The sequence below is a fragment of the Leucopleurus acutus genome (genome assembly GCF_964270905.1).
Source record: "Leucopleurus acutus genome assembly, chromosome: 13".
In the NCBI taxonomy this organism is placed as follows: domain Eukaryota; kingdom Metazoa; phylum Chordata; class Mammalia; order Artiodactyla; family Delphinidae; genus Leucopleurus; species Leucopleurus acutus.
In genome coordinates this window covers 52,656,347-52,914,267 of record NC_139155.1, presented here as the reverse complement: position 1 = coordinate 52,914,267, position 257,921 = coordinate 52,656,347, and the positions used below count along the sequence as shown (strand labels likewise).

The 257,921-nt window shown below is 36.4% G+C and overlaps 3 protein-coding genes and 1 pseudogene across 7 annotated transcripts; 2 read left to right on the top strand and 2 right to left on the bottom strand.

The window, feature by feature from the left end:
- Positions 1-2,531: 2,531 nt before the first annotated feature.
- THOC1 (THO complex subunit 1) lies at positions 2,532-44,776 on the top strand. Its single transcript, XM_082853761.1, has 21 exons — positions 2,532-2,643; positions 4,464-4,537; positions 4,631-4,691; positions 5,921-5,987; positions 8,757-8,875; positions 9,340-9,388; positions 9,806-9,901; positions 17,592-17,674; positions 20,828-20,901; positions 22,453-22,561; positions 23,736-23,867; positions 37,224-37,324; positions 38,553-38,619; positions 38,818-38,868; positions 38,959-39,029; positions 39,435-39,530; positions 40,276-40,341; positions 41,291-41,374; positions 43,034-43,181; positions 43,899-43,974; positions 44,472-44,776. The coding sequence occupies exons 1-21, from the start codon at positions 2,590-2,592 to the stop codon at positions 44,765-44,767; spliced, it is 1,974 nt and encodes a 657-aa protein (XP_082709887.1). The 5' UTR covers positions 2,532-2,589; the 3' UTR covers positions 44,768-44,776.
- Positions 44,777-47,714: 2,938 nt separating this feature from the next.
- USP14 (ubiquitin specific peptidase 14) lies at positions 47,715-92,994 on the bottom strand. Of its 2 annotated transcripts, none has more exons than XM_082853762.1 (16): positions 92,856-92,994; positions 87,855-88,000; positions 85,506-85,538; positions 78,196-78,300; positions 77,360-77,463; positions 67,400-67,458; positions 64,225-64,355; positions 62,068-62,148; positions 61,616-61,701; positions 60,828-60,942; positions 55,803-55,868; positions 55,566-55,658; positions 53,806-53,934; positions 49,003-49,063; positions 48,527-48,634; positions 47,715-47,867 (listed from the first exon to the last, which is right to left on the bottom strand). In XM_082853762.1, exons 1-16 carry the CDS (start codon positions 92,869-92,871, stop codon positions 47,716-47,718), a joined length of 1,485 nt encoding a protein of 494 aa, XP_082709888.1. In that variant the 5' UTR covers positions 92,872-92,994; the 3' UTR covers position 47,715. The 2 variants fall into 2 exon arrangements, with proteins under 2 accessions (XP_082709888.1, XP_082709889.1); XM_082853763.1 differs by having other exon boundaries at positions 53,827-53,934.
- LOC309970594 (prefoldin subunit 4-like) lies at positions 72,176-76,713 on the top strand (annotated as a pseudogene). The gene has a single exon. The product of its transcript is annotated as a prefoldin subunit 4-like (transcript).
- Positions 92,995-106,967: 13,973 nt separating the features above from the next.
- On the bottom strand, positions 106,968-253,392 carry ROCK1 (Rho associated coiled-coil containing protein kinase 1). Of its 3 annotated transcripts, none has more exons than XM_082853759.1 (33): positions 253,122-253,392; positions 218,210-218,291; positions 193,224-193,324; positions 192,546-192,683; positions 189,843-190,018; positions 188,966-189,050; positions 187,262-187,406; positions 186,798-186,936; positions 181,132-181,223; positions 169,838-169,997; positions 165,377-165,437; positions 161,696-161,781; positions 159,572-159,620; positions 154,953-155,088; positions 152,678-152,769; positions 152,332-152,578; positions 143,289-143,395; positions 141,691-141,841; positions 139,499-139,659; positions 137,288-137,472; positions 135,543-135,612; positions 132,849-132,943; positions 125,479-125,644; positions 123,756-123,849; positions 122,803-122,891; positions 121,397-121,585; positions 120,386-120,545; positions 113,988-114,058; positions 113,695-113,783; positions 110,649-110,727; positions 110,229-110,490; positions 109,673-109,880; positions 106,968-108,451 (listed from the first exon to the last, which is right to left on the bottom strand). In XM_082853759.1, the coding sequence occupies exons 1-33, from the start codon at positions 253,212-253,214 to the stop codon at positions 108,448-108,450; spliced, it is 4,062 nt and encodes a 1,353-aa protein (XP_082709885.1). In that variant the 5' UTR covers positions 253,215-253,392; the 3' UTR covers positions 106,968-108,447. The 3 variants fall into 3 exon arrangements, with proteins under 3 accessions (XP_082709885.1, XP_082709884.1, XP_082709886.1); XM_082853758.1 differs by having other exon boundaries at positions 161,696-161,784; positions 253,122-253,391; XM_082853760.1 differs by lacking the exons at positions 189,843-190,018; positions 192,546-192,683; positions 193,224-193,324; positions 218,210-218,291; positions 253,122-253,392 and having other exon boundaries at positions 161,696-161,784; positions 189,003-189,043.
- Between the last annotated feature and the right edge of the window lie 4,529 nt (positions 253,393-257,921).

Below are 257,921 nucleotides of genomic sequence, written 5' to 3'. Positions count from 1 at the left end.
GTAAGGAATAGGAATAATACAAGAAAAGTGTCTGGCTCATAGGAGGTACTCAATAAAACTTGACTATTACTTACGACAGTATGACAGTGTAGAGCTAAAAAATGGAAATCAAAACCCATGGGTAGTCTCATGTTGCCAGTTACCTCTATCAAGAACCCTAACTCTTTGAGTTTGCTTCCTCATGTGTAAAGTGAGCATAATCGCTGTTACTCATCTCAAAATATCATTTAAAAGATCAAATGTCTTACTACATGTTAAGTGCTTTGGGAATTATAAGGCATTTATTAACATGATCTAAATGCTAACACATTTCTATCGTAGTGAGTTTTGATGCACAACTTTTTTAAATGCATCATCTACTTCCTTGCCTTATTGAATATCACTTCACCTTGAGATCTCAAGATCATACTGATGGCTGTGACGTTTTTGCCCTTTTTAAGTTATCTAGCATCAGACTGCTGTTTTTACATAGATTTTTTCCTAACTTGTGGTAAAGTATAAATAAAATTTAGCATTTTAACCATTTTAAGTGTACAATTCAGTGTCATTAAGTACACTTACAGTGCTGTGCAAACGCCACCCATATCCATCTCCTGAACTTTTTCATCGTCCCAATCTGAAATCTGTACACATTAAACAGTAACTCCCCATTATCCCCTGATGTTTGCTGCTTTTTTTCCTACTGTTTATCTGGCGTTTGTTCACTCATTAGCAACAACAGCTCATTTCTCTCCTCCCCACAAAATATACTGCTGGCTATAACTTGGGAGGAACCGCAAATGCCATTTTTAAACCAGTAACATTCTTTGGCCTGAAACACGAATACAATCTGGTTCCAACCCAGTTTTTCAACTCTATTTCTATTCAGAATCCAAAGTTTAAGTCAAAGTCAACAACTACCTTTCACTGTGCTTTCTTCTTCCCACACCTCTGCTCACACCTTCTTCACCCTTTGGAATGTCTTTCCTATTCACCCCTTCACACTCTGACCTGTCTATTGGAATCCTTCAGTGCCCAGCTCATATTCTCTCTTTTCCACAAAGGCTCCTTGACCACCTCATATGGTCCCTCTCTCCTTTGATCTCTTACAGCAGCTATGATGCAAATTACTCATGATCAAAATTGTACACTGCAGTTGTTTCATTTATGTCGACCTGAGCTCCTCAAAACAGCAATTAAGCTATATTATTTTGTTCATTCAATCATATGTCCATATATTTATTACTCATTCAACAAATACTGTCCACTGTGTATAAAGTGCCCAGCAAATGTGTGAATAAACACAATTCTAAGTCACTAGACTTTGATGGATGATTCAATAAACTCAAGCTCTTCTTCTGTTTGGATTTTGTAAAAAATAATTTTATTTACCTCTTGGGTCTTAGTTGTGCTCCACACAGTTAATAATCATCTATAGTATAATAATAATCCTAATACATCAGCTACCTATCAAATCAGTTAAAACCTGTTTATTTTGGCAATTTGGAAATTTACGTTGCACAATTAAACCTGAATGATTCTGTTGATTCTAAAAAGCCTTCAACGCTCCAGGTAGCCAGCACTGTTCACAATTCCCACTTAGGGACAAGACTATGCAAAGCTGTCTTTTTGTTAGTGTCCTGTATTCTCGCCGGATATCAACGAAGGGAAAAAGGTAAAGCGCGTCTAGCTTTCTTCATTTAGGTACACATGGAGGTGAATAAGAGCTGGTAGGAAGTGTTTGGGTCAGTGCTTCTTCGCCCACAGCATAATTCCAACTGAAAAGTTACTGCCACTTGGCTTCTCATTGGCCAAGCCAGGAAACTGCAAGGTTTTGCAGCTGGTGCCTCCAACCCTTGACCCGGCGCCACGCGCTATCCAATCAGCGCCGAGTACTGCGTTCCTCCAAGATCTTCCTCTTTCAGTATAGCCCTCTATGCGCCAGCAAAGTTAACGAATCCCCAAACATTCATGATAATACTTGCATTGCTATACAAGCCACACGCGCATTCATGACTTCACTGACGCTCCTGCACAGCCCAAGGATATAAGCATTATTTCCATTACTCAGAAGAGGAGGCTGCTCCTGAGCTACAGGGCCCATGAACTGTAGGGCAGAAACGCAAATCCGGAGCTGGGACCACTCCTCGAAAAGGACTTTGGTCCGGCGGTGCACGGCCCCTGCCGACACTTCCCCAGCCTGGAGCTTTCCCGGATAACCCACCTGCCTTGGATTCTCGGGCGGCGGTTACCTTCCCTCGCGGCCCATTGAGCCGTAACCAGCCGCCTTTCACCAGGCTTCCCCAAAACAGGAAAACCACCGCCAAAGTGCGCGTCCCGGCCTGCAACCGCAGCGCTTACAGGACAAGGCCACACATCTACCATCACCCCAAGGGTTACCCACGAACCCGAATCGGGCTTTGAGCGGCTGACTCCGGCTCCCAGCGCCAGCCCGTCCTCGGTCACCACAGACGCTCCCACCCCCCACCGGGCCCGCCCCTGCGCTCACAGGCCGCTCTAGCCGCGCACCGAGCCGGCAATCTCTTCGCTCCCGCCCTGACGTCATCGGCGGGCGCCGCGGCGCGGTGGCGGGCACGCGCGGCCGAGAAGATGTCTCCTACGCCGCCGCTCTTCACTTTGCCCGAAGCGCGGACGCGGTTTACGGTGAGCGGAAGGGGGGTGGGTGCGGCCCTGGCTCAGCGCTATTTTTTGCCCTCCTCTCCCTGAAATTACTCGAATTTTGCTCTGGGGTAAAGCGGGGACAGAGGCGTGTGCGCCGCGGCGACGGGCTCCCGGCCTCGTCGTGGGCTGGGAAGTGGCAAAGGCGCATTACCTGTCTCTTCCGCGCGTCCTCTGCGGTACGCCTCCACCTTCCCGCCAGCTGGTCCCAGGACCCCGCGTTCTGGGCGTGTCTGCGCCCTGCGTGGAGGGGTCATCCGCAGACTACCTCTGTCCGGGTCCAGCTCCTCTGCAGTGCTCTCTCAGCTGGTCAGGTGTCTCCAGAACTGGAAGGGGGCTGCTGAAGGGGGAGGGCGGGACTGACTTTAGCCCAGAGATCTGGCTCCCGCCCCGCCTCCTAAGCTGCCAGGTGGTTGTTCTGGCCGCTTATTCACCACCCTTTAATCCTCCGTATCTCATTCGTAAGAGATCGATGAGGAAGGTCCTAAGTGGGACAGGACAAACAGGTCAGCTTGGAAAGGGTTGTCAGCTGTCATTTTATTCTTACACATTGGGGAACAGTAGTTTAAGCATTTGGGAAACACTTTATAGAGCGTTTTCTTGTTAGCTTGTTTAACTCTTAGAATAGCACTGTAAGGAGGCTGTTTTGTTATCCCTGGTAGATGAGATAGAAACTGAGTTAAGTTTAACTCTAACTCCAAAAGTTAAATGATTTACTTTACTGTTTTCTCTGACTTAAGACCCAGTATTCTTTTTATGTTGCCCATCACTAAATTGTTTGACTGTATTTTTCCCTAGTGCTCTGAAATTCTGCCAGGAGTAACTTAGGAATATCCAATATTGGTCCTGGAGGGGACCATTTAATGGGAGCTCATCTAGCCCAGTGCTTCTCAAGCTTGAGCATGAGGTGAGATCTCCTGGAGATCTTGTTAAATGTAGATTCTGGTTCAGTAGGTCTGGAATGGGGCCTGAGATTCTGCAGTTCTAACAAGTTCTCAGGTGATGCCACTGCTGCTGATGGTAGTAACAACCCTCATATTTAACTCGTGAGGAAAATGAAGCACAGAGGTAAGGGGGTATGCCCAAGATTACACAGCCTATTCACAGGCAGAGTCAGGAATGGACTTTTCCAGTATAAATGTAACTCCTGAGAGGTAACATTGATTTTCCAAGTGTATGTGAATTTTCACAGAATGAATGACTTGGCAATATTTTTGTCTTTCAATTATGACTGCTTTAAGACAACCAGCAGGTTTACTACTTTAAGACAATCAGTGTTTACTTGGTGTCAGGGGCTGTGCTGTGCAAGCTACCTAGACGAGGTAGGACTTTTTTTGTTTTTTTTCCCGAGGTAGGACTTTTGATGGGTCTTGAAGAATGGATAGAATTTGCGTGAGCACGTGGGAGGAATAATGGGAATGAATACACTAGAGTGAGCTTGATAGAAAATGGCTAGACCCTAGTAGAGAGTATGTGTTAGGGGGTACTGGGAAATGAGGTTGCATAGCTTGAGTGGGATAACATTATCAAGGACGTTCAGAGGAAGCTACGAAATAAGGAGCCACTTAGAGATTTTTTTTTTAAAAGCAGGATACTCTCATGAATGGGATATTTAAAAAGAAAGGAGGAGGGAAAACCTGGAATGAGAAAGTCTAGCTGGGTAGCTCTTGCAAGGCTTAAAGTGATGAGTCATTTTTCCCAGGTATAAACATTTTTTAGTTAGACATACTATTGATGAGTGATATGTTTTTCAGTAAATAATAAGCAGAAATCTTTCCACTTATTTGCTATTTTTATTTTTCTAGAAATCTACCAGAGAGGCCCTGAACAACAAAAATATCAAGCCCTTGTTGAATACTTTCAGCCAGTTGCCTGGAAGGTAAGGCGTTGATATCCATGAAATAGGCTCGCTGAAATCTTTATACTTACCCTGAGCTGCTTTAAAAATGCAGGTGTTTTTTGTTTTTAATAGTGAAAATGAAAAAAAATGTACCCTTGACCAAGCTTTTAGAGGTGTTGTAGAAGAAGAAATTGTAAGTATGTTTTTCCTTTATTTATCGTTAGAATTTTGCTGGCAAATTAATATTATTTTTAAATTTGCTTTTATCCTTAGAATAGATATTTAAACATGACTATTTTTTCTAGAGTGAACGTGCTACTTTGTGAAATCTAACTTGGTCATAGTTAGTATAGGAGTTGTGTAAGGATTAAGGGTTTTAATAGCACAGTTTGACTTGTTTAAGGGTTTGGTTTAATAAATGAATAGAGCCCTCTGCAAGTGAATATGTATAAGAAAATTTGATAAGAGGTCTTCCTGAGCAAAAACTATAATTTGAAGGTGAGCCCTCTCGCTTTGCTGTATAAACAGTGACACATCTTGTAGTGGCATAAAAGGTCTAGTCCAAGGATGTTCAGCATGGGAGCTGGGATTCCATGCCCTCATTTTCCTATGGCATCCCCTTATCAGTTCACCTGCAAAAATAACAATAGCCTATCCAACTTCAGTAGAGAAATTTAATCTAAACATGAAAAATCTGAATTTATGTACCATTAGTGGAGCACCCAAATGAAAGGAAAAGTTTCAATAGTTTATTCTTGGTTTAGCAAAGCTTAGATCTCAAGAAGCTAGACCCTTTTCCCGTGGCCATAAAACAGTGTCCCTTTCTTTTGGACAATTCTATGTCAAATTCATTCTTTCCTCTTCTTCAGACCTAGTCACTTACCTGTTGTCAGGTATTGGGCAAGTTACTTTGCTTTTCTGAGCCTCAATTTCATTTGTAAGGGGGGAAATACCATGTTTTCATGGTGGTTGTGTGAAACGGCACTTAATGTACACTCAATAAATGCTGGATTTTATGATGTTATCAAACCTAAGCACCACCTCTCTTCTATTAAAACCCTCCCTCAGACATATTGATGCACCAGTACAATTAATTCCCCTGGCCCTGCCATTGAGTGAGTTATGGCCTCAGCACATGTGTAGTTGATTAGCTTATAGCCTTAATCATGCTAATGTAACGATCTTCCTAAGACTTGGATTTTAAGTGAATCACCTGCTGTTTAATTATTTGATATACTTCTACCATTAGGGTTATTACTGTTCATTTCTTAAATTTTCATCTTAGAAAGTAATCTTCTGTGAGAAATATCTTTATCCAGTGTTTATGATAATCAACTTAATGTCAGAGGATATGTTTTTCTTATTATCAAATTAGTCTAAAGTCTGGCTCCTAAATTAAGTTGTTTTCTCCTTTGTTGGTAGATAAATCATTCATCATGTGAAAACGTTTTAGCTGTTATTTCTCTTGCTATTGGGGGAGTTACTGAAGGTAAGTATGGGTTTGTTTTGTCTTTTTTAAAAGCAATCTTGGGCATGACATGTTTTATTTAAAACTTATTCTCCCCATACCTAATTGATTTTGTTCATTTTTAAAATTCTGCCTACCCCCTTTGCCAAGAAGTCCCATGGAAATTAGCTCACAGGTATTTCTTGTCACTAGTGTATACAGTGCACACTTTGGCACTTTCTTTGTTCTCCACTTGTTCTGTTCATCAGGTAAATATTTATTGAGCATCTACTATGTGCCTGGTACTGAACTAGGAATTGGGAGATTCATTGGTAAATAAAACATATTCGCTGCCTGTAAGGAGCCTAGTGGCTAATGGAGGAAACACGTCTAAATGTCTTACTGGGGCGGGGGGTGAAGTAGGAATGAAGTATGGTTGAAGTGATTCTCTAAACTTCAGAGTCTGAAGGAATCAGGATGGTCTTAGAAAGGAAACTGTAACATAAGAGCTGGGATGTGAGGGATGAGTAATTTGTCAGGCAGAAACAGAAGGATATAGCTATATAAAGACCTGGTTCAGCATGACTAAAAAAAATGTAGAGCAGAATGGTGAGAGGATGATAAGCATGGTGAAGAAAAGAAGCAGGAGGGGTAGGTTAGGGCCATTTGTAAAGGGCTTTGTGTGCCATGCTAAAGAGGACCTATGGAAGAGCCATTGGATTGGGAGAAACTGCTGGCAGGAAAACTAGGTAGAGGACAATTAAAATGGGGCAGTGGCAGTAGGGGATAGTTTCAAGAGACCTTTGTTTATTTTTAGTTATTTATTTTTAGTTATTTTTATTTAGTTATTTTTGGCTGCGTTGGGTCTTCGTTGCTGTGCGTGGGCTTTTGTCTAGTTGTGGAGAGCAGGGGCTACTCTTCGTTGCAGTGCACAGGCTTATTGCAGTGGCTTCTCTTGTTGTGGAGCCCGGGCTCCAGGCACGCAGGCTTCAGTAGTTGTGGCACACAGGCTTAGTTGCTCTGCGGCATGTGGGATCTTCCTGGACCAGGACTCGAACCCATGTCCCCTGCATTGGCAGGTGGATTATTAACCACTGCGCCACCAGGGAAGCCCCTCGAATGAGATTGCCAGGCTTTAGCTTTGTTTTACTGAATCAGAAACTTTGAGAGTGGAATTTAGGTAATTTTCTATAGTTATTAATGTGAGTTAACTTTTGCCAAAGTATACTTTTGCTAAGGGCAGGGAGTATGTCTCTCAAATCTCTTGGATTTACAGGACATAAAAGTATCACAAATCTAAGTGTTAAAGGACTTTAGAGGTCATATGGTCCAATCTTGTCTCTGACCTATCCTGTCTCCCCTCAGTAAAGTCCTGGGCAGGTGGTCATCCGGCCTCTACTCCCATTGATGGAGCTCACTATTTGATTTCTGTTAGATAGTTCTGATGGTGCGATTTCCCCTTTGTATTGAGTTGAAATTTGCTGCTTTATACCTCCCTGGTTCTAGGCAGTATCCCTCACATCACATTCCAGATATGATCTTACCAGTGCAGAGTAGAGCTGGAAATACTACTTCCTGTTTCTGAACATACTGTGTTAATGCAGTAATTTGGGCTAATAGTACCCACTCAGTACTTTTTTTTTTTTTACATATCATGCTGAAGTGTCTACTTTTCCTAAACACTTAACAAGTGTTAGTATCTATTACGTAAAAATAGAAGGAAGAATGAGCAGGGAGGTAAAAGTACTTTTAGCTAGCCTAGATGACCTTAAAGTCTTTAATTTATTGCTTTACTTTAGTAAGATTGAATTTAGAAATAAACAACTTTTTATTTTACCCTTTTTTCCCTTGAAACAATGGTATTATTGTAAAAGTTTAATGAGTTGAAATCAGTATCAAATCTTTTTTTTTTTTTAGAAACAAATATTTATTTTGCCACTTCAGAAGGTTTTTGAAAGCTTTAGGAAGAGTGGAAGAACAGAATTTTCAGTTTGAAGTTCATATACCTTTTTTTTTTAACATCTTTATTGGAGTATAATTGTTTTACAGTGATGTTTTGTTATCTTTTTTGAAGTAGTTCTTTCAAATCACAGACAACTTAAATTTTAGCAATAGTACAGAACATTTGGAAATGAGAAGGGAACATACTAGTCCTAATTCTTGTACTTTAAAAAAAAACTACCATTTATTTTGGTATATGGTTTTAGTTTCTCTGGTCTTTTTAAAAGATTTTATTGTGATAACCATAATACCCATACAGTTTTGAACCCTACCTTTTTCACTTGACATTATATCATAAACATTTTCCAAGTTATTATAGTCGTCATAACCATCTTTTTTAATTGGCTGCATTATATTCTTTTGAATAGCTTAGTGGTGAAGAAAACAGACTGTGGAGCCAGACTGCCTGGGTTCGTATCCCAGCTCTACCATTTACTGGCTCTGTGATCTTGGGCAAGTTATTTAACTTCTCTGTGTCTCAGTTTTCCCATTCTATAAACTGGAGATAATGTTATCTACCTCATAGGGTTATAAGGATTACATGTGTTAGTATATGTAAAGCACTTAGTGTGCCTGACATATAGTAAATGCTCTAGAAGTGTTATCAAGAATGATTATCATCATCACATACCAAAACTTACTTAAGTATATCCTGTTTGGGGACTTAAGGTTGCTTCTGTTTCTTGTCTTTCACAGCCTTGTTAGGATTGACAAAGTATACCTTTAATATTTTCTTTAAAATTATTTTGCATGGGCTGTTTTACTCAACAGTATTTTAAACTTTTTAATTGGCTTGTGCTCCACTTGAAGGTATTTGTACAGCATCTACACCTTTTGTATTGTTGGGAGATGTTTTGGATTGCCTTCCTTTGGATCAGTGTGACACGATATTCACTTTTGTGGAAAAAAATGTTGCTACTTGGAAATCAGTAAGTGCCTTAGTTTCTTTTTCTGCTAATATTATCTTTCTATAGATCCAGAGTTCTGAGGGTAGTTTTTGTTGTTGTTGTTTTTGTTTGTTTTTTGCTTATATTTCTAATATTGCTGATTGCCAAAAAGTTTGTCGGTATGAGAATTATATATTCTGCTCTCTTGGAAAAGCCAAGTAAAAGTTATATGGAGAAAAAAATGGAAGTACAAAATTTGAGTAGATACAATTAACTTGAAAACAAACACTTTTACATGTTTAAAAGTTACTTAGAATTGTGTTTTGTTATATATTTGAAAATATTTTTATTTCACTAAAATTGTTATTTGCTTGAAAAAAGTGAAAGTGGCATAGTAGATTCTCAGTGCATAGTAGTGTTCTTTAAAATTTTACTTCCTGTGACTTATTACTGAAGGATGTGCAACAACTTCAGAACAATAGTAATAATTTCTGTCTTAATTTCAGAATACATTCTATTCTGCTGGGAAAAATTATTTACTACGTATGTGCAATGGTAAGTAATTCAACAGTAAATGATTGTTTTTTAAAAAGTAAATGTGGCCAGGAAAACAGGTGGTGGAATTAAACACAGGTGGTAAAATTTTTAAAGTAGATTGTATCTTCATTTTTAAATAGCAGTCTGACTTATTAAAACTGATCATTTGCTTTAAATTAAACTATTCCTGTTCTGGGTATAAACTTAATGAAAACCAAAAAAATTTAGTAAAGCTTGTCTTACCCATGCTAAACTTGTTTAGTTTTATTCCTAATTTTCTAGAGCTTTTTTGTGACAAAAATAGTTTCTACCCCCATTTTGAGAACTACTGCTTTAGGAAAATACTTTTGACAAACTGGTTAAGAAACTTAGGTATGGTTGTAATAAACATAGAAAGATCTCACCTGTGTAACCTTCGTTTCCATGTGTTGTTAGATCTCTTACGAAGATTATCAAAATCCCAGAATACAGTCTTCTGTGGACGAATTCAGCTCTTTTTGGCCAGACTTTTCCCTTTATCTGAGAAGTCAGGTAAGCTTTTGTACATAAAATGCTTTGCAGGAAAATCTTTACCAGATTAGAATCTACTATGATGATAAAAAAGAAAAATGGTTCTAAAAAGTTGAAAACATAGGAAATTCCCACTTTATTTTACTTGTAAGTAGTTATACCTGTCCCAGTGTATGGTACAGGTAACCCTTAAATAAAGTCATTGATTCCTTTTTTTCTATATCTGCAAGCCTGTTTGTTTGTCTCTCTTTTTTTAATATTTATTTATTAATTTTGGTTGCACCGGGTCTTAGTTGCGGCACGCAGGATCTTTGTTATGGCATGCAGGATCTTTAGTTGCAGCATGTGGACTTCTTAGTTGCAGCATGTGGACTCTTAGTTGCAGCATGCAGCTCCCAGTTGCAGCATGCATGCGGGATCTAGTTCCCCAACCAGGGATCGAACCTGGGCCCCCTGCATTGGGAGCACAGAGTCTTACTCACTGGACCACCAGGGAAGTCCCTAAAGTTATTGATTCTTTAAGTTCAAAGTTTATTAATAATGTACAGTTGAATCACACTGAAATATGTAGCTGTGAATCATGTTTTTATTTCATTTCCTAATGTATGCCTATTTTTCTGTTTTTTTCCTTCAGTTACTACTGTTCAGCCACATTGACTTTGTTCGTTTCTTTTATCATTTATTATTGTGAAATATAATGGTAATATGAAAAGTGCATAAAGTAAATATAGTATAATAATTATGAAGCAAATACTTGTGTAACCACTGTCCAGGTCCAGAAATGGAACACTGCCCACCACAAGGCTCTCCAGAGCCCACCACAATCTGTTCAAATATGCCAGATTTTAATCTCTTTGCTTCAGTCTTCCCTTCCTTAGTATCAGGCTAATATACCACCTACTTCATATGTTGTTGTAAGGATTAAGTGAATTAAAATATGTGAAGAGCTTACAACAGTGCCTGCATATGGTAAGACCTATAGTATATGTTAGCAGTTGTTTTACATGTGGCTTTCTTTTTGTCCCGCTAGATCTATGTTTTTTTTCTTTCCTCTTATTTAATGTGGTCAGGATTAATTTTGATTTATCAGTGTATTTACCACTTGTATTTCTGACCTTCTGTTTCCCCCTTTAGACTTTACTTTAGTGCAGATTTGTGTTTTCTTTGAAAATCTTTATTTCTTTACTCTTGAAGAATGGTTTCAATAGATAGAAGATTGTAGGTTGGCACTGGATATAGGATTTCATTTAGTGGGAGATAATCATTACTTTGCCTTCTAGCTTCTATAGATAAGGCAAATGTCAGTCTAACTCCTTTGAAGATAATCTAGTTTTTTTTTTCTCTCTATCTGCTCTTAAGGTTTTATTTTTCTTTGGGTTTTTTGTTTGTTATTTGTTTGGGTTATTTTGTTTGTTTTTCAGTTTTATATGATGTATCTAAGCATGGATTTTTAAAATTTATCATTCTTCAGATTTGTGGGCATCTCGAATTTATGGATTGGTTGTCCTTCATCCAGTTTGTAAAAATTTAAGTTGTTATTTCTTCAAATATTATATATGCTTCTTTCTCTTTTCCTCTTTTTGGAACTCTAGTAGACATCCTATATCTTCTCACTGTATCCTGTCTCTTACACTTTCTACATTTTTCATATCTTTGTTGCTCTCCATCACATTCTGCATAATTTCTTTAGAAATGTTTTCCAGTTCACTACTTCTCTCTTCAGCTATGAATAATCTGCTAAATGAGCTCTTAATTTCAGTAATTGTATTTTTTCATTCCTAGAAAGTCTTTTTTAAGTCTGCTGTGTCACTTTTTTAGTTTCTTATTCCCTGCTGATATTTTCAAACTTGTTTTTTAATTTTCTAACCAGGGTAAGCATTGTTATTTTTATGTGTCTGATAATTCCAGTGTCTTAAGTCTTTGTGGGTATGTCTCTAGTGTCTGTTTCTACTGTTTCTCACTGATTGTATCTTACCCCTTTGTGTTTCTAGTTAGTGTTTGATGTTATATTTGAGAAGATATTTGAGGGAATAATTTTGAGGCCTAGGTTAGATACCTTTCTCCAGATAAGAGTTTTCATTACTCCTGCCAGGCACCCTTACAAGGGTGCTACTACTAGTCCAAGATTACCTTAATCTAGCCCAGCTCAAGGCCTGTGATTCCTTAGATAATTGAGAAGACTTGGCACTGGACTGCAATTTGGTTGATCCCTACCTGAGGACGTAGGTCCCAGTCTAGAAGAAGGTTGGGGTAGGATTTATTAGTTTCCCCACCTTCCTTGGACTCAGAGATTTATTTTTATCATCCTCACTTCAGGAAGCTGCTAAAAGAGTAGCTCAGTTTTGCAGCCGATTCTTCCTGTTTGGCAGATATCCTCAAGACAGAAGTGGCTTTGAGTGCTGATGATGCATTGCTTATCTTTCTTGCCTTCTTGATTTTTGCCATATATTCCTCACTGAATGTCAGCTCTTTACTATTTTTAAGAAAACAATTTTCTGTTTCTTTGCCTAAAACAATGCTGTGAACATGGTTTATGCTCTGTAAGTATTCATAGAATTAATGTAATTTATCCAAGTTTTCAGTTGTCCTTAGAGGGTTAATCTGAATTAATTAATTAGCTAATTAATTAGCCTTCCATTACTGGAAGCTCAGCTTTTTATATTTTTAACAGCTTTATTGAGATGTAAATTCACGTACCATACAATTCACCATTGAAAATGTACAGTTTACTGTTTTTTAGTATATTCACAGGGTTGTGCAGTCATCATTGCAGTCTAATTTTAGAACATTTTAACTTCTAAAAGGAACCCTGCACCCATTAACTGTCACTCTCCACTTACCTCCATCCTTACCCTGTCTCCCAGGCCCTAAACAACCATTAATCTACTTATTGGTCTCTGTGGACTTTCCTATTCCGGACATTTTAAAAATGGAGTAATAAAATATGTGGTCTTTTGTGACTGGCTTTTTTTTTTTTTAACATCTTTATTGGAGTATAATTGCTTTACAATGTTGTGTTAGTTTCTGCTGTGTAACAAAGTGAATCAGCTATACGTATACATATATCCCCATGTCTCCTCCCTCTTAAGCCTCCCTCCCACCCTCCGTATCCCACCCCTCTAGGTGGTCACAGAGCACCGAGCTGATCTCCCTGGGCTACGCAGCTGCTTCCCACTAGCTATCTATTTTACATTTGGTAGTGTATATATGTCAGTGCTACTCTCTCACTTCATGTGACTGGCTTTTTAAACTTAGCTTAATACTTTCAAGGTTCATCTGTGTTCTATGTATCAGTAGTTCATTCCTTTTTATGGCTGAATGATATTCTCTATATGGATATACCACATTTTGTCTATTCATCAGTTAATGGACATTTGAGTTGTTTCTGCTTTTTAAATAATGCTGCTGTGAACATTTGTGTACAAGTTTTATGTGGATGTATGTTTTCACTTCTCTTGGCTATATACATAGGATGGAATTGATGGGTCATATGGTAACTGTTTTAATTTCTCCTGGATAGATATCTAAGAGTAGAATTACTGGGTCATATGATAACTCTGTATTTAAGTTCTTTTTTTTTTAATTGGGGTATAGTTGTTTTACAATGTTGTGTTAGTTTCTACTGTACAGTGAAGTGGAGTTCCCTGTGCTATACAGAAGGTTTTCATTAGTTATCTATTTTATATGTATTAGTGTATATATGTCAATAATCCCAATCTCTCAATTCATCCCACCCAGCGTTTTCCCCGCTTGGTGTCTATATGTTTGTTCTCTACATCTGTGTCTCTATTTCTGCCTTGCAAACTGGTTCATCTGTACCATTTTTCTAGATTCCACATACATGTGTTCACATACGATGTTTGTTTTTCTCTTTCTGACTTAACTTCACTCTGTATGACAGTCTCTGGGTCCATCCATGTCTCTACAAATGATGTATTTAAGTTCTTGAGGAACTACCAAACTGTTTCCCAAAGAGGCTGCATCATTTTATCATTGATGCAAGTGCGTTCCAGTTTCCCCGCATCCTTGCTAACACTGACTGTTTATTGTCTTTTTTATTATAGCCATCCTAGTGAGTGTACAGTGGTATCTCATGGTTTGGGTTTGCATTTTTGTAATGACTAAAGATGTTAAGCATCTTTTCATGTGCTTACTGATCATTTGCATGTCTTCCTTAAAGAAATAGTCTATTAAGATTCTTTGCCCATTTTAAAAATTGGGTTATTTGTCTTTTTATTACTTAGTTGTACAAATTCTTATTATATTCTGGATACTAGACCCTTATCAGATAAATAATTTGTAAATATTTTCTCCCATTCTGTGGATTTCCTTTTCACTTTCTTGATCGTGTTGTTTGCAGCAAAAAAGTTTCAAATTTTGATGAAGTGTAATATATCTATTTTTTCTTTTGTTGCTGGTGCTCTTGGTGTCATATCTAAGAAACTGTTGTCTAACCCAGCAGTCCCTGACCTTTTTGACCCCAGGGACTGGTTTCGTGAAAGACAGTTTTTCCACGGACTGGTTCAGGCGATGATTCTAGCGATGGGGAGCGGCAGGTGAAGCTTCGATCACTCCCCTGCTGCTCACCTCCTGCTGTGCGACCCAGTTCCTAACAGGCCGCCGACCACTACTGGTCCACGGCCTGGGGGTTGGGGACCCCTGGCCTAACTCAGAGTCACAAAGACTTACATCTGTGTTTTCTTCTAAGAGTTTTAGCTCTTACATTTAGGTCTATGATCCATTTTGAGTTAATTTTTGTATGTGGTGTTAGGTGGGGTTCTAATTTCATTCTTTTTATATGTGGATACCCAGCTGTCCCAGCACCATTTGTTGAAAAAACTATTCTTTTCCCACTGAATTGGCATCTTACCTTCTTTTTACCTTCAAAATATCAAGATCAATTGAACCTTAGGACCTTGGCACTCTTTCTGCTGTCTGTAATCCTTTTGTTCGTTACTGTCACATTACTGACTTTTGCTGTCACTCAATCTCAGTTTAAATTTTACTACCTTAGAGAGGCTGTCTTTGAGCATCTAATCTAAACCTGCCACCACAGTTACCCATTATCACCACCTGATTTCAAATCTCTTCTTAGAATTTAGCACCACCTGGCATTTTCAGTGTGTTTGTGTTGTTCACCTCTGTATTTTCTGTGCCTAGTAACTTCTAATACCAGATATCTAGGCACTATTTAAATATTTGATGAATGAAATTCTATCTCTTTGTGAAATGAAGTGCCCCTTCATAAGTACTGATTTGTGATTTCTTTTTCTGGAATTTACAGAAAACATAAAAACAAGGTTTCAATTCTCAGCCATTCTTTAGTCCTTCCTGTTGATCTCTAGCCTCCACTCTCATTTTTAAAAAAACATTTTAACCTCTTTTTCAATATGCTACATTCCTAAATTGACAAGACATAGAGAAATCACTTTTTTCTTATTAACTAGTTGAAAGACTAACAATAATTGCTAAAGGTAGCTTTAAACTATATATATATATCTTTTAATAAATTATATTTTTAAATTTAATTTTTAAATTATAAAATTACCCAACCTTGTTTCAGAAAATTTGGAAAATGAAGGGGAAAAAAAATCATAATCAATCCTGTCACCCTAACATAAGCTAGGTTGGCATTTGGGGATATCTTCTTGCAGTATTTTTTCTTCTTTTTTTACATTTGATTGCATAAGATTCACTAGGGTATATCCCAAGACCTTCAGAAAGCTGTCTTCACATGTAATTTACCCATTAAATTTAGTAAAGTATGACTGAGATTTTTAACCTGAGAATTATGGCATGTGCTTTGTTGAGTAATAAACAGAAAATGGACAAAGATATTTTAAGTAGTCAATGCTAAATAGTCAGCCAGGTTCATTCACTAGCTTAATGACGTCATCTAGCATACTAGCTTTTAAAAAAAACTTCTTGTTTCAAAATAACTTTAGACATGAAGAGTTGCAAAGATAGTATAGAGTACCCAAATAGCTTCACCTAATGTTAACCTCTTACATGCCATGGTACAGTTATCAAAACTAAGAAATCAACATTGGTGCAGCACTGTTAGCTACAGACTTTATTTGGATTTTACCAGTTTTATCAGTGCTTTCTTTTTTAAGGATCCAATCTGGGATCCTGTATTACTTAGTTGTGATGTCACTTTAATCTCCCCAATCTACCCAGTCAGTGACAGTTCCTCAGTCTTTGCTATTTTTTCATGACCTTGACAGTTTTGAAGAGCACTGGTCAGATAATTCGTAGAATGCCCTTCAATTCATGTTTGTGTGATGTTTTTCATAATTAGATTGAGGTTATAGATTTGGGGAAGAAGACCACAGAGGTGATGGGCCCTTCTCAGTGCATCGTTTCAACATGGTATTGATGTGTCTTTTTACTGGGGGTGTTATCTTTCATCACTTATTTAAGATATTATCCTTGATCACCATATTTCTCTACTACAAAGTTACTATTTTCCCCTTTGTAATTAATAAATATTTGGAGGGAGATACTTCGAGGCTATGCAGATACTTTTTCTCCGTAGACCTTTGCCGGCTGAGTTTAGTACTGTTCATCAGTGGATCTTGCCTGCAGTGATTATTATTAGGTTGTCCTGGTGGTGATTTTCTATTCCTTTCATTCCTTCTACGTTTATGAATTGGGAGTCTTCTCTAAAGGCGAGTTGTCTTGGGAATTCCCGGGCGGTCCAGTGGTTAAGACTCTGCGTTTCCAATGCAGGGGGCCTGGGTTTGATCCCTGGTCGGGTAACTAAGATCCTACAAGCCTCGCAGTGCAGCCAAAAAAAAAAGAAAAGAAAAGAAGAGTTGTCTCTTCTCCTTTGTTTACTTGTAATTCAGTCATCTATTTCAGTATGAACTCATGGATATTTATTTTATATGGGTTATAATCTCATAATATCATTATTTACTTTGTTGCTCAAATTATTATAGTTTTCCCCATTGGGAGCTCTTTCATGTAGGGGAGGATAGTCCAGGCACATCTTGTATTTTCCCTGCCCAACCCCTGGAATCAGCCACTTCTCCAAAGAGCCTGATTTGTTTTACTTAAAAATGGTGTTTAGAAGACAAGATCTGGGACCTAGATAATGCTAATTGTTACTAGAATATCACTGCTTCTAAGCCCTCTCAGTAGACAGAGCTTGGAAAGATACATATGTATACTAACATGTATTTCTGTATCTGTCTACATTTTTTTTAATGACCAACAACAAAAACAGTGCTATCATAGTGACTGATAGATAACTTGTGAGTCTAATCTAGCACCAATAGATCTGCTTATTTATAACTTCTTTCCCTGACAGCGAGAAACCTGGCCCTCACTAACTATATTTCCTATAAATATTGTTATACATTCACACTTTTTGAATAATACAATTTCTACTTGTGCTTCAGCAAAATTATAAATTACTACATATTGCATTCTGTAAAATTGTTCTAGAATATTCATAAATAACAAGGATCAATATATCTGTCACAAGTGTATACAGAATTCAGCATACTCTAAAGGCACCTTAAAGAAATGAATTTTAGAAAGAATTTGAAAATCAAGTGTGATGTTATTCTGACTTGATCTTTTGCTTAATTATGGATTTATCATTTTATGTATTTTGGTTATATGACAACAAAGTTATACTCTTAAACAAGTTTAGGTGTTTGATGGATTTGCTTTGAAAATCTTTTTTTTTTTTTTTTAATAGGTCTTAACTTGCAGAGTCAGTTTAATCTGGAAAATGTCACTGTTTTCAATACCAATGAGCAGGAAAGCACATTGGGTCAAAAGGTGAGGCTGATATGAAATATAACATTTTGTTATTGAGATAACTCAGATGAATGGGTCTTCTAAATCAAAAATTTTAAAAACCTTTGTTTTCAATTTATAGAAATAATATGTATTCTGTGTAGAAAAAAATGCAAACAAAATAGAAATATTTAAAATAAAAAGTACAGCTACCCCATAATCCAAGGCCCCAAAGATAACCACTCTTAACATTCTTTTTTTGTCCTTACAGGACTTTCTGTGTATATGTAGTTTTATTCCAAAATTGAGGTCATACAATACATACTGTTCTGAAAATCACTTTCTTCTTTTAACAGTATGAAATGGTTGCATTTCTGCATCTGTACATTTAGATTTGTCTCTGTGTTTTAATGTCTCATGATAAGTCTTTGGATATATCACAGTCTCCTGTTACTGAGCATTTAGATAATCTCTAATAGTGAAAACTTGTTAACAACATTATAGTAAATAGTATTTTGTATATCATTGCTAAATTATGCCTGTGTCTCCTTAGGATAAATTTTCATAGGTGAAATTTCTGTGTCAAAATAATATATCAAATTTTGATAACTGTTGCCCGGGTACTTCTCAAAAAAGTTGTACCCATTTATACCACCCCTAGTGGCACATAGAGAATGCCTTCCCATTTCCCCACAGCTTCACGCCAACATGGGGAATTACCAGTTTTTAAAAATTTTTGCTTAATTGATACATACTTGAAAGGTAAGTCGTCTTTGTTTTAACTTACATTTCTTTGGTTATTAATGAAGTCAAGGAACTTACTGCATGTTCATTGGAATTTATTTTTCTTCTGTGCTGATTAGAAACAATGAGGAAGAGAATTGCCTATTCATGACATTTGCCCATTTTACTGCTGAAACGTCTTTTACTGTTGATGTGTAGAAACTCATTATATAGAATATTATTAATTCATTCCTACTGTGTGTTGATACATTTTTTTCCTCAGTTTATGGTTTTTCTTGTAACTTTATAGTTTTCTATATGGAGCTGTTAAATTTGGATATAGTAATATTAACATTTGTTGGTCTTTTGTTTTAGTGTTTCTAGCCTTGTGTCATACTGAAGGCTTCCACTCCACAGGAGTATGTAATTCTTTGTTTTCTTCTGGTGCTTTTATGATTTTATTTTTTCTTTTAAATCTTTTACCCAGCAGGAAGGTTGGGGTTTGGAGTAAGTTGAGTTATAATTTAATTTTTTCTAAATGGTGAGCCAGTTATCTCAGAACCATTTGTTAAGTAATCCATCATTTGCCCACTGATTTTTTCAAAAGGACATCAGCAAGATCAACTTTATTTTTAAAGATTATTTATTTATTTATCTGTCTATTTATTTATTGGTGCATTGGGTCTTTGTTGCTGTGCACGGGCTTTCTCTAGTTGCGGCGAGTCGGGGCCACTCTTCGTTGTGCGCGGGCTTCTCATTGCGGTGGCTTCTCTTGTTGCAGAGCATGGGCTCTAGGCACACAGGCTTCAGTAGTTGTGGCAAGTGGGCTCAGTAGTTGTGGCTCACGGGCTCTAGAGCGCAGGCTCAGTAGTTGTGGTGCACAGGCTTAGGTTTCTCCACAGCCTGTGGGATCTTCCCAGGCCAAGCCTCGAACCCGTGTCCCCCTGCATTGGCAGGCAGATTCTTAATCACTGTGCCACCAGGGACACCCCCTAAAGATTATTTTTGAAGTGTCCAGAAGACAGTCCAGAGCTGGCAAATTTTTGGACATTCAGCACCTGCTCTTCATTTAAGAGCAAGTTATAAAGTTTAAAAAATTATTAATTAGATGTAACTAATATTTCACTGTAAATTAATCAGAGTACTTTACTTAATTTATCCCTTAAATTGTAATCATTGTCAATTTGGAAATGATACTGACTTTAAGATTTTTTAAAATCTGCCTTTCCTGGGCTTCCCTGGTGGCGCAGTGGTTGAGAGTCCATCTGCTGATGCAGGGGACGCAGGTTTGCGCCCCGGTCCGGGAGGATCCCACATGCCACGGAGCGGCTGGGCCTGTGAGCCATGGCCGCTGAGCCTGCGCGTCCGGAGCCTGTGCTCCGCAACGGGAGAGGCCACAGCAGTGAGAGGCCCACGTACAGCAAAAAAAAAAAAAAAAAAAAAAATCTGCCTTTCCCTTTTATGTATCTTTTAGGTATTTCTTGGACTATTCTATGTAAACTTGTTATTTTAAAGTGGGGGGGGTGGGATGAATTGGAAGATTGGGATTGGCATATATACACTATATTATGTATAAAAGAGATAACTGATGAGAACCTACTGTATAGCACAGCGAACTCTACTCAATGTTCTGTGGTAATCTAAAAGGAGAGGAAATCCAAAAACGAGGGGATATATGTATACGTATAGCTGATTCATTTTGCTTTACAGTAGAAACTAACACAACATCATAAAGCAACTATACTCCAATAAAAATTAATTATTAAAAAAATTTTTTTTCAATATGGAGCTGTACACCCAGCATATCCTAAAGTGTTCCCAGATAATAAGTGTTATGTGTACAGGTGGGGGAAGATTTTCAAGGTCAAATTAAAGTTGGGGACAAAAACTACTTAAATCGCTTTGAGTTATTTACTGTGGTTCTTGGAATCCTTAGTGTACTAATGATCTTCTCACTTTTCCAACAAGTCATTGTATACTGTTTCCAAATCATATTTTGCCATAGATTCTCTATTCCCAGAGAGAATGTACTGAATGTGTTTGGAAAAGTACTGGTTTAAAACTTTGCACTATGTTTTTTGTTGTTGTTATTGTTTTTAATGAATAGGTATTTATATTCTTTTATTATTTATTTATTTATATAAATATTTAATATTTATTTGTTTATTTAATATTTATTTTGGCTGCAACTGTTCTTAGTTGCGGCATGCGGGATCTTAGTTGCAGCATGCAGACTCTTAGTTGCGGCATGCATGTGGGATCTAGTTTCCTGACCAGGGATCGAACCCGGGCCCTCTGCATTAGGAGTGCAGAGTCTTACCCACTGGACCACCAGGGAGGTCCTTGCACCATGTCTTCATGGCTATCTTACATTATTGTCATACCGCTCTTGAGTTCTCGGATCCCTGTCATATAGAATTCTCCTCTGCCTGACAACTGCTTCATGACAGGACGTACGTTCTTTTAATTTAGCACATGGAGGACAGAGAAGAAGGAATGGATGTGGAAGAAGGTGAAATGGGGGATGATGAAGCTCCAACAACTTGGTGAGTGTTTAGAAGTTCAGATTTCTTGATTTACAAAGATAATACCTTATGACTTATCAGGTACTAAGGTGAGAACGTAGACAGGGAGGAAGGAGATCATGCTTATAGATTTCTTTTGTTTATAACTTTAATGTATATCACTTAAAATTACAACTCCAAAATCACTAATGGGCTGTATCAGTTGGTTTCTAAATTGTGTGCAGGCAGTCCGTTGTTTAGGTGTAACCTACCTTACATATATTCATAATGTTTGAAAAGCCAACCACAGGCAACCTACGCACTCCTTCCCTTCTCCCTTCCATTTCATTTTGAGATCATGGTGCTGTGTGGATCACTAAACCTACTTCCTGTTTCCCATATAAAATTACAGTCTTACTTGGAATATTTGTATGGGCATGAAGCTTAGCACAGATGCTAACTGTAATCCATAGGTTCAACTTGTTAAGGTTTATTTGGAAAGAATGGAGTAAGATAGTATACGTATACATACAGCTGATTCACTTTGTTATATAGCAGAAACTAACACAACACTGTAAAGCAATTATACTCCAATAAAGATGTTTAAAAAAAATCTGTATTGACACTGAAGATTTGTAACATAGCCAAATTAGAAATTGAATTAGTAACGCCATTTTTGTAATACTAAGTTGATATTTACCTAATGTGTTTGTTTCATACTAGGTCTTAGTGTGTTGGTTAGGATATAATGCCTACGGCTTTTACCATTAGAGTCAAATTAACATTAGCTTAAACAACATAGAAATTGATTTCTTTCTCATGTAAAAGTCTGAAGACAGGTGTTCAGAAGACAGGTGTTCAGGGCGGATGCAGTAGCACTCTTCAAGGAGATTGTCTAGGGACCCATGTTCCTTCTAACTTCTTGTTCCACCATGCCTTGGTATTTGCTCTTTTTCATATAGTCCAGGATGGTTCATCATCATATCTGCATTCTAGCCAGCAAAAAGGGAAAATGGGGGCTTCCCTGGTGGCGCAGTGGTTGAGAGTCCGCCTGCCGATGCAGGGGACACGGGTTCGTGCCCCGGTCCGGGAAGATCCCACATGCCGCGGAGCGGCTGGGCCCGTGAGCCATGGCCGCTGGGCCTGCGCGTCCGGAGCCTGTGCTCCGCAACGGGAGAGGCCACAACAGTGAGAGGCCCACGTACAGCAAAAAAAAAAAAAAGGGAAAATGGTAAAACATAGCCCATATGAGACATATGACTTCCGCTCCCCACTGACTGGCCAGAATTTAATCACATGGCCACACCTAGTGCAGGAGAGGTTGGGAAAGAGAGCCTTAAATTCTGAATGTATCCAGCCAAAATTCAGGGGTTCCACCACTGAAGATAAAGAGGGAATAGGGGTCTATGAACCCCCTGAAATTATTTATAGACGTTTATATAAATATTTATGAATTTGTGTACTTTTCGGGGGAAAGAAGCCATGGCTTTCATTACCTTTTTCAGAGGATATGTGACCCAAGAAAAGTCAAAGCATTTAGATATTTCTAAAAGAACTTAAATGATTTATTTAATGTAACATTTATTTTATCAGCTCCATTCCAATTGATTACAACCTGTACCGAAAATTTTGGTCACTTCAGGATTACTTTAGGAACCCTGTGCAATGCTATGAGAAAATTTCATGGAAAACTTTTCTCAAGGTGAGTTGCCAATTACAGACTACCAAAAGCCCAATATTTTATAGCTAATGGCAGAGTCAGAACTTGACTCTTGTCCAGCCTACTTTTCACTATATAGTTCTACCTCTTATGCTTTTATACCTATTTCATAATATAGAAGCTAAATTGTAAATTAATGTATAAACAATTGATTTTGAGAGTAGTTTATAAATGACTTGAGGATTAAAATTTAGTAATTACAGCCTTGGGTTTTTTTTTTTTTTTAACATAGTGAGTATTGTCAATTGATGAACTTTTGCAGAATACATCCTGCCTTTGCACAAAATTATTTCAGCTATCCTTTAAGAATAGGACTCTGCATACTATGGCTTTGGACTACATCCAGCCTACTGCCTACTTTTGCAGACAAAGTTAATTTTGTCACACAGCGACACCAATCATTTATGTGTTATCTGTGGTTGTTTTTGTGCTATAATGGCTGACTTGAGTAGTTGTGATTGAGACCATATGAGCCATATAGTCTAAAATATTTACTATCTGACTGTTTACAGGAAAAGTTTACTAACCTCTTTTTTATAAGAATCCTCTGTATTTCTTTTTCTTGGCTCCTTAAAGGTCAGTTTGTCCTTTTTGTTGTAATCAAAATCTAAAGTTAATAGGTAGCTCTTAAAAGTAGCGTGGTGTGTTTTCTGTGTTACTTTTTAAAGTTTTTATTTTATATGAAGTATCTTTTTTTTCCCCATAACTATCCAAATTCAGATTAAGTGGTAAGTGAGAAATCATCTGGAATTGTTCCTCAACTGGATAGGCTTTGACATCATTTTTTTATTTGGTCACAGTGTTTAGCACAAGAAATGCTTGAGAGTTCCGTTGCTGATTAAACAGCTACTTTTACTGGTAAATTTCTGTATACTCTCAAAGCATTCCTTTCTCTGTTTGCCCCTTACACAAACTGCATAAGAAATCACATTTTTCCAGAAGTAGAGAGTTTATTCCTACTTTTACAACCATGATATCTCACAAAAAATAGTTTTACCCTCATTTTGCTGTCATAATTTTTCTTGTTTAGTGTGCCTTAAGGATGCATATACGATTAAGTGGGAATAAATTGTACATTATTTTGATAAAGAAAAGCACTAAACAAATGATTGGGCAACAATGCCAAATAAAACTAATTGATATTTTTACTTTGCAGTATTCTGAAGAAGTTCTAGCTGTTTTTAAGAGTTATAAATTAGATGATACTCAGGCCTCAAGGAAAAAGATGGAAGAATTGAAAACAGGAGGAGAGCATGTATATTTTGCAAAGTTTTTAACAAGTGAAAAGGTATAAATCTTTCTTTTTCACTAAGCATAGTAAGAAATGCTTTTATTTTTGTTTTCTCTATTTAGCTGATATCCTTTTAAGTTAAATACAGTAGAAAAGTTTCTTTATTTTTGGTTAAAACTGACAAATGTTAGTTTGAGAGTCCTATTTCTTCTTGTAGAAGTAAGACATTTAATTTCAAAGGTGAAAAGTTGTTCTGCATTGTCTGTTTTGTAGATTTACTTTGGATTAAATACATTTTAGTTACTTTCAAGTACATATATTCTGAACCTCAAGTTAGGATTTCATTTGCATTTATGAAAATATTTTGTATAGTTTGCCATTTAGGTACAAATAAGGGGTTTTAAAATTCCCTGTTAATCTTATTTACACAGTTTAATAAGTAATAAGTAAATTTTGTTCAAATACAATGCTAAGGCATTATGCAAGTTTCTAGTCAAGATGGCACATTGAGTTTGTGTTTCGATTCACTCCCTTTGCTCCGAACACATAGCAATGACAGGTAAAATATAAAAAGAGAAAACCAAAAAGACAAAGCTGGGCTTCCAGAGACAAGATAAATATCTTCACAGACCAGAACTGCCAAGTAATAAGTGAAAATGAAGCCTTGGGCCTGCTGACTGTATATTCCAAGCAGGTGGTGGCAACCAGGAGCTTGGCTACAAGTGAGACCAGATCCATGTGGGACCAGGAGCCAGAGCCATATTCACTGCTTGAAGCCAGAGACTGGGGTAGAACTTAACCCACTTTTGAAAAGAAGCTAAGGTAGATATTACCAGTCTTCTGCCAAAGGCTGTGGTTTCATAGCAAGTTGTGGGTCTAGGGATAACAAAGGCACAACTTTGTGTCCTCTGCTTGCTCTATGACCAGATATGAGATATCCCCAGTATACTCATGAAACAGCTGTTCCAAAAAGTCATCATGAGACTGTTTTCTAGACTTGGGCCCATGGACCTGGTGAAAGAAAGCACAAAACTACTAGATAGAAAAAGGTATACACAGAGATAAAGAAGAAGAAATAAGCAACAATCCCAAAACAAAAGCCTTCCATTCAAAACTTTCTGATAAATTAAAATTCCGAAATCCAGTGCTAAGAAAGATCACCAACAAGGGATGATCTTTGTTTATTTTAGATACATAGCCTGACCAAGACTTTAAAATATATATGTTTTGGATAATCAAAGAGATAATTGATAGTACAGCCTCCATGGAGAGTAAGAAATTGTGAAACTGAAACATTTCAGTTGAAATGAAATAGGAAAGTTTAATATGACAACTAATTGGGATTCTTGAAATGAAAATATATGATCATTGAAACCAAAGCACAGCACATAGAATTAAACTATAGTTTGGACATAGATGACAAGAGTACTAATGATGAGAAGTTCACCCAGAACACAGCACAGAGACAGATTTTTTTGGTCAACCTGAAAGCAGTTAAGAGCCATGGAAGATAGATTGAGAAATTCTAGCATATATCTAAGTAGGATTGCCAAAGAACAAAATGGAGACAGTATTGGAGAAACTAAAGGACTGAAGGAAGTCCCAAGTTCTCAGATTAAAAGTGTGCTACAGCTACCAAGCAGGATAAAGAAAGGTGAATCCATACTTCAGTACATTATGCTGTAACTGCAGGTATAGAGAGAAAACCTTAAAAGCCACCAAAGAGGCGAGGAAAAAAACACAAATATACTGGAAGGGAACAGATTTCTAACAGTTATGAATAATAGATACCAGAAAACAGTGGAGAAATATTTCTGAGAAAAAACTATCAGTCCAGAATTTCATACCCAGCTAAATGCACTCAAGACTGTAGAGGAAATAAAGACATTTTCATTCTAAGACCAGGAAAGCATACCACTCTAAGACCATCATTGTGAAAAACTACTAAAGGATGATCTTCAGGAAGAAGGAAAATGAATCCATAAGAAAGGAGTGGAATACAGAAAGCAATTGTGAGCACAGAAAGAAAAATATTTCAGTTTACTATTGACTAAAAACAAAAAAAGTCATAATAACTGATTTTTTAAAAAATTTTAATGTAGTATGTAAACTAGATAACAATAAGAATCATAGAGGGGAAAACAGATGTTTAGTGAGTAATTTAAGCATATGCTACAGTCCTTGTAATCCTCAGGAGGAGAAAAGGAATGCTGAATAACTTTAGACATTATTATATTAAAAGGGAAACCACCAAAGGAAAAACATCCTGTAGCTCTCAGATGGCAAGGGGTTAAAAAAGGGGACAAGAAGGAATATAGACTACTTTATAAATCCAACAGATGGCAGGAAGGGAGGAAAAAAAGAGAGAAGGGTAGGTAAGTCCAAATATATCAGTAATGACTGCATAAACTGATTTAATTTACCTAATAGAGATTATCACATTGGATTTTTTTTAAATCCAGATATATTTATTAATTTAAATGAAACAGACATATAAAACTCTTTGGTTGAATAAAGAATTCAGAATTTTATTTTACCATATGTAGAAAGGGAAGAAAATTCCAAAGCCTCCTCTCATTTAACAAAGAAGCTTCCCAAAGATATATACCTTTCAGAAAGCTTGAGATATCAATTTAAATAATATTATCAGGGCAAAACAGTTAAAAAATACAACAACCAGTAAGAGTTGTATGCTTTTAGCAGTTAAAGGTCACATTTCTCAGGACATGACAACTATTTCAAAACCCTGGATATCTTAAAAGATTTTTTTTTTTTTGGACAGTTGACATTTCCAAGGACATTTTAGAAAGCAGCAGGATTATACATTTTCAGAGACATCTCCACATTGGAATGTAAAATCAGTGCTTTTGTATCGATCTCCATTCACCACTTTATCAGAACTGGTCCCTGAATAGTGTCTCCCTTACTGACTCTTTGTGAGCTTTGTTTCACCAGCAATGCAGACAGCATGAGCTTTCAGGGTTAAGCACTGGAATTCCATTAGGTAACCTTTTGATAGAGGGAAAAGCAGGTTTTAGAAGCTTAAAACTTTACAATATGGGAAAGAAAAAAGGCACAGAGAATTGCAACAAAGAATGTAAGGCATGTGATGTTTTGCATCTTCACTTCCATTTGTTGCCTCTTAAGCAGTAACTTTATCTTAAATTTCAACCTATAAAAGAACCCTTCCTGTGCAATCTTCGTATTTTTCGTATGTATTTCCAATGTTTATTACTCAGCATCCAAGTGAAAATATTTGTAATGCACCACCTATAGCACCATTTGATAAGTTTTACTGCTTCACTAAAAGAAGCCTTCTAGCATTTCTATAACACCTTACATGATGTTTTACATCCCAGGATTTCTGAAAAGGCCATCCCACCTAAGTATGTGCCAATCTAATGTTACTTTCTTCTGGTTGTAGATTTGGTAAATGACAGAAACACTCTTGATTTTTCAGGGATATATTTCTTGCCAGTGAGAGCTAGCTTAAGTGAAATCAAAAGCCATTTAATTATTTAGAGTATAATTCTATAGCCCATCGTTTCAGTGGTGAGCAGGTTTAGGAGAGTGGTCTTGTCATTACAAGGTTAGGTCTTTCATCACTCAAATAGAGCATACAGCCTCATTTGATGGCCGTGTTATTACCCAGAACCCTTGTGTTTTGCTTACATGAATGTGGTCAAACTTTTTCTTAGGAGAGTTTCCCTTATATCATTCTTAGGAAGGATGATATAACCTTTCTAGTTAGAGACAGGCCAATCATGTAGCAGCTTCAGGTAGGCACAGATTTTACAGATAAAATAGATACGGTTCTAACTTATCATACCTTCTTTCTTAAAGGTGGAAGTTTCCACTAGAAACTCATGCCTAGGGTATGATTGTAAACACTAATTTCCAACAATGTAGTTCCCTTGTTAACGTAGCAAAATAATCCCTGGATTATTATTTTTAGTGGAGAACTGCCGGTTCCTTAAGTTTAGTCCAGAGTCATACTCAGAAATTTTAAGGGAGGATTTCACCTCTAATTGACCAGTTTATCATACTGTGTGAAGGGCACTGTACTATTATAGGAATTTCTCCCTCAGTACTGTGTAGCATGTAAAAGTAGAACCAGCATTTTAAAACAAAATTCCAAGTATCATGAGTGTTAGCATGATGGTTAAAGGAATGTATTTTTATATCTTTGAGTCCTTACAGAAAAAAGCCCAGCCAGTAACTAGGTATGAGCTTCAGGGTTACCCAGTTCTTCAGAATACCGACTCCTTTTCCCCTTACAGTTGAGACTCAGTGACCTAATGAAAAAGATCCGGGGGAATACTCCAGAGCTATCAGTTACCAGAGTGGTTGCCCCACAGTCACACACTAGTGTGGTCATTAGGCCATTCTTGTTCATGGAGGTAAGAGAAATAACAATTCTTCCCAGACTCTGCATTGTATGAAGAGCTCTCAAATAAGAACTTTTAGTCACTTAAAAAAAAAAAGTTCCTGGCAGAAAGAAGCTATCAGTACAGCCTTAAATTTTTCATACTTTCTCTATCAATTTGAGAGATAGCCAAGGCTGAGTGTTTATGTAGTGTAGGCAAAGACAGGTCTCATCTTTTATGAGACACACTACAACCTAGTTAGGAAATGACCTCAGAAGTGAGACCCTCCTATAGACAGACAGGCAGGCTAACTACTTTCCTATAATTTCCTTTAGTTTCATCAGTTGTCTCATATGGGACTCCCTTTAAACAGGTCTGGGAGGTTTTTGGACAACTCTGGAACACCACTTGAGTTTTCCTTGTCTGCAGCCAGAGAAAGAGCCAGCCCTCCAAATAGTTCCAGGAGTGTACCATGAGGTTCCTGGAATTTATCAGAAATTTAAGTAGAAACTAGATCATTGATCCCTGTGCCCCCAGAGAAAAAAAAGTTACAGCAAAAAGCTGTTAAATGGGTGGTGCTGACATTTTCTTATCGGTCCAAGATGGAAGGCCTTACACTTTAAAAATCATATAAGCACTCAGCAGTTCTCAATAAGAACGGAGCAATGTTTTCCACTGATGAACCTTGATGTAAATCAGTTGTTAGACTTTACGTCTTGACACCATCCATCTGAGTTAACTGGTTGGGCTTCTCACAACTGTGATTAGAATATTTGACACACTTGATCCAGGCTTTGAAGTAATCTAACACAACATTATCTAGCGCATCAGTGTTGGCCCTTGGGCGGCCACTGGGGAAGTATCAGAAATTTAGTTGGCCTACCATTAATATTTCACAAGGAGAGAAACCAAATCTTCTGTTTACTATAGATCTCATTGTCATATGAGCTGTAGGCAATGTGTCTAACCACTATAGTTGAAATATATACAAACTCTCGGGTTAGTTTATTTTTCAGAATTCTCTTTTGATGTTTGACTTTCTCTGCTGAATTCCAGTTCTATGGCATGAAGGCAGCATTGATGAATCGTTAGGGTTTTACAAACTGCAGTTTGTTTGAAGACTTTTGCTGGCACTCATGTCAGTTTTAACATATGGGTGTACTTCCACTCATCTGAAAAGGTAAACACAATTACTAAAGTTTTACATGCATAAAATCAATCTGAAATGGTCTGCAAGGTGGGAGGCATGAGCTGCCCTCTTTATTGTGACACTCCTGTACTCTGTGGGCCTGACACAGGGCAGCTCCATAAATACCATTGAACATATTGGAAAGTTTAGAGCATACTCATCATTCTTTATTATTTTTAGAATCCCTTCTGTGTGTGAGTCAATCCATAGTTACGCAAGCAAGATAAGAGTAAATTCTTTGGTGATGCCAAGCAGCTATTTAGGAAAGACTAAAGATAGGGTTAAAAAAAATACCCTGCCAGTGTAGACTGGATTTGGAGCCTAGTTCTGAAGAAGGACAAAGTATTTTATGTCACGTGTGTAGGTCACAAAGTGAGAGGTAAAAATTACCACTTTAAATGCATTAATGAAAAATTTAAGAGTGACAAATTGAGAATTCAGGAAGGTAAAAAAGATACGGAATAAACCTCAAGAGAGAAGTAAGTAATAATAATAGCACAAATTAATGAAATAGAACAAAGAAACTATAGAACGTATCAGGAAAACCAAAGGCTTTGAAAAGAAAAATTTTATAAAAAGAATTTTTGTAGAAGTTCTTGTAGAACAGGCCTAAGGAAAAAAGTGAAAACGTACCAATAAACAAAATAGGAGTAATTGGAAATACAGAGACAGTAAAATGTGTAAGAGACTATATTTAAATCTAATGAAATAGTAATTCTGTAGAAAAACTTAATTACCAAAATGGATTCACAAAGAAATTAAAAGCCTGAATAAACATATAACTATTAAAGAAATAGTAATCAAAGTGACACCTTTCAAATGACATCAGTCCCAGATTGTTTTAGGTACGTATTATCAGCACTTCAAGGAATAGAGGAAAAGCAACCAAGGTCCTTATATGATATTAAATGTAACTTTTAAAAAAAACCCCAATAAGGACAGAACAAGAAAAAAAGTATATATATCAATTTCACTTATGAATAGAGATGAAAAATATATTGTAAAAACTCACAAATCAGTTTTTTAAATTGATGGTAGCTATTTTTAAAAAATAGAGACTAGGGGCTTCCCTGGTGGTGCAGTGGTTAAGAATCCGCCTGTCAGTGCAGGGGACACGGGTTCAAGCCCTGGTCCAGGAAGATCCCACATGCCGTGGAGCAACAAAGCCCGTGCGCCACAACTACTGAGCCTGTGCTCTAGAGCCTGCGAGCCACAACTACTGAGCCCATGTGCCACAACTACTGAGCCCGTGTGCCACAACTGTAGCCTGCATGCCTAGAGCCTGTGCTCCGCAACAAACAGAAGCCACCACAATGAGAAGCCCGCGCACAGCAACGAAGACCCAATGCAGCCATTATTTAGATAAATAAATTTAATAAAATAAAGTAAATAAAAAATAGAGACTAAATAATATTTATAATAATATTTAATAATATTTATCATTTAAGTCTCTAAATAATAGACTTAATATTTATTAATATTTTAATAATCCCAGGATTGTATGATTCAATACCAGAAAGATTAATGTGAAATTAACAGATTAATGGTTTTTAAATAAAAACTATGACCATCTCAGATGCCAAGAAAATTATTTCAATACAATCTAATACTCATTACAAAACCAAATCAGAAGTAGAAGGGAATTTTCTCTAACTTGATTAAGGGGATTGACAAAAACCCTATAACAAGCGTCATATGTAATGATCAAACCTTCAAAAATATTCTCAGTAATTTCAAGACCAAGACACGGATATCTACCAACCATATTTCTGTTCAACGCTGTAATGGAGGACCTACATTTCAATAAGAGAAAACAAAACAGAAATGAGAGTTATATGTATTGGAGAGAAAAGACTGAACTGTCTCTAATTGAAGGCAATATAATTGTCTACAGAGAAAATCCAAGAGAACCAACAAAGTTTGAATTAAGGAGGCTTCAGCAAAGTTACAAAAGAAACATCAATAGTGTTCCTGTAAGTAACTGGTTACAAAATGTTTTTTAAAACAGCAATGAAAACTAATACCTATGAGTAATCTTCATGGATAAAATTATAAAAATAAAGAGATATGACTACATTTATAGATAGGAAGACCCAGTGCAACTTCTCCCCAAATGTGTCCATAAATTCAGTGTATTTTAAATCAAATCCAAACAGGCTTTTTGAGGGAACTTGAATAGTTGATCTTAAAGTTTTATGGAAAAGCAAAAAGCCAGGAGTAACTAAGCCAGGAGTAACTACTTCCTCCTAAGAAGGAACAGCTGCCCTATCAGATATAGATACTAAGACCTATAAAGCTCTAGTAATTAAAACAGTAAGTATTAGTACAGGTATAAAGAAGAAAAAGGAACTAGGGCTAGACAAAGTGAAAAGACAAGCCACAAAGTAGGAGAAGATATTCACCATCTCCAGAACTGAGGAAGATTAGTATTTTGAATATACCATTGACAAAAAGACAACCAGATGGAAAACTGGAAAGATGGTATGAACAGGTAATTTACAGATGTAGAAACCTGAATAGCTAATGAGCTTATAAAAGATGCTAAATGTCACTAGTAGCCAAAGAAATTAAAATGATGAGATAATCACTTCACATTTGTCAAACTGACCAAAATTAAATATCCTAACAATAAATGAAATGTATTGGCAAAAGTGTGGGGAAAGGAGAACTTTAACACATTGCTGGTTGAAGTATAAATTGATACAGCCACTTTGCAGAGTAATTTTATAATAAAGAGCACAGTTAAAACTTCTAAGATGTGGGCCCTAGAGAATCACACATATGCACAAGGAAATATATGACTCATTGTAACTTAGGTGTTTGCGAGTGAAAGTGTAGAAACGACCTAAATGTTCATAAGCAGGAGACTGGGTGGGTGGTAAATTATGGTAAATTTATACCATTGAGTTCTATAAAGCACTGAAAATGGATGACTTAGGATGGGGGTTGGCACATTACTTACTGCCTATTTCTGTAAATGAGTTTATTGGCTCACAGCCATGCTCACTCCTTTACGTGTCGTCTGTGGCTGCTTCTGCATGGCAACAGAGATAAGTAGCCAGGACGAGGACTGTATGACCACAAAGCCTAAAGTAATTTACTGACCCTTAACAGAAATTTGCCAACCCCTAAACTCGAGCTACATGTATCAAGTTGTGTAAATGTCAAACATAATATATGAAAGATAGCTTATTGCAGAATAATGTGTGTAGTATAGAGTTTGAAAACATGCAAAATACCTTGATATTTATAGATGCCTCTATATGTATAATAGTGTAAAATATGCATTAGAATCAGCAACACTGAATACATGGTAGTGCTTTCCATAGTGGAGGGAGCTTATAGAGGGGCTTCAACAGTTTTGATAATATTCTTTCTTTAAGAAATGTGGAACAAATAAAAATGTTAGGATTTGATAAGTAACTGGATCGTGAGACATGAATGTTGTATTAACTGTACCTTTTTGAACTTTAAAAAATACTCCACAATTTGAAAATTGGATATTTTCATCTGATGTGTTAATAATCACAAATTAGTAAGAATTTAATTAATGAGAATGCTCTTAATATTTTGTTTTTTAGTAAAGATTTTTTAAGCATTTTGTGTTAAAGTAACAGAAATGGAAGATTTCATACTTCAGTTTAATTTTTCCAGAGCATTGTTTTGCTTTTAAATTTTTTTATTATGAAAAGTTTCAAATGTGCAGAAAGGAATATTGTTTGTATGTACGATTTATTGACAGAAAGGCACATAAGAATAAGAAGAGTAGCCTGAGCCTTTTTAGGTTTAGAATAATAATCAGGAAGGCTGAGGCCTGAGCTAAGAGGTGTAGTAAAAGCTAAGGACAATAAAAGGCCCTTTGTTCACAAAACAAAGACAGCAAAGAAATATCTGACCCGATGCATGATGTAAATGGTGTAATTTTTAAAATAACCAAAGAAAAGCAGGACTAGAAAATATATATTATTGAAGAAAGAATACAACACCTCTTACTAACTAGCTGTGTAACCTTGCAGGGGTCATTTTAACTTGTCAGGGCCTCATTTTCTTAAGGATAGTGTGATGCAGTTAGTTTAAATGATCAAACTAGTCCCCTCCCACCTGTGATTCAATGTCTTCTTGACTCTTGTTTTCAATCCATTGTTTCTATCAAAAAAAATTATCATCCAACATAAAAAATAAATGTGGAATAGGGGACTTAAAGCTCAAGGTAGATGAAAAGTTCATAAACAGCACCTATTTCTTCAAGCCAGGAGTTCCTGTCTTCACTGTAAGCTAAACGCCTCAGGGTCTTCAAACTGGCCAGTCTTTTACTTGCCTCAGTCTTTGTACCTCCTGTTTCTTTCTTCTATACACTCCAACTTTAGGTTTGCTCCTGTGGCTCATGGTTGCTGCTTTTTCCAGGAAGTATTCCTGGAGTAGTTTAGGCAAATAGATGGATGGTGGAGTCTCTCGGTGAATTAGCCAACACCGGAGAAAAGCAGACTTTGTTGAGGAAATTGGTGTGTTTTATTTTGGACAGGAAATCTGATCAAGTGTCAGTGGGACATTCAAATAGAGATATGTAGTAGCTTCTTGAGCACACAGATCTGGAGATTAGGAGCGAGATCTAGGTTGAGAGTATAGATTTGGTATATAGTTTGGTTATCAGCTCATACGTGGTAATTAAAGAGGAGAGTGTAGACTGGAAAGAAAAGAAAGCATCAAACCAAATCCTGAAGAAAATCAGCATTTGAGGGAGAAGGAAAAGAGAAGGAGAGAAGAAGATAGAAGAGTAGCCAGTGAAATTGGAGGAGAACTAGAAAAATATGACCCCATGGAAGCCAAGCATATTGAGTAGGATGAGGACTGTGAAGAGTGCTCATTCGATTTAATAACAAGTAAGTCATTGGTGGTCTTGGCAAAACACTTCCCGTGGATTGGTGACCCAGAACACCACTGGTTGAGGCAGGTTGAGGGAAGGATTGGAAACAGTGAATGTAGCCAGTTCTTACAAGAAGCTTTGCTATTCAGGAAGGATAAGGTGAACCTGTAGAATCTTTTTGAGAGAAGTTATTAAATGCTAATGGAAAGGAGCTTGGAAAGAAGAAAGGGTTGAAGATAAGGCACCAGGGTGGTTAACTGATGGGATGTCCAGATAGAAGGATCACCTTCAGCAAAGATCCTGAAGATGTTGTGGCAGAGGAAATGAGGCGAATGAGGACGTGGGTGCAGTTGAAACTTCCATTTTAATGAGTTTTTCTCCTCGTTGAAGGTAGAGGGAATTATCTACTGAGAGCGAGAGGGGTAGTAAGTAGTGTTCTGGTAAGTACAAGGGATTTGAAATAGTTGCTGTGGAGAATAGGAGGGAGAACAGCCTTGGAGAATAAAGATTGCTGATTAGAGACAAGGGAGAATTCTAAGTTGGAGACAGTAACATAGCAGTGGTACCATTTGCGTAGCTGTGTGATTTGTTTTTTGTTCTGTTTTTTTTTTTTTTTGCGGTACGCGGGCCTCTCACCGTTGTGGCCTCTCCCGTTGTGGAGCACAGGCTCCGGACGCGCAGCCTCAGTGGCCATGGCTCACGGGCCCAGCTGCTCCGTGGCATGTGGGATCTTCCCGGACCGGGGCACGAACCTGTGTCCCCTGCATTAGCAGGCGGACTCTCAACCACTGCGCCACCAGGGAAGCCCTGATTTGTATTTTTTTTCAAGCAGCTCCACCTGTGGCTAGATGGGAAGCCTTAGTGTTAGGATAGAGAAGGTGACTAACAGTTGGTTTGCTCCAAGTTGCCCTTTTGCTCAGTAGATGTGACAGAAGTATGGGACTTCTGTTAAGGAAGTTGGCAAGAAAGTTGTTGAAGAGATAGACCACGTAGTCTAAAACAGGGGTCGGCTGACTACAGGCCAAATGTGGCCCACTGCCTGTCTTGTGTTTTTATACATTTTAAATGTTTACATAAGTACTTACATAATATCCATAATATGCCTCTTGGCTCACATAGCCTAAAATATTTAGTCTCTGGCCCTCTAAGAAAACGTTTCCTGACCTTTACCTAGACTAAAATAGGATTATAGTAAAAACAGGATGGGACTTACAGATAGCCAGAAAATAGAGGGTCCAAGGAACTTAAGGTCTCAGTAAAGTCCAAATATTAGGTACAATGGGACAACTGAGTGGGAAGGATAGGAGGTTGAAGTGAGACTCTTGTGAGTTAGATTTCAGAGCTGGGGCAGCTGCAAGTGACAACCAGGTCCAGCTGTGGCCATGGTAGTCGGGGACCAAAGTAGAGGGGCTGTGAGTGTCAGTGGAGTTGAGGTCAGGGAACTGAGAGCCCAAGCGGAGATATAAAGTCATCCAGGAGTGGAGGAAAGGGAGATTGGGAGCGTGCCATTCAGCCTGCCAATTTGGGATGGTTAATACAGTAACAGAATCAGATCCTTAAATCACATCTCTAAAGGCGAGGGAACCCCCACTAGAAGGCCAATCCTATGTTTAAAATTAAAAGAAAAAAGGGCATGGCATTTGCTTGAACAAGAACCACCCTTGTGGAAGAAGTGGCTGGTGAGTAAATGGCTAATGAACGTTAGGCTGCTGCATGACCAGGTCACCCAGGATGGCTGTTCTCTTGCTCTCTGTACATCCCCTGCCGACCAGTGCCTGCTTCACCCACACCCTGCTCACATGACTGCCCTTCTACATACCTGCCCCAGGCCCCAGCTGGTGATCTAATCTTTAGGTCAGAAAATCTCCACCAGGAGAGGTTACCTAAGGGGCAGTGAGGGGCATGCGCCTCTGCTAGTTTCCCTGGTAACCGATGACATCAATTCCCGCTATAACTGGTAACCTCCCCCCTCCCTCCTGGGGAGCGAAGACTGCTGCCTCGTCCTGCCCACCGTCTGCCACACATGGGGTGTCACTCCAGGCCTCGCTTTCAAACCTGTAAGCTTCCGCGTCCGTTAAACCATTGATGTCTCTGTTGCTGACTCCGGCTCTGCTGTCTTGAGGCTGGGCAAGTACAGGGCTTCCAGGCACCCCAACTGCTGTGTTAGTAGATGAAAGCATAGCGTGTGATGCGTTGCCCAAGGAACTTGGGACCTGGAACTGGAAATTGGTTCCTAGGGCTGTCAGGTGTCTCACTGTTATTTAGAAGAAGGAGGCCTCCATTGTTGCTTTAGGTCTGGAGGGCAGAACAGCACAAACAGGGTTTGTGGACATAGACATAGCTTTCCCTCAGCACGTGGGACAGAATCAGAATGACGCCTTCATCACTGAGGTCATTCTTACAGCAAGACCAGCTAGGTGGCAGTGTTGTTGAAGAGCTTCCTCATAAATGACCTTCAAGTCCTTTCTAATCCAAATTCTGTGATAATACAGGTGTGATACAATTTTTTCTAAAATATAAGAACAATCCATTTAATTTGTGGATGATTTTTCACCTCTGATTCTTCTCATTTGCTTGTTACTGAGCACCCACCCTGTGGCAGGCACTTCCTAGGACTACAGAAAAGAGCGACGTCCCTCAGTATTGTTTACCCACAGGGCCCTCTTCTGTAGCCTTTATTTCTTTATATGTGGGAAAGCGACAGCCATACTTTTACTTTTTTATATTTCCGCTTTTATCCTGACCTCAGGACCACAGGTATAACATTGCTATCCACCAACATAAATACCTCATGGCATAAAATGGTTAAGAAAGCTAAATAAAGCTTTGCTACTCTGCCCTGGGGCTTGTACAGTAACGCCTCACATGCAGTGAGTTCTCAGCACGTGTTTTTTGAATTGAAATCTTCCATTTCTGTAATAGCATCACTTGCACCTTTAGGTAGAACTTGAATTTAATGTGGTGGTTTGTGTGTGTGCTTGTTTTTCGAGTAGCTGATGGATTTACAACTGAGCGACAGTAACTTTCGTCGACACATCCTGTTGCAGTATCTCATTTTATTCCAGTATCTCAAGGGGCAGGTCAAATTTAAAAGGTAAGTTAATATGGGTAGTAAATGGTTTATAAACAGCAGCAAAGAGAATGCTTACTGATGTATATTTTTATGTAGCGGGCTCATTTTGTGTGGAAGGCTCACCTCCCTGAAACATTTCATTTGCAGCAATATTAGATAATCAGGGGCTTTTGTTAGCTTAACAAGATGCTAAGGTATTTGTTTTAGAGAAAAGGCATTGACTGGATCTGCTGCCAGTGTCTTTCTTGCTGAGAGCCTGGCATCCTGGGAGTTCTCAGTTGTCTTGGTGGGTGGTGATTTCCGTCATTCCTCACCTCACTCAGACCTCCAAACCTGATTTGCAAACTCAGCCAATAATACTTCTTTCTCCAGGTGTGGGACTATCTAGGACATTAGAACTGAAAAAAATTAGGTAAAGCTTTGAAGCACAGAGGAGTTCTAGTTTCTTTGGGATTTCAGAAAACCTAATCAGGACCTCCGCTGTCAGTCTGAATACCTCCACCTGTAGGGCGGACTAGTCCCTCTTGTCCCACCTAAAACTGAAGCAGAGCTCCGTTACCGGATGGTATCGGAAGTTTGCAGAGCAGTGTTGTATTAGTTGTAAAGAATGTGGCTTTCTACCTTCTGGTTTTGAATCCCACTTTCATCACCCACTAGCTGCAATTCAGCTTTCAGACTTGTAATTTTAAGATAACACATAGCGAACACTCAAAAATGCTATTTGTTATCCTTCTATCTGTTGTGGAAGTTTGGTATAGCATAGTAGAAATTGGAGGCAGACCTGGGTTTGAATGCACGCTTTATGGCTTGAGGCTCTGTAGTCTGTTTAATATATGCACATGTCCTTGTTTTGAGAATTAAATGAATAATGTATGTAAATCCTGGCACATGGCAGTCTATCAGTATTCGTTGGATGGCTATAAAGTATAGAGCACCTAGTACATAGTGAGAGCTGAATTGATGGCAGCTGTTAACAATTTGGGTCTGCCTTCAGCCTTCTCTAGAGTTTTGGGGGTTTTATTCATTGTATCTTGAATGCGTTTTAAAGGAACATAGTGTGACTTATTTGAATGTGCATCTTGGAGAGGAGTATGTTAACATTTTCTCTTGAGGCTATTATCCCACATTGAACTTATTTTAGGAAACATTCATTGCTTTGTTCAGTGTTTCTTCAAGATGGTACATAAACCTTAAAATTGAATATACAATTCTTGTAACTCAAGCATGCTTTTATTGCTTTGTTTCCTAGTTCAAACTATGTTTTAACTGATGAGCAATCACTCTGGATTGAAGATACTACAAAATCAGTTTATCAAGTAAGTTCATCACGCAACAAACCCATGATTGAACAAAATGAAAATTTAGAATTTTCTTTGTTTCAGCCCCAAATAGGAAAATAAGGATAAAGTTAAGCTCAGGTACAAGACCACAAACACTTCTTGGTTCTCTGCCTACAAACCACTCCTATGATGCAGAAAGTTGTTGAAAGCTTAGTATATTCTTTCTAATCACAGCTACTATCTGAAAACCCCCCTGATGGAGAAAGATTTTCAAAGATGGTAGAGGTATGTGTTTTATATTTACATAGTCTTCTTAGCACCCAGTAGAGTTTCAAAGTCTTCATTATGGAAATGTAATTTCTTTGTTTTTCCCAGCATATATTAAACACTGAAGAAAACTGGAACTCATGGAAAAATGAAGGCTGCCCAAGTTTTGTGAAAGAAAGGTAAATATATACTCCTCTCAAGCAATATGAGAAAGGCTTTCAGAATACAGTTTGGTATGACTATTTTACATTATGTACAGATATGTGTAAATGTATTTCATATAAAAAATGTAAATTGTATTCCATAAAAATTACAACCATTTTGATATACTTCTATTTGACATTTTTATCTCAAATTTCTTGTCATTAACTTCTCAGAACAAACTGATCTGTTATTAATTATGGGGAAAAAAATGCTGTGTACCCACTCCTTGTAATTTGTCCCCTGGTGTGGCCTTTTTGTCTTCTCTCTGATGAGTGTAATAATATGAAGCTTTCATATGAAGCTTTTTTAGGAAGAAAACAATAACTAAATTTTCTTTTACATTAAACATTTGAAATTCCAGTATGTTTTGTTCACCACAGAACATCAGATACCAAGCCGACAAGAGTAGTACGGAAGAGAACGGCTCCAGAGGACTTCCTAGGGAAAGGACCCAACAAAAAAATTCTGATGGGAAAGTAGGTTAACCTGTCTCATAGGTGGGATGTTATCATAGAGGCTTTTATATTGTGAAAATATTACTGTAAGAACTCCCAAGGTTTTGTGTTTTTCCAGTTTTTTGTGTGTTTGGTATGTACACAGATGACTAAAGCAAACCACACCCTATCAATCTGAAGGGTCCATCATGGATTCACGCATTGAGACAAAACTTAGTTTTTTGTCTCCTGCTTCCAAAATCCATGGCTCTAGGTTCTGCCATTTTTTCCATGTCACAGACAATACAATTGCTGTTAGATTGATCCAGCTTATTTCTAGTTGTTGCATGGTACTATAATCCTTTCATTTCTTTTACCTTCTAGTTAACTATTCATTGCGTTATACTGCACTTGAATATTTTTAGAAAAAAGTAGTGGTTATCATTATCATTAAAGGGAGCTCAGCTCAGTGCTCTGTGATGACCTAGATGGGTGGGATGGGGGGAATGGGAGGGAGAGCCAAGAGGGAGGGGATATAGGTATACATATACGATTCACTTCATTGTACAGCAGAAACTAACACAACATTGTAAGGCAATTTTACTCCAACAAAAAAAAAAAGAGAGAAAAAAATCATTAAATATATGTTCATATAGAAAATTTGCTAAATGATTAAAACTCATCACCACCCCAAAATCCACTATTTAAGTATTTTTATAGTTTTAAGGTAGAAGAGAATGGTGTCCATAAAAAAATGTATTTATCTTTGTGTCTGTCTGTTTTGCAGTGAGGAGTTAACAAGGCTTTGGAATCTCTGTCCTGATAATATGGAAGCCTGTAAATCAGAGACAAGGCAGGTTTAAAATGTTTCATATGAAGTATTGCTTTTCTCAAATGTTAAACTAGAGTAGAATTTTGTCAGCTATAAGCAGAGCTCAAAAGAAATTTTAAAGTTTACTGTGGTTGACTTTGGCCCAGTAGAATATAGCTTTCCATAAAACACCTAGAAGTACTGATAAAATAATTATAGAAATCACAAAAAATAAAGATTTGCAAAAGAAGGGGGAACTAAAAACCAAAGTAAGAACTAATGCTGCCGGTTGCTTCTAGCTGGGGAGCAGTGCAAGTGATTCCTACATTGGGGAACCAGAGAACTTGGGTTTTAATGGCCACAAAAGGACAGAAAGTAAAGCCTTAGGACTGTACAAATATGTAACTGAGTTTCCCCCAAGTAAAGCTGAGGCCCTCAGTGCACACTATCTGTAAAGAAAAGGGCACGGCGGGAGGAGGAGGGACTTGCTCACTGGCACAGGAAGCAAGGAGCTCATCCATTTCCACCTGAGATGTGGAGGAAAAGGAAAACGTATTCCCTGAGAAATTATAACCACAGGTCTGCTGTATGCCGTCTTAGAGTTTATACTACCAGCAGTATAAAGGAACGACCCTTAAGCTAAGAGGGTGAACTAAAAAGTCCCAGGCTGACAGAAAGCTTGTGGTGGGGTAGGGCGGCCACACCTTCAACCTAAGCCACACAAGGATTCTACAGGTAAGTCTGAAGATAAACTCACCATCCAAACTTAAGAAAACAATCTACCATGACTAAGAATCAGCAGACAGAAGAATCAAATAAAAGGAACATGGCACTCTCAAAAAGGACCAGGCAAATTAGAAAAAACAAGTACTTCTTGTAGCAATAAGAAAATATAGCCATTTTGTACAACACAAGGAATAGAACCAATATTCTGTAATAACTGTAAATAAGAACAGACATGATCCTCACTAGTTATTTTTTTAATGCCCAGGGAATATATGCCAACTTTGGAGGAATTCTTTGAAGAAGCCATTGAACAGGCAGACCCTGAAAATATGGTTGAAAATGAATTCAAGTAAGTAATGTTTCTCATGAACTAATTTCCCTAATATCTCTTAAGAACTGTATGTATACTAGAATGCTTATCAAGGCAGACAGTTGAGAGCATAGTACTTTTTCTTTTAGCTGAGTTTATGTGCCAGCTTCACATTACTGCATGTCTTGATTTCAGTGACCATTCCCATCGACTAACAAGCATGACTTAGAGTCACGCTTGTGTCAGAAAAGTAGAAAAATCCCCCTTGAGCCCACCTCTATCACCTCTTTTCTCTGTTCCCCTTCAAATCACAGTATGTCCAACAGTGGTTGATAATTACTGCCTTCATTTCCTCAGCTCCTGTTCTCTGGGTCAGCCCATGCCTGTCTCCCCATCACTCCACTGAAATAGCTCTGATCATTTTTTGACCTCTTAGCAGCATTCTCCAGTTGATCTCTCCCTCCTTAGATAATGTTTTCTTCCCTTGACACCCATCTAACTGCACTCTCCTCCTGTTTTTCCCTTAGCCTCACTGTCTCAGTCTCCATTGCTGGCTCTCCATCTAACTCAAATTTTGTAGTAACTTCAGGAGTCAGTCTTAGCTGTATCTTCCAGGTGACACCACACAGCCCCGTGGTTTTAAATAGGCATTATGGCATCGTGATCCGAGGGCAAGGGCCCTCTCATCAGCCTGCCTAGATCAGTCCTGGGACTCTACCACTTACTGGCTAGGCTTCTAAGGGCTAATTTAAACCCATCTTTGCTTTGTTTCGTTATCTGTTAAACAGTAATAGTACCCATCTCACAGGGTTCTTCTGAGCATTAAATAAGATGGTTCACGTTGAACCACGCACTGCCTAGCGGTAGTTTTTCAGGTGCCAAGACTGTCTCAGAGGTAATGAGGCTCATTTATGAGCAGTGACTAATAAACTAGATTGCTACTCTAAGAACTTGTGGGGACTTCCAAGTCACTTACAAAAACTCTTACGTGGAACAAATCTGTGCTCTGGATTCTCTGTAGCTTGCCTGTTTCCAAAACATTATCTTTAGAGTTTCTCACGTTTTTCTTACCTTACTGTGTACCACCTATATTAAGGAACAGTTCGTGGATTCTGTTCTTGGTATCACTGCTTATGGTGTTGGCTACTGGATGTGTCCCTTTTAGTTTGGAGTAATTTTTATTCACTGAGGTTGATATTCAGCAAATTAAAGTTTAGATGTTATATAAATTTTTTAAAAAACAGATTAATTAACATGATGAAAACGGTTGGGTTTATAAAGTATTCTGAAACTCACACCTGCAGATGGCATTGCCCGTTTGGATATCAAGTCTACTGAACATAGTGAACCTATGAGTATTTTTCTCTCTAAATGACCAGGGGGATGATCTGTCCTGCACACACAGCATCTAGCCAGTCCTGGACACATACTAATTGACTTAACTTAAAATGTATGTAAACTTCTTAAATCTAAAAACTGTTTGCTCTGTATGAACCTGCCTCTTTGGACTCTGTTGATTTCCATTTATAAGTGAACTGCTCACTGAGAGGTTCTTTAGGGCTGTGATCAGAATGAGAAGAATGGTGCCTTCAGCTATTGACCTGGGAGTATAGAATTTTGCCTGGTGAACTACATTAACTAGAAGGGAATATAGAAATAAAGAAGTATAAATTACAAGACTGATATCTCTTTTTATAGGGCTGTGAACAATTCTAATTATGGTTGGAGAGCCCTGAGACTGTTAGCACGGAGAAGCCCTCACTTCTTTCAGCCAACCAACCAGCAGTTTAAAAGTTTGCCAGAATATCTCGAAAACATGGTAATAAAGCTAGCCAAGGAATTACCAGTAAGTAACACATCAGTTTTTACATCCTTTAGTTCGCGTTACCTTCTTTTTTTAAACTGCTCTTGCTGTTTGAGCTAAGAGCTGAATTTAGCCTTTATCATGTGGGGAAAAAAAAAAAAAATCCATAAACCCCCTTGTTTAGAATGAGAAAAAAATGCATTTGAGTATACATTTATAAGAAGTACATAAATAGATAAAGTAACTTTATATCAAAATTAACTTATTATACTTTATTTTTTCTGTGTGCCAATGCATTATATTTTATCAAAGGTAGGGCCCATGGGGTAGTGTGGTAGGCAGCTTGGCCTATCTTTCTACTCTTTTCCAATACAATATGGTAATAACTATACTGTATGCATAAATCTGAATAAAATTACTCAAAAAAAGTGTTAAGGACATGGCTGCTCCCCCAGTCTTCCCTAGACCATTGTTACCATATGCTGAGTACTTGCAAGTCATCTTGCCATACTTCTTACTGGCTCCCTTCTTCCCAGGTTGGAATAAGAGTCTTTCCAACCTTCAGTCTTCCCCGCCCGCCCCTCCTTCTCCAGGTTAACACTGTCCCACTGCGATCCTTACCTGACATTCACATTTAACACTCTCAAGGGTAAAGTTCTGGGCCCCGTAATTGGAATCTCGTACCTAAATAGAAAGTATGCCCAGTTATCTGATTTTAGAAGTTGGCATTCTTTTAAAACATTCTTTTACTCATTTTAGCCTCCTTCTGAAGAAATAAAAACAGGTGAGGATGAAGATGAGGAAGATAATGATGCTTTACTGAAGGAAAATGAAAGTAAGAATTGAATTTTCTTGGCTATTTTACAAAATTGGAAAAGATTGGGGTTCTTTGTTGAGAGGTACGTTATTTGATCTACTTCTCAACTTCTACCATCTTTCTCAGCTGTTTCTTATAGCGAGGAATCTAAAACATTGCTTGATAACTTTTAAAATAGTACCTTTTATACAGTAAAATTTGGAAGTGTTGGGAAGAAAAGTACTTACATTTGAAGGCAACTCATACCTCTGTTAATTCTTGGGGTTTAGATTGAGGGCCACTGGTTTCAGAAGCCTTCCTAATTATAATAGAGGCAACAGCTTTAGCTTTGATTGAGTCCCTAATGATCATAAGAACGGTAATTCAACCCGTGGAGAGTACAAAAAGGAAGTTTTACTTTTAAAATAAAGCTTATTAAAGGTGACTAATATCTCAGTGGCCCCATATTCCGTTTTATATTTTGAATCGTACACATCCTCGTACTTTGTTCCTAATTTGTTTCCTGTGTTTTCTAGGTCCTGATGTTCGGCGAGACAAACCTGTAACAGGGGACCAAATAGAGGTATTTGCCAACAAACTGGGTGAACAATGGAAGATTCTGGCCCCCTACTTGGAAATGAAAGACTCAGAAATTAGACAGATTGAGTGTGACAGTGAAGACATGAAGATGAGAGCTAAGCAGCTGCTAGTCGCCTGGCAGGATCAGGAGGGAGTGCACGCGACACCTGAGAACCTGATCAATGCACTCAACAAGTCTGGGTTAAGTGACCTTGCAGAAAGTCTAACTAATGACAATGAGACAAATAGTTAGCTTTTTTTTTTTTTATTATTAAAACTGTGATAAGCTTTTGTTACCAAGCAGCATTTGATAAGAGGTTCACTGGTTTTGGTAAACAATAAACATTTTTATAACAGTTGTACAGTTGGCTGGTGCTCCAAGAACAACAGAATGCATGGTGGCTCTTGATGACTGACCTCAGGGTCTGGGGGGACAAGGGGGTAGGTTGGGGAAATGGCCAAAGTAAAGTGACCTCAAGGTCACATAATACTTTTGTTAATTAAACATTTATAAAGTCAGTAAGCAATATTTAGGGGCATGGTGTTTCCTAAGATACACTATGCCAAACTGGTTTCCTGCATTCCATTAGGAGTTACAGAATTTAACTTGCTATCCTGAACATCCCACAGTAACACTTTCTGAAACTATATGACTGCTCTAGTCTCATCTATGCTTTAAAGCAGAGGATCAGCAAACAATGGTCTGTTTGTCACCTCTTTCTTTTTATAAGTAAAATTTTAATGGTACACAGCCATGCTGATTCTTTTAAGTACTGTCTATGGCTCCTTTCATGCTACAACAGCAAAGTTACATAGTTGCAACAAAGACTTATGGCCTGCAAAGCTTAAAACATTTTTAAAATACCTGGCCCATGGCAGAAAATATTCTCCAACCCCCAACTTTAAAAGAAATGGGGTGAAGTCTAAAACGTAGTTCATTTAGCCTTAGAGAACTTATTTTAAGCTCTCAAGTCATTAAAATAAGGGTACATACCTCAGGGATTGTTGTGAAGTTCAAATGAGATGTATGTGAAAGCATCCTACAAACAGCAAAGCACTATGTAGTCATCATGGCTGGAGACAGTTTCCATTCCCACGTAAGTTACCCTGTAGGGCACTACGCTCATTGTTTTGAATCTGGAAGGAGGGCTAAGTGCCTGTCACTAAAAATATTCTTGCTGGGGCTTCACCTCACTAGTCCAACAGTGATCCAGCACAGCTCTAATATCAAAAGGGCCTCAGTGCGAGGGGCACAGCACATAAGGCACGCTCAGGAATCAATCAAGACATTTTCTTGCTTATTCTCTCTTTTCAAAGATCTTATATGAAAGGCTGAATTCTAAAATAGCCTAAATAGTTTAAAACAACACTAGTATAAGTCCGATTTCTTATACTTTATAATGCTTTTCTGGATCAAATAAAATGAAGTGTTTTGTAAAGACAGTTAAGGAATTATAATTTAAAATGCTAATTCCATACAAGGCTTATATACTTCGTTCTAACCCTACCTGATCTAGTAGCTACAGCATCCTCCAAATCGTAAAATCTGAATTCTAATTCCTAAATCGGTGTCCTCAAAATTGTTCAGAACAAAATTAGTGAATAAAAAAACTTCACAAATTTACAAGCATCACACCAATATATAAAAGAATCATTACAATTATTATGGTCTCATCCTCCCTATTCTATTCTATGCCACCTCCAAGGCAAAAGGAGTACTGATTGCCAATTATTAAAGCTTAGCTGAAGAAGCTATTTACAAATAAATTTTCCTGAAATGCTTATTTTATCCCCTAGTGTTCTTAGATTATATTACATTGTTCAAACTTGAGAGGAAATGGCCATTATTCTCTAAGAATCTTATAGTTATCACTACTATGCTCTGCAGAGCATTAAAACAGCATAAGCAAAGATGAGATTTCATGATAATCCCCAAAACTTTATTATAAATATCTAACTCAAAGGAAATCAGACAAGTCAGCTGCTACTCTATCCTTTTGCAACCAAGCAAGGCTCCTAAAACAAAAATGAATTGACTAGAGTATTAAAATGGAAGAAACATACCATATATTGAGATATCTCATACTCTGGTATTTCTACCATCACTTTAAAAATCATTGGTACTAAATTTTGATAGACATTAAGAATTTGGGAGTTGACAGGGGAGTAGAAATAAACACCCAACTGAGCCAAGGAACAGATCTGATAACATGGTTGCATTCAGCATCCAAAGAACTCCATTACTTTTACAACTCTATTCCTTTTTAAACAGAATATTATGCTAGCAGGCAAAGACTATTTTTAAATGGATGCTTAAGAGCATAGTTAAACTAACCATCTGCAGAAACTAATAGTAGTAAACATATCTGAACTTCAGCCAAGCTCCAACACTCAACAGACAAAAGACTTGAGGTCAAACGCTGTTAGTCCCTCTTTGTTTTGTTTTTTTTATTAAATATCCTAATTTTCTAAAAATAAGCAACCGGAGCTGTCAACATTATTTTTAAGGTTGATTACTACAAAACCATTGCAAAGTTAAATGTACAAACCTAGTACATCAGAGACACAGTAATAAATGTATAATCAAATGTACTATTATTGATCACAATTTATTTTAAAGTCATGAGAAGCCAGCAACAGTCAGGCTGGACAAATACTTGATTGTACCCATGTTTCCATGGGATGGGGACAGCAGCACTGAGTTACACAATGAGATCAACACTTAACTTCCTTTCCACCGTCCTGGCAAAATTTTTGTTAGATAATGCAAAGGATGGGCAGCTACTGAATCACTGGTGGTTTGAACCATGCAAAAACAACAAATAATAGAGTAATAGGTGTGCAATAAACATCTGATTGCTGAATCTTGGGCTGAAAAAGACAGGAAGAAAAATTATCACAGAAGGTAATGGTTGAAAGGCATTTCAACTCATAATTTTTAAAAATTAATCCAAGAAATAAGCTTTTTAAAAACGTCTTCCTGTCACTTTTATATAGGGCAGCACAGTCCAAAGGCAATTTTCTCTTTCCTGTTATTTTTTAGGTCGATAACACAGAGTGGTCTGCTTCTGCCCTCTTTTGTTCCACATGAGGGGAAACATGTAAAACCACCTAAAAATCTTCCTTTAAAGCTCTGGGTTATAGAAATGATCAACAAACAACATTTATTTCACACCTAAGCATAAATAGCTAAAATGAAGATTACTGTTCACTTTCCTCTTCCATTATTTCAATTCTGCGAGGCCCATAGAGTAGAACATAAGCTATATGCCAGTCTCCACCACCAGAAAGCCTCAAGATATCCTCTGGTGTCACGATGCTGACCTTATCATCATCAAACTTAATCCATTCATCTAAAGTGCAAAAGAGAAGAATGAAATTAATCTCATATATGATTTTTTCAGAGTTCCATTGCAAAAGAGGTACTGAGTAATTTTATGTACAGTAGTATTCCATCTGCCATACCAACAGTTCTCAAAGAGTGGTCCAGGGACTACTCAGGTTCAAGATCTTTTCAGGGGTTCCATGAAGGTTACAACAATTTTTATAACACTCCTAAAGCATTATTTCCCTTTTCCCCCTCATTCTGTGAAGTGTGCTTTGGAATTCTCCAGAGGTTACACAATGTGTGATAAAGCAGCAGACTGAAGGCAAAAACAGGAGAATCCAGCTGTCTCCTATTAAGCCTAACAAAACAGACTTAGAAAAATGTAAATCAATATCATTTTTTGCCTTGTTTTGGAAAAGATTGTAATTTTTATTTTGAAAATGTTATTTATGTTAATATGTAATGACTTCATTACTGTCAGTTTTAAAAGAATTAACTTTTCAGTTTTAATTTCTATTATAGTAAATATTGAGATAATCCTCATAAACAGAAGCTCTCTGGGATCCTCAATAATTTAAGAATGCAAAAGGAGTTCTGAGATCAAAAAGTTTGAGAACAAATGTGCTAAAAATCTAAACAACTTATCAAAATAGTATGGAACAATTAAAAAAAAACAATCTTTACCTTGTTTCCTTTTCACCCATGATACATAATGACCTGAAGAGCTAGATCTTCCCTGATGTGTTAGCACTGCTTGTAAGTCATAGTATCCACAATTATTGGAGCCAATGTCTAAAGAAAGATGTAAACCCAATAATATTAGAAATGAACAGATATGTGCTTTCTCAAGCTAAGTAACAAGCAAGAACAACTCAAGTTTAGCCTAGAGAAGTACTACTTTATTGTTAAAATCCAATAAGATACTACTGTCCAATTAAAGGTTCATGAAAGATGTTTTAAGCAGTATGCTACCATTCATAGAACATATATTCACTAAAAAGTGATTTTTTACTATCTCATACTACAGTAAATTATAAGAAACAACTTTTTTTAAAGCACAGTACCTGAAAAAAACAGATATGTGGAAAGACAGTAATTTTACCTTAAAAAAAAAAACACTACACACAGTAAAAGTCAACTGAAATGAAGATTTCACTTACCATCAGCAAAAGAAAAGGGTTCATACTTAACTTCTTTTGGGGGACTACTCTTTTTGTCACTCTGAGGGGAAAAAAATTTTAAGTTTTCATGATATTGGAAATAAAATTTATATTCTCAATGAGTATCCATCTCCACAAATATTTACTGTCTATAATGCAAATCACCAAGGCAAGACAAAGAAAAAATATGATCTGCCTTACAAATTGCTCAAATGATACAGTTACAGTTAACATAAAACTGTAAACCCAAAAGTCCTACTCTTTAAAAACATACAGTCTCATATGTATAGTAGGAGATCCTGATTACAGAACCAACTTCAAACCACTAAACCTAGAGCACACCAGTGAATACAGAGTACAAATAAACACTGCTCTAGGGTAGAAAAAGAAAACCCAATTCTGCAACTTTTCCAGAATACTATCAAACCATATAGGTGAAGATAAAAGAAAACCTGCCTCAAAAAAACAGAAGTCAAATTACTGCAATTAATATTATATCTACTAAGCCACGGCCACCTGCCACTTCAGCTCAAATGAACTGAAATATTTAATTCAGCAAATATTTACCTAAATTAAGAGGCATGATTTACAACTTTAGACAAGGGTCTTCAATGGGAACTCTCTTGCCTCAACCCATTTCAGTGTGTAATATAAAAACAACTAAGCAGGGGCTTCCCTGGTCACACAGTGGTTAACAATCTGCCTGCCAATGCAGGGGACACAGGATCGAGCCCTGGTCCAGGAAGATCCCACATGCCGCGGAGCAACTAAGCCCGTGAGCCACAACTACTGAGCCTGCGCTCTAGGGTCTGCGATCCACAACTACTGAAGCCCACGTGCCTAGAGCCCGTGCTCCGCAGCAAGAGAAGCCACCACAATGAGAAGCCCACGCGCCGCAGAGAAGAGTAGCCCCTGCTCGCCACAACTAGAGAAAGCCCGCGTGCAGCAACAAAGACCCCAACACAGTCAAAAATAAATAAAATAAAAATTAAAAAAAAAAACTTACTTAGGCATATGGACACAAAGTCCTTGAAGACTATAATGATAATGAAGACAATGCAAGCAGTTTAAAAGATAGCTAAAGTGACAAGAAGCCAAAGGATCTTACCACAAAGAAAGGCAATTAGGTCAACCATTCCTTTATATATTTTTAACACCTAGAGCAACCCAAAAAAGGCTATACAAAGAAACCCATTAAAAAACATTACACATGAGTTTCCCTGGTGGTGCAGTGGTTGGAGATCCACCTGCCAATGCAGGGGACATGGTTTTGAGCCCTGGTCCGTGAGGATCCCATATGATGTGGAGCAACTAAGCCCATGTGCCACAACTACTGAGCCTACGCTCTAGAGCCCGCGAGCCACAACTGCTGAGCCCGTGCACCACAACTACTGAAGCGCGAACGCCGTAGAGCCCACGCTCCACGACGAGAGGCCACTGCAGTGAGAAGCCCGCGCACCATAGCAAGGAGTGGCCCCTGCTTGCCGCAACTAGGGGGAGCCTGTGTGCAGCAACAAAGACCCAATGCAGCCAAAAATAAAATAGATAAATTTTTTAAAAATCAAATTCGTCAAAAAAAATTATACATAAACTAGAATTCTAAAAAATGTTCATGTAACCTACAAGAAGGGAAAACAGAAACAAAAATCAGAACAAACAGCAAAATATAAAATAGATTCAAACACTAACATATTAAGAATTTCATGAAATATAAATGGTCTAAATGTACCAATAAAAGGACAGAGGTTAACACAGGATTAAAAAACATGACCCAACTATATGCTGTCTATAAAAAACTACCTTCAAATATAGCATGGGCAAATTTAAAGTAAAAGAATGGAAAAAGGTGTATCATGCAAACATTAACAAAAAGAAAGCAGCAGAGGCAATATTAATATCAGATAAAGTAGACTACAGAACAAAGAAAATGACCACAAACCGAGATGGACACTGCATAATAATCAAAGAATCACTCCACCAAGAAGACAGAGCAATCCTAAATGTGTATGCACCAAATAATAGTTACAAAACATGAAAAGCAAAAAGCTAACAGAACTGAATGAATGGAGAAACATACAAATCCACAATTTTAGTTGAAGATTTCACTACTCCTCTTTCAACAGCTGACAGAAAAACAGCAAGGTTACAGGAAAAAGCAACAACACCATCAACCAACTGGATCTAATCAACATCACATAATACTCCACTCAACAACAGTAAAAATACACATTCTTTTCAAGTGCCCATGGAACATTTACCAAGATAGATCACATCCTGAGCCATAAAGCAAACCTCAACAAATTTAAAGGAATTTAAATCACATGAGGGTGTTTTCTCACCACAATCGACTCAAACTAGAATCAGTAACAAAAAGATAACAGGAAATTTTCCAAACACTTGTATATTAAACAAGACATTTCTAAATGATCCAAGGTCAAAGAGAAGTCTCAAATTTTTTAAAAATACAAGAAACATAATGAAAATGGAAATGCAATACAACAATTTGTAGGACACAATCTGAAAGCACTGCTAAGAGGAAATTTACAACACTAAATGCACACATCAGAAAACAGGAAGTCTGAAATAAAAGATCTAAGTTCCCACACCATAAGGACCTAGAAAAAGAGGAGGAAAATAAACCCAAAGCAAGCAGAAAACAAGAAATAATAAGAGTAAAAATCAATAAAACGAGATGCAGAAAAATAGAGAAAAATCAATGAAACGAAATGCTAGTTCTCTGAAAAGAGCAATAAAATTGACAATCCTCTAGCAAGACTGACAAAGAGAAAAAAAATAGACACAAATTTACAATATCAGGAATGAAACAGGGGACAGATATCCCTACACACCATGCAAACATCAGAATAATCATCATCCTAGGAACAACTCTGCACACATAAAATTGACAAGCTAGATGAAATGGATCAATTCCACGAAACGACAAACTACCAAAACATACCCAATATGAAATAAATTTGAATAGCCCATAACTATAAAGTTGAATTTTTAATTTAAAGACTCCTGAAAAAGGGCTTCCCTTGGTGGCGCAGTGGTTGACAGTCCGCCTGCCAATGCAGGGGACACGGGTTCGTGCCCCAGCCTGGGAAGATCCCACATGCCACGGAGCAGCTAGGCCCATGAGCCATGGCCGCTGAGCCTGGGCATCCGGAGCCTGTGCTCTGCAATGGGAGAGGCCACAACAGTGAGAGACCCGCGTACCACAAAAAAAAAAAAAAAACAACTCCTGAAAAAGAACTCTGCAGGCCAAGTCTGTCTGACCAAGACAATTCTACCAAACGTTTAAAAGAGAACTAACACCAATTCTACACAATCTCTTTCAAAAAAAATAAGAGAAAAAAACGGCTAATAAACCAATTCAGGAGAGTAGAGGATGTAAGATCAATATACAAAAATCAACTGCCATGAATGCAAAAATGAAATTTTTAAAAACTATGCCATTTACAAAAACATCAAAAAGAATAAAATAGTTACAAATAAATTTAACCAAAGTACAAGAAGTGGACTTTCCTGGTGGCTCAGTGGTTAACAATCTGCCTGCCAATGCAGGGGACACGGATTCGAGCCCTAGTCTGGGAAGATCTCACATGCCGTGGAGCAACTAGGCCCGTGCGCCACAACTACTGAGCCTGCACTCCGGAGCCCGCGAGCCACAACTACTGAAGCCCGCACGCCGCAACTACTGAGCCTGTGAGCCACAACTGCTGAAGCCTGCACGCCTAGAGCCCATGCTCCGCAACAAGAAAAGTCACCACAACGAGAATCCCGCACGCACACCACACAAAGAAGAGCCCCCAGTCACCGCGCGTGACCAGAGAAAGCCTGCACCAGCAACAAAGACCCAACACAGCCAAAAATTAATTAATTAATTTTTTTTTTAAAAAGAAGGGGGTAGGGGGAAAGAAGAGTGGATTTGGCTACAAAGGGACAGCATGAGGGATCGTTGTGGTAGAGGAAATGTACTGCATCTAGACTACATCAAAGTCAGTATCCTGGTTGTGATATTGTATTACAGCTTTGCAAGATGTTACCACTAGGAGAAACTGGGTAAAAGGTACTCTATTATTTCTTATAACTTCATGTGATTCTACAATTATCTCAAAATAAAGTTTAATTTTTTTTAAATTACTTTTAACACACACACACAGTAACCTGCAGAAGAATTTAATTTTAAAATTTGGTATATAATATCACACTGGAAATATTCCTATTTACCAGGAAATATCTTTTTCCTTTTGAAGAAAATCCAACATATAATTCAGCTGTCCCTTCTCTGAATTTAAAATATACAATTTATTAAATATATAAAGTTGCTAAGGTTATAATTTTAACAGTTATAGGTGCTTGTTAAAAGATATGACTTAAGTTGTCACAGTGGGCATAATGAAGCAATATTCGGTAACACTAACTCCATTTTAAAAAATGGAGATGCCTTACAAGGAAAATAATAAAATACTCTGAATTTTACAAGGCAAGATTTTACGTGAAGTGCTTTGAGGAAATAAATATTGATATAAAAGGAATATAAGCTGAAAATTTTTATGGGAAAAGAAAATATTAAGTTTATTCTACCATGAAGGACCCATTTAGCATAGCTAGAGTTCTTTTTCTTATGCTAAAACACACCTAAAACTTTAAGGGCTTGCACCAATATCTGCAAGATTTGTATATATGCTAAACACAGGTTCATCCATTTTTACTAACAGGTTAACAATATAAAATGAATACTGGACACAGATTAAAGATAAACATATTAAGATTAGAAAATGACCAATAAGAACCTACTGTCTTTGGCTGATGATTTACTTTTTTATCTTCCAGATCCTTGAATTTTGATCGAAAAGAAATCATTTTCTCTTGAAGTTCTGGTGTACACAGTTCGTACACATCCAACATAAGAGGAAATTTAACATCCTATATACAAACCAAAAGAAAAAGGGTAAACAGACTTATAAAGGTAGTTATTTAAAATATTTATCACACTTTTTAAAGTACTGCTTTCATATTCAAATAAAGTTGAAAATAAGAACTGTAAAAATCACATAGAAATCTAAGCATTTGAAAATATGTTTATTTTCAATCTGGTCCTAACTTTTTTTTTTTTTTTTTTTTTGCGGTACGCAGGCCTCTCACTGTTGTGGCCTCTCCCGTTGCGGAGCACAGGCTGCGGAGCACAGGCTCAGCGGCCATGGCTCACGGGCCTAGCCGCTCTGCGGTATGCGGGATCCTCCCGGACCAGGGCACGAACCCGTGTCCCCTGCACCAGCAGGCGGACTCTCAACCAGTGCACTACCAGGGAAGCCCGTAGTCCTAATTTTAAGATAAAAAAATTTTTAACTTTTCCATTAAACATTTTAACCCATGAAACTGGCCGCAGAGGAGTTACCAAAAATTTAAACAACAGGGACTTCCCTGGTGGCCCAGTGGTTAAGAATCCACCTCCCAATACAGGGGACACGGGTTCAATCCCTGGTCAGGGAACTAAGATCCCATATGCCACGGAGCAACTAAGCCTGCGTGCTCTAGAGCCCACGCATAACTAGATAGCCCATGTGCCGCAACTACTGAGCCCGTGTGCTCTGGAGCCCCACACACTACAACTAGAGAGCCCACATGCTGCAATTACTGAGTCTGTGCGCTCTGCAGCCCGTGCGCCACAACTAGAGAGCCCGAGTGCTGCAACTACTGAGCCCACATGCTCTAGGGCCCGCGTGCCACTAGAGAGAAGCCCGCATGCTGCAAAGAGCCCATGCGCCACAACGAAAGATCCCACATGCTGCAATGAAGATCCCGTGTGCTGCAACTAAGACCCAACGCAGCCAAATAAGTATTTTTTTAATTTAAACAATTAAAGAAGCATTTCAGAAATACTAGACTAGCAGATACTTCAACTACATTTAACCTGTTCATATGACCCTAAGTATGTCTGAAAATGTATTATAAATTTCAGCTCAAGAGGCTAAAATTATATATACCTCTCCCAAGGATCAGACTCTATGGATGCACAGCAGAGCTACAGTTAACAAAACAGATAAATCATAAGGTTAGCTCTGACATCAAACGATTACAATTTAAGTATTCCTTGGGCACCAGTAATTTAACACTCTCCTTTCACCTGGAAGAAAGGAACCGCCTAGAATAGAGTGTGTTATATTGCCCCTTACCCCACTCCCGTCCCCAAACCTACTGGACCAGTATCTCTGGAACTGAGGATCTGGTCTAGGGCAATATTTCTGGGGAATGGATGGCATCCATCAGAATTACCTGGGAATCTTTTGAAAAATGTAAGACCTACTAAGGCCCCACTTAATCAGATGCTTGGTGGCAGTTGAGGGGCAGGCGTGTGTATGATTTAAAATAAAAAGGACAATAGATAATTCCAATATATATTCTTGATTAAGAACCACTTGTCTAATGTTAATAACTTCCCTATTTATAGTATTTTAAAGTGAGTTTATCCCTAAAAGAATAAAGAAACCTATTGTAAGTTATGAATTACCTTCAAAGAATTACAATAATTCATTATAGTAAAGTTCATTACTAACCTTAAGAACTTTGGCATTCACAGATTCCTTCTCTTTATAAAAAAATCGAACCATCTGAATAGTCAAGTAAGCAGGCAACCGGCTGATCTTGGACTGAGGAGAAAAAGTGGAAAGAAATTCTGTAACATACAAATACCACGCAAATTTTTAATTCCTCAGTTTGGTAAAAACAAAGACTGGGTAACATTAATTAGCTGGAAACCCTTCTAGTAAATGGAACTGGATTCCAAAACTTACAGATTTGATGTACAAAGCATTTCTTTGCAATGTTGGAGACTGTTTGGTGATTTCTTCCTGAAGTCGCTAAAAAAGAACATAACAGAAGTCCAAACATTAAAGAATTTTCTTCTGCAATACAGTTATATCTTTAATTCTTTTAAAAATTATCAGCACTAGACAACACACAGGACGTCAACGGATTTATACCCCTGAGAAATAATCTGAATGAAGACAATGTGGGAAGGCTTTTAGATATGATTCAGTTCTTAAAAGGCATCAATTTTTACTGGCATGAACTCCTCAGAATGTAAATAATATTTGAAGTCTTTTAATTATGACCCAAATGCTCAGATTCTGAGAGTTTATACTGTATTTTATACAACCTAAGGAAGCCTTTCATGGTATTCCTCTACTTATGGATCAACAGAATATTCATATTAGAAGAAAATTAAGAGAATGCAGATAACCCTTGTTCTTTACGCTTTATTTAGCAAAGCCTTCCAGAACAAATCAGTTATTGCTAAATCTGAGAAAAGTCGTAACACAGAAAACCTCTGTTAATCTAATAAATGTGGGAAAGCCTTTAGCCATTATATCTTATAACCATCATGTCTGCCATTCCACTCCTTACAGCCTGTGTGACACTGAGCAAGACAGTTATCCCTCTGGGCATCATCTGTAAATGGTGCATGGTCTGTAAATGCTAACAGCATTTAACGTGACAGTGCTGTTGTTAGAATTACATGAGTTTGTACATGGAGAAAACTTGGAGAACTATTTGGTATATATTCTATGTTCAACAAGCATGTTATACTTGTATAAAAATTGTTTCAGGTTTTGATTTTTTTAAATTACTAATTACAAAAGAAAGCACCATGGAGTAGCTTTTTAACATTTAACCAAGTTTATCTGGCAACAAAGAGGTAAAGAAATGTGGAGCAAAATTACTCAAAAATAAAACGAATGATGATAAGAAATCTAAAAAATTACCAAGACAACAAATACAACATCTCATTAATACATGTTGTTAAAGAAAGAATACATGGTACAATGTTACTCATCAGGTAAGCTACATATCATTATCATCAATTCATGATCATCTAGAAGTTCCAGGTATACTTAGTTTTCCTGGAATTTTATAAAATTACGAAGAATACACCCTGGAGAGTCCCTGCCGAAACATTCTATACCACACTCTCCAATTAACATTTACAACACGTTTTGATGCCCCAAAAATTGCATCATAATTTTTTATAGGACTTAGGGCGGTAAGCTAGTATCTGTATGCTTTTATTTTTACTTTTTTTAAAACATCTTTATTGCAGTATACAATGGTGTGTTAGTTTCTGCTTAATAAAGTGAATCAGCTATACATATACATATATTCCCATATCTCCTCCCTCTTGCATCTCCCTCCCATCCTCCCTATCCCACCCCTCTGGTGGTCACAAAGCACCGAGCTTAACTCCCTGTGCCGTGTGACTGCTTCCCACTAGCTATCTATTTTACATTTGGTAGTGTATATGTCTATGCCACTCTGTCACTTCTTCCTAGCTTACCCTTCCCCCTCACCTTGTCCTCAAGTCCATTCTCTACGTCTGCATCTTCATTCCTGTCCTGCCCCTAGGTTCTTCAGAACCATTTTTTTTCCTTAGATTCCATATATATGTGTTAGCATATGGTATTTGTTTTTCTCTTTCTGACTCACTTCACTCTGTATGACAGATTCTAGGTCCATCCACCTCACTACAAATAACTCAATTTCGTTTCTTTTTATGTCTGAGTAATATTCCATTGTATGTATGTGCCACATCTTCTTTATCCAGTCATCTGTCGATGGACACTTAGGTTGCTTCCATGTCCTGGCTATTGTAAATAGAGCTGCAATGAACATTGTGGTACATGACCCTTTTTGAATTATGGTTTTCTCAGGGTATATGCCCAGTAGTGAGACTGCTGGGTGGTATGGTAACTCTGTTTTTAGTTTTTTAAGGAACCTCCATATGGTTCTCCATAGTGGCTGTATCAATTTATATTCCCACCAACAGTGCAAGAGGGCTCCCTTTTCTCCACACCCTCTCCAGCATTTATTGTTTGTACATTTTTTGATGATGGGCATTCTGACTTATAATGAGGTGATACCTCATTGTAGTTGTGATTTGCATTTCTCTAATGATTAGTGATGTTGAGCATCCTTTCATGTGTTTGTTGTCAGTCTGTATATCTTCTTTGGAGAAATGTTTATTTAGGTCTTCTGCCCATTTTTGGATTGGGTTGTTTGTTTTTTTGATATTAAGCTGCATGAGCTGCTTATAAATTTTGGAGATTAATCCTTTGTCAGTTGCTTCATTTGCACATATTTTCTCCCATTCTGAGGGTTGTCTTTTCATCTTGTTTATGTTTCCTTTTGCTGTGCAAAAGCTTTTAAGTTTCATTAGTTCCCATTTGTTTTTGTTTTTATTCCCATTTCTCTAGGAGGTGGGTCAAAAAGGATCTTGCTGTGATTTATGTCAAAGAGTGTTCTGCCTATATTTTCCTCTAAGAGTTTTATAGTGTCTAGCCTTACATTTAGGTTTTTAATCCATTTTGAGTTTATTGTTGTGTATGGTGTTAGGGAGTGTTCTAATTTCATTCTTTTACATGTAGCTGTCCAGTTTTCCCAGCACCACTTATTGAAGAGGCTGTCTTTTCTCCATTGTATATTCTTGTCTCTTATCAAAGATAAGGTGACCATATGTGTGTGGGTTTATCTCTGGGCTTTCTATCCTGTTCCATTGATCTATATTTCTGTTTTTGTGCCAGTACCAAACTGTCTTGATTACTGTAGCTTTGTAGTATAGTCTGAAGTCCAGGAGCCTGATTCCTCCAGCTCCATTTTTCTTTCTCAAGATTGCTTTGGCTATTTGGCGTCTTTTGTGTTTCCATACAAATTGTGAAACTTTTTGTTCTAGTTCTGTGAAAAATGCCATTGGCAGTTTGATAGGGATTGCACTGAATCTGTAGATTGCTTTGGGTAGTACAGTCATTTTCACAATGTTGATTCTTCCAATCCAATAACATGGTATATCTCTCCATCTGTTAGTATCATCTTTAATTTCTTTCATCAGTGTCTTATAGTTTTCTGTGTACAGGTCTTTTGTCTCCTTAGGTAGGTTTATTCCTAGGTATTTTATTCTTTTTGTTGCAATGGTAAATGGGAGTGTTCCCTTAATTTCTCTTTCAGATTTTTCATCATGTGTATAGGAATGCAAGAGATTTCTGTGCATTAATCTTGTATCCTACTACTTTTACCAAATTCATTGATTTAGTTCTAGCAGTTTTCTGGTAGCATCTTTAGGATTATCTATGTATAGTATCATGTCTTCTGCAAATAGTGGCAGCTTTACTTCTTCTTTTCCAATTTGGATTCCTCTTATTTCTTTTTCTTCTCTGATTGCTGTGGCTAAAACTCCCAAAACTATGTTGAATAACAGTGGTGAGAGTGGACAACCTTGTCTTGTTCCTGATCTTAGAGGAAATGGTTTCAGTTTTTCACCATTGAGAATGATGTTGGCTGTGGGTTTGTCATATATGATCTTTATTATGTTGAGATAAGTTCCCTCTATGCCTACTTTCCGAAGGGTTTATATCATAAATGGGTACTGAATTTTGGGGAAAGCTTTCTCTGCATCTATTGAGATGATCATATGGTTTTTCTCCTTCAATTTTTTAATATGGTTTATCACATTGATTGATTTGCATATATTTACGTATGCTTTTCAAGTGAACTTCTCTTAAAAGCCATTATGCCTCACCACACCTCTTCCCTCAGTTATCACAGGGCAAAGAATAGCACTATTTATCTATCTGTTTCTTATAGAAACATTTACCAATACTTCCCCTAACCAATCTTACCCCAAACTGTAAATGAGAGCTCCCTGACAACAAATAATCTTGTTTTCAATGTAATCTCTGCCCCAATTCACTGCCCATCATTCAAGAGATGTACATATTCCCCCAAACCATATCAAATAAATGTTAGGCAAGCAAAATTGTTCTTTTTTATCAATCTGCTCATTAGGGTGGATTCTTTAGTATGCACTGGGGAAACAGTACTAACTGAATAATAAGACAAGCAAGTTTTATTTCTGGCTCTGCCACAAACCAATTAAGTCACTTAAATTCTAGGGCCTCAACTTTAATACTAGTGCAATGGCAGAATGACTACATGCCCGTATTTGCACAGTACAACCCCAGTTTTTACCTCACAATTATTAATATATCCTCATTATAATACCCTCAGAGGCCTCCTTCGAGCCTCTGGCCACAACATTTTTGTCAACCAATCAATACACAACCTTGTTTTATGTGTGTTTCTGCTATTTAATGACACCTTAACATACACTGAACTCACAGCCAAGTAAACTATAACTCATCCCTGAATGAAGCTTATCTAACAAAGGTTATTTTCTCCTTAAGGCACATCACAGCCTTCTTGCACTTAGAACACCAGACAGCACTTCAGCATTATGCCTGAAGGCCATTATAAACAGCAAGATCACCAACAAAAAGCACAAAAATGCAAGAAATGTGGCATTAAAATTACTGCAAAAAGGGTACTTGTTTATAGTATGAGCACTGAAACAAGAAGGCAGAGCGGGCTTCCCTGGTGGCGCAGTGGTTGAGAGTCCGCCTGCCGATGCAGGGGACACAGGTTCGTGTCCCGGTCCGGGAAGATCTCACATGCCGCGGAGTGGCTGGGCCCGTGAGCCATGGCCACTGAGCCTGCGCGTCCAGAGCCTGTGCCCCGTAATGGGAGATGCCACAACAGTGAGAGGCCCGCGTAGCGCAAAAAAAAAAAAGGCAGAACATCACCTTTGGGGACCTCAGGTGAAACAGTGTGAGTCAGGCGACTCGAAATTTTTGTCACCCTGTGCATATCTACAAATGACCATGAAAGCACCATGAGTACTGATGTTGGGGTTACAAATACATTTTAGCAAGTAGGTGTATTTGCAAATACAGAATCTACGAACAATGGGGAGGAACTGCAATTGTCCTTACCAACTTAAGTCCTGTAAAAAGATACTTGACTTCTTGATTGATAAAACAGCTAAGCTGAAGCTGACTTTCCTTTCCTTTACTGACTTCTTCTTCTTCAGATTCTGTACATTTCATGCTTTGAAAAATAAGATAAGGAATTTTCCAATAGGCATTCAATTTGTTATATAATCTTGAATAAGTTATCCTAATGCTATTAAAATTAATAGCATCATTCACTGGTATTTAAAACATTTCAGTCTTCCAATAGAGATTCATTTTAATATATTTAAAAATGCTCATTCACTTACCAACAATACGGATTAATGAATGTGTGTAAAAGGATAAACTCTCAACAAATATAAGTGGGTATTTATAGTCTTAAAATGGTCTTAATAACCCAACGATAAACAAATCTTTTTCTAAGTTTCCAACCATGATGTAGAAAACAGTATTCTCCTAAATTCATGTTTTATTAATTATATCAATCTCATGTATATAATTTAGCTGATTTATCCCATTTCATAATTAAAAATTAATTCTCTATGAGGTGAATTAATGAGGTATTCTGCTAAAGGTGTTCTTAGGAAAAAATATGAATGTCCTTAAAGAGTACATTTATCTAAACTTCAAGAGCACTCCAAAGGGTGTATTTTTCCAAATTCCTAATTTCCATATTTTTTAAGCATAAAAACCTCTGAAGAATTTTCCTTCATATCCCACCCACCACTCCAGCAGGCAACAACGCTATTTATACCAATTCACTTCTAAGTTACGATTACAGTCATATTAATCTTGGCTCATAAGGATACGTAGTTTCAAATTCAACTCCGAAGAACTGATCAATTAAACTTTTCTTTTTAGAAGGTGTCACTGCTGGTACAGATGAAGAATCTGTCTGCAAAAGTTAAGATGAAATAAAAATTCCAACTTTACTTCATATGGATATTAATGTACATTGGCTCCCACACAATCCAGTTTAGTAACACACATTTAGACTTTTTAAAATGTAATCCCTTTCTGTAAAATTCTTCTACTGATGAAAAAATATTACCAAAAAATTACAGATGCTCAATAATCTCAATTGATTAAATTTAGCAAATAATTCATTGAATTCAAGCATCAAATGCAAGCTGTCAAGTTCCAACTACAGATTCAGCATCTAAAGTATTCAAGTACATGTCTACCTATTAAGATGAACTGACTTTAGGGTGGGGGTGGGATAGAGAATCAAAGTCTATATTCACAAATGTATTTCAATTACCTCTTTAACAGTATCATCCTCTATAGCTTCCAATTTCTGTTGCAATACTCGCATCATTTGTATCCAACATTCATTAGCATCCTGTAATTTAAAAAGTGACACAGTAAGTAATCCTGGCTATTACAGTGTTTGATCTATAAAATCCTTCCAAAGTAATTACTGTTTCCTTAGAGAAGGGGAAGGAAGTTTTTTTCTTAAAAAATATTAAGCCAAATTAAATATTATATGATCTTCAAAACAATGAAGAATTCCAGAATAGTTTATTCATTCATTCAAGAGATGTTTCGTGAATTCATCATTATGCTAAACACTATTCTAGACACTAGGAATACACAACAGTCAACAAAACAGAAAAAGTTCTAATGGGGAACATAAACAAAATATAACAAATTCAAGTGAAGAGAGGGTTATGAAGGAAAAAAAAGCAATATGGGAGCAGAAAGTGATTAGGGGATTGTCAACAAACACATGAAGGATACTCAACATCACTAATCATTAGAGAAATGAAAATCAAAACTACAATGAGGGGCTTCCATGGTGGCGCAGTGGTTGAGAGTCCGCCTGCCGATGCAGGGGACACAGGTTCGAGCCCCGGTCCGGGAAGATCCCACGTGCCGCAGAGCGGCTGGGCCCGTGAGCCATGGTCGCTGAGCCTGCACGTCCGGAGCATGTGCTCCATAACGGGAGAGGCCACAACAGTGAGAGGCCTGCGTACCGCAAAAAAAAAAAAAAAACTACAATGAGGTATCACCTCACACTGGTCAGAATGGCCATCATCGAAAAATCTACAAACAATAAATGCTGGAGAGGGTGTGGAGAAAAGGGAAACCTCTTGCACTGTTGGTGGGAATGTAAATTGACACAGCCACTATGGAGAACAGTATGGAGGTTCCTTAAAAAACTACAAATAGAACTACCATACGACCCAGCAATCTCACTACTGGGCATATACCCTGAGAAAACCATAATTCAAAAAGAGACATGTACCAGTGTTCATTGCAGCTCTATTTACAATAGCCAGGACATGGAAGCAACCTAAGTGTCCATCGACAGATGAATGGATAAAGAAGATGTGGCACATATATACAATGGAATATTACTCAGCCATAAAAAGAAACGAAATTGAGTTATTTGTAGTGAGGTGGATGGACCTAGAATCTGTCATACAGAGTGAAGTAAGTCAGAAAGAGAAAAACAAATACCATATGCTAACACATATACATGGAATCTTAAAAAAAAAAAAAAAGGTTCTGAAGAACCTAGGGGCAGGACATGAACAAAGATGCAGATGTAGAGAATGAACTTGAGGACAAGGGGAGGGGGATGGGTAAGCTGGGACGAAGTGAGACAGTGGCATGGACATATATACACTACTAAATGTAAAACAGATAGCTAGTGGGAAGCAGCTGCATAGCACACGGAGATGAGCTAGGTGCTTTGTGACCACCTAGAGGGGTGGGTTAGGGAGGATGGGAGGGAGATGCAAGAGGGAGGAGATATGGGAATATATGTATATGTATAGCTGATTCACGTTGTTATAAAGCAGAAACTAACACACCATTGTAAAGCAATTATACTCCAATAAAGATGTTAAAAAAAAAAAAAGAAAGTGATTAGGGGAAGGGAAGTGTGCTGTTTCAATAGGACTGTCAAGGAGAGCCTCTGATGCCTTGACATTTGAACCATGATACCTGAATGAGGTGAGGAAGCAAGCCATGCACCTGGGAGCCAAAGGACAAGAGCAAAGGCCCTACTGAAAGAGGATACTTGGGGGGTTTTTAAAAAATAGCAAGGAAGTCAGTGTATCTGGAGAGAATTGAGCAAGGGGAAGAGTGGCACATGATAAGCTCAGAGAGGTAGCCAGGAGCTAAACTGTTTAGGACTGAGACAGAAAGTCACTAGGAGGTACTGAACAAGGAAACCAGCATAACCTTATTTACATTTTTAAAAGGACTCTGGGGCTGTATAGAGAAACACCACAAAAGGCAGAAGCAAGATGATCAGTTAACAGACTACTGCACCTCTCCAGGCAAGAGATAATGGTGGTGTGAACTACAGAGGACTGATTATTTGTATTTCCAAATATAATCCAGTAAGTGTAGGACGCCTAAATTTTACATTTACAAAATAAAAACCACAGAACCTTGCCCTGATTACCTGTTGAAGATATTGTCCTTGTTCGCCCTTCTCTGCAAACTGTGGAAAAGCCATGTGCAAAAACTGCAGTAGAATAATAGGTGGAATACTAGAAGAAGTTTTATCCATGGAATCAAACAAATCTCTAAGGGCTTAAAAACAAAGCAAATACTTCCTTAGTAAAATAGTGTCATATTTAATACATGCTACTGTAAATTAATTCTCAATTAATACCAAGAAATGCCTATTATTTTTAAGTATATGTATTCCTTTTGCAATTGTTGGATGCCTAATAAGAAAACAATTTGTTTTTAAATCTTAACTCACCAGAAGACTTTACAATACAATCACTAGATATAAACAATGTCTCTCTCTCCTTGACAGCCTTTGTCTTCCCTAATAAAGCAAGGTATATTCATTTAATACAGACAACACATAACTTTTGTCTAGGAATCACAGAGGCATGATGTTACAGTTCCGCCATTATCAGGACGTCAGGTAACCACTCCCAGCCCTCCTCCCTTTAAGCCCATACTTGGTTCCCGTGTACTGAACTCCTGAGTATTGAAATCTGGAGTATGTTTAAATGAAGTATGTTATCCTCTCTCAACATGACCATAAATCCCATGATGGTCATAAACTCAACCCTGCTCTTGAGTTCAGAATACTTTTTTCTCTGTTGACTCCCTAGCTATCACACCTTGCCCTTACTTCATGTATAGCAAAACTCTAATCTAGCTTATCTTGCATTGTTTTGTTAACTAAAATGTGAAATGTTATCATTAGTATACAGACTATTTAGCATAGCAAATACTAAAATATAACATCTCAGCACAAAGTAAGTACTCAATGAAACGTTCCTGAATCAAACTACTAAACACAATGTTTAAAAAATATTTTAGGAGGTAGAGCTGAAATTATGCATCGCTACTAAGCTAATAATTTTTAAAATAAAAAAAGCCTAAATTGTAATAACACTTTAAAGGATACACTTCTCAAAAAAAAAAAAAAAAAGAAAAACAAGAAAAAAACCCAGATGATTTAATATATACCATGAACAGAGCATCTCAAATACTTCATTAGTTTGAAAGAAAAAGGTCAAAAGACACACTATACATTAAGAGACTAATGAGACATAACAACATAACTAAGTGCAATGTGTGATCCTAAATTGGCTCCTGAAGCAAAAAAGAAAAACAACTTTATAATGGGCAATACAGGGTTAATTGGCAAAATTTAATCAAGTCAGTATTACGAGTTAACATCAGTGTTAAACTCCCAGACTTTGAAAAATAACCATCTTGTGGCTATGAATGTCCTTATTCTCAGGAAATACATACTGAGGTATTCAGGAACAAAAAACAGGATGTCTGCAACTTATTCTCAAATGGTTCAGAAAAAAAGAACATGCATTACACAGAATGATGAACCAGATGTGACAAAAACTTAGTAACTGGTGAATTCTTGCAACTTTTCTGTGAATTGAAATTTATTTCAAAATAAAAACTTAAAAAATCAAGAAGCAAAAAGTAAAGAACGGTATTTTTCATCCCATAAATACTGCAAACCTCCTGTAAGACTCTGGAGAAGCTGTTGAAATTCTGAGCAACTCTTAGATACGTAAGTTACAAGATGAACTAGATATGTGATCACATTTTCCCAGTAAAAACTTCATTTCAGGGGGCTTCCCTGGTGGTACAGTGGTTGAGAATCTGCCTGCTAATGCAGGGGACAGGGGTTCGAGCCCTGGTCTGGGAGGATCCCACATGCCGCGGGGCAACTAGGTCGGTGAGCCACAACTACTGAGCCTGCGTGTCTGGAGCCTGTGCTCCGCAACAAGAGAGGCTGCGAGAGTGAGAGGCCCGCGCACCGCGATGAAGAGTGGCCCCCACTTGCCACAACTAGAGAAAGTCCTCGCACAGAAACGAAGACCCAACACAGCAAAATTAAATAAATAAATTAATAAACTCCTACCCCCAACATCTTCAAAAAAGAATACAAAACATTTCAACAAATCAATCTACTTTCAGGGAAAAAGGTTAGAGGAAAATCTCACTAATTCCAAATGATGCAAAGAAACCTACTGTTTATAGTATTACAAATTAATGATTGACCACAATGAGATACCATTTCACACCCCTAGAATGGCGATAATCAAAGACATTCAATACCTAGTGTCAGTGAGGATACGAAGAAATCAGAATCCTCATACATGCTGGGAGGAATATAAGATGATGCAGCTGCTTTGGAAAACAGTCTGGCAGTTCCTCACATAGTTACCATGTGACCCAACAATTCCTCTCCTAGACATATACCCAAGAGAAATGAAAACATATGTCCACACAGACTTGTACACAAATGTTTAGCAATATTTATATTGGTCAAAAAGTGGAAACTACCCAAATGTCTTATCAATGATGAAAGGATAAATGAAATGTGATATATCCAATACAATGGAATCTTACTCAGCAATAAAAAGGAATGAAGTACTGATACATGTTTACAATGTGGCTGAACCTCAAAAACATTCTAAGTGAAAGAAGCCATCAAAACAGACCATGTATTGTACAATTCCATTTATATCAACATTCTAGAATTGGCAAATCCGCAGACTGACAGATTACTGGTTGCACAGGGCTGGTAGTAGTGACAGGAAACAGGGTGACTGTTGTTACAGGATTTATTTTCTAGTGATGAAAATATTCTAAATTTGATTGTGGTGATGACTGCATAACTCTATGAGTAAACTAAAAAACAGTGAATTGTATAATTTAAATGGGTGAATAGTACGGTATGTGAATTATCTCTCAATAAAGCCATTACAGGGCTTCCCTGGTGGCGCAGTGGCTGGAGTCTGTCTGCCGATGCAGGGGACACGGGTTCATGCCCCGGGGTCTGGGAAGATCCCACATGCCGTGGAGCGGCTGGGCCTGTGAGCCATGGCCGCTGAGCCTGCGCGTCCGGAGCCTGTGCTCTGCAGCAGGAGAGGCCACAACAGTGAGAGGCCCGCGTACCGCCAAAAAAAAAAAAAAGTCCCAAGTTGTTTAATGTAAGTGTAAGTACTCTAATTTTAATGAGGTGATGTTTTAAAAATACATTTTGAAAACAGAAAGATACTAAAAAAACTGTGAGTGAAAAATGACGTTTATTGAATACCATACTCCCTCTTGAAAAGTAGTATATTTAAGATACTGACCTGCAGTAATATACTGTGCTGAAGCCATTTCCCCTGAAGCTCTCAAGGCACCTGCATACCTAGGAACATTAAGACAGAATTAAATATTCACTTTATTCTGAAACTCAAATGGGAAGAAATTAGTTCAAAGGACTTATTATGAAACCCTCAACTACAAGTTTCTCTGAGTTGTTCCCACCATTTTTTCTTCTTCTCTTCTGGTCTTGTTCCTTTAAGAATTACATGGGCAAAAAAGGACTGTTAAGAAAAAACGGAAATTAGATGAATGAAGCCTACTTTAAATTCTTTCCTCTTGTCTAACTCATCTATAACATTTTCTAAAAATTGTGTAAACAAAAAAGTACATATAGCTGACTCACTTTGTTATACAGCAGAAACACAACATTATAAAACAATTATACTCCACTAAAGATGTTAAAAAAAATAAAATTAAAAAGCACATATTTAATATCCATTATTACAAAGAAAATAAAATATAATTTCAGAAATGAAGAAAAAATCATTAGATCAAAAACATTAGATCAGGGCTTCCCTGTTGGCGCAGTGGTTGAGAGTCTGCCTGCCAATGCAGGGGACACGGGTTCGTGCCCTGGTCTGGAAAGATCCTACATGCCGCGGAGCAGCTGGGCCCGTGAGCCACGGCCACTGAGCCTGCGCATCCAGAGCCTGTGCTCCGCAACGGGAGAGGCCACAACTGTGTACCCGTGTACCGCAAAAACAACAAAAACAAAAACACAAACAAACAAAAAAAATTAAATCAAAATCAATAAATCTATATTCAGCACTAACTTCCTACACAACACTAAATAAGTCATTTAAATTTCAAGTCAGTTTTCTCACCTATAAAATGAAGGGTTCCTATTAAATGATTTCTAAATTCACTTTTATGATTCTCAGTTAATTTACAGCAGTACAAAGGACTGGCCACCCTAAAGGAAATACCCAAACCATTGTAGTTACTTATACAATGTTTTACGACAAAGGATCAAAAATTATCATTCAGGTAAAAACACCGGGCAATGGGAGAGATCCCACAAAACTAATATAAGATCAGTGCTTACTTGGGGGAGATGGGCAGTTGACTGGGAAAAGGTACAATAAAACTTCCTGGGATGATGAAAATGTTCTATATATCTGATTGTAAAATGAGTTACAGAGAATTTGCATTTGTCAAAACTGATCACACTGAACACATAAGATGCATACATTTCACTAGACGTAAATTATATTCCAATTTAAAAAAAAGGGGACTTCCATGGTGGCACAGTGGTTAAGCATCTGCCTGCCAATTCAGGGGACATGGGTTCGATCCCTGGTCCAGGAAGATCCCACATGCCGCAGAGCAACTAAGCCCATGTGCCACAACTACTGAGCCTGTGCGCTGCAACTACTGAGCCTGTGCTCTGCAACAAAACAAGCCACTGCAATAAGAAGCCCACACACTGCGATGAAGAGTAGCGCCCGCTCACCGCTAGAGAAAGCCTGTGCAGCAACGAAGACCCAATGCAGCCAAGAAAGAAAAAAAAAACTCTGTGCTTATGTAAGTGAATGAAAGAGGTCACAGAAAATATTATGTTAAATTATACTCAATGGAATAATTTTCTTTCTTTATTTCAATTGTTTAGATCTTTTGGAAACTCTTGCAACTAAAAAATTCTTAATTTTTCAATATACAACAATGCATGTTGTCTAAATTATATATGTTCATTTAAAAAATAAAAATCATATGGGCTTCCCTGGTGGCGCAGTGGTTGAGAGTCCGCCTGCCGATGCAGGGGACACGGGTTTGTGCCCTGGTCCGTGAAGATCCCACATGCCGCGGAGCGGCTGGGCCCGTGAGCCATGGCCGCTGAGCCTGCGCGTCCGGAGCCTGTGCTCCACAACGGGAGAGGCCACAACAGTGAGAGGCCCGTGTACCGCCAAAAAAAAAAAGAAATCATAATAGTTTCCCTGTCAGACAGTTTAGCAACTTTTTAAAGGGCACTTCTGAAGTTAAAACGAAGTACTCATAAAGTAGATGCATCCCATAACATCACTGAAGTATGTAATTACATAACTGCCACTGTTATGCATTTACATCTAGTTACAGGGTAACATGAGTACGTAACTATTACTACGTTTATGACAAAAGCTGCATTAATGATTTATCAATCTTTTTTTATTATCTGAGAACAGAAAAATCATAGCTAATTTAATACCATCCCCCTAAAACTCTCAATATTATACCAAGAAAACTTATAAGTCCTAATTAAGATAAAACCATCCAATAAGCCAAACATTCATAATGAAATTCACAAAGAAAAAACTGCTAGAAAAGAGGAGGAATTGACAGGAGTACTAAGAGTTTTAACATAAAAATACTGAGAGGTTTTTCAGACAAAAGAACCAATAGAGTACCTTTCATAATCTTTGCAAATAAATAAAAATTAAATAATGATATAGAAAATCTGAATGTAATTAATAAACTTAGGGCTTCCCTGGTGGCGCAGTGGTTGAGAGCCCACCTGCCGATGCAGGGGACACAGGTTCGTGCCCCAGTCTGGGAAGATCCCACATGCTGTGGAGCGGCTGGGCCTGTGAGCCATGGCCGCTGATCCTGCGCGCTGAGCCTGTGCTCCGTGGCGGGAAAGGCCACAACAGTGAGAGGCCCGCGTACCGCAAAAGAAACAAAAACAAACAAAAAAACCAAATAAACTTAATGCCTATTATACTTTATCACCTACAAAAAGAGGATGTCTTGACTTTTCTATCATCTGTGAAATATTCACAACATTCAGTCACAGATCAGATCAACCCAAACATTCATTGACAGAAAAATGAATAATTATTTGGTAGTATATACATACAATGGTGTACCCTACAGCAGGGGCCCCCAACCCCCGGGACACTAAATGGTACTACTATGTAGCCTCTTAGGAACCCAGCCGCACAGCAGGAGGTGAGCAGCAGGCAAGGGAGAGAAGCTTCATCTGTATTTACAGCTGCTCCCCATCGCTCGCGTCACTGCCTGAGCTCCGCTTCCTGTCAGATCATCGGCCTCATTAGATTCTCATAGAAGTGCAAACTCTACTGTGAACTGCGCATGTGAGGGATCTAGGTTGCTTGCTCTTTATGAGAATTTAATGCCTGATGATCTGAGGTGGAGCTGAGGCAGTGATGGGGAGTGGCTACAAATACAGATTATCATTAGCAGAGAGGTTTGACTGCACAGAGACCATAATAAACCAACTGCTTGCAGACTCATATCAAAACCCTATCAGTGAGTGGCAAGTGAAAACCAGCTCAGGGCTCCCACTGATTCTGCATTATGGTGACTTGTGTAATTATTTCATTATATATTATAATGTAATAATAATAGAAATAAAGTGCACAATAAATGTAATGCTCTGAATCATCCCAAAACCATTCCCCCCCACCCCCACACCGGTCCATGAAAACACCGTCTTCCATGAAACCACTCCCTGCTGCCAAAATGCTGGGGACCACTGCCCTACAGCATGAACATGAATGAACACACACACAACGTGGAAAAGCCAAATATAATGAGCCTGACTCAAATGAACATAATCTGTATGTTTCTGTTCATGAAGAGTTCAAAATAAGCAAAATTACTCAAAATTAGAAGTCAGGTGAGTATAACAACTTTGCAAAGAAGGGTGAGGGCAGTGGATAGGAAGGGATTGGTGAGGGGATTTTTGGAGTGCTAACAGAGTTCTGTTGATCCCCATCAGTTACAGGGATGTGTTCACTCTAGGATAATTCATTTGTATATGTTTCTATATAATTCAATAATTAAAAGCAAACTTTGGTTTTGCACAGCAAAGGAAACCATAAACAAAACGAAAAGACAACAGGAGAAAATATTTGCAAATGATGCAACAGACAAGGGCTTAATTTCCAAAATATACGAACAGCTCATACAGCTCAACAACGAAAAAACAAACAAGCCAATCCAAAAATGGGCAGGGACTTCTCTGGTGGTCCAGTGGGTAAGCCTGCACACTCCCAATGCAGGGGGCCTGGGTTTGACCCCTGATTAGGGAACTAGATCCCACATGCATGCCGCAACTAAACAGTCCACATGCTGCAACTAAGAAGCCCGCGTGCAGCAACTAGGAAGTCCAGATGCCACAACTAAGGATTCCGCATGCCGCAACAAAGATCCTGCATGCTGCAACTAAGACCCAATGCAGCAAAAAATGAATAGTATAAATAATAATAAATTTTTTAAAAATAATAATACCTTTAAAAAAAGTCTACAAATAACAAATGCTGGAGAGGGTATGGAGAAAAGGGAACCTTCCTTACACAGTTGGTGGGAATATAAGCTGGTGCAGCCACTGTGGAAAACAGTATGGATGTTCCTCAGAAAAGTAAAAATAGAATTACCATATGATCCAGCAATTCTACTCCTGGACATATATCTGGACAAAACTGTAATTCAAAAAGATACATACACCCCTATGTTCATAGCAGCACTGTTCACAATAGCCAAGACATGGAAACAACCTAAATGTTCATCGACAGCTGAATGGATAAAGAAGATGTGGCACATACATACATACAATGGAACACTACTCAGTCATAAAAAAGAAATAATGCCATTTGCAGCAACATGGATACAACTAGAGACTGTCATACTAAGTGAAGTAAGTCAGAAAGAGAAAGCCAAATACCATATGATATCACTTATATGTGGAATCTAAAATATGACACAAATGAACCTATCCCAGAAACAGAATCATGGACATAGAGAACAGACTGGTGGTTGCCAAGGGGGCGGGGGTTGGGGGGGGGAGTGGGAGGTTGCGGTTATCAGATGTAAGCTTTTATATACAGAATGGATAAAACAAGGTCCTACCGTATAACACAGAGAACTATATTCAGTATCCTGTGATAAACCATAACGGAAAAGAATATTAAAAAACCAGAATATATGTATGTATAACCGAATCCCTTTGCTGGACAGCAGTAATTAACACAACATTGTAAATCAACTATACTTCAATAAAAAAAACAAAAAACTTTGGGGCAAAAGGAAAAGATAAGAATTTACAACTTATTTTTTAAATATTTATTTATTTTGACTACACCAGGTCTTAGTTGTGGCGTACGTGATCTTTAGTTGTGGCATGCGGGCTGCTTAGTTGCGGCAAGTGGACTACTTAGTTGCAGCATGCAAACTCTTACTTGTGGCATGCGTGTGGGATCTAGTTCCCCAACCAGGGATCGAACCCGGGCCCCCTGCATTGGGAGCACAGTGTCTTACCCACTGGACCACCAGGCAAGTCCCTTTTATAACATTTTTTAAAAAACATCTGAGCAATCTCATCTAATGAATAGAAAACAAGCAAAATCTCAGAATTAAATACTTTCATTCCTACATGAGAATAAATTAATGATCCAAGCATGCAACTTAAAAAATAATATAACAAGCCTAAGGAAAACAGAAATAAAACATTAATCCAAACAAAAGTAGAACGAATCAGACAACTGAAAGAACTGAGTGAATAAATCTAATAGCTGATTCTGTGAAAAAATACACAAACCTCTGGCAAGGTAATCAAGAGAAAAAATAACTAATACGAAATAAAAATGGAGAAAAAAATAGATCCCAAAACAGAGTAACTCATATGCTAAAATAGTTTAAAGACATAGGGACAAATTCGTAGGAAAAAATAAATTACCAAAACTGACTCAAAAAGACACAGAAAATGGACATTTAAAATGCCCCAAAAAGGGCTTCCCTGGTGGCGCAGTGGTGGGGAATCTGCCTGCCAATGCAGGGGACACGGGTTCGAGCCCTGGTCCAGGAGGATCCCACATGCCACAGAGCAACTAAGCCCATACGTCACAACTACTGACCCTGCGCTGTAGAGCCTGTGAGCCACAGCTACTGAGCCCATGTGCTGCAACTACTGAAGCTTGCATGCCTAGAGTCCGTGCTCTGCAGCAAGAGAAGCCAACACAATGAGAAGCCTGTGCACCGCAACGAAGAGCAGCTCCCACTCGCCGCAACTAGAGAAAAGCCCATGCGCAGCAATGAAGACGCAACACAGCCAAAAATAAATAAATAAATTTATAAAAATAAATAAAATGCCCCCAAAAAAGCTGGGTCCAGCCAATTTTATTCTATCAATTCTATCAGGCATTGGTCCAGCCAATTTTATTCTATCAATTCTATCAATTCTAAGTTCTATCAAGAATAGATCATTCCTCTACAAATTTGAAAATGAAAGTAAAATAGCAGTCTAGTAATTGCTAATGAAAAGACTATTTTGTACTTACTAAGAGTTGGCTTGCCAGTCTCCAATAAGACAAAAATACTGTCATGTGATACTGTCTTTTACAAGTAACATAGAATTTTCAAGAGTAATTTTTATTATATACACTTTTCACTTTAGGTTCTAAATTTAGAACTCCCACATTAAGATGAGGTTCCACTGTTGGGCAGCATCAAGCAAACCAGATTTTATCTGCAGGTATTGTTCTTGGCCCTCACTGCTTCTCTTCAGCTAATCCAGCCTGTTTCTCTTAAATGCGTTTTCTTTCTACTCTTCATCGGTATACATCCCACTCTCCAGAACCTGCCATACATTTGAGGATGAACTTCAGCATCTCCAGCAGTAAAGCATCTTTCATGGAATTGTCCTCTTTTCTTTCATTCCTATTTTATCAGTTAGTGTCATTTTCCCAAAGACATACAACCCCATCCACATCATTCTGTATCGATTAAGTTAGTAAGTACAGGGGCTTCCACCCTCTTGCAACAACTTAGAATTCAAAATAGTTTACCTGGTTTCAAGAAAATGGAAGCAACAAGATGAAATCTCCCTGCTTATATAAAACTCAGAGAAGTTAACTCCAAAACATGAAAGAGAGCTCTCCTTGACGTAGAGGCTATAATAAGGAATCCCAGATGAAAAAAGTAAAGAGGAAGTCTTGGAAATAAGGCAAATCTGTCCCAACTAGCCACCCTCTATGACAGGGAGCTGCCCCAGCAAGCTACTCATTCAGATAATTTGCACTTGGGACACAAGAGAATACACTGCATAAGATAAGTACACCATCTTCAAAGAAATGAAGATCTATATATCCAAAGAGAACAAAGTTAAAGGACCAAACAGGAAAAAAAAAAACCTTTAAATAAGAATACTTTGGAGCCTCAGAGAAATAAAAGCAGGAATCATATCCAAAACTTAAGAAAGGGAGATTTTATTAAAAAGAAGGTTGTGATAAATGAGCAGTTGTGAAACAAAGCTAACGTACAAATCAGTGAAATGTAAAACAGAACTGAGGCATTCTCCTAGAACACAGCACGTAAAAATAGAAGTGCAGAGAAAAAAAAGACATTAGCAACAGATCCAAGAACCCCAATATTTAGAATATAAGAGGAAGGTAAAATAGAAGAGAAGCAATATCTGAAGAAATAATGGCTAAGAATGTCCCAGAGTTTAGGACAACAGTCCTCAGACTAAAAGCACCCACTGAGGGCTAAATGAGATAAATAAAAGAAAACCCACACTTAGGACCGTTGGAAAACGCTGAAAACAAAAATAAAGAGAAAACCCTAAAAGTTACTGACAAAAGATTAAGAATAGAGATTGATATCAGACCTCTCATCAGTAACCATGGGCACACTACAACAGTGGGGAAAGAATTATGAATCTCTGAGGAAAAATAACTGACTTTAACATTTCCCAGCAAAGCTGTTCTGAAACAGTACCCATTTACTTGGTAGTCTTCCTCCATCAGACCATCAGTACCTTGAAAACAGGTGCTCTGTCTTATGCACTGGCAGTATATTAGTGGCAATCTAGGCAACTTCATGTAAATACCTGACAAGTGTTCACTTCAGAGAAATTCGGAAAACCTTCAGTTACTCTCAGGTTTCTGCATGTCCCTTCTCTCTCCTCTCTACTGCTCAATTTTATCAAAGCATTTCACAAGCCAGTAGGGGAGAAAAAACCACACAGCATTCATAAAGCTAAGAATCCAAACTGTAGTTCAGAATTCCACCACATATTAATAACTGGCAATGTATGAATCAAAACAGATGTAATAAATGTAGTCAGAATTAAATTACATATTTTTTAAAGTTACACATTTATACTCACTGACGAGAAGGGACCCTCATTTTATAGACTATTTGATATGTTCTCAAAACATGGATAACTGTTTACTCTTGTAAATACAATAGTATAAAAACAAAGTTCTATTTCTTTTAAAAACCGTTACTCACTGGTATAAGGATAAACATACAACGTATGTGTTTCTAGACTAGAATTGAGAATCCAATCTTACTTTTTATTACATACATTATGGTCAATTAATTTTCAAAAAAGGTGCTAAGACAATTCAACAGGAAAGACTAGTCTTCTCAACAAATGGTACTGAAAGAACTAGACATCTGCATGCAAAAGAATGGGGAAAACTACCTCCCACCATACAAAAAAATCACCTAAAAATGGATCATAGACCTAAATGTAAGAGCTAAAACTATATAACTCATAAAAAAATTTTATGACCTAGAAATTAGGCAATGGTTTCTTACATATGACACCAAGAAAAAAAAAATTCAACTACATCAAAATTTAAATTTTCTGTGCTACAAGAATGCGGTCAAGAAAGTGAAAAGACAACTCACAAAATGGAAGAAAATATTCGCAAATTACCTGAAAAAGGACTTGTACCCAGAATATATGAAGAACACTTACAACTGAATAATAAAAAGACAAACCATTTAAAGCATAGGAAAAGGATATGCTGATCAGACATTTCTACAAAGATATACAAATGGCCAATAAGCACATGAAAAGATGTTCAACATCATTAGTCACTAGGTAAATACAAATGAGGGCCACAGTGAGATACCATTTCACCCTTAGGATGGCTATAATCAAAGACAGAGTCCCAAGATGGCAGCCACCATGAAGATGACTGCATAGATGTCAATGTTACATCTGAAGATCAACAAAAGATAAATGTGCACAGAATACAAGTAGAATCACAGTTAAAGGAAGAAACAGAATTAAAAAAGAAACAGCTCCAAAATTTAGGAGATGCTTGTGAGGATATCACACTTGCAGATGACAACTGCTTAATGATATCTCATCAGATTAGTGATGTTTTCATTAGCCATTCTCAAGAAGAAACTTCAAGAAATGTTAGAAGAAGCAAAGAAAAATTGCCAAAAAGAAACTGATACCTTAGAATCCAGAGTGGAATCAATGCAGCAGGTGTTAGCAGATTTGAAAGTTCAGTTATACGCAAAATTGGAGAACAGCATAAACCTTGAAGCAGGAGAACGCTAAACATTTTACAATACTTTTAAAATGTTGCTCAACAGAGGTTACCATGTGACCGAGCAACCCACTCATAATCAAGAGAAATGAAAACAACTCAACTGCACAAAAACTTTGCTTGAGTGTTCATAGCAGCATTATTCATAATAGCTAAAATATGGAAACAATCCAAATGTCCATCAACTGATGGATAAACAAAACAGTATATCCATACAATGGAATATTATTCATCCATACAAAGGAATGAAGTATTGAATCATGCTACAACATGGATGAACATAGAAAACATTATGCTAAGTAAAAGAAGCCAGTCAGCAAAAAGACCACGTACTGTATGATCCCATTAATATGAAATGTCCAGAATAGGCAAATCTGTAAGACAAAAAGTAGATTAATGGTTGCCTAGGGCTGGAGGTGGGAAAGGTATAAGGAGTGACTGCTAATGAGTATGAGGTTTCTTCTTGGGGGGCAGGGGAATATTCTGAAATTAGACCGTGGTGATGGTTGCACAACCTTGTGAATATAATAAAGACCATCTAATTGAACATGTTAAAAGGGTGAATTGTACGATAAATGGATTATATCACAATAAAGCTGCTAATATATATATATATATATCTATATATGACATAAAACAATCTCTCTTCTGTCTTACCTTTTAAGGGCATCTTTGAGCTCAGGTACAGAACGAATACACTGAACTGTAGCATTCATGTAACAAGTGTTACCAAGGTTTGTCAATCCACATGGTAATTCCATCTGATAAGGAAAAGGATTAAATCATTTTTAAAAGATGACACAGCATATATAAATCACTAAACACACTGAAGCAAATACAATTTACCAACTCATGCCAATTTATTCTACCTTAACAATGTTTTATTTCCCTAACAAAAAATTTTACTTGCATCATGCAGACAATCATCCTGTTTTAATTCCCTTCTTAAAAATAATAAGAAAACAATCATATCAGTTCTGCCTCATCTGCAGGTTTATTACTGGAAGAGGGTAACAAAATATATACAGAAACACTTCAAAAAAATGAATGGTACTATATAAATGCTGGGTAGTAAAAATAATAATAAAATTTGACAAGTGTGTGTTGGCCAGTTTCTAAACCAACACTGCATTTAAATTAAGGATAAATTGTATATTTTCAACATGGAAGGTTTTAAGAATTTAAATATCCCAGCATTTAAACTATTTAACTTCTTTGAGCCTGTTTTCCCATAAAATAATAGTAAACATTTAAATAGCACTATCTGCCAGACACATATTTATTACAGATATTCACTGACTTTATAATGAATTATTCAATTAAAAAAGGATTCCTTGAGCCAATTTCAAAGATAAAACTTTTATTTACTGCTAATAACATACATCTTAATATTGATTAAATCTTCAAAACATGTAGATGCTTTCTGAAAGGCATCTTACTAACTGTATTTCTTAAAAGTAGTGATCAAATATATAAAATGTGGTATGTCTTACAGCAGATGCTAACTGTTCTTCTGTCATGTCTTCTACGAAGACAGTTTTAGCTGAGGGTTCCTCAGGAAGAGCATCTGCTGACCCCATCATTAGTAAAGTCATTCCCTGTTTAAAAAAAATTAATTTCATGAAAATGCTGAAAAGTTGATCACGTTTATGTGCAATGAAAGAAGCCAGACACAGAAAAACACATGTTGCATGCTTCTATTTGCTAGAAAAGGTAAATCTAGAGAGACACAAAGTAGATTAGTGGTTGCTAGAAATGAAGGTGAGAATAGGGAGTGTCTTTAAATGGGAACTCATTTCTTTCTGGGGTGATGAAAATATTCCAAAATGAGACTGTGGTGAAGGTTACACAACTCTGTAAATACATCAAAGATCACTGAACTGTTAAAAAAAAAAAAAAAAGTACTAGGGTGGCTGCCTCAGGCCACAGGTCATCTGCTTATCTGAAAAGGGGTATAAGGAAACTTCTTACAATAGTGGAACTTCTTTATCTTGACTGTGGTAGTGGTTTCATGACTGTATAAAGTTAACCAAATCCATCAAACTCTCACACTAAAGTAGGTGAATCTTACTCTCTATATACTATACGTCAATAAAGCTAACAGAAAAAACACAGTCACAAAGAAAGCTGAGAATGTTTTCAATATTGGAAAGGAGAGAATTCTTCAAATGATCATTAATATTTTGTGGCATCATTTCTCCCCATAACACACTAAGCACTGATAAGATTCTTTCTATGAAAGTCTACTGTGAAATGTAACCATTATTTACATTTGAATAGAAATATTTTGAAAGCACTGAAATCTCCATTATTAGAAAATATCAAACCAAACATATAAATTAGTTCAAAATATCTAATTTTATAATTCTACACATTATTAACTTAAGGGAATACTTATATTCAGTACAGATACACCATTCCATACAATAGAAGAACAATGGAGACACTGTCACCTTAAGTCTCATAATCCTGAAATGTGAACATCTTATTCAGTATCTTTCTGGAAGACAAAAACATCTGAGACAAAGACAGACGGTAGAGAGGTTTAAAAGAAAAAAAAAGGCCAGAAGGAGAAATTTTTTTTAAAAAAAGGACAATAAAATAAAAATATCTAGACGAAGATTAAAATTAGTAAATTAATAAGGTCACCAAACTCATAGTCTTCTGAGTACCTATGTTCAAATCCAACAATCTTCATTCTATCACCTATTATTTTTATTTAAACTTTCTATAAGATAATAGCAAAGCAGTACTAAGCTATCACTAAAGAATCTTTCTTAAAAGACAACTGTCGGGCTTCCCTGGTGGCGCAGGGGTTAAGAATCCACCTGCCAATGCAGGGGACAAGGATTCGAGCCCTGGTCTGGGAAGATCCCATATGCCCCAGAGCAACCAACACTGTGTGCCACAACTACTGAGCCTGCACTCTAGAACCTGTAAGCCACAACTACTGAGCCCGTGTGTCACAACTACTGAAGCCTGTGTGCCTAGAGCCTGTGCTCCGCAACGAGAAGCCACCAGAGTGAGAAGCCCGCGCACCGCAATGAAGAGTAGCCCCCACTTGCCACAACTACAGAAAAGCCCGCACGCAGCAACGAAGACCCAACACAGCCAAAAATAAAATAAATACATTTATTAAAAAAAAAAAGACAACTGTCTCAGGAAAACCAAATATCTGAGGAATATACTAGCAACAGTCAGTTAGAAAATACAACAGAAAAGAAAGAATACCAACAAATATCTAAGAGTAAACATAACAAGAAATATGTAATACTTTAATAAGAAAACTATAAAGCTTTACTTAGGGATATTAAAAAACACCTAAAGAAACTGAAAGACACGAAAGATTTCTGGAACAGAAAAATTATGTAAAGATGTGATTCCAAACTATCATATAAATTTAACAAAATTCCTTTCTGAAACTTTACAAAATGTTTCATTCATGTAGCAAATTCATACCCATGACAACAGCTAAGAAATTTCTGAAAAAGAAAGACTAAAAACAACAATACCCTTAAAATTATTAAGAAAATAGATTACAAAATGAAGAATGTTGAGGACAATAATTTAGAAAAAAAATACTTTGAGTTCTCCACCTCATGATATGCCACACCCAAAATGAATTAGAAACTGAAGATTTAAACGTAAATAAAATGAAACAAATAATTACAAAACATTTGTTTATTTTCTAAAAAGTCTTACTGTTTTTGGAAGATTTTCTAAAATTGACATAAAAGATGAAAGGACTCATGTCTCTAGTCTATAACTATATAAATCTTAAAAACTTGCCCATTACCACAATCAAAATTTTAAAGGACAAACTTAAAAAAAATCACTATATATAGGCACAATAGAAAAACAGGCAATAGAGATAAGTAGAAAGCCAACAAAAAAGGCTTAAAATTAAATTAAATGTGCTTCCACCTTAAGAAGCTAGCAGAAGTATATATTAAAATCAAAGTAAAAGGAGGAAATGAAGCAAAGAGGGGAAATCAATAAAATAATAAATGAACAAGCAAAAGTTAACTCTTTGTACTGGGGAGAAAAAAGTATCAATGAAACTTTACAACCTCTGCCTAGATGATAAAGACAATAAGCAAGAAATCACAATTTGCCAATACGGGGGCTGGGGGAGGGGTGGAACGACAGAACTACAGATTCTAGAATCTGTAGGATATCCTGTAAGAATGTAGTATGACAATCAATCCAACAATTTAAACTAAACAGACCAATTCCTTAAAAGACACTACCAAAACCGGTGTAAAGAAAATATAACATCTGAATAATCCTACATTTATTAAAGACTCTAAATTCTGAATTAAAAGTCTTCCCACCAAGAAAGCTCCAAGCCCAGAGAACTTCACTAGAGAATTCTATGAGACACTAATATGTGTGTGTGTGTGTGTGTGTATATATATATATATAAACTCTTTCAGAAAAGAGGAGAGGTATGAATGCTTCATAACTCATTTTATACGGTCAGCATTACACTGATAGCAAAAATCAAACAAAGACAGTTCAAGAAAACTACAAACCATCTCACAAAAAAGAGACACAAAAATACTTAACAAAATACTACCAATAGAATCCACATTATATAAAAAGGAAAATATATAATGACCAAGTGGTTTACTATTTCGAAAAAGGCAGTGTAGTTCATCACATTGAGATTAAAGGATTTAAAAAGAAAAATTTCAATATATATAGAAAAAGTATTTGCCAAAACTCAACTCCCATTCATGATAATTCTCAGCAGACTAGAAATAGAAGAGAACTTTCCTCAACCTGATGAACATCTGTAAAAAACCTGTAAAACATTTGTAAAAAAGGGACCAAAATTCTACAATGGGCAAAACTACCCTATATATGTGTAGCTGTAGTCTCAAAAAAGAGGAAAGAGAAGGACAGACAGAAAAAATATCTAAAGAAATAGCTAAAGATTTTCTAAATTTAATAAAAACTATAAACACACAGATCCAAGAGGTTTAAGCAGAATAAACATAAAGAAAACCTGACCAAAACACATTGCTGAAAACCAATAATGAGAAAAATCTCAAAAGCACCCAGGGAAAAAAGGACACATTACATGCAGAGGAACAATGATAAGAATGACAGCAACTGTACAAATGAGAAGACATCTTTCAAGTATTGAAAGAGTGTTAAGAATTTAATACCAATCAAAAATGTTTTTCAAAAATGAAATGAAACCAAGAGCTTTTCAGAAAAACAAAAGCAGAGAAAACTCATAGATAGGCTCTGCAAAAAATGTAAAAAGGAAGTTCTCCAGCCAGAAGAAAATGATACCAGATGGCAATTTGGATCTGGATCCAAAGGAAGAGCACCAGAAATGGTAAATATGGGTTTTCTACGTTTTTTAATCTCTTTAAAGGATAAATGACGATTTAAAGCAAAAGTAGCAATGTAGAAAGTAAAAATAATAGCAATGTAGTATGGAGTTTCTAACAGGTAGAAGTAAACTATATATATGTATGACAACAACAGCACAAAGCAGGGAAACGGAAATACACTGTTGTAATAGTCTTATACTATGCCTGAAATCACTCGTTATAGATACATAATATAAACCCTACAACAGCAATTCAGAAACATCAAACATCATCATAGGACCCTTTATACCAACAGTTGGCAAACTTTTCCTATTAAAGGCCATATAATAAATATTTTAGAATTTCTGGGCCACATACCATCTTTGTTGCATATTCTTTGTTGTTTTCAACCCCACCCCTTTAAAAATATAAATATTCCTAACTTGCAGGCCTTACAAAAACAGGCTGCAGGCCAGATTTGGCTCAGAGTTCAGTTTGATGACTCCTGCTTCACATTCTTAAAAATGGACAACTTCTGTTATGTAGTTCTCAATATTTACCGTATTAGAAATTAAAACTGAGAAATTTTAATAATATTCATTCAAAAACAATAAACCCACTTAATGTTAAGATAATTAACATTTTATGAAAGATAATTATATTCTCAAAACAAAACTAGTGAAGACTGATATTGTTCTACATTTTTTCAAACGTCTTTAATGTTTGACTTAAGAGAAAACAGTGGATTTTCATATTTGTTTCTGTATTCAATCTGCTGCAGTATCACATGTCCCACAACCTCTGAAAAATTACTGTACATAATCAACAATAGAAAAGGCAAATAAAATCTTAATGTCAACATGAAAATACATTTTTTAAATATGAAAACAGTTTTGATCTCAAGGATTCCTTGAAAGAGTCCTGGGTACTGCCTGGAGTTCCCGGGATACACTCAGAGAACTGTTACCCTAGAGAAATCATTAAAACTCTGGGAATGGAGGGGAGAATGGAAAATGACTGTTAATGAACACAGGGTTTCTTTTTGGATAATGATATGTTTTAAAACTAGACAGTGCTGATGGTTGCACAACTCTATGAATATAGCAGAACACACTGAAATGAACATTTTAAAGCGCTGAATTTCATAGTCAGTGAATTTTCTCAGAAAACTTATTATAAAAGCATAAATAACAAAACAGAGATAAAGCAAAGTCAGAGATAAACACAAAATTAAAAATATCGAAAAGAAGGCAGCAAAAGAACAATGAGACAGAAAACAAACAGCAAGATGGTAAATTAAACCCAAACATGTAGATAATAACACTGAACATAAGTGGTCTAAAAGTTCCAATTACAAAGTAGAGATTGTAAGACTGGATAAAAAAGCAAGACCCAAGTATATGCTAACCTAAAAAAATCCATTTTAAACAAAGACATAGATGTATTAAAAGCAAAAGGATGGGAAAATACATGAAACGCAAACAATAATTAAAAGAAATATGGCATAGCTTTATTAAAATCAAAGTAAAACTGAGAGCAAAGAATATTACCAAGGATAAAGAGGGACAGTTCACTGTGATGAAAGGTCAATTCATCAAGATTTAACAATCCTATATATGCATGCACCTAGTAACAGAACTTGAAAATACACAAAACAAAACTGATACAACTGAAAGGAGACATAATCAAATCCACAATAATAGTTGGAGATTACAACACGCTTGATAAAAGAAGTAGACAGGGCTTCCCTGGTGGCGTGGTGGTTAAGAATCTGCCTGCCAATGCAGGGGACACGGGTTCGAGCCCTGTTCCGGGAAGATCCCACATGCAGCGGAGCAACTAAGCCCGTGCGCCACAACTACTGAGCCTGTGCTCTAGAGCCTGTGAGCCACGACTACTGAAGCCCATGTGCCTAGAGCCTGTGCTCCGCAACAAGAGAAGCCACCACAATGAGAAGCCCGCGCATCACAACAAAGAGTAGCCTCTGCTCACCACAACTAGGGAAAGCCCGCACCCAGTAACGAAGACCCAACGCAGCCAAAAATAAATAAATAAAATAATTCAAAAAAAAAAAAGGTAATGGGTTTGCTATTGCTACTTTTAAATGAATAATATGTTTAATTTCTCAGCCTTAATTTCAAATACAATAAATATCAACGTAACCCATATATATGAAATTCTTTGGGGTTAAAAAATAATTTTTGAGGGCTTCCCTGATGGCGCAGTGGTTGGGGGTCCATCTGCCAATGCAGGGGACATGGGTTCGTTCCCCGGTCTGGGAGGATCCCGCATGCCGCAGAGTGGCTGGGCCCGTGAGTCGTGGCCGCTGAGCCTGCGCGTCCGGAGCCTGTGCTCCGCAACGAGAGAGGCCGCAACAGTGAGAGGCCCGCGTACCGCAAAAAAAATAATAATAATTTTTGAGAGTGTAAAGAAGTCACAAAGACCAAGAAATCTGAGAACTGCACATGCCAAAAATGCAAGGTTTAATAGTTAAAAATCAATGAGACTAGCCAGATTACCAGAATAAAAGAAAAATCATACGATCCTTTTAATCAGCAGAAAAGTACTTAAAATTCAAGAGCCATTCATAACTTAAAAGGTCTTAGTGAACTAGGAAATGACAAAGATGTCCACTCCCACCACTTTCTATTCAATGCTGTATTAGAAGTCCTAGCCAGTAAAGTAAGGCAAAAAAAGAAGTAACAGCCGTAAAGACTGGAAAGGGAAAAGTAAAACTGCCTCTATTTGCAAAGAGCATGCTTACATACATAGAAAACCCAATGGAATCTACAAAAAAACTACTGGAACTAGAAAGTGAATTTGGCAAGGTCACAGGTTAAAAATAAACTGTATTTTTATAATCTAGCCATGAACATTGGAAAACAAATTTTTTTAAAGTATCATTAAATAGCCAAGAAATGTTAAGTTCCAGAATCTAACAAAAATCGTGCAAGCTCTCTACACTGAAAAATTATAGAACTGAGCTAAGAGAAATGGAGAAGTACACCTTATTTAAGGATTTCAGTACTCAATACCTTTAAGATGTTCATTCTCCCCAAACTGAACTACAGATTCAATGCAACCTAAACAAAATTCCAGGAGTCCGTTTGCTGGAATTGACTAATTCTAAAATTATAAGGAAATGCAAAGGAGTTAAAATATTCTTGAGGAAACAGAAAAAGTTGGAGAACTTACATTATCTTATTTCAAGACTTATTATAAAGCTTTAGTAATCAGGACCATGTAGTACTAGTATAAGGTTAATCAAATATATCAATGAAACAAGAGTCCAAAAATAAACCAACAAATGATTTTCAAGAAAGACTCTGACATAAATCAATGAGAAAAGGAAAATATTTTCAACAGATAGTGCTGGAACAACTGGATATACAGACAGAAATAAAGGCATTTGGAATACATTTTGTGTAATAATTAGGGAACTGCATTATAACTAGTGTTCTTAAGATAATACTTACATTTTTTATTTTGATGTTTCCCCAATCATCATCCTGTTTTAAAGACAAATAATAAACATTTAACCACCCCCATATAATCCAAACATAATCTAAAAATCAACTAATTTTATATTTCTACTTCAAAATAGAAATTGTCTATATGCAGATTTTGCTTAAAATTACTGTAATCAAAAGTATTTTTAAAAAAACAAAAAACAAATGCAGTCCTAAAACTAGTAAGTCTAACAATTGTTCAAACTACATAAGATACAATCTAAAAGGCAGTAAACTTGGCAGCACCAAAAGTACTGAAACACTTGACTGATGACAGATGCTAATTTTTTGCATATTTGGAACCAGCAGAGCTAATAACTAGCGTATGTTTGACAAGAATAAAGAATAACTTCAGAAATGAAATAAGGTCTACATAATTAGGGTGATTATATAATCACCCAAATCAACAGACTCTTGAGAATCAAAGTGCTACTAAAAATTATACCAGGAGAGTAAACAAGACTACCCAAGGCAAACTAACCCTTAATAGTATTTGCTGCATCCACAAATGTTTCTCAAGTCCTACATTTCACATCTATGAATCAATTAACAATACTTTGACTTCAGTATGTTCAATTTAAATCAAGTTTTTTTGGAAATGCCATGATTGGTCCACAGATATTTTGGCAGCTAAAAGCCCTTCCCTTCAGGGATAGTCAGTTCCATATCACTCCTTCCTTTTTACTGAAGGTACCAGGCACTCAATACACCTCCCTTTGGTGGTGCCACTATTTCTTTTTGGGCATCCTGCTTCAAAGTAGAACAGTAAGTTTCTAAATGCCCTTCTCAGTTTAAGGGCTATTACTGCTAATCATAAGGAATGATAATTATAAATGTCTCCTCAAATAATGCCTCCTCCTACTTATCCAAGGTCACACAAAGCTGGGAAATGAACCCAGATCTGCTCGACTTGTAAATCACATGTTCTTTTGGTGCCTTACTATATGTTACTTAAGCCTCTCTGATGCTCAGTAAAATATGTAAAATACATTTACTTTCCTCATTTTTAATATACATACAGTTGACAATTACAGAAAACAAAAGCCTGGCACAGAGTAAGTATTCAGTAAGTGGTAGCTATTAGTCATAGTTTCATTTAATTCGCATTTTTCTGAATTCTCCACAGTATACCACCAGTACACAGTTCAGCACAAATTACGTTACCAAGTTCACTAATGACCAAAAGCTCATACTGCAACTTGAGGGGAAACAATGTTTCTTCACCAATATCTGTTTTACGGCCCAGCTAACAGGGGTAGCCAATCCTTATCTCTAAAGTTAATTAGAGCTCTTTAGCATTTCACATCTAACTCTTGAAGAAAGTGCATTTTAAAAACTATACTTATGGGCTTCCCTGGTGGCGCAGTGGTTGGGAGTCCGCCTGCCAATGCAGGGGACACGGGTTCATGCCCCAGTCCAGGAAGATCCCACGTGCCGTGGAGCGGCTGGGACCGTGAGCCGTGGCCGCTGGGCCTGCGCGTCCGGAGCCTGTGCTCCGCAGCAGGAGAGGCCACGGCAGTGAGAGGCCCGCGTACCACAAAAAAAAAAAAACTTATATAGTATTACAAACAATAATAAAGAAAATACCTTCACATCTTTTCTGTGGCCCTTCCTCAATGATACTGCTAAGCTTGGACTCTTAACTGTAATCAATGTGATCATTCCAAGGGAACTAATGGAAAACTTAAATTCCCTCTCCTTTAAACAAAAATTTCTTTCCTCCCATCTCCAGGCAGATGTTAGATAGTGATTACTTCTAAGAGAAAGGGGCTCCTTTTAATGGTAGGATGCAAGAAAGGCCAAAGGAAAAACTAACAGTTTTCCAGTATTCCAGAACCAGGGCCTTAGTAAATTTGGTACATTCGCATGTATATACAAAAACACATTGTGTAGTAGCCTTTAAAAAATAAATTTACCATACTGTTCCATATTTTTAACAGAGATAAAATTTCTAACCCCATAACTGAAAATTACTAAGGAAATACAAATAGACTTTTTTAGTCTATACAAAATGAAATACTTTTAACACACATTCATAAGAAAAAAATTCAAACACAGATAAATGGAAAGTACCCCAATCCCCTGACCTCCAGAGATAATCACTGATAAAATGCATTTTAAAATCAAAATTTTAATGATGCTTTATAATATAGTGTTTTGAAATGGCTACAATGTTCCTTCCTTAAACTAACATGAATAAGAGTTTTAATACCACAGACTATATACTCTCACCAAATAAAAAATACCTTAAATGCTGCATTTTCTGGTGCTAGTTATTTTCACTAGTACATAATGAAAATCTGGACTAAATTTTACCTTCAATGTTCCTCCTTTCACCATAACCTTCTGTCTGGCCGGCTGGACTCCAGTCAGTGCAAAAAGCTGAGCCTTGAACACCATCGGAGGTTCATCAGTATTCAGTTCTACACCTTCAAATTTCTCCTTTCCCCATTTCACAGTAACTGCAAACAAACCATAATTTTTTTTTTAATTTACAAAATAACAAGACTTAAGATTTAGAAGATCCTTAGGGAACTATTAGGCTAGTTCTTAAAAGCCAAACTATGTCATTAATCTTTTTACACACCTAAGGCCTACCAAATCAGGAGTGAAGTGAATGCAATAGATCTTGTATAAAATTTAACTGGATCTAATCCAACTTCTCATTTGATAAATAAGGAAACTGAGACTTAAAAGAAGCTGACTGATTAATGTCACAAAACCAGTCAGTAAATATACAGGGCTTCTGAATCCTACTCCAATAATATCTGCAAAATATGACCACACTGAAACACTTCCCAGAATAAAGTTCACAGACTTCAGAATGTGTTTATTTAAACAATCATTAAAATCAGTTGAATATTACATACTGCTGAAATAGAGAGGGGAAAGAAAGGCTAGAGTATTTTGAGAAGAAAAAATATTCTTGGGAAAATAAAGCACACTGAGAACAGGTTAAGGAATATAGATCCTGGATTATAGGAAGGAAGGTGTAGAAGAACTGAAAGGTCTGCCTCCTGAGCAAGAGGTGGTCAAATATTAGGAAGAATCCAAAAATATAGCTAAATTATTAAAAATTATAGAAATCCTACTTCACAGCCATTCAGATGGCTACAACAACAAAACCACAGAAGATAACAAGTGTTGGCAGGGATGTGGGGAAATTGGAACGCTTGTGCATTGCTCTGGGAATATAAAAATGGTACCGCCACTGTGACAGAAAGTATGGTGGTTCCTCAAAAATCAGGCATAGAATTACTACTATGTGATCCAGCAATTCCATTTCTAGGTATATACCCAAAAGTATGGCAACCAGGGAATCAAACTGATATTTGTATACCCATGTTCCTAGCAGCATTATTTCACAATAGCCTAGAAATGGGAGCAACCCAAGTGCCCATCAACAGTGGTATATACATACAATGGACATTAATCAGCCTTAAAAAAATAATGAAATTCTGATACATTCTACCACATGGATGAACCTTGGAGACATTATGCTAAGTGACACAAGCCAGTCACAAAAGGACAAATACTGTATGATTCTACTTATGTGAGGTACCTAGAGTGGTCAAATTCCTAGAGACAGAAAGAAGAATGGGGGTTGCCTGGAGGCTGGGGGAAATGGAAACAGGGGTACAGAGTTTCATTTTAGGAACGGGAAGAATTTCTAGAGGTGGGTGGTGATGACGGCTGCACAGCGATCTGAATGTACTCAATGTTAAAAACTGTGCACTTAAAACTGTTTAAAACTACACTTTATGTTACATATATTTTACCACAATAAAAAAATTTCAATCTTATAAAATAGCTAACTTTTGAAATATGTTAACATAAACAAACTAGGAATTCCCTGGCGGTCCAGTGGTTAGGACTCCATGCTTTCACTGCCCAGGGCCCAGTTTCAATCCCTGGTCAGGGAACTAAGATCCCACAAGCCATACAGCACAGTCAAAAATAAATAAATAAACAAACAAACTCACTCACTCACTCAAGGATGTACACAGTTTTTTCCACTGAAAACTTTATACCTACTCAAAATGAGAATCCCATAATTAATAGTTGTCTGATTTCTCTGATTACTAAAATCAGAATATAAAAAAGTGACCCTGACTCCAAATCCCTATTCTTTCACTAGTTCAATTAACGTGTTAGCGTTCATTCAATGATAAGCCCACTAACAAGGATTAGGGAGACTCTCTGTGAACTCACAGTTTAATAAGGGAGAGAGGGAAAAAGGTTAAAGTAATTAACAATACACTATAAATATTACAAATGCTAGAGGAGCACAGTGGAATGCTTCATGAGGGAGGAAGGATTCTCTGGAGAAAGTGTTAACTGTGAGTTACCACTATCAACTTTGAGTCTCAAAGAAAAAATCAGGTGTTAGAGAATAAGAATAAAAGCATTCTTGGAAAAGACACTCAAAAGCATAAAGCAGCATGGTGTCCTCTGAGATACAAGTAATTCCCAGAGTGAAGGGGAAGCAGCTGAAAAAGGAGAAACTGACCAAAGATCAAGTCAGGGAAGATAACATAAGTCACGTTAAAACATACAGGCTTTAGGTTGTACAAAATGTGCAGCCCCTGAAAGGTTTTCATAAAGGCCACTTTGGTCTGGTTTGAACATTAGAACACTCTAGCAGCAGCAGAGAAAATACTGGTTTGAAGGGGGAACGACTACAATCATTGAGACAAACCAGAAACATATAACAATAGTACAAACAAAAGAGGGAGGACTAAATCAAAACTGTATTAGAAATAATGAAGACGAATCTGAAATTTATTTAGCTGTGTCACCATGGGCAAGTTAAACTTTTTGCTTACCCATAAACCAGGGGTTCCCAACTCCAAGGCCACGGACCATACCACACCATGGCCTGTTAGGAACCGGGCCGCACAGCAGGAGGTGAGCAGCAGGTGAGGGAAAGAAGCTTCTTCTGTATTTACAGCCGCTCCCCACGGCTTGCGTTACCGCCTGAGCTCCACCTCCTGTCAGTTCAGTGGCAGCATTAGATTCTCATAGGAGCACAAACCCTACAGTGAACTACGCATGCGTGGGATCTAGGTTGCACGCTCATTATGAGAATCTAATGCCTGATAATCCGAGGTGGAGCTGAGGCAGTGATGCTACCGCTGGGGAGCGGCTGCAAATATAGATTATCATTAGCAGACAGATCTGACTGCACAGAGACCATAATAAATCAACTGCTTGCAGACTCATATCAAAACCCTATCAGTGAGTGGGAAGTGAAAACAAGCTCAGGGCTCCCACTGATTCTGCATTATGGAGAGTTGTATAATTATTTCATTATATATTACAATGTAGTAATAATAGAAATAAAGTGCACAATAAATGTAATGTGCTTGAATCATCCCGAAACCATTCCTCCCCAACCCCTCCCCGGGACTGTGGAAAAACTGTCTTCCACGACTGGTCTCTGGTGCCAAAAAAGGTTGAGGACCGCTGCCATAAAGGAGAATTATGCTAGTACCACGGGACTATGTTGAAAATTAAAACAAAGCAACATGTATAAAAAACATTAGCTTTGGGCTTCCCTGGTGGTGCAGTGGTTGAGAGTCCGCCTGCCAATGCAGGGGACACGGGTTCGCGCCCCAGTCCGGGAAGATCCCACATGCCGCTGGGCCCGTGAGCCATGGCCGCTGAGCCTGCGCTCCGCAACGGGAGAGGCCACAACAGTGAGAGGCCCGCGTACCGCAAAAAAAAAAAAAAAAAAAAAAAAAAAAAACACATTAGCTTTGTACCAGACAAAAAAGTGTTCGCTAATTTTTACAGCACTTCTTCTTAAACATGTAAGTGTCTGGACGTTTAATTTTCTATCAAAACTTATGACAGTACTTAAGATGTTCTTGTTTTAATACAGGGCTTTTTGCAGAATCTGAAAATACAGATTCTCAATATGGAGATGTCAAAGGAAGAAACCTTAGAAATCTACTTCAATTCCCTCATTTTGGAAATGAGGAAAAGATCTGATTAAATATTTAAGATGGAACTCAATTTCTAAGAAAGTTTGGTGAGTACAGGCATTTTTTGAGGGGAACAAACTACCTGTGTGTGTTTAAGTATTAGCATACACAGGTATTTACCGCCATTACTTAATTAATGCCACTTAAATTCTATGCTGCATAAACAGAATATTTCAAGTACCATTCTACTGTTCCATTGTTGTGGCCTTAGAAAAAGAGGTTGAGCAATCATTATTAAAGCATTTGGGGACACACAGTTTTGAGGGCATTAGCCTGCTGTGGCCCCCTTTGCCTGGCAAAGCAATAAAGCTATTCTTTTATACTTCACCCAAAAAAACAAACAAAAAATCATTATTAAAGCATTCAAGATTCTAGAACATCAAGAATCCATGTCGAGTTTAAACATTATTCTTTTGTTTGATGTCATTCTTTGAAAACGCTGAATCTTCAATAAAGGAATTATGATAGAGTGTCAAGGATGGCCAATGAATCACACATCCATGGCCAACTGGAGCCACCACATACACTTTAGGGGCCATTTTGAATTACACTAGGAGACAGCAAGGTCCATTAACTCGGTAAAAACATGATCCCTGGCCAACCCCTCGGACTGCCATCACGCAGAAAAACCCTGTCAAACGCCAATCAAAAGGAAATGATACCCGCGACCGTTTGTATTCCTTTACCTCTCAAAGCTAACACTGTGCTTCGGACACAGAAACACAAAACAGTGTTTGATGAAATGAAAATGAAGCAAAAAGCTCGCAATCTGCCTCGGGATAAAAATGAAATTGGTACAAACAGGGTGGTGGCAGCAAGGGGTAAGCGAAGGGAGGCTATGGAGGGAAACCCCCACAACGAGGAAGGAAGGCTTAACCTCACATCTCTGGTCCCTCCATCACTCCCTTACCGAGGCTTCCCCTCCTGGCCGCTCCCTTCCACGGCTACGGCTACCACTGAAGAGGTTCAGGAAATGCCACTGCACCTCCAGCCTGGTCCCTGCTGCCCCAGGACACAACCTCACCCTACCCCGCACGCGAGGACAGAGACAGAACTATTCTGCAGAGTCACCACTCGGAGGGGCGGACGCTCGCTGCTTCCCCACCTCCCCTCCGGCTCCCACCCCACGCACGCGGTGGCCCAGGAGGGGCACAGCTCCCTCGCGTTGCAGGACCCGGAACTCGCAGGGAGAGAGAAAGGGGCCAGGGTCCCCTCCACGCCGCGGAATCCCCGCCCCGTGCTCAGCGGGGCACCCGCCCTGCAGGCCAGGCCTACACAGAGGCCTAGCCCCGGGCGGGACTGCGGAGCACGAGATGAGGAGGGCGCTCACCGGAGTAGAGCGGCATGGCAGGGCGCGCTAGGAGGCGGCGGTGGCGCAGGAAGGCTGGGCCTGGCAAGAGCGGCGAAAGGAAAGGGCCGCAAAGAAGCTGTGGCGGCGGCCGAGGCGGAGGCGCGGTAGTGGCGGCAGACTCAGTGCGACAAGAGCCTCATTCAAACCGGCCACTGGCGATGACGCAGCAACACGCCGTCCGCCGGCCGAGCCACGGGGTGACTGAGGGGAGGAAGCGAGGCGGGGCCTGCGGGTGGAGAGACAAGGGAGGTGGGAGCGGCCGGGTGCCCGGGGCCCCTGCGCTTCACAGGTGCGCGCCTGCGCACTGCACCCCGTCTGCGCCTACCGGCTCCCAGCCCCGCCCCGCCCCGCCCGGCTGCAGACATAGCGGGAACCTAGTGTCCCAGCCGCAACTTCTTAGGAGGTCGTTCACCCGTTTCCAAACGGTGGGGCAGTACGAGCTGGGGTTTTATTCTCTCTGTTAATGTAGGCTGGAGAAGAGCCTTGCTCCGCCCCTCAACTTGGTCTACTTATTAATGAAAATGTCTAGGCCTCCCATTCAGGATTTTGCAACAAAAATAAACATCAAAATGATCTGAATATTTCAGAGATAGGTCTGTCTTGGTTGTAATGTATTACTGCTGTTTCTAACACCTGTTCGTACCCTAGGTTGGCTCTAGTAAAGGAGTAGATAACAGCGCCCTTGACTGCCCCGTGGAAGTTACGTGCAGCCCTCCACTTAATTGTTTTGGACCTGTTTCCTCAGCCTGGTAAATGAAGAAGATAGACTGGAAGGTTTCTGAGGCCTTTTTCAAACTCTAAATTGTCACGGCTGATATCAGTTTAAAACTTTCTAGATGAGTTAGAAAGGAAATAGAACCTGTAAATGAACGAAGGAATTCCGAAAACGTGGAAATTAAAATTGAGGTGCTTTCTTGCCTAATATAGAGGTTTTATAATGATCACCTATACTGCAAACGAGGAGTTGAAACTGTCCCTATTTCAAAATTAAATTGTCCATATTTTAAAACAGTGCAGCCCATAGGAGAGTGAGTTTTATCAGTCTACATCAGGAGTCTTACTCACCCTTCCCTACTTCATTATTCAAGGCCTATCATAAAAATATGATCCAAAATGTGACCAAAATAACACAAAGATACGCAGAACGTTATTTAAAGTAATATGTGTAATATTAAGTGGAAAGAGTATATTGGATTTATTGAGTATATCGGATTTATGCAGTACATAAAACCATTGTTCATAGATTCAGACTTCTTAAAAAAATTTTAACATCTTTATTAGAGTATAATTGCTTTACAATCGTGTGTCAGTTTCTGCTTTATAACAAAGTGAATCAGTTATGCATATATATATGTCCCCATATCTCTTCCCTCTTACATCTCCCTCCCTCCCACCCTCCCTGTCCCACCCCAGACTTCTTTTTTTAATTGAAGTATAGTTGATTTAAAAGTTGTGTTAGGGACTTCCCTGGTAGCGCAGTGGTTAAGAATCTGCCTGACAATGCAGGGAACGTGGGTTCGATCCCTGTTGTGGGAAGATCCCACATGCCACAGAGCAACTAAGCCAGTGTGCCACAACTACTGAGCCTGCATTCTAGAGCCTGCGTGCCACAACTACTGAGCCCACATGCCTAGAGCCTGTGCTCCGCAACAAAGAGAAGCCACCACAGTGAGAAGCCTGCGCACTGCAACAAAGAGTAGCCCCCGCTCGCCACAACTAGAGAAAGACCGCGCGCAGCAGCGAAGACCCAACACAGCCAAAAATAAATAAATAAATATTAAAAAATAAAAGTTGTGTTAGTTTCAGGTGTACAGAAAAGTGATTCTATATATTCTATATTATATATATATATTAGAATATGTATATACTTTTTCAGATTCTTTTCCAGTGTAGATTACAAGGTATTGAATATACTTCTCTGTACTATACAGTGAGTCCTTTTTGTTTATTTTATGAATAGTAGTATCTGTTCATCTCAAACTCCTAATTTTTCCCTCCCCCCACTTTCCCCTTTGGTAACCATTATTTGTTTTCTATGTTTGAGTCTATTTCTGTTTTGTAAGTAAGTTCACTTGTATCATTTTTAAAGATTCCACTTATAAATGATATCGTATGATATTTGTCTTTCTCTGACTTACTTCACTTAGTGTAATAATCTCTAGGTTCATCCATGTTGCTGCAAATGGCATTATTTCATTCTATTTTATGGCTGAGTAGTATTCCATTGTATATGTATACCACATCTTCTTTATCCATTCATCCGTTGATAGATATATAGGTTGCTACCATGTCTTGGCTATTGTAAATAGTGCTGCTATGAATATGGTGCATGTATTATCTTTTTCTCCAGATATATGCCCAGGAGTGGGATTGCATGATCATACAGTAAGTGTATTTTTAGCTTTTTAAGGAACCTCCATACTCTTCTCCATAGACTGCACCAATTTACACTCCCACCAACAGTGCAGGAGGGTTCTCTTTTCTTTACACTCTCTTTAGCATTTATTATTTGCAGAATTTTTAATGATGGCCATTTGGAGCATCATGAGGGAATACCTCATTGCAGTTTTGATTTGCATTTCTCTAATAATTAGTGATGTTGAGCATCTTTTCATGTGCCTGTTGGCCATCTGTCTTCTTTGGAGAAATGTCTATTTAGGTCTTTTGCCCATTTTTTGATTGAGTTGTATTTTTGATATTGAGCTGTATGCGCTGTTCGTGTATTTTGGAAATTAATCCCTTGTCGGTAACATCATTTGCAAATATTTTCTCCTATTCTGTAGGTTTTCTTTGTGGTTTGTTTGTGGTTTCCTTTGCTGTGCAAAAGCTTTTAAGCTTAATTAGGTCTCATTTATTTCCATTACTCTAGGAGACAGATCCAAAAAACTATTGCTGCGATTTATGTCAAAGAGCATTCTGCCTATGCCTTCCTTTAGGAGTTTTATAGTATCTGGTGATTCTAAAAAGCAATTTTTTTTTTTACTTTTTCCTTCTGATATTTCATTGTTAGTGTAAAGAAATGCAAAAGATTTCTGTATGTTAATCTTGTATCCTGCTACCTTGCTGAATTCATTTATCATTTCTAATAGTTTTTGTGTGGAATCTTTAGGGTTCTCTGTATAGAGTATCATGTCATCTGCATATAATGACAATTTTACCTCTCTCTTTCTATTGGATGCCTTTTATTTCTTTTTCTTCTCGGTTTGCTGTGGCTAGGATTTCCAATACTATGTTGAATAGAAGTGATGAGAGTAGGCACCCTTGTCTTGTCCCAGAATTTAGCAGGAAGGCTTTCAGCTTTTCACCGTTGAGTATTTTGTTGGCTGTGAGTTTGTCATAAATTGCTTTTATTATGCTGAGATTTGTTCCCTCTATACCAAATTTGGTGAGTTTTTAATCATGAATGGATGTTGAATTTTTATCAAATGCTTTTTCTGCATCTATTGAGATGATCATGTGGTTTTTGTATTTTCTTTTGTTGATGTGCTGTAACTCATTGATTGATTTGTGTATACTGAACCATCCCTGTGACCCTGGGATGAAGCCAGCTTGATTGGGGGTATGACCCTTTCCATGTGTTGTTGGATTTGGTTTGTGATTCAGACTTGTTTTGAATCTCATTACTAGCTGTGTAACCTCTGAGCCTCAGTCCCCTGATCTATAAAATGGAGATAAAATGTCTACATTATAGGATTGTTGCGAGGATGAAATAAGATCCTGTATAGAAGATACTTAGCACAGGGCATTGCACATAGTGTACAATAAATGATAGCTATTTCAGATTACACAATAAAAACTTGAGAGGGGGTCTTCCCTGGTGGCGCAGTGGTTGAGAGTCCGCCTGCCGATGCAGGGGACACGGGTTCGTGCCCTGGTCCGGGAAGATCCCGCATGCCGCGGAGCGGCTGGGCCCATGAGCCATGGCCGCTGGGCCTGTGCGTCCGGAGCCTGTGCTCCGCAACGGGAGAGGCCACAACGGTGAGAGGCTCGCGTACAGGAAAAAAAAAAAAAAAAATACTTGAGAGGGATTTTGTAGGGTGTGGCTCGAGTAGAGGACTATGGGTAGCTTTATTCTCTACTTTCCAAATGTTCAGTAATATAGTTCTATAAAATATATCTTTAAAAATATACTGGATAGGTCCTTAGTGGGAAACTCTTTGCTGCCCTGTGAAGTTGACAGTAAGGGAGGCCTAAAGATGGAAGGATGCCAGTGCTTATCATATACCGTCTCTCATCGCACCCTGTGCTTTCTCTCTAGTAACTTTCATCATTCTATTTCTTTAACGTCTGTATTCCCTCGACCAAACTATAAACAGGAATTGTGGCTATCTGGCAGGTACTCTGGAATTATTTGATGCTGTGAGAACTGGAATGTGAGAGAAAAATATTTTGAGCTTACTTATTGTGTACATGACCAGGGAGTCTTCTAGACTAACTTTGTTTTCAACATACACACCCCCAACTTTTGGTACAACTATCTTCTAGCCTCACTGGGGGATCTGGGAATTTGAATTTAAGACAAATGGGGCACAGTGAGGATGTGGAACACTGCTAGCAGTGGAAGCATAAAAGGAAATCTGCATGGCTGGTCTCCCTGGATGTCAGCAAGAGTTGTAGATAGCAGCAACCTCGCCCCATGTCTCATACATTGCTAAGCCCTGGTCTGCAGGTGTCTAATGGAGAGAATCTTCTGCTTAAGACTGACTTCTTTAAATAATGAATATATTGGTAATATCTTAACCTGCATGTTTCTAAATAAATAAACAAGGTCTCTAAAAGGTGGCCAAATACCAGAAAGGTTTTTAGCTGGTGAACCACCTATGGTTTATTGCTTAGAATGCCCCCTCCTTATCTGGCCAACAGAAATCCTATGCATCTTTCAAGTCTCCATTTAATGCTAACTCCTTCGTATAAACTTCAAGCCTACTTCTATAATTACCCCTTTCTTTCAAGTAGCAGCATGGTAGTTGTTTGCTCCTTTTATTCAACAAGTATGTATTGAGTGCAAGACACTCACTGTAGAAGCCGTAGGTACAAAGATGAATGAAACAAAGGCTCTCCCCTCCTAAGACTGAGAATCTACTAGGAATATTGAAATATGCACACATTAACTATACGGCTCTCTGAATTTATCAGAGCTCTTGGCTGTAAACAATAGAAACCTGAGAGAAGGAGTTAATTGGTAAGACAGGGTAAACTGACAGAATCAATAGGAAAACCTGTGAAACAGGTCTAGATAATGGATAGGAACCCAGTGACATGGGCAGTGGGAAACATAGGCCAGGTCATGTCACAGAAATAGTCTGGCCACTGCTGCCACCACCTCCATGACTAATTTCTAATTCCAAGTCTACCTCACTCTCTCAAAATTCCATGTCCTGAGCAAGAACATATAATCGACCAAGGATGAGGAAAAGAATGCCTGGCTCCACCTCCCAGACACATCAGGGTGTGGGGCATGGGCTGCCCCAAACCAAAGAGCTATGTATTTATTTCCTATCACTGCTGTAACAAATTACCACACATTTAGTAGCTTAAAACAAAACAACAACACAAAAACAAAAAACCAAGAAAACCCCAGAACACAAATTTATCATCTTAACAGTTCTGGCAGACAGAAGAAGTCCACGAACGGTCCTAACCTTATGGTATTAGCAAGACGGCACTCCTTCTGGAGGCTCTAGGGAAGAATCCATTCCTTACCTTTCCCAGGTTCTAGAAGCTGCCCGCATTCCTTGTCTCACGGCTCTGCTCCAGCAAAGGCATCACTCCAACCTCAGCTTCCATCCTCCCAACTCTTCTGACTCAGCTCCTCTGCCTCCCTCTTTATAAAGACCCTTGTGGTTACATTGGCCTCACCTGGCTAACCCAGGATAATTTCATTTAACGTCCCTAGAGTAATCATATCTGCAAAGCCCCTTTTGGCATATAAAGTAACATATTCACAGGTTTAGGAAATTAGGACACAGACATCTTTGGGGGAGCATTACACTGTCTACCACAAGCTTCCCCCATCCTAAGAAGAAAACCAGCAAATATGCAGTACAGTTTCTTATAGCATCTATAATTTTAATATTCCTCTATTTTTCCCCTCTACTAAATTATAAACACTTGGAGGGAAAAAGCCCAGCCTTAAATAATTTGAAAACATGTATATTCATATTCAAATTATTTATATATAATATATATAACACATATATTCCCAAATCATATAGATATGGGAGGAGCAATTGCTCTGCTTCACGAGGTCTTCATCAAAGACCAACATTCTTTCCATAAAGTTCCTCTGCCAGCCCCTAAAGCAGAGCTTCTCAAAGTTTAATGTGAATGTGAATCACCTGGGATCTTGTTAAAATGCAGATTCTAATTCAGTAGGTCTTGGATGAAGTCTAAGATACTAACAAGCTCTCAGGAAATCACTCTTTTGAGCAGCAAAGCAGTAAAGAACCTGTCTTTTTCTATTTGCTCGAAGATGGGTTGCAGACACATTTGGGTTTACAGCACACAGGAAGAATCTAATGGGGAAAAGTACAGGGCAGCAATTTCCTTTTAAGCAAGAGTAAGGGGAGCGATGTGCACAAACCACGTCCATTCACATTTCGCTGGTGAAAACAATTATATAGCCAAGCTGCGTGGAAGTCTGGGAAATGTAGTCTCTATCAGGGCCAAGACCCAGCACGGAGGGTATCTGATATATTTGCTGAATAGTGGATTTTGGGTGTTGTTGATAGGAATTCAGAGTAGAAAGAAACAGAAGCAAATGGGAAGCAGCTGGGGGCAGGAAGGTTTTAGAGAGACAGAAAAAAGCAAAACATCATAGCAATCAAATTCATTAATTCAACAATTATTTATTGTCGACTCATGGACCCTGCACTGCAGGAGCTCATAATCTATCAGAAAATGTAGGAAAAAATTATTAAAATAAGTAATAACTATGCATGTGGAGGACAGGAAGGAGACTAGCTAGAATAGTGCAGAGGACACATGTGCAGGGCTGTGGCAATAGATAATGTAGGGTGGGTGATATAGGATGCAATTAGAGCCTGCGTGCCAGGATAAAAAGTTTAGTCTTAGCTAAGTGGGGTTTTCTATCTTCTTAAAGTCTCTAGTCATCACAAACAAGAAGAGTAATACTGAAATTTCTTCCATGTAATCTCTTACTCCAAAGTGAAGATCTAACCTACATCAAGAATTCTTTTATAGGGATCCCTTTCAGTCAAGACAGAAAGACCACATTAATGTTCTCTACTTTTTTTTTCCTACAGTGAGAAAAAGGATAATTTGCATATCATGTAATTTGGAGCAACATTTTTGGAACACTCAAGCAGAAAATTTAAATGGAGAACTGGGTGGTAGTAGCAGAAATATTGGTTTAAAATCTGCTTGCTCATGTGCTCTCAAGTGAGTTCTCAGTGCGACAGAATGCTCTGTCAAAAAAATAGCAGTGGTGTTGTTTTCCTCCTGGCAACTCACCCGAGAGCCATAGCAACAAAACTAGAAATTTCTTTCCTCCTAGAAACCCACACACATTTTAACAAAAATTGGTGGTGGGTAGTGTGTTTGGGAGGGAAACAGGAGGGAAAAAATGCAGCCACTTCCCAAAGAAAGTCTTTTAATCACATGTATTTTGATTCCCAATTTACTTCTTATCCTCACATTCAGATTCCTTTGATTCCACAAAGAAGTTGACCATGTGTATGCTAAAATTTCTTATAGTAATTACTCCCATGTTATTTTTCACCATACACCTATTTATCAAATCCATTTTCTGGTTGTTATTCAGTTTTTTAAAGATTATAAAATTTGCCAAAATTTCCAGGTTTTCCCTATAGAGAACCAGCGCAACCAGCAGCTATAAGGAACATCTGTTGCTTTTTTTGCCTCTTGCGTTTTTGCATAAGAGCAGCCTGATTTTCCCTTTGCAAACCAACCCTTCCTCCTCCTCTCTCAATGTACAAGGTTTGTGTGGGTCTGACCTCACATGTAACCAATCAGAACACTGCTTCCCTTGAAGCCAAGCAGGACCCTGCAAGGGCTTCCTGGGGACAGGTCCCCCACTTACGTCCCCCACCTCGTTTGTTAAAAAGCTTTAGCCTCGGGCTTCCCTGGTGGCGCAGTGGTTGGGAGTCCGCCTGCCGATGCAGGGGACACGGGTTCGCGACCCAGTCCGGGAAGATCCCACATGCTGCGGAGCGGCTGGGCCCGTGAGCCATGGCCGCTGAGCCTGCGTGTCCGGAGCCTGTGCTCCGCAACGGGAGAGGCCACGACAGTGAGAGGCCCGCGTACCGCAAAAAAAAAAAAAAAAAAAAAAAAAAAAAAAAAAGCTTTAGCCTCCTAGGTCTTCCACGAGTTCCAAAGAGCAAATTTAATCAGAGGAGTGAGAAAATGCAGAAACATAGGAAAACAGCCACGCAAGACAAAATAATAATAGTTTAGCTATAAAACAAAGTCAAGGACCTTTAGTTCCTCCTCAAGGGCTCTAGACAATATCCTGAGCCATATCCTTGATCTGTTTTGCAGATATGAAAACCCTCGCCAGGTGGAGGAAGTTAACTGCATGACGACCCCAGGCCAATTAGAACCAGAAGGTTGATGGAGATTCCCCAAACATCACCCTGTTACCTCACCATCAACCCATCAGAGAATTGTGCACAGCCGATCACATACCCTGAGACTCTCTCCCTCACTTTGTCTTCAAAGTCCCTTTCCTGAAAGCCATCAGAAGTTCGGGGCTTTTGAGCATGACCTGCCTGTTCTCCTTGCTTGGCCCTGCAATAACTGTTGTACTTGCCTTCATTACAACCCTGTGTCAGTAGATTGGCTTTGCTGTGTATGGGGCAAGGGGACCCGAGTTTGGTTTGGTAACACCCTCTGCCCACAGGAATAGGCTCAAGGATAGACATATAATGCAAGCAGTGAGAAGATTTCCCCAGATCCTGGGAATGATTGGGCTTTTGGCTGAGACTGATACATTTCTAGAATGTAAGCCTGGTGCTTCAGTGACTTGAGACTATGTGAGGAGGCCCACCCAGAGGAAACAGCTGGAGATACAAGGATGCCGACGACATCATTCGAGCCCCTGGATTCAAGCTCAGAGCCAACTTTTCTCCTAAATTTTATAATTGCATGAGTCAATAAATTTCCTCTTCTTTAGTCAGTTTGAGTTGGGTTTTCCATTTGCAACCAAAAGATTCTGTATACAAAAGCATATGTTGTAAAGTGATATCCAAACATGAGTTCCATCTTTACATTTTTTCCTACACGTTTAAGTGTTTTCTGTAATCATGTTCGTGTATTGAATAACATGTACTCGATTAAAAAGCATATCATTTTAATAACTCAAATGTGGTGAAAATGAAACTATATGAAACTATATGTGGTAGAAGCAGCATTCAATTATGAGCTGGGAGACATGGGTTCTATCCTGTTTTGTGTCTAATTGCAATTTAGGACATGGACATGTTACAATTTCCTCCCTGAATACTGATACAATAAGTAGCTTGAGTTGGACTATCTCTAAAATCACTTCCAACTTTAAAATTCTGTCACTCTAAGAAATATAGCTTGGAGGGGGAAAATGGAAAAGATTACATTAAATTGGCAGAAACAGATAAAAATCATACCACTTTTCTTTCAGTAAAATGGGGTATTGAGGTGCTCATGTGTAAAAACCTTGATTTGTGGGTCAAAGAAAAAGGAAATAATTGTGGTAGGAAACATTATTGTTCCCCCAATTTCCTGTCCTTCCCAATCATATGATTATGTATCCTCCTCTCCTTGATGGCAGGTTTGGCCTATGACTTACTTTGGCCATGAGATATTAATGAGTGACATGTGTTGCATCTAGGCCAAAGCATTAAGATTTAGCTCATGGGTCACCATGTTCTCTTTTCCTTTGCCATGATGGTCAGTGATGTTCCTGAGAGAGGCTGCTATGGAGTCCCAGAGTGAATAGGATGTGGAACAAAGCTGCAGCTGACCCATGGTGGACAGGTCATGTTAGGGAGAAATAAACCTTTGTTTTTGTAAGCCCCTGAGATTTGGGGGATTGTTTGATAATCTAGCCTCTCTTGATAATGCTGTAATGGTGACTAAGCAAAATTTTTTGAGCAACCTCCATACTGTCTTCTATAGTGGCTGTACTAATTTACATTTGCACAGTGTACAAAAGTTCCCTTTTCTCCACATCTTTGCCAACACTGATCTTTTTTTGTTTGTTTTGTTATTTTTTTTTGATGTAAGGGATAAATAATGCTTTTTTAAAACTGAATGAAAGGTTCTTTAAATTCTATAGTGCTTTACAATTTTCAAAAGTTTCATACACACAGTCAAAATGGCCATCATCAAAAAGTCTACAAACAATAAATGCTGGAGAGGGTGTGGAGAAAAGAGAACCCTCCCACACTGTTGGTGGGAATGTAAACTGGTACAGCCACTATGGAGAACAGTATGGAGGTTCCTTAAAAACTATTAAAAATAGAGCTACCATATGATCCAGCAATCCCACTCCTGGGCATATATCTGGAGAAAATCATAATTCGAAAAGATATAATGAACCCAATGTTCATTGCAGTACCATATACAATAGCCAAGACACGGAAGCAACCTAAATGTCCATCGACAGATAAATGGATAAAGAAATGGTATATATATACAATGGAATATTATTCAGCCACAAAAAAGAATGAAATAATGCTATTTGCAGCAACATGGATGGACCTAGAAATTATCATACAAAGTGAAGCCAGACAGAGAAAGACAAATATCCTATGTATCACTCATACATGGAACCTAATTTTTAAAAAATAATACAAATGAACTTATTTACAAAAGTTTACAAAACAGACGTACAGATTTTGGAAACAAACTTATGGTTACTAAAGGGGAAACGTAGTGGGGAGGGATAAATAAGGAGCTTCAGATTAACATATACACACACTACTATATATAAAATAGATAAGCAACAAGGACCTACTGTAAAACACAGGGAACTCTACTCAATTTTCTGTAATAACTTATATGGGTAAAGAATCTGAAAAAGAATGAATATATGTATACGTGTAACTGAGTCACTCTGCTGTACACCCGAAGCTAACACAACATTGTAAATCAACTATACTCCAATAAAAAAAAAAAAAAAGTTTCACACAGATGATTTTGTATAATCCCATAACCCTTTATTTCCCCTTACTCCTATATTGCTCTTCCCCCCTTCCCTCTCCCCACTGGTAACCACCAGTTTGTTCTCTGTATCTGTGAGTCTGCTTCTGTTTTATTTACTAGTTTATTGTATTTTTTAGATTCCACAAATCTTTTGGGGTTTTTTTTGATATGGCAATTCAAACAGGTATGACGTGATATCTCACTGTAATTTTAATTTCCCTGAGGATTAGTGATGTTGAGTATCTCTTCATACACCTGTTGGCCATTTGTATATCGTCTTTGGAGAAATGTCTATTCAGGTCCTTTGCCCAACTTTAAATCAGGTTATCTGTTTTTGGTTTTTGCTATTGAGTTGTAGGATTTCCTTACAGTTTTTGAACATTAACCCTTTATCAGATATATGGTTTGCAAATATTTTCTTTTATTCCACAGCTTGCCTTTCACTATTTTGTTTCCTTTCCTGTGCCGAAGTTTTAGTTTGATGTAATTCCATTTGCCTGTTTTTGCTTTTGTTGCCTGTGCTTTTGGTGTTATATCCAAGAAATCATTGCCAAGGCCAATGTCAAGAAGCTTTTACCCTATGTTGTCATCTAGGAGTCTGAGTTTTAGTTCTTACACTTAAGACTTTAATCCGAGTTGATTTTTGTGTAAGTTGAGGGTCCACTTTCATTCTTTTGTATGTGGGTATCCAGTTTTCCCAACACCATTTATTGACATGACAATCCTTTCCCCACTGTGTAAATGTTAAAGTCAAAACAATGAAACTTCAAGAAGCTAACGCAGAATTATCTTCACGACCCGGGGAATAGGAGAGAGTTCTTAAATAGAATACAAAAAGCACTAACTATAAAGGAGATCAATAAATTTGACTTTGCTAAAATTAAGACTTTTGCTCATTAAACGATACCATAGAGTAATAAAGTGTAGTAGCGCAATGTATTATGTCCTTCACAACTAACTAATTTTTAAAGACATTGTCTTTATTCATCCTACTAGCTGCTAGTAGCTGTGTTTTCTTTCTGAGCAGAAAGAACTGTAGAAGTGCTGGAATACCAAAAATAAAAATTAAAAAGCTCAAACCAGCAACCCAGTAAGAATCAACAAACTAATTTATGTAAATACCAAATTTAGTTATTACAAAACTTCTAGTGATATGAAAAAAACACATACTTTATCAATTAGAGTTTGATTGCCATGTTTAAATTATTTCACTTATTGATATTTCTTTAAACGAAGGATGGAGAGATTATTTTAAGCTGAAACCCCAAATAATGACAAGTGACCCATCGTTGTTTTGAGCTTGTGAATCGTGACAACGGCTGTTTTCTTTCCAGCCCATAATCCCTGACCTCAACCCAAGCTGTCAGGAGTGGTGGGTGGGCAGGCTTGAGGCTGAATCTCATTCTACACTCTGTGTCTTCCTGTAATCAAGAGGATAGAAAGCTAAAAGCTCCATTTCCCAGACTTTCTTACAGCTAGAATTCTGAATGTGATGTATTTTGGTTGAGCAGATGCACCTATAGAAGGCAGAGGAGAGATGGAGGGTATGCTAATGCCAGCAGATAGGGAGGCTCATGAAAAGGATTTTTCTGAGGTATTACTGACAGAGACCCCAGTGTTTAGAAACAAGGTTCCTAAATGGTAAGAGAATGAAACACAGCATCTAACATGGTGTGGACACGTTAGATGACACTATCCTGATGCTTGCCACGTTGGTATACTTTGGGATTGAGTGGTTTCCTGAACTTAGAATAGAAGCAGCTCTGTTGGGGACGTCCCTGGCGGTCCAGTGGTTAAGACTTCGCCTTCCAATGCAGGTGGTATGGGTTCGATCCCTGATCAGGGAGCTAAGATCCCATATACCTCACTGCCAAAACACCAAAACATAAAACAGAAGCAATATTGTAACAAATTCAATAAAGATTTTAAAAATAGTCCACATGGGAAAAAAAAAAAAAAAAAGCAGCAGCTCTCTTGGTTGACCTGGTTTTGCAATGTGGCATTTGAAGTCATTCCTTAAAGTTCTGTCAGTTCTCAACAATTTTATGCTCAAGTTAATATTTTGTTAAAAAAAAAAGTACTCTCTTGCTCAAATAAATTAACTCTGTTCTCTGAACTTTACTGGACCTTAATATATTAGACCTTAATACATTAGGGTAATGGTGATGGTTCTGAGGCGGTAGTAAGGACACTGTCCAGAACTGTGAAGGGTCTGAGGTTTCACCCTACTTGCAAGCTACAAGTTAGCCTGCCACAATTTCATGGATCCTGGGTCTTAGCCAAATGACTTTATACTTACAGCACAGCAAGCAGCATGAGCTTCACGTTCTCATCAGTTCTCCTTGCCCTCCGAGTCCCACAGGGGCAATGCAAAGTGGTCCAGGTGGGCGCTGAGCATGCAGTGAGTTTGCATCACAGCTGAGGAGCCCAAAGTTTAGGGTACCTGAATCTTTTATAATGAGCTCAAGCAAATCTGCCCAATTTTTGCCCTGGAGAGAGCCACTATCTTTATTATACAACAGCAAACAAACCTGCCTTCCTCTCTATGGAAACACAATGTCTTCCACGGCTGTTCACTATACAAATCTCCTTGGCAAAGACAGTGTAGAACAAACAAAGGCTGTCAGAGCTTCTGCTCCCAAGATGTGAGAAACGTAAGAGACCCATGGAGAATTTCCAGAAGACATTAGCCAACTTTTCATTTCAACTGTAGCATGCCTATTTTAGAGCCCAAACCAGGTTTTATCTTTTAAAAATTCACTTTAGTCATGAAATTTAACAAACATTTGTATGCAGCCAGGGACTAATTTACAGCATGGCTTCCATTCATCTCAGTCATGAGAAAATACCATAGCAGTCATTATTAAAGGTATCCATCCATAAATTACTTTTATTTCTCATTAAATGAGCACAGAGTCATTAGCATATTAATAACAGATATGTTTATTATTACATATCCATCAGTGCGGCTTTTAATACCACTTGAAACATGCATATCATCCTAGAGACGAATCAGTTTTCCAGTGCTTCTTATTTGATAGACATTACTGCAAAGCCATTATAAATTACTGAGGAGGTATTTGGTTAAAAAAATAAACAATAAATCATACTGCCCATATGAATCAACCCTTGCTATTGAACAAGAGTTTAACAGTATTTATCTGGTAATTCCTATGTTAACTGGAAAACATCACAGATGTTATTGCCATAATTTTCTTTTATATTGGTGCAACCTTCTACATATTTTGCAGAGTTTTATGAAGTCATTCATTATTTTAGCAGGTAGTTTGATGCAAAGATTGTACTCAATTTATGAAAGTCCACCAAACCTCTAAATATTTTAAATTAAGCCAATTATCAATGAAAAACCCCCAACACACATAATTTTCTGAAAATATGTTTTTTGAAATTTTTATATTTAGTCATGGCAGTAAAATAATTCTCTCAAATTAAGGCACTAAAAGGGCAATGCAACTCCCATCAAAAGTGTTCTAAGAATAATTTACATTTCAAACAGTGCATACATTTCTTATATGTTTGTTAACTTAATGTCTTTATCACTTAAAACCACAAAGAAACATATTATATAATTACAGAAATGATGTACCCCACAAAATGCTTTTAAACTTGGTTCTTTTGTACAGTTAGTTCCTAATGTCTCTAGTAGTAAAATAACTCAATATGGCTTGGCAAAAATGCATAGATTAAATGTAATTTTTTTTGCCTTCTCCCATTCCCCAATCTACAAACTTGCTGAAACACGTACAGTATTTTGTAAAGCATAATGTAAGATATTTATTTTCCATCAAGTCCACCACAGGCAATCAACAGTAAGGCTTTTAAATTCTACAGTGAGGGCACTGAAGTCAAGTGATGTCACTGCTTTCTTAAAATAGTTTTGTATAGTCTTGCAAGAGCATAAAAACTGAAGTTATTAAAAAAAAATTTCAGTTGTCTCATTTTGAGATATTTTCTTTACTCCTTCCATGAGCTGATCTTGATAGTGATGGCCATTCCACTTGAAAGTGAAAGTCTCTTCCTCTCACTCGTATGAGGAAAACTGTGTTCTATCATGATTGACAGGCGTTTTCTTAGAAATTCAAAAAGGCAGCACCTTTTTAAAAAAATATATCTAGCTAAGCTTTCCCTCAATTGTATTTGCATTACATAGTAATAATTAATCTAATCTACCTGTAGGCAAACCCGCAATAAAAAACAAAAACAAAACAAAACAAAAAAACAATCCTCAGTGTGCTTTTGTGCCAAAGCAAGGACAGAATAACAGCAATCTTAACCCTGAAGCCTGTGATATTGTGTCAAAGGAACAGCCTTCTGCTCTGCATGGTAAAAGATGCCTGGTTTATCAGGTAGCATCCCACACAATTCCACAAGGCACTAGGTCACATGGTTAACTGTTGAGGGAAAAAAATAAAAAATTTAAGAAATGTACGCAGTTTAAAAATTCAGAAAACAAAAATTGGAAGGAAAGGTACATATACATTATATATAATAGTTAATACACAAAATTTGGAAAACAGGAAAATGGAAAAACACACTATTATCTCCTTTTTGCTTCTACTTTGTTTCAAACACTTTTTTCCCCCCACAAAGCTATAAAAAATTTTAAGTATTTTAGATTCAGCTTTTATCCTATATAGGAGAGGGACAATACAAGATTCTACAGAAAGAAGTCCAGAGTGAGGTGATAATGCACTGGAATAGTATGGTAGCTGAGGAATACAGAAGGAGGAATGGCTATGAGTCATTTCAAAGAATTAGACTTGGTTATTGATAATATGGAATGAAGAAATGGGATAAATTAAATATGGCTTTAAGCCTGCTTGGAAGACTTGGGTGACATCAGCAGAGAGGCAAATCAGTGTTAGGTCTCAGCTTCTAGATTCAAATGTCCCTCTTAATATAAGGATTACACTCTAGGGAAAGTTGGTATTTGGTATAGGAGAAAAAACATAGGCTTCAGAAATGGATAAAAGTGGGGTCCAACCTGACTATGCTACTAGTTGGCTGTGTGATCTTGTGCAAGTTGCTTAATTTCTCTGAGCCCCATTTTTTCATGTGTTAAATGAGAACTTAATGAGTTATCATAACCGCTCCTCAGGAAAGGGTTTATGTCCTGTAATTGCTTGTTTTACCATATAAATATTTTTGAAAAAATTCCATCAAAACGAGATAAACTATACTCTCCCAAAAAGAAGAAAAGAAGGATACTTAACTGGGAAGTTTATTTGTTAACACTGATAATACCAAATAATTTTGATTAAAAAAAAAATCTGCCAACATAGTTAAAAATAAAATGAGCAAAGTTTTACATGAAACTATTTACATTAAAAAGGGGTGAACAACAGTCGTTTAAAACATTAAGGGCTAAATATGTACCATAACCAATGACAATAAAACCTGACATTGAACTAAATAAATATGACATTTATAAACATTATTAGCTTCTAACAAGAATCAGTTAAACTAATTTGTGAAGTCATTTCAAGTCATATATAAATACCCAGATACAAACGATGCCCTTTATGGGGAAAAGAACAATCGGACTCTGGATTTTAATAGATATTATCCAATCACATACTCACAGTTAAAAAGGTTAACATTTCAATCCTTACCTAGTTTTTCCAGATGTATTTTTGACCACTTTCCGGAAAGACTGATTTGCAGTGGATCTTGTAGAAAGTGTTCGAGGCGACGCACGAACAAAACCAGATGGTGGATTCTTAGGAATCTTCTTTACTAAATGAGTTACCCATTTTTTTTGTTCATCCTGAGAACATGCTAGTAGCAGCATATCTCTTGCTGATGTTACATCATAACTTACTATTTTAAGAAAAAAGAGCACAATTAAGGTCACACAATACCTAAAAGAGCCTTATCAAATATTCTTACAATTTAAAAAGATTTACTATGCTTAATTAAGCTTGGACAATATCTTGTCTTCTTAATTCAATTAAGTCGGAAAATTTAAAGAGAAAATATTAGTCATAAATTAGTAAGAAAAATAAAGTAAAATCAGAAATATGCATGTGGCTCCACCAGTGCCAAAATATTACGTCTTATTATCTTTTTTCAACTTGGTATAGGAAATGCCACATCTGAAGAAGTTATTTCATTGGGATTTAAGTCTCTAATTTGTTACATGTTATAAAAATAATTTTCATGCCTTACCTTTACATGGAGAAATTAAGTCCTCTTTCTTATCTAAGTGATCTCTGTGGCACTTAACGTGGCACCTTCGACATTCCAGGGCAGGGGGTGGCTTAAAAACATGCCAGAGAGGTTTGGCACAGGCCTCACAGTTGGCGGGAAAGTGGTAGAGGGTAGGAATGAACTCATGACCTTTGTGGTTTTGAAAATTAGTTTTCTCAGCTTGTTGTACTGGTTCCATCTCTACGTCTTTTCTACATTCACCTTCATTTGCGTATAGTATCTACATTTAGGAATGGTAAACAGAAGATCAAAAAAAGGTCTTAATCTATACATACAAGTTTCAAATGTATAAAAGTATTGGTGTATTTACATTTACTTCACAAATACACTTAGTATTTAGGTAAAGGATCTTCTAAAATTATATTTTCAGATTTTTACCTGGAATATTTTAGGAATTTCTTCAGTTTCAGCTCTGTACACATCTCCTTGGGTTACAGGACGAACATGAAACAATTTACTAAAATGAAAAGAAATATGATGTAGGCCATTATAAAAACTCATTTATAGCAAAAGACAGATATTTCATTGAAGAGAACACAGAGGTGGCAAATAAGCATAGGAAAAGATTAGTCATTAGAGAAATGCAAATTAAAATCACAGTAAGTATCACTATACTCGTAGCAGAATTTTTAAAATAAAAATAGTAATAACACCAAATGCTGGTGATGATGCAGAGAAACTAGATCACTCATACAACTGTGGGAGAAATGTAAAACTGCAGAGTCACTCTGGAAAAGAGTATGGCAATTTCTTACAAATCTATATATATGAAAACCTGTACATGAATGTTCACAGCAGTTTTATTTTTAATAGGCCAAAATTGGAAAAAACTTAAATGAATGGTTAAACAAACTGTGATATAGTCATACGATGGAACACTACTCAACCACAAAAAGAAAAAAACTACCTCTTGGATGGACTTCAAGGGAATTACACTGAGTGAAAGAAGCATATCGAATGTTACATACTATTTGATTCCATTTACATAACATCCTTGAAGTGACAAAATTATACAGATGGAGAACAGATTAGTGGTTGCCAAAGATTAGAGAGGAGTACAGAAAGGGTGCTTCCTATGGCTATAAAAGGGCAATGAAGAATCCCTGTGATGAAACTATTCTATATTTTAACTTGGTGGTGGTCATACAAATCTATACATGTGGTAAAGGCATGCAGGCTGGAAAGGCAGAAGTAAAACTATTATTATTTGAAAATGACATTACTGTATACATAGAAAAGCCCTGCGGAATCCACACACATACACAAAATCTCTAAAACTAGTAAGTGAATAGCAAGATGAATATTCAAGGTTGATATACATAAATAAAGAGTGTTGAAATAACCAGATATCCACATGAACAAAACAAAACAAACCCCGCCCCCCAGAAAAAAAATTAACCTCAACCACTACTACTTTTTTTTTTTTCTTCTTTTTTGGCCGCGCTGCAAGGCACGCGAGATCTTAGTTCCCCAACAAGGGATCAAACCCGTGCACCCTGCAGTGGAAGCGCAGAGTCTTAACCACTGAACCGCCAGAAGACCCTCTACCACTACTTCTTACCAAACATAAAAAGAAACGAGATCAATCAGAACTTAAAAATAAAACCTAGAAGAAAACATAGAATACCTTCACAATCTTTGGGCAGGCAAAAATGTCTTGGACAGACTACACAAAAGGCAATAACCCTTTTCAAACCAGTGATACATTGGTTTCCATTAAAAGACACCATAAAGAAAATGAACTGGCAAACCACAGACTGGGAAATATTTGCACTACATATTCCTGACATAAAATTTGAAGCCAGAATATATACAGAACTTCTGTAAACCAGCCTTAAAAAGATAAGCAGCCCAATTAAAAAATGAGCAAAAGACTTGGAGACACTTAAGAGATACAAATGGCCAATAAATACATGGAAAGATTCTTGCCATCATTAGCCATAAGGAAAATATAAACTACAACAAAATAGCATTTCACATCCATTAGAACAGCTAAAAGTCAGACTGACAACACCAAATGTTGGTGAAGACGTGAAGCAACTGAAACTCAAATATTGCTGTTGAGTATAAACAGTATAACCTTTTTTGAGAACTGTCTGGTAGATTTATTTACACAAATTTACTATATGACCCAGGATTCCACTCCTAGGTATTTTACCCATGAGAAATGAAAACTTAAGTCCACAAAAAAGAATGTTCAAAGCAGTCTTACTTAAAATAGCTCTCTTAGAAGCAACCCAAATGCCCATTAACAAAAGAATGGATAAACAAACTGAGGTATATTCATTCAATGGAATATTACTCAGCAATAAACAGAACAATCAATACACACAGCAAAACACTATGCCGAGTGAGGGAAGCCAGGCACAAAAGAGTACATACTATAAATTGGATTAGTATGAAGTTCTAGAATAGGCAAAACTAAATCTCAGTGATAGAATTCAGATAATCTTTTTTTTTCCCCTTGAGGAGGCACAAGCAAGCTTTTTAGGGTGATAGAAATGTTCTTTATCTCGTACTGGGTTTGATTATGCGGGTGCTTACAACCATCAAAAGTCACTGGACTGAACACTTAAGATGTATGTATTCTATTGTATGAAAATTACATCTCAATAAAAAGGTAAAACAACAATAACAACAAACTCTCATCAACATAAAAAGTATTTAAGTTAGTTGAAAGATGTCTTTCTTATTAATGTTTATGTATTATTCCAGTTAAGCTGATTATTTAAATTTTCACAACTAATGTCTTTTTAAAATTGAGAAATAAAGTATCAGTACTCTCTGGTACTTGCTCAATTTTTTTAACATTTTAACTATAATCAGCTCCACAATGTTTAATTACAAAGGAATGGCAAAACTTCATTTTAAGTTTATATTTCTCTGTCGTACCCACCACACTTCACTCTGAATTTGTATGTTATTGCATATATTTTACCTTTCCTGCTACTAGCCTGTAAGCTCCTCAAATATGAAACTGTCTTACTCATTTTATACAACCTACAACACCTATGATAATACAGGCAGCAGTGCCTAAGAAATGGTTTTAGAATGAATACAAGGAAAAAAACCTAAGCTTATTACAGACCTCTTTGACCTATTATTAAAAAAAGAAAAGATATATTTTATTTCCTTCTTAACAATGACCACATAATCATATACTTTGAGATGTTCTGTGAACATAAAACCAATAAACACTTGAAATTAAAAAAAATTGTCTTTAGAATACATCGATCAGGTATGCAAAATTTCCCCTCTCATATTTTGATAAAGTAAGATTTAATATAGTTATTATTTAAATTTGTTAAGAAAAAAGTCAATAACGTTTAAATAACAAAATATAAACTAAATGGTAAGTCTAAAAATAATTGATTATCGTAGGTTAACACTCAACAGTCTTAAAATTCAATAAAAGGCAACTTACTCAATGTCCAATACCATAGATGGATTGGATTGTTCCTTATCTTGTTCATCATTATAAAACAAAATTTTTTTGCTGCTTACCACAACATACTGAAATGAGAAAAAAGGGGGGAAGAGATAAGAGCAGTATTAACTTGGTTTAAAGTGATAAGCACAATACTTGCCATTTATATCTAGATCATATTGTAGTAATCTAAAAACAATGCCAATAATAGGACAGTTAATACAAGTTGTATGCTTTAAAAGTAAAATATATAACAAAATATCAATTAGAAAAACTGAGGCATATTGTACCTGTTTCTTCCAGCCGTATCTTTTGATATTTCCTCTATTTGGTATTGAAAGCCAACCTTCAATTCTTGATTCTAGAAGAAAAAAAAAAAAATAGTGTTCAGCCTTAAATTGTCACAAAAGGAAAAGCTATTACAAGTTGTCTGACAGCATGCAGCAACAGGCATTCGAACACAGCTAAATGAATAAGTGCTATAATTTGCTCTTTCATGCTTCAATCACACAAATCAACTTTAATGGCCATACAAATACTGCAGAAAAAAATTCCAAGCCACTTTCCGCATAAAATTAACATTCAGTACTCAATTATAAAAGTATGAAGTAACAACAGTACCCTTAATAGCCAGGCAAGACTGGAATGGATTGCAGCTTAAATGGGATATGATACAGAAGACTTTAAATATCATTTAACATTCATATAAAAGTATTTAGCAAAAAAAAAAAAATGCAGCAAGTGGAACAAATCAGAGCCATGATTTACACAAGAAAGAGCAAGCAAAAGTACACAAGTGTCCTATTACTCACAGAAGGTAAGAATAGAAGATAAATAAATAAGGAATGCAGGCAGAATCAACTAGGTATAAAGAATAAGAGACAAGTATTTTATTTGTTTTCTCAGTACAATGTTCTGATAAACTTTTTGGTAAAACACCCCAAACAATTTCATTAAAATGTCCAAATTTGGTTGGGAAGGGGTCCTTAATTCTAGTGGTAAATCCAATTACAATTCTTAGCAAACTAAAAGAGGTATAAATAAAGCCTTTCAAGTTTGTAGCATCAGAATTTAATAAACAGTAAAAGAACACAGAATTCAGTTGGTAAAACTGCTAATGTTTTATCAGTTTGTGCATACCAGAAATTCTTTGACTAATTTGATCAATGCATTTTATAATTATTATTACTATTTAAATATAATTAATGTTTATTAAAAATATATGGGGGAAAAAGTTGATTCCAGTTAGAAATGATTATTTTATATCAGGCTAGAGATAAGAACATTTAACCGTTTTTTTAGATTATATTTGAAACACCAAAGAAGGGACAAGTGACCAACTGTAAGGTACAATGCTATAATGTGACATTATACCATGGCTCAAATCATGACCCCTAAGGGGAATATATATTACCCTCCTCCATATAACTTAAAAGTTGTGAAACAATTCGGTCTTACAGTAATGATAACAATAGGTAACATCTACTGTACATTTATTATTTCCCAAGTGCTTTACAAGGAATACCTCATAAATAATCTGTAATAGTCCCATGAACATAGGATATTACATTCTTAGGAATATAGGATAAGATAGGTTCTACTATCATCCTCCATTTACAAATGAAGAGACTAAGGCTTAGCTAGGTGAACTAACTTACCCAAAGGTAATCACAGCAACTGTCAAAACTTTAGGGTTCACCCAGGCAGTCTAATTTCTGAGTTTAAATTCCTAGAGCACAATGATATTCTTTCCTTAAACAAGCTTTGCAGTTAACTAAATCAGGAGTAATGTTATTGTTCCAACTTCTTCCCTGTACCTAATGCCCTATGCTTTTGTTATTCCCCTTCATCTAAATTGTTGTTTTTGTTAAAGTCGAAGAAATAATAAGAAACTTCAGTTCAAACTGATCCCCCTCTTCTCCCAAGTTTTTTTCTTAGTTGCCGTTATTTAGTTCATCAATAATTAATTTGTTCCATCGGGCATTTCCTTGGTAAGTTTTGTGAGAGCAGGGGACCATATACTAACACTTTATTTTATTATTTATTTATTTATTATTTTATTTATTTATTTTTTTTGGCAGTACGCGGGCCTCTCACTGTCGTGGCCTCTCCCGTTGCGGAGCACAGGCTCCGGACACGCAGGCTCAGCGGCCATGGCTCACGGGCCCAGCCACTCCGCGGCACGTGGGATCTTCCCGGACCGGGTCACGAACCCGTGTCCCCTGCATCGGCAGGCGGACTCTCAACCACTGTGCCACCAGGGAAGCCCCACTTTTTAAAAATATATACTTCAAGCCATCTGACACACAGAGTAGGTACCTGATATACCTTTTTTGCTTATTTTGCAATTCTTTTTTTCTGACTTAGCCAATTAAATTCACCCTCTATTTAAATAATGGTTGTAATTTAAAAACCAAAGGGCTGCTTTATATTAAGTAACATACAGAAGGCTGTTGATCATTCACAAATATTCTGTTGTAGAAAAGGAAAAAAGTTACTGCTAGGAAAACTTCCCTTCAGTGTGCCGAAGTCCATTTAATACCAGTAATTCCTCACTAAAAATAAAAGATGTAAAAGCCACTGAAATCTTGACATTTATACAAAATTGTGTATGCCAAAATATTCCTCCCTCCAAGTTATTTCTCTATGAGAATAAATGCCAAAAATATTTATGCTTCCTGGCTCTAGGTTTGAAATATATTTTCAATGAATTGTTGTATGTTGAAGACTGTATGACTGAATGTATGTCATTTCAGTGTTCCTATAGAAATTTTATACATCAAAGGCATTTTATGAATTAAATAAGCCCAATTTTATATTTGCTCTAATTTAAATAAAATGAAGAAATTAGGAACTCAAAAAAGATGCTGAAGATATGTGAAGGTTTTTGCCAATTTAAAACAATAATGTTATAGGAGAGAATCTTAGTCTTTCCTTCTGGTGAATTCCCTTCAGAGAAGCAGGTAAACTAAGCTCAGTGATAAATTTAAAAAACTGCTTACTTCTGTCTTACATGCAAGTTAATATACCAGTTTTTTTTTTAAGTATATAAAGACCTCCTTCAAAACTATGACCACTTGTGACCTAAGTGGCAATCTGAAAGTATAATGCTCTAAATTCTATCTTTTACAATACAAGCACAGAAATCAGCTTCTCCAGATAAATAAAAGAAATGCTGAGGACTTCTAAGTCTATATTATTATCAATAACATACTACTGAAGTACAGAAACAACTTGGTCCCAGGTTTTACATATTTGTAGAGCAATTTTAACTTACAAAAAAATTTAGATGTGCACTACTGCAATATCAGCAATTAACTCCTTTACCCAAATAAGAAAGAGGTTAACTATATGTAAATCAGTATCAAATACAGCCAATTTAAACATCAAAGCTAACCACTGAAGACTACCAAAGTTTACTTGATAAACTACATACTGCTTAAGAAATAAAGGTAGAGAATCACTCCAAAATTCTAAAATTATATTCAGAAGTGATATGAAAAAGAAAAAAAAATCAATGCTCAAGAATTCAGATGTACTGATTATCTCCAATCATTGATTAGATTTGGGCAAAGTCAGAAACTCTTATATACTCAAATACTTGGAAACATACCAAGAAATCCAGCATACACAGGTTTAAGTTACAAAGTCTGAGATCAAGCTGGATGGAAAGAGAATGATGCAGATAATCCATAAGAGATAACGAATATTAATGGATGCTGATACCAGTGTTCTTAATGCTTCATCTATTTTTACATTCTTTTCAGATTCTTAGGTCAATATTTCCAAAAGTAAAGGAAAAAAAACAAGGAAGGAGAGCCAGATATCACCTTAGTCTTTCTGTCATCTAGGCAATAGGAAAACCTTAACCCTAGAGGGTAACCTTTATATTTACAGTGCTAAGGCCACAACCTGCCACAGAACCAAAAGGAGGATGAAGACATAAGAGAATGAAAGTGATATTAAGAACTTCAAAGGGTTATAAGTCAGAGAAGGATAACCATTTTCTCTAAGGTTTTTAGAATTGGGAAACTTAGAGAGATTTAATCTAGTTAATGACAAGATGCCAGCTGAGAAAATGATAGAGGCTGAACTCTAAACAAACAAGATAATTAAATGAGATTCTTTATATTGAATGATGAAATCTAAGAGAAATAAAGTATATTATCAGTTTATCCACCTAACTACTTAAAAAACCATCTCACTGAACTAAAAATATGATATTTCAAAAGGCCTTCATTTTAACTATTTAACTATTCTAAGACCTCCCTTTGTAAATCTGTAGTTTAAATTCATTTATTAGTTTTCCAAACTAAGTAAAATTAATCATCACTTTCAAAAAAATCTTTCAGACACTTGAATGATATGTAACTCTCTCAAATTAAGGATGAATACCGCATCAAGTTTCCGTAGTGTAGTGTTATGTTCGCTTCACAAGAATGAATACCAAAGTTCTTTACAATTCTTCCTAGATATTACCACAAAACCTTAACTTTATTTGCCAGAGATCTAGTAAATGGCAGACTTAGTACATATTTTCAATTTACTAGTAAAATATCTGACACAGAGGTAAAATAACATTGGTAATGATTATCCATTAATTTCTACCTCCAATATGAAAGTCATAGTCTCCAATATGAAAAGGTTCAGCACTACAGAGACCTCTGTAAAGTTCAAACTGAGAACACAGTTAATAGAGAAAGAGATACCCTAATTGGTCTCCCTTTATAGCAATGGAGAATGGCCACCAGAGCCTTTTTGTTTTCCCACTTTGTTTGAACTTTGAAATCCTTAAAAGCAAAATCTCTGAAAATACTAAGCTATTCTAAATATTATATACTCAGAATGGAGCCAGTAGAAAAATTTAAAAATCTCTTTGCTGACTGACTCCTGAGTGGATTTATTAGGTCAGGATTCTGAAATCTAAATGGATATCTCACCTAAGTCTGCCAATCAAACCACCTGATGATGCTTTGAGTTTAGCCTTCCTGAATAAGCCAGGATGAAAGATAAAACTCATTACCTTCTCCCAACCTCATCTTTCAATTCAAATCCTCTAGATAGCATTCACCAATAATGAATCAGTCTCTGAAATGTTTAACTTAATAGAAGGAGAACCAAGGCATACATAGTAAGACATTATAAACAAAGTTAAAGGGAAATGGGTGGGATAAAGGCAAAAACCTTGTCAGGATATTTAACCTACACTAGAGAAAGAATTCCTTTAACTAAATAACTAGAAATATCTTGGGGTTAATGAAGAGGGAACCTAAACTACAATTTCAGTTCAACAAGTGAAGGAATGTAGACAAACAGCCCTAAAATTCACACTCTTTCTTAACTGATGATTAAGTCATAACTTTAGAAAGATGTTCAAACAACGGCTGAAGCTAGAGATTCTTATTAAATCCAAAGTGATCCTCTGATAAGGATGTGCACCTACAAGATTCCCAAGAGGCAGGAGGGTTCAGAGAGCCAAAAATGGGAATACAGAAGGAATTTCTTGACCATTGGAGTAAGAAATATTTATTCTCTGTCCTTCCCTTTCCAGATATCTCATTTTGGGCTAGCAAAGCCACCGAAGAATGAGGGCAGGGATTACACAGAATACAAATAAGAACTGAATTCACTTCCTACTTTGAGTCCCACTTTCTTGACCAAGAATGATAACGTAAAATTTTCTAAGTAGTCTATCAAGTTTCTTATATCAAATTCTCAAAAAACAAGTAATATCTGTTAAAACAGATCCCTATTATATCAAATGTGCTGATTCATATCTTTTTATGCATTATTCAGGAAATACATTAAATAAAATCTATTTTCAAGTTTAGGACCATGTTACAAAACTTTCAAGACCTTGAACTAAGAATATGTAGTAGGTCAATTGTGTTGTGTGTGTGTGTGTGTATGCCTTTAAAATCTGTAATGCATGTTTTAATATATATAACCTATTCATTTCTAAATTGAACCTGTAATACGTGTATTGTTCATCTCTGTTAAAAAAGACATAAATGTACTATAACCTATACTACAATGAACCCAAGAATGAGGCTGTGTTTATTTTTCAATTGATTCTCCACTAGGAAAAAAAAAAGGAAAAAGAAGAAAAGGTCTGAAATCCTAGCTACTCGCTTTTGCCTTTACTTGACTTCCTGCCCCCTCTCTCCATCTTCCAACCCCTCTTATCTATTTCACCAAATTTGAAACTTCAAGTCTGATTAAAGTTTATCACTATAGCATTAGGTGGGCTTCTATATAGAGCTGCTGTGGTTCTGATTATTAAGTATAGTTCTTAGTTTTAGCAAAAAAATACATAAAACACTGCAGAGTTGCTACTCATGAAAACATGTACAATCCTCCTTAAATGGTGAGAGTTGTAGCAGCAGCTTCAACTTTCACCATGGCATTAGGCTGGTTCAATACTGATTCATAAACATCTTCAAGTTTCTATTTAGGTAGAGCCACTCAGATCTATTTTAATAGCCTAAGACTGCTTATGACTGCTTTTATTCTATAAAATGCACTAGGTAAACAAATGTCATCAGACTTTGGCTATCAGAAACATAAATCCCTTCTTAAGAATCCATGGACAAAACAACAAAGAGGTAGAAATCCAAATGAAAGAAATCTACATTAATTTCCATGACGTTTAAGCAAACTTGAATGAAGTAACAGAAAATATTCTTACCTGGAAGGTTTCCATCAGTTTCATCAGCACTAGGAAAACTAGCAACACTTGTAGAATCTGATAGGTCCAAAAGTTTCGCACGCAATTGCTCAATGTCACTCTCTTTGCTAGCCAACTGCATCTGAAGCTCATTCCTATGTGTACATTCTTCTACCAATTGCTATTTTTTAAAAAATACCAAGATAATATAAAGAATCAAGATCAAAATTTCCAACATTAGAAATTAAGAATTAGTGGAACTATAAGTAATCTAGAATTATTAATACTAAAAATTTACTGTAAATTTCATGAATGTTTACTACCACAGATTTTAATACAACTATAAATGTGCAAGTTCTCTTCCTCAGTAATACATTGCTTGGATAAGCTCCTTTTCTCTTTGCTTTAAATAAGTTTTTTTTTTAAATACAAAGCATCAAAAACCAAAACCAAACACCTGTTAAAACAATAGAAATTGCTTTTATGGCTTCAAACAAAATAATTTAAAAGATATAGAAAGCTTCTCAGGATGGTAAAATAAATGATGGAGTCAATGCTTGTATCTAAGTCTGCCTAAGAGCAGAGACCATATTCTCAATTTTGTGCTATTAAGCTAGGAAGCATCAAAAAAATTAAGCTTGATATTTTGAAAAGTGAGTCCTTATCAGAGGAAAAAGGCTCTAATACTCCAATTCCACTATCCCAACTATAGTCAATATTATACCAGTCATATCTCAATTTCAGTCTGAAGCCAAAGAGGCAAAACCCTTGGTTGTTTCTCTAAAAGTACCATCTCTAATCAAGCTGATGCTAAAGGGTAAAAATTACTCAAGTCATAGTTAATAGGCAACAGAGTATCTTTCTATTTTTTCAAGATCATGGTTCAAATTAGAGTAACAGTAATCAAATTATGGAGAATATAAACCTAAATATGATTTTTATACTAAAAAAACTAAATGAGATCAGTAGACAATAAGTATATACAGTAATAACAATTTAAAATAATCCTACGAGTGCAACACACAACCTTACCGCTTGCATGTCATTCAGTTCCTTCTGATGTTTCACTACCATCTGGTTGAATTTCTCTCTTTCTTGGTTGAGTTCAAGTTGTAGCTTTCGATTTTCCTTTTCCTTCTTTCTCAAATCCTGTGTATTAGCTTTCTTTCTATCAATTTTAAAGTCTTTCCGATTCATTATTTCTGCCAACTTGTTAACAGCCTATTAAAATATTAAAATGTTATTAATAAGGTTCTTCATTGTAGCTACCCAATTTAAATCTCCACTAAAAATATATATTTTTCTTCAAAATCAGGAAGCAGGACTTTTTGTGTATGTGAAAATTAGGGGAACCTAATGAATGTTGGAATATGATAATTGGTAGCACAAGTAACTATTATTGATTCATCTCATTGTTCAAATGTAAGAATCAGACAGGCTTGCAAAAATCCAGTTATTGTTCAACAATTATTCAGCACTTATTATACTGCATGTAAGCACTCTGCTAGGCACTAGAGACAAGGACAGAAAATACAATTATGCCCCAAAGGTATCCTAGTCTGGTGGAGGAGGAGGAGAAGCAAGCATGACAGTACAGAGTGATACTGCTTCTTTTTTCTCTTAAGTGTCCCTTACTTTTTCTTTTTTTCTATTGGATTGTCTTTTTCTTTTTTGCAGATGCTCTTTATATTTATCTATATATGCTGCAAATATTCTTCCTAGTTTATTTTCTTTCAACTTATGTTCTTTTGGACTTCTTTGTATGTAATAAATGTCAATCTTTTTCTTCATGGTCTCTGTTTTGGTATAAAGGGAAGTAAAATCTCCACTGAAGGATTTTCAACAGGTATTAAGTGCATTTTTGAAAGACTACTCTAGTTGAAGGATTGTTGAGAGGGAGAATAGATTAGTGGTAAGGAGCTATCAAGTAGAAAATATTTATTTTACTGTAAAAATCAACTGAGGTACACAGCACCTTACGAAGAATTTAAACTACTGGATAACTTGGTAAAATGACAAGATACCAAGTTTTACTGTAAAAAATCTGATCTAGCTGCAAAATACAAAGCAAAATGATACCTCCACCCCTTTTAAGTTTCTTACTCACTCCCCATTCTTCTCTCTTGACTTCAGTCAAGTATGTGGTTTCTCCTCATTAAGTTTTCCTACTGTCAATTGTAGGTTTTCCATACAGTCTAAAACAAATTCTTCACTAATCAGGTGACTAGACGAATTAGCTTTCTTAACTCGATTGAAATCCTACTTCCTGAATAAGTCTTCCACATTTAATGAAGAAAGAATATTACATTACTTGTTCTAATGAAAAGCTTGAACCTTATAATCTCAGTTTTAAGAAAAGGACATGAAGAGCAAATATTAACTTCTGAATATATGATACTCAAATACAAACACATGGAAAAGGCTAAGAGCATGTATACCTGCGTTTTAAGGGTTCGTTCTGTATTGATATTCTTTTCAAAGGCAGCCTTAAGATTATTGATCTCCTCCTCCTTCTTCAGTTTATATTCTGTCAACAAATTATATAAAATGTTATTGCATGGCGTTAATTAATTTCTGCCTTGCAAAGTAACAATGAGATACTTTTATAGAAATTTTGTAATGGATTCAAGGTTTATTTTAAGCAATAAAATATTTAATTCTTACTTAGTTAGTAGTAACAATAACTAATTATTCAAATTAGCATATACCACATAATAACTTTCAGTAACTTCATTAAGATATTTTTCCAGGGCTTCCCTGGTGGCACAGTGGTTAAGAATCGCTTGCCAATGCAGGGGACCTGGGTTCAAGCCCTGGTCCGGGAAGATTCCACATGCAGCGGAGCAACTAAGCCTGTGCTCCACAACTACTGAGCCCGTGAGCCACAACTACTGAAGCCCGCGCGCCTAGAGCCTGTGCTCCACAACAAGAGAAGCCACCACAATGAGAAGCCTGCGCACCACAGTGAAGAGTAGCCCCCGCTCGCCGCAACTAGAGAAAGCCCGCACGCAGCAATGAAGACCCAATGCAGCCAAAAATAAATAAATAAAATTAATTGATTAATTTTTTTAAAGATTTTTTTCAGTTTATTGAGGTATAATAGACAACTAAAATTTTAAGATATTTAAAGTGTACAATGTGATGAATTGATATACACATACATTGTGAAAGGATCCCCCACAATCAAGTTAATTAACACATCAATCACCTCACATATTTACCTTTTTGTGGGGTTTGGTGGTGAGAATATTTAAGTTCTACTAACATAATACTTACGGCTACAAAAGTTATTTAATATATGAAAACAAATATTTCAAAAACCTAATGCATAACATAAAGATTTACCTCTGAACTTGATTTAACTTATGATTTTTAAAAAAATCCTACATACCTTCCTCTGCCTTCCTCATTTTATCAGTTAGCTCTTCATTTTCTTTTCTTAATAATTCAATATCTTTGGTTAGCATACTGTTCGTTTCTTCGAGCTAAACAAAGCACAGAAACGTTTAAGCTATATAGTCTCTTTGCTAGTCCCATATTTAAAGCAATAACCTTTAAAAAAATACTTGCATTTTCCATAGATGAGGACAGGTCAGACATTGCTTAATTATAAAAACATCTGGTTTCCAGTTTAAAATATGTGGATATAATTAAATTCAAAATATTTTAAAACAATCGTTAGCTTCCAAAAATTGTTTCAGTGTGTGTGTATATACACATTACATATGAACGGAAGGAATAAAAAATGTAATGAAAAGAGAACGAGACTAGAAACTAGGAAATGTGCTTTTAGTTTTCTAGCTCTGTGACCCTTAGCAAGTCACAACCTTTCTGGGCTTCAGTTTCTTCATCTGAATAATGATGATGAAAATGACAATTTAAAATGTTTGATGATTATTGTATGGCTGTTAGCATAAATGATGCCATTGTGGGCCCATATAGTTTCTCCTGTCCTTCCCCGGACCCTATCCAGAACTGTACTGTGTGGTAAAAATCACTTCTTTGTTATCAAGGGCTTTGTAGTTAATAGATACTATTTAATAATCATTAAGACCAGGTGGCCTCTATGCTCTGTTAGTCCCCAATCAATGATGAAGACCTTTGCTGACATATTCCTGGTACCTACGAGACTAGTTATCCATTCATAAATCTTGACGTAGGAATGCACTTCCTATTTCCAAGCACATACTCCCCATACCCTAGGTAAACTATAACATTGTCCCAATGGTCCCTTGGTGGTATGGGGTGCAGCTGTGAATGCTTCCATATCGTTGTCTGTCCAAACCCACTCTGTGAGTAGGGTACCCTATAATAAACTGATCCACTGATTATACGGAGCTGCCTGCCTTGTTTTTCGGTCTCAAGATACCTTCTCAGTTCGGTGGGCACTTTTCATTTCCTCTGTCCTCCAACAATGTCTTTTAGTAATGTACTTATTCACCCTTCTATTTATATGATTTCATTTAATCTTCGTAAGAAACCTGTGGAATAGGTATTGTTTCTATATTATAGATGAAGAATCTGAGGCTTGGAGAAGTTAAAGCAAACTGCCAAGACCATGTAACTTCTTAGGGGCAAAGCTGGGATTTGAACTCAGACCTGCTTATACCAGAGCACTTGATGGTGGCTTCACCACCAAGAAGAAAAATCTCTCTAACTTCCCTTTCTAGCTCCATAATACATAGACCATAGTATAAATTTCAGGAATAGGTAATTGTTTGTAGTACTGTTTTTTCTATAATGGATTTGTAGATATCCACAAAGAATTTTTTTATCCCAAAATAGTTTCTCTGAATTTTATAGAATTCTGGTCATGAAATCAGTTGCAATTTATTAAGATAATAAAACAAATGAATTTAAGGTAAGCATTTCTTCACAGAAATTATATTAAGATCTACAGCCAGAAAGGGAAAAAACCCAATACACTGAATAAGAATTTCAATCATTAACAATTGTTTTAGATTATATAAATTATTTTATACATCAGTACAAGTTGACCATTGTGTATAAGTAAATACTCATGCACTTACACTTACCCAAACACTTTAACATGTAACCTATTTTGATTTTTAAATTAATTTTAATCACATAACTTAATGAACTATCACACTTACCCGACTAACAGTGTGCTCTTTATCTGTAATCTCTTGTCTATTTCTTGAAGCAGCTTTCTTGCTTTCTTGGGTCAATTCAAAATACTGTTCTTCCAGAAGCCCTCGAGCCAACTGCTCAGACTCGGCTTTTGTTTCTGCTAGATCCAACTGAGTAGCAAGAGTTTCTCTAGTAGATTTAAAAGAGAAATGAATGTAAACAAATTCAATTCATTCTTCTAACTTAATCATATGCTTAAAAACACAATTCTTTTTAAATGATAAAAAGAATTAAGTATTTTATTGCTTAAAATAAACCTTGAATCCATTACAGACTTCCTATGAAAGTAATAAATCTAACCTCTCACACTTAGAAAAACTATAAAAGCAAAGGACACTTTAACCTTGTACCTGCTATTTTGCTTAACTAAGGAAAAGGTAATAAAACAATGGCAAGAGGTCTACTTCTAGAAGGGAATGTGGTGGGATCTGGAATGAAACGCAGCATGGCACAGTGGAAAAGTCATTGGCTTATAAATCAAGAGGCCAGGCCTGGACCCTTATCCCCATTCTACCACTACCTAATTGGTTAGGGACATTGGGCAAGTTCATTATACTTACTGGAGCTCAACTTAATCAAATCCATAAAATGAGAGGATTAAACTACATTATTTTTGAGGTCCCTTCCAGCTCTGAAATTCAATGAGATTATGAAGACTTATAAATAGACACCGTAAACTATTCTAGAAATGCTCCTTAGGAATTACATTTTAAAAGCCTTTCAGAATTGACATTCAGACCACGACCAGATCACTGCAGTTTGCCTGCTCTTCCCAAAGAACCTGTCTTCGATAAGTTATCTTGGTCATAATTGTAACTCCTGCATACAGTAGGTGCTCAATAAATGTTTATTAAATGAATGAATGAATGACTTCCAACTATTTTCTATTAAGAGAGTAATACAAATACTTTAGGCTGCCTCAAGCCTAAAGAGGAAGACATATAATGACTACAAAAAATAATTTTTTGGACAATTGTTTTTGTCCAACAAATATTTGAATGTTCCTATGTGCCAAACACTGTTCTAAGAATTAAGGCATACAGCAGTAACAAACTCCCTGCCCTCAGAAAACATACGTTAGTAGCGTGAGATAGTTTAAAGAAATGAACAATATACAGTATATCACACAGAACAATGAAAAGAAAGGTGAAGAGGCTATGAGTGTGGTCACTATTTTATAGAGGGTGATCAAGGAGGCCTCTCTGCTAAGCTGACATTTGAGGAAATATATGGAGGAAGTAAAAGAGCCATGCAGTGTATCCGGGAATACAGCTTCAGGCAGAGGAAACATCTAATACCAAGTGCCTAAATGTTCTGAAGGAAGCTAATGTGAGCAGAGTGAAGAGGGGTTGGGGGGAGTTGTGAGATGTAGTAAGAGAAGTGGGGAGAGAGAACAGGTATTATAAGGCTTTCTAAAACAATATAGGGACTTTGGCTTTTACACTGAGTATTCTGTCTTAAAAAGATCATTCTGGCTGTTTAAGATCAGACTAGAAGGGGAACAACGATAGAAGCAGGGATACCAGTTAGGAGGCAACTGAAATAATCGAGATTGGAGATGATGGTAGTTTGGATCAAGCTGGTAAATGTTAAAAGTGGTGAGAAGTGATCATATTATGGACATGTTTTTTTAGTTATAGCTAGGATTTATTGATGGATTTCATGCAGAGTATAAGAAAAAAGGAAGAGTCTAGGATGACTCCATGTTTTGGATTTAAGCAACTAGGAATAACAGAATAGCTAATATTGACATGGGGAAGACAGGGAGGAGCAGGTTGGCAAGGTGAAGGAGTAAGGCATTTTTTCTGGACATGTTACATATAAGATGCTTATTAAACACTCAAGTGGAGATGTTAAACAGACAGCTAGATTTACAAGTCTGGAATTCAGGGGAGAATATACTTGTACATTGATGCTATTTAAAGCCCTGAGGCTAGATGAGAACAAGTAGGGAGTGATCCCTTGGGTCCTCCAAACATCAAAGGTCTCAGAGATGGGAAAGGACAAAGGAGCAAAGAAGGGTGAGGAAGAGCAACCAGTTCAATAAGAGGAAAACAGTGTTTGGTGTCACAGAAGCCAATAAAGAAATTTTGTCAAGAGACAGTAATCAATTATGTCAATTGCTGCTTTAAATAAGATAAGGACTGAGAACTGAGTATAGTTTTTAGCTATTAGGAAGTCCTTATTAGGACTTATTAGTCCTTATTAGTCCTTATTAGGCCTTGAAAAGGGTTATTTTGGTAGAGTAATAAGTACAAAAGTCTTGAGTGAGCTCGAGAGAGAATGGGAGAAGAGGACCTGATGATAAATAGTATGTCACTTTTCAAGGAAGTTTGCTACAAAAGGAAGCAAAAAAATAGGATGCTACCTGGAAGTAGATATGTAGTTTAAAGAAAAGCAGGCTGGACTTTCCTGGTGGCGCAGTGGTTAAGAATCCACCTGACAATGCAGGGGACATGGGTTCGATCCACGGTCCAGGAAGATCCCACATGCTGCAGAGCAACTAAGCTCATGTGCCACAACCGCGGAGCCTGTGCTCTGGAGCCCGCAAGCCACAACTACTGAAGCCCTCACACTTAGAGCCCGTGCTCGGCAACAGGAGAAGCCACCACAATGAGAAGCCTGCGCACCGCAATGAAGAGTAGCCCCCACTCACCGCAACTAGAGGAAGCCTGCGCGCAGCAACAAACACCCAACGCAGCCAAAAATATAAATAAATAAAATTTTAAAATGCTTACAAAAAAACAAAAAAGAAAAGGAGGTTATTTTTTAAGGATATGTTTACCTGTATGCTTATATAACAATAGGAATGACTACAGAAAGGAAAAAACGATGTAGGAAAGATGAGAGTATTATTGGAGTCATCCTCTTAAGTAGGCAGAAAGGGATGGGATAGAGGGGCTGCCTTTAGGTAAATTCATGTAAATTTTGTCCATTTACATGAATCAGAAGGACGGTAGGGTTTTAGGTACAGACGCAAACAGGTTAGTAGCTATGGTGGTGGAAGAGAGAAGATGTTCTATGACTTCCAGGAAGCAAGGCCATTTGCTGAGTATGAGAACAAGGGGAAGTTGTTGATTTGAGGAGGGAGAAAAAGATAGAAAATAGTTGTCTAGAAGAGTAGGGGAGTTAGGAAAAGATAAAAAATACTGCCACTGGTAAGTCCATGAATACTAAGGGGTGGTAATGCAGGGCTTCAGATGGATAACATGTTCTCATCTGGGGTTACTGCTTTGCATCAGGTTCAGATAAATTATCTGCAACTACATTCATCCAGACTTCCTTCACAACTCTCCATAGTAAAAGACCTGTCTTTACTGATGTTTAAGGCCAATCTCTCACTTTTATTCTCCTATCTCCTTTAAGAAATCAATTTATCAATAATTCCCTATGCTTCTAGATTATAAGATTATAAGCAGGGGCTTTGTTCTTATTCACTGCTATATTCCAAATGCCTAGAAAAGCATCTGGCCCATAGAAAGTGCTCAGAAATTTTGTTTGAATCAGTGAACAGATGTGCAACTTTTTCCACTCTGATTTCCTTGCCATGTCCAATGCTCAAATTTCTGCTATCTTTAAAAAGAAATGACGCTCCTTCACAGTCTCCTCCAGCTACAGCCATAGCTTCTTGCCTTAACAACTATGTTTCTTGAATTTTTTGATTTAATAAATATTTACTGAGCATCTACAATGTTCTAGGTACAATTCTAGATGCTAGGCATATAGCAGTGAATTAGAGTTAAGAACAAAACAACTGAAAATTCCTTCCTTTGTTGAGCTTAAGTTTGAATGGAAAGAGAAAAACAACAGAGTAAGTAAGCAAATTCTATAATATATTAGGAAGAGATAAGTGCTAAGGTAAAAATAAAACAAGGAAGAAAGTACTGAGCTGGGCAGCTAGGTAGTAAGGTGAGGGCATTCTCAATTTTTGAAAGAGTGTTCAGGGAAGGTCTCTCGAGATTACATTTAGGCCTAGACCTGAAGAGTGTAAAGGAAGAACCCATGTGGATATTCAGAGGAAAATGTTCCAGGCAGAGGGATGAGCAAGTCCAAAGGCCCTGAGGCAGAAGAGTAACAGACTGGTTTGTGAATAGTAAAGAGATCAATGTGGCTGCTTTCTACTCTCTCTGTACTTCTACCCTTCCCACTCATGTCTCAGTCTATTTCAGTATAGTACCTATCAATATTGTCATCACTATTTACAAGCTGTTCTCAACAAGGTAACAACCTTAAATATAATGGGACAATTTATTTTTTACTTGACCTTTCTGAGTATTTGGAATTTTAAGTCACTTTCTCTTTTTTGAAATATTCTATTCCCCTGGCATTTGTGATACCCCCCTCTGCTTTCCTCTTTGTATTATGGGTGACTTTATACTTTCCCTTCCTCTGCCCATTCCTTATCCTACACTAGGGGTTACAACTTGTTGCTTGAGAGAGCCAGATGAGTCCATATAAATGTCCCCTCCTACCTCCTTTCTGTACCTGCATGTGCATGCACATGCATGCACACACACATACACACTTAAAAATAAATTTGGGCCAATATTTTACATAAAAACTGAGATTCCTGGCTTCTCTTGAAAAATCAGAAGATCTTGAAATACTGGGTCAGTGCTACCATGTGGCAGCAAATGCTCAGAACTGAGCACGTGAACTCTTCAGTTTGTTATAATCCTCACAACTCACACAATGGATGCTATCGATACTTAGATCCAACTAACTTCAACCCAGTTACATGTATGGTATCATAGGCTCAAGAGTTCATAAACCCTGATAAACACAACTGTCTTAATAAATCTCATCTATCTTAGTGGTTTCAGCATGAAATGACTGTTGAATTGGCTTCAAGTCCTTATCTTTGAGTTCTAAAGCAATAATGCCACTGTCTGGTATCCATTTCTCTTTGGACATCCCATAGGCACCTCAAACTCAGTAGGTGTGAAATAGAAATCACCTTGTTTGCTCTCATTCCCCCAAACTGGTATTTTAGCTTAGGGACTACCACTACCAACAACCCAATTGTCCTGGTCAGAAACTTGAGCTGACCTGAAATTTTCCCTAACTTTTATCCCCATACCTTCAAATCTACAACTCCTATTGCTTCTACTTTCTTATTTTTTCCTATGCACTTGCCTCTCCTTTTACTGCCAACTTCCACTATAATTGTATATCTAGATTATTCCTATGGCAGTATAACTGGACTCCCTATATCCACCCAGTTTTGCCTCACTCCAATCCATTCTCTAAAGACTGGAGACTTCTAAAACCCTATCTTGTCAACCCCTAGCTTAAATTTTCATTTATTCATTGAATATTTATTGAATACTTATTATTTGCCCAGCTCTGATCTAGGTGATGTGGATATACAATAGAGAATGGCAAAAAAAATAAAATCTTCCACTCTTCAACGTTGATAATTCCCAATGACACACAAGCCCTTTGTAATCTGACTCAGGTTTATCTCTCCAGCCTCATCTGTCACCAACAGTCTCCCTACCGGCAAATGAAAGCATTTGCTGCTCCCAAATCACAGACTGGCTTTCGCCTATACTGTTCTCAACCCATATCCCATTCCCTGGTGAATTCTACTCTGCTTAGTTGGCACCTGGGGAATGTTCTTTGAATCCCAGATGGTAAGATGAGGTATATACCCCTTCAGTATATTCCAATAGCACTTTGTCATAGCCACCTACCTTAATTATATCTGTTTCCTGACTAGATTCTGAAGCACTTGATGGTAAGAGCCATAACTTATTAATAATTATATCACTGGCATGAAGCACAGCACACAGCACAAGAGTGGTGATCAACACATTTCTCTTAAACAGATCAAACAAGGGAAAACATATCAACCCCAGGAAACAATATAGTATGTAGCAGATTGGGTGTCCCCTTCACTGTGAATGCATATAAACTGGGACTGTATATTATATTGTAGATACCACACAAATGATAGGCAACAGACTATACTCTACAAAAGTAGTTTACTACTGTCACAGAGAGAAACCAGGAAATGTAGCTTTGTGCCTACCTTAGAGTTTACCTAATGTATTAAGGATCTAAGCACTGAGTGCCAATGGTTGCTAAAAACAGAGGTAGTCTTCCCTCTAAAAACCAGATTTGAATCTGTTTAAGCCTCCAGATTAGGGGTGTCCAGTAAAACTTTCTACGATGACAGAAATGTTCTACACTTGTGCTGTCCAATATGGTAGACACTGACCATATAAGACTATTAAGCACCTAAGTCGTGACTAGTACATCTGAGGAACTAAAGTTTAAATTTTATTTTAATGAACTAAAGTTTAAATTTAAACGGCTACATGTGATTGGTGGCTACCATGCTAAACAGTGAAACTCTAGATTTAACCATTGATTTGCAAAAAACACAGAAGGATTACGAAAATGTTCAACTAACTACGGAAAGAGAATCAGCAAAATCATAACTGAGGAAAACTATACAGGACAAATGATTCAGTTCCTTCAACAAATAAGTATCAGGATAGTGATTACTCTTGTGGTGGGGAGGGAAGAGGCATAAGCAGAAGTGGGGATATAGTGGGCTTCTGAGGTAGATTTTATTCATGGGTGGTGGTTATAATGATATTTGTCATATAATTTATAAAACTGTACATGTTTTGCTATTTTATGTATTTGTTTGCTTCAACAATAAAAGTTAAAATTTTTTACTTCTTTCAAAGGTGGTTATATGGAAAAGAATATAACAATGTGAGAAAACTAGTTTCAATGTCTGTTCTCACACTATCTAGCTATGAGCAGTTGTTACACTTAATAGCTTTCTAAGATCACCTCCTTATAAGGCCCTAGGCACACATGCAATGGAAATTAACCTGCATTATAATACTAAGAGGAAGACCCTGCATACCTTTACCTAACATAAAATGATGACTTGCAAATACAGCGTGAACTTAGCCGCTCCGCGGCATGTGCGATCCTCCTGGACCGAGGCACGAACCCACGTCCCCTGCATCGGTAGGCGGACTCTCAACCACTGTGCCACCAGGGAAGCCCCGAGTGTGAACTATTTATATACAAATAGATGTCTGAAGATTGAGAGACCCTTGAAAACAATTTACTGTCACAATTTAGTGAATCTCTGTACAACCCCTACAGTGTTAATGTATCAAATTATTTCTTCACCATAAAGGCAAATTTAGCCTAAATCTAGTTTGATTTGTTCTGAATTAGCCCAATAAGATTTGCTACTCCACTGTCATCAGAATAATGGCACATCTATTCTCTACCTTTAAACTTAAATTTAAGAATGTTTTGCTATAGTACTGATTCTTGTTCTAAACTAAAATGGACATACTTTTCACTTTGTAGTTCCTGTATTTTCTTTGAATTTTCTCTGTTTTTTTCTTCAATTTCTTCCTTAAGTTCCTTTACCTGGGTTTTATAAAGTGTCTGCAAAACAAGTGATAAGAAGAAGTAAGTGTTTATGGTAGGTTAAAAAACAGTTCGGTAGTTTCTTATAAACAATTAACACATGGTCCAACAATTCCACTCCTAAGTATTTACCCAGGACAAATACAAATATATATCCATACAGAGTCTTATACATAAATTTTCATTGCAGTTTTATTCATGGTAACTCCAAACTGGAAACAACCCCAGATATCTATTATCAGATGAATTTTTAAAGTTGTGATGTACCCATACTACTCAACAATAAAAAGGAATGAACTACTAATATATACAGCATGATAAACCTAAAAAATGTTAAGCTGTATGAAAGAAACCAGGTGCTAAAGAGTGTGTACTACATGATTCCATGTATATGAAATTGTAGAATAGGTGAAAATAATCAATAAGACAGAAAGCAAATCAGTGGTTGCCTGCAGATAGAGGTGGGTGGAGAAGATTGACTCCAAAGGGCCGTGAAGGAAATGTTTTATGTGTTGATTGTGATGGTGGTCACAGTATACACATATGTCAGAATTTATCAACCACTTAAAATGGGTACAATTTATTATATATAAATTATACCTCAAAAATATATTAAATATATTGATTTGGGAAAAACATTATAAAGAAACTTAGCAAGCAATACTTATTTAAAAGCTAGATCAATTTTTGAAGTAAATAATGTTAGAGAAACCACTTCTCTTGGGTGATGAAGTGGGTGGTTGAGAGGTAGAAGAAATATCCATTAATAGGATTTATCAATGTTCTGTCAACATATGAATAATATATACTTAGTACAGAACAATGATTCTTACAAAATTCACTAGGTTTTTGCCAACTCCATCAACAAATATTTAACAGGTATGAAAAAGTATTAGACCCACACTGTGTTAGATGCTGAGGTTACAGAGTAAACTTCCAATTCTGAAGTCTATGTCTTTTTTTTAAACCAACCTTTTTAGTCTAAAAGATAAGGAAAAAAATAGTAAGGACCAGCAAATAGCTGTGGAGTACTACTTTTACACTGTACACTGGATTATACCTCTAAGAAATAGCACTTCTCTAGAGGGAAAAGTACATTTCCATGGGAATGCAAATGAAGGAAGAATGATGGCTGGCTTTAGTTTAAGCGCTTACAATTTCTAAAATGAAATAGTCCATTCTGCATTTAGGAATCAGATTCTCATTTCTACTTTCTCTGACTTCAATTACTGAAATTTATATGTGTAATCAATGAAGAGAGAAAAAGAAAAATAACCTGATTTGAAAGCCCAGATTAAAGAAAATCTTAAATTTGGTTCATAATAACTTATCAAATTTAGCAACATCTAACCCAGTCCTCACAAGCAATAGAATAAATCAAAACTAAAGGCAGGGTTAGTATTTTGTATGGTTTTTATACAGGCAAAAATCAAGAATCCATAGGAACCACCACAAATCACTTGACAGCCATCCCAAAATAATGGAGGCACTGAATGATTACTCTGTGGAGGCCTAGGGACAAAAAGGTGAGCTTGATATTACAGACCACTTTGCAGAAGTCAGTACCACACACTGAATAGTTAAGGTTAATTTACACTCAGGGAAAAGTTTTTCAACAATCTTGAATTATTTTTTAATTTAAAAACATTTAATTTAAAAACATATTTAATTTAAAAACATATTTAATTTAAAAACATATTATACTATCATAAAAACATATGATAGTATAATAAGCCAAGAAGAAATAGACAGTAGTAGAAAGTCATCATATTTATTAGGAGATGAAAAGAGTAGAGCATGAAGCTCTTAATTGTGTGAAATTCTGTAGAGCTCTAATGGTATCCAGATTTTTTACTAGAGAAATCATTACTTCCAATATTGTTCACACTTGGTTTCTAGGGCATGTTTATCAGTGTAACTCAAACTCCATGCATTTAATTACGCTGCTTAAAGCTCATAGGAAAGGTGGTTGCCACTGAAAGAGAAATGGAGCTGGTAGATAAATGTTAAGTTGAAATGGCAGAGCACAAGCTTGGCAACCAGAGGAAGTAAACAAAAATTCAGAGGTTTCAATAAAGCCTCAAAGCATTAGCTATAAATGCTCATCAACAGTAGTAATGAAAATAACTTGGCCTGCAGCAAATAAGAAAATGATTTTTATGGAGAAAAAGGATAACAGATGCATAAAAGTGCACACAGGGCTAAAACAGGAAAAAGCTCCTCAACATTAGTTATACCCACAACTGTATGTAGTTACACCTAGAGATATATGTATGTAGGCCACTATAATGTGTATACAAGAACCACACATGATAATACTGGCACTTTAAACCACCAGAGCTTGCTACCAGGCAGACAGAACCCTTAACAAAGTCTTATATGTAGCTCCAGTTTGAAAGCAATTCTGGAAATATTTGCACAAAAACAGTCATTTCTTTACAACTTAAACAGACCACCAACTCAGATCCAGAAATGAAATGCAGAGATGGGGATATAAAGAAGGGGAGAAAACTACTTCACAGTCATTTGAAAAAGAATCACAGTTCACATTAAAAATCTAAATACCTTGTTTTAAGTCAGGTTTTGAAACAGTCTATATGTTAAAAATGATTCTCACCGAGAAATATTGCTCAGCTTCAAGCTGATCTTGTAGCTCCCGCATCTGTCCTTCATTTCCTCTGTATTGTCTTTAGACAAAAGAGAAAACAGTAAACAAATGCTCCTATTTATACTAGACTTTACATCATTCTTTGTTTCTTAAAGTTGCTACAATAAAAAAGGTTTACTAAAGTAACCTTTGTTTCAAAAAATCATTCTTCAGGGACTTCCCTGGCAGTCCAGTGGTTAAGACCCTGCGCTTCCACTGCAGGGGGCACAGGTTTGATCCCTGATAGGGGAAGTAAGATCCCGCATGCTGCGCGGTACAGCCAAAAAATTTAAAAACTCATACTTCATTATACAGTATTACTTTACTAGTTATATTTGGTTAGGCCACACTGTCTCCTCCTTATTAAATGATACTATGAAAAGTTGAGGGAACAGTTTTCTACTGAAGGTCACTTATTAATTGTGGAGTAATCCACAATGCAAAAATAAAAATATTTTTTGGTAAATTTTTCTAAAGAAAAGCTTTCTTAGGGATACATTTAAAATGTCTTATGCTGTAAGTAGACTATTAAAAACTTGACCATATTTAATAAATAGTAAGAATAATTTAGTACTATATTTTATGGTCAATTAAGCACAAGGGTGCGGTGGAAATGAATACTCAGGTAAGGAGTAAGAAGGGAGGCAATAACAACAACTGACAAAGGAGGAGTAACACAGATAAAGAGACAAGTACACTGCTCACAGAGAGGAAAGGACTTAAAGACAGAGACACAATGCAACCCAAAGGCAGCTATTCAACAATGAACAATTCCATCTGCAGCTGCTAGGTTTTCATATTAGATAGTAACAGCTTTTTATTTTCAGCATATGGTTGACAGAAAGTACATAATAATTATTAGTTAAATGCTGAGTGAAAGTTATTTCGGGAGAAGAAAACTACAAAACACATTACTTGGTAAAAATAGTGGCTCTAAAAGGGGAAAAGAATTTCACCAATATAAAGTCAACAAAATCAAACCCAGCAATTTTACCTAAGAATTACTATGTTGTAAACAAAGCTGGCAAATGAAGACATTATAACATAAATTTGGAGGAAATAAAACCTCATGGTCTGGCATGAGGTATCTTTGATATTAAATTTCTGAAGCATGTCCTTATACAAATTCTGAAAGTCATACTGACACCTTGCTTTGTCCCCATTTCAAGTAAGCGGGCACATCACATCTCAGAATAGAAGAAAAAGAACATTTTGCACTTTGAGATGAACCAAAGAAACAAAATAAAACAAACAAACAAATACAGGGCCATCATGTCTAATTCTAGTCTCTAAAATAAAAAAACCTTAAACATTTTCTGTAAGGTACTAAATCCTTAATAATAAGGTTATTCCTCATTTTTGTAATTCTAGTGTGAAGAAACATGATGACCTTCATAGATATGAAAATCATATGAGAAAACTGTGTTTTTCCTACCGTAAACAGACATTGTAAAGTCACTAGTCTTGATAATGTCCTTTTTTTCCCCTTTAAATAACTGTGTTTTTTATTTAGTAAGCCTGTCTTTCCAAAGCCTGAACTCCCTTGCAAACCTTCTTTGCAAATAAATTCTTTTATTTTTTCTAAATGCTTTTTCCTAAATCTTCCTTTCACAAACTCTAAGAACATAACCTATACACACATAAAATATGAAACACATAAGCAAATGCTAAACACAAAAAAGAAAGAAATCAAGAATGTCATTTCCGAAACTTACTTTGTAAGCTGAGCTAATTCAAACTCTAATAATCTCTTTGCTTCCAATAAAGTATTTATTTCCTGTTTCATCTGCTTTTCTAAACCTTTTAAATTGTCTGCCTCAAATGCGTGGGTCTTCAATTCATTTTGTAACAACAGTCGCTTATTTGACTCCTGCTCCAGTTGCAGGGATAGATTCTTAACCTATGAATGAGAAAAATAATTGGGATTGTAAATCTCTTTAGTAATTTATTAGACATCATTTGAAAGAATACTAATCAAATCTCAAGTACATTATAATTCCTTATACAAGTAGAAAATATTAGTATTGTAATGAGTCTCCACTGTTCTATGCATTTATTACTGCAGAATTTACTGTTAAATCAAATTAATTCCCAAATTTCAGATGTGAGATCTTGGAGGGAAAAGAAATCTGGTTTCTTTGTACCCCAACCTGTATGGAAATTTTGGAGAAGGTGAGTATAAAAGTCACTTTTGGGGGGACATTCCTAAATGGTATTTAAATTTACCTGTTCTTTCATAAATGTTTGTACTCTAATCTACAACCCTCTAGAGTTTATAAAACAAATTGAATATATATTTAGTTCAACTCAATAAATATTTATCAAGTACTTATTAAGCGTTAGGACTAATAAACGAAAAATTCTTACAGTGGTTACAGTGCCCTTCATGATCTATTCTGTTTACTTTCCTAGCATTATCACTGGTCATTCTCTGAATCCAATCATACTCCTCAGATCCTCCAGTGTGACAAACTCTCCATCACCACACAGTTCTTGCACAGGCTATTCTCTGTCTTTCCCTCTTCATTTATTCTTTCTTCAGCTCTTAAATGCCAAACCCTTAGTGAGGCCTCCTTTACCTCCTGGATGTGATTAGTCCTAACACTCCTACTTGGTATGTCCTCTTTAAATATGTCATGCTTGTAATTCAATTTTAATATCTGTCTTTCCCTTTGGGTTCTAAGTTCCACAGAAGTCAAGACCATAGCCGTCTTATTCCATACCCCAACTCCTAGCACAGGGCTAGGCAGATAACACGTGGTCAAAAGTTACATTTTAAAATTACTGAATATTATCTCCCAAATTTTCAACACATATTCTTCCTGCATGCTGGCTCTATCAGGTATCTCTAATCTCTCTTCTTTCCTGTCCATTCTATATACCACTACCAGATTACTTTTCCTGAAAGAGTGTTTTCATCTATAGCTTTATAGTTTTAAAAACTATCAATACTTTGCCCTCCAGGTTTCCCCCATGACTACTCAATATGTCTCTCCTTTCCTGGTTTGATCAAGTCGCTTTTTGTCCCTCACTTACCTATCTCCTTAAGCATTCAGTAATTACTCTTTTACATGTGTGAACTAATTATTTTTGGTCTTATAATTTCTAAAGTACATATACCAGCTTCTCTGGTGGTGCAGTGGTTAAGAATCCGCCTGCCAATGCAGGGGACAGAGGTTCGAGTCCTGGTCCAGGAAGATCCCACATGCCGCCGAGCAACGAAGCCCGTGGGCCACAACTACAGAGTCCGCGTGCTGCAAATACTGAAGCCCGCGTGCCTAGAGCCTGTGCTCCGCAACAAGAGAAGCCACTGCAATGAGAAGCCCGCACACCGCAATGAAGAGTAGCCCCCGCTCACCACAACTAGAGAAAGCCCACGTGCAGCAACAAAGACCCAATGCAGCCAAAAATAAATAAATAAATAAAATAAATAAATTTTAAAAATAAATAAAGTACATATACCAATCACTAGGATATAATATCATTTTATCTCTTTATTTACTGCTTTCAAGCAAGTCTTTCAAGCAAGACTCCACAGCTTAATGCTTCTTCTGAAATCTAAAAACAATGCTCCTCTTGGGGATTACTGGATACCTGACAATAAAGAAGTTTTTTTTTTTTCTCTCTCTCTCTCTTAAAAAGCAAATGGTCAGTTTCTTCAGGGGAGGAGCTGTGACACTTCTTTACAGTTGTACTGTCACAGTGCAAAACGGTATAGAACCTATAGTGTGAATGTTCACTATACGAAGATGAAAATTTTAGGAGTTAGGGATATAGTGGTGACCTTACAGCAGTGAACACAGATACATATAAGTTATTTTATTAAAATCTCCACCATGTTGTTTAAATTATAGATAATGACTTTTTAGTCATAACAATGATATTCTCTTTTATAAGATGAACAAAATTAGTATTATTTTTCTTACTTCATCCTCCATCCTTTCTTTATTTTCAGTCAAATGCTCTAGCTTCTGCTGAGATTGTTTTAGATCAACATCTAGCATGGAGCATTGCTTCTCAATCTGAACAACCCTATTTTCAGCCTTCTCTCGAGCTTCTCTCTCTTCCTTCAGCTTTTTTTCCATCTCTGTGAAAGAAAAAGTTATAAACATACATTCAAAGACATGCTTTTCACTTTCATGGGCTGTGTAAGACACCTAGGTGCCAAAAATCCCTACTGTTTTTATCCTGGGACTCTTTTAGAGCTATTCATTATAGAAGTTCTAACATTATGAATTATTTGTATAGTGGGATCTCTAAAGGAAGAGAGTCATAAAATATAACGAATCTTCCAAATCCATCCCTTGACCAATGATCTGAGAGACTATTCAGTGCCATTTTCAGACCAGAAGGTGAAAGTATAGCTGGAAAAAAGTGGAGTATCTAAGGAGAAGAATGGAGGTAGTTCAGATAAAAGTAGAAAAATAAGATTGTGGTTATTAATCTATACCTGGCATTGTTCCAGAAAAGTTTCCGAAGCTTAAGGCTGTGATGCAAACTTTAATTTATGCAACTCAGACAAGATTCCGTGATAGTATAATACCTATTTTAATTATTATCAGAAGATATTAGTCTACAGTGAGGTTCCCTTTTTGAGATACGGTAACTAAGGTTCTGAAGGTTAATTTTCTAGGGTCCTGCAACTCTTAAGTTGCACCATCAGGTTTCAAACTTAATAAGTTGCTTTCTCACTTTCAGACTGTTCTCTAGGTGACAAAATAGAAACCATCAGAATGGAGCTTCCTGAATAATTCCCAGATTTCTGGCTTGGGCCCCTGGATGTTGAATACCATCATCCATAACCATGATAATATCTCCCATTTATTGAAAGCTTTTTATGTACAGGCAGTTTAGATGCATTTTCCCACCTAATTTTTTTTTTTTTTTAATACAGAGTGGCTAAAAGGCAAAGTAGATTTGTATGATTACAAGCCTGGGCTCATAAAAACTAGACAGCCGTTAACCAAGACAGTCAGAATAGGAGTAAGGGCAGGTCTGATAGATAAGGGCACACATTTTCCCTTGAATAAACTGAATTTAAGGCGCCAGGTAACATTTCCAGGTTACAGTAGGTTAAGCAGTGAGTAGAAGGTGAAGAAAAGGAAGACATCTTTTTATAAGTTTGGCTATAAATGAATGGAATAAAACAGTGGCAATTAGTAAGGATCACAGGTTGCTGCAAGGGTTTGTCTTTTTTTTTTTTTTTTTTAAGATGGGAGAGACTTGTACATGTTTACAACAGGAAGAAATTCAGTGGAGGAAAAAAGGTTGAGAATAAAGAGGAGAAAAAGAAATAATAAGTTGAGATAAGAGGCTAGATCTGAATACAGCTAGAACATATTAGCAAGGACAGGAAGAGGATCACCCTCCTCTAAGATGAGAAGGAAGATAATGAACATGGGTAAAGTAGTAAGACAGGTTGATTAAGTTAGAGAATTAGATTCTGAGGGGTTCACACCTATGATTTCACAATTTCTTTTTGAAATAGGAGAACGTTCACCTAAAATTAAAGTGATAAAGAAATGGCATAGGAAGCTTGAGGAGAGAAATAAAAGTTTAGGAGAAAAACTGATGTGCATATTACCTATTTAATATGAGTGACATATATAAAAATGACAGCTCACCTGAGGCTGGAGACAATGCATTGGGATAACATCCATCTGAAGAACTATTTGAAGCAATGAAAAGTGGCCGGCTAGTCTGATCTAGATCTGTTGTGCTTAGAGGCATAACACAGTGGAAATACAAAGGAATGAGAGAGTTGAGGGTACAGAGCAAGAAAGCAGATGAATTAACAGACAATGAGTTCCAGAATGGATCTCGAAGAAAACTAAGGAAAGGGCTGAAAAACTGGGAGAAATAAGAATCCACTGACTCTTACAGGGAGTAGAGGGTAGTATAGGGAGTAGAGAATGGTAGAGTAAGAGAACTAGCAGGTGAAACTGTCATTTTAAAAAATGGAAGGTATCAAAAAAGGAAGGCACACTTTTCCCAGATCATCATTTGTAATTTCTAAGAGTTTAAACTACTACACAATAAAATTTGATCAAAATCAAAATATTTTTGTTGGCATTATTTAAAAACTAATCATGTAGAAAATATTAAAACTGACACTTACCACACATTGCAACAGACTTGGCCTCTTCAATAGATTGATGTTTGTCAGTTAAACGAGCTTTGGTTACTTTATGTTCATTTACCTCTTGTTCTAACCTTTGCTGTAATGATTTAAGCTTGTAGTTTAAATCTATTTCTAAGTTATTCTTTTCCTGTAAAATGAGAATGAGAGTCATATACTATGCTGTGCAAAAGGCACATCATTAAATCTTATATTAATTAATATCCCATAAGAGATAATACATGAATCACATTGGCTTGAAATGTTACACCATATATACTTAAATATTTTTATTCAAGACACAGCTTTATTTTTATACTTCTTGTATATTTCACACCATCTATAATGTCTTACTTTAAAAATCATAATAAGCACATATAATTAAAAGCAAAATATCACCTTTTTTCTACCCCCCACCCCTCCCCATGTGAATCATTAGCCATGGCTGATGGCAGGGCAGAGTTCTGTTATGTTCAGGAGGGTTCACTGCGAGGATCAGAAATGAATAGGACAATTCTTCAGTTCATTTAAAAATTTTTGCTACCATTAAAAAAAACTGATCTCTATTTACAATTGCATCTACACCTAGATTTACCTTGCTCTGACAAAAGAATGTCAACATGTATTCCATTCCTGTTTGGATACTTCTACTCTTCTTCTTTCATCCTATTTCCAAACTTATACCAGACTTAAACATCAAAAAGTTATTCTGAATGACACAAAACATGTCCAAAGGACAAGATAAGTGGTGAATTTTCTGACGATTTATCTGAGGATCTAGTAAACCTACAACATTTCAGGGAGGTAAGCTAAATCTGCATATTACCTATTTAATCTTTTTCTTAGCAAGGTAAGGACAGAGGATAACCAATGGCATTTTTTGACTGTTATGAAAATTCTACATGCAAAGGCCAATTACATTATGTATGCTCTTTACTATTTTGCTAACTCTTACTAACGAAATGGAAAAGGCACACATGGTCTACTACATACTAATCCTTTGTTTTCCTTCTTCATAATTAGTAAGGTTCAGCATCTTCATCTTACCCATGTACAAAAAATGGGGGAAAAATTCTATATGAAGAGGTATCCCCAAACCAAAGCAATTTGTGATGATCAGATAATATCAGTTACCTGATACCCTTCAAGGGTAGAAACAAACAAATAAAAATAACACCCTAGGGCTTCCCTGGTGGCGCAGTGGTTGAGAGTCTGCCTGCTGATGCAGAGGACACGGGTTCGTGGCTGGTCCGGGAGGATCCCACATGCTGTGGAGCGGCTAGGCCCGTGAGCCATGGCCGCTGAGCCTGCGCGTCCGGAGCCGGTGCTCCGCAACGGAAGAGGCCACAACAGTGAGAGGCCCACGTACCGCCAAAAAAACCCCAAAAAAACAAACAAAACAAAACAAAACAAAAAATAACACCCTAAAAAGCCCAAATTAAGACCCACATACACCTCCACACAGCAACCAACAATAAAAACTTCTAGAAATGTAAACATATAAAGATTAGGAATGAATGATCTTTTATAAAACCATCTTATAATATCTGATAATCAGTAAATACTATCTCATAATTGGTATATGTTAAATCATTTACCTTTTCTGAATGATTAAGCATGTCTTGAGCCTCTTTTCTTTCTCCTTCCACTCTTTCAAGATTATGTTTGAGATGCTTCACCTCCTCTTGTAAAGATGTAATTCGAGCTATCAAGTAAGAAAAAAGTTCAAGTCACAGAGTCATTGAAAGAGAAATCTTTTTTTCCCAGCATTATCATTAAGATAAAAAAAGTTTAAAATCTCCTGATCAGACAGAAATTTATTAAGTGTTTTCTTAGCAGTATATACAATAACTACAATACATAGTGATAAAAATGTTAATTCTAGTTGGAGATCATCTAGTATATATTCATTTTACAGATGGTCAAAGAGATAAGCCTGAGCTTCGTCCAGAAATCAGATCTGAGTCCTAATCGAGTGCTCTTTTCCCCATGTTAATTAAGGCAAGTATTTAAGTGCTTTTTAATGTATCAGACATTCTGAAAAGTGTTTAATTACTCTTAAACTTAATGAAGAAAAACTCCATTACTAAAGAAACTAAGTTTTAAGGAATTCAAGTCCTCTAACAAAGCTTAGTGTTAACCTACCTGATGCTCATGTCATGCAATGGTAGCAACTCACATATTTAGAAACTCTACTCATTAAGATATGCTTTACGTTTTGTTTTTAATGCATAAGTACTTAATAAACACAATTTAATACATGCAGAATCTAACATATATGAATATAATTATATTGTCTAGTTCAAAAGTAGAAACCTATTTTCTTATTTTGTGATTCAATGTGGCCTAAGATTTGATGGGGAAATGGATAAAGCACCCTAAAAGACCCGGAAAAAATTTGTACTTCTTAAAGTTTCGTGTTTAACTTGCAGTACTTGCCAAAGTCTTCAAGACACTCAACCTGCCTCCTATATTTTACTGTTTCTGAAGTAGTTCTTTTTTTTTTTTTTTTCCCTGGTACACGGGCCTCTCACTGTTGGGGCCTCTCCCGTTGTGGAGCACAGGCTCCGGACGCGCAGGCTCAGCGGCCATGGCTCACGGGCCCAGCCGCTCCGTGGCATGTGGGATCTTCCCGGACCGGGGCACAAACCCGTGTCCCCTGCATCGGCAGGCGGACTCTCAACCACTGCGCCACCAGGGAAGCCCCTGAAGTAGTTCTTTAATGAACAAATGAATATTAAATCTTTGGCACGTGATAAGGCTTGTCTGGTAGGCTAGTTCTAGGATCTAGAGAGCAATGAAGCAATTTTATTTACACACACAGGCAATGTGGCATTCTGTTCACATAGGAATATTTTCATATAGGAGAAAGAAACACCTGCTAGTTTCTTTCAAATGGTTGAGCAAAAATACAGAGAATGTGTGTGTTTGTATGGAGAGAGATAAAGCAAACATGGCAAGATGTTTAAATGTTAAAGTGCTATTTAAAAAATGCTTCTTCCTGTATTTATAATAAATAATAGGTTTTTAAAATCTGTAGAAAGATAGTATACTCAGGTTAAACTGAATTTCTGTGTAGAAGTTGTTCATATAAACCAACTCTCAAGAAGACAAAGTAATGAAAATATATGGGTTGAATTCATTAGAGTCCTAGTAACTTTATAAAAGGTATGTTAAATATATTTTATTTTCCTCATTTATTGTATTTTTTAAAAAATGCTAGGAAGAAACTATAACTTGTCTGTACAATACATGAAAGCAAAAAAGCTTCACATTAAAATATATATATACACACACACACACACACACACACACACACACACACACACACACACACACAGTAGAAGGAATAAGAACCAAAATATCAGGGATCATAACCTAAGCAGATCAAAACAATAAAGCTTCTAGAGGAAAATAGGGAATAATATCCTCATGATTTAATCAAAGAATTCAACAGGCCACACTAAATAGCACTGACCACAAAAGAAAAAAAAATAGGACTACATTAAAAATAAGAAAAGTAAGACCTCCTGTTCATTGGCAGACAGGATTTAAGAGTGAAAAGGAAAACCACAGAGTGGAAGAAGATGATTATGGTACATAAATTTGATAAGGGACTAATATCTAGGACTCCCACAAACCAACAAGAAAAAAGCAAACAATCCAATAAGAAAAGGGGGGGGGAGCAAAAGACTTGAAAAGCATATCACAAATTGCCAATAAACATGTGAAAAGCTGCTCAATCTCGGACACCAGGGAAATGGAAACTAACCCCTAAGGAAATACCATCAGGCACCACCTGAATGGCTAAAACAGTAAGACTGACAAAACTCAGTGGGGATGAGTACTATTACTATCCTTGAGGAGGCAGTGGAACAACCAGAACGCTCATACATTGCTGGTGAATGTAAACTGGTGAACCTACTTTGAAATACTTGGATGTATTTACTAAAGCTAAATATACTCTATGGTTCTACCACTTCTAAGTATATACCAAAAGGAAGCATATGTATGATTACCAAAGAATATGTACAAGAAAGTTCATATCAGCATCATTCATAATAATCCCTGAATGGAAGCAATCAGAATATCTGATTTAAAAGACATGACCACAAAATAACTGATAAATTGCAGTGGTCATACAAAATACATGGAGTACTATACAGCAAGAAGAACAAACTACTGCCATATACAACAATACGGATGAACCTCACAAACAATGTTGAATGAAATAAACCAGAAACAAAGGACTGCTTCTGCATGATTCCATCTATAAAAGTTCAGAAACAAGCAAAACTAACTTATGTGTTAGAAGTCAGAACAGTGATTACTTCGGGGAAAAAGGGTTAGTGACTAAGCAGAAGTACAAGGGAACTTCTGGGCTGCTGGTAATATTCAGTTTCTATATGGGTGTGTTCATGCTGTGAAAATTTTTCCAGATACATATTTTTTATTTATTTTAATATGTACAGATATGTTAAGTCTCAAAAACAGAAACAAAAAAAAACTCACTGTGAAAAATCTAAATATGTTAAAATCCCCAAATATGAAATCTACTATCTAAATTTGAGGCCCATCAACTATATATAAAAATTAAAAACAAAGGAATGGGGACTTCCCTTGTGGTGCAGTGGTTAAGAATCTGCCTGCCAATGCAGGGGACATGGGTTCGATCCCTGCTCCGGGAAGATCCCACATGCTTCTGAGCAACTAATAAGCCCATGCGCCACAACTACTGAACATGCACTCTACAGCCTGCGAGCCACAACTACTGAGCCCATGCGCCATAACTACTGAAGCCCGTGTGCCTAGAGCCCATGCTCTGCAACAAAAGAAGCCACCGCAATGAGAAGCCCGCGTGCCGCAAGGAAGAGTAGTCCCTGCTCGCTGCAACTAGAGAAAGCCCACACGCAGCAATGAAGACCCAACGCAGCCAAAAATATAAATTTAAAAATATATATATATAAAAATAAACAAACAAATAAATAAATAAACGGGCAAGATACAACAGGAAAGTGCAAATTAAGGGGAAAACCCCTCAAGGTCAGATATATTTAATATCATCTATAATACAATTTTAATCCAGTAAGAAGATACAGAAGTCATAAAACCTTAACACACCAAACAATGCTGCATTAAAAATATACAAAAGCAGGGTATTATGAAATATCCACAGCTAACATCATACTTAATAAACAATACAAAAGGAAAAATAAGATAATTCCACTTATAACAGCATCAAAAAGAACAAAATACCTAGGAATAATTTAACCAAGGAGGTGTAAGACTTGTACACTGAAACTAATAAATAAATAAATAAATAAATGCTGAAATGAATTTTTTAAATACCAAAATAAATGGAAATATATCCTGTGTTCATGGATTAGAAGTCTTAATATGTTAGGATGGCAATACTATCCAAAGCAATCTATAGATTCAATGCAATCCCTATAAAAACTCCAAAGATACTTTATGCAGATATGGAAAAGCAGATCCTCAGATTCATATGGAATTACTTGCAGACTGGAATATCTAAAACAGCACTGAAAAAGAACAACAAAGTTGAAGAACTCAAACTTCCACTTTCAAAACTTGCTGTAAAGCTACAGTGACCAAAACAGTGTGGTACTGGTCTAAGAACAGACATATAGACCAACTGAATAGAACTGAGAATCTAGAAACAAAACTGTATACCTAGAGCCAACTGATTTTCAACAAGGATGCCAAGACCATTCAGTGGGGGAAAAAGTAGTCTCTTCAACAAATGGTACTGGGACAACCAGATATCCACATGTAAAAGAATGAAATTGGACCCCTACACATCATACCATATACAAAAATTAACTCAAGTTAGTCAGAGACCTAAATATAAATGCTAAAACCATACAATTTTTAGAAGAAGACATAGGGGGTAAACGTTCATGATCCTCAATTTGGCAATGTATTATGATATGACACCAAAAGCATAAGCAACATATATTAAACTGGACTTCATCGGGCTTCCCTGGTGGCGCAGTGGTTGAGAATCTGCCTGCCGATGCAGGGGACACGGGTTCGTGCCCTGGTCCAGGAAGATCCCACATGCTGCGGAGCGGCTAGGCCCGTGAGCCATGGCCGCTGAGCCTGCGCGTCCGGAGCCTGTGCTCTGCAACAGGAGAGGCCACAACAGTGAGAGGCCCGCGCACCGCGATGAAGAGTGGCCCCCGCTTGTCGCAACTAGAGAAAGCCCTCGCACAGAAACGAAGACCCAACACAGACAAAAAATTAATTAATTAAAAAAACCCCCCCAAAACTGGACTTCATCAAAATTAACTTTTGTACATCAAAGGACATTATCTAGAAAAATGAAAAGACAAACTACAGAAGGGGTGTAAATATTAGCAAATCACACACCTGATAAGGTCTAGTATCCAGACCCTTAAAAGTCAACAACGAAAAGACAAAAGACCCAATTAAAAAATGGACAAAGGACATGAGCAGACATTTTTCCAAAAAGGATATACAAATGTCCAATAAGCACATGAAAAGATGCTCAACCTCATTACTCATTAGGGAAATTAAAGTCCAACCCACAGTGGGACACCACTTCATACCCACTAGGGTGGTTATAACCAAAAACAGTTAAATATCAAGTACTGGCAAGGATGTGGAAAAACTGAAACCCTTGTACAATGCTGGTGGGAACAAAAAATGATGCAGCCATTGTGGAAAATAGTCTGAAGTGCCTCAAAAGTTAAACACAGCATCAGCACATGACCCAGCAATTCTACACCTAGATATCCAAAAGACCTGAAAACAAGTATTCCAATAAATAGTTGTAAACGAATTTCATAGCAGTGTTATTCACAATAGCCAAAAGGTGGAAACAACTCAAATGTCCATCAACAGATGAACAGCTAAACAAAATGTGGTGCATACATACAATAGAATATTAGTCAGCCATAAATGAATGAAGTACTGATACATGGTACAATATCAATCTTAAAAATATGCTAGGTGGGGCTTCCCTGGTGGCGCAGTGGTTGAGAGTCCGCCTGCTGATGCAGGGGACACGGGTTCGTGCCCCGGTCCGGGAAGATCCCACATGCCGCGGAGCAGCTAGGCCCGTGAGCCATGGCTGCTGAGCCTGCGCGTCTGGAGCCTGTGCTCCGCAACAGGAGAGGCCACAACAGTGAGAGGCCCGCGTACAGCAAAAAAAATATATATATATATGCTAAGTGAAAGAAGCCTGATACAAAAGGTCACATATTGTATGATGTCATTTATATGAAATATCCAGAACAAGTAAATTCAGAGATATAAAACAGATTGGTGGTTGCTAGGGGCTAGGTAGAGGGGCATATAGGGAAGGAAAGCTTAATGGGTACAAGGTTTTCTTCTGGGTTAATGAAAATGTTTTGGAACTAGATAGACAAGGTGGTTGTACAACACTGTGAATGTACTGAATGCCACTGAATTGTACACTTTTAAATGGTTAACTTTATGTTATATGAATTTCACCTCAATAAAACAATATAAAAAAAGCTGTTAGAAATACAAGGGGGCTATGAGAAAAAAGACTACAGTCATAGTGTTAACTTTTAAAATATGTTTCAAAATTTGGCAAATCATCAAAGACACAAAGAATAAATGGAGTCTTAGAAAACTGGTTAGATTAGAAAATGGACCTATTGTTTTTCTTCCAAAAGTCAAATCCAAAAACATACCAAGTAAAAAACTTACACAATTTCCAAATGCCCATGTAACAGTTAAAAACAAAAGTGCATTACACTATGATATACTATTCCCTCAGCCTATTTCCCTATAGACATGAAGCTAAGAATGTTTTTTTCATTTTTAAAGGGTTATAAAAAGCAAAACAGAAGAATATGTAACAGAGATCGTATGTGGCCCACAAAACCTAAAGTATATACTATCCAATTATATTTGGGAAGTCATTTCCCAAACACATGGAGAAGCTTCTGCTCAATAGTGTACATGGAGAGCATTCAACTAGGCAACAATTGTTACTGTGCCACAAGGCTAGCCTCCCAAACTATGAGAAATTTATACCTGAGGGATCTGAAATGTCTTAAGAACCATAAAAAAATCAACGTAAAAATTTTATGTTTGCGTGTGTGCATGTTTTACCACAATGCACCTTGTATGTTGAGGCTCATATAAGTTTTGTGCTTTTTAATGTGTGTGAACTTTGATTCACATTTAAATTAAAAAATAAACCTTAAAGAAAGCATTGAAAAAGGATAAACATCAACAATAGGTCATGCTATGAATCTTCCTTAACTTCACCAATATCTAAACAACAGAGTCAGTTAAAACCATTGTTGATGAACACATAATGATGGTCTCATCCTTGAAAGCAAGCACTTCAAGCTCAGCGTTATCTGGAAAATCACAGACTTAAAGAATTTTAGAATTGAAAGAATTTATAGGGGTCACCTAATCTTCTTGGTTTATAAATAAAGCAGAAGAAGTGACCTGCACACAGCTAATAAGCTGTATATGAAGAGGCCTAGAGAAGCAATTTAAGGAAGTGGAGTATGAGGCTTTTTCTAATATATATAATGAGGATACTTTCTTGGTTATATTCAGATCTATTTTAAGCTTAGTCCCTGAGAAATAAGATTGCAGAGCACTCCTCAGCTAAGAACGAATGGGAGATCCTAATTTGTTTCCAAAGTCCAAAAGCTGACCCTGACCTCTCTCCACAGAATTACAGCTAATCATCAAGCCCCATGAGACCCCAAACTATGTTCACATCCTGTGACTTAGGTTAAAATGGACTATCCCACCCCCTAATTTTCCCTGAAAGATCTGGCAACTTCCATGCATATCTGTTTTGATTAGGTAGTATGGATGCTGATGCTGACAGAAACAGAAAAAAATGTGAGAAGTGGAAGCCAGGAATCTTGTTGAAAACAAAATGATTTTATTACCATGAACAGTTTGTGAGTCTAAAAGGAAACTTTTAGACCACAAAGGCTGCTGATATCTCTAGTCCTAACCTTTCCAAGTACCGAATTCTTTATTTGCAATGGGATTCCCTTTCTGCAGTTTAATTTCTATTTCTACCAACAATGCACGAGGAATTCCCAGGTTTTAATAGTGATAATCTTCTCTGCCTGGTTAGTTCCACTTTGAGTAAGACTTTTGTGAATTGGGCACTTTTAAAAATTAAGTTTTCAGGGCTTCCCTGGTGGCGCAGTGGTTGAGAGTCCGCCTGACGATGCAGGGGACACAGGTTCATGCCCCGGTCCGGGAAGATCCCACATGCCGTGGAACGGCTGGGCCCGTGAGCCATGGCCACTGAGCCTGCACATCCGGAGCCTGTGCTCCGCAATGGGAGAGGCCACAACAGTGAGAGGTCCGCGTACCGCAAAAAAAAAAAAAAAAAATTAACTTTTCAGTAACTGGCTGTAAAATTGGAAATATTCACATTACCTCCATCACAAGGGTGCCCGAGAGAGTGAAGAAATTACAATTTGATACAAATTATCCTGAAACAGAAAGAATGCTAACCATTTCCAGTATTAGCAAGGTCACTTTCTTTTTTATTGAAGTATAGCTGATGTACAATATTATATAAATTATAGGTGTACTATATAGTAATTCATAATTTTTAAAGGTTATACTCCATTTACAGCTATTATAAAATATTGGCTATATTCCCCAGGTTGTACAATATATCCTTGTAGCTTATTTTATACCTAGTAGTTTGTACCTCTTAATTGCCCCTCCCCCCACTGGTAACCAGTAGTTTGTTCTCTATATCTGTGAGCCTGCTTTTCTGTTATATTCACTAGTTTGCTGTACTTTTTAGATTCCACATATAAGTGATATACAGTATTTGTCTTTCTCTGACTTATTTCACTTAGCATAATGCTCTCCAAGTCCATCCATGTTGCTGCATATGGGAAAATTTCATTCTTTTTTTAATAGCTGAGTAGTATATTCTGTAGTACATATATACCACATCTTCTTTATCCTTTCGTCTGTTGATGGACATTTAGGTTGTTTCCCTATCTTGGCAATTTCCAGAGTGGCTGCACAATTTACATTCCCACCAACAGTGTATGGGGGCCAAGGTCATTTTCTTTATGAGGACAATATGATCAAAAATATATTACCTAAATATATTACCTATTACAAAAATATATTACCTATTACAAAAATATATTACCTATTACCAAAAATATATTACCTTAATTATTAATTAAAAAAATTACCTTCCATTGATAAACAAAATGTGGTATATACGGTATAAATACAATGGAACAGTATACAACCTTGAAGAGGAAAGAAATTCTGATACATGCCACAACATGGATGAAACTTGAAGACATTAAGCTAACTGGAATAAGACAGACACAAAAGGATAAATAATAACTTCTATGAGGTAGTCAAATTCAGAGACATAAAGTAGAATGGTGGTTACCAGGGGCTGGGGAGAGTGGGAAATGGGGTATAGATTTAATGGGTATAGATTTTTTAGTTTGGAATGATAAAAAAATTTCTGGAGATGGACAGTAGTGATGGTTGCATGACAATGTGAATGTATTTTATGCCACTGAACTGTATACTTAAAAATGGCTAAAACAGTAAATTTTATGTCTATTTTACCTGAGTAAGAAAAAATATTACCTTGTAGGTCTCCAATCATCTCAGAATCATGACCTCTGTCTCTTCGTTCAGCTTCTAATACCGCTTGCAGCTGGTAATAATCCTTGTCCATTTGTGACTTGGAATTCTCCAAAATTCTATTTCTCTCCTGCAACTCTCTATTCAGGGACTCTAGCTGAGTAATTGATTTACTCATCTCGGTGTGACTCTTCCTTAATCTTACAGCTGTGTCTGATTCTGTCCTAAGTAAGTCATTGGCTTCTTCTAGCTAATTAAAAAAGAGAGCAAGAAAATAGTTTTTTACCAAAACACAATCAAACTTAAATTTTGATTTAAAAAAAAAAAAAACCTCACTCCAAAAACTTACCTGCTTTTGTAATTGTGCCAGCTTCTCATTAGCAAGGTGTGAATTCTGACTGACTTTCTTTAAGTCTTCCAACTGATCCTTTAATGTAGAAACTAGAAAATGAAGGAATAATATGTAAGTTTTCATAGAGGAAACATATAAATCCCTTTTAAAAAATGAAATTTGGTCTTAGGCCATAAAAGTCAGCTATATTAGGTCCATATTCCAACTTGGAAGTACCTACATTTTAAATTTATCAAAAAGTAGAGCACTGTTTTATAATACAGAATGCAAAAACAGATGTTTCCACTGCTGTAATATTTTAAATTCTTTTATTCCTTTCATAAAGGTTAATCTATTAGTGAAATTATATAAAGCTAATTTTAAATATTACCTATTTTTGAATAGTACAAATCTTGGATTAGTTCAATTATTTTTAAAATGGTTCAACTAGTGGCAGGGCAGGAATAAAGACGCAGACATACAGAATGAACTTGAGGACACAGGGTGGGGTGGCGGGGGGGAACTGGGACGAAGGGAGAGAGTAGCATTGACATATATACACTGCCAAATGTAAAATGGATGGCTAGTGGGAAGCAGCCACATAGCACAGGGAGATCCGCTCGATGCTTTCTGACAACCTAGAGGAATGGTATAGGGAGGGTGGGAAGGAGACGCAAGAGAGAGGGGATATGGGGATATATGTATATGTATAGCTGATCCACTTTATTATACAGCAGAAACACAACACTGTAAAGCAATTATACTCCAATAAAGATGTAACTAACTAACTAAATAAAATGCTTCAAAATTCAAAAGGTACCAAATGGTGTATAGTATAGCATGAGTCTTTCTCCCTTCACGTCGTCTCCCAGCCCCTCTGGCTCTCCTCCCCAGCAACAACTATTACTAATTCCTTGCATATCCTTCCTAAGATAGTCTGTGTATCCATACCCTAATATATAAAAACACAAATATATATATATATATGTTTTCACATGCATATCTACACACACACACACACACACACTTAAACATATATAGATAAGCAATCTTGTTTTAAACAATCTATACTTTTTTTGGTAAGATACATTTTAGAGATTCTTTCATAAGTTTATAAAGAGATACTTTATTCTGTTTTAAAAAATATTTTTAAATTTTTTTTTCTTTTTTTTTTTTCCTTTTGCGGTACACGGGCCTCTCACTGTTGTGGCCCCTCACCCCCGCCACAGAGCACAGGCTCTGGACATGCAGGCCCAGCAGCCATGGCTCATGGGCCCAGCTGCTCCACGGCACGCGGGATCCTCCCGGACCGGGGCACGAACCCGCGCTCCTGCATCGGCAGGTGGACTCCCAACCACTGCGCCACCAGGGAAGCCCTAAATTCTATTTTTTTTAATTAATTAATTAATTTATTTATTGCTGCTTTGGGTCTTCATTGTTGTGCGAGGGCTTTTCTCTAGTTGGGCTACTCCTCATTGCGGTGCACGGGCTTCTCATTGAGGTGGCTTCTCTTGTTGCAGAGCACATGCTCTAGGAGCATGGGCTTCAGTAGTTCTGGCTCACGGGCTTAGTTGCTCCGTGGCATGTGGGATCTTCCCAGACCAGGGCTTGAACCCATGTCCCCTGCATTGGCAGGCAGATTCTTAACCACTGTGCCACCAGGGAAGCCCAAGAGATACTTTATTCTTTTATAAAATGCATAGTATTCTACCATATATACTAAAATTTATTATACCACTGATTACATTTACATTGTTTATAATTTTTGCCATTTTAAACAATTCTAAAATGAATAGCTTTGTTTCTATATCAGTATACATGTGCACAAGTATATGTGAAATAAATTTCTAGAAGTGAAATCACTGGATCAAAGGATGTAGAAAGCTATTTTAAATTTGTAACACTAATATCAAAAATTCTAGTCTTGTTGTTCTAAAATATGGCTACTTGTTAGAAGTGCCTAGAGAGCTTATTAAAAATACCAATGCCCAGTCTACATGTCTAGATCAATTAAATTAGAATTTCTGAAGTTTAGGCATTAGTTTTCTTTGAAGTTTCCCAAGAAATTCCAATATACACCCAAGGATAAAAATCAGTACTCTAGCTAAAACATTACTACTGAATCTAATATGTTATAAATAAATTTTGGGACATGGGTATTTAGCTCATGAGGTGTCTTAGGACTGTGGCTTCAAAAATATATAACAGGCACTAAATTTAAAACAACCTCAAGACGAAGACCTCAAGATAGTGTTAGAAATTCCAGTGTTTTTCAAAGGAAGTAACAATTTACCTTCATTTTCTACATTCCTCCTCTTCTCATTTTCCTGTTCTGCTTTTCTTTGGTACTCATTAATTCTATGCTGTAGCAACATTTTCTCCTTCTCAATCTGAGACACTGTAGATTCTAGGTTTCTTCTTTGATTCCCCTAAATTATGAGAAAAGTTACCACTACAATTAATACTCCTCATTTATTCAAGGGAATACTCTGTTCTTTTTTTAAAAAGTACACAATTACTTAAGATAGATATTTTGCTTTCAAAATCAGATAATACTTCCTAACAACAACAACTTTCTAATAGTAGAATTAGCTTGCCTTAGAAGAAAACAGTGAGAATCCCCTTATTTTAACTAGACATACAAAATTTTCAAAGATTTAAAAAAAATCCTTGAGTATAAAAAACCCTATGAATCTTGTCAGACTGAAGGTCGAACACATTGTATTCAAACACATTAAGATGAACACGCTGTATTATATTACCAATATTTTGGTTTATTTACAATCCTAAAGTTTAAGACATGAAATATAAAAGGAATCAGATAACTACATATTTGATAATTAAATGGTGCAAAACTCAAATGATACCAAAGGTTACAGTGTTTATAATAAGTTCACCAGTCCCTGTATGAGGTCTCCCTTAATCCCCTCCCAATCTCTGTAACAACTTACCTTTCTTAAGATGTTCTATGTATGTACCTACTAATGCATATTAAAGAGTAATGAAAGAAATATTTATTTTAGAAAATGAAACTAAGGGGAGGGGAGGGTTAAAGAAAAAAAATGCTCCAAATTCCACAACTTAAAAAAATTTATCTTCTGTTTCTGAGTTACCACTATCAGCATATTCTGCTTTTGATGCTTCATTTTTATCTTTAAGACTCCACACTGGACAAACCTCCTTTACAGTGCGTGTTTTTCTGGGCTTTTCCATTTTTAAGTGAAATCCATCTTTTAAGTAAGATGCTGTCAGAGAAATTTAGTAAAATTTGACAGAGATCATCCAAAATCTTTCCAATTGTAAGATTTTATCATTCTTTTATTTTTTCATTTTTAAATTTTGAAATTTAAAATTCTACATTTCAGAAGTTTCAAAGACAGTACATGTACCCTACCAGTCAGTTTCCCCTAATAGTTACATTATTAACAATGGTACAATAACAAAATCAGGAAATTGATATTGGTATAAAGCATGCATGTGTAGTTCGACGTCATTTTATCTCATGTGTAGATGCATGTAACCACCACCACAGTCAAGACACAGAACTGTTCCATCAGCACAATGATCTCCTTCCAGCCACTACTTATAGCCACATGCATCCCTCACTTCTCCCACCACCTATATCCCTGGCAACCAACAGGAGGTCCTCCATCTGTATAATTTTGCCATTTTGAAAATGTTATATTAATGGAATCATACAGTGTGGACCTTTTGAGATTAGCTTTTTACATTCAACAAAATATCCTTGAGATCCATCCAAGTTGCTGTGTGTAACAACAGTTCATTTTTCCAGCCTACAGATCTTCATCCTCTTATCAGGGTCTTTCACAGAGCAAGTTTTGATGAAGTTCAATTTATTGAATGTTTTTCCTTATATGGATCATAATTGTGGTGTAATGTGTAACTCTTCACCGAGTTGCAGGTCCCAAGGACTTTCCCCTATTTTTTCCCTAGAAGTTTTATATTTTTTATGTCCCTGTTTAAATCTATGGTCTGTTTTAAGTTAATGTTTGCATAAGATGTGAGACTGAGGTTGAGGTCCATATCTTGGCCTATGAATACCTAATTGCTCCAGCACCACTTGCTAAAAAGACTATCCTTCCTCCACTGAATTGCTTTTGCACCTTGGTCAAAAATCAGCTGGCCATGATTGAGGGATACTGATCCATAGTTTTCTTTGTAGTACTGTCTTTGCTAGACTCTGGTATCTTGGTAATTCTAGCCTCATAAAATTCACTGGGGAATGTTCCCTTCTTTTATATTTTCTAGAAGAGAGAGTGTAGAATTGGTGTTAATTCTTCTTAAAACACTTGATAGGGACTTCCCTGGTGGTCCAGTGGTTAAGACTTCCCCTTCCAATGCAGGGGGTGCGGGGTTCGATCCCTGGTCAGGGAGCTAAGATCGCACATGACTTGGGGCCAAAAAACAAAAACATAAAACACAAGCAATATTTTAACAAATTCAATAAAGACTTTAAAAATGGTCCACATCAAAAAAAAAAAATCTTAAAAAAACACTGGGTAGAATTCTCTAGTAAAACCATCTGTCCTGAAGATTAATTTTTGGGGGAGCTTTTAAATTATGAATTCACTTTAATAGTTATATAGGGCTATTCAAATAATGTATTTCACATTGTGTGAGTTGTGGCAGTTTGTATTTTTGGAGGAATTAGTCCATTTCACCTAAATATTACACTTACTCGTTTGGAACTGTTTATAGTATTTCCTTAAGAATTTTTTTTTTTTTATATCTGTAGAGTCTGTAGGAATATGCTCTGTTTTATTCCTGATACTGATCATTTGTGTCCTTTCTTTCCTTTGACAATCTTGCTAGAGGACTGTCAATTTTGTTGATCTTTCCAGGCAGCTGGGTTTTTATTATCACTGATTTTCTCTATTATTTTTCTGTTTTCAATTCCACTGACTTCTGCTCTTTATTTTTCCTTCCTTCTCCTTGCTTTGGGTTTATTTTGCTCTTCTTTTTCTAGGTTCCTGAGGTAGGAGCTTAGATAACTGATTTGAGACTTCTCGTCTTTTCTAATGTAAACATTTAGTGTATACATTTCCCTTAGAGCACTATGTTAGCTGCATTCCACAAATTTTGATGTATTATTTTCATTTTCATTGTTCAAATATTTTTATTTATTTATTTTTGCCGTACGCGGGCCTCTCACTGTTGTGGCCTCTCCCGTTGCGGAGCACAGGCTCTGGACGCACAGGCACAGTGGCCATGGCTCACGGGCCTAGCCGCTCCGCGGCATGTGGGATCTTCCCGGACCGGGACACGAACACGTGTCCCCTGCATCGCCAGGCGGACTCTCAACCACTGCGCCACCAGGGAAGCCCTCAAATATTTTTAAAAGATGAAGATCCATAACTTTGAAAAATAACTTTATGAGATATAATTAACATTCCAATGTATTTTTTCATTCCCCTTGAGACTCTTTGACCTATGGATTATTTAGAATTGTGTTGTTTAGTTTCCACGTGTTTGTAGATTTGCCTGATACTTTTCTGTTATTCATTCTGGTTTGGTCGCAGTTTGGTCAGAGAAGACACTCTGTATGATTTTAATTCTTTGAAATCTGGAGAAGTTTGCTTAGGCTGTGGTCTATCTTGGTGTGTGTTTCTTGAGTGCTCGAAAAACGTGTCCTTTGCTGTTGCTGGGTGGAGGGGTCTACAAATGTTGAATAGATCCTATTGGCTGATGGTGTGGCTGAGTTCTCCTATATGTTTGCTGATCCTCTGTCTAGAGAGTGGCATTTAAAAAGTCTCCAACAGTAATCGCAGATTTGTCTACTTCTCCTTTCAGTTTTATCAGCTTTTGCTTCACATATTTTGTAGCTCTTCTGTTTGATGAATACAAATTTAGGAATGTTATGTCTTCTCAGAGGATTGACATTTTTGTCATTCTGCAATGTCCCTCTGCCCCTGGTAATTTTCTTTGTCCTAAAGTCTACTTCACCTGATATCAATATTGCCATTGCTGCCTTCTTTTTGCTAATGCTTACATGATGTATTTTTCCATCTTCTTACTTTTAACTTGGCTATATTGTTACATTTGAAGAGAGTTTCTGCTGGACAGCATACAGGTAGGTAATTTTAAAAAAGCTACTCTGACAATCTATCTTAATTGATGTTGCATTTAATTTACATTTAATATAATTACTGATATGTTAGAGTTAAGCCTCCCATTTTGTTTTGTCCCATGTTTTCCTTCTTGTCTTTCTGTAGGTTACTTGAACATTTTTTGGAATTCTATTTGATTTACTAGTGTTTTTAAGTGTATCTCTTTGTATAATTTTTATCAGTGGCTGCTCTAGGTACTACATTATATTACTAGTGTTGGCATATTACCAGTTTGATTAAAGTGTAAAACCTTACCTCCCTTTATACCCATTTATAATTGTCTTAAAAATTTCTTCTATATACATGGAGAACCACATTAGACAATGCCGTAATTTCTGCTTCAACTGTAACATAAAAAAACTTAAGAGGAGAAGGAGAGTGTAGTGTGTTTACCCATATTCTAGAACCATGTTGAAATTTTAGTACATAAATTTCAGTTCAGTGGTTCTTAATAGTTGAAAGGTGAGAAAGGAGCAACAGATCAAAAATTGAATCTGGAACTGTAGCAGAAAGAGACAGACAAATTCAACTATTAAGAACCACTGAACTGAAATTTATGTACTAAAATTTCAACATGGTTCTAGAATAAAACCACACAAAAGAAACTAAAGTATAATCTAATTTCACTTAAACCTGCAGCTCCAAAGTGAGGCTTTCATCATAATTCTTTGGTCCTGTTCTGTATTGCAACCTATAAAGTTCAAATATAATTTTCTCAGAAAACAATCTGAAAGAGGGAAAAAGTCTCAAAAAGGAAAACTTCTGATAAGAAAACAAAAAGTACCTCTTCATCCAATTCTTTCATTATCTTGTCGAGTTTTATGTTTGAAGTTCTGTAAAAGCAAAAGCAATATAGATTATAGATATATTTACTTTTTATAGCTTGGGGTGAAACACCACATTCCTTACTTTTCCATTTAGCTAAGATTTCTTAACCTTTCTTGTGTGTACTGTGGATCCCTTTGGCAGTCAGTCTGGTGAAGCCTACGGCATTTTCTCAGAATAATATTTTAAAAGCATAAAATAAAATACATAGGATTAAAAGAAACCAAAATTATACTGAAATACAGTCATAACCTTTTTTTAAAAAAGTATGATTCACTAATATATGCATTTTATTAATATATTAAATAAGATCTAGCAGCAGTAATTTTAAAGTAGTAATGAGCATAAACGGTATTTAGAGATAAATAACAACTGCATTCTAAGATAATATTTGTGATTTCTATCGGTAATAAAAAATTCACAGCTACTGCTAATAACTGTGGATTATTCACTGTGTTCATAATTAAAGAAAATGTTGAATTTCAGCTAAAGGTTACAGAAAAGATTCACTTCTGTCACCCAAGTTTAAGGACCTTGAATTCCATCCATGGATGCTTTAGGAGAGGTCTATGGATCCTAGATTAAGGATCCCTGAATTCCCTCATGCAATACTTGCTACTTCACAAAGATTAACCATTTAACCTTTAATATAAGAGTAAGTAAATGAAGGGAAAGGTGGCATATATAAAGCAGTAAATGCACCACTTGGCAACTTGGGCAAAAATCTGAGATAAACTGAAAGTGTATTATTATCTCCATCACAATTCATTTCCGGGGCTCTAAACCTATTTCTGAGCTTCAAATCTGTACATGCAACGTTTCACATGGATGTCTTACCAAATAGCTCATTCAGCATGTCCAAAGCTAAATGAATTCCCTCTGCCCGGTGGCCCCTCCCACAATACCAATCTGCTTCTCTTCTCCTGTCCCAAGTAAAGCACTCCGCCTGGGAATCCTCCTTGACTCATCTTCCTCCCTCATTCTCATTTAGGTGAATAAATGTCAAATGCTGTGTAATTAACCAGGGAGTTCTTTTTTAAAAGCAAATTTGATCTTTTGTTTTACTTTTAAGTTTAATAACTTTTAATGTTTTTTCATCACCCTTAGGATAAATCCCAAATTTCTTAGCTTTTCAAAGACAGTGTTTTAAGACCTAGACTCTGTCGACCTTCCCAGTTTCATCTCAGGCTACCCCCCCACCACACACACACCCATTTTCGTATGATTATTGGCCACTTTGGCCACTCTTATTTCCTCCTTAAATTGATCCCTACCACCACCACTACCACTAATTTGTCATTTGCCTTTTAATTTTAATAGAAACTGTTCAACATTTATGTAATAATATCTATCCATTTCCTCTCCTTATTTCTATGTTTTATACCTAGAAATTCCTTCCAAATACTGGGCTCAGTTAATTATTTCCTTAAAGTGCTTTTCTAAAAAAAGCTTATATTAGATGCTTAACTATTTAATCTATAAGGAACTGTAGGTAGTGAGCAGTTTACTTGTTTCCTCTCCCCCACTCACAAAATTGCCAATTTTCTCAATTCCATTTTTTTGAATACTTAATCTGTTACCTGTTTTTCATTTATTCAATACTATCTACTAACAATATAATAAAGTGTTATTGTTTGTAATTAATAAGTAACTAAGCATTATGCTAGGTTATTTTAAATTATCTTGATCATTTTATATTTTCATAAATATATATGCTCTTATTAAATTTAGACTCATAGGAAAAAAATTCTGAAAAAAATACTGCTATAGCGACCCATAGTGGAAATTAAAAAGAGTGTCTGCACCGAAAATTTAGTGAATTTTAATCTTCAAAAACAGTTACACTTTAGAACGCATCTTATTTAATGTAAACTAATTTTCCCTTTTTGTCAGCTAATTAAAATGTGAGACAAAATCAATAAACCAGGCATTAAGTGAATATTCTTCACTGAATGTATATCAATAGCAATCTTTACATCTCTGCCTTACTTCCATCTACTTTCAAGGGTTTATAGAGTACAAGTTTTAAAATCAGCATTTGCTATACAACTTTTAATGTGAAAAACATAAAGTATATTCTCACCTGCACTTCTGCTCCATTTCATCTTTTAACTGCATTTCATTATGCAACTGTTCTTCCAGCTTATAAATTGTTTTTTGCAAATTTTCCTGCTTTAATTAAAAACAACAAAAATTTATTCTAGTAAGAATATTCATAGAGAATTTTAAAATAGCAAGTTTATATTACCATTTTATACCTGTTTACAAGGGAGTTATCTGATCCAATCTTACCTTTTTCCTTTCTACCTGAAACTTTTATTATTAATTTTTTTTTTTTTTTTTGCGGTACGCGGGCCTCTCACTGTTGTGGCCTCTCCCGTTGCGGAGCACAGGCTCCGGATGCGCAGGCTCAGCGGCCATGGCTCACGGGCCCAGCCGCTCTGCGGCATGTGGGATCTTCCCAGACGGGGGCACGAACCCATGTCCCCTGCATCGGCAGGCGGACTCTCAACCACTGCGCCACCAGGGAAGCCCTTTATTATTAATTTAACAAGCATTTTTTTTCCAACACCTACTAATATGTCAGGTGCTGTGGTAGGCATTAGTAACACAAAAATTAAAAAGATTTGGTCCCCGTTCTCATGAAGCTAATAGTTTGATAGTGGGGCACAGGGGAATAGGAGGGTGAAAAGAACCTACAATAACCCAGACATATACACAAAATATTGTAATACAATGTGGTAGGTACTAATAAAATTATACATAAGGTGTACTGAAGAAGAGAAGAGGTCACATCTAATTCTGCCTTGAAGATGGAATGTTTGAGATGAGACCTATAAGAGAGGTATTTACCAAGCAGAGGAAGTGAAAGAAGGAATGCATTTTAGCTAAAATGAATGAGTCCAAAAGTAGAGAGAAAGAAAACATGATTGAATAATGGGAAGAAATCAAGTCTAGGCAGAGCAAAGAACATAACAGGGAGAACAAATCACATAAAATCTGAAAGGGCAAGTGGGACTATGATCCTTGTATGCAGAAAAGGAGTTGGGCACTTTAACCTATAAACACTTTAAAAGGGGAAATGACAGAGTATTGGCATTTTAGAAACATCACTTCGGTAATAAGGTGAATAGGTTAGAGAGCAGAGAAATTCTAGACTAAACAACCAATTAATAGACAGTTCAGGCAAAAAGAGTATATAGGTGTGATATAAGGCAGAAGCTGTAGAAATGAAGAGGAAATGGATAACTGTGTCAGTCAAAAGGCAGAATTTATAACCCAGCAACTGATTAGAAATAAGAACAGAGTAGCATTACAAAAGATGGGTGACACAAAAAGAACTGCTGGTGAGGGGATGGAGAGAGGAGAAGTGTGAGTTAGGCTTTGGCCTAGGTTGAAGTGTCTGAAAGATGTGCAGGAAGAGAAGTCCAGTCAGAGAGAGAGAAAAGATTCGGGTATGTTGTTCAGAGGAGCAAGCTAGACACACATGAGATTAACTACAGATAATGAGCAGAGAGCCAAGATCAGAACTATCTTGAGAAACACTTAATAATTATGGGGTTGGGGGGAGAGAAAGGGAGGAGATCCTGCAAAGAGGACTGAAAATAAAATCCAGAGGTAGAAAGAGAAAAAGAAGGAAATAATGAGAACATGAAGGTTCTTAAAGTTCCAAGGAGGAAGGACTGGTCAGTGTCAAATGCAGCAAAAAGAAAAATAAGATACGGAATGAAAAATATTCATCATATTTGGCAACTGCAAAGTTGTTCACTAGCATCTCTGCTAGAAGGCTTTCAGGGAAGAGTTGAAAATTAAATTAGTTGATTTTTGTACTTAGTTCTAGGTTAACAGAAATAGTAGGCACACAAGCGTTTTCTTCTTCCCCTGTGATCTTAACCAGAGTAAAAGATAAAAGCCACTGACAGAAACTTATGGCAGTCACCATTGAACAAGATCAGCCCAAAGAAAACAGGATTCCACTGAATTATTTTTTAAGTCCTAATGTAGCTCTAAACTTACAGGTAAGTAATACAGTCAGAGCGGGGTTATAGCAGCTCCTTATTGTCACCATCTCCAGGTCAAATGTGCTTTAATTTTGAAGATTTTTGAGCCCCTATTAGCTATATTTTTTGGCAAATAGCTCTAATGGGATGAGAATTTAAAAGAGAAAAATGGCCATAACAGCTAACCAGTACTCACATAGTTCATTCCCCTTTTTCTCACTTTCCCTTCCCACCATATGTTCTCTCACATTTAAGAGTAAATATATGAAGGAGAAAGAAGAATTCTGTCAGCTTTTAAAAATGATTGCTGCCTACACCTCATCTCAGTTACAAATATGAAGGCTATAGCACACAAAGAGCTCAAAGAATGCTCTGAGGATGGCCAGATAATTATTTCTGGTATATTTAAGAAAAGTCCTGGTTAACCCAAAAGGACCTTCTCAATGTAAGCTAATAGAAAATATTTTAATCCTCTGTCTCATGAACATGAGCTGTTCTAACAATAAAAAGAACTCATGTCTCTAATATTCACTTCGTACAGGAATTCACTTTTCAGTGGTCAAATTAGAAGATGCTCACTGTACTAGTTATTCTCCATTTGCCACCTCTCCCTTCCAGCCTTGAAGACCCATCCTCTGACCTTCTCTGCCTTCAAATTTACAGAGTGCATTGACTGGGCTCTGCTGTCCTATGATTTTAAGCTTCGTTTCAGCATTCAGGAGACACCAGCCGAAAATCAGTTGGGAGAAATGAAATATCCGTTCTCCTCACACTCTTCTTGCCTTACCATGGCTCTGGCAGTGCTCTATGTTCTATGCTCCTCTTTCATGATTCTACGCATTCTCTCTGAGCTGTGGTAACAAGATTTGTCTCTCCTTGTCCCTTCAGACTAAGGGAAATGGCTTCCCACTGCTGTCAATCAATGGCTGCTTTAGCTCTCTTTATTTATTGCTCCCCTTGATCCTATGCATAGCACCATTAATAGTCCCTTCATTAAACTCTCTTCATTTAATAAATAAACAAAATGTGGTATATGCATATAACAGAATATATTAAGCCTTAAAAAGGCATGAAATTCTGATACATGCTACAACATGCCTGAGCCTTAGGGACATTAAGAAAAATAAGCCAATCACAAAAAGTCAAATACTGTATGATTTCACTTACATGAGGTACCTAGAATAGTCAAATTCATAGAGACAGAAAGTAAGGATAATAGTTAATAGGGGTTGAAGGGAGAGTGGAATGCAGACTTTAATGGGCACAAAATTTTAGTCTGGCATGAAGAAAAAGTTCTGGAGATGATGGTGGTGATGACTGGACAACAACGTGAGGGTGCTTAATGTCACTGAACCGTACACATAAAAATGGTAAAATGGTAAATTTTGTGTTATGTAAATTTTAGCACACACACACACAAAAACTCTCATTTAAATCTTTTGAATGTGCCATCTGTTTCCCTGTCAAGACTCTTACTGATACACTGATTTATCATAAATTCCTAATTCCAAAGACTAAAAAGACCACCTCTGTCAATCTGTGTAGCAATGTATAGTTTACTAACTGCCTCCACATATAATATCCCATTTGATATTCAGGTAAGAAATCAAACAAGAGAGGAAACAGTAGATAAAAAGTGCTATAAAAATTTAAAATCACTAACTACATTTTCTGAAGCAATGCATATTTACTTAGTATCATGCATACAAAATACATTATCCACAAAACAACTTTTAAAATAATAACAATAAGAAAATACCTACCAAGCTTTTATCCACATTAGAGCTAGTTCTGTTTTCATTAGGATTTGCTGAAGATAAGTATCTAGGAAGAAAATAGTTTTTAAAAGAAAACAAAAAACTCTTTAATATCTAGTAACAACCAGTAACAAATACTATATGCCTATCTTTTGTACTTGCTCTGCTTTTAAAAATTGAGTGCAGGTTCTTAATTCTTTATTTTAGAAACATAACACAGAAATGATACATATATTAAATAAAACCCCCAGTTAGGTCTGAAGCAGCACTCTGTAATCATATACCTTAATATTCCTGCAGCAAAATATATGAATATTCATACCAAAGAGAATAAATAAAAACCATAAAATAGTCTCAACTTAGTTCAGATTAGGTTTTTGGCCATGAGAGTAGGTTATGGCAGGTTTTGCCACCAAACAAATCACTAAAAAACTTTTAGTTTTTAGAGCTTTTGGATTTAGAATCAGGAATAAAGAATTGTTGACTTCTACAGACATGTGCACAATTCCTCCCCACTGCCCCCAATTATCCTTCAGTCAAGAATGATATTGCCGGGGAGTGCCCTGGCAGTCCAGTGGGTAGGATTCAGCGCTTTCACTGCCGTGGCCCAGGTTCAATCCCTGGTCGGGGAACTGAGGTCCCGTAAGCTGCGCGGCATGGCCACAAAGAATGATATTGCTTTTCTGGGCAAAAAAGTTAAGAGTTTTTGTGTAAGTGGTTGAAATAACAGAACCAAAGTTCTGAAGATGTCCTGCTAATCTTCTGTGACTCTAAGCCTTGCAGAGTTTGTTAAATTCAATATAAAGTTAGAATTACATACAAATACAAGATATTAGTGATCTTCAGAGGTCTTCTTTAGACATCTTATCAGATTACCAAACAGATATAAACAGATCATATAAAAATTTTTTCTACACAATCAAAAATGTTAGGTAAAGGTAAGATACTTCTGCTACTTCCTTTACCATCCTATGACTACCACTATTACTACATCTACATCACCACTACAGTTACCACCTTGGTTAACCAGTAGAGCTCCCTCAAAAAGAGATCAAATAGCTACAGTATACTTCACAGCTGTTATGGGGCAGTTGTTAACACACTAGAAATAATTAATTCATAGTGAAAAACAGAAGATAATCAAGTGTCCTTTAAGTACCATGAACATATAGCTAGCAGTGCTCTAAAAGAAACAGCAGGAAAATATGTCATTTCCCATGTTTCTCTTGGAAAATTATTCAGATCAACCACAGAATCAAATATTCAGGAGACAATAACAAGGGCTATGTAGCAGGTTTGTAGAGAAAAGGTCATATAACAAATGACAACTCCTAGATATAGTGCAATTTAATTCCATTGACTATAAAGTGCCTCAGAAATTCAGTGTGAGATTCTGCATTATGTGATATAAATAAAAGCATACAGCAACACCAGTAGAATCTGAATTAGATAGATCAGACTATTTGATCTCTGATTTATCTTCTAAATATAATATGCTATATAAGTAAAGTTTATGTTTAGCCTTCTGCAAGGTTAGTAACATAAAGTTCTCTGAATACAGTCCTGGAAATGTAAGGATACCAATGTACACGTCCATTCATTCTTCCACTTCTTATCTTTTTTTTCCTTTCAAGGTTCTTTTTCATATTATATTGTTGCTTTCATATAGAATCTGGTCATTTAGGTAAACTTTTTATGAAAGAGGTGTTAGATTATTAGGAATATAGCTAAAAGTTTAAGGCTGTTTTTAAAATGTTTATAACTCAGCTATACGTCAACAGTAAAGATCTCTGTTCTTGTATGTTTGGATTTCAGAAGTAAGAATTTCAGAAGTTTTTAATTTTATGCAATTCAAAATTATACTTACATATTACAGTAAGGGTAATTAATATTTTGCTGATTCTTTCTTTATTAAGAGCAACCATACCTCCAACCAAACATGTAAGAAACAATGACTAAACACTATATTACTCAATAAGGTGGTGATATTTAAGAACAGACTACAATTTCTACTTTTAAGAAATTCAGAAATTAGTTTGGGATATGAAACACATGAATACAAGGAGAACTCACGGAACATAATCTAGTGTATTACAATGGATAAATAGTACAAAGAATATATATATATATAATGCTTATTTAATTCAAGATTACCTTTGTGCAGAGAAATTAATTACTTTTGTGCAGAAAAAGTAATTAACTGCTGAACTCTATTACAGAAAATCCAGAAACACTGGGGGGTGTTTATATCAACACCTTGAGTGTTTCAGAAACCAAGCCAGAGAATAATTGATAAAAATATAAAATTTAGGTACTTCCCTGGTGGTCCAGTGGGTAAGACTCCGTGCTCCCAATGCAGGGGGCCGGGGTTTGATCCCTGATCAGGGAACTAGATACCACATGCATGTTGCAACTAAGAATTCGCATGCCGCAACTAAGAAGCCTGCATGCCACAATGAAGATCCCGCATGCTGCAACTAAGACCCAGTACAGCCAAAATAAAAAAAATGTTTAAAAATTAAAAATATATATATATAATTTTTTTAAAAAGAAGAAAAAAAAAAGAAAGGATGCTGCAGCAAACACACCACTTTGAAGGTTCTCTGTGTATTTCAATATAAAATAGCTCTGGGGCTTCCCTGGTGGCGCAGTGGTTGAGAGTCCACCTGCCGATGCAGGGGACACGGGTTCATGCCCCAGTCCGGGAAGATCCCACATGCCGCGGAGCGGCTGGGCCCGTGAGCCATGGCCGCTGAGCCTGCGTGTCCGGAGCCTGTGCTCCGCAACGGGAGAGGCCACAACAGTGAGAGGCCCGCGTACCGCAAAAAAAAAAAAAAAAAAAAAAAGCTCCAATGTAATACTCATGGAGTATTAGGGAGGGAAGAAGGATTAAAATATTGCTCTTTTCTAGGGGTCAAAACTCAAGTACTACCTACTTGGTGATACAACAAAAGTATTCTAACATCTAAAGAACAAAATTATTGTCTTACAGTTGATTATTGGAGAAATTTCATAAAGCAAGACTAAATTGAATTCCTGTTTTCTAAGCTTGAACTGAATTACCCTCATAAAAAGTTTTGACTAAAATAACAAGATGCTTCACTTTAAAAGGTTAGTTATAATAACCTCAAATTTAATCATTACTGCAAGCAATTCAAATATCTAATACCATTCTAATGGAGTATAATTTGATTAGAGATACATATTTTAAAATAAATTTATCAAGTAGATTTAACACACCCAGTTAATGGTGCATATAGTTCACTTTTATATATTGGTATGGTATTTTGTTTAGAGTTCTGTCGTGTAGTACTTGCCAACCTACATTGTACAACTTATCCATTTCTTCACTAGGATATGAGCATCTCAAAAGAAGATAATTATATCTTATTAATCCTTCTCCCTGCACCTTGGTGCTTAGTATATACCTGACAAAGAGTAGGTTGTCAAACATGTCTGTTGAATGAATGAATGAATGCCCAGCATATGAAAATAATGTTAAATGTTTAACTTGTATCTGAAGTCCATTAGAAAAGACTAAAACTAATATTAGCTCATACTAATGATAAAAGTAACTAACATTGAGTGCTTACTCCATGCAAAGCATTGTTCTAAGTGTTTTACTGTGTTTTGACTTACTTAACCCTTATAACAACCCTGAGACACATATTGTTATTATTATCCCCGTCATCCCTATTTTTGAGGAAATGGAGGCATAAAAAAGATGAAAGTTATTTGCCCAAGGTCACAAGGCCTTACATGATATAAAACATAATTCATTTAGTAGTTTTAGGGAGGAATCACTTAATTTTTGAAGAACTGAAAATTATAGGCCTTTCGTAACATCAATATAGTGATGATAATGCTAGAAAACTGTATGTTGTTCCAAAATGTATTATAAAACCAGAACTCTTTGGATAACACGATTAACCAAAATATCAGTATTAAGAGAATCTCTTGACCTATTAATTGTTGTAACTTGAAGATATATAGGGTAGCATTCAGCAAAGAATTTCTGAAAAACAATACCCTGAGCATGGATGAGTCTGAAAGATATTAAATATGAAATTAGAAATCTAATGCACTGTTGAAAAGTGGCATATTAATATATCTCTTTATATACCATTAAATCTACTTTATTATTTATTTTATTTATTTATTTTTTTTGCAGTACGCGGGCCTCTCACTGTTGTGGCCTCTCCCGTTGCGGAGCACAGGCTCCGGACGCACAGGCTCAGCGGCCATGGTTCACAGGCCCAGCCGCTCCGTGGCATGTGGGATCTTCCCGGACTGGGGCACGAACCCATGTCCCCTGCATCAGCAGGCGGACTCTCAACCACTGCACCACCAGGGAAGCCCAAATCTACTTTAAATGTTCTTAAAGTGATTTTTAGATATCCCTAAGAAAATAACATGACTACAACAAAGTCAGTACCTACCCCAAATATCAATGTGTAGCATACTTACCTACGATTGCTATAATACGTAAATCCTACAAAGGGTAGTTGATTGCCAACAAAAGCTTTAGGTATAGGGAATGTTTCTTCATCTCCTTTATCTTCTTCCAAGTCATCAAAGTTACTTGTGTCAATGTCACTACTTAAATCAGGTACAACTGGTGCTACAGCTAAAAACAGAAACAAAATTGAAGCAATGATTCTGTACCAACTACTAATGACTTCCTACATACAAATAACTTGTGACTCACAAATTCCAAATGGGTTGAACCCTATTTCAGTAAGCTTTATTAGGATTATTAATCAACAGGTATTGATCATTAATTATGTAATTCGTGAACCAATTATCTTCAAAGTCACCTATAATTATCATCTATACCTCCAGTTTAATTTGAATATTACAAGTATTATTAAGGTTTTAAAATACATTGTAGTATAAGATGTGCAAAAGCAGTTAGGACTACAGAAAAGACTTTTCAGAAACTACAGCATGACAAATCGCACTCAAAGTTGATTAGTTTCAAATGCAGTATTTTGCTCGTTAATCTGTTCTACAGCAAACTAGAAATCAAAGTTATCTCTTAGTGGTCCTGGGTATAATAATTTGTTACTGAAATATTTTTACTCATCTAAAATCTAGATGATCAGTATTCCCCTCCCCCCGACTCAATATCTCTGTAAGAGCAAAGTATTGTTTTTAATTGAAGTTGATTTACAATACTGTGTTAGTTTCAGGTGTATAGCTAAGTGATTCGGTTATATGTATGTGTATACATATATATATGTATATAGACGTGTATTTTTGTTTTTTTCAGATTCCTTTCCATTATAGGTTATTATAAAATACTGAATTAGAACAAAGTATTTTGAATTATATTTTCAGACTAGTTGCCTTCCCTAAATTAAGTGATTAAGGGACAACTCAGTGAACTATTTATGAAATGGCTATTGGGAAAAGAGAGCAGGGATATAAAACCTTAACACAGAATCTTCAAGAGTTTTAAACTTGATTGGGAGCAAGACCCACACATACTTAATAACATAAAACTGTATGTGGCAATGCAAATCTTCATGACACAGAAGAAAATACCATATGAAACTAGTACTACTAATATCTTCTTTTGGAGCTCAAATACACTATAGAAAGTACACCTAAAAATAAATTTCAGGAAAAAAGTTTTTTAAAGATACAGGAGTATAATAAAACATCACTGAAATTTATCATCAAAATATTCAATAATTATTTTTGATACAATCATCTCATGTTCCTTTAGAGAAAAAGATAAAGAAGAGTAAACAAACAAAAACTAACTGACCTGATTTTACAATCTTAATTTCTTATATAAAGGAATCACGGTTCTATTGAATCATCTGGGTATTCCAGGCAAGAAATAACTATTGTTGTGCATCTCAGATACAGTGAACTATCAGATAAATTTGGGAATGAAACAACACATTTAACCAAAAGAAGCTGTAGTACTAACAGTGAATGAGAAAAGAGCTTTTCCACCATTTTCTTTCCTTAATGGCCAAGAGAACTGCCCAACTAGATGATTCTAGCTTCCTGATCTTAATTGACTAATTTGTAAAATGAGGGGAAAAAAGAGTTGTCGCTCCTTGTGAAGTACATGGTCTTGGCACAAATTTTACCTTAAAACAGTGGTTCTCAATCAGGGACAGTTTTGGCCCCTCGGGGATATTCAGCAATGTCTGAATATGTCAGAAATGTCTGGGTACATTTTTTTGTTGTCATAACTGTGGGAGGGATGCTACTGACATCTGGTGGGTAGAGACCAGGGATACTGCTAAACATCCTACAATGTTCAGGACAAGATACGAGAAAGATTTCTCTGGTCTAGTGTTGAGGCTGAGAAATCCTGCTTTAAAATTATCATATAAGATAGATTTTAAAAGGAAGCAGAGCAAGTTTTGGTGCATTTTCTCTTGCTGTTTCAGATGGACCTAGTCTTTTTATAGATGACATACCATCTCAGAGTAGTTTTAAAATGAGACAAGTATGGGATGCAAGTATGGGAAATCCTGGGAGAATTATAAAAGTAATTATTTCTGCTTCTAAATTAAGATGTTTAGGCTTTACATAATACCATATAATCATGCCAGAACTAATAAATAAAGAAGGATAAATTTAGCTTTACTGAATTACCATCAATATATACAGTGTTCCATTTATAAAAAATTTACCTTTCAATAAATAACTGGTAATATAGGAATCATGTTCCATAAAAAAGAATCCAACTGATGTCACCAAAAATGGCAGAAGAGGGAGCTCTAAGAAGCTGCCTTTCCATTGAAGTAACTAACCATTAAGCTCACAAAACTATCAGGAACAACATTTTTGGAACTCTGAAATCTAAGAAAAAACTTACAACAAGCAAGGAAACGTTCAATGAAGAAAGAGGGTGCTAAACTGTGGCATTTAAGGAGATGTTTGTCACTGGCTGACTGCTAAGATAATGGAAAGGGGACTTAAATGAACACACACAAGGAATACAGACTTCATAAGAATAGTTCCAAAAAGTCACTAAACAAACGGATGACTGGAGCCCACAATAAGCTGTTGCTTGCAAACTCTACAAGGAGGGAATTCTGATTTCCAGAGTTACATTAGTGTTCAATATGTCCAGTTCACAACAAAAAATTACAAAGTATGTAAAAAAAAACAAAACAGGAAAAGTATGGCCCACTTACAGGGAATAAAGAAAACAACAGAAAACCTCACTGGGGAAACACAGACATTGGTTTTACAAAACAAAGACTTTAAATGTCTTAAACGTGCTCAAACAGCTAAAGGAAACCAAGGACAAAGAACTAAAGGAAACCAGGAGTATGATACCTTAACAAATAGAATATATTAATAAAAAGACAGAAAAAAGAACCAAATGTAAATTCTGGCACTGAAACGTACAAAAGCTGAAACTAAAAATGCGCTAGAGAGGTTCAACAACAGATTTGAGCAGGCTGAAGAACCGGCGAACTCAAAGATAGGACAACTGAAATTATCAAGTATGAGGAACAGAAAGAAGAAGTGAATGGAACCTAAGGGGCTTCTGGGACACCATAAAGTAGACCAACATATACATTACAGGAGTCCCAGGAAAGGATATAAAGGGGCAGAAAGAATATTTAAAGAAAGAATTGCTGAAAATGACCAAATTTAATGGAATATATATATCTATACATCCAAGAAGCTCAATGAACTCCAAGTAAGAACTCAGATGCACACCAGGACACATTATAATAAACTTTCAAAAGACAAAGACAGAGAGAATATTGAAAGCAACAACAGAGAAGCAACTCATCACATACAATGGATCCTCAATAAGATTAACAGCCGATTTCTAAGCAGAAACCTTTAAGGCCAGAATGTAGTGGAATGACATTTAAAGTGCTGAGGGAATTCCCTGGCAGTCCAGTGGTTAAGGTTTCATGCTTCCATTGAAGGGGGCATGGGTTCAATCCCTGGTTGGGGAACTAGGATCCTGCACAATGTGCAACACAGCCAAAAAAAATGATAGTAATAAAGTGCTGAAAGAAAACAACTCTCAACTAAGAATTCTATAACTGGCAAAATTATTCTTCAAAAATGAAGAAGAAATTAAGAGATCCCCAAGTAAAGAAAAGCTGAGAGTTTGCTACTAGTACACCTGTCCTATAAGAAATGTTTTTAAAGGGAGTCTTCCAGGTTGAAATGAAAGGATACTAGACACTATCTTGAAGCCTTATGAAGAAATAAAGAACACCGGTAAAGATAACTACATAGGTAAATGTAAAACCCAACTTTATTGTAATTTTGTTTTGTAACTCTACTCCTCCCCACATATGATTTAAAAGACAAATGCACAAAACAATTATAAATCTATGTTAATAAGCACACAATATATAAAGATGTAATTTGTGACAATAACACTAAAGGGAGGGAATGGATTTGCATAGGAGCAGTTTTTATTGCTACTGACAGTAAACTGTATCAGTTCAACCTAGACTGTATCAAGTTAGGGTGTTAAATGCAATGGCCAGAGTAGTCACTGTAAGAAAATGACTAAATAATATGCAAAAAAAGAAATGAAGGGGGAATCAAAACAGTCAACCAGAAAAGGTAATCTATTAAACAAAAGAAGGCAATAATATAAGAATTGAGGAACAAAAAGAAAAAATAAGACACAGAAAACAAATTGGACAATGACAGACGTCTTTCTGTATTCACTTTACATTTAAATGAATTAAGCTCACTGATTAAAAGGTAGAGATTGGAAAAATTGATTAAAAATTGATCCAATTATATGTGCTGTACAGAGACTCATGTTAGATCCACAGACATAAACAGGTTAAAAGAAAAGGATGGAAAAAGATATTCTACAGATAAACGAGCTGAGGTAGCTATACTAACACCAGACAAAACAGACTTTAAGTCAAAAATGGTTAAAATAAAGACATTGTATACATATATTTTACTGAAGTATAGTTGACTTACAATGTTGTATTAGTTTCAGGTGTACAGCAAAGTAATTCAGTTATTTATATATATATTCTTTTTCAGATTCTTTTTTATTATAGGTTATTACAAAATATTGAGTATATAGTTCCCTGTGCTATACAGTAGGTCCTTGTTGGTTATCTATTTTATATACAGTAGTGTATATATGTTAATCGCAAACTCCTAATTTATCCCTCCCCCATCTTTACCCTTTGGTAACCATAAGTTTGTTTTCTATGTCTGTGGATTTATTTCTGTTTTGTATATATGTTCATTTGTATCATTTTTAATTTTTAGATTCTACATATAAGCAATATCATATATTTGTCTTTGGCTTACTTCATTTAGTATGATAATCTCTAGGTCTATCCATGTTGCTGCAAAAGGCATTGTTTCATTCTTTTTTATGGCTGAGTAATATTCCATTGTATATATACACCACATCTTCTTTATCCGTTCATCTGTTGATGGACACTTAGGTTGCTTCCATGCCTTGGCTACTGTAAATAGTGCTACAATGAACACTGAGGTGCATGTATCTTTTTGAATTAGAGTTTTCCCTGGATATATGCCCAGGAGTGGAATTGCTGGGATCATATGGTAGCTCTATTTTTAGTTTTTTAAGGAACCTCCATACTGTTCTTCATAGTGGCTGCCCCAATTTACATTCCCATCAACAGTGTAGGAGGGTTCCTTTTTCTCCATACCCTCTCCAGCATTTATTTGTAGACTTTTTTGACAACAGCCATTCTGACCAGTGTGAGGTGAAGACATTGCATACTGATGATATTGATAAAAGGTTCAGTCAATTCATCAAGAAGATACAACAATGATAAACATATATGCATACAACAACACAGCTCCAAATATATATATATATATGACATAAAAGAAACAGTTCTAATAGAGTCCTCAATAATCCACTTTCAATAGTGGACAAAAAATCTAAACAGAAGATGAATAAGAAAATAGAGGACTAGAATAACACCATAAACCAAATAGATGTAACAGATATACTAAGCACAATCCAAGACCAATAGCAGAATACACATTTTTCTCAAGTGCACATGGGACTTCTCCAGGACAAACTATATGCTAGTTCAAAAGACAACTTAATACATTTAAAGAGACAGAAATTCTGCAAAGTATTTTCTCCAACCACAATGGGATGAAACAAGAAGTCAATAATAGAAGGAAAATTAGAAGTTTCACAAGTATGTGGAAAATTAAACACTGTTCTCTTAAACAATGAGTCACAGAAGAAATCAGAAAAGAGACTAGAGAAAATGCTCTGAGATGAAAGAAAATGAAAACAACACACCAAAACTCATGGGATTCAGTGAAAGCAGTACTTAGGGGAAAAATTTAGTTGTAAATGCCTATATTATTAAAAAAGAAAGATGTCAATTCAACAACCCAGACTGACACCCTAAGAAACTAGAAAAAGAAAAGCAAACCAAGCCCAAAGCAAGAGGAAGGAAAGAAATAATAAAGATTAAAATTCAGGTAAGCAAAATATATAATAGAAAATAAATAGTGAATATTAACAAATAATTTGTTCTTTAAAAAGATCAATCAAACTGGCAAATCTTACTAAACCAAGAAAAAAAGAGAAGACACAGGAATAACTAAAATCAGAAATGAAAGTGGGGACATAACTACCAACCTTCTACAAATAAAAAGGATAAAACTAAAAACTATGAACAATTGTATACCAACATATTAGATAACCTAGATGAAATGACAAATTCCTAGAAACACACAAACTATCAAAACTTATTTGAAAAAGAAAATTTGAATAAACCTACAGTAAGAGATTTAATCAGTAATAAAAAATGTCCCAACAAAGAAAAAAGTCCAAAACAAGATGATTTCACAATCGAATTCTACCAAACATATAAAGAAGAATTAATGCCAATCCTCATAATCTTCCAAAAAACAGAAGAGGATAAAACATTTCCTAATTCATCCCATGAGGCCAGAATTACTCTGACACCAAAGCCAACCAAGACACCACAAGAAAAAAAAAAAAAAAACACAAACCAATATCCCCAGATGCAAAAATCTTCAACAAAATACTAGCAAACTGAATGCAGCAGCATATTAAAAGGGTTATAAACTATGATCAAATGGGATATATTCCAGGGTGGCTCACCGCATGAAAGTCAATCAGTGTAATACATCACATCAATAGAACGAAGGAAAAAACCCCACATAATCATTTCAAATAACACAGAAATGGCGTTTTACAAAATCCAACACCCTTTCATGATAAAAACAATCAGTCAACAAGGCACAGAAGAGAACTTCCTCAACATAATAAAGGGCATTAATGAAAAACCCATAGCCAACATCATATACAATGGGGAAAGACTGAAAGCCTTCCCCCATGATCAGGAACAAGACAAGGAACAATGCCCAGTTTCACTACTGCTATTCAACTATGTACTGGAAGTTATAATCAGAGCAAATAGGCAAGAAAATAAAATAAAAGGCAGCCAAACTGGAAACACGTTCAACATAATTGTTACAAAAATTCCACTGTCCTTTTTTGTAGGAATGGAAAAACCCATTCTAAAGTTCATATGGAATCTCAAGGGATCTCAAATACAGGCATAAATCGGAGATATTGTGAGTTCAGTTCCAGACCACAGCAAAAAAGAAATTAGAGCAATAAAGCAAGTCACACAAATTTTTTGGCTTCCCAGTGTGTAAGAATGTTAACACTATACTGTAGCCTATTAGGTGTGCAATAGCATTATGTTTTTTAAAATATTAAAATTAAAACCTTAATTTAAAATTAAGACCTTAATTTTATTGCTAAAAAATGCTGACCATCATATGACCACACAGGGTTGCCATAAACCTTAAATTTACAAATAACTGCAATATCTGTAAAAGCACAATAAAGTGAGGTATGCCTGTAAACAAAACAATCTTGAAAAAGAAGAACAAAGTTAGAAAAGTCACACTTTCTTATTTCAAAGCCTACTACAAAGCTACCACAATCAAAACAGTAGCATAAAGACAGACATATATAGATCAATGGAATACAATAGAGAGCTCAGAGATAAACCCTTGTATTTATATGGTCAAATGTTTTTTGACAAGGGTACCAAGACCATTTAAGGAAAAAAGGACAGTCTTTTCAACAAATGGTGCTGGGAAAACTGGATAACTACATGCAAAAGAATGAAATTGGACTCTTATCTTACACTATATACAAAAATTAACTCAAAAGAATGGAAAGCAATGACTCCAACAGACATCTGTATATCAATGACCAGAGAAGCATTACTCACAATAGCTAAAAGGACATGCATTCTGAGTACCAGTCAATAGATGAATGGATTAAAAAAAAAAGTGGAATATACATACATGGAATATTATTCAGCCTTAAAATGGAATGAAATTCTGATGCATACTATGACATGGATGAACCTTGAAGACATGCTAAGTGAAATGTCAATCTCAAAAAGACAAAGATTGTGTGAATCTACTTATTTGAGGTAGCCAGAACAGTCAAATTCATAGAGAAAAAAAGTAGAATAGTGGTTACTGGGGGGTTGGGGTAAGGGGAGAATGGAGACTTATGGTTCAATGTGTTACAGAGATTTAATTTGGGGTGATGAAAAACTTCTGGAGATGGATGGTGGTGTGATTACACAGCAATCTGAAGGTGCTTAATGCTACTGAACTGTGCACTTAAAAATGATTAAAATGGTAAATTTTATGATATATATCCTTGAAAATAAAGAGATAATCTTTCTTAAAGTTTATTTGTTAAAAAAGAACCCAATATAATGCTGAGGAAGTCTAAACTCCTAAGCCCCTAAAACTGGCTAGCTCCTAAATTCTTTATCTATGAAGCCTACACTGATGATCTCTCTCATGAGAATGTAAAGTTCTAAGAGAGGACACCAGACTCAGTTGAACCACAGAACCCAAACTAGTATATATGTGCATATAATTAATTGTGTTTGTTTTTAACTAAACTGAAAACTCACCACATGACCTGACAGTTACCACTGTTACCATCTTAAGTGTCACCCATCAGCTAAAGGTGGATTAAGTAATGGTAATATCTTAGCTGAAGTGAGATCATGAATGCCAAAGTGTTTTACAAGTAACCACATATTATATTTAACACAGTATTATTAATAATGTTATTATATGTAACAATTGTTATCATTTTGTTTTTCCTAAAATTTAACTGCCAACAAGTGTCAATTCCCTACGTTTCTAGTCTGTATAATACTGAATAGTGGAAATCTTTAAATGATACATGGTATTTCACAAGATCAAAGATGCTAGAGTCAAACAGACTTAACCTGAGTCCTGACATTGTCATTTGCTAGCAGTATGACCTCTAGCAAGCTATTTAGGTCTTTTCATTTCTTTTATCTTTAATCACCTGTCATTTCTTTAATTCTATCCCAAATGCATGGAAAAAGTAATTTTACAATCTTAATACTTTGTGTCTCTAAATTAAGAGTAAATAAGATCAGGAAGCTCATGGAAATTCTGCCAAAAAAATCAAGCTATTTTGTACCCTGCTCCCACACAGCCAAGGAACAGATGATGGTGAAGACTGCCATTATAACTTGCAGACATATAAGTGGTAAAACTACCAAAAGAACTATTATTTGCAAAACAGTAAGAAATTTTGCCAAAGAAAATTGAAGAGGCAAAAAAAATTAAAAAGAATTATAACTGTTACATAATTTTTTAAAACTTGGCAGGTCAGAGAGGTCAGTTCAGAATAAAAGTATTCTTGGTATTTTAGGGGTGGGAAGTAAAGAAGGGTAGGAAGAGGGAAAGGGAAGAAGAGAACAATAAGTTCTACAGACTTTGATTTTTCTTTCTTTTTTTACAGTAAGCACAAAATAGGAGCTATCAGGATTAGAAAAAGCTCTCGAAATTTTAAGTACGTTAACTCTAAGCAGACTGTAGCAAAACCATAGATAACAATATAGATCTTAAAAAGATACAGAAATAACAATACTACTAATAAAACTACCTATTTATAGAAATTCTTTAAATATAAAGTTCATTTGACTTAAATTAATGACTTAATTCATTTTACTTACTTTTTCCATAAACATAAACAGTTATATCAAGGAGGTATAACAATATCAAAAATGCCACTGATTTGGATACCATAGTTCCACTAGACTATGAGCTCCACAAGGTAAAGAACTTTTGCTGGTTTGTTTTCCTAATGTCTGAAATAGAGTATTGCTCAATATATAGTAGGTGTTCAATAATGCTTGCTGACTAGGTTGCCTCCTCTCCTAATTAATATCAATTTTCAATACACATGTCTTCCCTACTTTTTTAGAATGATTTATCGTATGGTTATTCTGTAGTTGTTTATGCATTGCTTTACTCTGAAAAAAGAAGCGACAGAAAAGATACTCGGTATTTTCTTCAGTCCTCTTTTAAATTTTCCTCAATTTACAATCATATCTGTATGTTTTCAGCCTTCTGAAACTTTACTAAAAGCATAACTCGAATAAAAACATAATTTTTCAATGCAAACATTCATCATCTCACTCTACTCATCTCTGTCTTGCAACAGTTTCTCTTGAAATGTGAAGACAATAATCATGTCACATTTACTTATGAGGAAGAGGAAGTTTCTTATTTTCCAGTGTATACCTAACTGTTAATAAATTCTCCCACGGTGAGCCTGCTCCTGTAGCTTCTCCAGATAGCAGGTCATTCAGTGACATTCTCTGTAGCAGTGTAATTTCTTAATTTCCAGAATTTCTTATTTCCCCTTTTCCCTTCTTAGTCAATTTTATAGCTTAGTAGAATGTATGTACTGTACCTGAAGGTCATATAATAGTTTCTTTTAAAATATTTAACAAGGATACTTCACTAATACAGGCAAAGCTACATGATCTATTTCTTCAAAATTAGAAAGATTTTTCTCCCCTGAAGGAATCATCTCATACAATCTCAACTAGATAGGCAGATCTTAAGAGGAATACCTAATTTGTATCTGTTTCTAAAACAGCTGAGTTCATTTTATTATGATCATTGCTGTTGCTACAGCAGGAAGTTAGGGGCTGGTATACACTATCCTTTCTCTGCTAAGTGAAAAGGGAAACAATTCCTGAGACTTCAGCGGGGAAAGATGAATTCTTGGCCTCCCAAATACACAAAGATGGTGGGAACCTTTGGTGCCATTATGACTTTGATTCAGCTACATTAAGCAAAGTTTTCTGCGAATCATCGTAATTTTAACTCTTTTTAAAATAGGGAATATTCTAAACTGACTGAAAATTAACTTTTTGCACACTACAATTTTTTATTTCTGGATTTCAAGCTGCAAGTCTGATGGAATCAAGCATACCATAATTTCTTATATCCTCACACAAATTAAACTGCGATAGAACCTCCTTATATTTTAGGTTTTAGTAAGAACAAGAGAATAACTTTTTTTTCACAAGAAATATTACCTCTTAATTATTGACTTCCTCTACAAAGAGATACTAAAGTCTAAACAGACAGCAATTCAACAAAGATCAAATATCACATTATGCCTGCTGAGCCCAACTCCATTACATGTACGTAATACTTCATCTTGATATATTGAATGGGACATCAGAGAAGGAGCAGTATAATTTTCCTAATATTATCAAATATTCTCTCTTTAACTAGGTTAGCACAATATTTATATAGTATTTGTATACTCTGGATTTTCATCAGATATATACATATGTTAGGAAGGCAGTCCCAACAGACTATTTACCACAACTACTTTCAAATAGTACTGTAATGTGCAAGAGAAAATAACTTACTGTCTCGGAGTGTTTCCCAAGCCCACTGATCATTTTTGAAGAAGAGATGTCGTTTGATTTCTTCTACACCATTCCGCCCTAATCTCACCTCTCTGAATAGAAAGAGAAGGAGAAAAGTCATTAATCATTTAAGATATTATATTGATACTATAACCTGTTCATATTTATTTGTGGGCATAATGCTAAATCTGTGCAGGATGTTAGATACGATTTTATGTCACCTTGAAATTATATTGTCAGCATAATTATGAGCTTACATAAAAAATAAGTTGAAGACTGAGAGTATTAAAGAATATTTTCTAAAGAAAAAATACACACAAAATACAGATTTATTGATACCCCATGGCTTTTCTACTGACAACAAATATCCATCACCTTGCTTCATTAGCATAATTAATTTTCTTCATAGGTTTTTTAATAGTGGTAAAGTTAATACATGTTTTGAACTAATAACTTCACACCAGGAGCTAACAAAAACTCCAAAAGATGTTTTAAATATAATATTTCCATTTTATTCTATACTAAATATTTCTGACCAACCAACAAAAACCAATGACAACTAATTCTTGACCCTACAACAAAACTGAGAGTTTTAATGGGACAAGCTACTGATCCTTGGCCTCTTCAATAGGCATAGAAAAAAAGTATTTTAAAATGTGCTGTTAGCTGAGTTGCAAAGGGGAACTTGGCACCTTTTGTTTTTGTAGAGTACTTATAAACAACAAAAATCCCAATTCTTTTCATGAGTCGAAAGATAAACTGCTTTAATCAAAGAGGAAATCAAAAAATACCTAAAAACAAATGACAATGAAAACACAACGACCCAAAACCTATGGGATGCAGCAAAAGCAGTTCTAAGAGAGAAGTTTCTAGCAATACAATCCTACCTCAAGAAACAAAAAACATCTCAAATAAACAACCTAACCTTACACCTAAAGCAATTAGAAAAGAAGAACAAGAAAACCCCAAAGTTAGCAGAAGGAAAGAAATCATAAAGATCAGATCAGAAATAAATGAAAAAGAAATGAAGGAAACGATAGCAAAGATCAATAAAACTAAAAGCTGTTTCTTTGAGAAGATATACAAAATTGATAAACCATTCGCCAGACTCATTAAGAAAAAAAGGGAGAAGACTCAAGTTAATAGAATTAGATATGAAAAAGGAGAAGTAACAACTGACACTGCAGAAATACAAAGGATCATGAGAAATTACTACAAGCAACTATATGCCAATAAAATGGAAAACCTGGAAGAAATGGACAAATTCTTAGAAAACCTTCTTAGCACAACCTTCCGAAGGTGAACCAGGAAGAAATAGAAAATATAAACAGACCGATCACAAGCACTGAAAATTGAAACTGTGATTAAAAATCTTCCAACAAACAAAAGCCCAGGACAAAATGGCTTCACAGGCGAATTCTATCAAACATTTAGAGAAGAGCTAACACCTATCCTTCTCAAACTCTGCCAAAATATAGCAAAGGGAGGAACACTCCTAAACCATCACCCTGATACCAAAACCAGACAAAGATGTCACAAAAAAAGAAAACTACTGGCCAATATCACTGATGAACATAGATGCAAAAATCCTCAACAAAATACTAGCAAACAGAATCCAACAGCACATTAAAAGGATCATAAACCATGATCAAGTGGGTTTTATCCCAGGAATGCAAGGATTCTTCAATATACGCAAACCAGTCAATGTGATAAACTATTTACAAATTGAAGGAGAAAAACCATATGATCATCTCAATAGATGCAGAAAAAACTTTTGACAAAATTCAATACCCATTTATGATAAAAACCCTGCAGAAAGTAGGCATAGAGGGAACTTACCTCAACATAATAAAGGCCATATATAACAAACCCACAGCCAACATCATTCTCCATGGTGAAAACTGAAACCATTTCCACTAGATCAGGAACAAGACAAGGTTGCCCACTCTCACCACTATTATTCAACATAGTTTTGGAAGTCCTAGCCACGGCAATCAGAGAAGGAAAAGAAATAAAAGGAATCTAAATCAGAAAAGAAAAAGTAAAACTGTCACTGTTTGCGGATGACATGATACTATACACAGAGAATCCTAAAGATACTACCAGAAAACTAGTAGAACTAATCAATGAATTTGGTAAAGTAGCAAGATACAAAATTAATGCAGAATGCTTTAATTAATGCACATTAATGCATTCCTATACACTAATGATGAAAATTCTGAAAGAGAAATTAAGGAAACACTCCCATTTACCATTGCAACAAAAAGAACAAAATACCTAGGAATAAACCTACCTAAGGAGACAAAAGAACTGTATGCAGAAAACTATAAGACACTGATGAAAGAAATTAAAGATGATACTAACAGATGGAGAGATATACCATGTTCTTGGATTGGAAGAATCAACATTGTAAAAATGACTATACTACCCAAAGCAATCTACAGATTCAGTGCAAGCCCTATCAAACTATCAATGGCATTTTTCACAGAACCAGAAGAAAAAATTTCACAATTTGTATGGAAACACAAAAGACCCCGAACAGCCAAAGCAATCTTGAGAAAGAAAAACAGAGCTGGAGGAATCAGGCTCCTGGACTTCAGACTAAACTACAAAGCTACAGTAATCAAGACAGTATGGTACTGGCACAAAAACAGAAATACAGATGAATGGAACAGGATAGAAAGCCCAGAGATAACCCCACGCACATATGGTCACCTTATTTTTGACAAAGGATGAAAGAATATACAATGGAGAAAAGACAGCCTCTTCAATAGGTGGTGCTGGGAAAACTGGACAGCTCCATGTAAAAGAATGAAATTAGAACACTCCCTAACACCATACACAACAATAAACTCAAAATGGATTAAAGACCTAAGTGTAAGGTCAAACACTATCAAACTCTTAGAGGAAAACATAGGCAGAAGAACACTCTGTGACATAAATCACAGCAAGATCCTTTTTGACCCACCACCTAGAGAAATGGAAATAAAAATAAACAAATGGGACCTAGTGAAATTTAAAAGCTTTTGCACAGCAAAAGAAAACATAAACAAGAAGAAAAGACAACCCTCAGAATGGGAGAAAATATTTGTAAACAAAGCCACTGACAAAGGATTAATCTCCAAAATATACAAGCAGCTCATGCAGCTCAATATCAAAAAAAAAAAAAAAATAACCCAATCCAAAAATAGGCAGAAGACCTAAATAGACATTTCTCCAAAGAAGGTATACAGACTGCCAACAAACACATGAAAGGATGCTCAACATCACTAATCACTAGAGAAATGCAAATCGAAACTACAATGAGGTATCACCTCACACCAGTCAGAATGGCCATCATCAAAAAGTCTACAAACAATAAATGCTGGAGAGTGTATGAAGAAAAGGGAATCCTCTTGCACTGTTGGTGGGAATGTAACCTGATACAGCCACTATGGAGAACAATATAGAGGTTCCTTAAAAAACTAAAAATAGAACTACCATATGACCCAACAATCCCACTACTGGGCATATACCCTGAGAAAACCATAATTCAAAAAGAGTCATGTACCACAATGTTCATTGCAGCTCTATTTACAATAGACAGGACATGGAAGCAACCTAATTGTCCGCTGACAGATGAATGGATAAAGAAGATGTGGCACATATATACAATGGAATATTACTCAGCCATAAAAAGAAACAAAATTGAGTTATTTGTAGTGAGGTGGATGGACCTAGAGTCTATCATACAGAGTGAAGTTAAGTCAGAAAGAGAAAAACAAATATCATATGCTAACACATATATACGGATCTAAAAAAAAAAAAAAAGGTTCTGAAGAACCTAGGGGCAGGACAGGAATAAAAACGCAGACATAGAGAATGGACTTGAGGACACTGGGCGGGGAAAGGGTAAGCTGGGATGAAGTGAGAGAGTGGCATGGACATATATACACTACCAAATGTAAAATAGACAGCTAGTGGGAAGCAGCTGCATAGCACAGGAAGATCAGCTTGGTGCTTTGTGACCATCTAGAGGGGGGGTGGGATAGGGAGGATGGGAGGAGACGCAAGACGGAGGAGATATGGGGATATATGTATAGATGATTCACTTTGTTATAAAGCAGAAACTAACACACCATTGTAAAGCAATTATACTTCAATAAAGATATTAAAAAAATTAAAAAAATAAAAATTGTGATACCATAAAAACAATAAGATAAATTACTTTAGATATAACGAGACACTTTTAAAGAAGCTTTCACTGACTCTCTCAGACTGGCTTAGGGAAACTCTCCATGGTTCTATGGCACACGATACTTAAGAGTACTTACCTCTCTGTACAATAAATACCTCATTTGCCTGTCTGTTTCCCCCAAAGGACTCTGAGGTAGTGGAGAACAGTGGCTGTGTATCTTGGTCATTTCTATACCTCTAGCATAGTTTTTATATTATAATATATTTATACAGTGCTTATATTAAAATGTAAAAATTTCAAAAACTATATGTTTCAGGCTGTAAGGGACATACTGAAGGAGGATAAGTTAATTTTAATTAAAGTGAATCCAAAATTGAAACATATTTAAATTTAAAGCCTCTCTACTATTTAAATTAACAATATACAACCTTAAATCCTAAATGTAATCTTAGTAAGCCATCTGGTTCCTGTTTAAATTTTAAAAGTAAACCACAAGGGTATATACATAATATGCCATTTTTGTTTCTAAAACACTTATGTGCATTTACATTTATAAAAAATGCTTGTTGAAACTGGAAGACCATGTCAATGAAGGAAGGAGGTAGAAAATACTACATACTTTTTTTATAGCTTTGCACTACTTCATTTCAAAAAGCATATATAATTAAATCTTTTTCCCAGCTTTACTGAGGCATAACTGGCAAATAAAATTTTAAGATATTTAGTTTACAATGTTACAATTTGATATTCATACATACACACTATGAAAGGAGTCCCACAACAAGCTAATTAACACATCAATCACTTCAAATATTTACTTTTCTTTTTTTGATCAGGGGCAAGAACATTTAAATGTTGTCTCTTCACAAATTTTGATTATACAATACAGTGTTATCTTAAATGGCATCAGCTGGAAGATGCATCATCATTTTTCTATCACCAGGAAAAAAATGTCCCAGTTAAATTACTACATGCCATTGATTTTAAGATGCTCTCTAATTTTAGAGATTTTAACATGTTAAAAAAAAAAAACTCAGGGAATTCCCTGGCAGTCCAGTGGTTAGGACTCAGTGCTTTCACTGCCAGGGCCCAGGTTCAATCCCTGGTCGGGGAACTAAGATCCCACAAGCCGCACAGCATGGCCAAAAGGAAAAAAAAAAAAAAATCAGACTCAATAAAATATACTACCATCTTTATACTTAACTAAGTTAAAAATGTTAACAATGAAAAAAATAATCATCTTGTCTAGTCATCAGCAAAGAATCTATTACTATCCCAATTTCTTAGGTAAGGTAAGTGAGTTGAGATCCAGAAAAGCCATCCAGAAAAATCAGAAAAATTATATCAGGTTTCACTGTCATGAACGACTTGGGGAATGGTAGGTTTTATTCCAATAGTTCAAATATAGGAGTTCAGATATAGACCTTAAAAACTGAGCAGCAAAATGAAAATTTCCTTGGAATAAGTGTTCCATGTTAAAATTATTTACCTGTCAGTAAGGAAGGCACAAATAAGATTTTTTGCTTCTTTTGATATGTCATTATCATCAGGGAAGGTAAGTGAATTTTTATGGTTCATAATCTTACTGTAAGTTCCAACCAGAGAATCTGCATAAAATGGTGTATCACCTGATAAATTGACAGGGAAAACAAAAGCAAATTAAGATACATTGAAAGAAATCAGTTTCAAAGGAAGAGAGTCAATGTTACTGTTTAAAGATAATTAACTATGCAGAAACTAAAAATATACACCAAATACATAAAAAGAAGTAACACATCAAGTTTCTCTAAGTCTCTGAATAGCTTGTCAAAACTGACACAGTAGGTTTGGATCAGTTTGTTTCCTACAGACAAAATCAACACTGCTTAATGTAATATTTTATTAGAAGAAGCCAAGTCTAAGTTTGGAGATGAACAACTATGTTAGAGGTACATAAAATCCTTCTTTACTCACCTACAAGCATTTCATATAAAAATACCCCAACTGACCACCAGTCACATTCTCGTCCATAATAACCATCACCACCTTGAGATTTTAATACTTCAGGGGAAATATAATCAGGTGTCCCAACTGCTGTATCACATCGTACCATACCTTCCTAAAAAGAGGTCAAATTTTCAATTAGGATATGAATGTAAAGTCTCAATTATTCAGCATGAGTTTTTCTTAATATAACATGTAGAACTCTTAAGTCTTTGTGTTATGAAAGATCACATCAAAACCTAATGCAGACTTGATAAAAAGTAACAAACAGCTTAATCATATATACATATTATATACATAATATATTCATAATGTATGTGTGTATGTGTATATGGTTATAGCAGTGATTTTTATTTTGTAATAACACTCACTAGAAAGACACATTGCCACCATTTATTATTCCTCCAGTTGTACCAATATGATGATCTCATCTTAATTGCAGAGAACAAGTATATAAGTCAATGCAAATATGTTGAGGAACCGACAGAATGAATCACTTGATAACATCAATATATAAATGCTGATTTAATTGTTTTTTTACTAAAATAGTCATTCATTTTAATTATGCTTGAAATTGAGGGGAAAAAACATGTAAGAATTGACTGTACAAATATAAAATGGGGAAGCATGTGCATGGGAAAAGGGCATAATAGTGTTAAGCCCACTGATAACTACCTAATATGCATTTTAACCCTCTCTCCAAAATAAAAACAAAAAGTATATATACCAGTTACTTACTTTAGCTGGTATGAATGCAACAGAATTATACATGATTACACAAAAGTTCTCACATAGTGTTCTCCTCCTAACCCATAAATTTCTTTTGGAAATAATAAATACAACTTTCTGGTTATTCTTCTATGATAAGTTTCAAAGAATATAAACTGTTTCAACTGAAAATAAAGCAGCATACTTGCTACTTCAGCTATGTATATAAGTTATTTATTATATAAATAGTGAGCATGGGTACCTTTTACTATTGACTCCCCAAATAAGTAGTAAGATCTTTTCATGTTTAATAGAAGGCTAAGTAAAACATTAAAAAATATACATATTCCTGAAATCCAGTTTTTACGAAAGTCTCATTTTAACAGTGGCATTAGTATTTAGTGACATTTAAGCTAATCCCATTTCTAGCTACCAACAGTGGACATTACAGATTTGCTTTAAAAGATTTAGTAAATCTGGCAATCCACGCTTCCCCCAAATAGAGAGGAGAAAAAATAAAGCACTTACAAGTTACTAACACAACACTGAAACCATGGCATCTAGTTCAACAAATAAGACTGGGCACATCAATTCTGTACAAGTCCAGATATGGTTAGTAAATTCTTAAAACATTGGGAGAGGGAAGGGTAAGCTGGGATGAAGTAAGAGTGGCATTGACATATATACACTACCAAATGTAAAATAGATAGCTAGTGGGAAGCAGCTGCATAGCACAGGAAGATCAGCTTGGTGCTTTGTGACCATCTGGGGGGGGGTGGGATAGGGAGATGCAAGAGGGAGGAGATATGGAGATATATGTATATGTATAGCCAATTCACTCTGTTATGAAGCAGAAACTAACACACCATTGTAAAGCAATTATACTTCAATAAAGATGTTTAAAAAATTTTGTAAAAAGCATCTATCTTGAATTAGCAAAACTAAATTAAAATCTAATTATTTAACCTTATTCATCTTCATACAAGTACCAAAATCTGCTAACTTCAAATGTCCAGACTTATCCAGCAGCATGTTATCAGGCTTCACATCTCTGAGGGGGGAAAAAAAAAGTACAGTATCTCTGAAACAGATCAGAAGCTGATAAACATTATATGAGGCAGTGATTTTAGGTCATATATCCTCAATTTAGATAAGGTCACCTTTGATCTATATGTGCTCTCTATCCACATCTATAAGCTGACTTCATCAGGGAGACTCTCTCATATATTATGCCTCAGAAGAAGACATTCTTTTAAGTAGAGTTTGATTCTTCCAAGAGGAAAATCAAGTCATTTGAGAGAGAATAACCATAAAAAATGTAACATTCAAACATAAAAAGTAACTGAGACACACAAGATAGATAAATACATAAATAACCCCAGAAGAGGGTCTAAATCACTTTCATTTTTGCATCCCTGGCACTGAGCACAGCAATTGCACATAGAATTCAAGTGGTGTTTGCAGAACAAATTAAATTATTCTTCTAGCAAATAAATTTGATCTGTTCACTAATTAAAAGCAAATTAATTTGTATATAAAAATTAAAAGCATTTAATACCCCAGAATATACCTTAAAAAAACAGCTTATAATTTTTACTTTTCAGGACACCATATAAAAGCCTTATAATCGGAATAAGAAATATTAAAGAATACATTTATATCAACGCTAAACTGAAATGTTAAAACCACAAATTTCAAAGTTTTAAATTCTGAAACACCACTCATGTCATATGGGAGAATAGGTGGATTTAGAATGGGAAATGCTAATCAAATGAAGTTTAAGTACTGATATTTAGCTTCTCTCTTTAACAAATGAGAAATTTTAAAGCATTTTTGTCCTTACCTATGAATAAAACCCATGGAATGGATTGCATCCAATGCAAGAACTACTTCTGCAGTATAAAATCGGGCCCATTTTTCAGGCACATCATAGTTGCTCATTAAGTTTACAAGATCTCCACCAGGCATGTATTCCATTACCATGTAGAGATAACGATCATCTTGGAATGCATAAAATAGCTACACAAATACAAAAAAAAAAAAAGAAACAAATTCATTAAGATTAAGCAAAAACTGTTTCATTTAAGAATTGTCAAAATTACTAATATAAGATTTAACTGAAATAATCAAATTGCAGTAGTTGTAGTACTCAAAAAAAAGGAAACAAATACAAAGATAAATAGCACAAAGAACTTTGCGTATGCAGAGGAGTTATTAACTGTGGTTACTTCTGAGGAGTCGGAGACTTCTTTTCTCTACCCTTTTCTATACTAATTGAATTTCTTATACTGAGAATTTTTAAAAATTATAATAGTTTCAATAAAGAATATACAACTCTTCTAAGCAAAGACATATTGTAGTTCTAATTTAAATTGTACATAGTGGGGTTTAGTGTTAAATTTATATCAACACCACAATTTTCAAGTAATCTAATAAAATTAGGCTACAGTCTTAGTTGTCCCTTATTAGCTGTGTGACTAGGCAATTTACTTAACCTCCCAAATTATCTGTGACTATGATCCTTTCTAGAAGAATATATGGGAAAAAAAAAAAGAATATATGGGACTATATATCATGTTTGACTTTTATACTTGCTGCCCAGTCTGTGTCTGGATGCCTGGCAGTTGGCAAGTACTTAATGAATGTTCAGTGAATAAAAGCACAAATTTAATCTATAAATTGAGGGTGTAGCTAATAGGGATTACGCCTATCAGAGTTGTTAAAAAGATTAGCGAATAGAGGAAAAGCCCTTAGTACAATAGATGCTCAGTAAACAGTTGCAGTCAGTAGGAGGAGTCGCAGTAACGGCTAACAAAGAAACAGGAAGAGGACAAGAGTCAAAGCAGGAACAGTAAGGTCCATTGATATGAAATTGGCAACAATATCAAGCATAAATATATTATGTGACCAGTGCTGAAGTTAAAAGAAGAGCAAATTTACAAAAGAAAATTTCTTTTTTTTTGGCTGCAATACGTGGCTTGTGGGATCTTAGTTCCCCGACCAGGGACTGAACCCATGGCAATGAAAGCACGAAGTCCTAACCACTGGACTGCCAGGGAATTCCCTACAAAAGAACATTTTAAGTAAACATGAGAAGATTAGAACAGAACTAAAATAAATGAAATAAGCCCTTAGAGAAAAAGTATAACTAATTTACCTAGGCACTTACGTCTTAAAATTCTTTTTATATTTCATTTTTTTCAACAGCATTTAATGATTTTAGTTACAGATTTAGTAACTTTAATTAAATATAAATATTTGGGGGAAGGATAAGAAACTAAGTGGTATCTCATGGCTATCCCAGATTAACATGTACAGTATATCACTCGGACACCATAATTAAAGAAACACTGTTGATTTGGTGGCAGTTTACCCTATTTAAAATGTATCAAGAAAAATAGAGCTTCAAGTTCATAAGTTGTAAATTTAACCTTAAACATTTATGTCATGTTTTTTAACTTTTTACACAACACTGAACACTCCCCAGTATCAGTGGTTCTCAACCAGAGATGATAACTGCCGGTGTCCCATGGCCCCCACCTGCCCACTATCCCCAACACGCCACCCAGGGAGATGTTCAACAATGTCTGAACACAGTTTTGGTTGTTACACCTTGTGTGTGGGGTGGGGAGGGCTGCTACTGGCATCACCTGGGTAGAAGTCAAGGATGCTGTTAAAAACCCACAAGATAGCCCCCAACAACAAAGAATCACTTGGCCCAAAATGTCAGTAACACTGAGCCTGAGACACCCTGCTCTAAACAGCTGATAAAAACAGGGCAGACATTTCAAGTATAAAAAGTCTTATTATGCGAATCTTAAACATCTTCCATATCCTTTTTATCCCAATTACTATTATGATTATTTAAGACAGTCTTCATTACATACTGTAAATTTAAAAAACTATAAAATTCATGCTAGGAATTTAGAAATGATCTAGCTCAGCAGTTTTACTATTTTTTTTAAAAAAACCACAAGACCTTATTTCCCCCATATGAAATCTTAATAAGAACCCCAATATATAAGACATATAAAACATGCAGCTGCTCTAGTTGAAGCAGAAATAGAAAACCCAGAATTACAACCTACCCAAACAACTGCTTGCTCCCATGACTCCATCTGAGGTATCTCCTCAATTGAAAATAACCAATCTAAGCCACCTTTCACATTTTTGAGCAAGGAGACTGAGGCCCAGAGATGTAAATAACCTGGCCACAGCTTCAGGTCAAGATTAGTACCTACAATTACTGACTTTCTAATGTATTTTTCTTTCCACTGAAAAACCTGAAGCCAATACAATATTAATTGGAAGCCTAGCTTAACTTTTTTCCCTCCATTTCTCCCATTCTCTCCACTCCAGAGACAAATAGTTACTTTCCTCCTAGAGATAATTCAATAAAATTAAATTTTATGATTTTAAAAATGATATATTAGACACTTTTGTAATTGCCAATAAATTCTCTATTACTGTTCTAAAAAACAAAGCTTCTCAGACATGTTAAGTTACAAACTACTAGAGCAACAATGAAACAATAACAAAAGCATACCTGAACGACCCATGGACTGTTAGCAAAAGCCATGATGTCCCTTTCTTCCCAGAAAAAAGCAGAATCAGATCTCTTAATCATTTCAAATTTGCTGAGAAGCTTCATAGCATATACCTTCCTGGTGGATTTATGCCTTACCTTTAAAATTGAAAATGGAAAATAATGAACATTTCATTAACATTTAAAGCTCAGTGTTTCCCAGAACAATTTACTAAATAATTTAACATTATTGGTCTTTCTATTTTAACTTCTTCTCTTCTGAATTATCCCAATTAGATAATGTCAAGGCTTTAACTACCAGATGTAAGTAATGTTAGAAAAAAATCTTTATTCCCTATATTATGGCACACTTCCCCCTCCTCCACCCAGCTAGTTATGCTACTTCCTGTTTATAAAACTTACTATTGCACAGCATTTTAGATAGTGTAATATTAGGAGTAAAGATTTCTCTTTTGATGCTTGAAAACTCTTCTCTATCCATGAATTCTTGGGGAAAATATTTCACACTACTGCTGAATTAGACTCTAGGCTTTCATATCCTTAGGCAAGAATGTCTAGAGCAATTTAAAGCAAGAATTTTATAAAAACAATAATTTCCCAAACAACATATGTTAAACACACAAGTGAATTTTTTAATTTTAAAAAGATTGTTTTTTTAATCTCATTAAAATAACCTACCAATTGAACTTCTCCAAATGCACCTCTACCAATCACCTTCACTACTTCATAATCTTCAGCTTTCATTCGTAAATCTCTAATTTTATTTATTGTGTCTTTATCTGTATGAAAAGAAAAGTTTATAATTTTAAATCACTGAAGCATTATAACTAAAACTGCTTATTTTACATTCAAGGTCTTGAGAAACAATAAAAAACAAAGATGTTCATTAAAAATTAATATAAGTAAAATATGAAGTTGTAAACAGAGAAATGTTCAATGTGCTAAGAATTGTTTTTAATAAATTCTGGAATGACTTCACTGTTAAAATATTTTTCTTAAAATCTGACTTACTAGAATGTTTAAAAAAAACATATACTACACGTACACTGAGAATAATTAGTTAATTAGTTCCTGGTATTTTAAGTATATATCAAATTTGAATCAAGGGGCCACAGGTAGATATTTTACATTAATGAAACAAGTTTTCTTTTTATCAAGTCAGTTTTGATGATCCTTTTAAAAAGATATAACTAATTTAAGATATCAAAGGTAAACATGTTAAAGAATCATGTACTTATTATATTTCTCTATTTGAATGCAGATTTTAACTTAAAACACACAGTGGGAATCGCTACAATTATTTATATAAACCTGTCACACTACAAACTACAATAATTTAAAATCCCCACTGGATAGATATTCTAATTCCTAATTTGGTCATAGATTAAAATAGGGCTATTTTAATCCACATGGGTCAACACTGGCATGAGATTACATGGAAAAGCTTCACAGCAGAGTTATACAAAATACAGGGCAGCTATTAAATTTAAGTTCTAGTTCCTGATAAAAGCTACAAATAATATCTTGTCTTTCTTTTGAAATGCACATTTAAACTCATGTTTGTATACATTATGACCTATAAACACATGCAACAGAGAGCAAACTTTCACACAGGGATAACGTAAGTACATTTAATTTTAGATCACATATCTATTGCAAATGTAACAGCAAGATATAAACAATAATCAATTTACTGCAGAAACATCTGTGTTAACTATAGAGGCTCTACAGTAATCACTGTAGATACATAAACATAACTTTAAAACACAGTGTCTGCTCTTACGGATTTCAAATGAAACTGAAACAAACAAAAAATAATACCAAAAAATGCAAAAAGGGAAATAAGCACAAGCACAGAGTTTGTGGAATATAAAGGATGACACCTAACCCAAGGCTGCCTAGGAGGGAGGTGGCTAGAAAAGGCTTTCTGGAGGTGAAGAAACCTGAAACAAGTCTAAAAAGAAAGCAGTTAGCTAGCTGGGAAGAAGAAAAGAGAGAATATAACAGGCAGATGGGCAAATATAAGCAAAGGCACAACAGAACTGTTCTGTGTTGCTGGAGTATCAAGTCTGTGGGAAGGATGTGAAGGAGAGGCTGGAGAGCCCCAAACTAGTTAAGGAGCTTGAACTTTACCTGCAGACCAGTAGTTGTAAAATTATTATTTAATCAACAAAAATATTTTTCACATTAAAGTTTAAAAGCAGTACAATATGAAAATAGATAAAAGTGCTCTCCTTCAAGAGGGTAGTGGTGGTGGGTGTCGTCAGAGAGGGGCTGGAGCCTCGTCTACTTCATACACCTCCATAACGCAGCCCGATAGAGTCCTGTGGGATCCGTCGGGAACTGAGAACCACCACCTGAAAGCCACTGCTACGTGTTGGAAGCCATGACAAGAAGTAAGACATATAAACAACACAGTCAAATTTACATTTCAGCTGCACTACTCCAGGGAATATGTAAATGATAAATTCAATAAGGGCAAGACTGGAGCGGGGGTAGAACTTTAAGAGTACTGTAATACTCCAGACACGAAATAAGAAAGTTCTGAACCAGGATAATGTGTAATATAATAGCCTATGGGGTTGAGAAAGGATCCCTGGCTCTGGTTATACCAGATTTAGAGCCATAAATAGGCTATAAAGTCTGTAGTTTTGGGCTCAGAAAATATATCTGCTGCAAATGTGTGTGGAAATGGAGATCTTGCTTCTTGTTTTAATTTCTGACAGCACAGGAAGTTACAAAGCAGCTCGACATTACTTGTGATTCGAACATTAGTTGTCAAAATGACTTTATTACATTTAAGTTTTGCATTAAAAGTGCTGTTTTGCCTTGTAATTTTAGGTTAAATCAAAAACTAATTTCCAAAGTCAGTGTTCAATGATAATTCAATGATAGTTGAGAGTGGTTCTTCTCATTAAGAAAAACCTTCACCATGGTCCTTGTCTTAATGAGCTCATCCTGCCATGCAAAATACCACAGACTGGGTGGCTTAAACAGACATTCATTTTCTCATGGTTCTAGAGGCTCAAAGTCTACGACTGGGGCCAGCGTGTTGTGCTTCTGGTGAAATCTCTCTTCCTGTCTAGTTGGCAGCCAGCATCTCTCTGTGCACTCACAGGACCTCTTATGTGTTGCACAGGTAAGGACACTAATCCCATCACTAATCCCATTTTATCACAGTCCCGCCTTTATGACCTCATTTAACCTTAACTGCCTCTTGCTTGGCCCTATCTCCAAATACAGTTATATTGCGGGGTTAGGGATTCAACAGATGGATTTGGGGTTGGGGGACACAATATAGTCCACAAAAAAAAATCACAAATGTCACCACTGCTAAGCCATTGACTTGCTATATGCAAAGATAAACTGGGATATTCAGCTTCAATTTCTGTCAAAAATGTACAGAATTGATAACGGTTAGTTAAGTCCACGAGAGTGAATGATGTTTACCACTGATCCTGTGGTTCAGTAACATGATAGATTCAAATATTTTCCACAAAGTACCTGCTGATGTATAATACAATGAATAACTACAGGCTTTAAACGCCTTGTATTGTCATGAACTTTGTTATTTTGTTCAACTAACATTTTCTGCACCATACATAATTTTAACTACCATCACTTGTAACACATCTTAGCAGACTCCACTGCAAGTTGTACTTAATGTTTCCTCAACTTTAAAAAAAATATTCTTGCCTGTACTTGTTCCATGCAGACTATACATAGAGGCTAATTCTTCACTCACTTCAAACTCAGCATTGATTCCTCAAACAAGAGTCAAGGAAAATCACTCAAAATTGTCTTATTTTTTAATTGACTATTGCTGTTGCTCCCAAGAGTCTCAATTCTTTGAGCAACTACTGTTCATGCCAAAAAGCTAATAGTTTTTTTTAATTTTATTTTATTTCTTTATTTTTTATACAGCAGGTTCTTATTAGTTACCTATTTTACATATATTAGTGTATATATGTCAATCCAATCTCCCATCACACACACACACACCTGCCACTTTCCCCCCTTGGTGTCCATGTTTGTTCTCTACATCTGTGTCTCTATTTCTGCCTTGCAAACCAGTTCATCTGTATCATATTTCTAGATTCCACATATATGCATTAATATACGATATTTTTCTCTGGCTTACTTCACTCTGTATGACAGTCTCTAGATCCATCCACGTCTCTACAAATGACCCAATTTCGTTCCTTTTTATGCCTGAGTAATATTCCATTGTATATATGTACCACATCTTCCTTAACCATTTGGCTGTCAATGGGCATTTAGGTTGCTTCCATGACCTGACTATTGTAAATAGTGCTGCAATGAACATTGGGGTGCATGTGTCTTTTTGAATTATGGTTTTCTCTGGGTATATGCCCAGTGGTGGGATTGCTGGGTCATATGGTAATGCTATTTTTAGTTTTTTAAGGAACCTCCATACTGTTCTCCATAGTGGCTGTTATCAATTTACATTCCCACCAACAGTGCAAGAGGGTTCCCTTTTCTCCACACCCTCTCCAGCATTTGTTGTTTGTAGATATTCTGATGATGCCCATTCTAACTGGTGTGAGGTGATACCTCATTATAGCTTTGATTTGCATTTCTCTAATAATTAGTGATCTTGGGCGGCTTTTCATGTGCTTCTTGGCCATCTGTGTCTTTGGAGAAATGTCTATTTAGGTCTTCTGCCCATTTTTGGATTGGGTTGTTTGGTTTTTTGATATTGAGTTGCATGAGCTGCTTGTATATTTTGAAGGTTAATCCTTTGTCCGTTGATTCATTTGCAAATATTTTCTCCCATTCTGAGGGTTGTCTTTTCGTCTTGTTTGTAGTTTCTTTTGCTGTGCAAAAGCCCAAAAAGCTTAGTCTTAAGGAAGTTTTTCTCTCTGTACACATTTGCTTTGTTGCTGCAAACACCATCAGTGAATAGCTTTCCCTGCTTGACTAACAAATAAACCACTTCTAAACTTATGTAAGGTCATAACCTCATTTTCTTTTTTCATCTTTGTAAAGAAAATTCTGCTGTGTTGAGATATTCTATTTTAAATTTTCTGGGGTTTTCTAACTGTTGCTTTCCTGCGAGTTGGGAATGTTATGGCAAGTGCTTATTCTGGTAATGTCAATGCACATTGTACTCTTTCAGCACAGCTACAGTGTAACTGCATAATAACACAATGCCCTGCCCTCTAACTTGATGAAATAATCCACACTTTACTGTGCCTCAAAATAACAACATTCAAAAAAAAAAAAAATAACAACATTCAGTTTCACTTTTCTTTTCCTTTTTTGTTCTGACATGATGGGCATGCACTGGCAATGGAAAAAAAATAATAAAATTCTGTGGTATGGTGATACACATGGAATGCTATTGTGTTGTAACTGTGTCACTGTGATTTCTAGTGTGCTGAGCAGCAGTGTGAAGCAATAACAATGCCATGTATGATTTTTGTCACAGGTACTCAACTCTTCAACTTGTGTTGTAGCATAAAAGTGGTCATAGACAATGAGCATAGCTATGTCCCAATAAAACTTTACTTATGGACACTGAAATCTGAACTTCATATAATTTTCACATGTCATGAAATATTCTTCTTCTTTTGACTTTCTATAAATTATTTAAAAATATAAAAACCATTCGTAGCTCATAAGCCATCCAAAAACAAATGGTAGGCCAGATCTGGCCTGTGGGCTGTAGATCTGGCCTGTGGGCTGTAGTTTACCAACCCCTACTCCAATGGAAATCCAGCTTCCCTGAGGACACTGCTTCCCCTGCAGTTCTACAGTGGTGCCCTTTACCCTCCACATGCTTTATACCAATGGCCCTGAAAGTGGGACAGGTGAACTCCACTGCCATCTCTACACTCCCACCCTATATCTGCCAGTTTGCTTTTCATGTTTATTAGGTTCTATCTCCCACTACCTCTCATTGTCACTGTAATCTACTGACCCTCAGGTCATCACATCTCACTGCTAGACAATTTTAGTTCCTGGGTTACCAACCTTCTTTCCAACATTTTCCTATTTTAATTCTTAAGGACTTTAATATACCCACAGATGATACTTCTAATAACCTGACCTCTCAATACCTTTAACTTCTCTCTTTCAATGATCTTGTCCTCTACCTTATCTCAGCCACTCATTTCCATGGCCACATACTAGATCTTGTCATTATCAGTAATCATAGTCCTCCCTTAATTTCAATTTCAAATCCTTTATTCTCTAAGCACTCCCTCAGCTTTCCTGCTCACTCCCTCCAAAAACCACACCCCAACAATCCCCAGCCCCACCAAGGCCTCCAATCCACTGATCCTATCCATTTTTACTGTACCTCATTGTATTGATAGGTTCTCTTTCTTACCTACTGAGCTTAAATTACATGGTCAATTATTATAATCGCTCACTTGCATATCCTTTAATGCCTTGGCTCTTTTCTGCTTCATTATACTTAGTTTGGCAAAACCATAATTCTAGTTAAATCTACCTCTACAACTAACTCTATGTCAGCACCCATGTAGTTGAATATGTCTGGATAAATACATAAAATCATACTGTCTGATCCCACTTTAAATCCATAATTGCGAACATAAAGCTTGCCCTTAATTCTGCTTGGCAATCATATATTTCTTTAGTATATTCACTCTCCCACTTTACTAGAGACCGTATTTCACATTTTCTTTTCTCTTCTCAAACCTCTCACTGATCCTCGTTCATAGCTAATGACCTTGTTGGTTACTACCCTGAAACAATCGGAAGAAAACTCCCATAGACTTACCGCTAAATAGACATATTTATTATTATATTTATGTATTCATTTTCAACTACCAGCACATGCCCTCATATATTTGGTCTCTTAACTTTTTACTATAGGAGAATACTGCTATCTCACACCAATCCCTCCACTGGTGATGTCATCCTTTTTCACGAGCTCGAGGACATTGCTCCAGCAATTCCCCCCCTCTTTCTCCTGTATCATTAAGCTTTCCCCTTCCTAACTGGACTGTATCATGCCATTTTCATTCCCATCTTGATGCCATTTCTCTCACTAGCTGCTGCCTCATTACTCAACCCCACTACAGCAAAATTCCTCAAAAGTTGTCTGAACTCTATTTCTAAATCTTTCTTCATACCTGCTCTTAAATCCATTTTGGGTGAGCTTTGGCCATTACCTTTCTATCAAAACTGCTTGTCAGGGAGTTCCCTGGTGGTCTAGTAGCTAGGATTCAGTGCTTACACTGCCGTGGCCCAGGTTCAACCCCTGGTCAGGGAACTGAGATACCACAAGCCATGCGGTGTGGTCAAAATTTAAAAAAACAAACAAACAAGAAACAACAAAAACGAAAGTGCTTGTCAAAGTCACAGGTGACCACCATGTTGCTAAATTTAACAACGAATTCCCAGTCTTCACCTTGATACATCAGTAGCTTTTGACAGTTTGATCACTCCTGCTATACTTTCTTTACTTGACTTCCAGGATACTACATTCCTACAACAATACTAAGGGTATCTTTTCATTTTCTTTTCTTTTCTTTCTTTTTTTTTTTTTTTTTTTGGCTGCACTGTGCGGCATGTGGGATCTTAGTTCCCTGACCAGGGATCAAACCCACGCCCCCTGCATTGGAAGTGTAGCCTTAACCACTGGACCACCAGGGAAGTTCCAAGGGTATTTTTTTCTACATCAATGATTACTTCTCAGTTGCCTTTGCTGGTTCCTCCTCTTCTCTCAGATTTCTTAACACTGAAGCATCTCAAGGCTCAGTCTTTCATGGTGTTTTCTTCTCTATATACACTCATTTACTGGTGGGCTTTAAAAAGCACTGACATGTCAACAACTTGCAAATTTTTATCTCTGGTTCAGACCTCTCTCTTAAACTTCAGATTTATATATTTAATTGCTTACATAATATATCTACTTCGTTAACATACATCTCAAATTTAATGTGTATAGGGGCTTCCCGGGACTTCCCTGGTGGTGCAGTGGTTAAGAATCCGCCTGCCAATGCAAGGGACACAGGTTTGAGCCCTGGTCCGGGAAGATCCCACATGCCGCAGAGCAACTAAGCCTGTGTGCCACAACTACTGAGCCTGTGCTCTAGAGCCCACGAGCCACAACTACTGAGCCCATATGCCACAGCTACTGAAGCCCACGTGCCTAGAGCCCATGCTCCACAACAAAAGAAGCCACCACAATGAGAAGCCCGTGCACCACAACGAAGAGTAGCACTGCTCGCCGCAACTACCGAAAGCCCACGTACAGCAACAAAGACCCAATGCAGCCAAAAATAAAAAATAAATAAAAATTAAAAATTTAATGTGTCTGAAACTGAAGAGGTGTTCTCACCCCAAACCTCTACCTATGATTTCAACACTTCAGCTGATGGGTCAATTTTGCTTGGGGCAAAAACCCAGGGGCATTCTTGACTCCTATTTTTTTTCTTACACTCCTCATCCTATCTGGCTGGCTCTACCTCTGAAATATACCTGGACCTGATAACTTCTCACCTTCTACACTGCTACCATGCTGGACCAAGCCACCATCATCTCTTCTTTGGATTACGGCAATCGCTTCTTAATTGATTTCCTGGTGTCTATCCCTGCCTCTCAGTAGTCTATTCTTAACATGGGGCGATATTCTTAAAACACAATTCAGATCATGTCACTCCTCAAAACTTTGACTTGCTATCTTACCCAGAGCAAAGTCAAAGATCTTACAATGGCCTACAAGATTCTACATGACCTACCCTCTCTATTTCCTTCCTTCTCTGATGTCATCCTACTATTCTCTCCCTTGTTTAATCCTCCCCACCAGCTGCAGTGGCTTCCTTACTGCTGTTCAAATATCCTCTCTTATGGCCTTTGCACTGGCTGTTCCTCTGCATGCCATTTTCTTTCCTTAAACATCTGCATGGCTAACCCTCTCAACTACTTCAACTCTTTTCTCCAATGTCACCTTTTAGTGAGCCCTCTCCCAGTCATCGTACCTAAAACTGCAAAATTCTCCGAACTTCCAATCCTTCTTACAGTGTTCCACTTTTTCCCATAATAAAAATTAACCTGTTACTTACAGAATTTAATACTTGTAAAATTATAAATTTGGTAAGCTCTTATTACTTCTAAGACCAATAAGCAGGACTGTGTGACCATCAGATCCTTTAAACAATTTCTGATTGTCAACTGTGTTGAACCAGGTGATGGTGGCAGAAAACTAAAATTCAGAGAAGTGAGATATTACTATACAGCACAGTTAGCAAGGAATGAAATGGGCAAACTGAGTCACATATAAACACCATAAGCCTTGATAGGCCACAAACTAGCTAATCATCTCTAAATAATCACAAGTTAGCAAAAGAGGCAGTGCAGAAAGGTTTCAGGGTTACAAAAAATCAAAAAATATTTCAATCACATACAGACTCTTTAACTTTCTAGAAAGCAAATGGATGATTTTTCTTAAGGATCTTTTTTTTTAATCACACTTTATACCCAATAAATTTTACTTCTAGGAATACATATACATACAATGACGTATTAGAAAACATTTAAATTGTGTTGTTTAATAATAATTACATAGAATGATGTTCAACATATGATGTTGAGCGTAGAAACAGATTAAACTCCATGTGGTATATGAACTTAATTTTCTAAAAACACAAATATATATTGGTACATATAGACAGAAAAAAGCCAGCAAGAAATATACCAAAATAGTAACTGCAGTCATCTCTAAGTATGGTGGGATTACAGATTATTTTATTCCTCACATTTTCCATCTACTTCAAGTTTTCTATAATGACTCTGTTTCTTTCTAATGCGAAAAGATATATTTTGCCTAGTTTAAGATCCTAGATTATAAAATGCAACATCATTTTACGTACCACTACAGATTGTAAGACAACCCAATTATTTAAAAAATGTTTTAAAAAAGTCAGAATAAAGTATAGCAATAAAAGCTATGAACAATGCAATATTTGTCCAATATACTGCTACTCTTTGCCTAAAGAAATCCAATACACCTTGCAAATTTTCAGAGTAGTCAAAGCAGCCCTAATAAGCTCTAAAATCATCTAAAACTTACCTAGAACATTTATAATGTGGGATTCAATTCCAAATAACTGATTTTGTTTCAATGCAACAGGTAATAATAAAAATAAAAATGTTATTCTATGTCCATATGTTCAAACAGAATTCAAGCTCCAGGAAGATGTGCTATGTTTTGCCAGGGCGCACACACGTGTAAACACACATACAGAGTAATCCAGTGTGAGAAACAGATTGGCAAAAAACAAAACCAAACCCAAACTCCTCAACACCTCATAAAATGGATTTTAGATCTTGTTACTCTCTGATTCTGCAATCTTTTATTTCTAGATACTCTCCCCAACAATGCTCTGGCAATGCCTAGTTACTTGCAATTTCCCACACAGCCATACTGCTTTACATCTCCATTCTTTTGCAGATGTTGATCACCAACCTAAAATGACTAGCCCCACTTTATTTGAGCAGGTTACTACCAAACAAGATCTAATCCTTTATCCATCTCCTCCTGATCCCCTCAGTCTGATAAGCTGCCTTTCTCCTCTGGGAAACCACTATTTCTCTATTATTTCATCTGTCAACGTGGGCTGGAATTGTTTGTATTTCTTCTGTTAGACTGTATGTTCCCATCTCCTTAAGGGTAGAGACCATACTTCATTCATGGATATGTCTTTGATGTACGTATGTGCTCAATAATACTCACTGAAACATTAAAAATATTGACATTTAACGATATTATTTACAAATGGCCGCAATCACTTGCTGCTCTTATCTGTTCAGGGACAACAGAAAAGCCACATATATATTTACTCCAAAATAATAAAAGTATATACTTAAAAATCAATCTTGGGTTTCTCAAAATGTTATACAGAATTATATGACATGAAAATTCCACTTTCAGGTATCTACCCAAGAGAAATGAAAACATATGTCCACACAAGAACCTGTGCACTAATGTTCATAGTAGTATTATTCATAATAGTGAAAAAGTAGAAACAATCCAAATGTTCATCAACTCATGGATGGATAAACAAAATGTGGCATTATCTATACAATGGAATATTATTTATTTGGCAATTTAAAAGAATGAAATGCATGCTACAACACAGATGAACCCCGAAGAGAGCATGCTAAGTCTAAAAAGCCAGTCATAAAGGATCACACATTGTATGATTCCATCTATAGAAAACGTCCATATTGGCAAATCTATACAGACATAAAGTAGATTCATTGTCTAGGGCTGGGGAGCTTGGGGAGGATTGCGGAGTGACTGCTAATGGGTACAGAGCTTCTTTACAAGATGATGAAATGTTCAAAAAGTAACTGAGGTAATGACTGCACAACTCTATAAATACAGACAAAAAACAATGAACTGTACACTTTAAATGGGTGACTCTTCAGTACGTAAATTATATCTCAATAAAGCAGTTTTAAAAAATCAATCTTGGGTTTGGCAATGATTTTTACATGCAACACCAAAAGCACAATCCATATGAGAAATAAATGATAAATTAGACCTTATCAAAATCAAAAACATTTGCTCTGTAAGATAATATGTAGCCTTCTGAGACTGGAGATGGAGCTTATTGATGCCCCTCCCCTTGAGTGTGGACTGGAATAGTGACCAGATTCCAAAGAATCAGGTATGGAAAGGAAAAATAGTAACTTTTCAGGAGAGAAGCCTGGCAGACACTATCTTAAAACCAGTGATAAACATTAATATTATCACTAATAAATCATTATGGTATCACATATCCCAGATAAAATGTGATGAGAAGCACATGTCATCTCTGTGGTACTCATCCCCAAAACCCATAACCCCAGGGTAATTATGAGAAAACATTAGACAAAAACAAACTGAGAAAAGTTCTACAAAATACCTTATCAATAATCTTCAAAACTGTCAAGGTCATAAAAAAACAAGGAAAGCCTGAGAACTCTCACAGATTGAAGACAACTAAGGAGAAATGGCAACTAAATACAATGTGATATTCTAGATTGGATTCTGGAACCAAAAAAAGGAGATTAGTGGAAAAACTGATATCTAAGTAAAGTATATAGTTAACAGTAATATACCAACTTTAATTTCTTAGTTTTGTCAATGTACCATGGTTATATAAGATGTTAACATTAGGGAATGCTGGGTGAAGGGCATATAGGAATCTGTACTATTTTTGTTGTTGTCGTTGTTTGTTTTTTGTTTTTTGTGGTACGCGGCCTTCTCACTGTTGTGGGCTCTCCCGTTGTGGAGCACAGGCTCCGGATGCACAGGCTCAGTGGCCATGGCTCATGGGCCCAGCCGCTCCGCGGCATGTGGGATCTTCCCGGACCGGGGCATGAACCCGTGTCCCCTGCATCGGCAGGCGGACTCTCAACCACTGCACCACCAGGGAAGCTCTCTCTGTACTATTTTTGCAGCTTTTCCATGAGTTTATTCCAAGATAAATAATTTAAAAAGTAAATAAAGAGAATATTTAACATTTCTTTTTGAAAATCTATCTGATTTAGTAATATTTTACTTGTAATAACTTCAAACAAGATCATGTAATACCCTAGGTTATCCTGCATAATATATTCAATTTTATGGCTCCATTAAAAAATTTTGACTTTTATTCCACCTTCTGGTGTAAAACTGCATTTTGGCGATACATATCAAAATGCAAATTGGATGCAACTTTTGACTCAGCAATTCCTGGAATTCACTTCAAAGAAAGGAAAACCAAGTATACCAAGCTGTATGTACAAAAAACATTAATATAACATTTTCACTTATAACAGCGAAAAACTGGGAGGAACCTGAGAGCCACTATTACAGAAACAGTTTTTTAAACTGTGGTACGTTCATTCAACGGAATATATGTATTCATTTAAAAAAATGTGTTATCCATACTTATTGACATAAAAAGGTATTTTGCAACTTGCTTTTTCACTGAACACACTGTGGATAGCTGATAGAAATGTCTTATTGATTTTTATGTGGGTTGTTCTAACTTTTTGCCCCAACATCAATATATTTTTGCAATGATGAACATTCCCATGTATTTTCAGTGCTATTTTTGCAAGACACATTTCTTTAAGTAAAAGTATTGTTATACTCATGAACATTATTAGTTTTAAAATACGCTAACTGCCCTCCAGTCCCTCACCAATCTTGGATATTATTACTTTTTACCTTTCTCCTTCAGGTTGCGGGGGGGCAGGGAGGGTTGGTTCTTTTTTTAACCCATATTTCTTTTTTTTTTTAACCCATATTTCTTTTTTTAAAACCCATATTTTTTAACCCATATTTCTTGAAATATTAATGCTTTTGTTCAACTGTTAACTGTTCATTGGTAATTTTTATTTTTTCGCCATTACACTACATATTCAGTTACTTTGTCCATTTTTTTTATTGTTTGTGTTTTTCTTGTTGACTGGAAGGATCTCTTCATACATTAGGAATATAATTCTATTACATATGTTGTAATTTTTTCCCGTTTGTCAGTCATCTTTATATCTATTTTTTCTTTATAAAGTTTTGATAAAGCAAAATCTGTCAATGTTTCCTTTACAGTTTCTACCCCTGGTATCTTGCTTCAAAAAAAACGAAAAAAAGCCACTCCCTACTTAAAGACTATAAACATAATACCTATAATTTCATCTAGTATTTTTTGTCTTTACATTGGTACATGTTGTGAAGTAGAGACAATTTCATTTTCTCCTCATATATGAATATCTGTCTCAAAACAAATTACTGAATAATCTTACCTTTTTTCCAATGACCTAACTGCCATAATAAGCTTACATCAAATTTTCATATAATAAAAAAAGTATGCTTCTAGACTCTCTATGATGATCTGTTGGTCCTATGTCCTTCAACAAAGTACTATTTTTCTTATACTTCAGTATCCAGTTTGAAAAAAATAATCCCAAAATATGATGACTACAATCCTGTCCCATTCTCCAGAAATGGAGATACATCCACCACTCAAGTGGTAGAGTTACCCAACTACACAAGCCTTTCATAGATTTCATAAGCAAACAAACATGTCAAAACGCTACTACATTTCAGTACTTCCTGGCTTCATAAAGGCAGACTCTTATATGTACCTTAATACTTATTTGTGGAGAAGGAAGCTTTTCATGCCACTAACCAAGTAATAGTTTTGCATTTTTGTCATCACTTGAAGAACTTGAAAATGAAATTGTATACTAATCACAATATATGATCACTATAATCCATTTACATTCTACTCCTCTCAAGAAACTTATCCGCTTTAAATGCAGAAGTAAATTATATATAAAATTTCCAGTTTCACAATTCTTGTTCCTTAGAATTCCCCCAGAAATGTAGATTTCTAACTACATCTAACTTTATATTCAAAGCACATGAAAACCACCTTTAATTTTACTAAAGATAACGTAGTACTCACTTTCAATATCGCAGTACATGATTTTATAAGTGTAACGAAACACTCTTAGGAGAAACTAGTCACAAACATTAAAATGAGGGCTCTTCTACAAGTCATTAAAACTTTTGATGTTTTGTTTTAATTACTATTATACCTTAATTTAAAATAAGAAAAAAGTTTACTTTTTCTATTGAGTAGTATGTACCTTTTGTGTAATTCTACAAGGAACTAAGGCAAACATAGTCAAGTTGTTTTTACTTCCTTGGATGAACAACAGATTCATTGACTGATATCATTCAGAATACGCTGAACTGAAAACTATTTTTTTTTTAAATAAAAGATCATTGTGTGTTGATTTTAATCACCAACCAATGAATAGCTAATTTAATAACACTAACATTCAACTATCAAAATAATCATTTAATAAGTAGAAAGGTATCATGATTTTAACAAGTTTAAAAAGTAATGAAGAATTTTACATTTTGAAGCATGCCTGAATAATGACATATTAAGACTTCAAGACGGGGAAAAAGAGGAAAAAACTTTCTAATGATCATCACTGCCAGTTTACATATAAATAAATATCTAACTAATTAAATGTGTACAATCCATGAAATATTATTTTTGGAAGGAATTTAAGTAACCACTAGAGAAAAGGTTAAGCTCCATTAAAATACTGTACAGTAGGTTACTAAATATAATTACTTGGAAAAATAAAAAGTTTAGGTACAATCTTTTTACAATGATGCATGTAATTTACCTTTTAATGCAGTGATTTAATACAGTGATAACATAATAGAACCTTTTGAAAGAACTTTATTTTCTACATCTCAACTGAAATTGTTTTGTTCTTATTGTGTGTATGGCTTGTCAGTTGTACCTATCATCACAATTAAACTAATAGATACTAGTTTGCCTATCTGCTTCTGGTCTTTTGTTCAAAATAAAATGTTAAATTACTGCCTAAGCCTTAAGCCTCATGTTTTCCTCTTCCAAGGTAATACCTGCCTAGAATTGATATATTTAGTCACTGTTTTTTAAACTTCCTCAGAACAGTGATTTCTAAAAAAGTGGCCACCCATACAAAAATCATCAAATCAAAAACAGAAATACAAGAAATTCAAAATTCTAGGCTTATAATCTGCATAGATCTGGCGGTATAAACTAATTTAAAGTGCTCAACTTTTTTCTCTTTCCTTGAACTTCAATTCCTTTATCTAAGTTTTTAAAAATCATGAGAACAATGAACACAAAAAATAAGACACTAAGTAATGCTTTTTTATCCAATCCATTAACCCAACAGCCCCAACGTGCCATTTCAGTCTCTTCTGCCACGTGTCCTCCTTACTCCTCCCTGCTCATCATAAACCAAGTTGAATTTATACCAAACTCTTGGTTCCTCAAAGGTATCATAACTTTTGGATGGCTTAACAAACGCTGTTCCTTCTCTGCCTGAATTTTTCTTCCTCAACTGAGAAATCTAGCCCATCCTTTAAGACTCAACTCAAATACTACTTTCTTTCTGGAGCCTTTCTTTACTCCAACATCTGTGTATCATTACTTTCTCTACAAGCTTCCACCATTATAAAGGTATGTATAAGTTACTACTTGCTTCTGTATTTCTCCCCACAAGACGGTAAAATCTACAGTTTTTAAGAAAAAAGAGCGTATTATTTTTCATGTTTCTAGCGACTGGGCATTCAAAATATATTTCAAGAATAAATGGTCTCATGCAGTGAGTTTATCATTTTCTCATACATATTGTCCCCATAACTCTAAATGGGGAAAGATTAGAGGGAAGAAGTTACTTTTGCTGTCTCAAGAACTTTTCACAAGTTTTGGCTCATCACAGGCTTTTGGCCTAACACAATTTTTACAGATTTGTACTACTCTTTTGCATTTATCCCTGGATATGTACACACACTTGACAGAGTCATTCATATCCTTTCCAATCTGAGCTGAGAACTGCCTGTGCAATAACCTTGGTTTCTGTGGCTGCAGCCTTCTTATATTTACCCCTTTTTGAAATTTCAGCCTTCACTTGGAATCACTATTAATAGGATTTATCTTTTTAATAAATTTGATTAAATTTCCTAAGCTTGGAGCACACGCCTAACTGTGCCCAGAATTTCTTTCCCTCATTAATAGAAAGTCTTAGGCAGTGGTTCTCAACTGAAGGCAATTTAGAGCCCCAGGGGACATTTGGCAAAGTCTTGAGACATTTTTGGTTGTCATAACTGGGGGAGGGGGCAGAGCTGGCATCTAGAATGCAGAGGCCAGGGACGCTGCTAAACATCCTACAACACAAAGGACAGCCCCCCACATCAAAGAGTTATCTGACTCAAAAATGTCAACAGTGCTACTGCTGAGAAACCTTGATCTAAAGTGAAATGAATGCTTTGTCTCAAGGTCTCTGTCACATCCTAAATGCTAATCAATTTAGCATTTCTGGTCACAAACTGAGAACAGCAATTATTACTCTCATTACTTTCTCAATAATAAATCATTGGCAAAGCAAATTAAAATTTTATCAACAGTTCTCTATGCTTTTATATAAACGGAGAGCTGATACATCATTAGCAATAGCTATTATGCTACTACTTTTGTAATTTGCATTAGGAAAGCTATAGTATGCTACCAAGAAATACCATTTGTTTTTTTTAAATTTTTTAACCACTTTTTAAAATCGGAATATAGTTAATTTACAATGTGTTAGTTTCAGGTGTACAGCAAAGTGGTTTAGTTATACATATGTATATTCTTTTTCAGGTTCTTTTCCATTATACTTTATTAGAAGATATTGAACATAGTTCCCTGTTATACAGTAGATCCTTGTTGTTTATCCATTTTATATATAGTAGTATGTTTATGTTAATCCCAAACTCCTTATCTATCTCTCCCCACCCCACCTCCACTATCCACTTTGGTAATCATAAGTTTGTTTTCTATGTCTGTGAGTCTATTTCTGTTTTGTAAATAAGTTCATTTGTATCTTTTTAGATTCCACATGTAAGTGATATCATATGAAATTTGTCCTCTGACTTACTTCACTTAATATGATAATCTCTAGGTCCATCCATGTTGCTGCAAAAGGCATTATTTCATTCTTTTTTATGGCTGAGTAATATTCCATTGTATGTATATACCACATCTTTATCCATTTATCTATCGATGGACATTTAGGTTGCTTCCATGTCTTGGCTATTGTACGTAAATAGTGCTGCTATGTACATTGGGGTGCATGTATCTTTTTCTAATTACAGTCTTCTCTGGATATATGCCCAGGAGTAGGACTGCAGGATCATATGGGAACTCTATTTTTAGTTTTTTAAGGAACCTCCATACTGTTCTTCATAGTGGTTGCACCAATTTATATTCCCACCAACAGTGTACACCCTCTTCAGCATGTATTGTTTGTAGACTTTTTGATGATAGACATTCTGACCAGTGTGAGGGGATACCTCTTTGTAGTTTTGATTTTCATTCCTCTAATAATTAGCAATATTGAGTATCTTTTCATGTGCTCTTTGGCCCTCTGTATGTCTTCTTTGGAGAAGTGTCTATTTAGATCTTCTGCCCATTTATTGATTGGGTTGTTTGTTTTTTGATATTAAGTTGTATGAGCTGTTTGTATATTTTGGAAGTTAATCCCTTGTCAGTAGCATCGTTTGCAAATATTTTCTCCCAGTTCGTAGGTTTTTTTGCATTTTGTTTATGGTTTCCTTTGCTGTGCAAAAGCTTTTAAGTCTAATTAGGTCGCATTTGTTCATTTTTGTTTTTATTTCCATTAATCTAGGAGGAGAAAAATAAAAAAAATAGTGCTGCGATTTACGTCAAAGAATGTTCTGCCTATGTTTTCCTCTTAGAGTTTTATAGTATCTGGTCTTACATTCAGGTATTTAATCCATTTTGAGTTTATTTCTGTATACAGTGTTAGAGAATGTTCTGCTGTCCAGTTCTCCCAGCACCGCTTATTGCAGAGACTGTCTTTTCTCCATTGTATATTCTTGCCTCCTCTGTTGCAGACTAACTGACCATAAGTGTGTGCGTTTATTTCTGGGCTTTCTATACTGTTCCATTGATCTATGTCTGTTTTTGTGCCAGTACCACATTGTTTTGATTAGTATAGCTTTGTAGTAGAGTCTGAAGTCAGAGAGCCTGATTCCTCCAGCTCCGTTCTTCTTTGTTTTGGCTATTCAGGGTCTTTTGTGTTTCCATACAAGTTTAAATATTTTTTGTTCCAGTTCTGCGAAAAATGCCATTGGTAATTCGATAGGGATTATACTAAATCTATAGACTGCCTTGGGTAGTACACTCATTTTAACAATATTGATTTCTTCCAATCCAAGAACATGGTATATTTTTCCATCTGTTTGTGTACTCTTCAATTTCTTTCATCAGTGTCATACAGTTTTAAGAGTACAGGACCTTTGCCTCCTTAGGTAGGCTTATTCATAATTATTTTATTCTTTTTCATGCAATGGTAAATGGGAGTGTTTCCTTAATTTCTCTTTCTGATATTTCACTGTTAGTGAATAGAAATACAACAGATTTCTGTATATTAATTTTGTATCCAGCAACTTTAGTGAATTCATTGATGAACTCTAGTAGTTTTCTGATAGCACCTTTAGGAGTTTATATGCACAGCATCATGTCATTTACAAACAGTGACAGTTTTACTTCGTTTTTCCAATTTTGATTCCTTTTATCTCTTTTTCTTCTCTGAATGCTGTTGCTAGGACTTCCAAAACTATGTTGGACAGAAATGGCGAGAGTGGGCATCCTTGTCTTGTTCCTGGTCTTAGAAGAAATGCTTTCAACTTTTCACCATTGAGTACAATGTTAGCCATGGATCTATCACATATGGCCTTTATCATGTTGAGGTACGTTCCTTCTATGCCCTCTTTCGAAGACTTTTTATTATAAGTAGATGTTGAATTTTACCAAAAGCTTTTTCTGCATTTGTTGAGATGAACACCTGGTTTTTATCCTTCAATTTGTTAATGTGGTGAATTACACTGATTTGCAGGTATCGAAAAATCCTTGCATCCCTAGCATAAATCCCACTTGATCACAGTATATGATCCTTTTACTGTATGATTGGAGTCAGTTTGCTAGTACTTTGTTGAGCATTTTTACGTCTATGTTCATCAGTGATATTGGTCTGTAATTTTCGTTTCTGTGGTATCTTTCTCTGGTTTTGGTTTCAGGCTGATGGTGGCCTCATAGAATGAGTTCAGAAGTGTTTCTTCCTCTGCAATTTTCTGGAATAGTTTCCGAAGGACAGGTGTTAACTCTTTTCTAAATGTTTGGTAGAATTTACCTGTGAAGCCATCTGGTTATGGACTTTTGTTTGTTGGGAGTTGTTAAATTACTGATTAAATTTCAGTACTGCTAATTGGTCTGCTCATATTTTCTATTTCTTCCTGGTTCAGTCTTGGGAGATTGTACCTTTCTAAGAATTTGTCCATTTCTTCTATGTTGTCCATTTTGTTGGTGTATAGTTGCCCATAGTAGTCTCTTATGATTCTTTGTACTTCTGTGGTATCGGTTGTAACTTCTTTTTCATTTCTGATTTTATTGATTTGGGCCCTCTCCCTTTTTTTCTTAATGAGTCTGGCTAAAGGTTTATCAACTTTATCTTCTCAAAGAACCAGCTTTTAGTTTCACTGACCTTTTCTACTGCTTTTGTCTCTATTTCATTTATTTTTGCTCTGATCTTTATGTTTTTCATTCTACTAACTTTGAGTTTTGTTTATTCTTCTTTCTGTAGTTGCTTTAGGCATAAGGTTAGGTTGTTTATTTGAGATATTTCTTGTTTCCTGAGATAAGCCTGTATAGCTATAAACTTCCCTTGCTGGGTTTATTTTTTGAATCCAAACAAATGCTCTCTACCACATTTTTCCTTTCAGGTTCATGGATTTTTTTCATACATACAATGATCTCCATTACCTTCTTTTAGACTGGTAGTATCTGTTTAATAAGTATGCTTTCGTATTAACGTTAATTATGAATCTTGTACCCCCAAATTGCAGTGAAATTCACAATGGTTTACAAACATACACAGTCAAAAATCACCATTTCCACATCCCCCTCCTCCTCCTTCCAGTGTGTACCTGCCCCACAACATGGTGGGTTTCTTCCCACCAAGACAGTTTGATTTTATCTGGATACCTTTCTAACCCTTACTTTAAAAGTTCACCTTAAAATCTTTATCAGTTCTGTGAGGCTGATAAACATTTTCTTTGTAGTCCTTACTATTTAGGTATCATAGACCAGAGTGCAGAAAAGCAAATCTTTATATTTAACTAGTTATTCAGTCAAAGGGTCACAGATTCTCTTTTCCCTTTCAGTGTCCATACATGCTTCAACACAAAAAGATGAAAATACAGTTTGTAATATAATTAGGCCTGAAGTTGAAAATATTTCAGGCTGCTATACCTTAAAGCTGGTATACTTTAGTGAGACTTGAGCTGAATTACTAAAGAAAAAGATTTTATTCCATGTTCCAGGTGTTATTCTTAGATCACTACATCTGATACCTGTCAGCAAAAAGCAATGCAAAGCAACATTTACCTTTAGAAAAATAATTTTGATGTCCCCACTAATGAAAGCTATAAAAATCCATATAAATGAATTTCAGCAACATGCAGAATACTATCCTATGAAAATCTATTATTCTGTGTGAGATATTACATAAATACAACTTTAGGAGTTGAAGGAGAATGTTATAATGTCATGTAAGTGGGAACCATACAGTATGTACCCTTTTGTGCTGGGCCTTTTTTTTGAGGGGGGGGGTGCCTGGCTTTTTTCACTTACCACAGTGCTTTTGAGATTTATCAATGTTGTTGCACCTATCAGTAATTTACTCCTTTTTACTGTTGAGTATTCCATTATGTGGTGTACCACAATTTATTTACCCATTTATCAGCTGATGTGCATCTGGGTTGCTTCCAGTTTACAGCAATTGTAAATACAGGCTCCTTAAACATTCTCACATAGGTCTCACATAGATATATACTTTCATTTATCTTACATAAATACCCAGGAGTGGGATCCCTAGGTCACGTGATAAATGCATGTATAACTTTATAAGAAAAATGCCAAACTGTTTTCCAAAGCAGCTTATCATTTTACAAACCAACCAGCAATGTGTCAGAGTTCAGCTGTCCCACATTTTCACATATACTTGATATTGTCAGTTTTTTAAATTTTAGTTATTCTAATAAATGTGTACTGATTCATTGTGGCCATAATTTGTAACTTCCTGATGACTAACCATGTTGAACAGCTTTTCATGTGTGTCTTTTTTTGAGAAATGTCTATTCAGATCCTTTGCCCATTTTTAAATTGGATTGTCTTTTTATTATTGAGTTGTAAGTCTTTAGATATCAATCGTTTATCAAGTACAGTAAGTCCCCTACATATGAACGAGTTCCATTCCGAGAGTACGTTCGTAAATCCAATTTGTTCGTAAGTCCAGCAAAGTTAGCCTAGGTACCTAACTAACACAACAGGCTATATAGTACTGTACTGTAATAGGTTTTTAATACTTTTCACACAAATAATACATAAAAAACAAATAAACAGAAAATAAAGAAAACATTTTTAATCTTACAGTACAGTACCTTGAAAAGTACACAGTACCAGCTACATCACCAGTGCTTCTACGTTTGCTTCTGGACATCCTGGGTTTGAAATAAAGATACTGTACTACTGTACTCTATACAGTACTGTAAAGTACACAAAGCACAACCACTTGTAGAGGATGCATGCAAGTGACAATGTACACCAGACCTCTGAACTAACTTACGTGATTGGACATGTGAACACATGTCACACGTTTCAAAGTTTGCAACTTGAAGGTTCATATGTAAGGGACTTATTGTATAAGATTTGTTAACATTTTCTTCCACTCTGTGAGTCACCTTTTCACTGTCTTTTAAAAAAAATTATTTATTTATTTTTGGCTGCGTTGGTTGTTCGCTGCTGCACGCGGGCTTTCTCTAGTTGCAGCGAGCAGGGGCTACTCTTCGTTGCGGTGCACAGGCTTCTCATTGCAGTGGCTTCTCTTATTACGGAGCACGGGCTTCAGTAGTTGTGGCACATGGGCTTCAGTAGCTGTGGCTCACAGGCTCTACAGCGCAGGCTCAATAGTTGTGGCGCACAGGCTTAGGTGCTCTGCGGCATGTGGGATCTTCCCAGACCAGGGCGTGAACCCATGTCCCCCACACTGGCAGGCAGATTCTTAACCACTGTGCCACCAGGGAAGTCCCTCTTTCAACTGTCTTGATAGTGTCCTTTGAAGCACAAAAGTTTTTAATTTTGATGATGCCCAACTTATTTATTTTTCTTTTCCTTCTTATACTTTAGGTTTATACCTAAGAAATACTTGTCTAATCCACAGTCATGAAGATTTATGCCTATGTTTTTTTTCTAAGAGTTTTACAATTTTATATTCTGAATTAATTTTGTATGTGGTGTGAAACAGAAGTCCAACTTCATTCTTTTGCATATGGCTATCCAGTTGTCTGAGCAATGTTCGTTGAAAAGACTATTTTTTCCCCTTTCACTTGTTTTGCAACCATATTCTCCCAGTCAGTGGTTTACCTGTTCATTTTCTTAGCAGTATCACCTGAAGAGAAAAAGTTTTGAATTTTGATAAAATCTAATCTATCTTAAAAAAAAAAAAATGGTTTGTGCCATTTGTGTCTCATCTAAGAAATTCTTGCCTAACCAAAATCACAAATATTTTCTATGTCTTATTCTAGAACTATTACTAGTTTTAGCTCTCACATTTAGGTCTATGATCCATTTTAAGTTGATTTTTGTATATACTGCAAAGTAAGGCTTGGGTACTGAATTACCTTGTCAACTTTGTTGAAAATCTACTGACTGCATATATAAGGATCTATTTCTGTTCCATTTATCTCTATGTTTATTCTTTCATTTCATTATACTGCCTTGATCTTAAAATCCAATAGTGTTAGTCCTCCAACTTGGTTCTTACTTTCCAAGATTGTTTTGGCTATTCCAGACCCTTCACATTGCCTTATGAATTTTAGAATTAATGGTTACTTTATACAAAAAAGCCTGCTTAGGTTCTGAGAAGACATGGACTCCATAGATAAATTAATTTGGGGATTCCTGACATTTTAATACTGAATTATCTAATCCATCAACATTGAATATCTGTCTTTGTTTTAAAGGTCTTCTTTCATTTCTCTCAGTATATTAAATCATTTTCAGTATACAGGCTTACACACATTTTGTCAAATCTATCCCTACATTTTTCATGCTTTTGCTTCTACTGTAAGTGGTGCTATATTTGCTATAATGTCAATTTAAAATTGCTTACTGCTAAACTGTTTTTTGTATGTTAATCTTCTAGCTTGAGACCTCACTGATAAGTTCTTGAGGCTTTTTCTGTAGAATTTTGAGGATTTTCTATACAGAAAAATACAGTGTCTGAATAATTTTAAATTGTTCCTTTTTAATCTATATGATTTTTCTTTATTTTACACCTTACTGCACTGTCTAAAACTTCCAGGACAACACTGAATGAAGTAGTGGAAGAAGACATAGTTGCCTTTTCCCAATCTTAGGGGAAAAGTATTTAGTCATACACAGTTAAATACAATCTGAACTATAGGTTTTTTGTGGATTCTCTTTATCAGGGTATGAAAGTTTCCTCCAGTTCCTAGTTTGCTGAGAGATATCTGTAAACCAAGAATGGATACTGATTTTTTTTCAAATGCTTTTTCTGCATCTACTAAGATGATATTATGGATTTTCTTTTTTAATATGTTAATATGATAGATTACACTAATTGATTTTTGAACCTTGCACTAACTTTGCAATCCTGGTATAAACCCTACTTGGTCAAAATTTTTACCTAATGCTAGATATGATTTGCTAAAACTTTTAGTATTATTCTCTGTACTTTTCTTCAATCTGAAAACTAGACTAAACTACACAGGTTTATCCGTTTAAAATAGTTTTCTTTAGCTTTATACTTTCATTTCATTTTACTTATTTCTACTGTGGCTACTGATGTTTCTATTTACAAAATACAATGTAAAGGCAAACTTAGTATTATGAAAGCAGCAATGTTGCATAGCAAAAACAGTAACAGATTTTTAAAAGCATGTGTTCCAATTCTTGCTACCCTACTTCACAAAATTACACCCCAACTTTGTACTAACAAGGATTCATCCTTTTGCCTCCCACCAAATAAGAAGGGGTAAAGTTTCTCCATCTTTTTAGTTCTTCTGCTGTATTGTTAAGTAGGAAGGAGAAGCAAATTAAACAGCAATAAAATTTTCCTGCAATTTCAGTAAGATGTGAGAAATTAAGAAAAATTTTTTAAAAGTTTGCAATTCAGAATCTGGCACTATATTCCAAAATAAAATTAAGGCTGAAAAAATAATTTTATAAAGAAGAGAAAAACAGAAACCAAAAAAATTGATAAGTAAAATTCTGAGCCAAGATTTCAAAGTGTAGAAACGATAAAAGAAATTAAATCTAAAGTTAAAAAGATTTGACTATTTAGAAAAATAAAACTTTTCTAACAAAACATATGTAACCAAAATTGAAAGATAACACTAAAATCAACCCAACCTAAATGTATCGATATGTATGGTTTAGGAACAGATAAAAAAAATGGAGTGGGGAGGATTTTATAAACCAAAATCTTATTATCAATTATTTAAGATGAAAAGATTGAAACTACCTTAATAAGTTCTCTAATCAAATGTTAAATGATAAATATCTAACATCAAAATCCAAAATAGAGTTTTTATAAAAGAACATCTGTAAAACTTAAATATAAGCCAGGTTTCACGGAGAAAATTTTCATATCTCAGTGGTAGGAGGGCTTTTCATATGTAATTGATTCTCACCTGCAGGTACTGAAACATAATAGCTAATTCATTTATAAAAGAAAAATAGAGGATAAATATAATATTATTGAAATTCAATGTGCATGTATGTATATGCTTATTTTAACATATTTATTTTAGCCATTTACTTTTTATTCCCTTGTCTGCAAAATATTTTATATTCTCCTGATAAGCTCCCAAACTGACAAGGTTTCTTTCCCATTTCCTACTCCTTTGATGTAGGTACTATTGATGAAATAACCAGAGTAGATAGAAAGAAAAAAAGGGGGGGGGGGCTTGAATTATCTAAGTCAATATTTCATTATATATAATCTGCCATTAACCTCCACAAAAAATTACTTACATCTGCTTAAAAAGTTGTCAATATTTTTGTTTTTTCTTAAGGCAGGAAAATCCAAATCATATACCAAAGCATCCAATCCATCCTAAACAAATAAACAAACAAACAAAGTTAGTTTTTTGGTTCACACTATGAGCACTTTCCTTTTTTATGAGTAAAGAATAAAATATATGCTTCAACATTTAATTTGCCTTACTCTCATACAACTTGCATTCATTTAACACCTTCTACAAGGTTACATGAGTACTGGGAGAAGAGAAAATTTGGTTTTATTTCATACAGAGTTTTCACCTTCTAACTCTCCCAGGCAGAGGAGCAGCAAAATCACCGCAAATTGGCTACAAGTGACCTCAACTCGTGCCCTTTTCCCCCCATATAAGGGAAGGAAATTTTACTTTTCACTTTCCCTTAACTACTGCATTTATTTATTTCACAGACACTCATAAAAAACAAATGGCCTATATTTTTGACTACAAATATTTTATAAGGTAGTATCAAATATTAGTTCCTAAAATGTGAAGTTTAGTATAAAATAAATTCTGCACTTAGATACATTTTTATGGTATGTTTTTTATAAATATATTGGGTTTTCATAACAGTTCTATTTCTTTCTTTGAAGCACTTTCTAAAGCAACTATTAGTAAAGGACAATTACGGGCTTTCACTTTTACAGGGATATTTAAATATTATCTAAGCAAGTGCAGGGCTATGTGAAGGTGTACCAATCAGTGTTGAAATGGGAATGCATCTATTCAGATTATACCTTGTCATGTGGTAGGAGCAGAGGAAACATTCAGATAATCCCAAGTAATCTTCATTTTATTTAACTGGGGAAATTTAGTTTGCTACAATATAAAAACAGAAGCAGCAAAGGAAAACACACCTTCTGGAAACCATGTACAGTCATGTTCATAAGAGGTTGAAGGAGAAATCAAAGCCAGGGGATATATACTTTGTATTAAGCCAAAGGTGTGAGTAACTCAGCTATTTCAGAGTACTTAAAATATTTCCCTAGGAAACCAAAAAGCCCAGTCAAATCTTAATAGGTTTTAAAATATATCATTGCTTAGGCTGGAAACTGACCATGGAGAAGATGACTAGTAATACCAATGTTGTTGACTGCTTGAAGAGACCAACCCACCCTATCACTGGCTTTTCAGAATTCAGAGGTTTGTACAGATCTGAAGAAAAAGTTCCTCCACTAGAGAAAGTTCATCTATCCTTGAGATACATTTCTTAGAGTCTTATAAACCATTTGAATAGTTCTGTTAATTATTTTTACAATAAAGAGACAAGAACCTTTACTTGGTCTATTCTAAACTGAAAACCAATCAATAAATATATGAACTCACTATTTTCTAGGAAAAGGTAAATTAAATATATATATACACACCCATTTGACTAGGTTTTAAGTTCTTTGAGGCAGAAACCACAGTTAAATCTCATTTTCTCCCACAGCACCTAGCAAAATGTCCTGAACAAGTGTGCATAAAATGTACATTAAACCAATGATTTTTATGCTCCACAGCAAAGGCATTATATTACTCAAGAAATAATACTGTTCTTAGATTAGATACTAAGTTTCACTGCATCGTGTCACTCCAAAAAATTATACCGATTATAGAGTAGTACAAATAATATTAGCTACACAATTTTAGGCTGAATTTTGATAAAGTCGTCTGGGAAATGCAAGTAGGCATAATGCAATAAAATCAACATATTATTATATCTTATAATAACTATTATTTTAAGAGCTCTTAGTACACATCTACTTCCAAAGACACTTCCCAGTTTTAAAAGGTTCAGAACACCTAAATTTGTAACAGCTTATATTGTTTTCTAGTATCAAATAAAACATTAAAAAGTGAGGGAAAGGGCTTCCCTGGTGGCGCAGTGGTTGGGAGTCCGCCTGCCGATGCAGGGGACATGGGTTCGTGCCCCAGTCCGGGAGGATCCCATGTGCCGCGGAGTGGCTGGGCCCGTGAGCCATGGCCGCTGGGCCTGCGCATCCGGAGCCTGTGCTCCGCAACGGGAGAGGCCACAACAGTGAGAGGCCCGCGCACCGCAAAAAAAAAAAAAAAAAAAAAAAAAAAATGTGAGGGAAATGTGTATTAAATTTTACTTACAACACGCTCTCTTCAGTAAATATACCGAAAACAACTGCCTCCAATTTTATTCCAAATAAGTTTTTTTTAATTACTAAATGTTAGACAGAAAAGAACCTCAAAAAATAACGTGTTTAACCACCTCATTTCATAGCTAAGGCAAATAACAATCAGAAATATTAACTGACTTGTCCAATGCCACACAGTTAGTTAGTAAGCTGTGTTATAATCAAAATATGAACTCTTAAGTCTAGTCATTATAGAAATAACATGACCATGATAAAAACATGATTTAAAAATCCTGAAGCTCTTTAAAATGAAGTTAGGAATTGAGAATAAACATGTATATTTAAATCCAAGATGTACTGTTCAAAATTTAATAGAAAATCACAAGTCATTCTTCTAATTAAAACTAGAAAGTACACTGGTTAGGACTCAAACCTAGTGTTCTGGCTCAAAATACTACGTTTTCCCTAATACACCACTATTACCTCTTCTGCATGACCTTCCCTAAACTACCTATTAAATCTAACAGTTCTCCTGTATTAGAGTTATTTTTTACTTTAATCTTCACAGCTAATTTCAGATGCTGTGAGTAAGCTAAGCCCCAGAACTGAGCAACACGTTTTACTCACAGCATGGCAGGCACTGTTGGCTCTCCTACCCCAACAATTATTTCCCCCTTCTACTTTCCTCATTCAACTTTGATTTTGTTTGGGCTATCCACCCTCCTCCATGAGACTACAAGCATCCAAGAAGGGAGAGACCTTCCCCAACTCCAGGAGGTCACTTCTGATTAGTCTAATCTAAGCTAAACATGGAGGCCTATTACTCTTGCCAGTGTTCAGCTTAAGTACAGGAACATGGTAATAATCTGACACATGTAACATGAGGGAAAAACCTATAGAAAGGTTTCTGGGTAAAGTTTCTTCTCTCTTGAAAGAGATACACGTCAGACATAGTCTCTCCTTTCATGAGAAACTGTTGTATCTGTATGTGACACCTTAAACAACAGCAGCCACCTTGGGGCCTCAAGGGAGGTTGGCAGGAGAAAAAGCCAAACACAATGAGGATGACAGAGACAAAAGATGGAAAGAACCTGGCTCTCTGATGATGTTTGTTGAACCACTGAATTAATCTACTCTGGAACCTATTCATCCCATGCTTTCTCGAGATAATACTTTTTCCTTATGGCTTAACTCAATTTACATTGGATCTTCTATTTCTTGTGACTAAAAGCATCCTGAAATACACAGTAAGAGTTCATTAAATGCCACTGAATCGATGTAGGAGCTATAGGACTTATTGCACTGAGAGGATCATCCATTCAAATAGTGAGATCAGGGGCAAGACGGGGCTGACAAAAAGTGTCACTCTTTGGTAAATGTTGTTTGTATAACTGTATGGCACTATGGGAGAAGAATGATTTTTGATTCATATTAATAATTAAGTGAATTCCAGATGGGTCAAAAGAATTCAACCATGAAAAAATAAAACATTTTAAATTAAAAAAATAAACAGTATATTTACATATTACTGTTGGAAGGACAAGTCACATAACCTTCCCGAGCCTCCATTTTCTCTTTTGTAAAATGGGAATAACTAACTACAACTCAGAAAGGATTTGTGAGAGTTAAATGAGTGAAGTGTATGAAGTGTTTGACCATTAAACAGTCCCACTTCCCACTCTTTCCTTTATTTCTCTAGATGACATTTGAAAGTTCTACAAGTTAGTCTCACTACTGATAGAAATGACATAAAGAGAAAACAGATATTTTAATCATGTGGTCATAAAACCTTAAGAGTAAATCGCAGGTCATGATGTTAAACTGTTCCCAATGTAGTAATCCCATATATAACTAAAATTTTTTTGTTTTTTACGTAAGGCATCTGACTTTTGCTTGACCAAGAATTCAATCATGCATTTGTTAATGGAAAACCACCTGCCTCCGCTAACTGTTTATGGTCACTAGGTGTCTGGACCTATCACCATACACTTTAATTTTACAAACGTAGGAGACGGTATATGGCTTTTCAGTAACACTCATAAGTAAAAATTATATGCCTTTTATCAGAGAAATAAAATGGGGAAGAAGGTATTCTTCTAGCATAATCTAAGGCATATACCAACAGAGGCTAAGGGGAGTCAAAACACTGGGGTTGGGGAGAGGGATGCAGGCTTCCACTTTTAATGAAGTAGAGAAGCTACACAAGGTAAGAAATGTCCATATCCAACCACAAAGTGGGCCAAGGAATCCTGACTTCTATTCAACACTCTGAAGTTCTCTAAAATAATGGAGAATAAGACTTCCCACTTCCTAAAGTCCATATTCTAGTATGAGAATTCAGGACCTTAATAGAAATTAACATTCTTCCAAGTGCAAAAACAATTCACAAGGAATGGCAGTCAAAGCACGTAGTCCCACTGCTCCTTCACTCAATTTTAAGATTTATGCAGGAAGGAAAGGTACCCTCTACTTTCACATGTCCATCATATAGCTTAATCATCAGTATAAGAATTACAGAGGAGAAAAACGTAGGAGGAGTCAATCAATGTCAAAGAATTACAATAATTAAATTCTTTGCTACTTATATTTGAAAAATGATAGTAGGCCAGTTATAGCAGTGTATTTTGAAAGAAGCTAGTCACACTAGAGAAGTATTTTCACATAAACACACAAAGGCAGGCATAATTAATGACAAGTATAACATTTTACAAGAATCTCTAAAGAATGGACATTTCACATTTCTTAAGAAGTGCTGGTATTAGGAGGGGGGAAAGCACCAGTTGTGTTATCTCACAACAGAGTTTAAGCAAAGGAGAAACAGAAGAAAATTATTCAACTGAACACCTCTGCAAACTTTAGTCTCTGGATAGTTTTAAATTACAAAAGTAAGATTCCTGTGTAAAATATCATTTAGGATTAGATCCATTAGTAATAATACATTTGTTATAAGGTATGAGACTATAATGGCACTAGGAAAGGCAAATATGTATAAAAAGCATCAATTTGTTTTTTGAATTTGTAAAATTTCAAAATCAAAATTGTTACTTATTTCTAAATAAGAAATATTTTTTGAGAAACTGAAAAAAAAAATCCATTAAAACTATGGCAGTAAAACCAGGGCTTCTGGGACTTCCCTGGTGGTCCAGCAGTTAAGAATCCGCCTTCCAATGCAGGGGACACATGTTCGATCCCTGGTCAGGGAACTAAGATCCCACATGCCGTGGGGCAACTAAGCCCGTGCAACATAACTAGAGAAGCCCATGCGCTGCAACGAAAAGACCCCTCCCCACCGCATGCCGCAACTAAGACCCGACGCAGCCAAATAAATAAATAAACATGGCGGGGGGGGAACAGGGTTTCTGAAAACCAAACTGCTTCTAAAATAGGCTGACTTTTGTTCTTTTTTTTTTGACTGCTGTCAAATGTTTGATGACAGAGGATGTACCATTTGAAGAAAATATTTTGGGTCCATGTTAATCTCTTTGTTAGGTAAAGAGATAAGAAATTTCTCAAAATTAAATCACTGATATGAAAATGGAAACAGATTTTCCTCAGGGAATTTTAACAACTTCTGATATTAAATACAATTAAAATCTGTTTAATCAATGTGACATTACTACATACATGCCAATATTCCCTAGGACAATTATAGTACAAAAAATTAAGTATTCCAAATACTTAGTAAAACATACAGTGGCTCTTCCCAATCAATCTCAAACTATACCTCTCCACCCTCATATTCTGTACATACATATATCTAGGCTTGAGCCACAGTGTGCTACCAGTCATCTCCCAAATGGCCCATGCTCACTCTATCCCACTGCCTTTGCACCTGCTCTTTTCTCCAGCTGGGATGTGAATATTTATGTTTAGACTGCCTCAAATGTTTGTGCTGCCTTCCCCAACACTCTGAGAAAATGTTAAAAAATAAAACACCTATGTGCTTCCTATTTAGGAATTACCGTACTTGTTACATTGTAATTATTTAAGTCAGCCTCCTCCTCTGTAGGAAAACAGGGATAGTAATAGTAATAATAATGAAGATAGTAATAGTAAAATACTTCCTGTCTCTGCAAGTTCACTGGTAAATAATACAGGATCCTCATAATACAGTAAATAATACAGGATCCTCAGTGTTACAAAGTAGATACTACACAGAGAAAGGACTGCTTAATCAATTGGGGCTTCATAAAAGAGATGAAATATGAGTTGATTTTTTTTCTCTTTAACCATATTTTATATTGAAGTATAGTTAATTTACAATGTTGTGTTACTTTCAGGTGTACAGCAGTGATGCAGTTATACTTATATCTATCTGTCTATTCTTTTTCACATTCTTTTCCATTATAAGTTGTTACAAGATATTGAATATAGTTCCCTGTGCTTGTTGTTTATCCATTTTATATAAAGTAGTATGAGTTAATCCCAAACTCCTAATTTATCTCCACTCCCCAATCTCCTTTGGTAACCATAAGTTTGTTTTCTATGTCTGTGAGTCTGTTTTGTAAATAAGTCCATTTGTATTATTTTTTAAGATTCCACATATAAGTGATATCATATGATATTTGTCCTTCTCTGTCTGATTTACTTCACTTAATATGATAATATCTAGGTATTTCATTGTTTTTTATGGCTGAGTAATATTCAATTGTACTGATATATATATACCACATCTTCTTTATCCATTCATCTGTCGATGGACATTTAGGTTGCTTCCATGTCTTGGCTATTGTACATAGTGCTGCTATGAACACTGGGGTGCATGTATCCTTTCCAATTAGAGTTTTCTCTGGATATATGCCCAGGAGTGGGATTGCAGGATCATATGGTAACTCTATTTTTAGTTTTTTTGAGGAATCTCCATACTGTTCTCCATAGTGGTTACACCAATTTACATTCCCACCAACAGCGTAAAGAGGGTTCATTTTTCTCCACACCCTCTCCAGCATTTATTATTTGTAGACTTTTCAATGATGGCCATTTTGACCAGTGTGAGAATATACCTCATTGTAGTTTTAATTTGCATTTCTCTAATAATCAGCAATGCTGGGCATCTTTTTATGTGCCTATTGGCCCTCTGTATGTCTTCTGCCCATTTTTTTTTAAATTTATTTATTTATTTATTTACTTTTGGCTGCTTTGGGTCTTCGTTGCTGCACGCAGGCTTTCTCTAGTTGCGGCGAGTGGTGGCTACTCTTCGTTGCAATGCATGGGCTTCTCATTGTGGTGGCTTCTCTTGTTGCAGAGCACAGGCTCTAGGTGTGTGGGCTTCAGTAGTTGTGGCACGTGGGCTCAGTAGTTGTGGCTCATGGGCTCTAGAGCGCAGGCTCAGCAGTTGTGGTGCATGGGCCTAGTTGCTCCACGGTATGCAGGGTCTTCCTGAACCAGGGCTCGAACCCGTTTCCCCTGCATTGGCAGGCGAATTCTTAACCACTGCGTCACCAAGAAGTCCCTTCTGCCCACTTTTTGATTGGATTGTTTGTTTTCTTGATATTAAGCTGTATGAGCTGTTTGTATATTTTGGAAATTAATCTATTTTCTTCCAATCCGTAGGTTGTCTTCTCGTTTTTTTTTTATGGTTTCCTTTGCTGTGCAAAAGCTTTTAAGTTTAATTAGGTTCCATTTGTTTGAGCTGATCTTTAAAGAAGAGAATTCAGAAAGAGTAAGATGGAGGTGGGGCAAGGCAATCTAGAGAGAAGAAAAGCAAGAAAAGTTTAGAGAATGAGAGTAGGATGCTCTGGTCCCATAGGGTGAGAAGGAGGAGGTACAGGAAACAATACTCTGAAGATGGATTACAGAATGTGTATTAAAGGTATAACATACCATGCTAAGAATTTCAGTATTTATCTTATGATACCCACTTGGAACCACAGGAATTTTGGGGAGACGAAGAGTGACATGACTGTTTTTTATTTTATCAAAGTCTGACAATGATAAAGACAGCGGATTAGAACAGGAAGAGACAGGTGGAAAAGGAAGCAATTAGGAGGATACTGTGGTAATACAAGCATAGGAAGATATCAATACAAGTCTGAACTAAACTAGGGCAATAGGAATGGAGGACTAGAAGCAAAAGAACCTGATGAATGACTGAAAGAGGGACAGGAAGGATTAAGAATGATTATATAATTATAAGAATGACTATCTATCTTCTAGTTTAGGTAAGAAGATAGTGACTTCATTAACCAAGGCAGAGAATACAATCTGGAGAGAAAAGATAAAGATGTTAGATATACTGAATTTGAGGTCCCTGTAGGATAGCTGCCATTTTATGGATAACTAGATGGCAGTTAAAAATATGAGTTTTGAGTCCAACAGAGAGACTGGACTGTGATACAGATTTGGAAGTCATGAGAATACACTGAAATCCACGATAACAGATGTAATTACCCAACAAGTGTAAACAAAGGGGAAAATGGAAAAAGAGTGAACAATAGCGTCCTGGGAAACATTAACATCTGAGAGATAAGCAGAGCAAACATGACCAATGAGCAATAAGAGAGGTGGGGAAGGGAGATATAATAGCATCATGAAAGCTGAACTAACTCTAGAAGTAACTTAAGAGCAAAGCAAAATGCCACCATGAGGTCAACTAGAATGAAAAATGCAAAAGGAGGCAAATAATTTGTGATTAAAATGTCATTGATAATAGTTGTACAACAATATAATGCCACTGAACTGTACACTCAGAAGTAATTAAAATAAGTTTCACGTTATATATATTTTGCCACAACTTTTTAAAAAACTCACTATTGGACATCAGCAAAATGGCAGACTAGGAAACTCCAAACTCTCATTCCCCTAAAGAAATGTGAAAAAAACCCAGAAGCTCTCTGAACCAACTTTGTAAGAGCTCAGGAAAACAACGGTTAAGAGCAATCAAGCAAATATCCAATCAAGTAAAAGCCATATTCAAATGGTAGGAAAGTTTTGTGACATGTTTACTCACTGTTACCCCACTCTCTCCTGGAGTGGGGGTGGTCTTGGTCTTGAGTAGGTAACAGATTGGTTCCCACTTCCCCCACCTTGAACCTGAGGGAGCAGAGTAAGACCGTATTTGTAAACTATTATGTATGTCTGTTTTAACCCATCTGGGGGATGCCTGAAGGACCAAGGCAAGGACCTTTCTGTTTTGTGTAACTAAGAATACAGGTAGACAAAGCAGTGGGGTCACAGCTCATAAAAGCTACGTGACAACTATAAACCCCACAGACTCCTGAGGCAAGAGATTATGGTAGAGACATACAATAGACCATCTAGGCCCAGAGAAGCTGGAGTGAGACTCTTTGGGAAATTCTTCATTTAAAGGTCAGTATCAACCTTAAATAGAATGCTTCTCAGAGTGGAAGGGGCATAAACCAGCTTATAATGGGTAGAAAAGTTAATGGAAAAGGAACAAATGAAATAATGGCCAAAAGAAATGAGAAAGATTAGAAGCTTGCATGATTTAAAACCTATATTTGATGAAATACTTTTAGGTAGAAGAGACATATTTTTATAGAATAAAAATGATTAAGTGAGGTTCCAAAAAAAATGTAAGGGAGGACAGAATTAAGATACAAAGTTGATACATCAACCTTATAAAAAAGAAAAAGACTTCTATATAATCAGTATCCTGTCAAAAGGGCACGGAGTCATATTCCAATCTAGAACACTTAATAGTCACCGTGATCTTAAGCAAGTTATCTAACCCTTCACAGCCTCAATGTTCTCATCTGTAAAGTAAGGATAACAACAATAACTACCACATAGGTCTGTTGTATTGTAAGAAACTGATATATCCTAAGAAGTCACAGAAATATACTCATGGATAATTTCAAAGAGGATCTGCCTCCCTATCACTTTAACAGTTTATAGGTATGGGTGAACACAAGCTAGACTTTGTGTTGGCATGAATAACTGAAAAAGTTCAGGTGGTTCGATTTTGTTTTGGGGGAGAGAGTTTATTTTTCAAATTTTTCCTTCAAGTGTCTGATGCGTTTCTTTGGGGAAAAATAAAGCACGTCATATGTTTAGTTAGCAGTAGTATAAAAACATTTTTCAAAAAAACCAGCTCATCAAATTTGTAAATGAAAGTGAGAAAAACAAGCTGATTTCCAGCCAACTATATTTGACTAATAAAAAATGAAATGCACTTTCCCCTCCCAGTCTAAAGCCTTTTATTGAGTCGTAGAAATGGCTTGGGGAATCTTCATTTTTGAGTCCTTGTTACCATTAGGTTGGTACTCGTCAAAGAGCCAAATCTATTGGTTATTTTAATAAACACCAGTGTGTGATCTTGACTATTTAATAAAGAGGAAAGGGATGTAAAGCAATGTTTCCCTTCAAAGGCAGCAAAATGACTCACTTGCCATGTGTGCTTCATGTCACCCTAATCAGCACATATAGTTACAACGTAGTATAATTTTTCAGAATGATTATATTTTGCTGTTTAATTAAAAAATAAAATAATATTGTTTAAAATAAAAGTAAACAGCTCGCTGTTATCTTTTTAAAGTTCCTACACAAATTTTCATAAAACTAGACCTTGATCATGGTGGGAAAAAAAAGAATGAACAGAGACTCAGAGACCTGGGTAATCATAACAAAAGATTTAATATCACTGGAGGTCCAGAAGGAGAAAAGATAATGGGACTAAAAAAGACTGAAATAAATGAAGGCTAAAAATTCCCTACATTTGGCAAAAGACATAAACCTCTAGATTGAAGAACCTAACAGGATATATCCAAAGAAATCCAAACCAACAACAAAAACCTGTCAAAGTAGAATTCTATATCCAAAAAAAAAAACAAACAAGATAATCTCAGATGACAAAAAACTGATTTGTGACAAGCAGACCTATTCTAAAACAATGTAGCTGACATACAATATTAAAGGAAATTCTTCAAATAGAAAACGATAAAAGAAAGAATCTTGGGATAAGAGGAAGAATGAATGAAAAAGTAAAAATACAGGAAAATACAACACACTTTCATTCTCTTGAAAGTTGAAGCAAAAAATTTTAATATGACCTGACTGTTTCTCATTGTTTCTCATATAAAAAGACATTAAAGATGAATATATTATATACTAGGACGGTAAAGGAACATAAAGAAGATAACTCTACCCTTCACTCGAACTAATAAAATGTCAACACCAATCAAATGTGGTAAGTTATATATGTCTAATTGAATACGTAGAGTAACCAAATAAAAAAGCTATACAAAGAAATACACACAAAAGCATAATAGGTAAAGAAGCCTGTTTCCCCCATTTGGTTGGAAGAATATGATGAACCTTCATTGTTAAATTCTAATTCTGGAACATAAGATTACATCGTAAGTTGCCCAGGATAAAATCAGTGGCATCTACCTGTGTACCAAAGCTCTCAGACTTATGACTGGAAATTCTTTCCTTTGAAGCCTCTCCAGCTTGTGTGATAGTAACCTCATTATGTGAAGACCCCTGAGCCAAGAATGACTCAAGCCTGAAGAGGCTTCCATCTTCTACCACAGTGATGGCTGGCGTCCGTTCACATTCCAACACTCACACACACACACACACACACACACACACAGGCAATGACAATAGTCATTAGCTGCTCTAAGAAGGGATACTGGACTAGAATGGAAAGAGGTCTTAGTTGTAAAATAAGGGCTTGGACTTCCAGTATAAGATGAGTAAGTCCTGGGGATGTAATGTACAGCAGTGACTACAGTTAACAATACTGTGTTGAATATTTGAAAGCTGCTAAGAGAGTATATCTTAAAAGTTCTCTTCATATATAATTTACTATATGAACAAGCTAAAGAAGAAAAATCACATGATATTAACAGATGCATAAAAAGTATTTGACAAAATCCAACTCCTATTCATGAGAAAAATTCTCAGAAAACCAGAAATAGAGGTGAACTTCCTCAACTTATAAAGAACATCTACAAAAAAACCTGAAACTAATATCATACTTAATGGCAAAAATCTATGATATCCCTCATATCAAAAATCAAGAACAAGGCAAGGATGTCCTTTCTCACACTCTTAATTTAACATAGCACTGGAACTCACAGCCAGCTCAATAAAGTAAGGGAAATAAAAGGCACACATATCAGAAAAGAAGAAATAAAATTGTCCATATTTACAGATGGTATTATTGTCTATGAGGAAAATCACAAGGAAGCTACAGCACAAAAATAAACAAAAAACACCTAGAACTAATAAGTGAGTTCCACAAGGTCATAAGATATAAGATCAACATTCAAAAACAACTGTATTTCTGTATATTAGCAATGAACATGAAGAAACTAAAATTAAAAACGCAATGCCATTTACATTTACTCAGATAAAAAAAGAATATTTAGGAATAAATCTAACAAAGCAAATATAGAATTTATGCTGAAAACTACAAAATACTGACGAAAGAAATTTTTAAAAGATCTAAATAAATGGAGAGACATATGGTGTTCATGGATTGGAAGACTCAAAATAGTAAAGACATCAATCCTCCCAATACTGACGTATAGGTTTAACACAATTCCTATCAAATCCCAGCAAGAGTTTTTGTACATGTTGTAGATATAGGCAAGATTGTTCTAAAATTTATATGGAAAAGCTAAGAAACTAGAAAAGCTAAAACAATTTTGAGAAAGAATAATGTGTAGGAATAACTGTACCCAAGTTTAAGACCTACACAGCTACAATAATCAAGACAGTGTGTGCTACTCATGGAAGGACACACATACAGTACTCCCTTGGCATCTCTGGGGGATTGTTTCTAGGACCCCTGCAAATACCTAAATCCAAAGATGCTCAAGTCCGTTAAATAAAATGGCACAGTGGAATTCCCTGGTAGTCCAGTGGTTAGGACTTGGTGCTTTCACTGCTGGAGCCCGGTTCGATCCAGTCAGGAAACTAAGATCCTGCAAGCTGCACGGTGCGGCAAAAAGAAAAAAAAAAAAGCATAGCCTTTGTATATATTATCCACACATCCTCCCCTATACTTTAAATCATCTCTAGATTACTTATAATACCTAATACAATGAAAATGCTATGTAAATAGTTGCAATTACAATGTAAATGTTATGTAAATAACTGCTGACTACAGGCAAATACAAGTTTTGCTTTTTGAAACTTTCTGGATTTTTTTTCCCAGACTGTTTTCTGTCTGCAGTTGGTTGAATCTGTGGATGTGGAAATTGTGGATACAGTGGGCCAACTGTATAGATCAATGGAACAGAACAGAAAACCAAGAAACAGACCCACACAAGTATAGCCAAATGATTTTTGACAAGGTACAAAAGCAATTCAATGGAGGAAGGTAGTCTTTTCAATAAATGGTTTTGGAGAATTGGATATCCATTAAAAAAATGAATCTCAATCTAAACTTCACACCTCACACAAAAATTAACTCAAATTGGATCACTCATTTAAATGTTAAAGTGTTTAGGAAAACAGGGTAAAATCTTTGAGAACTACAACTTAGTGAAAGCTTCTGAAACATGACACAAAATGTATTTTAAAAATCTAAAAAATTTTTGATAAATTGGATTTTGTCAAAAATAACTTTTGCTCTGCAAAAGATCCAGGTAAAAGGATGAAAAGACAAGCCAAATACTGGGGAAAATCTTTTGCAAACCATATATATTAGAATAATTGAATAACTCTCAAAACTCAACAATAAAAAACAATCTGAGCAACTGACAAATCTCCAAAATCTACAAGCAGCTCATGCAGCTCGATATCAAAAAGACAAACAACCCAATCCAAAAATGGGCAGAAGACCTAAATAGACATTTCTACAAAGAAGATATACAAATTGCCAACAAACACATGGAACGATGCTCAAGATCACTCATAACTCATCATTAGAGAAATGCAAATCAAAACTACAATAAGGTATCACCTTACACCATTCAGAATGGCCATCATCAAAAAATCTACAAACAATAAATGCTGGAGAGGGTGTGGAGAAAAGGGAACCCTCTTGCACTGCTGGTGGGAATGTAAATTGATACAGCCACCATGGAGAACAGTATGGAGGTTCCTTAAAAAACTAAAAATAGAACTACCATGCGACCCAGCAATCCCACTACTGGGCATATATGATGAGAAAACCATAATTCAAAAAGAGTCATGTATCACAATGTTCATTGCAGCTCTATTTACAAAAACCAGGACACGGAAGCAACCTAAGTGTCCATCAACAGATGAACAGATAAAGAAGATGTGGCACATATATACAATGGAATATTACTCAGCCATAAAAAGAAACAAAACTGAGTTATTTGTAGTGAGGTGGATGGACCCAGAGTCTGTCATACAAAGTGAAGTAAGTTAGAAAAAGAAAAACAAATACTGTATGGTAACACATATATATGGAATCTAAAAAAAAAAAAAAAAAAAAAAAAATTGGTTCTGAAGAATCTATGGGCAGGACAGGAATAAAGATGCAGACATAGAGAATGGACTTGAGGACACGGGGAGAGGGAAGGGTAAGCTGGGACAAAGTGAGAGAGTGGCATGGACATATATACACTACCAAATGTAAAATAGATAGCTAGTGGGAAGCAGCCGCATAGCACAGGGAGACCAGCTCAGTGGTTTGTGACCACCTAGAGGGGTGGGATAGGGAAGGTGGGAGGGAGACGCAAGAGGGAGGAGATATGGGGATACATGTATATGTATAACTGATTCTCTTTGTTATAAAGCAGAAACTAACACACCATTGTAAAGCAATTATACTCCAATAAAGATGTTAAAAACAAAACAAAATCTGATTAGAAAATGGGAGAAAGATATAGCCAGACATTTCACCAAAGAGGATGTACTGACTGGCAAATAACTTCATGAAAAGATGCTAAATATCATTAGCCATTAAATAAATGTAAATTAAAGTCATTATGAAATATCACTATATATTCATTACAACTAATATGAAAAATAGTTACAATACCAATGCTGATGAGAATGCAGAGAAACTGTATCTCTCATACATTGCAGGGTGGTATATAAAATGGTAGAGCTACTCTGGAAAATAGTTTTACAGCCAGTATCATATGACCTAACATTTGCACTCATGGGCATTTATCCCAGAGAAATGAAAACACTGTACATGCAAAAACCTGCACACAAATGCTCATAGCAGCTTTATCTCTAATAGCCAAAAAATGGAAACAACAAAAATTATCTTCAGTAGGTAAATGGCTAAACAGACTGTGGTATATCCACACTATGGAATGATACCCTGCTATAAAAAGGAATGAACTACTGATTCCTGCAACAATGGAGATGGATCTCAGGGGCTTTATGAGTGAAAAAAACAATCTCAAACGGTTGTATATTGTATGATTTTTTTCTAATAACTTTCTTCAAATGATAAAATTATACAGATGGAGAACAGATTAGTGGTTTCCAGGGGTTAGGGATATGGGGGGTGGGGGGATATGACTATATAGAAGTAACACAGGGAAATCTTTGTGGTGATGGAATAGTTCTGTATCTTGATTGTAGCAGTGGCTACAGGAATCTACACATGTGGAAGATGGCACAGAACTGTACACACACATCAAACCAATTGCAATTTGCTGGTTTTGATACTGTCCCAAGGTTATGCATAATGTAACCATCAAGGGAAACTGGGTGAAGGGTGCACTAGACCTCTCTGCACTATATTTGTAACTTCCTGTAAATCTGTAATTATTTCAAAACAAAAAGTTAAAGACAAATGACAGATGCCAATAGCAAAATGACACACAGGTTGGAATTATCTAACAAAGACTTAACAAAGACTTTTAAAACAGCTATTATTAAAATGCTCCCCAAAATAAGGGCAAACACTTGGAATTAATGGTTAGACAGTGTAAGCAATAAAAAAAGAACTAAATGGAAAATTCAGAAGGGAAAAATACAATGACCAAAATGAAAAACACACCCTCGATAAGCTCAAAAGCAACAAAGAGATGACAAGAGAAAAGACTCAGTATGCGGGCATACCTTGGAGATGGTATGGGTTTGATTCCAGACTACCACAATGAAGCAAATATTGCAATAAAGCCAGTCACACGAATTTTTTAGTTTCCCAGTGCATATAAAATTTATGTTTATGCTATACTGCAGTTTATTAACTGTGCAATAATATTATATCTAAAAAACAATGCACACACCTTAATTTTAAAATACTCTACTGCTAAAAAATGCTAACCATCATTTGAGCCTTCAGTAGTCATGGTACTAACACCAAAGATTACTAATCACAGATCCCCATAATAAATATAATAATGAAAAAGGTTGAAATGTTGCAAGAATTACCAAAATGCGACATAAAGACACAACGTGAGCAAATGTTGTTGGAAAAATGGCACCACCAGACTTGATGAACACAGCGTTGTCACAAACATGTAAAAATTGTAGTATCTGTGAAGTGCAAAAAAGCAAAGCACAATAAAATGAGGTACGCCTGTACCTGAAGATACATCAGTAAAAATGATCTAATCAACAAAGGAAAAAAAAATTGTTTTTAAATGAACAGAGCCCCAAGGACCTGTGGGAAAACAACAGAAAGGGGAACATTTGTGCTATTAAGAGTCCCAAAAGGACAGGAGAAAGAGTTTAGTGCAGTGAAAATATTTAAAGAAACAAAGGTTGAAAATTTCCCATATTTGCTTCCCATATTTGCTACTGATTAAAGCTCAGTTAACCCCAATAGGATAAACCCAAAGGAACCTACTTCCAGACACATCATAATCAAACTGCTTAAAACTAAAAACAAAGAAAATACCTTGAGGACAACCAGAAAAAAATGACCTTACTTACAGGGGGAGAATGAATTGGATACCTGAAGATTTCTCACCAGAAACTATGTGAAACCTCTGAAAGAAGTGGAACACCATTTTTAAAGTATCAAAAGGAAAGAACTATCAATCCAAAATTCTATAGCCACTGAAAATATACTTTAGGAATGAAAATGAAATAAAAACAGCCTGAGAGGAAGGAAAACTATGAAAATTCATAGCCAGCTAACTTGCTGTAAAAGGACTACTTAAAAAAAAACCACCTCATAAAGGAAGTTCTTCAGACAGAAGGAAAACGATAGTGGAAGGAAACTTGGAACATGAGGTAAGAAGAGCAACCAAAATGATAAATTTACCTATTCTTCTCCTATTGAGTTATTTAAAATATATTTGACCAATGAAGACAAAAATTATAACATTTTCTGACGGGATTTTCAATGTGTATAGCTGAAATACATAAGACAACTACAACATAAAGGGGAGGGTGAAGGGGCATTTATGGTGGTAAGGTTCCTACATTCCTTAAAAAGTGGTAGCATACTGTGAAAAGTCAGGCATGTATACTGAAATCCCTAGAACAGCAACCATTAAAAAAACTGCATAGAAAATATAATCAAAAACACAGGGACTTCCCTGGTGGCGCAGTGGTTAAGAATCCGCCTGCCAATGCAGGGGATACGGGTTTGAGCCCTGCTCCAGGAAGATCCCACATGCCACGGGGCAGCTGGGCTCATGTGCCACAACTACTGAGCCTGCGCTCTAGAGCCCTCGAGCCACAACTACTGACGCTTGCGTGCCTAGAGCCCGTGCTCTATAACAAGAGAAGCCACCACAATGAGAAGCCTACGCACAGCAATGAAGAGTGGCCCCCGCATGCCACAATTAGAGAAAGCTCACGCGCAGCAACGAAGACCCAACTCAGCCAAAAATAAATAAATACAGAATAAATTTATTTAACAACCCCACACACAATATATAAACTAAAATGGATACTAAAAAATGTATAAATAACCCAAAAGAAGGCAAGAAAGAGAAACAGGAACAAAAAACAAAGGGGAGAAGTACAAAATAAGTAATAAAATGGGAGACAAACCCAAACACGTTAATACTACATTAAATGGGAATACTCTTAACACACTGACTAAAAGACAGATCATCAGAATGGATTTTTAAAAACAAATCCATTAGGGAATCCCTGGCGGTCCAGTGGTTAGGACTCTGCACTTTCACTGCCAGGGCCGGGTTCAATCCCTGGTCAGGGAACTAAGATCCCACAAGCCACATGGCACAGACACATTAAAAAAAAAAAAAAAAAAAAGCCATTTGCAATATGGAATCTGAAACTGTATCAATGAACTTTTTGCGCTCACTTTGTAATATTTAAATTAAATGGTGGACTTCCCTGGTGGCGCAGTGGTTGAGAGGCCGCCTGCCAATGCAGGGGACACGGGTTTGATCCCTGGTCCAGGAAGATCCCATATGCCACAGAGCAACTAAGCCCGTGTGCCACAACTACTGAGCCTGCGCTCTAGAGCCCAAGAGCCACAACTACTCAGCCCACATGCAACAACTACTAAAGCCTGCGCGCCTACAGCCCATGCTCCACAACAAGCGAAGCCACCGCAATGAGAAGCCCGCGCACCACAATGAAGAGTGGCCCCCAATCACCGCAACTAGAGAAAGCCCGCGTGCAGCAATGAAGGCCTAACACAGCCAAAAATAAATAAATAAATTTTAAAAAAAAATTAACGGCCTATCTTGTACTTTGAGTAGATCTTTTACTCATCGATGATTTTATAATTGGTCACTGAGAAAATATTGGCTCTTCCAAAAAATTATGAGCTCTTCCAAATGTTGATACATTTCATCACACAATGTTCAAAAATCACATTTATTAATGTCACCACCAACTACATGAGAAAAGTCTTTAGGCACTGGAAAGCTGTCAAGCTCAGGGTAGCAAATACAAGTTTTCCAAAATTCTAATTTTCACATAAAAGCTCTAATTTTATCACTGGCCACAAATATTACCAGTTGTTTTTCAATCATCACATTTCAAAATTCAGACAGCACAGGTCCTTCCCAAGTGACACATACATACATAAGTGAAGTCACACACAGACACATCCCTCATATTCGAAGGCCATATTATTGACAGTAGCAAATAAATGTTTAGTTCTGTCATAGGACTACTAATCCTTTCACCAAGTATTTTTTCTTTTTTAAAAATTCAGGTTTATTGAGGTATAATTTACATAAAATAAAATTCATCCTTTTTAGGTTTATAGTTCAATGAATTTCGACAAACAGCTGTATAACCACCACCACTACCACAATCAAGATACAGAACACTTCCATCACCCTAAACGTTCCCTTGTACCTCTTTGCAGTCAATCCCCTAGCCCATCCCTAGCCCCTGATAAATGTTCAGTTCTGTTATAAGACAGTAATCCCTGCACCAAACACACAGATATTAATTTTTTTAACATGTTCCCAAAGTCATCCCGTATCTTATTTGATACCAATTCAGTAAAATATTACTACTGTCTACTGTTAAATTAATGTGCATGATGGTGTCATTAATCATCATGCATCATTTTATTCTACTTCAGATCACCATGCTTCATGGCTTAGATTGCCTACCAATACTCACTTTCCAGACGTGTCAAATCCGACAAAGATATGTTTTAGCAGAAAGCTATTTGAACCTTGCAATAAATACATTGCACAGTCAATCAAAGAACTGACTCCCATCCCTTACCCAGTCAAGTTCTAGACCACTGCTTCTGAAGTAAAATACTACAGAACTTACTTACCTTCCCCCTCCAACCTAGTCAATAAACATTTAGCAAGATCTTTTCCCTACTACTACATACCTCATCTTCCCCACTCCATTCTTTACCAATGCCCATACTTTTCAATTTAAATGTTTTTCACTTTGTGCAGTCTGTGTACAAAGCACTCTCCTAAGTGCTGTGGAAACACTTCTCTTTGTGGCATGTTATCTACAACTTTGATGCTCTTTCCGCTATACTACAGACGAAGGATCTTTGAAAGCCTGCCAGTTACTGATGATACGCTGTTATGTCAGGCAATTCATTTACCTTTTCTAAGGTTTAATTTAGCTTATAAAGAATAATATCTGCAGCCCATGGGATTGTTGTAAAGATTAAATAAAATAATGAATGTGCAAAGTCTTATAAAGATGAATATATTGGCTTTTGGTTCCCCATCCAAAATTAAAAGATATTGGGGGGCTTCCCTGGTGGCGCAGTGGTTGAGAGTCCGCCTGCCGATGCAGGGGACACAGGTTCGTGCCCTGGTCCGGGAGGGTCCCACATGCCGCGGAGCGGCTGGGCCCGTGAGCCATGGTCGCTGAGCCTGCACGTCCGGAGCCTGTGCTCCGCAACGGGAGAGGCCATGACAGTGAGAGGCCCGCATACCGCAAAAAAAATAAATAAATAAAAATAAAAGATATTGGGGAGTGGGGGAACCCACCTATACCTTTATACATACCATTTGTAGTTTTAAAATATATTATCCCCCTAGAACAGATACAGCTTAGATTTAAATAAATTACCAATTACACCGTATCTCTTAACCTCATGTCAGCTGTTCTTGGCTTTCATTACAGAAACAAACAAAAACATTTTCTAGTAATTCCACAACAAACAAATATTTATTGAACACTTAAAATATGCCAGGCACTGCTCGTGGAACTAGTGACACATCAGTGAACCAGACAGACAATCAGATACCTGCTCTCATGGAGCTTACATGTTGAGCATCAATATCTCAATATATAATAGCTCAGAAGCCCACGAGCTATTTAAGTAATTCAAATATGTTTTCATTTAGGAAAAAAATTTTAATCTCATAGGAACAGTAAATTTCCAATCTCTTCCGAATTTATTTTAAAAAATCTGTTTTTTAAATATACTATACTATTCTTTCATAGCCTATTCACATTTAAACAATTTCTTCATAAGTACTAAGAAAACAGGAGGTCCTTTCCTTTTAGCTGGCAGAGGAACAAGGTACTGGGGAGTTACAATGATGACTGAGGGTAACACTACTTGAATTCTTTATCAAATCTGATTTCCTGCCCCGCCTGAAATCAGATCAACCAAACAAACTAAAACAAAACCAGCTTTTTCAGAAAACGTTCATTCTTTTTCATATAACCTGTTCTTTCTTAAAACATATTTTTAAAAAGAGAAAATACTTCATTAAAAGGGAGGCAAGTTTTTTTCTATCCAATCCTACCACTTCCATCTATTTTGTTTTCCTCACAGCAGCTTCCCAAATGAGGTATTATGCAGGAGGCATAATGTCTAGCTAGTTGGCAACTATTCAGTCCTTCCCTAACCTGGCTATGCAATCACCTAGACTCTGTTAAGAATACAAATTTCAGCATACTACATCTTCCAACTCCAATTCTCGTACGGTAAGGCTGTGGTGAGGCCTGCCAGAATCTGTATTTGGTTTTGATATGGTTGATCCATGAACAGGCATTTGGAAATCTTTCACTAAGTTACCCAAAGACTTATCACTAAGGCAAAGCAGCATACAGGTATCCTTTCATTAAAGGACAAAATGTTATCCCAGCTGTGGTCTTAAATTGGCAGTCTTTAGCAACTAGTTGACAATACTTATGCTAACTCTAATGTTAGATAACTTAACAATTTAGTAAAAACGTTATTTACAAAAAAGATAAGGAAGAATAAACCATCATCACTTGGGTCTCTCTCGGTGAGGAATCTCCATCTAATATAGGAGATACTTGCTGTTTGCGACTGCCTAGCAGGTCATTTCCCCCTATCTTGGAAACTGAACTCCAATTTCCATCCCTCCCTCATGCAACTCTAATACTCTGTCTTGGAATAAGACGACTCACTCCCAGTTCTGAGACTGGAGCTCATGACAGAGGCCTACGCTTACCATCAAACCATTCTTCTGACTACTGTGACTGGTTCAGATATGGGCACACGATCTAGTGGGCCAGATCAGTTAGAAACTCTATTTAAAGGTTAGAAGAAAAGACTTTTCCTTCCACTATGCCTGAACAAGCACTCATGGAAGCTAATGGCAAGTACCTTACAACCACAAGGAGTTACGTACCTGAGAAAGGAGACAATACTAAAGAAGCAGATTTGGAAAGCCAGCTCCCAGTCACATCATTTGAGCCCTGAAAAAAGACATTCCTGAAGCTAGAATCTACCTATCAAGTATTCAGAGGCAATAACATTCTTTGTTGTTTAAATTAATTTGGGTTGAGTTTTCAGTCCTTTACAATAAAGATTCCTAATTAATATAGGTAAAAAGGAGTAGAATCTCTATAGGCCCTTAGCTTTCAATTCACTAAATTAAGTGGCTACTCTGCCACTACTATAAGAAGAAAAGGGGCAGGGACTGAGCATGAATGCTACAATTACAAAAATAAGCCCATTGTTTTTATTTAGATTATAATTCATTTAATTGTAATAAATATTTACTCTAAAACCACCTGAGAAAATCTATATGAGGTTAATAATTTCATTCTCCTCTACTCAAAAAGATGATAGAAGCTATGGGGGACTGGTAATGCCAAAAGACCACCTAACAACCTAGAATGGCAGGATAAACTCCTACAAACAAAAAAGCTTTGGGGCCAGGGCAGAAGAGCACAGGGCAGAAGGGCAAAAGGGACCTAGGGGCAGCCATTTATCATCAGCTTACACAACTGTTTTTGTGAGGTTTCAAACCATGCTTTACAGATGATCACATTTAATGCTTACCACCACCCTATGAAATAAATTATTATTAACTCCCTTTCACAGACTGAAGAATAGGCTGTTGAAGAGAGTTTAAGCGATCCAGCCAAGGTCAAAAAAAAGAGGGAAGGGAGGAGTGGTATAAGGAACATCTATGTTATAGTCTGCCTTGCCCCACTGCTCTTCTTTTCCTGGGAACTGCTTCCCCATTCTCATAGTTCTCATGTGATCCTTATCACAAGAGATTAGTTGAGGGGTGAGCACCTGACCCAAGCTGAATCGATGCATCTTTTGCTCCAGAGCTCTGGATTTGAGACTCCAAGATTTAAAATCAGTGGTTGAAGCTGAAGCTGTTAGATATAAAGCTCCAGCGCTCTGGGCAACGGTATCTTCCACACAAGTGACTAAAACCAGTCTACAGTCCAAATGACAACACAAAGCAAGAATAAGAATAGAGAGAGAATGGCTTGTTTCCATTTGAGGCCCAAGTTCCAGTTCTTACTGAAGTTCAACTGAATCTTTATACTTTTAATGAGATCAGGTTTCTCTGACTCTAGAAATTCTTTTTGCCTAGGAAAATTCAAGTTGAGTGCTATCATGTATAACTGACAGCGTCCTAACTAATTCAGAAAGAACAGGGGAATGGGGGTGGCAGATAATCATTCACAACCATCAAAAAGTATTCATTGAACAATAATGTCCAAAATTACTAAGCCCTCATTAGTAATTCTCATTAGAGAGGTAAGACTAAACACTTTAGACTCATACAACACAGTTCTGATCAAGTTCTAAACTATATGAGACAGATTACAAGTACTATAGAAGTTCAAAAGAGAAAATAACAGTATAACACAGTTGTAACTTCTGTTAGACTATAAAGATGAGAAAATTGGCGAGGAAGACATAGAGGAGAACTCAAAGGGAGAGAAAGATAAGGCCTGGTGGGAAAGAGCAGGCAACATGCTGTAGAAAGTGAGGAAATCCACCTGGAACATACAGTCTATTTTGGAGAATGGTAGGAATTAAGACTAAGTAAATAGGGAAGCTAAGACCACATGACCAAAAGCACTAAAGTTAAGAAAAAGAAAGATACAGTATGGACTATACTGGCAAACTGCTAGGGTGTCCCACTAAACCCAAGAATGTTGGGTTGAAATTTTCGACTTGAGTAGGGCAGAAATAAAAGAAAGCAAAAATCAGATTCAAGAAATATTTCAAATAAAGAATCCCATTCTACTCTTCTCCCAAGTTTCCAAGTACTAGTATTTCTAACTACAGTGGAACCTTCATAAATCTGTAATATAAAGGTAGAGCAAGGAAAGGAGTAACTATTAACACCTGGATGAAACTACAGCACTTGCATATAAATTATTTCATTTAACCCTCATGATTAAACCTATGAAGTAAATATTATTATGATTCTCATTTTGCAGATTAAATATATTCAGGCTCAAAGAAGTTAGATAACTTGTCCAAGATCACTCAACTAAATAAAAAGTTGGCCTGTGGAATGGGGAGGTGGATAATAATGCTCTTGGTCAACACAAAAGTCCTTTTTCCCAGAACAAATTATGAAGACATATAATGAAAACAATGATGATGATAATGATAGCTAACATTAACTAAAGGCTGAGAACTATGCAAAGCATGTTACATGCACTAGCATTATCACATTTAATATTCCTAACAGCCCTATGAGAGTCTGTGATTAATCTCATTTGAGGATGATGTAAGCATATGAGTCCTAAAAAAGTTAAGAATTTTGCCCAAACTCACAAGGCTACTAAGTGCCTGACCTGGTTGGAATTCAAAATCACAGTCTGACTGCAAAGCTCATGCTCTCAGCCACTATGCTATATTGCCTCCATGACTAGATATTACTAGAAATAAACAAAGGAAATACAATTAGGATGAGATGAGTAAACACTTTTAGAGTGGATGATAAAAATTAGGGAAACATTTTCTTTGTCCTACTGTTACAGCATTAAAATTTTAAAAATTAACTAAAGGATAGAAGACATATCTAAAACAGAATTTCTTAATAAGGTTGGGAATTTAAATACATTTGTATCTAAAGACAGTTTGGAGATGGTTTCAACTACTGAATTTTGTACTATACTCCTAATGAAAACCAAGGGTCAGAGAGTAGATATTAGCTGTCCAAGGCCATACAATTTTTCAGTTTACAATTTACAGTGTCAACTAGAGAGTACAATTCTGTACTTCAGACCCCACCCACCATCACCCACCAACCATTCAGTTTTTCTTTCATGTATATCATACCCACATTCTTGGAAATTAAACAAATGTGTAATTATGTTAGTGTTGTTAGAACTAAGATCTTTCCACGTAAAAGCAAAAAATACAAAGTGATGATAAACATAAACTAGAATTATCAGTATAAAGTATTTTTTCTTCTTTCCAAAAATAAAATTTCACAGCCCTAATTATTAAACAAGGATAAGAAGCAATTTTCACCAGTAGTAATGAGTACTAGCATCCAGTTCCCCACTAAATGGCTGATTTCCAAGTCTGGGGCAAGAAATGTATGTACAAGATGAGCCTGGTCATCTTATTACACCAAGAAACAAGGAAGTTCCCTCAAAGATTATTAAGATCATAGACAAATAAGATGGGAGTCAATGTAAAGAGGCTCCCATTAGTCAAAGACAGGACAAACTGAGCATAGCAAAGATGACAAAAATTGACTGAAACACATCAAATATATATTTTTAATGGTTTCCACAATGATGCCAAAAATAAAAAACAAAATAAAAGAGAGAAATAAATAAATGTTGGGTATATCTTATCCGCTGAACTTTATGGACTAGATTAATGAGTTCTTTTGCATACCAGCCTTTTAGGCAAAGGGAGACCACAGTAGGAAACTGTAGGGAGGGAGGCCGATAACAGCAGGGGATATATTCCCCTTGTTCCCTTACTGCCAGATCAACATGCTTCTATCTCTACTTAAAACCACAGTCCCTGCCAGAAAGCCCTCTCCGTAGAGCTACCCTTCCAATTGCTCTCTTCCCTTGTCATCCTAAAGGTGGTAGTAGCTCTTTCCCCACTGTTACTTGTCCCAGGGTACTGTACTACCCCTACTGATTTCCTTAAATACTGTCTATACATTTGTAAATAGTCCCTTTCTTAAATTTCCCTTAAATACCCAATTTGTGCCATGTCTAGCACACTAAACCTCCAAAATACCTCACTCTGAAAAGTGGCAATTAAAGAGAAAGACTAAAAGAATCTAAAAAAAAAAAAGTTGATATATGTGTATGTATAACTGATTCACTTTGCTGTACACCTAAAACTAACACAACATTGTAAATGAACTCTACTCCAATAAAAACCTAAAAAACAAAAAATTTTAAAAAAATAAAAATAAAGAGAAAGACTGATGCATTCACCCTGTACTTTATGAACCCTATTTCACGGTAAGCAAACAGCCCTATAGACGATGAGTAAACATTCTTAAATTCTTATATTCTCTTAACAGAAGAATTACAGTTAATAAATGTGAAAGGAATGACATAATTAGAAAACCATTATTTTGCTTTCCCTGATGAATAACTGCTTCAGTTAAAAATTATAAATGGATGGAACCATTAGAAGAAAGGATACTAAAGGATTTTACAAAGCAAGTTATTCAGGCTGTCACCACCTGAACACACTGATCAACCTTAGCATCACTAAAAGTGTGGGTGAGCCAGGTACTGTATGCCTCTTGATGTGATGCAAAAGAAAATACAATCTATGAAACACTCCTGACTAAAAGGTCAAAATAATTAAAATGAGTTTTTAGATCTAACTACCAACTTACAGGAAACATGGAAGATACAGGAGCAAGCTAAATGACATGACAAGGAAACAAACAAAAAAAATCCAGAATATGAAACACTGTATGGTACCAACGACCTAGTTTTTTCAACAAGACAATGGGGGTGGCAGATCGAGGAGATGGGGGAAAAAACTGCTCTACATTAAAAAGAGACTTAAAAAAAAAAAAAAAAAAAAAAAAAAAAAAAAAAAAGAGACTTAAAAGACCTAACAAACAAAAGCAACATGTAGACTTTGTCCGAATCTAGATTCTAATAAGGCGACTGCAAAAAAAGACATCGTTTTAGACAACCAGAGAAATCTGAATATAAACTGGGAATTAATGGTACCAAGGTACTTTTAATTTTGTTAGACACGATAATGGCCATTGTGGTAATGTAAGAAAAAAAATTTTTTTGAGATGTTTACTGAAGTATGTAAGGGTGAAATGACAATATCTGGAATTTGCTTTAAAATATTTTTGCAAGAAAAAGGATGTTTGATGAAGCAAGTATGACAAAATTTTGAAAACTGCAGAATCTGAGTAATGGGGGTTCACTATGCTATTTTCCCTACTGGTGTATGTTTGAAATTTTTCATTTATAAAATTACCAAACAAAACAAAAATCCATGTTTTTCCCACTAAAACCATAGTTTTCAAACTTGAGCATGTCTAAGAATCCACATCTCATACAGGATCCTAGGACTCATCCCCCAAAATTCTGACTTTGTCTGGGCATGGGCTCAGGTTCCATTTTTAACAAGTCCTCAAGGGAATCCAGTACATACAATCTACAGACATATCTGAAAATTATACACTTAGACTAATTCACCACAAGTCTTTAAATATACTCCACCTAAGAGAAAAGGCATGATCATATCTCTTACCTCCCCTTCAAGCCTTACCCCATTTAAATCTGCTCATAACTTATCCTGTTCCTGGGACTGTAAGTTCCATGAAGGCAGAGCCCTTTGCTTTTACTCACCATGGGGTCCCCAGTGCCTACCAGAGCACCTAGCACACAGTACACAGCAAATAAATATTTGCTGAATAAATGAATTCATTATTCATTAATGAATGAATAACAGCAAAGAGAAAAAAGAAGAGTTAACTGTAGTTCACTATTTCAAAATTAGTTCCAGGGAACAATCTAAGGTAAAATTTCAATTTCTTGCCAAAAATCAGTATAGAAAGTATGGAATAAAGACTATAAATAAAGTATGGGAATAACAATAAACTAAAATTAAATAATAAAAATAAACATAGGAATAAAGGAGGGACACAGGTTAGGGTATGCTTTAAAATATGATACATGTTTAAGACAACCTCTCTCCTAAGACATCAAACTTTGAATGTTAATTTGAACATTCAAGTTCCTACTAAATGTTTAGAAACTATTATGAAAATGTACTCTTACATCTCACAATCCCAAACAGGAAGGGCAGACACATTAGAAAAGTAAACTAGTACATGTATACATTTTAGTGGAAAACAGATAAGTAACTCAATTACTACTTTCTCTGTTTAAAAAGCACAAACCCCTACAATTATGACACAAGTCACAAATGCAAAAAAGAATAACTGCCAAATATAACAATTAAAAGTTATCTTAGGATGATCTTCTAAGGCTATGTAGAACTAGTTGCAAAAATAGCACTTACCAAAGATGGTTCCTATTCTTATACTTCTACCCCCAAATCACTTAACTTTAAAATTTTCCTTCTTAAATAATAAATCATAACTTTTTAAATATTTATGGAATTATAATAAACAAAGACTTATAGAATTTTTAGAGACACAATGGACATTAGCAACTACATGGTCCAATTCTTCATTGGGGAAGATGAAGCCCAGATGAGAAAAAAGATTTACTTGGCTACACAGAGAGTTAACAGCAAAACAAGGATATGCCAGTGCTCTGAATTTCCAGTCCAGTGTACTTTACACTATACCATGCTAACAGGATATTTTAAAGAATATTTTCCATTGTGAAATGCAGTAGTATCTGTTCACCTCCTTGTACATACATGTGTGGGGTATTCATCAGCTATGTTCTGGGCTTAAACTAAATGGATGTACCTCTTTTTTAGTGGGGATGGTCATGGGGAAGGGGAGCTACTAGACTATCTTGAGCAACAGAACTCCGTATGTAGTACTTCCTGATATGTGGGCCTTTCTGTCATATATCAGAATCTCTAGTTTTTACCATATAAACACATCAAAATTTAAAATCATGAAATAAAACTAAATTGTAAAGTTATGCAAAATCTAATCTAAAACTGGGAATTGGGGCTTCCCTGGTGGTGCAGTGGTTAAGAATCCACCTGCCAATGCAGGGGACGAGCCCTGGTCCAGGACGATCCCACATGCTGCAGAGCAACTGAGCCCGTGCGCCACAACTACTGAGCCTGTGCTCTAGAGCCTGCAAGTCACAACTACTGAGTCCGTGTGCCACAACTGCTGAGCCTGCGCTCTAGAGCCTGCAAGTAACAACTACTGAGCCCGCGAGCCTAGAGCCGGTGCTCCGCAACGAGAGAAGCCACCACGATGAGAAGCCCGCGCACCGCAACGAAGAGTAGCCCCCGCTGGCTGCAACTAGAGAAAGCCTGTGCACAGCAACGAAGACCCAACACAGCCAAAAAAAAATAAATTTTAAAAATAAATAAATAAAATAAAATAAAACTGGGAATTTACTCTTTGTTCATTATAAAATATTATCTGTGGTTCCTTCTTCTGGATTAAAAACAGCTCTGACTCAAGAGATTAATGAATGGCCCAATTCATGTCTCAGCTATTACTCTGAGCCACCTCTCTATACACCCACAGGGTTCTTGTGGTGCAATAAGGGCTGTTTAACAGAATAGTGAAAGTATAAGATACACACAGAAAGAGAGTAAGATAACTAAATCTCTGTAAACCAGCTCCCAACTATCTTTTTTATCAATCTGAACCCTTAGCACAAAGTAGGTATGTTATAAATCATGACTAAATGAATAAATAATCTCCAAAAGCCCCTCCTCATTCTACTGAATCTCATCTAAATGTCTCCATTGTCAGTAACAACTGGCTTGGACACTTCAAATAAAGTATAGCTGGATTATGAATTTACAAGCATGGTTTGAAGTGCCAGATAAATTACTTTACACTTAGAGAAGACAATAAATATCAACTTCCAGCCTAAGCACAGTGACTAGCATATAACAGGAATACTATAAATATGACAAAAATAATAGTTACCAATTAACAAATGCTTACTAAATGTCACATGTTGTGATAATTGCTTTGTCTACATTATTTAATCTTTACGAAAATCTAGTACTATTATCCCTCCACTTTCCTGAAGATGAAACAAGCTTTGAGAGGTTAAAATAATTCACCTAAAATCATCTGGTAAGTACACGACAGAGCCTACATTTGAATCCACGTTTAGAACCTACACAAAGATTTGCTGAATGAATGACCTCAAAACAGTCTGATCCAAACTAACCAGATATGCAACAGATACTGGTAACACTCATTAACTCATGAATTATGAACACTAGCAAGCATATAGCTTTAAGGCCCAAAGACTTAATGACCTCAAGTCTTTTCATTCCACCAACAGTAATATAACCCCAAATGTGATCAATGCAACTGGCAGGACACACAGAGGGACTATACAGCAATAATCTAGAATCTGGAATGCTAGCCACAATCTTTTGAAATAATCCAACATGTGACCTAGGATTGTCAAAGTTAAAGTATACAACAAAAGTTCCATTTGAGTGACAGGCACACTAGCAGTGTTAATGACAAAACAGGTAAGTTATGTGACATGAAGCTTATTTTGGAATATTAGTAATTTGAGTAAAAATATGACATCCAAGTAGAGATGCCTAATAGGCAGTCAGGTATTCAGGATTCAAAAACAGCAAAAAGACTAAAAAATAAAGACCTGGATATCATGGGTACAGAGATGATAGCAGCTGAAGATATAAGAATGGATGAATTCTCCAAGACAGGTGAAGAGAAAGCTAAGTATTACGGGCCAAAGACTGTGGCTGAAGGAAAAAGAAGTCAGCAATGTAAAGATGGAAAAGCACTAGGTCAAGGAAGCCCAGAAAAAGAGAATTTAAAGAGGAAAAACTCAAAACTTCATTTACATTTGCCTTCTACATTCTGAAAAACTGACTAATGAATGATGGTAGCAACAAATACGTACAAAGGGGACAGCAGTGTTGGAACTCAGTATGCACTGTTCATCTGTTATTGGTTACCTTCCCTCTATGCCACTCACTCATTGTTACACCTCCACCAACTAAACAAAACTAGAAAAAAAAGGTCAGAAACAAAAACTAAAAAAAAAAGATGCTACAGTCAGATAGCTTTATTTTCAAGAAATGTATGTCAAACCTCAAGACAAATATATACCTAACCTTCCCACTCACCTGCCTTTGTTTTTCCTTTTTAGCTTACAAATTGTAGCCATTTTTGCCTCTGGAAAAATAAACATTAATTAAACTCCATTCCTTACTGTTTTCAGAGGTACTCAAAACTATTGAGAAATTGTTAACAAACCTTAGATAAAATAATTCTAAGGTTTAAAAAAAAAGTTGGAAAAAGAAAAACAGCTCTTGATTATCACTATAAACTATAACATGGACAGTAAGAGAACCATTAGGACACTGGAAAGAATCTGACTTACAGAAAACCAACGTTGAGTAATTTGGATGATCTAGGAAACGAGTGACTAGGTACCGTATTACCTTAGCATCTGCAGACTATTTTAGCATTTACATTTGCAATATGAAAAATGGGCTTACCTGGTTTTTAAAATAAATTATGTGTTCAAGAAAAAGTTGAAGAAATCATTTATCAAGGCTTCTATCAGCTACATTATTTTATAACTACTAATACTCAACAAAAAAAGCTGTTTTCTTTGTGGGTGAGGTGGTTTAAAAGCCCTATGCCAGGGACTTCCCTGGTGGCACAGTGGTTAAGAATCCGCCTGCCAATGCAGGGGGTTCAAGCCCTGGGCCAGGAAGATCCCACATGCCACGGAGCAACTAAGCCCGTGTACCACAACTAGTGAGCCTGCACTCTAGAGCCCACGAGCCACAACTACTGAAGCCCGCGCGCCTAGAGCCTGTACTCCACAAGGAGAAGCCACCGCAATGAGAAGCCCCCGCACTGCAACGAAGAGTAGCCTCTGCTCGCCACAACTAGAGAAAATCGACAGGCAGCAACAAAGACCCAAGGCAGCCAAAAATAAATTAATTAATTAATTAACTAAATTTTTTTTAAAAAGACCTATGCCAACAAACTCTTCAGAAATCAAAAGGTGTAGGAACTTTCATTTCTGAAGAGTAGGTCTAGTCAAGAAAACATAATTTGACAACTTTATTTTCTGAGATTACCAAAAAAATATTAGAACTTGAGTGTTGCACATGGCACAAAATACATACTCAATAAGTATCAGCTAAATAAAGCAACAAAGGCCAAAATAATAGGGAAAGTCAATCAATTTAAGAAGGGTATTGTTCCTACAGTACATGAGATGTCCAAAGTCCAGACAGGGAAGAGTAAAAACGGACTCACTGAAAAAGATGAAGCTGCCTGGTAGGTCATTCTGCATGGTTGAATAAATGAATGAATGTTTGATGATAAACATAAAATAATCATGCAAAGAAAATTCATGTTAGATGCTACAAAACTGGAAAAAGGGTTCTGCCTCCAAAGAAAAATTCAATCTTTACCAAGTTCAGATTAATATAATAAAATTTCAACAGCTATCAATAAGCAATTATGGAACTCAACAGAAAAAAGGTGACGGGGGAATATGTCCGTTGACTATGTTCTTTTAGGTTTTGGGCTCCAAGATACTTGGCTGTCCTAACTCTGAGAGGGCATGACTACCTGCCTACTTTCTTGACTCTTCCTCTTTGTTCTTTACCCTTTTATCATTACATCAGTTTCAACTTGCATCTGTGTGCAAATGATTTCCAAACTGTTATCTTTAATTATAAGCTCAGTTTCATATCTCCAATAGTCTACAGATCATGTCTTTGTGGTTGTCCTACTATCCCCTCAAACACAACAAATATAAAACTGAATTTATCAAAAAAAAAGAGTTCTTTTAAAAAACAAAAACTAAAAACAAACAACAACAACAAAAAAAACTGAATTTATCTGTAGCCAATTCTTCCCAAGCGATTTCCAAACCTTACTTGTTTTCACCAGTCTCCCTATAACCCAGGCTTAAAATTTTTAGTCATCTAACTATTCTTCTTGGTTGCCCCTTCTCCCCAACCCTGCCAATCAAATTCCATCAATTCTCCTTCCCCATTCTAATGCCCCAATTTTGAGCTTCAGTCATTTCTGGACTATTAAAATAATTTTTTAAAAAACTTCAAATCTCACCCCATCTCCAGTCTCTTTCCACACAACCCATCCTGCACACAACTACCACATTCATCTTCATTCACCCTAGCACAGCCCTGTTTATAAATATTTAATAGCCACAACATACTGAATAATCTAAACTCCTTAGCCTAGCAATCAAATCCTCCACACTCTAACCCCAATCTATCCTTCCAACTTTATCTTCTGTTCCCCTAGCATGTGCTAGCCTGTCATGTTTCCACCCTCTATTCACGTTATCTTCCACTCCCCCTTTGACTACCCTCTATCTAAATCCTATCCATCCAGCATACAGCATACTGTGGCTCTCTCAACTCACAGAGTTCTTCCTTTCAATATCCAAGAGTGTTTATTACCTATACCAATCATTTGAAACATCACATATTTTCTCAATCTGTGAAGTGTTTTGCTTTATTTTTGTGTATGTGTGTGAGATTAGGACTTGTTTTTCTAAATAGATTGGACTTTCAAGGAAAGAATTCATGACTCACATTTCCTTATATCCTCCACATATCAATAAATTTGTGAGGTTCCCACCAAATGAAGCTACGGCAAGAGGCTAGAAGACAACTAAAACCAACCAAAAAAATTCCTACTAATCCCTCCCTGTAACACTGCTTCATGGAATAAGGAGATCAAAAAGCAAAGTAAAATCAAGAGATATACAAAAATTGGATAAATATTAAAAGAAGAATTAGACTTCTTAAAAGTTATAGAAATCCTTCCTAGAAAGATAAGTTCTAATTCCTTCTCTTATTCAATAAAATGTTTTCAATTGTATTAAGCATCAACCCTCTTTTTTGTTTCTCTATATGAAGGGCATCCATAATGTGGGTGTGACATTTCAAATATACAACCCACAACTCTTATTTCACAGTCAAGGATGCTTAGAGTAATTTAGAAGCTTTGGGGAGAAACTTTCTTGTAGACCCATATGTGTTAAAAAATATATACACAGGTATTTAGAGTAACTGAAATGTATGTTAATTTTAAATGATCTACATCATTTTCCTGATTCAAGATGAGATTTTAAAATTGTATTATTTCTCTGAATGGCATTATTCAATTCACTTAATTTTAATCCCAAATACTGTGGACATCTAACATTAATTCTCTGAGAAGGTTGTAAATTACTATCCATATACATATTCTTGAAACTTTTAAGATAACGTGGTTTTGTCTGGGCGAAAATAGGATTATTACATAACTTTTGGCTATTCAGTAAAGGAAAAACTTGCTTACAAATAGTTTGCAACTATTAGTATTAGGAGATTTTGAAAAAACTTAAGAACTCCAGTTATCTACAGATACTTATTCATGCTATCAACCACTGAAGAATTTTTAAAATAGTGTTTTGGACTTTCATATCATAAAAACTTCTTCAGAATGTTTCAAAAGTTATAATGTTAAGCACAACACCACCAAAAAAGGCAATTATGACAAAATATCTGTTCAGTACTTTTGTAATCAACAATATTGTAAAAGATGTTAATATCGTGATGACCTACCATCAGATATCTTGGATTTTTAAACTTTAATAGTCCAGCAAAAAGTTCCTCAGACTCAAATCGCCTATGACATTTTGGCTCAAAAATCACTTCCTCAATATCGATTCTACATTGTCACAAGTCTAAAAATTAAACCCTTAAGGAGATAAACAGCTGTAAATGGAAGCAGTCTTTTCCAACTTTACTGTCAAACCGATAGGAAGGATTAATATTACTAAGGTCGCCATTTAACAAACTATATACGTAGTAATGACTTTGACGTGGTAACTTTTTATATGATCGCCTGCAACAGAGGTTTATAAGTATCTTTTGTTTAACGATAAACTGAGTCAGAGCTAAAAGTTCAGAGAGTGCAGAGCCAGTCCAATGATAAATATGTCTGCGGCATGAGCTTTCAATGGTACTCCAAGACTCTTCAGGAAAAACACCAGATTTTGGTGTTTTCCAAGATGATGCACACCTGAAACTTTCTTTTGCAGATAACCAGACTGAAAGCAAGAGGAAGGAAATAAATACAGAACCTCCGGCAAGCAAAAGAGAACTGTGCCACTCACCAGCAAACAATCTGAATTCACTTCCGATTTGGGATCCCGCAGCAGGTTGTCGATTTTTTCAAACCGAGTCTCAAAACTGTCCCCAGTCGACATGTTGCTGCTACTGTGACAATACCCTCGTACCAGCACCAGTAGCGGAAAGCAATTTCAACCAACTTCCTCCGGCGGTGGGTTCGCGGCCGCGGGGCGGAGGAGCCGGAACCCCAGGGTCACCAGGTGCGCCCGGTTCCCCCTCCTCCCCCTCACTGAGGGGATCTCCGCTCTCCAGACCCCGGGCCGGGGGCGACGGCGACCCACAGCCGCTCGGACGCCCAAAGTCGCATCCCACCCGGCAGCCCCTCACGACAGCCGACAGCGCCGTCGCCACCAGCCTCGTCGCTCCGGCGAAGTGCTTCAGCCTAGCGGGCCCCGGCCGCCTTCGCCATGGAGGGCTCCCGGTCCCGAGATGGGCAGGAGGGGGGAGAGAAAGAAAAGCAGGGTGGAGACTCCTCCGGGCAGCAGGGGAGGGAGAAGAGGAAAGGCGAAAGCGAAGGGCGGGCGCGGAGCTGTGCCAGCTGCCGCCGCCGGCGCTCGGGCCCCGGGCCGGGCCCGCTCCTCTCTGAGGCGCTGGAGACGGTCTAGCCCTGCATCCCCGGATCCACTTGGCCCGGCCCGACGCACCGATCCGCCTCGGCCAAGAGCTGGTCCCCGCGGGATAGCCTCAGTCTCCCATTTTGTCCCGACGCTGCCGGGGCTGCTGCTGCGGTGTCCGGCGGGGCAGGGCGAGGTCGGTGCCCGATGGAGACTTGGGAGAGGACGGGCTGGAGAGGGGGCGGTGAGGGAGACGAGAGTCCGGTCCCGGCGGCTGCGGCTGGGGGAGCTTCTGGGAGGCGCTGTGGCCCGGGCTGGCGAAAGGGCGAGTCGCGCGGCGAGTGCTTGGGGGGTGGGGCGAGGGGGGCCGTGAGGGACTAATATGTCCGCCTTCCTGTTCAAACAAACGGAGACCGCCGGCGCCGACTGCGCATGCGGGGCGCGGACATTCGGAAGGGGAACCGGGCCCGCGCCGCGCGCGCGCGCGCACTCTGATGCCTCCGCAGGGCCAGGCTGGGCCGGGCGGGGCGGAAGGCGGGGCGCCCCCGGGGCCTCGCAGGCTGCCTGGGAAGGCTGGCAGCGGGGAGGAGCTGACTGGGCGCGGCGGGCGGCACCGCCCTCGCTCCTGCAGGCGTTGAGCAGCTAAGCCGTCTCGGGAAGCGGCTGTGGGTGTCCACGCGGAGTAGGACCTCTCGCTGCCTCCGGTGGCGTCCTGGCCGCTGCCCCAGCTCTGCTTCCTCTGGGCTGCAGCCATCAGAATTCTAGCGAGAAAGGGTGCTTGTTATTGTTATTTTGGAGATAGGTTTTTTTGTTTTGTTTTTTAAAGGCAAGATGCCTTTTCGCCGGCAGGGACCAGCGTTTTAGCACCAGCGGAGTCTGGTCTTCAGTAGTGCTTCATCGTCGGCCCTCCGTGAACCCCACGTCGTTTAACCCGTCTTTGCTTCCATGGGAAAATTACGAAGCAGTGCAGTACATGACCCTCCTAAAGCGAGCGTGTGTGTCAGGGGAGCTTTAAACTATTGACTCCGGAAGATATGGTCAATAGAAGTCAAGCTCAATTTAGTTTAAAAAAAAAAGAAAAGAATCTCAGGAAAGAAATCAATATTTTTTAAGTTATTCATACTAGCTCTCTCACACGATTAACACTCCCACTATAGTTCTCTTCTTGATGTGTAATCCTGCCATTTCGATTTCAAAACATTCAGTGAAACTTAGAATGTGATTTTACCAGACTAAAGTAGAACATGAAAGTAATGGCCATTTCCTCCTAATTCAATTGCTTCATTGACTGTAGTGTGAGAGAGGGTGAGACGTGTTATCCAATCTGCTGATAAAGTAATGTTCGTCACTGCTTTCAGCAGGACATCTACCTTAATTCATTTCTAATCAATCTTCAGGTTTGCTCATAGGTCAAATAAAGGATTGCTGAAAATAGAAAATGTGGATGTTTTGCCCCACACTGGAGAATGCTACAGATGAACCAATTGTCTATATAAAAAGCACTGTACAGCATCTGAACAGTCCACCAACTTTCTGTTGTGAGTCAGAGGTTAGGAAAATGTTCTATTGTTTGAAAAATGTGCATTCTGTTTTCATCGTGTTAGATGCAAGAAATATTTAGATGTAAAATCCACTGTATAAATCAAGATAGGAAGTAAATCTTCACAAAAATCGTATCCGACGAGAACTAGACAAAATTCAGGTATTTCATTAAATGCTTTTGCAGTGACTTTTCCTGGCTCCAGTATTTTAAGCCAGTCATGTGAATTAAACTTATTTTTAAGCATAGGGCTTAAAATAAATCTGGCAGTTGCCCTAAAATAAATGTCCTAAACCATGCTTGTCCTTTTTTATTACCATTTTTAGGTAGTCTTAGGAATTTTGTTGTTTCTCAGAGAACTGTGAGCATTTTGCTGCTTTCCACTTGGACACTAAAAAAATGCAGGTAGCTAAGACAATAATTGAGTGGCACTTATAAATGTAAGCGGGACTGAAAGCCCATCTGGCAAAGCTACTGGAAGTATAGGTGTGGCCTATATATTTTACTGATCTACAAGGCTAATCTGGTGATTGTAACCCCCCACTATCTTTTACCATAAGATAGCTGGACTCTGTATCAATGTTTTTGTTTTTTAAAAGTCCTCACCTGTAATGGAGTAGAATCATATGACATTAAAGTTCCTTTCCAACTTTAAAACTCTATTGTCTAATTGTTACTAGTCTCTTTAAAAGCATTGTGGATATTTGAGATCACCCTTAAAGTATATATTAGAATCCTAAGTACAATTGCAAACTACTGATACCATGGATAAATATAGTAAGAATATAACATTAATTATACATACTGAGCGCTTACCATGTGTTAGGCACTATGCCATATATAATATCTCATTAAAACTTCAAAAATACTCTGCTATAGTTATACCTACATTGTAGATAGGGAAACTGAGGTGCAGAAAGATACATTAGTTGCTCAAGGTCATGACAGACCCACGTTGGAACAGAGGCTGTCTGACTCCAGAATCCCAACTCTTAACTGCTGAGTATGCTAACAATATCCAATCCTAATACAGTAACAAGTAGTATTATTTCACAACTGTATTATTTACATCCCATAGATTTAAATGATTCCATATAAAAAAGGAAATTATAAAATTTACAATGTGAGCAATATGATTACAGTCCCTAGGGAAAGATATGAAATGATTGTAGTAAGGCGTGAATAAAAAGGATCTTGGTAGTATTCAATAACAGTGGCTTGAATAGAGGTTCCCAAACACTGGGTCCAAGAACCAGTGGTCGTCCTTGGTGGAGTTGCTCATAAAGGAAGCTGTTCTACTTTAAGACTGTCTTTCAATCTGAAATTCTTTTGACTACTTTAAAAAAAAACTAAATGTATTTTCCTTTAAGAAGCAAGAGTAATAGTAAATGGTACAGCTTTTTTTAATGTTTTTCACCTGGAAATTTAAAATTACAAAGTTGGCAACTTAAGCAAATATATAGATTAAATTAGTTATATGTTAATTTTTCTGGTTTTTGGAATTCAAACATCTGGAAGTGTTTAATTTATATGAGATTCATGCTAGGACCTAATGAAGAGACTGTGGTGCTAAAAGAATTTGAATGAGGCATATTTGGGAGAGATCATGGAAAAAGTAGAAAGATTTGGGTGTAGACTTGTGTACAGTGAAAGACAATTAAGTTGAGCATTCCTTTGCTTTCAGTTATTTCGTAGGAAATTGATTCTGTTTAATTTTATGGAATTCTTTCATAAACATTGATGTAGTAGCTAGCCTCGAAGGATGGTCCCCAAAGAACCCTGTCTTCCAGTATTCATGCCCTCCTGGAGTACCTTCCCACACTGAATCTGGTCTGGGGCCTTATGACCTGCTTTAACCAATAAAATGCAGCAAAAATGGTACTGTGCCAGTAACAAACCTAAACTTTGTGAGTTTGCCTGGCAACTAAGCATTTAGTGCTCTGGTAAGCCCAACTAAACTGAGATCACCATGGTGTGAGGAAACCCAAGCTAACTAAACACAAGAAGAAATCAGATGGAGGATGACTGAGGAATCCAGCAAACCTTGAGAACAGAGACTCCAGACTTATGACCCACATCAAGCCATTCCAGCAGTCCCCAGACATTTGAAACACCCCAGATGACACCACAGGGAACAGAGACAAGCTAATCCCTCCGATCACTGCCCACACATCAGAATCATGAACATATAATAAAATGGTTGTTACTTTGAGCTTCTAAATTTTGGGGTAGTTTTTCAACATTAAATAACCAAAACGGTTGGATTTCAGGGAAAAAAATATTCATAGCTAAATGTGTATATAGACATCTATTAAGAGTACCTTTTATACTTGTTTTATATCACCACTATACAAGGAAGTGGTCCACAATGAAGTGTTGTAAAGGAATGACAAATTAACTCATGTTTATTGTCTTTACTGCAACAAACCTTTGTACAAAAGAAATGTAAAAGCTTTTTGATCAAATTAAAGAATGCTTCCAGATTTTAAAAAATATTATAAAGTTACCATATTCCCATATAAACACATTTTCACATATATTTTTATATTTTCTCAATGCATAGTCACATCTATTCTATCTTAAAAATGCACCAAAAATTCAGGTACACGCTGTAAGTTACACATCAATTGTAATTTGGTGCCATAAATTGCATGTAATTTCAAAAATGTATACCACAACATATATACACT

What these genes read in the sequence shown, in the direction of transcription:
- THOC1 (XM_082853761.1), top strand. Translation starts at nt 2,590, where the DNA reads ATGTCTCCTACGCCGCCGCTCTTCACTTTGCCCGAAGCGCGGACGCGG. An exon ending in TATTGGGGGAGTTACTGAAG is followed by an intron (nt 5,988 to 8,756) that starts GTAAGTATGGGT and finishes CTCCACTTGAAG; the next exon opens with GTATTTGTACAGCATCTACA. An exon ending in GCCTGTAAATCAGAGACAAG is followed by an intron (nt 40,342 to 41,290) that starts GCAGGTTTAAAA and finishes TTTAATGCCCAG; the next exon opens with GGAATATATGCCAACTTTGG.
- USP14 (XM_082853762.1), bottom strand. An exon ending in AGCACAGTATATTACTGCAG is followed by an intron (nt 64,356 to 67,399) that starts GTCAGTATCTTA and finishes TTTGTTTTTAAG; the next exon opens with CCCTTAGAGATTTGTTTGAT. An exon ending in ACCCTTTTCTTTTGCTGATG is followed by an intron (nt 48,635 to 49,002) that starts GTAAGTGAAATC and finishes ATCTTTCTTTAG; the next exon opens with ACATTGGCTCCAATAATTGT.
- ROCK1 (XM_082853758.1), bottom strand. Translation starts at nt 253,214, where the DNA reads ATGTCGACTGGGGACAGTTTTGAGACTCGGTTTGAAAAAATCGACAAC. An exon ending in TGGCACAATTACAAAAGCAG is followed by an intron (nt 152,579 to 152,677) that starts GTAAGTTTTTGG and finishes TTTTTTAATTAG; the next exon opens with CTAGAAGAAGCCAATGACTT. An exon ending in AAGCTGAGCAATATTTCTCG is followed by an intron (nt 132,944 to 135,542) that starts GTGAGAATCATT and finishes CTTGTTTTGCAG; the next exon opens with ACACTTTATAAAACCCAGGT.